Source organism: Saimiri boliviensis, chromosome 3 (genome assembly GCF_048565385.1).
Source record: "Saimiri boliviensis isolate mSaiBol1 chromosome 3, mSaiBol1.pri, whole genome shotgun sequence".
NCBI lineage: Eukaryota > Metazoa > Chordata > Mammalia > Primates > Cebidae > Saimiri > Saimiri boliviensis.
The window spans coordinates 160,619,453-160,885,027 of record NC_133451.1 but is presented as its reverse complement, the minus strand read 5'-3'; the positions used below and the strand labels follow the sequence as shown (position 1 = coordinate 160,885,027).

The 265,575-nt window shown below is 36.7% G+C and overlaps 3 protein-coding genes and 1 pseudogene across 6 annotated transcripts; all 4 read left to right on the top strand.

The window, feature by feature from the left end:
* Positions 1-22,334: 22,334 nt before the first annotated feature.
* On the top strand, positions 22,335-117,673 carry INTU (inturned planar cell polarity protein). 4 transcript variants are annotated; one of them, XM_074396928.1, is made up of 16 exons: positions 22,335-22,478; positions 47,530-48,065; positions 54,277-54,362; positions 63,784-63,987; positions 70,412-70,530; positions 76,429-76,518; positions 80,577-80,654; positions 83,814-84,003; positions 98,885-98,938; positions 103,038-103,100; positions 104,437-104,658; positions 105,335-105,817; positions 107,744-107,841; positions 111,791-111,980; positions 114,803-114,960; positions 117,015-117,673. In XM_074396928.1, the coding sequence occupies exons 1-16, from the start codon at positions 22,390-22,392 to the stop codon at positions 117,124-117,126; spliced, it is 2,772 nt and encodes a 923-aa protein (XP_074253029.1). In that variant the 5' UTR covers positions 22,335-22,389; the 3' UTR covers positions 117,127-117,673. The 4 variants fall into 4 exon arrangements, with proteins under 4 accessions (XP_074253029.1, XP_074253027.1, XP_003927768.1 ...); XM_074396926.1 differs by lacking the exon at positions 22,335-22,478 and adding an exon at positions 36,582-36,848 and having other exon boundaries at positions 70,415-70,530; XM_003927719.4 differs by lacking the exon at positions 22,335-22,478 and adding an exon at positions 36,583-36,848.
* A 13,649-nt stretch (positions 117,674-131,322) lies between these two features.
* On the top strand, positions 131,323-174,859 carry SLC25A31 (solute carrier family 25 member 31). The gene is made up of 6 exons (XM_003927718.3): positions 131,323-131,712; positions 146,598-146,725; positions 165,535-165,652; positions 168,374-168,528; positions 170,049-170,174; positions 173,961-174,859. The coding sequence occupies exons 1-6, from the start codon at positions 131,481-131,483 to the stop codon at positions 174,150-174,152; spliced, it is 951 nt and encodes a 316-aa protein (XP_003927767.1). The 5' UTR covers positions 131,323-131,480; the 3' UTR covers positions 174,153-174,859.
* An 8,506-nt stretch (positions 174,860-183,365) lies between these two features.
* On the top strand, positions 183,366-238,548 carry HSPA4L (heat shock protein family A (Hsp70) member 4 like). Its single transcript, XM_003927717.4, has 19 exons — positions 183,366-183,472; positions 192,519-192,576; positions 194,218-194,358; positions 198,115-198,237; positions 200,712-200,811; positions 201,660-201,793; positions 203,528-203,772; positions 203,917-203,993; positions 204,896-205,047; positions 206,190-206,296; positions 208,501-208,634; positions 211,925-212,124; positions 218,017-218,115; positions 220,093-220,230; positions 222,492-222,617; positions 223,205-223,312; positions 226,352-226,471; positions 229,585-229,746; positions 231,509-238,548. The coding sequence occupies exons 1-19, from the start codon at positions 183,366-183,368 to the stop codon at positions 231,698-231,700; spliced, it is 2,523 nt and encodes an 840-aa protein (XP_003927766.1). The 3' UTR covers positions 231,701-238,548.
* Positions 208,641-211,918, top strand: LOC141584073 (SOSS complex subunit C pseudogene; annotated as a pseudogene).
* Positions 238,549-265,575: the final 27,027 nt, after the last annotated feature.

Below are 265,575 nucleotides of genomic sequence, written 5' to 3'. Positions count from 1 at the left end.
TGATTAAACTACTTCATAATAACAGTGTTACACTTATCACAGTTAAATGGTTGCATAAAGCATGAAGAACAAAATTAAGTGGTATAATTATTTTGTATGTTAACTACAAATGAATAATTTATGGACAATATTTTATCATGTAAGAACATTATCAGCTATAGTTTTGAAACAATTTGTGGAGATGTTACATCATTAATTTACTTTCATAAAACCTATAAAAGAACACAATAAAAATATTAAAACAAAAATATCATTCATTGTTCAGGTTTGCAGATAAAGATGTTTTCTTTCATGCTGCGCTTTAATTGACAGGTGCTCTAAAAATGTGTTTCCTCCGCTATGGCCTCAAAAATTGAAGAGAGAGAATTTCTCTGTCTCTCCAGATCTTCCATGCAGTTCAAACTTATATATTTTTGTTTCCATTTTTAATCTACCAAAAGGTAGTTAAGTTATAACCTTTGTCTTTATTAGTAAATAATCCATATATTTTATATGAAAGAAGTAAAGCAAAATAAGGCCTATTTTAAAATGTATTTGTTTATTTAAATAGTTGTTTAGAAAATTTTTCCTTAAATATCTTTATGTGTACTATAAATTTCAAAATTCCTATAAAAGATCAGAATACCTACTTACATTTTTAGCAGATAATTTTATTAGAAATACAATTAAACTATGATTATATAACCTTAAAAATGCAATGTGCTTTAGTCTACTGAGTGTTCTCAAGTGGGTTATTTCATTTAAACCTTATGACCACGTGAATGAGTCAGAGAATTGTAGCCCCATCTTACAGATAAGAAAAGGGAAGCTTAAAGAAGGTAAGTAGCTTACCCAAGGTAAGTGAAGCCAAGACTCAAATAGACATTCTACCTCCCAGGCTATGGTTTCTTTCCACTCTCTAATACCACAAAGTAATGCGAAGTTTTATTTTCCTAGAGTTGCATTACCTCTTAATGTAAATATCAGTGAGATGGAAGCAAACCAAGCACATGGCATGACACGAGACCCCTGGGTAGTTTCCAGAAATCATAAGTTACTGTTGCTCAGTGCCTTTCTACCAGGAATTGAACTGTCTTTCACTTCACATAGTTGATTATTCTCTAGGATACTCCAATAGTGTAAATCCCATTTCAATGAGAACCAACAAATCCGAATATGCATTTGCATCATCACCAGCACTTAATATTAAGATATAACACTAAACATGATTTGTTGTGTGGGTAAAAGGTGACATTAAAGTCTGTCCCTTCATCGGTTAAAAAAAAATATATGAAGGATTTTTTTTTTTTTTTAATGTAGAGTTTCACATTTGCTGCCCAGGCTGGAGTGCAATGGCGAGATCTAGGCTCACCACAACCTCCGCCTCCTGGGTTCAAGCAATTCCCCTGCCTCAGCCTCCGAAGTAGCTGGGATTATAAGCATGTACTACCACATCTGGCTAATTTTGTATTTTTAGTAGAGAAGGTTTCTCCATGTTGGTCATGCTGATCTTGAACTCCTGATCTCAGGTGATCTACCCTCCTCAGCCTCCCAAAGTGCTGGGATTATAGGCGTGAGAAGGCATTTTTCTAGAAGAGTTGTTGGATTTGCATAGATTTATCATCACTCTTATCCAAAAGCCCTTGTGACTGGTGCAAACAATAGCATGCTGGATAAATTACATAACTAAGTATATTATTTTAATATACCTTTGTCAACTCTATCAGTTAAAAATTGGGGGCTTTTGACCCTATCGTTAACATTTTTATTACAAAAATTTATTTATATTTATTAATCCTGTCTGTGTTTCTCTGAGATTCTAGAGAATCAAAGGATCACAGAGTACCTTTATCCTTATATGGTATATAGTTATATCATATAAATAGTATAATTATTTTGAATTTTAACTATTTAACAGCCTTTGAGATCTTGTAGTTAAAATACAAAATAATTATGCCATTTAATTTCATTCTTCATTCTTTGATGCCATGAAGCATCAAAGTGTCAAGTGATTCCACAGGACACATGAACTTTTCCACACCATGAACTAATTAGTAAAGCTATAAGAGACCCAAATATGCGTTTAAGATGTCGAAATCTAATTTAATGCCTAAGAACCAAATCGTAGATCACCTGGATATTAGACAATAAGGGTAATGTTTCCACTTTCTCATTTTTCATAAAACTTCCAGAAGGGAAATTGTGTTAGCCCAGAACCTCAGAGAAACAGACACAAAGACAGGATTAAATATGCCAGGATTTTAATAGTGGGAAATGCCTGTGTAAAAAGAAATAAAGAAGGAGCTAGGAAAGGCTAGGAGAGCTGTCGGACTGCATCCAAGTTTGACTACAGGAGAAGGAGAGAACGTTGAATGGAAGCATCCTACACTGCTGTGAAGTCTAAGGATTGCTTGTCAAAGCTTCGGGGAAGTCCTCCAGCCTAAGCCGGTGGACAAAGGAGCCCCACCTGTCTTCTAGGACTAAGACTGCCTTGGTATCTGCACAGCACTCAGTCCGTTGGCAAGAGCAATGAATGGGAGGTGTGGCTGACTTCAAAGCGCAGCAGCTGGGTACTCAGGCTGTGAGGTGCATTTTCATGGCTGCCAAAGATAGTATGAAGGAAAGGTGCATGAGAGAAGGTTCTCTAAAACCTTTTAAAATGTTAAAGGAAAGGACTGTTTTTATCAGACATACATTAACTATTTCATAAAAGAACTAAGTCCGTGTAATTTTAGAACAATATAATAGCATTACTATAAATAGAAAACTGAGAAAAGCATTTTGAATTACAATTTTTAGAAAATGTGAATCATCAGATCATTTTTAAAAGTCTATAGTTTCATTCAACACCAGGTGGAGCCCTTTTACTTTTTAAAACTAAAAGAGAAACTCTTAATTTAATATAGGCTTAGGCTGATTAGTTCATAACTCTTAAGGCACCATTTTAAATCATTTTAGGACTTTTGCATCATATTTATCAACATTGTAAATCTGCGTCTTTTTCCAAATACCACTGACTGGCTGAAACTGCAATGTTAATATAAAGCCACCAATTCTAAAAGGTATTGTTAAATATCTGAAATAAAGTCGTTAACAACATTGTTTTAAACATCTGTATACTTTTAAAGGAAAGAGTTAAAGAGTAATTTAAATTTTATATTCAATCCTTAAGCAAATCGAACTACTTAAAAATACTCTTCCAAATCTCCAATTTGCTACATCATCATTCTTTTTATCCAAAATACCTTCTCTATAGAAAATGCATTGCTTTAAAACAGATTTCAGTTTGCGAGCAATGGATTTCTGAAAATAGATATATTAAAACATCAAAAAAGTTTTAAAAAACAGATTTCAGGTTATAAAGTATGATATTTTAAATATCTGTCCTGTGCCAATCTGAAAGTATAGGATAAAATTAACGATATTTATAAAGTAGACATGCCTTTGCCAAGTAAATTGTAAGAGCAAGGTGGCATTATTTATTTTGTGACTAGGCTTCAGAAGTCTTTCGTTCTCATTGCAGGGAAATAGAAACAGATAAAAATAAATACATTTTTGTAATAAAAATGTGAATAAGGTTAAAAGCCCCCAATTTTTAACTGATAGAGTTGACAAAATATATTAAAAGTATATATTTAATGGTCTAGTTCATATACATTTTTATTTATTCATCCATTCAAAAAATACAGAGATCTTGCTAAATGCTGAAGAGACAGGAATACACAAGACAGTCATAGTACCTGGCCTTGAAAGTTCAGAAGGCATTCAATGAAGTAAGCATTATAATAAAGGCTACCGTAATGAAGGAAATACACAGTACTCCGGAAGCACCCAGCAAGGGAACCTAAGACCTAACCTAATCTGGGAGACAGGGAAGACCTTCCAAAGAATTGAAATTTAAGCTGAGATTCCTCAGTAGTAGAGAATATGGCAAAGAACTAAAAACAGGGTTGGGTTTTTATGTTGGTTTTATTTTTTTGACATATAGTAATTTTACATAGTTACAGGGTACAACACGATACTTAAGAGACATGTATATACTGTGTAATGATCAAATCAGAATAAAAGGTGAGGTGTTTAATGTGAGGAAACAGATTTTAAGAGGCCTTTGGGTAAGATAAAGTAGGTCAAATTCTGGAAGGTAAAAAGCATTTCAGCATAGCTAAAACGCAGGGCTCTAGAGAAAATGTGAAAATAAAAGACCTGGAGAGATTTGTAAGAACCAGAGGGTTGAGGATCTTTCAACCGAATTAGGACATTTGGATTTTATCCAAAAATAATAGAAAGCATAAGTCAAGGTTCTGAGTTAAAATATGAAAGGATGTAATAACGAGCCTTAGAAGTGTTCAGTGTCTATAAGAGCAGTATGTTTGATGAATCATCAGTACCTCTACCAAAGTAAACTACTTACTCAGACATGATCGTTTTAGCTTTTCTTATCCATTAGAATAATAGCACTGAAGTACAAGCTCAGTTCATATAATGAACGTTGATTTTTCTTAAAAAGTTATACTACCTTTTAGATTATCTGGGATTTTTTTCTTATTATAATTACTTTTTCAGAAAAAAAACATGCTGAGTAGATTTACAATAAAAAGTGATATTTCAATATTACAGTTTTAGAAAAGAACAGTCACCATTTTACTCAATACATTTCTAATCAGAAAATTTCAAAATGGAGCAAATTTGAATTGAGTTCCATGTTTGGATGGTCCAAAAATGTTTTTCTCTGTGAACCTATGCCAACAGATCTGTGCTGTGCAGTTCATGCCACACATTAGCTATTTCCGTGTGGTTCAAAGCACTGTAAATGTCTACCCTGTATTTTACTTTGAAGGTGGTCTTAACTATTATAAACTTAATTTTTAAGTGTAATTTGAGTGCAAATAATTGTGATCTCCCTAAAGTCAAAAAAATTTGATGAAGATCATGTAGAAAAAGCATGCACCTTTCAAACAATGACTCCCCACATCCTCCTTTGCCACCCACTATCAAGCTATTTCTTCCTCCTTTGGAGAATATAATAAATCTTCACCATGTTACATTTTCATATGACCTGTTTATTTACTTTCAAGTTGTTTTTATTATTTATATTTATATTATTCAAATGATTTTTTTCTATCTGTGAAAAGTGTTTTTTTATCTTGGGTTGAGATGACATACACTGTAATTTTCCTGTTAAGTCTCACAGAAAAAAATTTAAATTTATGCCATAATTTTAAGATAAATTATTTAAGGATGTTTCTTTATCTCTCTCTTTTTTAACTATCTGTTCCTGTCTTTTCCTTTTTCTACTGGGGTTTTAGTCTCTTTTCACTCCTTAATTTTTTTAACTAAAAAAAAAAAAAGCATTGTTTAGCTATAATTTACATACAATAAGTGGCACACATTTAAAATATTCAACTTGATGAGCTTTGACATATGCACAGTATAACCATCATACCTGTTCCACCCCACATGAAAAGATGCACAATTTCACCTAAAATTAGAAATGCCAATACTAACACAATTTTTCACCTTTCAGATAGGCAAAAATTCAGGAGCTTTTCCATACACACCATTAATGAGAAAGAACAGGACACTCTCAAACTTTTTACGTAGCACTACAAAATGAGGTAATTTATTAGGAGGATATTGGCAAATTGCATGTGCATTTATTCTTTGTTCCAGCATTTTTACTTCTAGGAATTTACCCTGAAGATATACCTCCCCCAAATTAAAAGGTTATTGAATATGGCATTACTGGTCATAGTAAAATATTAGGAATGATCAAAATGGCCGAGCATAGGAACCTGGTTGAATAAACAAGATGGAGTATTGTGCAGCTCTGAAAGTGAATTTTAATAAAAACAAATGAACCACACTATATATCAAATTGGTAACATGATCAGAAAAAAAAGAGAATTAAGGTATCTTCGTAGTACAGTAATGTGACTGCATCTTTGGTGTGATTCTGCAACTGGGTTTTTCCTTGGGTGCTGGTGAGGCACAGCTCCCTCGAGAGAATGCTGTGGGTTCTTGGCCTCCAACCTCTTAAAGAATAACCGTGGTGGCTCACGCCTGTAATCTAAGCACTTTGGAGGCCAAGACAGGTGGATCACCTGGGGTCAGGGGTTCAAGACCAGCTTGACCAACATGGTGAAACCACGTCTTTAAAAAAAAAAAAAAAAGAATAAGTGATGGGACCACTGCAGGTGCACCTTATGCTCGTAAAAGTAAATATGGGACCCAAGAAGTGTTGCAAAAGGTGATTTTTTTTTTTTTTTTAGGTAGAGAAAAGAGAAGAAAAGAAGAAGAGAAAGACTTCCATGAAGAGTGTGGAAGGGGATTCCAGAGGGGAAAGGGAGATGCCACTATACATGGAAATCCACTGTTGGTGAAGGAGCAGGGGAATTTATCCTGGGAGAAATTCCCATCTTCCCAAGTTCCTCTGGCCAATGAAAGGAGTTCCTTTAAACTTCCCCTGGGGTGATTGACTCTTAGTTTCTTCCCGTGCCCACAAAATTCAAACATAAACCCTTAACTCTCCCGGATGGAGAGAGATGGGAGGGGAACATGGATCTGGGAAGTTCTTGCCCTTAAAACTATGTCCCCTCCTGGACCCAGAAAGAGAACACATTCCCTCGATATACTGTAAGTACAAAAAAACTGCCAACAACTACTGAACTTATAATGACTGGCATAATAATTATAACCCTAGTTTATATGAAATGCAGGAAAGAACAAATGTGTGAATATACTGATATTCTCAGAACGGAGGTTCTCCCTGTTGGAGAAGAGAGATATAAATATGGATTAAAGGAAGGAGAGGAAGAACTTGATGGCATTGTTTTGAAACAGGAGTTGTTAGTATCAACTCGTGATTTTTAAAAAATATATTTCTTAGTTTTCTCCATTGAAAAGGCACGGAAACAATGACACATGAGAATCAGTAAACACACCTATTCCCCAGTGTCAAGAACTGTGCAAAGTCTGAGATTTTATCCTACTTGAAACCTGACAAGCTAGCCTGCCACAGTTTCAAAAATGCTGGCAGAAGCCTGGCGCGGTGGCTCAAGCCTGTAATCCCAGCACTTTGGGAGGCCGAGGTGGGTGGATCACGAGGTCAAGAGATCGAGACCATCCTGGTCAACATGGTGAAACCCCGTCTCTACTAAAAATACAAAAAATTAGCTGGGCATGGTGGCGCGTGCCTGTAATCCCAGCTACTCAGGAGGCTGAGGCAGGAGAATTGCCTGAACCCAGGAGGCGGAGGTTGCGGTGAGCCGAGATCGTGCCATTGCACTCCAGCCTGGGTAACAAGAGCGAAACTCCGTCTCAAAAAATAAATAAATAAAATAAAAAATAAAAAATAAATAAATGCTGGCAGAACACAAGAAACTCCTGGGTCAGCAACAAAGGTCTTTATTATTCATGGAAATAGAGTTGCCAGAGTATCAGCATTTGCTCCTGTTCCCCAACCTCATTTCCCACAGGACAGCATGGAAAGGACCAGGTGACGTCTGCACACACAATAGGTTCTGTTATAGGAAAGAAGCCCTGAACTTAGCCGAATCTTGTAGAATGGGAAGACTGTCTGACATTTGCCCCAAAGAGAGAAATTATCTTCATTACGCTGGACAGTAAATAAACCTGGCCTTTAATCTGAAGAAAGACATTATCTCTATCTTCCAAGGCTGTTCACTTCACAAACATCGTGGAAAAAGGAGTCCAGAACAACGAGCTGGGACGCCCTCCCTTTTAAGATAGACAGAAATGTGAGAGACCTGCGAAGAATCCTCTCTCTCCCAGCACCCAGATCTTGGTGTCTAAATACTACTCCTTACTTTTAAATGAACACATAAATAACTTTTAATGAATTTATTTGATAAATAGTTGACTATAAATTTGGGATAGGGAAAGTTCAAGGTGAGTTTGAAATATTGTATTGCGTTGGAAAACAAAAATATCCTGAAAAATTGATGGAAATGTTCAAAGCAATATTGGAGTCAGAACAATTTAAGCACCAAAAAGAATAACTATGGAATGGATTTTAACACATTAAATAGAAAAAGAATCCACGAGGCAATAGTTATCCTTTATAAAGGTAGAGAGAGCTCATCCTTAGAAGAATGCCAGCTAATAATATAAAAGCAATGAGAGAATAGGAAAATAGGTATGAATCTTCCTTGGACACCAAAACTCCTGGTTAAAAAGTTATTGAGGAATACAGACTCAAAACATCACTCCAAAGTTTGTTTTTTTTTGTTTTTTGTTGTTGTTGTTGTTGTTACAAATGGAAAAAGTTACTATTACAGTGGAGAAATCTAGCAATGCCACCTTAACCAAGGGATTAAACTTATCATTACCAATGATGAGGCAAGTTGACATTATATGCAACCTGAAGGAATGCACTGAAAGCAATATCACCTATGTAATATTCATATTAAAAAATGTTTAACCTGAAACAGTCATGAGGAAACTATAAGATAAATCCAAATTGTGGGCCAAGCATGGTGGCTCACTCCTGTAATCCCAGTACTGTGGAAAGCAAGATAGATCCCTTGAGCCCAGAAGTACAAGGCCAGCCTGGGCAACATGACGAAACCCCATCTCTAATAAAAAATGCAAAATAAATTAGCTGGGTGTGGCGGCACATGTCCGTAGTCCCAGCTACTGGAGACACTGAGGAGAGAGAATTGCTTCAGCCTGGGGGGCAATGGTTATAGCATTCCAAACTGGGTGACAGAAACCCTGTATTTTTTTTAAAAAATCCAAATTTTGGACTATTCTACAAAACAACTGGCCTAGACTTTTTATAGATGTCAATACCAAGACCAGAAATAAAAAAAGAACTGGTGGTATGTTTAAGATGAAATATTAAAGAGACATGACAACTAAATGCACAAATAATTATTGATTGGCTTCTAGTTTTTTTTTAATGACCAAAATATTAGTGAAAAATTTGGAATTCGAAAATGTAGACCATTTATTAGATAACACTAATGTGTCCATAATATTATGATAATAATATTGTAGGTTATATATCAGAACATCCTTCTTCTTTGAAAACAGATGCTAAAGTATTAGGAATAAAACAATGTGATCTCTGTAACATATTTTCAAATAATTTGGAAAAATGGAGAGAATGAATTTTAAAAATGCTCATTGATGAATTCTAGGTGAAGGGCACATCAAAGGTTCATTTCACCTTCTCTGCAGGTTTGCAATTTTTCAAAATAAAAAAGTTGAGTAAAAGTTAATAAATCACATTCCCTGGTCATCTTTTCAACCTGTATTATTGATCACTTGCAAGCATTCTGCCCCACCATTTTTAGGATCATTTAAATTACCTCTTTGGAAACATTTGCCTATTTTCTTATTTCTATTATGGAGTATATTAAAACTGTCCATGGAATTCTGCTATCAGAGCACATGACTTTGACCTAGGGTAGATAATAGCCTTTATTTTGAGTCAACATTTTGTTTAAAATCTTGATTCCTAGGCCGTCCACATTGAGATTATACCTTAACTAATTTTTAGGTCCTTCACCTGGTCCATAACTGATAACACATAGATAAATCTAAATTAGATTTATCTATTAATTTTTCATGTATTTTCAATTACTGGAATTAATATGCCTTTTTGTCTATTCATGTAGTTACCAGTTTATTCCATAGTCATTAGACTTCCCAAAAAAGCTTAGCAACAAGCAGTATCTTCAAGTATGCCCCTGCCTATTCCTGCTTTCCAGTATTTATAAGTCATTAAACCCATCCAGTTCTACGTTTCCTTTTGGAGACCTCTATTGATCACAATTCTATTTCCGGAGACTTTTTGTTTATGTCTCCAGGACTTTTTACACCTTTTAAATTGTCTATCCCCCTCATCTTTTCCCATTGTAACACTGATGGGAAATTTAGTGACAGGCTTTTTGAATAATAAAATAAATTATTTCCACTGTTTCTGTGCATCCTTTTTCATATATGTCCCCAAAATTAATATATGAACCAGATGTGATAACCTTGAATAAACTATGCTGTCTTTCCCTCGCAGAAGGCATTGCTTAAAGTTACCAAATTCCCTTTAGTCCATTAAAGGTCAGAACACTGATTTTTGTGTGTGTGCAGCCACTGCCTTTTTTCCTTTTAGGTTTCCTCTCATTTTCTTTATTCTCAGTTATGTGAACACATCATCCTTATTTTTACAACTTCACTGTATCATTAATTACATTTGGATCAGGACAGAATAAAAGATACTTAACAAAGGCACTGCATCTTGGTAGCATTTCACTGTCTATTCCTACCTCCTACACAGGTTCTTACACATTCTTATGCTTACCTTTTCATCTGTGTGATGCCATTAAAAGGAGAATAAAGGGTGATACCATGCATTAGGAGACAGCATGACTATTAGCAGCTCAAAAAAACTGCACAGCACCCAATAGCATGTTCAAAACACACTCCTGTACTCAAAGACTGAGTTGTATCTTTCAAATGAAGATGTCAGAGGTTTCGCCATTGGTGCTTATATGCCACTTAATGAATCCCTAGATCCTGAAGACGGAGGTATATGCCAGGCCCCAGAAAGAATAGAGCAGAGAAAGAGCTCTTTACACCTATTTTGTTCTAAGGGTTTGCACGCAGAAAGAATTTGGATCCAAGAAAATAAAACTTTTTTTTTTTTAGGTGAAGTCTTATCCTGCTGCCCAGACCGGAGTGCAATGGCATGATCTCTGCTCACTGCAACCTCCACCTTCCAGGTTCAAGCAATTCTCCTGCTTCAATCTCCCAAATAGCTGGGATTACAGGTGTACACCACCTTGCCTGGCTAATTTTCGTATTTTTAGTAGAGACTGGGTTTCACCATGTTGGCCAGGCTGATCTCACTACTGACCTCAAGTGGTCTTCTGCCTTGGCCTCCCAAAGTGCTGGGATTACAGGCATGAGCCACTGCGCCTGGCCCCAAGCAAATAAAACTTTATCTAACTATCTACCTATCATCCTATTTATCTACCATTCCATACACAAATTATTAAATGTTTATGATGAAAACACCTTAATATTCATTAAGGGGTCCAGGAAATGGCAAGAGTGTATGTAGCAACTGGATATTAGATGCTCCTGCTATGTTCCAGAGAGATAGCAGTGGGACAGCCTAAGACAGGGCAGAGCTTGGTACATCAGAGCCGAAAGCTAACTCCTAGGAAAGTGGCCAGGATTCCTACCTGAGGGATGCTGAAAATCTAACAAGATGCCTCGTCTGGTTAGGAAGATAGAACAAGAACCAAGTGATACAGGGCACTAAATGCATTTTTAATGGATGATGCAGTGATTTGCATTTGATAATACTCATTATATATTTGCTAAATAAATAATATGCATGAGGAAAAGTCAGAAATGCTAAATTGTTATAACCCTGCCATTATACCACTCAATGTCTGGAAGGATATACATGTATAGAGCATTACCAGGAAGAACAGTCATACCAGAATCCTATCATGAGCACAGAGTTCAGCAGGTAAAAAACATTTGTTTCCTGTCTACATTACATAGGCTGGTGTGTACCCAGAAGCTCTCTCTTCCTTATTCCTTCTCAGCCACCACCTCACCTCCCACTCATTCCTGCCTCCCCCTGCCAGGTGACCCACCGTTCTGGCATTTTTGTAGGTCAGGTCTTTTGAGGTGTACTTTTTGTTCCATATTCCAATGCAATGGTGAATTCTCAAATTCTTTAGAAAGGTGAACCTAACTAAAAAACGAAACTCTTTTTAGATAATTGAAAATAGCTCGAACCCCTCCTAAAAGCTAAAAGACCCCTCCTAAATAATGATATGTAAATAAAAATAGAGAAGCCTGCTCTGCCAATTACAAAAACTGAAGAAAGTTAGTCTTTCTAGATAAAGTAGTAATGACTAGATTAAGATAGTTCTATAATTTTACAAATCTAGACATTCTATGTGCAAAGCAGGTTCGCCGTGCACTAGTTATTACTTCAGCCCACTGCCTCTTGGGCCACATTTGCACTACTTGTGGGAGTCCAGTGAGACAGAACACTCACACACGTTGAGAAGTTACAGGCAGGCTGAGTGCCATGGATCGTGCCTATAATCCCAGCACTTTGTAAGGCCAAGGTGGGTGGATGACCTGAGGTCGGGAGTTTGAGACCAGCCTGGTCAACATGGTGAAACCCCCATCTTTACTAAAAATACAAAATTTAGCCAGGTATGGTAATGCACACCTGGAATCCCAACTATTCAGAAGGCTTAGGCAGGAGAATCTCTTGAACCTGAGAGGCGGAGGTTGCAGTGAGACGAGATCGTGCCATTGCACTCCAGCATGGATGACAGAGTGAGACTCTATTAAAAAAAAAAAAAAAGTTACATGAAGCTGATTTATTACTCATAGATAGTCAGCAAAGGACAACAAAACCTCAGGATTCATGATCAGCCAGTCCCCCAAGACTCAAGAAATCTACCCAAAGCTGATAGAGTCTCATCTCTGTGTGCCCCACTTAAAATGCAGCTGAAGGACCCCATGATGCAGCCCACTCTGAATTTTATACCCTGGCAGCTACAGGATGCACTGAGCTAAAGTGTTGGAGAGTGTTCTGTTTCTAGGGATGCCTGAGCTGTTGTGGCCAATTCTTCTTTATCTCAGGCTGCTGCATTCCCAGCAGTCTACAGTTATTCTTGAGAACTATCATGTGAGAAAGGAGGGAGAAGTGGGCCAGTCCAAGGCCACCTGGAGAACTTTCCTGACCATATGTCCTGTCCTGAGGGTAGAAGAACACAGTTAAGTCCAGTGTGTCAAGGGTAGTCAAGTATTAATACTCCATTCCATACTTTGACCCATGCTATATCTTCTCTCTAGGGCAGAGAGAACATAAATAGTCACTACATTAAAGCTGCCAGGGTGCAGAAGTGTTGGAATGGACACCTGTAGCCACCAGAAGTGCCAGAGAATAAAAAGAGCTTTAGAAATTCTCTAAGGACTCACACTCCACTTCATTTTTCTGTTCAACACTAGATTCCACTAGTGCAATATCCTTGCCAGGGGTCCCGCAACCTCTACTGATGAACCCCTTTAGTGACATAGAGCCCCATCACACTGGTGCATCTTCTTTTATATGGTTTTAGATGCTGTCTCTGCCCCTCTCATTCCCACCTTTAGGAGGCAAGCATTCATCCTTCCACCCAGCTGGGAATGATGGTAGCTGTGATTCTCAACTGAGTGCCTCACCACTAACTTCCTTCAGCTGAAGATAATCACCTTGCCCAAGGTTATGCCTCTTTTCTAGTTTAAATGATAGGTTAAGAGGATACAAGGACCTGTCCCTCTTTCTTCCACTCAGAACAACTCTGCAGGACCATCCCATCTGAAGTCCATGGGATCAGATGAGGTCTTTGTTGAGACGACATTATGATTCAACTGTTCCCTCTGCCCAGTCCTTCCTTCACTCCCCCACAGTTATTGATCCTAAGTTTATTGTGATCAATAAACTTCCCAACAAACTTTCTATATGGAAATCCCTATCTCAGAGTCAGCTTCTTAAAAAAACCCAACTTGCAGTATATATTAAGTATAAATCTGTCTTCATATGAAGTCTACTCATCTTAATTCTAACTTCAGGATATATACTGAATAAGACCCTCTTCCACATGGTGGCCTTTAAAATGTTTGAAGACAATTATTAGATAGGTGACTTCTGATGAGAGTGCCAACCTTTAGAGTTTGGGAGAAGAGGAACCAGAAAATGTATAAGAACTGTAGTCAGAAAAATGTGGTGCCTTGGAAACTATGTCTGCATCAGAGCTGCCAAGCACTGGTAGAGATGATTTCCACCCACAGGGCCTACTGGGTGGAATTGCTCTTAGGCCATTTGCCATCGCCATTCCCAAAAACACCCTATATCCGTTTTCCATTGCTACATTTTAAAAATTGCCACAAACTTGGCAGTCTTAAACACACTCATTTATTAGCTCACTGTCTTGTAGGCCAGAAGTCCAGGCAAGCTGGTTCTCTGTTTATGGTTTTACATGGCAAAACCAAAGATTCAGCAGGACTAACTTCTTATCTGAAAGGTCTGTGGAAAAAATCTTCTTCCAAGCTTATCCAAGTTGTTGGCAGAATTTAGTTCCTTGTGATTGTAGGATTGAGGTACCCTTGCCAGCAGTCAGCCAGTGGCCACTCTCGAGTGCTTCTAGAGGCTGCCCCTCCATCTCCAAATCAGCAATGCTCCATAGAGTTCTTCTCAAGAGCATCTCTCTAATTTTCTCTTTGCCATTACCTGGAGAAAGTTCTCTGCTTTTTGGGGCTCATGCAATTAGATCTTTCTCACCCAGATAATCGCCCTATCTTAACCTCAACTGTGCCATATAATATCCGATCATTACAAGATTGATACTTCAGCACATTCTCAGGTTCTGAGGATTAGGATAGAATGTCCTTTGGGACCATTTTAGAAAACCTGCTGACCAGTGCCCTGACCATGCCAGACAAGCTTTTTACATTTATTACCCTGGTCAGCCCTGTCTTCCTCTCACCACATCAGTACGATCTTTGCCGCCCTCTTTTCAAACCTCCATCCCCTACCTGCCCTCTCATATTTAGCAGATGATCCTGCTTCCCATTTCACAAACCCAAAAATAGAATCCAGCTGTCTTAGTTTCCTAGGGTTGCCATATCAAATTAATACAAACTGGGTGGCACAAAATGACAGAAATGTATCTTTTCACAGTTCTGGAGGCTAGAAGCCCTAAATCAAGGTGATGAAAGGGTCATGCTCTCTAGGAAGGTTCTTGGGAACCATGTGTTGCATGCCTGCTCCTACCCTCTGGTGCTGCCAACAATCATTGGGATTCCTTGGCTTATAGATGCATCACTCCAGGGTCTGCCACTGCTGTCTTATGGCACTGTCTCTCTGTGCCTTCCCATTGACGTCCCTTTGTGTGTGTATGTCTCTCTTCTCCTCTCTCATAAGGACACATGTTATATTGGATTAGGATGTTGGGTACCAGTCCCAACCCTGTTTGTGGGTGCCCCAAGCCTTGGCGGTGATGAGAGATTGAGAAAGTAAATAAACTCACAGAAATAGAATTTCACAACATGGGTCCAGGGGACCAATGCAAAGTGCGAGGACCGCATTGGCCCCGAGTTCTTGTTTCCACAGATTTTTATTAGGTGCACACATTTGCTAACTGAGGGGTAGAAAGCAGTGGGGTTATCAGGGGAGGCCTTGAAACTGTTGTGGGGCAAGACAGCCAGGGGGAGAAGCATGCATCATTAGAATATAATGAAACAGGTGGTTCTTCTAAGAGAAGCTAATCTAGTACACCAGGTTTTACCACTGATCACTATCCATATACAGCTGCACCAGAACACAGAGGTTAGGGCGCCACCAGGTCTGACCTTGAACAATGTATCAAGGGGCTTTTATCTCCTGAGCACTGTGGACATAGGGCAAACAAGATTACTCCATATTCTGAGAATACAGGCAGAGCAGGAGGTGTTCCACTATCTCCACCTGCAAGGCCTTACTGCCTTGCCAGCTCCCATCTGCAAAGACCCTCCCAGATCTTGTGAGCAGAGATCACCGACCTTTCCCGGGTGCTTATACAAGCCATCTTTACGAGACCCCTATGCAGACCCCATGTTGGAAAGGAGTTCGTGAGACCAAGGCAGTATTTTCCTGCCTTTCAACCACACCGCAGATGTGCCACGGTTACTGGGCCACTCTCAGACAGTCTAACTTTAGGCCTCCAATTACCGCTTTTACTTGTGCTTTTACAAGCTACAAGCTGTTCTCTTTTCTGCTGTGCTTTTCATTCACTATTGTTTATTTCAGGGTATAAACTTCAGTGTACCACGAACTCTATAAGCTAATAAGCAAATCAAACTTATATTTGTTTAATCACTAATAGTAAAGACAGCATTTGTCTGCACCTGGTCATCTGGGCCCACATTAGGACCCACCCTAATTCAGTGTGACTTCATCTTAACTTGGTTACATCTGCAAAGATACTCCTTCCAAATACAGTCACATCCAGGTACCAAGGGTTAGGATTGCCACATATATTTTGAGGGGACATGAACCAACCCATAATGCCACCTGACTGGAAGACCCCATTTTCTACCATTTAACTCAGAAACCTTCACAACTGCCCTGTTAGTTGTCCACAGGATACCAAAGAGCAGCATCCTCTCTTCTCTGTAAGACAACTCCTCATTTTTCTTTCTTTCATGTTCAGCCTCTTCCCTTCTGTTAATTAATAGGTTATCCTCACAGTCATTTTAACCTTATTCAAGCCTCTGACATTATAATAAGGGAAGGGAGGGAGGGATAGAAGAAAGAAGGAAGAAATCTGCCTTAACACCACATGAACCCAGAACTAATTTTCTTCTGATGCAAACTTTGCAAAAGAGCTATTTCTGCTCTTTGCCTGCGCTCCACCCCTCCAACTCACTCTCCCAACTATCTCAGTAGAACTCCCCACCACCACTACTCCATACAGTCAGCACTCAACAATGACCTTCTTGTGCCTAAATTCAAAGGACATATTTCAGGCCTCATCATCCTTGACGTTCTAGCAGAAACATTAGGTTCCCTTTGCTTCCGTGATTTCAATCCTTTCTTTCTTTGGCCACTTCTCTGTGTCCTTTCCAGGCATATATTCTTCTATCCTGCCATTAAATATTGCTGTCCTTCGAGACTCACTCCATTCATAAAGGCAACAACAAAAACAACTAAGACTCATTCTTGGCTATCTATTCTTCATAGAGCAAACCAGGGTGAATTTTACAAAATATCTCATCATGTCATCACGTCAATCCCCTACTTAAAACTTTCTAGTGACTATTTTATTGCACTGAAGATAAAGGCCATAATCTTTAAGGTGGTATATATAATCTGGCCCCTACTTGCCACATGTATACCTAGAGATAGAAGTTGGAAGAAGAGAAAGAATTTTTAAAGATGTACCAGGAATTTCTATTATTGAAAAGTCAAAAAATAAATAAATAAATAAATAAAGCATGTGGTGAAAAGGGAATGCTTTTACACTATTGTTGAAAATGTATGTGAGTACAATCTCTGTGGAAAACAGTATGGAAATTTCTCATAGAACTGAAAATAGAATTACAATTCAGCAATTCCACCTGTAGGTATCTATTCAAAGAAAAGAAGTCATTATATCAAAAAGATACTTGCATTCAAATGTTTATCACAGCCCTGTTTGCAATAGCAAAGTCATGGAATCAACCTAAGTGTTAATCAATAGATGATTAAATAAAGAAACTGTGGTATATATACGCCATGGAATACTATGCAGCCATAAAAAATGAAATCGTGTATTTTGCAACAATATGGATACAGCTGAAGGCTGTTATCCTAAGTGAAGTAACTCAGAAACAGAAAATCAAATACCACAACTTCTCACTTATAAGTGAGAGCTAAACAGTGGGTTCTGTATTAGTCCATTCTCACTCTGCTGTAAAGACATACCTGAGACTGGGTAACTTATAAAGAAAAGAAGTTTAATCACTTCACAGTTCTGCAAGCTGTACAGCCTTCTTCTGAAGAAAAGGCCTCAGGAAACTTACAATCATGATGGAGGGCAAAGGGGAAGCAGGCAAGGTCTTCACATGGCTGGCAGGAGAGACAGAGAGTGAAGGGGTAAGTGCTACACAAGTTCAAACAACCAGATGTCATGAGAACTCGCCATCATGAGAACAGCAAAGGGGAAATCCAACCTCATTATGCAATCACCTCCCACCAGGTCCCTCCCCCAACATTGGGAATTACAATTCAACATGAGATTTGGGTGGGGACACAGAGCCAAACCATATCAGGTATACATGGACATTGACAGGGAGTAGTAGACACCAGGTACTCCAAAGCAGGAAGTATGGGAGAATGGAGAGGATCGAAAAATTACCTGTTGGGTACAATGTTCACTATTCGGGTGATGGGTACATTAAAAGCCTAGACTTCACCACTGCGCATTATATCCATGTAACAAAACTGCACACATACCCCTTGAATGTCTAAAAAAGAAAAAGAAAAGAGATGCCAAGAATTCTTAGACAATTATACTGCATGAGGTTTTTTTCCTAACCACCTTTCAAGAGGTAATGCTCTAGTATTTCCAAGAGGGTGATGTACCACAGAAGAAAGTAAAATTAGGAGATTTATGAGAGACTGGTAGGTTTGATGGATCCTAATCCACTCCTTTAGCCACAATGTGTTTGTTACATCTGGTGCACAGAAGACAGAAATGTATATGGTACTTGAGTAGTGTACGATGGTAGTCACTTTAACACTGTTGCTAATATTGCAATTCAATAATTTGCCTGCATCTTTTTCACTTGAATGGCTGCTAAACCTGTTTGCTTTCCTTTCCTGATCTATTATATTTTAAAAATGTGTGCAATAATACATACACATACTTTTTCTATTTTGAATTAGGGTTTCCAGACTCCAGAAATTTTGTAAGAGCCAATACATTTCCAATTTTTCATCCACTGCAATTTTAGCAAGCATACCTTCCCTATTTGCATTAATGTCGTTGATTAAATTAAATAGAACTAGGTTAAGTATAGAAACCTCTAGCAAGCCAGTGAAAATAGCTCTCTCAAACTTCAGGTCAATATTGAATTGACGCAGGATATTTCCTTCAGAAGCAAACATGATCCGGGATCCAGCCACTCAATATATATGAATGCTTGAGGTCAAATGATGTATTATCTAATAGATTCTAAAGCTTCTTGACTTATTTGACCTCAAAAAGATTTAGAATCTAATAGAGGTGACCAGTTAATACATGATGCATTAAAAAATAGTACCAATATTCTATGAGCCTAGAACGAGGGTGGTTTTTTTCTTTTTTAAAAAAAGTATTTATTTCTCGAAGCCAAAAGTCTAAAAATCATTATGGAAACCATTATTGATAAAGATCAGAAAGGATAAGGACACCTAAAATTACTGAAAATGTATGGCTCTGTCCTGATTTCTCTGGTAGCTGTCAATTTTCATTTAAAAATCTCTACTGTGAAATGCAGAAAATTATGGCAATAATAATAATGGAGTGTGCTTCTCCTAGTCCAAGGTGAGACCTCCGGTTGTGCACCAAGATATCATTTTCTCCTAACTTTGGGACTTTGCAGTACAATGATCCCATTTTTCTATTGCATCATCAACCTCTCCCTCTGTCCTGGGTGATCATCTCAAAATACACGTTGCAAATATTTTCTCTTCTTTTCCTTATCAGTTGCTATAAGGAACTTATAATTGAAACAATCCAATTAATATAGAAACACAGGCCAGGCACAGTGGCTTATGCCTGTAATTCCAGCCCTTTGAGAGACCGAAACAGGTGGATCACCTGAGGTCTGAAGTTCAAGACAAGGCTGGTCAACATGATGAAACTCCGTCTCTATTAAAAACACAAAAATAAGCCGGGTGTGGTGGTAGGCGCTTGTAGTCCCAGCTACTCAAGAGGCTGAGGCAGGAGAATTGCTTGAACCCAGGAGGCGAAGGTTGCAGTGAGCTGAGATTGCACCACTGCACTCCAGCCTGGGCAACAAGAGCAAAACTCCATCTCAAAAAAAAAAAAAAAAAAAAAAAATATATATATATATATATATATATATATATATATATATAAAACACACACACATATACAAACATTAAAACATGGCCAGAGTCTTTAAGTGGTAAAAGTTTCCATGTGAAATGAGTTATTCTAACTGTTATGAGGTATAAGTTGTCATTCTCTAGAACAAATTTAAACATATAGAATATTTTGTTGCCAACAAGTAGCTATGGATAAATCCTACTTTAAGAAAACATACGTGAATGAAGACTTATTTTGAACATGTAATTGAATAGTGATTTATAACATCATAAACTTTTAACACAAAACATTTTTAATATTTACTACTGACTTCTTTTTCAACTTTTATTTTACATTCGGAGGGTATATGTGCAGGTTTGTTAGCTGGGTGTATTAGGTGATGCTGAGGGTTGGGATATGAATGATCCCACCACCCAGGTACTCAGCACAGTATCCAACAGTTTTTCAACCCTTGCTCCCTGCCTCCTTTGCCCCTCTAATAGTCCCCAATGTCTATTGCTGCCATCTTTCTGTCCATGAGTACAGCATTTTAGCTCCAACTTGTAAGTGAGAACATGGACTTTTCACAAAATCTAAAGTCAAAAGAAAAAGTTACCTAGTAATTTCAAACAAAAGATAAATTATTATAGTAAAAAAAAAAGAAGCACTTATCTGATTTACAAAATAACTATTCTCTATATAAAATATTTATAATGGTCCTTTTTTAAAATGTAGGCTACTTTTGTACCCTTAAATGATCAAATATTTTGCAAAACCACTTACATATATCTGAGAATGGCAATCTGAAATAGATAATAATTAGAAATATTTACCCACAAATTCAGTTGCACCAACTAGTCTTCAAATCCATCCGGTTTTTGTTTTTGTTTTTAGAGAGGGCATCTTCCTATGTTGCCTAGGGTGACTTTGAATTTCTGGGCTCAAGGTATCCTCCCACTTCAGCCTCCCAAGTTGGTACTATAAATCATTCTTTTACACATTTACATTTGAATACATTTCTATTATAAAAATAACATATTTTCATTGTAAAAAAAAAGTAACATGGAAAAGTACAAGAAAAAAATAAAATCATTCATAATTTTACTTACAGATATAATCATTTTAAGATTAAGTGCATATCCTTCCAATTTCCCAATTTTTACATAGCAACACAAAACTGAATATACACTTTTATCTCCTGAATATTTACTAAAGTTTAAATCATAAATATTTTCTTATGCCATTAAGCACTGTATTTAAACTTCCTTTTAATAAACATATGTTAGATAATTGTATGAATGAACTTTAACCTATGTAGCTAGTTACTCTAATTTTGGACATATATACCTTTCTTCTTCTTCTTCTTTTTTTTTTTTTTTTTGCTATAATAATGTACTGCAATGAACATCATGACCCTCATTTTTTATCATTTTCTTGAGATTAATTTTTGAATCAAAAGATATTAACATTTTCAGATTCTTGATGCAGTAGACTCAAAAACACATAGACCAGGGGTAAGGCACCTTATTGAAAACAGAGGAATTAAGTAAAGGTCAATATGCTAAGAGATGGCCTCCATCATTCACCGTCTTAACCCACTTGGAAGCCAGGAAGACATTCCTGATTGGAGAAATGGACTCAAGAGAAAAGATCTGCAGATAATGACATTTAGAGGTCCTACAGTGAGTGGCCAAGTCCCGGCTAACTACCCTAAAGTTTAAAATTAATCTATTACCATTTGTCATTTGTAATCTATAACCTATGGGAGCTCACATTTTAAGCCACTACGCTCCAGTTTCTCTGTTTATTCTCCTTTAGTGGTTCCCCTTATCATTCTGGCCAGTTCTGAGTTGAGAACAGTCTAGAGTGAGAAGTCACACATGCATCATTTTTCCTACGATGCGAAAAGCACAGGCCACAGAACAGTCCACTGAAATATTTAATTCCCTAGAGTAGAGACTGTCTCCTGGGGCCAAGGATATTTTAAAGCAAATAAATCTCCTACCTCCCGCCCCCGCGAAGAGAATAGAATCACAGTAGACAAGTCAGAATCCACCTTTTATTCATTCTTGTAGCTCCAAGGACTAGAACTCAGCCTGGCACATAGCAGGTGATAATACACGTTTGGATGGGTGAATTAATGTATATGCCTTCTTTAGGCTGAATTCAACTTCCCATTAAGCACAGAGAACTAACTTGCCTCTGTTCCCCACTCATTTTCGTGTCTTCCACAGAGCAGCCAAAGCCTCAGAGACCCTTGAGAGTTTCCTCCACTCCTCCCAGGTTTGTGGCCTTGGAAGCTGCAGGTGGTGGCCTCCTTCACTGGGGGCGGCGCCTGGACGCCGGTGTCCCTGGCCGAGGCGGCCTCGCTGTCCTGGAAGGGAGGGTGAAGAGCTGCATCCCGCACTAGGCGGCGAAAGAGCGCAGCGCCTGGCGACCGGGTCCCGAGGTGCTCGACGGCTCGCCCCCAGCGCCGGAGACCGGCTGTGTGGTTGGGCCAGTGGAAGAGACCAGGGAAACCCAGACGTGGAAGAGGGGACAGCCTGGACTTCGCGACCCCTGGCAGGGTGGCGGCCCACTGAGCGCCCACCTGTCCCGGACCCCCACAGCGAGGAGTGGCCGCTCCGCCCGCCGGTGCGCGGGGCTCCGAGACCCGCTGGGGAGCACGCGGGCGAAGGAGGGGCCGCCGTAGCGGACACCGCCGCCTTCACCCATCGGCTTCCGCGCGTCGGAGCCTGGCAGCTCCAGGTTCCCCGCGGCGCCGGGGCTGAGACCCGGGTGACCTGACGTCCGCCCCGGCAGCGAGTCACCAGTGGGCATGTTTCAGGTGGGCAGGTCCAGCATCCCCAAACCTGCCCCCCGCAGCCTGGAGGACCTGGACTCCGTGCAGCGCGTGCTGTTACACAGGTCAGTGCAGGGCCCCGGGGCGCGGGGCAAGACCGCCCTCCTGTCCCGGGGATGACGGCCGGGGAGGGGCGGCTTTTCTTTCTGGGGTCTTTCGGGAAGCATCCGATTTGGGATTCTCCTTAGTGCGGCACCGGCCGCGGAGAGCCGTTGGGACTTGCTCCCCACCCTTTCCAGAATCGGGTGCCAGTGATCCACCGGGTCCCGCCGCCGAGAGTGGTCCCGCGCGGTCCGGGTCACCCATCTCCTCCGCAAAGCGCTACCTTATGAACAAGAGAAAGAAACATAAAGCGAAGCTGTCCCTTAAACACCTCCTGGCCTCCTCCAGGAAGCTGAGAGTTTTGTTTAAACTTTAGTTGTGACTGGAATTGAAAAGAGCTGCTTTTTTAACAGATCTAATTCTACCCCACCCCCTCCCACACACGCGCGCGCATGCGCTCGCGCCCACACACCACCAACTACACAAAAGAAATTTAAGAGTTTCTCTAGGAAGAATGAGAACCCCAACTTTCCGTAAGCTGCCTGTGCATTAATTTTAACTACTGATACTTTGGTCCAACCTTATCCTTTATGCAAAATAGACTAACAAATATTAAATCCCATGGTTGTAGTGATGGGTTTATAGAAGAGAAAAAAATAGTCCACTTGAAGAGCAAATTGTCTTTCAATTTTAAGAAAGGATGGATGAAATGCCAGGCAGTTAATGCTGCTTTAGCTCAAGGAAGGCCTGGCCTTCACAAGACGCTGTAGGAGAAAAAAAAACTCTTTTAGAAATATAGCTAAAGTATCTCTTGAATACATTTGTGGCGAGAAAGATGAAGTGGCGCTTAGTAAGTATCTGTCAGGGGGAGGTTTATGTGAGCCCTCTCATCTGTAAACGTTTCAAGTGACCCTTTTAAGTCTTTGTACAAAACCATATGAGCTGTAGAAATCCTGTTTTATTGGAAGTGTGAGTAAAAAAAGAAAGACTAGGCAAGGGAGAAACCGGGTGTCTGCAATTTCAGAGCTGTCTTCTGAAACCTGCAATTTTCTGCAGTTGGTTTTCTCCAACCCCCAAAGAGCCCCTGCCATATAAAATACAAATATTATTAAATGAGAGGTGAAAAGGGTATTCTGCTAAATTCCCAAAGACAATTCCGTCTGCATTTGATAAAATTACAGTCCAGGAATAAATCCCAAGAAGCATTAACTAAAAACTCATTCACAGCATGACTTTGGTAAAACCGGGAGGGGTGCTAATTTTAAAAGCTTAAGACCTTGCTGCAACAGAATTTCTTCATATTTCTCATGTTTCAAATGGCAAGTGCCAAAAAATTTCAAACTGACGAACGCTTTAGGGTTTCAGATCCAAAGCACAAACCTATCCGAATGAACCAGGCAAACGAGTATGTCTAAGCTATAGTCATCAAGACTGAGATAATTATTTCGGAAGTAGTGGAATATTTCTAGAATAAATCTACTCAGTATTAGAATGAAAAGCTACTTTATCTGAATTACAAATAACTGCTCCCATATGCCAAAGGAACCAATGGAATCTGGAACTATAAATGTGTTTGTCAGTATCATGGCTAACTGCTTTCTTTTCAACATTAAACAAAAATCTTTTTGCTACTACAATGCATTACTCTTATTAGTGGTTATTTATTATTTAATGTTTTCAAACACACATTTAAAAAGCTTAGACATCTGAGAGGTTTCTCTTTCATTTAATGAAGGTGTATTTCACCCAAGCTCACATCTAATCAAGTATCTTTTGCTTGTATATATACAGATTTGTTTACACATAATGTTATAGAAATTAGGGAGATTTGATAACCCTTAAATCATACTTGTACTTATCATAGTTCTCATGAACTCTATCAATGTTTGGCCTATTTAAAAAATATTACTGTTACAAAATTTTTATGTTTTTCCTTTAAAACATCCATTGTAAATCATCCACAAAATTTTGGCAATTGCATTAAAAAGACTAGTAGCCATGGGCCATAGAAAATTCATAGACAAGATAAAATAGCAGACGATTCTATTTTATTTTAACATATTACTTTAAAGGGTAAGTTTTCTGAGTGTGTACTTGTATGTTTTCCATCGGTTTTTAAAATGTGAAGCATTAAATTGCTGTGCTTTTGAAAAAGATACTTCAGCCAAACCAAAACTGAAGCAAAGCTGCAAACTTTTCTCTGCATGAGGTGCTAACTTCAAAATGTCAATACTAAAATAACAATAGCTCAGCAAAATACATTTAGCTATTCTGGTTTTTGAAAAAAGTTACACATAGGTTGTCTGAGTCAAGGAAAAGCATCAGTATTGCATTTCTCAGTTACTTTTGCTGAAGTAAGTTATTTTTGTGTCATCTTGATTATAAGAAATAACCAAACCATCATATTAACACTCAGTATTTTGCAAATTTTTTTTGCAAACATATGCACAAGCCTATTGCAAATTAATCATTTCCTTGGAGTCCTATTTCTTCTGTTGCAAAGTAGTTGTGTGACTTGGCAAGACTTTTAACTTATTTGTATTTTTCCCTGTTCTTTCTGTAATATAAAGGAATAATACCCACCTGATAAGGTGTTGCTGTGAATTTCTGATGATGTGGAAGTGCTCTATAAAACTAAAGTTCTGTCAAGTATAAGGGATTATGTTAACAACAGTTCTATTTAAAAAAAAAAAAAAAAAAACTATAACAAAACACAAAAGGATAGCTATTCCTAAAGGTTCTGAGAAGATTCAGCCAAGTGACTTTGCCCAAGGCCCAACAGCTAATGAATGGTGCTGGTCCAGGCTAGAGTGCTGGTTTTTTGGCACCTAAGCCAGTGGAGAGAGTGAACTAGAGGTGAGTCTCAAAATTTTTGATGACCCAAATTTGATACTCTTGCCAAAGGTGAAAATATGCATATTTAAAATACTGCAACTATCAACAATTCTCATGGGGTATACCCAATTAAGTAATATTTCTGTTAATAAAAGAGTATGTAATATATTTTTAAGATCCGAAAATAAAAATTACAATGAATAATTATAAAACCAAAAGTTTTTGAAAATATATAGTACACGCTGCTCTATTTCTTAAGGTCTAAGGCATTAGATTTCAAGGGTTATCTCATTTGATTTTCAGCAACCCTATATAGTAGGCAGAGATTATTATTGTTGCCTTCAGATGAGAAACTTTGTCTACTTTCACTTGGTTATTGGTGCCAAATTCAGGATGAGAGCTTGGATCCCGTGACTGGAGAATGCATGGCACTTACAGATTATCCAGTATTTTTAGAGTCAAGGGCAAATTATTGTAGGATTCAACAGTGCTGTTAATTTTTTTTTAGGTGCTACTTAGGGTATTTGGCACTCACTTATAAACTGTGGTTTTTTGGTAATTCTCATGTCTGCCTTTTGTTTTCTACTTTCCTCTTCATCAGCAGATTGTCAGCCATCAACAATTTCCAGGGTTGTTGTATTCCTGTTTTAACGGGGCCTTCTTTCCTTCTGATTGGCAGCTATTGATCTATAGTGGTAAAACAGTTTGCCAAATTTGTTATAATTTGTAAATGAAGATATAAAATGGAAATAAATAGGAGTAAATGAATTGGGTTTTGGTCTTGAGCTTTGGGCCATCTATTTCGGTTTTGCTTGTGCTTCTGGATTCTCATCTGTACTCCATTACTATTCGAATGTGGAATATATGATCTGATTGCAGGTAAGTTCCATGCATTTTAACAAGTAATTCAACTTTTATAGAAGATAATGAGAATTTTAAGCCATAATGCAATTCTGTACATTTAGGACTGCTGAAATGTTATTTTGATATATTTTAACTCTATCTGAAATTTGAAATCTTCTGCATAATAAAGTCTCAGTTTCTAAAATGCTATTTTGTTGGTCTATCAAGTTATTTATTCATATTTTAAAAATAATTGTGGTTGTCATTATTACAACATAGTCCATAAAGTATTATCATTTCTGTGTCCACAATTAAGGCAATATTAATGAGTTTATAACAAAACTCTTACATAATTTTTACCTCGTAGTTTAAATTTTTTTAATGAATATGACCTCATGTGGCCCTATTTTCATTTACTTCTCATTGCTAGCCTTCTATTACTACTAGAGAAAGAGTTCCTGAACCTGCTAATGATACTAAATATTTAATTGTGTCCTTATCTGGTGTATTTTATGTCGGAATTGTATTGCTTGCCTAATCAAGATGGTAATCTATGGAAGTAAGAATGTTATGTCTCATATGCATTATATTAAATCTATTTGGGCTTCAAAAGATGGCTGGTCATTTTGTAGTGGAAAAGAGAAAATAAAAATATCCCCCAGTCTAAATCTTTTAAGTCTTCTTACAGTTGCTAATTAGGAAAGAGAATATTCATATAAAGACCCTGAAAATGGCATCCTCTTCCTTTCCTTTCTTCATCCTTTCCAATATATCTAAGCTTATTAAATATTAGTGAGGTGAGTAGAAATATGATACGTAAATTTAGAAATAGGACTAATTGATACTACAACGTGAAAATTATAATAAGGATAAAAATGATTGCTATAATTTCTTCCTTGATGAAAGATCAAGCAAGGTGGTGAATTTTGTTGTTGCTCAGTTTAATCCATTAAACTAACACATGGAAGTAAATTAGCCAAGGACGTTGACGTAACTCATGACATAGCAAAGTTCCTAGAAGATACATTTTCATTTGGCATTTTTTGCTTCACTTCGATCTTGTGACAGATGAAAGACTGAAGAGAAAAAGAAAAAGATCCAGTCAGGTTCTCCAGGAGATTGTCATTGGTGGCAATGATAGATGTATTCCTATATAATTTAGGTATAAGACGGACTGTTATTAGTTTTAACAGAATTTTACGGCATAGATTATGAGGAAAGAGTAGAAAAAGGAATTCTTACTGAGGTAGGAGATGTGCCCGGGAAGGTTTTTGGGAAAAGGTGCTATTTGAATTGGATCTTGAAGAAAGATGTAGTATTTCAGCAAATGAATTTTCGAAAAGTATCATTCCACAATAAGAGAACTGTGTGAGTAAATAAGATAAAATAGCTGCTTTGTCGACGCTTTGTGTGCTTGGCATTTTGCATGCATTAACTCATTAGATTCCAAACAGTCCTATGAAGTACCATTATCTGAAATTACAGATAAGGAAAGTGAAGCTTGTAGAGGTCATTTGCTCAAGGTTATTTGAATGATGGATTCTGGAGCAGGGAGAGAGGTCTGTCTGCCAGGCTCAAATTCAGGGGGTGGAAGTGAGTTCCTGCCTATTCAGAGAATGACCAGTGGGTCTGTATGCATAAAGCACAGAACTGAGGGAAAGTCTAGGGCAGTTTCCCAAGTTTGCTGAATCACTGGGGGCACTAATTTAAAAGAGAGATTTCCAGGCTCCTCCCCTGGAGATTCTGATCCTATTGATGTAGACCAGGGCCTCAAAATCTCTATAACAAGCTCCAGTTGATTCTTTTGAATAGGCAAGTTGATCAGCTTGATTAACTTAAGATGTAACATGGAATAAAGCATTTAATTCTGAATTGGTGTTCAGTTGTTTGTAGAATTGGAGAAAAAAATTGAAAAGAAGCTACATAGGTTGGACTTTATTCAAGGAGATGTTATGCAAGGTTTATGAGGCAGGGTATGAAATTATTAGATGCTTACCAAAAAATGGAGGAAAAATTTGTAGAAAGAAAATGTGGTATTTTGCTAAAATTTGTAAATGTCCTTTATTTATTTATTTTATTTTTCACTTCCAATAAGTTGCTTTTAAAATAAGGAAAGATTAGCTTATTAAAGAGCTACCTAAAGCACTTTTTATTTTGGAATAGAATCTTAAATCATTTCTAATGTTTAAGATTGTGGTGAAAGTAAGCATGTATATTTTACCATGAAATTTAAAGTAATGATTCTAGTGACTCCAGCTTTTTAAAATAATACAGTTTCTCTGATTTTAAGTTAATACATTTTTCATTGGATCTTAATGCTAGTCGAAATATTTGCTTCCCTTCCTTCCTGTCTCCACTTTCTTCAAACTTCTGACCCCATTACTTCCTCCATCACTTTCAGCTGGCAAGATTGCAGCCTACTTACCAGACAATAAACACTATCACATGGAGACTGCCTCAGCTTCCTGCCTGAAACTGGCAAGTCACCATCCATATCAGCACCCTTCTTTGGCTCTTTTCCCTTAAGTTTTAGAGAAGAGGTGTCCAGGGAGGTCATATCCCTCCATCGGTGCCTTGGATGCTGTCTCCTCCTACTACCTCAAGGACCCCCTGTTACCAGAAAGGGGTTCCAATCCAGACGCCGAGAGAGAGTTATTGCCCCAAATTCTTTCTTACCCAAGAAAGAATTTGGGGCAAGTTCATAGAGTAAATTGAATGCAAGTTTATTAAGAAAGTAAAGTGAAAAAAGGGACTACTTCATAGGCAGAGCGGAAGCATGGGCTGCTTGATTGAGTATACTTATAGTTATTTCTTGATCAAGGGGTGAATTATCCTTGAGAAAGGGGTGGGCAATACCCAGAACTGAGGGTTCTTCCCTTTTTTAGAATATATAGGGTAACTTTCTCACATTGCCATGGCATTTGTAAACTGTCATGATGCTAATGGGAGTGTCTTTTAGCAACTAATGCTCATTATCCTCACTGTTCCCTATATGCTAATTATAATGACCAGAGGTCACTTTCACAGCCATCTTAGTTTTGGTAAGTTTTGGCCAACTTCTTTACTGCAGCCTGTTTTATCAGTAAGGTCTTTGTGACCTGTATCTTGTGCCAACCTCCTGTCTCATCCTGTGGCTAAGAATGCCTAACCTTCTGGGTATGCAGCCCAGTAGGTCTCAGGCTTATTTTACCCAGCCCCTATTCAAGATGGAGTTGCTCTGGTTCAAATGCCTCTAACACTCCTTTTACCCCTTTATGAACTCCTCTCCTGTTCTTCAACTTTGGTAACATATAGACCTCTTTTAAGGAAAAAAACTCTTGTGGATTTCCAGGGATGCCTTAAATTGTTTAATTATAATTTTTAAAAAAATGAGGTATAAAGTGTGTTTTATAGCTCCTGTATAAGATGAAAACAATTTTATGAATTAATACAAATAAATTACAACATTCAATAGCTGTTATAACACTATAAAAAGCACATTTAGAAATAATGCAACTAAAACCATAAAACCTAGGAAATTCAAATATACATAGTTTAATGTGACAACTACAACTAAACTTCAGCTTAAAAGCATAAGCTGCAAACTGCAGCTTGTCTGGCTGTGAAGGAGGTAAAATATACTCTCCTGGCATATTGACCATTTAGGTTGAATATACTTAAAAAACAGCAAGTGCCTTTGTGCTGTTTCTTAAAAGCAGCAGATGAAGCTCCCATGTGAAAGACACCTTCCCTATATTAGAAAAATGTAACATTCTTATTCTCAAGGGCATGAAGTGAAACCAAGAGAATTCTGTACAGACCTTGTTAAAATAACTTATCTTTTAAACTTCCCAATTCGGTTTAGTTACTTTGTCACAACTAACTATTCTTTGTCCAATCAAGTATATAAGTTAACTGACTTGAACTACTTCTTTGGGTCGTCACTTCTTTATAAGGGCTCCCCTGCCATGTAAAACTTGGATTCTAGAGCAGAGAGAGAGGCGTGCCTGCCAGGCTCAAATTCTCGAGGTGGGAGGGGGTTCCGGCCTATTCAGGAAATGGCCAGTGGGCCTGTATGCATGAATAACAGAACTCAGGGAAAATTTAGGGCAGTTTTTCAACTTTGCTGAATCACTGGGGGCACTTGTTTAAAATAGAGATTTCCAGGCCCCTCCCCTGGAGATTCTGATCCTGTTGATGTGGAGCAGGGCCTCAAAATCTGTTTAACAAGTTCCAGTTGCTTTTCTGTTGTTAATCTATTTTAGTAAGTTTAATTCTCAGGCCCAGCTGGGACCCTAAGAAGATGGAGGTAGAGTTTTTCTGTCCCTGCAACAGCTACAATCCAGATTCCTTTGAGTTCTCCAGACACCACTACTGGCCATGTGATGACTCATCTCCCAGTACTCTTTCTCTGTTGGAACCATGCCATAATAACAACATAAATTAATAATTTTTCTAAGAAATTTTTTATGGGACTGCATATACCACTTTGTTTTTTTCTGGGTAGTCCATTAGAATCTTGTATTTATTGTAATACTTATTACTATAATTACCCATTAGAGAATACCCAGCACCCACCTGTTGAGATCATAAAATAACGCTATATCCTTTTTTTACATGCTGCAACATGAACATTTTCCCCATGCTTTACTCTTTGAACACATTCTAGTTAAAATCATAATATTAATCACATTTTATATATATTTAACTTTTCCATTATTCAACATTTTAAGATTTTTTTCAGCTTTTCATGTTTACGAATTTTATAAATTTCCATCCTTTATTTTCTCAGGGTAGATCTCTAATAGTTGAATTACTGGGTTCTAAGGGAGGAAATTTCATGTAATGATTATTGATTTAGGTTCATTACTTGGTTGGCCTTTTGACTGCTAGCCATGTAATGATTAGAGATGCCTAACTTCCCCAAAGCTCAGTTTCCATATATTAATATAGAGAAAATATTTACTTTATAGTATGTGAATGCTCAGCATTGTATATGAATAAAGTACGTAAGCAGAGCGAAGGCTGACTCTCAATCAATGATATTATTTTTGTACTTAAAAAATACTTGATGAATAAAACAAGAAGGCAATATTAGAGAAAAAAAGAGTGAAAAGAAATGAACAAAGCCTCGAAGAAATGTGGGATTATGTGAAAAGACCTAATCTACGTTTGGTTCATGTACCTGAATGTGATGGGGAAAATGAAACCCAGTTAGAAAACACTCTTCAGGATATTATCCAGGAGAACATATCCAATCTAGCAAGTCAGGCCAACATTCAAATCCAGGAAATACAGAGACCACCACAAAGATATTCCTCAAGAAGAGCAACCCAAAGGCACATAATTGTCAGATTCACCAGGGTTGAACTGAAGGAAAAATGAAAAGGGCAGCCAGAGAGAAAGGCCGAGTTATCCACAAAGGGAAGCCATCAGACTCACAGCAGAAAACTTTGGCAGAAACTCTATAAGCTAGAAGAGACTAGGGGCCAATATTCAATCAACATCCTTAAAGAAAAGAACTTTCAACCCAGAATTTCATATCCAGCCAAACTAAGCTTCATAAGTAAAGGATAAATAAAATCCTTTATGGACAAGCAGTTGCTGAGAGATTTCGTCACCACCAGACCTGTCTTACAAGGGCTCCTGAAGAAAGTGCTAAACATGGAAAGGAACAACAAGTACCAGCCACTGCAATAACATACCAAATGGTAAAGACCATCGACACAATGAAGAAACTGCAACTAACAGGCAAAACAACCAGCTAGTATCAAAAAGGCAGGATCAGATTCACACATAACAATATTAACCTTAAATGTATATGGGCTAAATGCCCCAATAAAAAGACATAGACTGGCAAGTTTGTTAAAGAGTCGAGACCCATCGGTGTGCTGTATTCAGAAAACCCATCTCACATGCAAAGACACATATAGACTCAAAATACAGGAATGAAGGAAGATTTACCAAGCAAATGGTGAGCAAAAAAAAAGCAAGGGATGCAATCCTAGTCTCTAATAAAACAGACTTTAAACCAACAAAGATCAAAAGAGACAAAGAAGGGAATTACATAATGGTAAAGGGATCAATGCAACAAGCAGAGCTAACTATTCTAAATATATATGCACCTAATACAGCAGCACCCATATACATAAAGCAAGTTCTTAATGACCTATAAAGAGACTTAGACTCCCACACATAATAATGGGAGACTTTAATACTCCACTTTCAATATTAGACAGATCAATGAGACAGACAATTAACAAAGATATACAAGACTTGAACTCAAATCTGGACCAAACGGACCTAATAGACATCTACAGAACTCTCCACTCCAAATCCACAGAATATACATTCTTCTCAGCACCACATCACACTTACTCTAAAATTGATCACATAATTGTAAGTAAATCACTCCTCAGCAAACGCAAAAGAATGGAAATCATAACAACCAGTCTCTCAGACCACCGTGCAATCAAATAAGAACTCAGGATTAAGAAACTCTCCCAAAACCACACAACTACATGGAAACCAAACAACCTGTTCCTGAATGACTACTGGATAAATGATAAAATGAAGGCAGAAATAAAGATGTTCTTAGAAACCAATGAGAACGAAGACGTAGTGTACCAGAATCTCTGGAACACATTTAAAGCAGTGTCTAGAGGGAAATATTTAACACTAAATGCCCACATGAGAAGCGAGGAAAGATCTAAAATTGACACTCTATCATCACAATTAAAAGAACTAAAGGAGCAAGATGAAACAAACTCAAAAGCTACCAGAAGACAAGAAATAAATAAGATTAGAGCAAAACTGAAGGAGATAAAGACACACTAAAACCTTCAAAAAATCAATGATTCAGTAGCTGGTTTTTTGAAAAGGTCAACAAAACAGATAGACTAATAAAAAAGAAAAGAGAGAAGAATCAAACAGATGCAATGAAAAATGACAAAGGGGATATAACTACTGATTCCACAGAAATACAAACTATTGTCAGAGATTACTACAAACACCTCTATGCACATAAACCAATAAATCTACAAGAAACTGATAAATTCCTGGACACTTACATCCTCCCAAGACTAAACCAGGAAGAAGTTGAATCCCTGATTAGAGAATAACAAGGTCTGAAGTTGAGGGAGCAATTAATAGCTTATCAACCAAAAAAAGACAAGGACCAGATTGGTTTATAGCTGAATTCTACCAGAGGTACAAAGAGGAGCTGGTACCATTCCTTCTGAAACTATTCCAAGCAATAGTAAAAGAGGGTATCCTTCCTAACTCACGGTAGGAAACCAGTATCATCCTGATACCAAAATCTGGAAGAGACGCAACTAAAAAGAATATTTCAGGCCAATATCCATGATGAACATTGATGCAAAAATCTTCAATACAATACTGGCAAACTAAATCCAACAGCACATCAGAAAGCTTATCCAACACAATCAAGTCAGCTTCATCCCAGGGATGCAAGGCTGGTTCAACATACACAAATCTATAAATGTAATCCATCACATAAACTGAACCAAAGTCAAAAGCCACATGGTTATCTCAATTGATGCAGAAAAGGCCTTCAACAAAATTCAACAGCCCTTTATGCTAAAAATTCTCAAGAAACTAGGTACTGATGGAACGTATCTCAAAATAATAAAAGCTATTTATGACAAACCCACATCCAATATCATATTGAATGACAAAAACCGGAAGCATTCTCTTTGAAAACTGGCACCAGACAAGGGTGCCCTCTCTCACCACTCCTATTCAACATCGTATTGAAAGTTCTGGCCAGAGCAATCAGGCAAGAAAAAGAAATAAAGGGTATTCAATTACGAAGAGAGGAAGTCAAATTGTCTCTATTTGCAGATGACATGATTGTATATTTAGAAGACCCCATTGTCTCAGCCCAAAATCTCCTTAAGATGATAAGTAACTTCAGCAAAGTCTCAGCATACAAAATCAATGTGCAAAAATCACAAGCATTTCTATAAACCAATAACAGACAGAGAGCCAAATTATGAGCGAACTGCCATTCACAATTGCTACAAAGAGAATAAAATACCTAGGAATACAACTAACAAGGGATGTGAAGAACCTCTTCAGGAAGAACCACAGACCACTGCTCAAGGAAATAAGAGAGGACACAAACAGATGGAAAAACATTCCATGCTCATGGTTAGGAAGAATCAATATTGCAAAAATGGCCATACTGCCCAAAGTAATTTATAGATTCAATGCTATTTCCATCAAACTACCATTGACCTTCTTCACAGAACTGGAAAAAACCACCTCAAACTTCATATGGAACCAAAAAAGAGCCCGCATAGCCAAGACAATCCTAAGCAAAAGGAACAAAGCTAGAGGCATCACGCTACCTGACTTCAAACTATACCACAAGGCTACAGTAATCAAAACAGCATGGTACTGGTACCAAAACAGAGATATAGACCAATGGAACAGAACAAAGGCCTCAGAAGTAATGCCACACACCTACAATCATCTGATCTTTGACAAACCTGACAAAAACAAGCAATGGAGAAAGGATTCCCTGTTTAATAAATGGTGTTGGGAAAACTGGCTAGCCATGTGCAGAAAGCTGAATCTGGACCCCTTCCTTACACCTTATACAAAAATTAAACTCCAGATGGATTCAAGATTTAAACATGAGGCCTAACACCATAAAACCCCTAGAAGAAAACCTAGGCAATACCATTCAGGATGTAGGCAAGGCAAGGACTTCATGACTAAAACACCAAAAGCAATGGCAACAAAAGCCAAAATAGACAAATGGAATCTAATTAAACTTAAGAGCTTCTGCACAGCAAAAGAAACAATCATTAGAGTGAACTGGCAACCAAAAGAATGGGAAAAAGTTTTTACAATCTACCTATCTGACAAAGTGTTAATATCCAGAATCTACAAAGAACTTAAACAAATTTATAGGAACAAAACAAACAACACCATCAAAAAGTGGACAAAGGATATGAACAGACACTTCTCAAAATAAGACATACATGAATGAAGCCAACAAACATATGAAAAAATGCTTATCATCAGTGGTCATTAGAGAAATGTAAATCAAAACCACATTGAGATACGATCTCACACCAGTTAGAATGGTGATTATTTGAAAATCTGGAGACAACAGATGCTAGAGAGGATGTGGAGAAATAGGAATGCTTTTATACTGTTGGTGGGAGTGTAAATTAGGCAACCATTGTGGATGACAGTGTGATGATTCCTCAAGGATCCAGAAATAGAAATACCATTTGATCCAGCAATCCCATAACTGGGTATATACCAAAGGATTATAAATTGATCTGTTATAAAGACACATGCACATGTATGTTCATTGTGGCACTGTTTACAATAGCAAAGACTTGAAACCAACCCAAATGCCCATCAATGATAGACCAGAGAAAGAAAATGTGGCACATATTAAAAAAAAAACCATGGAATACTATGCAGCCCTAAAAAAGGATGAGTTCATGTCCTTTGCAGGGACATGGATGAAGCTAGAAACCATCATTCTCCACAAGCTAACACAAGAACAGAAAAACAAACACTGCATGTTCTCACTCATAAGTGGATGTTGAACAGTGAGAACACATGGACACAGGGAGGGGAACATCACACACTGGGGCCTGTTGGGGTGTGGGGGGCTACAGGAGGGATAGCAGGGTGTGGTGGGGTTGGGGAAGTATAACATTAGGAGAAATACCTAATGTTGGAGATAGGGGGATGGATGTAGCAAACCACCATGACATGTGTATACCTATGTAACAATCCTGCACTATCTGCACATGTACCCCAGAATTTAAAGTATAACTTAAAAAAATACTTGATGTAGGTATTAATAAATGACAGGTAGATTTTACCAGTTTACCCTTCCAACTTTAGTAATGAGAACACAATTAGATTATAAAATTTTGAGTTAGAAAATTAACATGAAATTGATTTCACAGTATTGCCGCTCATTTGTGACACTCTACAATACACACTTGGGAAAACTGTGAAAATTTGCAATTGGGAAACAATATAAAACCAATATGAAAATCAAAGAAACAATGGAGCGAATTTACATTAACACCTAGATGGCATTGCTTAAAAGCCTTTATTACTTGCATGGATGAGGCCCTAAGGAAAGGTTAAAATGCGGTTTCCTTCACCTGGAAGGAAATCCAGGCTGACCAACAGCTGTTAGGCATTAGAAACACAGAACAAAGAGCAAACGGAATCCAGCCCTGGAAGAAAAAGGGGAAAACCCAGGGGATCTCCGCCTGTTTTAACAAGTTATGCTGCTCCAAGGAAGAGCATTCTGGGGAGCATAAGCGGTGAAGTTTTAGCTCTTCCTTTTCTTCGTAATGAGACGCCCTCCTCGAATTTTCAGCTCACCGGCTGCTTTCAATCCCCCTTGTTTTGCCTGGGAAGCTTCTTCATCTCCTTGGCAACCCGAGCTACCACCAATAGCAGCTAAGAGTTGGTGGTCACGTGGCCTCTGTCCCTTTCCCAGGCAGAGGCAACATGGCGGTTTCAGCAAGCTGCAGCTGCGAGATTTGAATTATTCTACTCGTAGCGGTTGAATCCCTGAGGATGGCCGCTGTGGCTTCGTGCGATTCGCCTCGGAGCCCAGACGAGTTCCCTGGAAACCCCTCTTCACAAGAAGAAGATGAGGGCTGTGATTCTGAAGATCGGGTCAGCGACTCGGGTTCATATTCCTCAGCGAGTAGCGATGATGAGTAAGGTTCTCAAAGAGGGACAATTAAGTCCATCCCTTCGATCCAGAGAATATACACGTGGTCTGGGGAAACTGCAAGGATTTTGGCGTGGTTGGAATCGAGTGACTGAGGTTCTATAATAAGTGAGATTTAATTGCACCACGTTCCGTTGTATGGTGGTGTAAGGAGAAATGAGGATGCCAGTCTTTGCTACTATAGGTTTTTTAAAAATGATTCTTAGATGAGGAGAATCTCCTCTTTCTGGTCTTGGGGTCTGTCTAGGCCATAGGAGGATGTATCTGTAACAGGGTTCAAAAACTCTGTTCCGATTGCAGTGTCATCTTGCTCCTTTGGTGTGATCTTTGTGACTTAATCTCATTAGTATTTGAAGTGGAGAGACACCCCACTTTATAAAACAACTGTTTTATAAGGCAGTTGTTTACGCAGATTTTTTTCTGTTATGGAAACGAATAGCTATATAACAGAAAGAATGCCCACCCATAGTCTCACCATCAAGGACAACCTCTCAGCACTTCTGGATATTTCTGCTATATTTTCCTATGCATTTCCATGGTTTTCTTGTTTTCCATTTTACGTTATAATTTAATTTTTAAAAATACTGATACCTAAAGGTTTTCACCTTTTTTATTACTAATGCCATGAAGAGGTTATTTTGATTCCCAGTACTCAGTGCTACATCATTTTTAAGAAAATCTATCGCTTACTACTATGGATTAAGAATTAGAAAAGTCAATTAGCAGTAGTAGCTTGAAGTGAGTGACTAATGGTGAAAAGGTTTTGATGCCAAAATGTCAACTAACCCAGTAATGGACAACCATATCTGGGCAGTTTTAGGATGACATTTTATGTGTATTTAGGAACAACAGTTAACAAATAATTTATGTGTGTGTAGAAGTAACAGTTATTTGGCAATTGTTTTTACCTACCAGTATATTAAAGATTTTTATTATTGTCTTTAAAAGTATGGTGGAGAAACCTCCTTAATATATTCTTGAAGACTTCAAACAAATTTTAAAATATCATAGTTTTTTTGTAATCTATGGGCATTTAAAAAATAATTTTAAAATTCATGGTTATTACACAACACTGCTGGAAAGAAATAGGAATTACAAAGAACCTTATTTGGCCTTGGTATGTGAAACCATAGGCAGTTGAAACCATAGACATAGACACTGTACACTGTCTATGGTTTCACATACTGAGGCCAAATAAGAGTAAAACTTTAATCAAGTTTTACTCTTGGCTTCTCCAATTTTAGAGTCACATACTTTTAGCCCAGAGGGAATCTGTAATTCCTATGTGGTTGCACAGCTGAGTATTGTCAGTGTGAGAATTCAAGATGCCTGATATTTAATGGGCCACCATGACTCTGATGGGATTAAAATAGTGATCTTTGTTTCCTAGGAAATGACCAATCTGAAGATCTTGTGATAGGAAAACTTGTCACTTCAAAGTATTTCGTTATTCAAAATATATGTATATATGTGTTATATTTTAGCTTTTAAAAAAATATCATTAAGCTTTTCATGTTACTACTAATCAGGCCAAATACTCTAGTGTGTTTATCCTTTTCATAATAAAAATGTAGCAAATTCCTATCATAAGGTGTTTTGCTGGTCTGTATTTCAAGTCCTACCAAGTTTCAGATTTTAAGTCTGTCAGTTCTTGATTTGTAGAACATAAGGATTAATTTGCTGACCTTATGAGAAAGGCTTATGTTCTGTTCTTCCCTTATGGTGTTAGATGTTTAGTTTTCTAAGCTACAGTCATCATTAAAAGAAGTAGCCTTCCCAACTTGTACAGAACCGCTCTTTAATCAAAGGCACAGGAATGCCAATCTTAGTCTTTCTCATCAAAGTAATGACATGAATTTCCTATTGTATTTCATGGACTACATGAAGCTTATTAAGGAGGTTGTACTACATATTGATTCACATAAAATATCCTAAATTTTCAAGGTTTTAGTTAGTTATCTGCATGAGTATTTTGGGAATATACTGTTTCATACATGCTTTATACCTGAGCTGCATGTGATTGTCAATATGGAATTTAAAAGTTTATCATCTGTGAGATGAAATTACATTATGGTAAATTCTGGTAGAGTTCTTGTAATAGGTTTGTTTTAGGTTTGTTAAAGAATAAGAGGTTATATTGCTGCAGTATGTCTTAAGTTGGCACATGGGTATGTCCCCTGGGAGACCTCAGAGATAATATTGGTGGGTTGGTTGGGTTGAGGGAGTCATTAGCACATTTTAGTATTAAGATAATGGAAATCATACATTCACATGCAGCAATGCCAAGTTACTAGGTAACATGCCTAGTTCATGTTACCCAGAAGTTGTCAATTTTATGACTTGGATTTTTCATTTTTCAAAGTGAATTTTTTGTTGTTGTTATGTCAATTTAAAAACTGGCTGATAGAGAGAAACAGGAATACTGTAATTTTAAATGACATAAATTAGCTGTTACAAGCAAGGAAATCTCTACCTAAAACACGAGGATTGGCTGGAAAAGAAGGGAGATATTTCCTTTAAATTTTTTTCTGGGACTTTAAAAATAGCTTCATTGGAGGATAGTTAATATACAAAAAAACTGCACATATTTTAAGTGTACAATTTTATGTTTTGACATGTACACATCTGTCAAGTTAATGAACTTAAGCCATTTCGCCTGAGTCTCTCCATGTGCCTGCTGAAGTCCATTTATGCCTCTTTTGATAGCCATTTATCTGCTTTTCATTACTCTGCAGCAGTTTGTAGTTTCTAAAGTTTCATAAAGTTGGAACTGTACGTATGAATGTTCTTTGCCTTCTTTTACTCAGCATAATTACTTTGAGATTCATCCATGTTATTGCCCCCATTAATAGTTCATCTCTCAGCCACCTATGGTGGCTCACACCTGTAATCCTACCATTTTGGGAGGCCAAAACAGGAGCATTCTTGATACCAGGAGTCAGAGACCAGCCTCAGCAACATAGTGAAACCCCATCTCTAAAATAAACGATTAAAAAATTAAACAGGTGTGATGGTATATGTCTGCTGTAATCTTGCAATTTGGGAGGCTGAGGTGGGAGGATCACTTAAGCTCAGGAGTTCAAGGTTACAGTGAGCTGTGACATCATTGCACCCCATCCTGGGTAACAGAGCAAAACCCTGTCTGAAGGAAAAAAAAAAGTCCTTTTTTTTTTGGGTACAGCAAACCCCTATCACCATTGTAGACTAAAGACCTATGCTGAGCTGGGCTCACACCTGTAATACCAGCATTTTGGGAGGCTGAGGCGAGTGGATCACCAGAGGTCAGGAGTTCAAGACCAGCCAGACCAACAGGGTGAAACCCCATCTCTGCTAAAAATACAAAAAAAATAGTCAGGCATGGTGGTATATGTCTATAATCCCATCTACTTGGGAGGCTGAGGCAGAAGAATCACTTGAACCCAGGAGACGAAGGTTGCAGTAAGCTGAAATCACTACGCTGCACTGCAATGTAGTGATAAAGTGAGACACTGTCTCAAAAAAAAAAAAAAAAAAGGGGAAAGGAAAGGGGAAAAACCTATTATGTACAGTAAAGCTCTAACATAAAATGTTTTGCTGCTTTATAATTTTTGTTTTGCCAAAGTTACATCATATCTCCAACTCGATGTGTAGAAATGCCCAAATTTCTCTCTTTAATTTTTAATATGAGAACATGCTACTTGTGAAGAATCAAACCATTTCATTTAAACTCATGATGCCATACTATTAGCATCCAATTTAGGATAATATTTCCTACTTTTTCTTCTGCTGAAACCTTATTCCTTTTTACTTATACTATAGATTAAAAAGACACCAGGTATATAACTAGGTTTATGATGAAAAACGTTAATTCCCTGCTGTCATCTCTACTTCCAGCTCAGTGTCTGAAGAGAATTCATTGTCTCCCATTTCTCCTCTAAAGCTGCCCATCTCATTTACTGACATCACTGTCTCCTTACTCTTGTCTCCAGATCTGATGTCTCCAGACTATTGACTTCCTTCACTGGTTTTTTTCCGTTCTCCCTCCTCACAGGCACTGCCTTACTTAAAAGGCTTGCCTCTTGCCTCTCGCCTGTTTCCCATGCCAGTGGAGTTGCCTCCTAACTAATCTGCATGCCTCTGATTTCTCCTGTTTCTGGTCTTTCTTCCATACCGTTGCCGGTTTGCTTTCTAAAACACAGTTCTAAATCATTTTTCTACTCTACTCAAAAGTTTGGTGGCCTTCCAAATAAATTCTAGATTCCTTAGGGTGATTTTTAAAACTCTTTTAGAATTGTCCCAAGTCTTTCCTATCTCATTTTTATTGATCTCCCAGTTCATTATTGAAAATGATTCTCCACTCATTCTCAAACTGACCATGTGCTTTCCTACCTGCACCTTTATGTACTTTGTTCTCTGTTTGAAATACCCTTTCTTCCTGTCTCTACTTGTCAAAATCATTAAAGGTCCCACTTAAGTGCTACCTTTTCCTAGTATCTTTTCTGATACCTCTTAGACTCTTTCTCCATCCTGTACTCTCCTGCAGCAGTCTTTTTATTCCTGAGTGTTGGCACTTGGATTTCAGTCGTTTGATTAGCTCTCTGTCCCACTTGACATCTTTAAAAGTACAGTAAGGTCCTAACACAAAATGGTTTATTGGTGTATGATTTTTGTTCTGCCAGGGTTAGATTGTATCACTAACTTAGTGATGCATGGGAATGACCCATTTCGCTGAGGGGGCTGGTGGTAGGAAATGTGACCTGGGGAATGAGGTCACTATTAGATATATTACCTGAAGTGAATGAAGAGTTACGCATTTATTGACTGATCCCTTTGCCTTCTCTGACGTGCTTAACAGTTATTCTAATGTTGACTGGCCAGAGGAGCTTCAGCCCATCTGAGACTCCCTACCCCTAAGCTGTTATATCATCCAGGATATATTTTAATGATTGCAATTCATGGTGTTCCTTTAGAAAATGATCAGAAGACCATCAAGAGTACAAATGAGATATCATTGGTAGACCGAACACAAAAAAGAAAACATAGAGAAGCATGGGCAGGCCAGTGCTTACTGAACAAGTGCTGGATAGAATCCGTATTAATTTGTCATGGTGTTTTTTTATTGTGTGTGGTTTTTCTCTGTTCCTAGAATTGTCCTTTTTTACCTATTAGCACCACAAAACTATATGTGTTACCTACCACTTTGGTAAAGTGCATTGTGCTTTGCCCACTAAGATAAAAAGAAAAAAGTATAATGTAACAGATTTGGAATAGTAACAAATGTCTATTTTCCTTAAATAAAAAATGTGCCAGTAGGACATTTTTTATAGCTCTTTTCTTGTGGTAGTTAAGGAAATTGCTATACTATTGCAAATGATGAAAAATGCTGGCATTAATGCAAATAAAGACCTGAGACATTCATATAACTATTAGAGGGTATTAAAAGATTTAGTGGTGACCTAGATATTCTTGAATACATCAGGAATGAGAAAATTGTTAGCATTATCTGAAGTTCATTTTCTTTAATATATTTATGTTGCAGCTTATGTAAGTGAACTTGCTCATTTGCAAATTAACAAGTCTTTTTTTGGGAAGAAGGGCTGTACTCATGTTTACCACGTCATTTAGGCCCTAGAACACCAATTAAAGTGCCCTAGAACATTGCAGGCAGGCTATAAACGTATGGTTATTCTGCCTAAAGCAAAGCAGAATAAACAAAACAAGACTCATTGAAAGAAAAGTTAAAAACATTTACCCAATGAGAATTCTGCAGCTTTTACCATAGGGTCTTAGAAAATGTTGAAGAAGGATTTATTTATATTAGTGCTGAAATATGACCCATGTGTTACAAAGATCTGAATTAAAACTGATTTAATTCCTTTCATTAATTGTTTTTTTATTTTTGAGTAAGTTTAGATTTACACAAGAGTTCCAAAGATAGTTCAAGCTTCCCATAAATCCTTCACTCAGTTTCCCCTGAAGTTAACATCTTACACAACTATTATACATTTGTTGAAACTAAGACATGTACATCGGTCATTTCTATTAACTCCAAACTTTATTTGGCTTTCACCACTCTTCTGTTAATGTTCTTTTTATATTCCAGGATTCAATTCAGAATATTATATTGTGTGCTTAGTCTCCTCTGGTCTGTAACAATTTCTTAGTCCTTTCCTGTTCTTCATAACCTTGTTCACTTGGTTATGTAAGGTGGTGTCTTCTAGGTCTCTTCCCCGGAAAGTTACTTTCTTTCCCTTTCCATACTTTGTTCTCTGGAAGAATATAGTCACTAAGTGTATACTCAAGGGGAGGAGGGATTAAATTTTATCTCCTGGAGTGGGAATTATCTATATGTATTAATTTCTTTAATTTGGTGAAGTTGTAATGAAAGGTTAGGTTTTTATGTTGTTATTTTTGTTATTGTTGTTATTGTGGTTAATACATCCCCTTTCTTCTAGTAGGACTAGAAGAACTAGTTTGGGACAATTGTTAGAATTCTATTAAAATTTCTTAATATAGTAATCATTTATCCTCTTTTTAAAAAAATGACATAATAATTGTACATATTTATGGGGTACAATGTGATGTTTCCATACATGTATGTATACATTGCGTAGTGATTAAATCAGGACATTTGACATATTTATCACCTCATACGTTTATCATTTCTTTGTGATGAGAACATTCAAACATCCTCTGTTCTAGTAATTTTGAAATACACACTGTAATATTGTTAACTATAGTTTCCCTACTGTACAATAGAACACCAGAACTTATTTCTCCTATCTAACTGTAATTTTGTACCCATTGACCAATCTCTTGATGCTTATCTACCTAGGAACTTATTCTCTGGAGTAGCAATAAAGAAACTTCCAGGAATATTGAACTGTAGGGTCCTTAAAAGCAGTGCCTAGCTTGGCTTCTTGTGTCACTAGCACCTAGCCTAAAACCTGGCAAACTGAGATCATTAGAGACATCTTCATTTAATGCCAGAAACACATTCATTTAATACAGAAACACAAGAGTTATCTCTAGTAAAGGCAAGAGGAAGGGAAGTGACATTTATTTGAAACTTAACTATGTTGTCAGGAACAACATTATTATATTTTCTATTGACAACAGTCCTGTGAGGTAACTATAATCTGTTTTCAACAAGAGGAAAACTAAAACAATTGATCATTCTTAGGAAAGTTAAAATCGTAATAGAACAAAATTTGAACTCAGCTCTTCATAATTTTTCAGTTCATTTGCTTTTCAGTATAAGTTGCCCTTCTGTGTGGGGTCTCAATGTACATTTCCCTGTCTCTACCTCTTTATCTTCCTTTTAGTTTCTTCCTCTTTTTTAAAACTGTCTTTCTTAAAATGCTGTCTTTTTACATTAAAATTACCTTATATTACATTTTTACATTTAAAATACATTAAAATGATATCTTTTAATTGATGTATTTTTTAAAAATCTAGACATTAAGAGAATAGATCCCACATATTGCTAGTGATTATATGAATTAGTATACTTTTTTTGGGTAAAGACCTGTATTTACACACGTGTATATGGATGGTTCCTATAACTTTGTGGTGGAAAAACAAGAACTGAACACAAAGCTTATCAGTAGGTGGATGACCAAATGTCCTACATCCTTGATATGGAAATCACACAGCCACTGGTGATTTCTAAGCTGTATTGCTAAGGGAGAAATTATAAAGTTAAGTATATACCTTTATATAGGTGCATATGTAATAATTCCATTTTTTCAAAACAGTGACAGAATAACCCTATATATGTTTTTATATGATTATGAAAGCATAGATTTTTAACAGTGTTTATGTGAGAGAGATAGTAAGAGAAAATGACTTGTATTAAGATTGTGTTCCAAGGCCGAGCGCGGTGGCTCAAGCCTGTAATCCCAGCACTTTGGGAGGCCGAGGCGGGTGGATCACGAGGTCGAGAGATCGAGACCATCCTGGTCAACATGGTGAAACCCCGTCTCTACTAAAAATACAAAAAATTAGCTGGGCATGGTAACACGTGCCTGTAATCCCAGCTACAAAGGAGGCTGAGGCAGGAGAATTGCCTGAACCCAGGAGGCGGAGGTTGCGGTGAGCCGAGATCGCGCCATTGCACTCCAGCCTGGGTAACAAGAGCGAAATTCCGTCTCAAAAAAAAAAAAAAGATTGGGTTCTCATTTATTACAGTGAGTCTGCACATGCACAAAAGGACGCGTGAAAGTACAGTCCCCAAATCTACAATATTAATCCCTCACTCTCATCTCCTCACCTAATCAGTCTCAAAGTTCTGGTGATTTTCAAGAGTTTCTCAAATGTTTTTTCTACTTCCCGTCTATTCTACTATTGCTTTATTTGTCATTTTTGCCTCAACTACTGAAACAGCCCCCTAACTAGTCATCCTCCCTTGAGTCTGGTCCACCTCAAATCCACCAACCATTTGCTTGCCAAAGTAGGCCTATCCAGGGATATTTAACATATAAACTCTCTACTTAAAACTCTTTGTTGATGCCTTCCTACCTGAACTACAAAAGCAAAACCTGTTAGGGTGATCTGAAAAGCCTGACAAAACTAGGCTTCACCTCTTCTGTCATTCCCCACCTTTCACATTTGCTCTGGCAACTGCAGATGGCCAGTAGTTCTCCATGTAGGCTGTAGGGACTACCCTCAGATCTCTGCTTATGCTGTTACTCCTGTTTAAAATCCTCTTCACAGCTTTCCTTTCAGCTCCCCGTCTCTTTTCCTCCTGATTTATCCTTTAAAACTGATTTCTGGGGTCTCCCTGATCTCCTCTCAACCTCTAGCTAGGCTAAGCTGGGTGACTCTCTTGTATGCCTCTATCTTATACTTACCCTGTGTATTGTCACGAATTATTTCTCGCTTTCTCTTTGCTAAGCAAGGGCAGGAACTGACGTTCTCATCATTATAATTCTGCTAACTACTACAGTTCCTGGTGCTGTTCAGTTGCTCCACAATTGAATGCCAAGATGCTATCCCCCTTGGCCCCCACCTCCATGGATCTTTGAATCATAACCAAAAGTGGTTTCACATTCAAATTTTAGGGATTGAAATGAATCATCTTCATATTTAGCAAGTGGAAAAAAATATTCTTTTTACATGTCTCTAATATAAATAACTTACCAGATTAAAAGGGTGAGATAATAAGGCTGATACACTTTAATCATTGTTTAAATTGATAGATATATTAAATTGATATATATTTTGGTAAGAAATTAATGTGCAATCATGGTATTTATACTCTAGCAATTAAAACTAAAGTAGCTTTGTAATCTAGATGATTGTGGTGGGGATACAGTTATGTACAATTCTCAAGAGTAGAACTGCAGAGTTATTTAAATATTGATTTTGTGGGTACAGATAGGTATAGTTGAAATAAGCAATATTTGGTTAATAATCTGTATAATAAGTAATGCTTAGTGCCTATGATGATACCGTATACTGGGAGCCAACAAGTCCCAAAGAAATGTTAGTTTTGATATTTTGAGCTTGTTAGGCCTTTTAAAAAATGATTCATATATAGTTGAAAATTCTGTATTAATGACCAGCCACAGACCAGGGCAGTAGTTAGTTTGAGTTGAGTAATAGAATAGTATATTCTGGGGGATAATTTTCAAAGTATTTTGAAAGAAACATTTAACTTTTAAGTTAAAAGAACTGGAGTTGCTAATAAACAGTGCAGAAAATAGAAATGTCTTCTGATTTAATGATTACAACACAAATTAGACTCTTTCAGGCCAGGATATTACAGCTCATGTTTCTGGAAAGACTCTCTCCATGTTCATTTTTCTACTATGAGTAGTTTCACTTTAAAGAATAACAGTTTAAAAGGTAAACTGTTCATAATATTGAACAGGGTAGAGTTTAGATTTGTTACCATGAGTATTTTTGCTTCTTAATGCTATTTCAACCATTTTAAAAGCAGTAATTTTTGTTTTTCTCCGGCAGCATACTTCCCAGTCAAAAATATTTTTTATAATTACATGATGAATTATATGATATATGCTTTGGATTTCTTACTATAATTTTTCATAAAAAGGAGTTTTATGGAAATTATAGACTGTAAAGTGATCATTACTATATTAGCTGTGATTATAAACTGTTTTCAGGACAGATTTTAGTTCATGGTGAAGTGAATGTTTCTTTTTGAAAACTTATATAAGTCTGTTAAAGCTGGTAGGCTTTAGCTTTCATTTTAACCTGACAGCCATCCTAAATAATTTGTATGCAAATAATGTATTTTCATGTACAGTATCCAATTGGCATGCTTCTGTGGGTATAATTGCATAATCACCTGCTAATGCAAATTATCACTCAGTGAAATTGTTTAAAGTAAGCAATAACCACACAGTGATTGAATTAATTTTTTTCGACTCACAGATTCTCTAAGGAGACCATCTCTTTTTTCATTGGTTTTCCTTTCTATTGCTATGCCTTTTTTATTCCTTCTCCTCCAAGTCTCATTCTTCAAAGCTCTACAGAAAAAGCCTCCTATAGGAAATATTGTTGAGGCTCACAATAAATTAGAAATAGTAAGGATAATTTGAAATAATAAAGAAGTTTCACCCTTTCCCATCCCTGTTACCCAGCCCCTACCCTCACCCCCATGCCAGGATAACATACCTATTTTTTTTATATTGGGCTGCTATTATCTTTTCCTTTTTTCGTAGTGATCTTGAGCCTGAATGGCTGGACAGTGTGCAGAAGAATGGAGAGCTGTTTTATTTGGAACTGAGTGAGGATGAAGAAGAAAGCCTCCTTCCTGAGACACCAACTGTGAACCATGTCAGGTTCAGTGAAAATGAGATTGTCATTGAAGATGATTACAAAGAAAGAAAAAAGTATGAACCCAAACTCAAGCAGTTTACCAAAATTTTAAGAAGAAAAAAACTTTTACCCAAGCGCTGCAAGAAAAAAAATAGCAACGATAATGGGCCCGTATCCATTCTAAAGCATCAGTCCAATCAGAAGACAGGAGTCATTGTCCAACAGCAGTACAAAGATGTGAATGTTTATGTAAACCCCAAAAAGCTAACTGTCTTCAAAGCCAAAGAACAGCTCAAGCTTCTAGAAGTGCTGGTTGGAATTATTCATCAGACCAAGTGGAGCTGGAGAAGAACTGGAAAGCAGGGTGATGGAGAGAGGCTTGTGGTCCATGGCCTGCTGCCAGGGGGATCTGCTATGAAGAGTGGTCAGGTACTCATTGGTAAGTGTTGCTGGTACACGTTCATCGTTGTTTACAGAGATACATGATTAATGATGACACCTTGCAGGAAATGTGACAAAAACTATTATATACAGTCTCCGCAGATTAAGAACTGATTAATGACATTTGGTTCAATAATGAAACGGTTATGAATGGTGCACTAGAAGGCACAGTATTCTTAAGATAGCCAGTTCAGTGTGTTGAATACGTGTGTGCCTTTTTCAGGCCAATTGCTTACCTAATTTTCAAGTTTTGAATTATGTAATTTTATTTCATCTTGGTTATATTTGCTGACAAGAAAAAAATAGTAGATTGTAGAGTGATAATTTAGGTTTGAATGGCTATATCCAGTAACAGGATACAAAAATATATAATTTATGAATAAAAATACTTTTAAATTGTATGTTTGCACTTGAGTACAGTAAGTTCTTGGAGTGGTTTTCAGCTGTTTCATTTGGCATGTTTAGCAACAGTGGTGTTATACACAAATTTCCTTTTAAGGGCATGTGTCATAAAATAGTCCGCCAATTTTCAAGAAAAATAAATCCACAAGTTATCCTGAATATATATTAAGATGAGTGTTTTGTGTTGCTGATTAATTTTAAGCTGTTAGATACAATGTTTAAGTAGCAGTCTTACTACTTAAAGATAAATGAGTCAAATGTGAGGATATATTATTACTAAAATTTAAAAGTAATAACAGTTCTAAAAGCTGACAGTCTTTTAAGTTTACTTAGCATAAGAGATTTAGATGAAGAACATTTACAGATACATTTACAGATATTCCCAGCTTTAAATTTGACTTTCATTAGTTTGTTCACTGATTTGACAGTTTGTTTTTTTAGCATCTGCTAAGTGCCAGGAATACAAAGATTACTTTACTGATCCAATTATTTCTTGAAAGGAGCTATGTTTTAGTGAAAGAGATGGGTTACGAATAGGCAGGCAGTTTCTCACTGTGTGATAAGTGCCATCATAGGGGTTTATAAGGAGGGTCATATGGAATCTTTTAGGAAGAGCATCTGTGGCAAAGTACGTGTTCCAGAATGGTTTCAACAGGATCTGCATATGTTCTTAAAATGTAGTGTTAATACTCCTCCCATGGAGAGTTGTACTCTGTGTCATTGAATCTGGGTGGGCCAGTGACTACAGCTTAATGGGTGCCACGTGACTCAAGAGGTTGGATCATACAACGTGATGTAGCTTCTGCCTCGTTATTTTGGGGATGCTTGCTCTTGGAACCCAGTCAACATTGTGTGAAGAAGCCAGGACACCAGTGATCCAATTGATAGCCCCAGCTGAAGCCCTCGCCACTAGATGTAAGTGAGAAGCCTTCAGGATGACTCCAGCCCCAACCACCATCTGGCTGTAACTGCATGAGGAACCTCAAGTGAGAACCAAGGCTGACCCCAGTTAACCCCAGAACCAGGGGAGATAATGAATGATTGTTGTTTTAAGCCTCAAAATTGTTTGTATAGGCCTGGCATAGTGGTGTACACTTATAATCCTAGCACTTTAGGAGGCCGAGGTAGGCAGAGCACTGGAGGCCAGGAGTTTGAGACCAGCCTGGCCAACATGGTGAGACCCGGTGTCTACTAAAAATACAAAAATTAGCTGGACCTGGTGGTGCATCCCAGCTACTTGGGAGGCTGAGACACAAGAATCACTTGAACCTGGGAGGCAGAGGTTGCAATGAGCCAAGATTGCACCACTGCACTCCAGCCGGGGGGACATAATGAGACCCTGTCAAAAAAAAAAAAAAGATTGTTTGGTTGACTTGTTTTGCAGCAGTAGGTAATTGGAACAGGGGCTAATACATACTTACATTCCCTTGGGTCTTCAACTTTCCTTCTAGTGAAATGATAGGATTGAACTAAATATCTCTAAGGTTTGTTCTTTTAGTTCTATAAAAGGATCCAGAATTCATTTAACATGCTCCCCTTTCAGTGGTATTTCCTGTAAGTTGGTAGTTAGATCTTGAGGCCTCTTCAAGCATATTTTATAGGTGGTCTGTGTACTTCCATCAGGAGCAACATATTATCTGTTGTATTTCTTTTTGTGATAGTAACAGCTATTGATAACCATTGCTTAGACCCATCAGTTTATTAAGGGACTGCAAAATGGTGATACTCCAATTCTGTCAGTCTTTTTTGATGCTTCAGTTAGACTATTTTCATAAAAAGAAGCTCCCCCTCACCTCTGTTTGGTAACCTTGACACATGGTTCAGACAGGAAAGGCAGGATAAATATCTGATTTTTCCTCATTTAACAGTTTTCACAAAAAAATGAGTTGATATCATTATTCAAGGACTTCTGGAATGGTAGATTGGGAAGAACCTTAATTCTCTCTAGTTTAGTGCCCGCATGCTATAGATGAGGGATTGAGATTGAAATTCAAAAAAATCATAACAAAATTTATTGTTAGTAAATGCATTGGCAGAAAACATCGAGTTTTGAATGCAAAATGGGAATATAGTAACTTTGTCAAGTAATATAGTAACTATATAGAAATATAGTAACTTTGTCAAAAACCAGATTTCCTTTCCCTGAAGTCAAATTTGGCTTAATTTAAAGGATCAATTTAAATTCACAGTCTGATTTCATTCTCCTGTCCCATACATGTTTCCCATTTCTTCTGTCCATAAATCCCTGCCTCTAACAAACAAGGCTGGTTTATTTTTTTCCTAACTGACCTCCAGATGCACCTTGTATGTCCATCTTTGTTGTTTAGCATTCACAATTCCTTTTCTGGTGCATCACAAATATTTCTTTATATTATTAAGCTAGTGCATTCATCTTCTATTGCTGCTGGGACAGATTACCACAAACTTAGTGATTTTTAAAAAAATACAAATTTATCATCTTACAATAATAATGTAAGCCAGAAGTCTAAAGTAGTTCTTCTTTATGAAAAATCAAGGTGTCCACAAGACTACCTCCTTTGGGAGGCTCCAGGGAAGAATCACATGATTCTTTGGCTTGTGGTCCTGTCCTCCACCATCAAAGCCAGCAGCGTAGCATCTTCCAGTCTCTCTTACGCTGATCCTGACACTTCTGCCTTCCTCTTATAAAGACCTTTATTATAACCTCAGGACCGCTCAGATAATCCAGGATAATCTTCCAGTCTTTTAGGTTAATTACCCCTGCAAAGTCCTTTTTGCTGTGTAAGGTAGCATATTCACAGATTTCAGGAATTGATACATAGATATCTTAGGAGGGCAATTACCACAGTTGGGGGTTTTTTTGGTAAAACATGAGTTTTTTTTTTCTTTTTGCAACAGTAACAGTATATGTTAATTGTAGGCAATTTAGAAAATATAATTAAGCAAAAAAAAAATGCATATACCCAAAGACAACATTTTGATATATATCCTTCCTTTTTCCTACTTTGTGTACGATAATTTTGTTTCGAAAATAATTTCTTAAGTCGTATGTTCATTTTATATATAGTATAAACACAGCAGTAAACCAACTTTTGCATATATATTTTCGTAGCCCTTGGTGCCTTATGTAGTAGCCCTTTAGTACACATATGTTGTTTGATATTAAGTATATACTGAGAAATTGATGGTTTTTCTCACATAATTTACTTCACTTTGAAGAACTGTGATAAACTGATCTCTTTTTAAAAATATTTTATTTGTTTCTTAAATATATCTCTTAATAAAAATTTTATTTCTACCCATCAATAATTCCCAGGCCATCTCTTATTCAACAATGCAAACCAATCATATAGTTCATTTCCTTTCAGCCTTTGAAACGGTACAGAGCATATTAGTGACTTATTGAGAAAGACCTTTCCTGACGCGTAGGATGTCCACTGCAAAGGTGTGATGTCCAGGAAGCCGGCCATCTCTGAGTCACTTCAGAGAAGTGCTCAGAAACACTAGCGGAAAACAAATGTCTGGGAGAATGAGAAGTGTATACAAATACAGCTTTTATAGAACGGGAACATTTATCTACTAAACATTTTAAAATATTAGATATGCAACCCTTGATTTTAAAATTTATTTTTATATATTTTTGTGATGAGACATCTCCCCTTTTTAGAGGTTTGTTAGGTTTGTTAGACTTAATACTTTTAGATGATACTCCCTATAACACTCAACTACAGAAATGTATTCGTTAGGATTTGGAGAAAAAAGTCATTTGGGACATCATCCAATGGAGTTTTAGTTTAAAGTAACAAATTTACAATGATCTTACTATTTCTGTGCCCTGAGAATAAACTATAGACAATAGAACTAATCACTCGGCTAGTCCAAAAGTGGCTTTATTTTACGTTGACACAGCTATACAGTGTTCATCATTCCTTTATTTTTTTAAAAATCACTACAGCTCTAAGTAATTTGTTATAGTACTCTTGTTTAATCTCTTATATAGGAGAAATTAAACAGGCATATCATTGTGGGTTTTTTTATTTTCCCGTGTAGACTTGAAGTTGAAAGTTTTAGTCTGCAAGTTCTTACTTTTAGGGAAAGTTTACCCAAAGTGCTGTAATAGTTAGCCATCATAGTGACTTGGTGCCTGTGCTTGCAAAACTCTCATCTGAGTTTTATCTCTTGAGCATCTAAACCTAGTTCAGGCATTCACAGATGGCCTGAGAAACTACTGCTCACTCTGCACGTAATCCCTTTCCCATATAATAGAGTATCCAGGAGAGGAAGGAAAAATGGAGGAATGGCAGTACCTAAAGTGTCAACCTTTTCATCTGTTTGCCAACCCTAAAGATGGCCAAGCGATGCCTAATAATGGGATGCCTTAAAGGAAAAAACTCTGAACTTAGGGAACACCAATCTTTTATAAAGAAAAGTTACTAATAAAAAGATACTAAGCACAGCATTGACCTTATTATACCATTCAATGAACAAGCTTGACCTTCACTCAGGATGGAAACACTGTCTGTGCTGTCCAAGGCTGTTCATTATACGAACATCTTTGAAAACAGTCTAGAACGAAGTCTTTCAGTGCCTCAGCTTATAAGATGTACAGAAACATGAGACTCATGAAGAATTGTCTACCAACATGATTCTATATATACAGGTTGAGTACTTCTTATTCAAAATACTTGGGACGAGAAGTGTTTCAGATTTGTTTGTTTGTTTGTTTGTTTTTTTAATATTGCATTCTACATACCTCTTGAACATCTCAAATCTGACAATCCCAAATCCGAAATGCTTCAATGAGCATTTCATTACCTTTGAGGGTCAGGTTGGTGCTCAAAAAGTTTTGGATTTTGGAGCATTTTGGATTTTGCATTTTTGGATTTGGGATGCTCAACCTGTATGTATGTTTATTATCCATCTTCCACAAAGAATATTAAGCTCCCCAAGGGTAGAGATTTTGTCTTTGTTTAATTCTTTGTCTCTAGTGCTTAGAACAGTGCCTGGTACACAGTAAGTGCTCAGTAAATGTTTGTTAAATGAATGGATGAATATGAATTATTTCATCAATTGCCTAATAACATATTTAGAAATGATGAGAAAAATAACTTTGGTATGTCTATATTTCTATTACTATAGCTCACTGGTATTTTTATAGTATCTTTAATTATGTTCTGAAAGTAAATTTCCATTTTAACACTGATCTTTATTTTATTATCAGATTTGGCAAACATAACACATTTTTTTAAGTGCATGAAGAGGAGATTTTTACCAAACATGCAGTGTATTTTGATATGGTTGGGGCCTTTGAAGCAAAGAACTGTGTGTAGACATAGAGCAGTAACAGAAGTGAATACCATAGCATATTAAGTTATGGTGTGCCACATGGATTTAATTTGAATTTCAGCTGGTTTTTGTTTTGTTTTGTTTTGTTTTTTGTTTTGTATTGTTTACTGTGGGTCTAAGTGGTTAGATTCAATTTTGTCAAGTACAGTATTTGGTTCATGCTACAAATTTTCCTTTTGTCCTTTGGGTTTACATAATTCTCCCAATTGTATCAAGAATGAAAATATTAATCTTTTAAAATATTCATAAGTTGTATTTAGTTATGGTGCAATGTTGGGCAGTATTCTAGATTAAGAAGAGTAAAGTTAGATTAGCCCTGCCACCACTGAGCTGTATAAACTTGGACAAGTTACTGCTTGTCTGTACCATATTTCTCATTATACTTTGAGGAGGTCAGAGTAGCTCTTTAATGTTCCAATTCTAGACCTCTATGGTTTTTGGATATTCATAGAACTATCTTTTTATTGTTATTCTGGATTCAGGTGATGTTCTTGTTGCTGTGAATGATGTTGATGTTACTTCTGAAAACATAGAAAGAGTTCTGTCTTGCATTCCTGGACCTATGCAGGTATGAACATTCTTTTTCTATATTTTACAATGTTACATAAAATTAATACATCCTGTACTATTTTCTTTTTTAAGCTACTGAAAAGTGTCATGTATAATGGATGAGTTACATTGATACTTGGCTAATTAAGAAAATTTAGCTCTTGCTAATATTATTAGCTTTTGGAAATTATTCTAAACAGACAGAAAAATATCTACAAATAAAACTTACCCTACATAAAGCAGTAACAGTAGTGAAGCAGCCACAGTAATGAAAACATATATAATTACAAACTTGCCATTATAACTACCATATATGCTTGTGACAATCTAGTTCCTAGAAGAGTCATTTTAAATAGTCATGGAGTTTTCTGTTCTCTGACTTATTAGGATCACTATTGCTACAAAGCTTTTTTTTTTCCAATGAGATTTTGTTTTAAAAACTATGTAAGTTTCTTGATATTTTTTAATTTAATTAAGCTTTTCTCCTGGACTTTTGTTTGGCTACTTAATGAATTGTTTTTCAATCCTTTTATATAAAAATAAATTTATTTCATAAAAAGCCATTTTGATACCTGAACACTGACACTGTGTATCATAGGTGACATTTTTCAGTTATTAGGTATATTTTGCAAATGCTGTACGTTTTTCTTATGAATCCTCTGTTCCAGATAGCATCAGGAATTAGCGTTCTCTTTTTGGGAGGATAGGGAAGATGATATGCTTTATATGAGTTAGAGCAGGGTTCCCCAGACCCTGGGCCATGGACTGGTAGTGGTTTGTGGCCTGTTAGGAACGGGGCTCCACAGCAGGAGGTGAGCAGTGGGCAACACGCAAAGCTTCATCTGTATTTACAGCCGCACCCCATTGTTCACATTAGTGTCTGAGCTCCACTTCCTGTCAGATCAGCGGTGGCATTAGATTCTCCTAAAACCATGAACCCTGTTGTGACCTTTGCATGCAAAGAAGGGATCTAAGTCGCATGCTCCTTATGAGAATCTAATGCCGGATGATTTGTCACTGTCTCCCATCACCTCCAGATGGGACCATCTAGTTACAGGAAAACAAACTCAGGCTTCCCACTGATTCTACCTTACAGTGAGTTGTATAATTATTTCATTATATAATACAATGTATTATAATAATAATAATAGAACCAAAGTGCACAATAAATGTAGTATGCTTGAATCATCCCAAAACCATCCCCCACATCCTGGTCTGTGGAAAATTGTCTTGCATGAAAACAGGCCCTGGTGCCAAAAAGGTTGGACCCTGTTGGGTTAGAGGACCCATCAGGCAGTGAGAGGATGAAGTCGTTTTTGGATTGGTCAGAATCCCTGATAAATCAGAATCTTAGCTGCATCTGATTTGAGATTCTGAAATAATAAGGCACATGATGAAATTCCTCATTTTCTAGGAAGCAAGATTTCCCTAATGCCCATTTCTTTCTTTTAAACATACTTTGTATGCATGTGTATGTGTGCACATGTAGGCATGCCCACGTGTGCACACGCACACACACATACGCAGATACTTTGTAAATTTAGCTGTCCTTGGAAATGTAAAATGAAAGCGCTGGGGTAACTGTGGCACCTGAGACCAGCAATGCCTAGAAATGGATAGCGAGGTGGAGATGGAGATAGGGTGGTGTTTGAAACAGTAAAAATCAGGTGGACATCAGCCAGCCATGGTGCTGTAGGTTGTGCTGTTACCCAGTTTAGTCACTAGATGTGGGGAGATCCAATGGAGGGTACTGGGGTACTTCACGGTGCTCAGAAAGCAGCTACTTATCGATCAGTAGTGAAGAATTGCAGTATTTCAACGAGTCAGCTTCCTCCAAGTCGAGTGGCTATGTATGACCCCAAAGTGAAGGATCCCCTTTTCTTGCCTATGTTGGTTGCAGGTGTGCTTCCAGTATTGCCAGAGTTCAGTCGTGTCTATTCTGTCATCAAAAAAAAATGAAAAGATATGTGTACAGTGGAATCACATTCTACTTACTTAGCTTTAATTAGCTTTTGCAAATTCAGCTGTGCATGCTTAGCAGAAGAAAAAAGAGGGGAAAGAAATGAGGATTTAAATATTTTAGACCAGTTCCGTCCCCAATTAACCTATCCTTGTTAAACACACCAGAGGAGTCAGGTACTGCTGCTTGCCCAGTTTGCCTGTACGCCATGAGCATCTTGCTGCATTAAGTACAGTTCTGAATTTAAAGATATATTTTTTAATACAGTGTGGCTCTTAAGTTCCAGTTCTTACTTCTGGTGCCTGAAGAAATAGTTTGTCTTGAAGGTGGAAAAACCTGACTATGTGAATTAGATTTATCATACCAAGAAACTATGTGGTACTTCAACACAGCAATGTCTTCCTAATGTAATTTCAGGGATTTTGACTATCTATAACTTTAGAATGTAATCCCTTTATAAATGTATACTATTAAAATCTTTGTGTTATTGTAGAAACATAGGCATAACTCTTTTTGTTATCACAAAAGAAAATACTTGTGGCCGGGCGCGGCGGCTCAAGCCTGTAATCCCAGCACTTTGGGAGGCCGAGGCGGGTGGATCACGAGGTCGAGAGATCGAGACCATCCTGGTCAACATGGTGAAACCCCGTCTCTACCAAAAATACAAAAAAAATTAGCTGGGCATGGTGGCGCGTGCCTGTAATCCCAGCTACTCAGGAGGCTGAGGCAGGAGAATTGCCTGAACCCAGGAGGCGGAGGTTGTGGTGAGCCGAGATCGCGCCATTGCACTCCAGCCTGGGTAACAAGAGCGAAACTCCGTCTCAAAAAAAAAAGAAAAAAAGAAAAAAAAAAAAAAAGAAAATACTTGTTCATTGTGGAAATTTTGAAAAATAGGCCAGGCATGGTAGCTCACCTCTGTAACCCTAGTATTTAGGAAGGCCAAGGCAGGAGGATTGCTTCAGCCCAGGAGGTCGAGTCTGCCATGAGTCACGATTGCCACTGCACTCCAGCATGGGTGACAGACTGAGACTCTGTCTCTTAAAAAGAATACAAAGAAATTTTGGAAAAGAGAAAAAAGTAAGGGACAAAATCTCTTAGCCTTTCATACCTGAAGAGCCTATTAACATTTTTGCATATATCATTCATTCTTACTCCGTCCCCTCTCCGCTTCACCCCCATCCCTAGTATAAGTATAAACATGCATGCATTTGTTTGTTTGTTTGTTTTACTAGCAGAATTGGTATTATAGCTATGATTTTCTCAAAAGTAAGAACTGCATTTAAGGCAATATATTTTGAATAACTGTATAAAAGACAGTTAAAATTCCTTTAACTAGAAACCATGTTTAATTAGTAAACTACATTTTTCTTACTTTGTTCATGTTGAAAGGGGGTATAAACTATAAGCTTTTCACTCCCAGCCATTTCCCTGAGGCTGTGTGCACTAGGAGTTCAGGGAGGCAGGAATAGAACTGGGAGGAGAACGCTAGTGCTACGTGTAGCAGACAATCTGTCAGGTGCTTTGCTTCTGTTGTTCCTTTAAGAATTTCATCTATTCCTCGTAACAACCTGTAAGATTCCAATAATTAGTACTATTTTATACATGAAGGAAAAGAATCTAAGAGAGGTTTAATGATTTGCCCAGTGTTACAGAACTAATTACTCAAGGAACTAGAACCCGTATTGACTCCAGAGCATGATCTTTGCATTTCACACACAGGTTTGTGGAGCTTGGTGTCTGCATCCCTTTGTTCTTGCTGGGCCAGAGCTAATGAGATGGGTCTGTCCCAGAAAAAGTTGTTTGACCTGGTTTATATCTGCGGCATTTGAAACAATTATTCAAGCAATTAGAGAAGAAAGCTGATCTGTAGAGAATGCCGTAGGAGACTTTCACATTTAAATTTGGAACTATCTAACAGTAACATTTTAAACATATACTCAGACTATAAAAGGGATCTGAAAGCCTCTTGTCATCCAATAGAACATGGCCTAGGACATAGTGTAATGTGGCAGAAAAGTTACTGAGGAGAAGGAGGTCAGATCTCCATTTTAAACCTCACTCTGAGCAAGTTTCCAAATTCTTCTGGGTTTGCTTCCTCGTCCATAATCAGAAGGGATTTGAGAGGGTAATTGCTGAACCCAATTTCAACTTTACAATTCTGTGTTTGCTTTTTAAGCCATTTCTGTAATAAATACATTCAGGATACCACAATGAAATCTAGAGGTTAAGCCTTTATACAAATGAAGTACAAAAAGCCAAATCATTCCTTTTCAAGCCAAGTTTTAACATTTTCTAAAACAGGTGTCTTAAATTCATCAAAAATGTTAATATAATGAATGACAAAAAAGGGCTGGAGAACTGTTTTAGACTAAGCTAGACCAAATGACATACAACTAAATGCAGTGAATAATCCTTGATTGATGCTGGATTGCAGTGGGAAATATCTGTATTAGGACAACTGGGGAAATCTGGACTTGGACTGTATTAGACAAGAGTATTATATTTGATGTTAAAATTCCTAAGTGTGGCAATTACGTGTTTTATGTAAGGCAGCAGTCCCCAACCTTTTTGGCACCAGAAACCAGTTTCATGGAAGTTTTTCCCTAGACCACGAGTGCAGATGGTTTCAGGATGATTCAAGCATAGTACATTTATTGTGTGCTTTATTTCTATTATTATGAAATCATTGTATAACTCACTGTAATATAGAATCAGTGGGAGCCCTGAGCTTGTTTTCCTGCAACTAGATGGTCTCATCTGAGGGTGACAGGAGACAGTGCCAGATTATCATGCATTAGATTGTCATAAGGATTATACAACCTAGATCCACCTGCGTGCACAGTTCACAATAGGTTTTGTGCTCCTGGGAGAATCTAATGGCACCACTGATCCGACCAGAGGTAGAGCTCAGGCGGTAATGTGAGTGATGGGGAGTGGCTGTAAATATGGTTGAAGCTTCGCTCACTGGCCACTCCCCTCCTGCTATGCCACCTGGTTCCTAATGGTTCCCATACCTGCCTGTGACCTAGGGATTGGGGTCCCCTGGTGTAAGATGATGCCCTTGTCCTTAGGAAATACATTCTGAAGTAGTTAGGGATGAAGTAGTAAAATATCCGTAAGTAGTTTTCAAACGGTTCAGCCAAAAAACTTAAAAAATTCATATAGAGGAGGAAGGACTATGGAAGGAAAGGAAAAGAAGACCAGAGAGAAGAGACAAAATGAAGCAAATGTGACAAAATGTTAATAGTGCCATTAGGTGTGGGATTATGGGCAATCATTGTACTCTTTCTTACAACTTTTCTGTAGGCTTAAAATTTCCAAAACAAAATGTGGAAATACCCATGTAATTGCTGACTTTTGCGACCTGATCTGTTGCTACAGCTACAGCCCTGTGCTCTCATTTATTCAACAGGTGCACATCATCATGCATGTAGTACATTATCCCCTCCCCTGGCTTTATCTGGGAGCTTGGATCCAAATTTTGCAGATAACCAAGACTGATTTCATTTAGCACTGGGCCATAGCTGGCTTTCCTAGAACTTTGGAAGAACCTAACTCCTTTTCTAGGAGAACAGCCTGAAGATTAGTAGTCTTGGACTCCTCTCTCAGGTAGTTGTTAGGCCTAAAGGAGGGGACAAAGTCTTCCTAAAGGAGATGATTCTTGAGTGGAATGTTTTAACTTTTATTATTTCCTTGTTACACAAAAATAATACATATATTGTAGAAAAATTAGAAAACAAACTAGTAAAATTTTAAAAATATTTGTAAATCTCTATTCTCAGAACCCAGAAGTAAGCAATGTATATCAACATTTTAAAGTGGAGGACTTATATGACCAGATTTCCGTTTTAGGACTATATGACTCTGGAGACATATGCAAGATTGGAGGTCAGGAAACAAGGTGGCTGGGTTTGCAGTAGTTCAGAAGAGAGGTGATAAAGGCCAGAGCAAAGGTGTTCGACAGGGATGGAGGAGGAAGAGATTAGATTAAGATACAGAGGAAGGAGGGGGCCGGGCAGGGAGGCTCACACCTGTAATCCCAGCACTTTGGGAGGCTGAGGCGGGTGGATCACAAGGTCAGGAGTTCAAGACCAGCCTGGCCAAGATGGTGAAATCCCGTCTGTACCAAAAATACAAAAATTAGCTGGGCATGGTGGTGGGCGCCTGTAATTCCCAGCTACTCGGGAAGCTGAGGCAGAGAATCGCTTAAACCCAGGAAGTGGAGGTTGCAGTGAGCTGAGATCGCACCACGGCACTCCAGCTTAGGAGACAGAGTGAGACTCCGTCTCAGAAAAAAAAGGATATAGAGGAAGGAAAGAGAACAGTACTTTTTACAGGAAAGAGACAGAATTCCAAGAAGCCTTCCAAGTTTTGTCTTGGGTCACTCAGTGAGGTGATCCAAGAGGAGAAGAGGAGAGAGGAGAGAGAATCTGCTAAGCGAGTCAGACTCGATTCCCTCAGAAGTTTGACCAAGGAGCATTGAAAGCATCTGCCAGCTGTTAGCCAACGGGGAAAGGATGAGACTTGCAGAGAGCAGTGTAAATCATGGGAGAGACAGTGCAGACTGAGGCAGAGGTGAGAGACTCAGCAGCTTCTGGAGCGGCTTCAGACTCTGACAGCCTCTCCAGGTCCCATCTGTGAAGAGAATGGTAGCTAAAGGGGAGTCAGAGGATTTCTTTGTTTGGTAGATGACTTCTTTGTTTGGAAGAGATGCTGCTTTTTAAATAGGATGAGCCAAAGACTGAAGTAGAAAGAAAAGACAAAGTGGCAAGACTTTGGAAGTGACGAGTCATAGAGAGCATGGCCTTGGGTCTAAGGAAAGGCTGGGCAAACTGCACAAAGAAGAGGGACACAGGACATGAAGGATTCTGAACCTTGTCCCAGGTTAAAGTCTGACCGAGTAATAAGAGAAAACCCTTCATACAAAGCTTCATATAAACTAACTGACGTTAGGTATCATTTAATAGAAGTTTTTCCCTATAAAACACGTAATATCCCTAATATTTATGTATATCAACCCATTTTTAAAAATAGCACTTAACTCTTAATTTGGTTATCTGTCTCACCCTTTACCATTTTATCAAGGCAACCAGATTTCCTTACATTTATAGCTACTTGACAGGTCAGCTTTTAAAAACGTCTTTTTAAAATAGAATTTTCTTTGTATTATGTAGCCAACTTTACTTAAATCAGAGGAATGGTGGCTGAAATAGTTCCTTAAAGAATTTTAATGGATGGTTCTGTGGTGTGTGTTTTTGTTTGAGTTTTTGTCGTGGTGAGACAAAAAGGTCCTTGCACCACAGAAAAGAAACGACGTTTGCCAAGCATAACATTAGTTTTCAAGTATGTTGTTTTTCACCAAGCATAGCAAACCAATCTTAAATTTTAGGTTGTTGCTGCTTCCTAAAGTAAAATAAGTGAATTTTAAAGTCTATTTTTAGTAGACTTAAAAATTTCTCTTTTTTATTTTTGGTAGGTTGCACCCTATCTTTTGACCTTTCCACCTATAAGAATCTCAGCTTGGAAAAATGCCTTCCCTGTTCTGAGATGCATTTCTTTTTTTTGAGGAACCATCTTCTTGTCACCACTGCTTATAGGTAACTCTCATAGACACCCAGCTTCATCTCTGTGACACCTGCTTCCCTAGGATGTGACTCATCTCATGCTCCCTCTGATCTGATTTCTCCCCTTTCATACCGCTCACACATCTCCACTCAGAGTTCTTCCTAAAGTCCAATGCCAGGGGACAATCTTCAGAGCTCCCATCTGTCTATTACAAAGTCTGTACCCAGGAATTCCCCAAGGAGTTCTCTCATTTCCAGGGCACACCACCAAAGGCTCCCATATATTTTCTTTTGGATACTCCTAAATCCTCATTCTTAGATAAAGGAATTTGGGGTAGATACCCAGTAGTGGGATTGCTATATCTAGTAATAGATCTGCTTTTAGATCTTTTAAAAGTCTTCATACTGTTTTCCATAGAGGTGGTACTAATTTACATTTCCACCAGCAGAGCATAAGAATTCCTTTCACCATGTCTGCTCCATCTATTTTTTTTTGACATTTTAATAATATCCATTATGGCTGAGGTAAGGTGGTACCTCATTTTGTTTTAACTTGCATTTTCCTGATGATTAGTCATGTTGAGCATTTTTTTTCGTATTTCATTTGCATATCTTCTTTTGAGAAATGTCTATTCAAGTCATTTGCCCACTTTTTAGTGGGATTACTTTTTTCTTGCTGATTTGTTTGAGTTCTTTATACATTCTGAATATTAGTTTTTTGTCAGATGCATAGCTTGCAACTATTTTCTCCCATTCTGTAGGTTGTTTACTCTGTTGATTATTTCTTTTTGCTCTGCAGAAGCTTTTTTAGTTTAATTGGGTCCCATTTATTTATTTTCATTTTTGTTGCATTTTGCTTTCAGAGTCTTAGTCATAAATTCTTTGCCTAGGCCAGTGTCCAAAGAGTAGATTTTCTTTTAGAATTGTTATGGTTTCAGGTCTTATATTTAAGTCTTTAATCCATCTTAAGTTAATTTTGTGTACAGTGAGAAATAAGAGTTTCATTCTTCTATGTGTGGCTCTCCAATTTTGGTGCTTCTTTGAAATGAACAAGTTATCTTTGACCAACTGGCATCCAGACAAGTATTTCCTTTTTCAAGGATAGGTAATTTTAATATTTCATCCCTAAGTACTTGGGCATGTATCTCCTAAAGATAAGGGCATCTTCTTACACCAGGGGTCCCCAACCCCAGGCCACAGACCAGTACCAGAACCATTAGGTAATTGAGAAGTAGAGGCTACCTTTCCGTACCTGTGGAAAATGGCCACATTCTGGACTCTTACCAATCTTGACATCAGGCCATGAAATTAAAACTGTCTTGATAAAATTGATAGATAATCTTCTTAGAGCCATGTTGGTCTAAGATCCAGCATGTTGACAGTGTTTACTCTCCTTGGCCTTTGTTTAAAGAACGAGAAAGAGTGCCTGAGATAAGGATATTTGAAATACCATCTTATTTGGAAAGATAGTTAACTTGGTTGTGTGAAGTCACTCTTAATGCTGAATCTCTTCCATCTTCCCAGATGACCCGGCGCTGTCAGCATTCATATTGTGGTGTTATTCTTTTTGCACTATCAGATAATACTAATTTCTGGTTTTTGATGGCCTTTCTTATTTTTATAGTCAATAATTCAAACTGCAGTGATTATTTTTAATTAAATAAATTTTTATACAGAACATTTTACATTCCTATTCAATAAATATTTGTGGTAATATATATCAGACATTCTGTGAGGAGCTGGAGATACAAATATAAATAGAATACACAGCACCTGACATCAGGAGCCCTCACTCTAGGATGCTTTATACAAACTGTACATACCTGGGTGTATGTGCACACATAGATCCTTCTTTGTGAAAACTGCAGCTGATTTTCCCTTGCTGAAAAATCAACACATTGTTTTAATTTTTAAAGGTAAAACTGACATTTGAAAATGCATATGCTGTGAAAAAAGAGACATCCCAACCAAGACAGAAAAAGACACAGTCGAACACAAGTGATTTAGTCAAGCTTCTCTGGGGAGAAGAGGTTGACGGTATCCAGCAGAGTAGCCTAAACACTCCTCATATCATTATGTATCTCACACTACAGCTCGACTCAGAAACCTCCAAGGAAGAGGTGAGTGTCCTCAAAAGTGCAAAGGAAAAAGTAAGGACCTTTTATCGTATTCCCAGTGAATGGTGAGTATATTTGATTTAAGGAAAAACAAAAAAGAATTAACCGTTGTACTTTAAAATTGTATACTAATACTCTGTTACAGATATGAATATTTCATACTTCACATGTTTTTAAAATGAAAAATTATTCAGTTATTTCAGTAGAAAAAATAAGAGGAAGGTATTGTTGCAATATCTTTTAACTTAGAAGCTAAGTTCTCTGTAGCTTTTTTTATATGCTTTATTGAAGTATTGTACATAATAAAATTAAACAATTTTAAGTGTACAATTTGATGAGTGTTGACAAATATATTACAAACCAGTATCACAATCATGATATGGGACATTTTTATCACCTCAAAAAATTTCCTCTGTGCCCTGTTGCAGAGGAAACTTCTACATGGACGAGGCAATTTCAGTGTCTTACAGCAGCCAAACCATGACGTGGAGAATGAGGTGGGAGACAGGATATCATTATGAGCGTGCCTCATAAAGCAGCACACATTTTCACATTTCCACATAAGTTGTTTTGCACCAAGTCTTGCTTCAGTCAGATGAGATGAGATATGATTTCTTAGAGATGTAAAAATAAAAATCAATCCTCTCCTGCTATTAATAGCTTTTAATGCAGGAAGATGTAGCATTAACTTTCTTACATAGGTTGTAGTTTTTGTGTTTTACATATTTTTTATTCACTTTTGAATGTTTATTGAACAACTACTTTTTGTCTAGCATAGTATCAGATATTCGTTATTTTTATTTGTGGGTAAAGGAAATAATTCTAGTGAAGACAAGTAAAATGTTTAAGTTCACATGGCTAGTAACTGACAGAATTTCTATTTAAGCTGAAATGTTTTGCTTTCCAAATTCTGTGCCCTTTCTTTCAACATCAATGTTTTGAGGCTGTTAATTGTTTTGTTCGGTTTTATCTTTTATTAATTTCTTGTCTGCTTTTCCTATTCATAATTAAGAAAAACATAATATCACCCCCTCTGATGAGGATTTGTCCATTTTTCCCTCCCTTTCTAAATATTTTTGCTTTATCTATTTTGAAACAATTAATATTTAGAATTATTAAATCATCCCAGAGAACTGAACTTTTTGACGTCATGATATGATCCTCTCTACCCTAGTTTGTTTCTGTCTTAAAGTCCTTTTTTAACATTATCATAGAGCTTTATTTTATAAGTATTTGAATTTTTTTCTTTCTTTTCTCAGTTCATGAATTTATGTATTTGACATGTCTTTTACACACAGCTTATTTCCAATCTGTCAATCTCTCTCTTCTAACAGACAAACTCAGTAAGTCCATTTATAGAGATTACTGATATATTTGAATTTATTTCTGCTATCTTCTTTAAAAATTTCTATTGCAACTGCTTTTTCTGTGATATTTCCTTACCTATTTTTGGTTGCTTGTATCATTATTCTTGCTATATGCTCTTTCTATTTTTAAAATGATTACACTTAAAATTTTATCATGATATTTGTCCTTATAGATTCTAAACACTATTTTAACCTCTTTTCAAATAATTCAAAATGCTTAATATACCTTAGCTTCAGTTACCCTTCTCTTTACTTACGTGCTATTGTTATCAGTATCTCTTTTCTCCATCATTCACAGTTATACTACTACTACTAATTATTATTATTACGTTTTATACACCACAAAATTTATAAATTAGGGCTGGGAACAGTGGCTCACGCCTGTAATCTCAGCACTTTGGGAGGCTGAGGCGGGCAGATCAAAAGGTCAGGAGATCAAGACCAGACCATCCTTGCCAACATGGTGAAACCCCGTCTCTACTAAAAATACAAAAATTAGCTGGGTGTGGTGGTGCACACCTATAGTCCCAGCTACTTGGGAGGCTGAGGCAGAAGAATCGCTTGAACCTGGGAGGTAGAGGTTGCAGTGAGCCAAGATTGGGCCACCATACTCCAGCCTGGCAACAGAGCAAGACTCTGTCTCAAAAAAAAAATTATAAATTAAGTATATTTTATACCATATATAAATTATATATTATAAAATGTATAGGCCGGGCGCGGTGGCTCAAGCCTGTAATCCCAGCACTTTGGGAGGCCGAGGCGGGTGGATCATGAGGTCGAGAGATCGAGACCAACCTGGTCAACATGGTGAAACCCCGTCTCTACTAAAAATACAAAAAATTAGCTGGGCATGGTGGTGCGTGCCTATAATCCCAGCTACTCAGGAGGCTGAGGCAGGAGAATTGCCTGAACCCAGGAGGCAGAGGTTGCGGTGAGCCGAGATCGCGCCATTGCACTCCAGCCTGGGTAACAAGAGCGAAACTCCGTCTCAAAAAAAAAAAAAAAAAAAAAAAAAAAAATGTATAAATATAACATATATTACATATATTTATATTTGTTTTTTTATAAATATATATTTCATACAGCTATACCTAGATTAAATTTATAATTATGCCTCATATTTTCTTTATACATCATTCTTTATTACATCTGAAACTGTCCTTATTGGATCATTATTTTCTTCTTAACACATGTATTTTAAACATTTCTTTAGTGAAAGTGTGATCAGTTCTTTTGTTGTTATTTATCTAATGATGTTTTCTTTTACTTCTTCTTGAAAGGTAGCTTAATAATTCTAGATTGTATTAACTTGGGTAGGCTAATTGCTATAACAAACAACCCTAATATCTCAGTGGCTTCACATGATGAAAGTTTAGTTCTCATTTCATTTAAACATTCCTGGTCTTATGGCTCAGTGACTCCAGTGATTCTTCTAATGTTCTTATTATTCCGAAGGACGTGGGAGTCCTCTGTTAGATCTTTTGCATCTAACTGGCCAATGAGAGAAGAGAGAAGGCAGGCAGTATCACATGGGACATTTTGGAGACCTGACTTGAAAGAAGTAACATCATTTTTGCCCATGTTCCATTGGGTAGGATTAGTTACATGGTCTAGCCATATGCAGGGAAGTGAGAAATGTAGCCTTCCTGTGTGGCCAGGAAGAAGATCAAGTGGATACATGGGATTGCTTGTGCCACCTATGTAAATAGTTATTTTCTCTAATCTATTTGAACATGGTATCTCTTTGCTTTTGACCTCCATTATTGCTGTTAAGAAGTCTGCTGTCAGTCCTTTGTAAGGAATATGCCTTTTATTGTGTTGGTTCAGCTTTTTGCTTCTTCTATGCCCAAACTGTTGTTTAATCTATCCGTTGTGTCTTCTATTTAAACAATTATATATTTATTTTCAGAAGTTTCTGAAAAGTATTTGATCAACATTTCAAATCTGCCATGATATTCCTGGTGGTCTCTTGTTGCTTGCTCATCTTTGTGATTCTATACTTTGAGCATTTCTTACATAGCTTCTCTCTGTTCTATATCTGCCCATGCTACTGGCTCTAGTCCTGAGAGGATTCTTACTTGTAATGGCTTGCCTTCTTATGTCCTTGGGGTTCTCTGACTAAACTTATTGCTTGATTTTATCTTTGGGAGTTCTGTGGTTCTAATGAGGGGGTGCTCTCCTGCAGAGATAATTTTTTTCTTACAATTTTGCCACTGACCTATGCTATTTCAGCCTTAATTGAGGGTGTGGGCTTAACACAGTGGTTCTAGGCTCAGCTCACCTCCCTTGTTCCTAGCCCAGTACTCAGTGTCCCGACGGACAGCCCTGCTTCTGTCCTTCTGCCCACCACTCAACTCCCAGCAGAGGCCCTAACTTGCTGTGCAGTAATGGAGGCAGTTGGAAGGTTGTCCTTGGAAACCTCTCTGCTTCTTGCATGTCAGCAATTTGACAAGTATGTTCCGGCCATAGACCTAGTTTTACAGCACAAGGGTCTCTCAGAGGATCTAGTCAAACATAATGCTTTGAACAGAAGTGAGACTTAAAAGGTTTTTAACTAATCGGTAGCTCTTTCTTTCTGAAATCCTTCCAGTCTGTATTCTCAATGTTAAAGCTATTTTATCTAAAAAGACGCATTTCCTTGTGTTGCTTCATGTATCAGAATTCCGTGAATAATCACAATGGCAAAGAAGGAATTTAATTAAACACATTTTTGTTATTTTCTTGGTTCTGAAAAATACATACAAACCTAGAGTTAATAATTCTAATTTTTGGTGTGTAGTACTGCTCCTTTATATTTTTAAAACAAATGAAATACATAAGCATTTGTTAGATAAAACATACAACAAATTTCTGAATGATAACATTCTGAATCTTTCTAAGACATTTTGGAGTAGAATACTGCTAAGACCTTTTGTTGTCCTGGCCTTTCTTTCCATGGGAAAGTAGACGTTTCTCAAAAAAAACTGGTTTCTGTCTGTTGCCAGCCCCGTATCAACATTGTAATTAAGAAAGCTTTTTCTTCTTCTGGAACAGAGTGGAAGCTGCTGCCAATGCATGCTACTAAGAGCTCAAAAATACAGTTAATTAAAATTGGTTAGGAACCATAGAGCTTGCCAGGAGGTCTCTAATAGTAAGGTTTTAATGACTGGAAGAGAGACCTTCTCAAATGACCTCTTTTAACTCGTATGGCTTACTTTATAATAAAATGTCATAAGGTCATTTTGTTTTCTGTGAGTTACATATTTAATAAAAGCTTATCTTCTTCAGGTTACAAGATTTGGAATTGTAAAGACCATAAGCTTGGAAATTTCAAGAAACTAGTCAAAGAGTATATGGGTTTTTGTTTGTTTGTTTGTTTTTTTAATGTAGTGTCTGGTAGTTTGGCTAAATACAATAAAAGTGTTCATTGGCCAAGATTTAAATCTATGAAGTAGACATAACAGAAGATCTTAACAGAAATTTGACTTAATTTCTAGATATAAAATAATGTTTTGTAACTGTTTTTACACTAGAATTATTGCAATAAAATTTTAGTTGTTAGGCAGAGTATGGCCAGCATATTCTATAGCAACTTGCATATATTACATGTGCTTACTAAGTATAAAAAGCAGATGTGTCCAATTTATTTATATTTGTCATAATGTAAAAGTTGGCAAGACATGAAGACCATATCATGTAATTATTTATTATATATCGAGACCACAGAAAGATATATAATACTCTTTAGAGAGATGGAGAACCAGAGAAAAGATGATACTATTTAAGAAGTTTGGGTTTTCAACCAAACGTCACATATTCTCACTCATAAGTGGGTGTTGAACAATAAGAACACATGGACACAGGGAAGGGAACATCACACACTGGAGTCTGTTGTCGGGTGGGAGGCTAGGGGAGTGATAGCAGGAGGGTGGGGAGGTTGGTGAGGGATACCATTAGGAGAAATACCTAATGTAGGTGAAGGGGGGATGGAGGCAGCAAACCACCATGGCGTGTGTATAGCTATGTAACAATCCTGCGAGATCTGCACGTGTACCCCAGAACTTAAAGTATAATTAAAAACAAGAAGAAGTTTGGGTTTTCAATAATGGCAATGTTAATAATTATGGATACAGTCATTAAACAGGGCAACTGGAAGCCACTCTGAATTCTTCATGGTTTCTATCTTGACATTTTCGTTTTGCCTTGTGAGAGAAATAAATGTTGCTTTAAGTAACAACAGAAAGTGAGGTACAGAATGGTGCATCTCTTTATATGAAAGTATTAGAACAATGCACATAATGATTTTGAAATTTGTCATTTTATTTTGTAAAAACTGTGTTTCCTGGGACACGCTTTTCTTGAAAATAGAAAAAATATAAGGCATTTGTGAATTATCTTGTACATCTAGCATTTTCCATGATTTAAAATAAAATGTGCTCTTTTAAAGTTTGAATTCAGATTCATTTGGGGTATGCACAGTGTTTCAAATTTGATAGATACAATTTTATATTATTGTGACACTTTTTTCTTTTTATCTATATTATAATTTAGTTCTGTATTCTCACTTTGTAAATTTAATTACTATCTTGCCTTGGATTTAATTATTTCACCAAAAATGTTTATTACTGTCTTTTAAAAAATAGCGTAAAAGTAATTAAATTTAAAGACTCCTAATAGTTACTTGCGGTACCTGTGTAGCTATGTAACCACAGAAGACGAGAATAGCTGTATAGTATTAACAAAATATAATAAAATATTAGTATATAAATTATCATTAAAGAGATTGAAGTTTAAAACAGTGTTTGAAATGAATTGTAATTTAATCAGTATCCTACTTAGTATCTTATTTGTTATTGTGACGAATTTTGGCAGTCTATAACTTATTTTCCAGTGTAGTATTTTAAATTCTGGTTAATGTGTTAAAATCACAAGCATATTTCTCCCCTTGTGTTTGACTAAAATTCCCACTGAAGATAAAAGGATTCATTTTTTGTTCTTTTCTAATACAAAGTTTGAACTTTCCTTGACAAAAAAAAATGGTTGAAAAATTGGGTGTTTTGATCATTTGTTTTATTTAACAGCAGGAAATTCTTTATCATTATCCAATGTCTGAAGCATCTCAGAAACTTAAAAGTGTAAGAGGGATTTTTCTCACACTCTGTGACATGCTGGAAAACGTAACTGGGACACAAGTTACTAGGTAATAATTTTTATTTAGCTTTAATTCTGTTTCCTCCAAGTTCTTTAATTTCACCCTGACAAATAAAGTGCTAAAATAAATATCTGTTATACAAATATACTTGTATCTATAATGTATGTATATACACGTATATATCTATACGTTGTAGATACTAGATCTGCAGAAAGTCTGTGGATTTCTACTTCATCTGAGTTATTTCTACCAGTTATCTATTTGAAGTGTAGATTCTCAACACAACTGTAATCTGGGTGTTTTGGCACATTTTAAATAACACTTGGGACTATATTTATTATTTCTTCATGAAGGTATATTTTTTAAGCATGGCATTATTATGAGTCTCAGCTTTTTCATGTCTGTATCTGATTGTTAACTTGCTAGGCAACACCTTTGTGGCAAGCAGAATTGGCACGAATGACCGAACAACCAGAATTGGTAATATAGTTAGGACATATTCTGTTCTTATAACAATGATAGAAAAATACAGAATATTCTTTAAGAGGGCTATTCAGAATCTGTGAATTTTCCTGCCCTTCCACCCTTCAAAATTTCCCATGTCTGTTATTCCACACTCTACATCCATGTGTGCACATTATTTAACTCTCATTTATCCTTTAATCCAACTTGAATTAGGTTAAAGGCTTAAAAGTAGGACTTGACACTATAAAAATGCTAGAGGAAAACCTAGGAAAAAAACTTCTGGACATTGGCCTAGGCAATAACTCATGACTAAGACCTCAAAAGCAAACACAGCGAAACCAAAATTGGGCAGATAGGACAGATGCATTTGTCATCCGTGTAGTTATTCAGTGATGGGTGAACAAAATTGATGTCAAATAATTTTATATTTAGAACTCATAATATAGGCAGTTATAGAGTCAAATACCCATTCCATTGATTTATTAAGCCCTGACATTGAAATGCCATAGTTAATTTATGGGAGGAAGAGGCTCAAAGCTTTTAGTTTAGTTTAGTTTTGTTTTGTTTTTTCATATAATAAATCTAAGAATTATAAAGAATTTTTTCCTTAATAGTTCAGCAATTTTAGACCTTACAAAGAAATTTTATCTCCAATTTCAGCAGTCTCCACAATATTGAGAAAATATCAAGTTGGATTTTCTAGGCTTTAACTTTTTCCCCCCCATATTCAGGTAGAAATGACCTTTTTATGATTTTAAAATAGGTAGAATCTGCAAAATAATAGAATTTTCTTTTTTAACTAAGTAAAAGTCATGTTTAACTCTGTGACTTTAATATAGTGTATTTACAAAATGTTCGTTTATTTTCAATACAGTGGTACCAGAGGCTCCATTTAGTTTATAAATTTGGGTTGATAAAAGCTTATTACAGGTCTCTTTTTATTTTTTAAGCATCTTTATTGAGATATAGTACATAAGTGATACAATTCACCCATTTGAAGTGTATGTGTAATCCTAAAATTGGTATGGAACCAAAAAAGAGCCCGAATAGTCGAAGCAATCCTCAGCAAAAGGAACAAAGTTTGGCCAGGCGTGGCAAACCCCTAAGGGTTCCTGATCATATCACCTGGCTTCAAATTTTACTACAAGGCTATAGTAACCAAAACAGCATGGTGCTGGCATAAAAGCAGACACATAGGCCAATGGAACAGAATAGGGAACACAGAAATAAAGCTGCATGCCTACAGCCAATTGATCTTTGATAAAGTTGACAAAAATATACACTGGGGAAAGCACACCCTGTTCAATAAATGGTGCTGGGAAAATTGGATAGCCATATGCAAAAGAATGAAACTGAACGCAGCTCTCTCACCATATACAAAAATGAACTCAAGTTAGCTTAAAGACTTAAGTATAAGGCCTGACACCATAAAAATGCTAGAAGAAAACATAGGAAAAACTCTTCTGGACATTGATTTAGGCAACTAATTCATGAGTAACACCTCAAAAGCAAATGCAACAAAACAAAACAAAAATAGATAAATAGGACTTAATTAAACTGAAAAGTGTCTACACAGCAAAAGAAAGAGTCCGGGGTCAGCCGGGCACGGTGGCTCAAGCCTGTAATCCCAGCACTTTGGGAGGCTGAGGCGGGTGGATCACGAGGTTGAGAGATCGAGACCATCCTGGTCAACATGGTGAAACCCCGTCTCTACTAAAAAAAAATACAAAAAAATCAGCTGGGCATGGTGGCACGTGCCTGTAATCCCAGCTACTCAGGAGGCTGAGGCAGGAGAATTGCCTGAACCCAGGAGGCGGAGGTTGCGGTGAGCCGAGATCGCGCCATTGCACTCCAGTCTGGGTAACAAGAGCGAAACTCCGTCTCACAAAAAAAAAAAAAAAAGAAAGAGTCCGGAGTCAATAGATAGCCTGCAAAATGAGAGAAAATATTTGCAAACTACACATCCGGCAAGTCACTAGTATCCAGAATCTATAAGGAACTCAAACAACTCAATAAGAAAACACTATATAACCCATTAAAAAATGGGTAAAGGACACGAACAGCCATTTTTCAAAGAAGACATACAAATGGATAACGTACATATGAAAAAATGCTCAACATCACTAATCGTCAGAGAAATGCAAATTAAAACCACAGTGAGATAACATCTTACACCAGTCAGAATGGCTGATATTAAAAGGTCAAAAAATAACAGATGTTGGTGATGATGCAGAGAAAAGAGAATGCTTAATACAGTGCTGGTGGAGTTGTAAATGAATACAACCTCTCCAGAAAACAGTATGGAGATTTCTCAAAAAACTGAAAATAGAACTACAGTTTGATCCAGTAATCCCATGACTGGGTATAAACCCAAAGGAAAAGAAATTATTATATCAAAAAGATATCTGCACTCTTATATTTATGAGTACTATTCACAATAACAAAGCTAATGGAATCAACCTAAGCATCTATCAACAGATGAATGGATAAAGAAAATGTGGTTTATGTATATACATGGATGGAATAGAAAAGAACAAATAAATAAATTGAATAAATTAAATAAATAAATGGAATAAATAACAAAGAATAAACTATGTCATTTGCAGCAACATGGATAGAACTGGAGGCCATTATATTAAGTGAAACAACTCAAACAAAGTCAAATATTACATATTCTCACTTATAAATGGGAGCTAAATAATGTAAACACATGGACGTAGAAAGTAAAATAACAGACTTTGGAGATTTTGAAGGACAAGAGGGGAGTCAGAAATGAGAAACTACTTAATAGATACAATGTACACTCCTCAGGGGAAGGTTACACTAAAAGCCCAGACTTCACCACTATGCAATATCTATGTATCAAAACTGCACTTGAACGCTTTAAATATATACAAATAATAAATGTAAAAGTATACAAGTAAATGGTTTTTGGTGTATTCACAGATATGCGCAATCCTCATGAAAGTCCATTTTAAGGCATTTTTCTCACCTTGAAGAAATCCTATACCCTTTAGCTCAACCAACCCAACCCCTGGGCAACTGCTAATTTACTTTCCATTCCTATAGATTTCCCTGTTCTGGACATTACATTTGAATGGAATGATAAAACGTGTGACTATTTGTGACTGGCTTCTTTTATTTAGCATGATGTTTTCATGATGCATTCCTCTTTTTCAGTCCTATTAGAAAATTTAAGTTTCTCTGTGTGGGCTTGCTTTTTTTTTTTTTCTTGCCTTTATTTTTTCTACTGTAAAGAATAGGTGTTATTTTACCTAATATTTAATTTTGTTATTAACTATGAGAGAGGAGTTAAATGTGGAAAGCAGTAAATACAGTTAGAAAAACTTTTTTGAGAAGATGGTGAATCTGAAAATTATTATTTTAGGGGTTCCCTAGCAATATGTGTATCTTTTGTTGCATACATACTTTTTTTTTTTTTTTTTTTTGAGACAGAGTCTTGCTCTGTCGCCCAAGCTAAAGTGCAGTGGCGTGATCCTGGCTCACTGCAGCTTCTGCCTCCCAGGTTCAAGCAATTCTCCTGCCTCAGCCTCCCAAGTAGCTGGGCACTACAGATGCACACTGCCACGCCCACCTAATTTTTGTATTTTTAGTAGAGATGGGGCTTCACCATGTTGGCCAGGATAGTCTTTATCTCCTGACCTCGTGATCCGCCCACCACGGAGGTTTCACCATGTTGGCCAGGATGGTCTTGATCTCCTGACCTCATGATCTGCTCACCTCAGCCTCCCAAAGTGCTGGGATTACAGGCATGAGCCACTGCACCTGGCCAACACTTTTTAAACTGTAGTAATATTAGTATACTGTAAGAGTCTAATATTTGTCTAAAAGTATAGGCATTTTTAAAATGTGTTAAGACAAAAGTAAGGTTCTGTGTGGAAAAAATTCATTTAATAATTTGTATTTAAAATTCCACACACTTATGCTCTCTATATTATCATAGTTCATTATTGTATCTCTTTTTGGAACATACTAACATAGTACCATGAAGTAAACTGAACATATGTAAAATGTACAATTTGATCAGTTTTCACATAGGTGTGTACCCTGAAATTATCAACACAATGAATATATTCATCACCTCCAAAAGTTTCCTTGAGAACACAGTTAAATCTGACTTATATTTTGGCTATTTTTTTATATATTTGTGTCCCATATTGATTGTTATCTCAGCCAGGACCATGTCTTCCTTTAGCAAACTTCATAAATAGGCAGTCATAAAACATTTGTTAAATTAACCAACTGAAATGAAGTTTTCTTTCTTTTTTTTTATTTTTTATTTTTTTATTTTCAAGATGGAGTTTTGCTCTTGTTGCCCAGGCTGGAGTTGCTCGACTCACCACTACCTCCACCTCCTGGGTTCAAGCAATTGTCCTATCTCAGCCTCCTGAGTAGCTGGGATTACAGGCATCCACCACCACGCCCGGCTAATTTTGTATTTTTCACTAGGTGGCCAGGCTCGTCTCGAACTTCTGATCTCAGGTGATCCGCCCACCTCGGCCTCCCAAAGTGTTAGGATTACGGGTGTGAGCCACGACGCCCAGCCCTTTCTTTTTCTTTCTTCTTTTCTTTTCTTTTCTTTCTTTCTTTTTTTTTTTTTTTTTTTTTTTGTGAGACAGAGCCTTACTTTGTCACCCTCGCTGGAGTGCAGTGGTACAATCATGACTCACTTCAGCATTGACCTCCCAGCCACACCCAGCCAACTCTTTTTTTTTTGGAGAGATAGGGTCTCACTCTCTTCCCCAGGCTGGTCTCAAACTCCTGGGCTCAAGTAATCTTCCTACCTTAGCCTCCCTTAAGTGCTGAGATTATAGGTGTGATCCTGCACCCAGCTTTGAAGCTTTCTTTTGGAAAATTAAAATTATATTTAGTCACTTAATGTTAGCAAGAGAATCTTAACTTTTTGGTTTTTTTTCTATAATTGGTCTACTTTTGTTTGGCCTAGAGTTTTCTTTTTCTTTTTTTGAGACAGAGCCTTACTATGTCGCTTAGGCTGGAGTGCAGTAGCATAATCTCAGATCACTGCAACCTCTGCCTCCCCAGTTCAAGGAGTTCTTGTGCCTCAGCCTCCCAAGTAGCCAAGATCACAGGCATGCACTACCACACCAGGCTCTCTTTTATATTTTTTAGCAGAGACAGAGTTTTGCCATGTTGGCCAGGCTGGTCCTGAACTCCTGACCTCAAGCAGTCCACCTGCCTTGGTCTCCCAAAGTTCTGAGATCATAGGTGTAAGCCACCACACCCAGGCTGGCCTAGAGTTTTCTGTTTTGATTTTTCTTAATATGCTGAAGTATATTTTTATTATCATATAATTCCTTGTCTTTTCTGTGTGACAGGTATATGAAAAGAAATCTACTTGTTAAGTATGCAGTTCTTAAATCATACCATATGCAGTTTTTTATGAATATAATTTTATGACATTTAAAGATATTCTAACCTTATTTTGAATTTGTTTCTTAGTTCATCCCTCCTTTTAAATGGAAAACAAATTCACGTGGCTTATTGGAAAGAATCTGACAAGTTGTTGCTAATTGGCCTGCCTGCTGAAGAGTAAGTTGAGATTTTTGCTTACCTTAAAATCATTTCAAAATAATGTTAACTTTTGTTTTGTCAAAATTAGACATTTTTGTCAAAAGAGAAGCTCCTTGAACTGTTTTACAGTTTGAAGGTCTATTGCACTAGTAAAATAGTCAGCTGTGTTCATTTGGTATGAATAATGCTGAAAGGTGCCATGAAGCCTCAGTTGGGCCAGTTAGTAAGGGTGGGGGCTGTCAATACACCTGCCTCTTTTGTTGTCAGCAGAGAGGTAGCTGAGAGATGAACTCTTCCTCTGCTTAAATTTCTGACAATACTGTGATTTGGATTTTGCATATTTACAGTTTTTTACTGTTGGAAGTTTTGGAGAATTAAGGGTCAGCGGAAGGGTATTTTGCCCTGATGTTGAGCATCTTTGAAAAGCGACTTCTCTAATAGTACATCTTACATTATCATGGTCTCCCTCTTAACTTTTTTGTGAGTATTTTGAAGTGTACCTTATTTTCATAGTTGGAGGTAAAAGCAGGATTGGCATTTATAATAAACTCACCTTGTGCTCCAGGGACTGCATTAGATACCTTAAATTCATTAAACTCATTTAATCTTCAAAATCACTTCCAAATGTACATAGTGATTACTGGCTCCATTTTAGAGATGAGGAAAGTGAAATCAAAAGAGGGTTCAGTAACTTCCCGAAGTTCACATAATCAGCGAGAGGCAGGATCGGAAATTGATTGAGAGTCTGTGAATTCTTTCTACAACATCGATTCCCTAATATCTCAGGACATTGAAAACCAAGGGAGAAATAAACTACAAGTATGGAGAATGGCCTCAGGGAGATGGGCTTAACTACTATTATAATAGTGTTATGTTCCTGTTCAATGATTTTTAGAACTTGTAATTTAGACTTTTGCCTACTTTAAAAGATATGCGGGTAACTTTTATTAAATAATTAAACATACTTTAGTTTTCCCCTTTTATCTGTAGAATCATAGCATATGGTCTACAAAATAGGAATCAAATATCAAAATAAATACTATAGTATGTGACTGATACAACTTCAGAGAATACCAGTTGAAATAAATTTTCTCGGTGTTGCTTCAAGCTTCCCAAGAAAGAAAAAGATGTACCAGAAAAATGCATTATCTAGCCAATCAGAGCATGAATATGACTTTTTTTTATTACTAATGATTTTGTTAACTGGATTTCTTTTTTTTTTTTTTTTTTTTTTTTTTTTTTTTTTTGTAGGAAAAAATGGTTTTGTACATGGGATGAAACAATATAAATTCAAAACTGGATTTCTTTTATTACACCGCAGTGTATTCATTTTTTATTGATGTGTAACATCGTTCCCAAAAACATGGGGGTAATTTAAACTTAAATAGTAAACATTTCTTAACACAGAGGTGTTTTGGTAGTTTGGGAATGCAGGAGCAACTTAGCAGGTCTTTCTGCCTCAGGGTCTTTCTTGGGGTTACAGTCCAGTGTTGGCCAGGGATAGACTTATCTGAAGGCTTTAACTGGAGCTGGAGAATCTGCCTCCAAGATGGCTTACACACCTGGTCATGGTCAGGAGGCCTAGTTTCCTGCCACATGGAGCTCTCCATGTAGCTGCTTGGGTATCCTCGTAAAATGTCAGCTGGCTTCCTCCAAAGTGGTAAGCCAAAAGACAGAAAAAGGGGGATGCTAGAAGACCTTTTATGGCTTAGCCTTAGAAGTGATACACTGTCATTTCCACAATATTTGTGATTTCCACCATTCTGTTTGTTAGAATGGAGTTACTAAGCCAGCCCACACTCACGGAGAAAGGAATTAAACTTCACTTCTTGAGGGGAAGAGTATCAAAGAATTTGTGGACATGTTTTACTATTACAAACAGGAACGCCAAAGATGGCTACAGAGAAAAATATCAAAATCATTATGTTTTTAAGGTAACTTTAATTTGGACAGAAAGAGATACAATGTATCATAAATACGGGGTTGAAATCTATTAACATGGGGGGATAATGGCACTGTGGCATATATTAGATGAGGGCACTCTTTAACCAGCCACACAACAGAAAAATGTGTGCTTTTCTGTCTAAAGTAGGATAATGAACTCTGCTCAGAGACTGTACTGTGGGTTTGGATTATGAGAAACAAAGGAGTTGTTTAGAAAGTGTGGGTTTGTAGCTGGGCAGTGGCTCACACCTGTAATCCTAGCACTTTGGGAGGCCAAGGCTGATGGATTGCTTTGAGCTCAGGAGTTCAAGACCAGCCTGGGTAACAGGGTAAAACCCCATCTCTACAGAAAATACCAAAATTAGCCAGGCATGGTGGCATGTGCCTATAGTCGCAGCTACTTGGGAGGCTGAGGTGGAAGGATTGCTTAAACCTGGGAGGCAGAGATTGCAGTGAGCTGTGATGGTGCCACTGTACTCCAGCCTGGGTGACAGAGCAAGACAATGTCTCAAAAAAAAAAAAAAAAAGAAAGAAAGAAAAGAAAAGAAAGAAAGTAATTACGGATTTACAAGAATTGGAGAACATCCAGAATAAGATGATTTAGGATGTGTATGTCTTAAAGACTTTTGTAGCAGCCCAAAAGGCAAAAGAGAAGAAAATACAGTGGTAAGATAAAGGTAGCATAGGCACTTAGAGAGAGGAAAGGCAGACCTGGCTAAGGAACTGAGCAACGGCTGTTCAACCACAGTCTGATGACACCAGCTGAATCAGCTAGGCAGAGACAGTTTCCAGGTGAGGTTATATCCTGAAGCCAGCAAAGGACTGTCACTGCTGAGCTCTGGATCAAGGTTGTGCCACGTAAGGGATGCTCTAAACAATTTCTCAATCTTTATTAATCAGGATAGAGGAAGGGAGGCCATCTTCCCTAAATATTTATGTCATTCCCATCCTAAATAACTCGGCTTGATAAGTTAGAATTAATTTGACGATCCTCTTTATTCTCTTTCCTGAGCTTCCTGTGAAAAGTAAGCTTGAGCCATCTCTTCATCCTTCTCTTGATGTTCACACCAACCCACTGTTCCAGATTATTCTCCTTCTTCCATCTCATTTCACATAACTATAAATGATAGGTAGTATTGTTATCATTTATTCAAACTTGGAAATCGAGTATTTTGAGATCATACACAAGTAGCTCCTCAGTGTCAACTTACGTGTCTTCATATCACCAACATTTTGCATGTGCTTTGTAATCGAACTGAGCCCTGGGATTTTTCTCCTTGTCCATCTCAGTGTGTTTCCCTCCTCACCTCTATGCCTTTTATAAGCAAGGTGAAAAAAATGCTGTCCCACAGAATTCAGGGTGGGGCACACGATCGCGGGACATGTGTTTTCAGATGGGACGATCACACACCCATGATGGCTGCAGTGAATAGCAGAAACCTAACCAGAAGGACGGTGTAGGATAGTGAGAGAATAACTCTGGGTCTAAGAAGCTGAGTGCTTGCTAGCAGGCTCACTCCCTTTACCCCTGCACAAATTATGTAGCTTCTTGGGCTTTCATTTACTCATTCATATAATCGGAATAAGACCTACCTTATAGAATTCTTATAAGGCTTCAGTGAGAAAATATAAGTTCATTTCTTTATTTCCTTTCTTCTACTTTCTTAAACCCTTTCTCCATTTCATTTAGGAGTGTGTTTTTGTTACAGGAGTTGGAAGCCCAGTTGATATGTGGATAATACTAAAAAGTGTCCAGAATATAGCATTTCTTTTTATGGGCTCAGGTCATGTAAACTAGTTTATTTGCAGTAATTTCATTTAATCCTTAGAATCAATCTGAGAAGGGCTTAGTGATTATTGGCCTCATTTTACAGATAAACAAACTGAACTTTAGATAGAGTTACATGATTTTCAAATAAATGTTATAAAGTCCCTGTTAGATTCATGCGGGAATGAAACTAGAATAAAGTGAGCAATGGTTGTTGAAAGCGACCATTTTATATATCTTTATTCAGGGTTGACACATAAACTTTTCACATTCCATATGTGTAAAATTCAAAGATGTTCTGCTTCTTTTAGATAAATATAATTTGATTATGCTGTAAATTAATACATATAATTTTGCTTTTTAGAGTTCCTCTTCCTCGGCTAAGGAGCATGATAGAAAATGTAGCCCAAACCTTAAAATTTATGTATGGTTCTTTAGATAGGTAAGTACTTCTTCAAACTGAATCTCAAGTTTTAATTATGTGATTCCAAGTCGCCTTTCGCATTTAACACCATTTCTTGCTTGACAGGTTAATTGATTGTCTCCTCTTCCTCCTCTTCTTCCCTCCTCTTCCTCCTTCCTTCTCCTCTTCCTTTTTTCTATTTCCTTACTCCTTCTCTTCCTTCTTTTTCTCCTTCCTCTTCTTATTTTCTCATCTTTTATTACTGGCTTTTATGTTACAACAGTAGGTAGTTTTTCATGTGGTTCATTTCCTTCTTTGTCTTTTTTGGTCTCATATATTACTTTAGTGAAATTTCTTAGGGCATTAGGGACATAACCGCAACTGTGTTCTGATTTGAAATATTTCTGTAGGGGCAAATGTAAAAGTATCTCTTCATAACAGATTCCGAAAAGGGAAAGACTTAAACGACATTTTTGTGTTTTTCTTTGCTTATAAGATGATCAAATTCACTATCCTGAAATAGGATGCTTCTTTCTCAAAAAAAAAAAATTTCAGTAAAAAATGTATGCACCATAAAAAAAGGCAATACGGTAGAGATGGTATTGATTGGTTTTGTTTGTGTCCTTCCGTATATTTTCTATACAATAAAAAATGTACATACTCCTTTTTTAACATGAGTATACTTCTCGTATATTTTTCTGCTTCTTGCTTTTTTAACCTTCACGACCAGAAGACAGAAATTTGAGGTAACATTTAACATTTAACATTTAACAAAATTAGGTGTAAGCAATCGATTTTTCTCTTAGTGACTCCTGTTCTTGTATTTCTGATGGCTGAAATGTTATCTTTGTATTTAAAGCCTTACAAGTATATCAGTACAAAAATCCAAAAACAGTTTGTACATTTCTCCAAACCATAGTGATATCAGCTCTCGGTTTCTCTCTAGTGGATCTTTGTTATCATTGTTCTCAAAGCATCATGAAGGAATTTTCTGTTATTGTGTCATCTGGGAAAATTATCTAGTTCGCAGTGTTTTCTAGAGGAATCTCTGAGGAGGCACATCCCTGTCAAACCTGATTACTTACCAACATTTCCAGATGAGTGAGTTACAAAGAGCTGGGCATCCATACATAGTGCTTTTACCTTTTACTAATAAGGAAATTTTTAAACACTGAAGACTAAGAATGCGGTTATGAACTGCCTCCTTAAGTTTACTTGAGAGAAGCAAACTTTGCCATATTTTGCCCTAATTGAAGCTTTCTATTTTCATAAAACCAGAGATTATCAAAGATTAAATTTTTGCAATGAGTTTCATACATGAAAAGAGTCCATTGGCGTTCTACAAATTCCATTAGAGTAGACTGGGGACAGAGGGACTTAATTTCTCTTTCATCTTGAAATTTATCTTCCATTGATTGTGGAAGTATCTTTTTGATGACAGCAAATTTAACTCTTTTCTACTTGTTCAAGTGAGAATTTAAAGAGCAAACTACAATAATAAATATGAAGTTCTGCTGAGTTCTTAAAGTCAAGAAGCAATGTGAATCCAGGACGTTCTTAATAGACATTTTGTGATAATTTTTATAACAACTTTTTTTCTGATTATGAAAAATATTAAGGGTCCATTGTGAAAAATTACAAAAAGGCCAAAAAGTATAGAAACTTAATTTTTTTTTTAAAGTTGTGAACTGGTTAGTTCTCTATGAGCCACGAAAACTGACTATATACTAACAGTGTCATGTTGTGACCAAATTAAAGCTATAAAATTTTCTTCCCCATTCCCAGCGAATTCATCAAGTCCTGATCAGTCTGTCTTCAAAACCTCCAATCCGCCCGTTTGTCTTTATGTTTACTATTGCCCTGTCCAGCTACCGCATCTCTCACACACTATGGTAGCCTCTTAACTTGTCTGCTTCCCTTCATTCTTGCCACTTGAACTCATTTTCATATAGCAGTTAGAGTGATCTCTCTGTGGTATTATCTGGCTCCTACCTACCCTTCTGACCTCAGATTTCAAACCACACATGCTGCTATGGACTGTATTGCAAACACCCTGCCAAAGCTTTTCCCCACCCCAGGTCTTTTTTACTTTTTCTTTTTGCTAGATTTCCTGACATTGGAATATCAGCTTAAATGCCCTTTCTCAGAGACTCTTCTCCAACCATTCAATCTAAAATAGCCAACCTGTCATACCACCCATTCACATTGCCCTATTTTCCTGCATAGTCCTTTATATGAATCCATGTTTTTTACTGTTTGTTCATTTGTTGTCTTTCTCCATTGGAACATAAGCTCCACAGGAGCTCATTGTCTTTTGTCTTGATAGTTTTACTGCTATACCTCAGCAATGCAAATGGTGCCTAGATTGTAGCAGTCACTCAAATATTTGTTGGATGAATCAGCAAATATTATTTTGATATGCTGATAGCATATGCACCTGCTATTTTGTCATTCAGTGGGCTGTTCCAATAAATGGTTGCAGTGAATGCTGTGTTACTTTTATATGGCTAAAAGCAAGCATTTCTTTTTTTTTCTCTCATTTTGTTTTTTGAGTTCTTTAATGTTATACCTTCAGTAGTAAAGGCAGGAGGAAATAACTTATGCTTATTATGTACTTACTGTGTACCAGTAAATAATAAGCATAATAAGAATTTATGCTTATTATGTTCTAGGCATTCTGCATGTGAGTTAGATTGTATTAACCCTAGTTTCACAGAGTTGGAAACCAAAGTTAGAGGTTAGGTGATTTGCCTGGGATAGCTACCTAGAAAGAGCTGTGATAAGCCAGATCTGTTCTATTACAAAGTTCAAAATCTCTTTATCATTCCACGTTGCCTGAAAGATATTGGGAAATATAAATGGTTGAGAGATAGTCAGAGGTAAAAACAGCCTACATTTTTTTTAAAAAGGGCACCTCAGCCCTTACTGTTGGAGATATGTCACTTGTGTTAGTCCTGTGGTTCTTCCATAGAGCACTACTCAGTACATTTGAGAGTAGGTTTTAGGGTAAAAAATATGGACAGGGTGAATTTCTTTACACACTCCATCAGTAACATTCTAGCAGTGATTCTATTAAGTGAGGAGAGGAGTGAGGAAGATAGCCTATGTAGTTGGGAAAGATCTGGTCCCCTTAGGAGCACAGAAAAAATGACCACCATTTCCATATGTTGTTCTAACTTACAGCTCTTATGTCTCCAGTGCCTTTTGCCAGGTTGAGAATGTTCCTCGTTTGGATCATTTTTTTAACTTGTTCTTTCAAAGAGCACTTCAGCCTGCAAAACTGCATTCCAGCACCAGTCCCAGTGCTCAGCAGTACGATGCTTCCAGCGCAGTACTTTTAGATAACCTCCCTGGAGTCCGGTGGCTCACACTTCCGCTGGAAATCAAGGTAATCTTAGGTATTATAAAGAAGAACCAGAACCAGGTGCCTTATTATAATCTTTTCTCTTCTCTTTTTTTCTTAGAGTTTTTGTTATTTGGGAATTATGGTTAAAAATTAAACAGGCAATTGGTTGACAAAATAGGAGGTCCAGTGCAATAAACCTAGAAAGAGAAATTATTCTTTATAAATAGAAATTAGCTTTTCCTCTTTAAATTTAAGCTTTGTGCAAGCTGGGAATACCTTTCAGAAATCGTAATTAAATGGTGTGCCTTACTTTGGAATTTTGTGACTTTGGTTTTATAATGTCAGGTATCAAGTTAGAATTATGTTTCTGTAAAAAAAAAAATTGATGACATATTGACTAACAATATTCTCTGTTAAAATACAGAGTTCACTAGTCTACCAAAATCTTTTTTTTTTTTTTTTTACCATGAACATATGTGATTACCTTTTGGCTTGTCCCATAGATAGCATACCAACAGTAAGACTGCATGACGGTTAAGTATTATCAATATGATTTTAGTCATATATGTATACCTAGAATAACTTCATTAATGAATGATTGACAAGATTATTTCAGACATTTTCATCAATGTAGATAACCATATAATCTATTCGGTTACAGCGTTTGTATTAGCATAAAATGAGGCACTATGCCGTAGCCACTTCTCTGCCCATGAAGGAACCTAGGCTATGTTACAGTAGAAACCTAATTCAAGTTTCTTATCTTCATTAGATTCTACAATGTATGATCAAATAAATGCCTTTTTGATAGTTTAATAATTATTTAAATTGATGTATCAGTCACTTTGCTCAGTTTCCTTATCTGTAAAATGGAGGAAATAATAGTACCTACTTCATAGAAGAGTTGTGAGTTATTACACATGAAGTACTTAGAACTGTGCCTGGCACATTGTAGTTGTAGTTATGGGAGCATTATTATACAATTGCTATTTGAAAAGAGATGAGGTTAGAGCATGTTCAAAGGATGCTTGGCCTGCTGGTATTTTTATTTTGTCCTTAGCTCTATCAACTGCCTGGTGATGTATCTTTTGATAGGTCAGGACAATAATTACCTTTTCTTTCTTTTCTTTCTTTTTTTTTTTTTTTTTTTTAGACAGGGTCTTGCTGTGTCACCTCAGCTGGAGTGAGAGTGCAGTGGCGTGATCATAGCTCACTGCAGCCTCCACATCCCAGGCCCAGGGGATCCTCCCACCTCAGCCTCTTGAGTAGCTGGGACTACACATGCTCACCACCACACCTGGCTAATTTTTGTATTTATAGTAGAGACAAGGTTTCTCCATGTTGTCCAGGCTGGTCTTGAACTCCTGAGCTCAAGCAGTCTGTCCGCCTCAGTCTCCTAGAGTGCTGGGATTGCAGGCATGAGCCATGCTACCTGGCCTACCATTTTCTTAAATTGTATAAAAAATAAAAAGTATGAGATATACAATTCTACCTCACTAATGTTTTCATAAGAATGTATGGGCATTGGCTGGGCATGGTGGCTCATGCCTGTAATTCTTGTGCTTTGGGAGGCTGAGGTGGGAGGATCACTAGAGGCCAAGAGTTCAAGACCAACCTGGATAACATAGGGAGACCCTGTGTCCACAAAAGTTTTAAACGTTAGCAGAGCATGGTGGCATGTGCCTATAGTTCCAGCTACTCAAGAGGCTGAGGTGGGAGGATTACTTGAGCCCAGAAGTTGGGCTCCCCACTCAATCACAGTGGTAGTTAGCTATGGTTGCACCACTGTACTACAGCAGGGCAACAGAGTGAGACCCTGTCTTAGGAAAGGAAAGGAAAAAGAAGAGGGAAAAGGAAAAAGGGATGGTAAAAGGAAAAAAGAAAGGAAAGGAAAAGGTAAAGGAGAAAGAAAGGGGAAAGGAAGGGGAAGGGGAAGGAAAGGATGTGAGTGTTTAATATAGGGAGAAACATAGAAAGTAACTAGATAAATTGACTTTTAAAAGAGAAACACCCTGGTTCTAAAGACTGTCTCATGTCCATTCTGGGGTCTTTTTTCCTCAGACAGTCACAGAGCCCATGTCCACGTCATGAGTCAGAAGTACTATCTCATGAGGCTTGCCATTCTGCCTGGCCATTACCCAGGTTATTGCCCCTCTGTCAGAATGTCTTCATTAAAGAAACCTCTTCCCTCAAAATATACAGTCCCTTCTTTCTGTGGTAGTAGAGGTAACTTACTGTTTTAGGGGCATTATGTTTAGAATTTGGATACATTAAGACTAAATATTATCTTTCCTCAAAGAAGTTTAAGATGTTTAAAAATATAGCCTATTTTGGGCTTACAAATTCCGTGTGAAGGCCACCTCTTATACTGATTTCTTTTTCATTGAGATTTTTGTTAATTTAGCATATATTTCATTAAAAGATTTATATGCTTTTCTTTATTTCACCCAAAAAGAATATCAAAGTAAGAAATCACTGTGAAAATTCTGGTATATATTTTTTAATTCATTGCCTTAAATCATAGCTGTTGCTTATCTTATCCGTGCTTTGGTTGCTTTTATCCTTATTACACTGCTGTGTGGAGATCAGTGTTCATTGTGCTGGTTGCTCAGGTTTTTGCTGTGCTTTCCAGAATCTAGAAAACCCTCTAGATGTTCACAGTCAGGTTGAGCAGGTGAAATTAACACACAGGAAACACTAAGGATCTGGCTTAGATGTTTTCTACATTCTGTAGTCTGGTTAGGAGACTAAGAACAATACTTTTGGGAAGAGAGAGATTCCTTCTGCTAAAATAGTCTAAAAGTCTATTTGATTAATATAAAATTTGAATAACAGTAACATTTGAAATTTTTTTTTCAAAAAAAAATGTTTTTTTAATGCAGTTTTAGGTTCACAGTAAAATTGAAAGAAAGATACAGATTTCCCACATACCCCTCCTCATGTACATCACACATACATAACCTCTCTATTACCAACATTCTCCACCACAGGGGTACAGTTGTTAGAATTGATGAACCTACATTGACACATCATAATAACCCAAAGTCCATCATTTAAATTAGGGTACATTCTTGGTGGTGCACATTCTATGGATTTAGACAGACTGAATGACATGGATTCATCCTTTTAGTATCATACAGAGTAGTTTTACTGCCCCAGAAATCCTCTGTGTTCTGCGTATCCCTCTCTTTCATCCCTCCGTTTCCATTAACCCCTGGAAACAGTTGATCTTTTCAGTGTCTCCATCATTTTATATTTTCCAAAATGTTATGTAGTTGTAATCATATAGTAAATAGCTTTTCCAGATAGACTTTTTTCACTTAGTAATATACATTCCTCTTTGTCTTTTTACAGCTTGATAGCTCATTTCTTTTTAATATTGAATATTTCATTGCTCAGATGTACTGCAGTTTATCCATTCACTGGAAATCTTGGTTGTTCCCAAGTTTTGGCAATTAATTGTTCGTCAAATAGCAAGCGAATGTTTGGTGTTGTAAGAAACTGCCAAACTGTCTTCCAAAGTGGCTGTATTTTGTATTCCCATCGGCAATGAATGAGAGTTTCTGTTGTTTCATATCCTTATCAGTACTTAGTTTTGTCAGTATTTTGGATTTTGGTCATTCTACTGTGTCTAGTGCTGTCTCATTGTTATTTTAGTTTGCATTTCCCTGATGATCATATGATGTGGAACATCTCATATGCTTATTTGCCATCTGAATATCTTCTTTAATGGAGTGTCTGTTAAGGCCTTTGGCCCATTTTTTTTTTATAATTCAATAGGTTTTTAGGGAACAGGTGGTGTTTGGTTACATGAGTAAGTCCTTTAGTGGTGATTTCTGAGATTTTGGTCCACCAGCCACCCAAGGAGTGTACACTGTGCCCCGTGTATAATCTTTTATCTCTCACCACCCGCCACTATTTCCCCCAAGTTTCCAAACTCCAATGTATCATCTTATGCCTTTGCATCCTCAGAGCTTAGCTCCCACATATGAGTGAGAACATATGATGTTTGGTTTTCCATTCCTGAGTTACTTCACTTAGAAGAATAGTTTCCAGTTCCATCCAGATGACTGCAAATGCCTTTATTTTGTTCCTTTTTATGGTTGAGTGGTATTCTGTGGTATATATATACACCACATTTTCTTTATCCATTTGTTGATTAATGGGCATTTGGTTCTATATTTTTGCATGTGAATTGTGCTGCTATAAATATGTCTGTGCAAGTATCTTATTCGTATAATGACTTCTTTTCCTCTGGATAGATACTAGTAATGGGATTGGTGGATCAAACAGTACATCTACTTTTAGTTAAGGAATCTCCACAATGTTTTCTATAGTGGTTGTACTAGTTTACATTCCCACCAACAATGTAAAAGTGTTCCCTTTTTTGCCACATCCACGCCAACATCTGTTATTTTTTATTTTTTTTTATTAGGGCCATTGTTGCAGGAGTGAGGTATCGCATTGTGGTTTTGATTTGCATTTCTCTGATAATTAGTGATGTTGATCGTTTTTCCATGTGCTGTTTAGCCATTTGTATATTTTCTTTTGAGAATTATCTAGTCATGTCCTTAGCCCACTTTTCGATGGGACTGTTTGTTTTTTTCTTGCTGATTTGTGTTCCTTGTAGATTTTGGATATTAGTCCTCGGTCAGATGTACAGATTGTGAAGATTTTCTCCCACTCTGTGGGGTGTCTTTTAATGTTGCTGATTACTTATTTTGCTATGCAGAAGCTTTTTAGTTTAATTAAATCCCATCTGTTTTTCTTTGTTTTTGTTATATTTGCTTTTGAGTTCTTGGTCATGAAGTCTTTGCCTAAGCCAGTGTCTAAAAGGGTTTTTCCAGTGTTATCTTCTAGAATCTTTATGCTTCAGGTCTTAGATTTAAGTCTTTGATCCATCTTGAGCTGATTTCTGTATAAGGTTGAGAGGTCAGGATACAGTTTCATTCTTCTGCATGTTACTTTCCAACCACTCCAGCACCATTTGTTGAATAGGATGTCCTTTCCCATTTTATATTTTTGTTTGTTTTGTCAAAGATCAGTTGGCTCTAAGTATTTGGCTGTATTTCTAGGTTTTCTCTTCTGTTACATTGTTCTATGCACCTAATTTTTTTACCAGTACTATGCTGTTTTTGGTGACTGTGGCCTTACGTTATAGTTTGAAGTTGGGTAATGTGATGCTTCCAGATTTATTCTTTTTGCTTAATCATGCTTTGGCGATGTGGGCACTATTTTGGTTCTAAATATGAATTTTAGGATTGGTTTTCTAGTTACGTGAGAATGATGGTGGTATTTTGATGGAAATTGCACTGAATTTGTAGATTGCTTTGGCAGTATAGTCATTTTCACAATATTCATTCTACCCTTCCGTGGGCATGGGATGTGCTTCCATTTGTTTGTGTCATCTGTGATTTCTTTCATCAGTGTTTTGTAGTTTTCTTTGTAGAGGTCTTTCACTTCCTTGGTTCAGTATATTCCTAAGTATTTTTCTGCAGCTATTGTGAAAGGGGTTGAGTTCTGATTTGACTCTCAGCTTGGTCACTGTTGGTGTATAGCAGACCTACTGATTTGTGTATATTAATTTCGTATCCTGAAACTTTGCTGAATTAATTTACCTGTTCTAGGAGCTTTTTGGGTGAATCTTTAAGGTTTTCTAGGTATACAATCATGTCATCAGCAAACAGTGACAGTTTGACCTCTTCTTTACTGATTTAGATGTCCTTTATTTTTTTCTCTTGCCTGATTTCTCTGGATAGGACTTTGAGTACTATGTTGAATAGAAGTGGTGAAAGTGGGCATCCTTGTCTTGTTCCAGTTCTCAGGGGGAATGCTTTCAACTTTTCCCTATTCAGTATAATGGTGGCTGTGAGTTTGTCATAGATAGCTTTTATAACCTTAAGGTATGTCTCTTGTATGCCGATTTTGCTGAGGATTTTTATCATAAAGGGATGCTGGATTTTGTCAAATGCTTTTTTTGCATCTGTTGAGATGACCATATGATTTTTGTTTTAAATTCTGTTTATGTGGTATATTACATTTATTGACTTACGTATGTTCAAACCATCCCTGTATTCCTGATATAAAACCCACTTAATTATGGTGGCTTATCTTTTTGATATGCTATTGGATTTGGTTTACTAGTATTTTGTTGAGGATTTTTGCACCTATGTTCATCGAGGGTATCAGTCCGTAGTTTTCTTTTTTGTTATATCCTTCCCTGGTTTTGGTATTAAGGTGATACTGGCTTCATTCAACGGTTTAGGGAGGACACCTCTTTCTCTATCATTCAGAATAGTGTCAATAGGATTGGTACCAATTCTTTTTCGAAGATCTGATAGAATTTATCTGTGAGTCTGTCTGGTTCTGGACTTTTTTTGTTGGCAGTTTTTCCATTACCATTTCAATCTCACTGCTTGTTATTGGTCTGTTCAGAGATTCTGTTATCTTCCTGGTTTAATATAGGATGGTTGTATACTTCCAGGAATTTATCCATCTATTCTAGGTTTTCTAGTTTATGCACATAAAGGTGTTCATAGTAGCTTTCAGTTATCTTTTGTGTTTCTGTGGTATCAGTTTTAATACTTCCCATTTCATTTCTAATTGAACTTGTTTGGATCTTCTCTCTTTTCTTGGTTAATCTTTCTAATGGTATATCAATTTTATTTGTCTTTTCAAAGAACCAGCTTTTTCTTACATTTGTCTTTTGTATTTTTTGTTGTTTTTGTTGTTTCAATTTCATTTAGTTCTTCTCTGATCTTGATTATTTCTTTTCTTCTGCTGGGTTGGGGTTTGGTTTGTTCTTGTTTCTCTGGCTCCTTGAAGTGTGATCTTAGAATGTCTATCTCTGCCCTTTCAGACTTTCTGACATAGGCCTTTAATGCTATGAACTTTCCTTTTAGCACCACCTTTGCTGTATCCGAGGTTTTGATAGATCATGTCACAATTATTGTTCAGTTCAAAGAATGTTTCCATTTCCATCTTGACTTCATTGTTCACATTCAGGAGAGGCTATTTAATTTCCATGTATTTGGATGGTTTTGAGGATTCCTTTTGGAGATAATTTCCAATTTCATTCTACTGTAGTCTGAAAGAATACTTGCTATGATTTCAGTTTTCTTAAATTTGTTGAGGCTTGTTTTGTGCCCTATCATATGGTCTCTCTTGGAGAATGTTCCATGTGTTGATGAATAGAATGTGTATTCCGTAGTTGTTGGGTAGAATGTTCTGTAAATATCTGTTAAGTCCATTTGTTCATGGGTATAGTTTAACTCCATTGTTTCTTTGTTGACTTTCTGTCTTGATGAACTGTCTAGTCCTGTCAGTGGAGTATTAAGGTCCCCCACTACTTTTGTGTTGCCGTCTATTTCATTTCTTAGGACTAGTAGTAATTGTTGTATAAATCTGGGAACTCCAGTGTTAGGTGCATATATATTTAGAATTGTAATATTTTCATGTTGGATTAGTCCTTTTATCATTATATAATATCCCTCTTTGTCTTTTTTTTAACCGCTGTTGCTTTAAAGTTTGTCTGATGTAAGAATAGCTACTCCTGCTCACTTTTGGTGTCCATTTGCATGGCATATTTTTTTCCACCCCTTTACCTTACTTTTATGTGAAACCTTACGTGTTAGGTGAGTCTCCTGAAGATAGTAGAAACTTGGTTGGTGAATTCTTAGCCATTCTGCCATTCTGTATCTTTTAATAAAGTGGAGTACTTAGGCCATGTACATTCAATGTTAATATTGAGATGTGAGGTACTGTTCTATTCACGTGCTATCTGTTCCCTGAATGGCCTTCATTTTTAAAATTTTATTATTGTTATATAGGTCCTGTGAGATTTATGCTTTAAGGAGATTCTCTTTTGGTGTACTTTGAGGATTTGTTTCAACATTTAGAGCTCCTTTTAGCAATTCTTGTAGTGTTGGCTTGGTAGTGGTGAATTCTCTCAGCATTTGTTTGTCTGGAAAAAACTCTTTCCTTCATTTACGAAGCTTAGTTTCACTGGATACAAAATTATTTGCTGATAATTGCTTTGTTTAAAGAGGCTAAAAATAGGACCCCAATCCCTTCTAGCTTGTTGGGTTAATATGATAGGTTTTCCTTTACAGATTACCTGATGCTTTTGTCTTGCAGCTTTTAAGATTCTTTCCTTTGTCTTGACTTTAGATAACTTAATCACTGTGTGCCTAGGTGATGATCTTTTTGTGATGAATTTCCCAGGTGGTCTTTGAGCTTCTTGTGTTTGGATGTTTAGATCTCTAAGAAGGCTGGGGAAATTTTCCTGAACTATTCCCTCAAATATGTTTCCTAAACTTTTAGATTTCTCTTCCTCAGGAACACCCATTATTCTAAGGTTTGGACATTTAACATAGTACCAGATTTCTTGGAGACTTTGTTCAGTTTTTTAAAATTCTTTTTTCTTTGTCTTTGATGGATTGGGTTAATTGAAAAACCTTGTCTTTGAGCTCTGAAGTTCTTTCTTCTGCTTGTTTGATTCTGTTGTTGAGAGTTTCCAGTGCATTTTGTATTTCTGTGTGTCCTTGATTTCCAAAAATTGTGACTCTTTTTTATTTATGCTATCTATTTCACTGAAGAATTTTCCTTTCATAATCCATATCATGGTTTTCATTTCTTTAAGTTGAACTTCATGTTTCTCTGGTGCCTCCTTGATTAGCTTATTAATTGGCCTACTGAATTCTTTTTTTTGGCAATTCAGAGATTTCAACTTGGTTTAGATCCATGGCTGGTGAGCTGGTATGATCTTCTGAAGGTGTTTAAAAAACTTGTTTTCTCATATTACCGGAATTGTTTTTCTGGTCCCTTCTCATTTGGGTAGACTATGTCAGAGGGAAGATCTGGGATTCAAGGGCTGCTGTTCAGATTCTTTTGTCCCATGGGATGCTCCCTTGATGTGGTGCTCTCCCCTTTTCCCTAAGATGGAGCTTCCTTAGAGCTGAACTATAGTGATTATTTTTGCTCTTCTGGGTCTAGCCACCCAGAAGAGCTACCGGGCTCCAGGCTGGTACCGGGAATTGTCTGCAAAGAGTCCTGTGATGTGATCCATCTCAGGCCATGGATACTAGCACCTGCTCCAATGGAAGTAACAGGGGAGTGAAGTGGACTCTGTGAGGTGTCCCTGGTTGTGTTTTTGTTTTGTGTTGTTTGGCCTCCATTCAGGAGGTGGCACTTTCAAGAGAGCATCAGCTTCAGTCCTTTAGGGAGGACATAAACTTGCCCTAGGGACACCTGGTTAAGTATTCAGGTTTCTCAGACAGTAGTCAGGGCCACAGAGCTCCCAAGAGATTATGACCTTTGTCCTTGGCTACCAGGATGGGTAGAAAAATACTACTAGGTAGGGGCACGGATAGGCAGGTCTGAGCTCCAGCTCTTCTTGGACAGGGCTTGCTGTGGCTTCTATGGGGGATGGGGGTGCTGTTCTAAGGCCAGTGGAGTTATATTCCTAGGGGGATTATGGCTGCCTCTGTTGAGTCACACAGGTCACCAGGGAAGTAAGGGAAAACCGGCAGTCACAGGCATCACTCCTCTCCCACATAGCCCACCATCCTAAAGGCCAGTCTCACTCCCACCATGCCCCCACAACAGGGCTGAGTCTATTTCTAGATAGCTGGTGACCATGGCTTAGAACTTGCCCCAGACCAGGAGCCTCCCCATTGAGAAAGCAAGCAGACTCGCAGTTTTTCAACATCTCAGGGAGCCTGCAGCAGTGATCCAGTTCCTTCAAAGGGTCTGTGGATTCTCTCAGCTTTCCTGGTATGTTTCTGCTGTAGTTCTTGAAGCAAAAGTTCATGATGTAAGTGTCCACATGCTGTTCTGTTGATTCAAACAAGAGCTGCAAGTTAGCCTTGACTCCTATCTGCCATCTTAATCCTATTCTGGACCATTAAAAAAATTTTTGTGCGTGTTTTTACTGTGGAGTTTTAAGAAGTCTTTGTATATTTTAGATAACGTTTCTTTATCAGATGTGACTTTTTCAAATATTTTCCCCCAGTCTCTGGTTCATCTTATTCTATTGACATTGTATGTTGGAGAGCAGTAGTTTTTAATTGATGAAGTCTAGCTTATCAGCTTCATGGATTGTAGTTTCGGTGTTATATCTAAAAAATTATTGTCATACCCAAGGTCATCTAAATTTTCTCCCATGTTATCTCTAGGACTTTTATAGTTTTGTGTTTTACATTTAGGCATATGGTCCACTTAGAGTTAATTTTTGTGAAGGGTGTAAGGTCTGTGTCTAGATTCATATTTTTCATATGGGTGTTCAGTTATTCTAGCACCATTTGTTGAAAACACCATCTTTGCTTCTTCACATTGTATTGGCTCCTTTGTCAAAGATCAGTTGACAGTACTTATGTGGGTATATTTGTGGACTCTTTGTTCCATTGACCTATTTGTCTGTTCTTTGACCAATAACACAATGTCTTGATTACTCTAGATTTATATTAAGTCTTAAAGTAGGATAGTATCAGTCCTCAGATTTTGTTGTTCTCATTCAATATTGTACTGGCTATTCTGAGTCTTTTGCCTCTCCATATAAACTTTAGAATACCTTGTTGGAATTTTGATTGGGATTGCATTTAATATATAGATCAAGTTGTGAAGAACCGACATCTTGACAATATTGAGTCTTCCTATCTGTAAAACATGGAATATCTCTCCATTTGTTTAATTCTCCTTTGATTTCATTTATCGGAGTATGGTAGTATGCCTCATACAGATATTGTGTATATTTTGTTAAATTTATAACTAAGAATATTTTATTTTTGGGATTGCTAAGGTACATGGTATTCTGTTTTTAATTTCAAATTCCACTTATTCATTGCTGATATATAGGAAAGCAATTGAATTATAGGCTGGGTGCAGTGGCTAATGCCTATAAGCCCAGCACTTTAGGAGGCCAAGATAAGTGGATCACTTGAGGTCAGGAGTTCATGACCAGCCTGGCCAACATGGTAAAACCCCTTCTCTACCAAAAAAAAATAAAATACAAAACTAAGCAGGGTATGGTGGCACATACCTGTAGTCCCAGCTACTCAGGAGGCTGAGGTGGGAGAATCACTTGAACCCAGGAGGCAGAGGCTGCAGTGAGCTGAGATCATGTCACTGCACTACAGCCTGGATGACAGAGTGAGACCTTTATATATTTATAGAATATAATAAAGAGTTAGACTTTTTAAAATATATGAAATTTTAATAAATGAGATTTTGTCAATTCTTTCAGATTTCCTATGTAAACAATAATGTCAACTAGGAACAAAGACAGTTTTATTTCTTCCTTCCCAATCATGTATTTCATGTTCTTGCTTTATTGCATTAACTGGGCCTCCCACTATGATGTGGAAAAGGAGTGGTGGTAGGGGACATCCTTGCCATTTTCTCATCTTAGGAAGTACCTCATGTATTACCATTAAGTGTGAAGTTAGTCATAAGTTTTTTGTAGATATTATTTATCAAGGTGAAGAAGTTTCCCTCTATTCCTAGTATACTAAGAGTTTTTATTAAGAAAGAGTATCAGATTTTATCAAATGCTTTTTCTGCATATAGAAATCGTGGTTTTTTTTAAGCCTATTGATCTGATGGATTACATTAATTGGGTTTTGAATGTCAAACCTGCTTTACATACCTGCGATAAATCCCCTTTTGCTGTGGTGTATATTTCTTTTTAGACATTGTTGGGTTCTCTCTGCTAATATTTTATTGGAGGTTTTTGCATCTGTTCATAAAAGATATTGGTCTGTCATTTTTTGTTTGTTTGTTTTTCCCTAGTAATGTCTTTGTCTGGTTTTAGTAAGTAGGGTAATGCTGACCTCATAAAATGAATTAGGAAGTATTCCCCCTGCTTCTGTCTTCTGAAAGAAATTATAGAGAATTGGTATAATTTCTTACTTAAATGTTTGGTAGAATTCACCTGTCTACCCATCTGGGCCTGGTGCAAGTTGATTAATGATTGATTCAACTTCTTTAATAAGTGTAAGCCAATTTATAGTATCTTTTTCTTCTTGTATCTTTCAAGAAATTTGCACGTTCCATCTAGGTTATCAAGTTTGTGAGCATAAGAGTTGTTTACAGTATTCTTTTTCTGTCCTTTTAATATCCATGGACTCTGCACTAATGCCCCCACTTTCATTTCTGATATTAGTAATTTGTGTCCTCTCTCTTTTTATCTTAGTTCGGCTAGAGACTTATCAATTTTATTATGTGTTTTTTTTTTTTTTTTTTTTTTCAAAGAACCAACTTTCGGTTGCACTGATTTTTCTCTGTGGCTTTCCTGTTTTCAGTGTCATTGATTTCTCCTCTAATTTTTATTGTTTCTTTTTTTCTGCTTATTTTAGATTTAATTTGATTTTTGTTCTAGTTTCCTAAAATAGAAACTTAGATTATTGGTTTCAGATCTTTCTTCTTTTCTAACATATGCATTTAATGCTATAAACTTCCCCCAAGCACCACTTTTGCTGCACTACATAAATTTTGATAAGATGTGATTTCATTTTTTTTTTATTTAAAGATACTTTTAAGACCTTAATTTTATACTGAAATGTTCTGCGACATGATGGTAAATTATTGAACCTCACTGTTTTAGACCAATAGAGCCCAATACGTTTCAAATACCAATCACTTCATTTAAGGCAGTATAGCACAGCAGTTTAATAATCAAGACTTTCTCTTGACTATTTTAAAAAATTTCAGCTTGAACAATAGTTATGTGAACTTAATCAAGTTCTTTTTTCTTAATGGCTTCATTGAGATATTTTACATGTCATAGAATTTTCCCATTTAAAATGTACAATTAAATGTTTCTTAGTCTGTTCACAGAGCTGCCTAACCATCACCACAATCAATTTTAGAACATTACATCATGCATTAAAGAAGTTCCATGACCATTAGTAGTTATTCTTTACTTCTCTCTTTCCCCTCTCAATTTCTTCTCCCCACTCTGCCAGCCCCAGGCAATGACTTGCCTAGTTTTCATTTCTGTAAGCTTAACTTTTCTAATTTTTTAAAAAATTTTACCCAAGTCTGTGATTGTATAGCCTTTAACCAACATTTCCTCATTCGCCCTCTCCCCTAACTGCCCAAGCCTTTGGTAACCACCATTTTACTCTCTCCTTCTGTGATATCAGCTTTTTTAGTTTCCACATATGAATGAGATCATGTGGTGTTTGTCTTTCTGTGCCTGGCTTATTTCACTTAACATAATGCCCTCTAGGTTCATATGTGTTGTCATAAATGACAGGATTTTGTTCTTTTTTTGTGGCTAAATATTCCATTGTGTATATTTAGCACATTTTCTTTATTCATCTGTTGATGGATACTTAGGTTGATTCCATTTCTTTTGGTATTTCTCATTATTAAAAATTGTAGGATTTATTGACTATGTATCTTCTAGTGGAAAATGTTAAGGAATTGAATGCCTTAAGAAATCTAGTTAAAAACATGTCTATAAGGTAACTTATACCTGCCAATTTTAGGTGGAAATAGTGATTTTTGTTTGTGTATTTTTAAAAACAAAATAAATCATTATTTTTAACTTGGAAAAAATGTATTTGTTCCAGTTTTAGTATATAATAAAGTCTTACTCCAGTTTTCCTTCCCAGGTATTTGAGAAGTTTTTTATTTTGATGTGTTTTTTTTTTCAATCATATTTTCCTAGGGTACAGTGAAATAATTAAAAGATATTTTATGTTTTCATTTAAGGAATATAAACAAACATATATATTACAGTAATCTTGTACATTAATTGCCTATAGAGTTTAGTAGCAGGAATAGCAACTCGTTGAACAGTTTTTGAGATCAAAAATCACAAATCGGTAAATTTGTCCTACAGTTTTTCACAAGACAGACTAATAGCCACCAAAAAGGGAAACTAAAGTATTTGCAAGATGAAGAAAAATGTAGGTCACAAATGAGTAATAAGTCATACTGTGTAAAAAGCACTGAAAGGCATGACTAATATTTCAAAAGCTTTTGTCTTCTCAGTAAGACATAATTTGTGTGTGAAACAGTCCTGCAGAGAGTACTTTGGCATTTAAAGAAAAAAAAGAATTCTCTGGGAGGCAGAGGTCGCAGTGAGCCGAGATCGCGCCGCTGCACTCCAACCTAGGTGACAGAGTGAGACTCAGTCTCAAAAAAAAAAGGATTCTTATTCACAAATAGCATGTATGCCACAAAAATCAATTGCCAGCAGTTTTGATTTATATATATATTTGTATTATAGATTAAACTTCAGATTAAATTTATTCTATTTTTAAATTTGGGATGCTTCAAAGAAGAACAAAGGTGATGCATAAAAGAGTTAAGGCAATTTCCATAGAAACAATCCAAATCCTAAATAAGCTATTTTTTTTCCAATAACTCTGTGGGGGAGTTGAACTATGCCAGATTCCAGAGGGTGTTTTAATCTAGGAATAAAGATTAACAACACTTGAATGCGAAACATTGTGTCCAAGAGAAAGACAGGGAAGAATGTTGGTGTTTTTCAAGAATCTAACTATTGAGTAATATACATGAAATGGAGAAATAAGAACAACTCAAAATAAGTTAGCTGCTTTAAGACTGATTTTCATTTTCTTCTATGAAATCAAATGGGTTAATTTCTAACTTAAAACTAGAAAGCAACTTTTGAACCTCATAAATTTACTATGCATTGAATATATGGTAAGGACCATTTTGTAGTTACTGAGATTTAGTTGAAATATGCTATGTTAAGTGAGTAAGCTGTTTTATATTTGCAAAGCTTAAAAACAATATGTTCCATTTTGAGACATTTCGTAAGTAACACAAAAGAGAAAGATACTCAATTTTTCAAGTAGTAATTTAACCACTTTTTATATGGCCATCACTGAAAAAGTAACTCAATGTAAGTCAAATGTTTATGTTACTTTTTTTTTTTTTTTTAACATAGATGGAATTAGACATGGCATTAAGCGACTTGGAGGCTGCAGATTTTGCAGAACTGGTAAGAGAAGGAGTGGGTTTTATTAAAGGCTCAATGTTGAATTTTTATTTTGTATACCAGTCGTTATTCTAACTATTTACCAAGTTGATATATAATAGTCTTGAAATACACATTGGGCCTCTGTTTTGACACTGACAAAATCTATTTTGCTTACCTTAAGATTTTCTACTCAGTTGAAATATTTGTTACACAATATATATTATGGGATTAAAAATGATTCATTACATTTGATATTCATACATTACATGTCACTAAGAACTAAGCTTTTGAGGAAAATGAATATGAGTATAATACTGATTAAGTTAAATAAGAATCCTCTAGAGCTGTACTTAAATTGGAAGTATCAATATGGGTTTTAATCTTTTAATTATTGTATTTCCTAGCTATGTCCAATGAAAAGGTCTAGCAATAGTGACCATCGCAGTATACCCAGGACATGGTGTGTAAATAACATTTCTCACCAAAAGGAACCAGGACTCCTCAAGAATTGCTCATCCAAAATTGGGGCTGAAAATGTACAAGATAAGCTTAAGAACATCTTGTCATATCAGAAATCCAGAAAGCCTTCCAAAAATTGATAGAGTTATAGTAGAACTCAAATTGTCATGAGACAACTTGAAGAGGCTCCCTCTTTAACATCTATAAGGAAATACCTACAAAAGATTGAAACACATCAGATATGTAAAAGTCCATGAGTGCATAATGATACTTTTAAAAAAAAGGATTCTTATTAGTCAACTTTGCAGAATATGAGGGCACCAACTTGTTTTTGTGAAAACTGTTAAATGAAGAAAAATCAGACATTTATCCAGCCTTTCCTGTCTGAACCATATATCAATGTTACCGAACAGAGGTAACCCTGAAATATCAAGAAAGACTGACAGAATTGGAATATAACCATTTTGCAGTCCCTCAATGAATTAATGGATCTAGGCAATGGTCATCAATAGCTGCTACTATCACAAAAAGAAAAACGGCAGATAATATGTTGTTCCTGATGGAAGCACACAGATGACCTATAAAATATGCTTGATGAGGCCTCAGATGTAACTACCAACCTACAGGAAATACCACTGGAAGGGAACATGTTAAAAGACCCCATTTGGAGAAGAAGAGTTGCAGTCAGCAAAATCCAGAGTGGCAAATACTGCAGGACACTTTCTTCTCCAAATAAATTAGAAAAAGGTGGTGTGAGGGTGAGGAGAAGGGAGAGAAATCGAGAGAGGACTCAGATACAAGAGACTTAATATTATCAACCAAGTATATGTATGTCCTTTCTTAGATCCTCATTCGAACAAACTTTTAAAAACATCTATGAGTCAAGGAATCTCATAAATGAGACAGAATCTATTCTTGGGTATCATACATTCAAGGAAATGTAAACACTAATGACTGGGTATTAGATGAAAACAATTCTTTAGATTGTGATAATGGTATTATGATTATATACATTTTGAGATTCCTTTGGTTTTATGCATACATTCTGAAGTGTTTACAGATGAAATGATTTAATATCTGGAATTGGTTTGGAAATAATTCAGCATAAGGAGGGGAATATGATGATACAGATGAAACAAGATGAGCCAAGGACTGGTCACAGTTAAACCTGGGTGACAATAGCTATGCAAGAACTAATTGTACAATTACCTTTTTGTATATGCCAAAATTCTCAGTAATAAAAGTTATTTTACGAAGTAATGGGAAGTAAAGAAGTAGAAGCCATGAAGTGTAGATTATCCTCAAGAAGACTGCAGGTGAAAGTGGAAGGAGAAAGTTAGCTTGAAGGGGTAACTGAGTCTTAGCAAAGACCCTAAACAAATGGAGGGGTGTTTTGTCTGTACAAATAACAGAAATTTACGCATGGTAAACTCTTCATCGTAAGCTTTTCGTGGCTCATAATTTTTTTTTTTTACTAATGGAAAGTGTTTAGATGGCTGTTAACCATTAGGAGCAGTTCAGATCTAAAGTATTAAAATATCCAGTGTTTGGAACTTACATTCAATACGTTTAATTTAAAAATCTAATTCATGCCTTTATGAAACATTATTTTAATGAGCAGTGGAGTTAACAATATTTTCTATGGTTAAAAAATGATCTGTTGGGATTCCTTGGATACAGAAAAATAACACAATTCATAAAAGAAAAAAATGGTAAATTGAGAATGTAAAATGGTACAGTTACTTTGGAAGACAGTTTGGCAGTTTCTTAGTAACCTAAACGTATACCTACCATATAATTCAACCAGTCTGTTCCAATCTTTTTAAACCAAGAGAACTGAAAGCATATGTAATACAAAGACCCGTATACAAAGCAACTTTATTTGTAATAGCCAAAATGTGGAAACAACTCAAATAACTTAGCTGTCCATTAGCAGGGGTGAATACCAGAACAAATTTTGATACATTCAGGAATGGTCTACTACTCAGAAAAAAAGTTGGTGTAGGGAGGTGTCGAGGGAACTGTTCTACGTTTCAATTTTGGTAGCACTTACATAACTGTATGCATTTGTCAAAACTCACAGAGCACAAATTTTGCCTTAATTTTAAAAAATATGAAAATAAGGATCTCTTCTAAATGTTTTGGTGAAATTAAATTTAAGATTTAATCTTATATCCTGATTCTGTGTTTTCCTTAGTTTTTAAAAATTATTATTAAGGTATAATTTATTTTCAGTAAATTTTTCTGTGCCCCTTTACAGTAAACCACTCTCCATACCCCCAACCTCTGGCAATCACTGATTTGTGTTCTGTCCCCATGATGTTGCCTTTTCCAGGATGTCATATAAGTTAATCATCCTGCTCAGCCTGGCTTTAATGCTGGTCTGGCGACTCAGCTGACCTCCTTTTACCTTCTGATAACTGAACATCCCTGCCCTGTTCAGCTCCACAGTTCCCAACTCTTTGGTTCCTGGTTCATGACTGGGCCTCTGACAGCCACTTAGAATAAAGCAGACACTCCACATGTGTATTGAGAATTTAAATAAACAATCATATAGTAGTTAATTTATTGTGTCTGGCTTTAACTTAGCATAATGGATTTAAGATTCTTTCATGCTATTGTACAGGCAGTTCAGTCCTTAATATTGCTGAATAGTAGTATTCCATCATATAGATGTGTCACAATTTGTTTGTCCATTCCCCAGTTGAGGAATGGTTAGTTTATTTCCAGTTTTTAGTTTTCTTTTGGTTTCATTGGGTTTAAAAAAAAAACTTATAAAAGTAATAGCTGTATACTGGGTAAAGATCCAAGCATGGTTACTAAAAGCAAATATCTTCGCTTATCCCTTTCTATCACTTCCATCCTCAGGTGTAACTGCTCTTATGGTTTGGAACATATCCTTCCAGACCTTTTTCCATATACATACATTCCCACACACAAACAAACACACATGTATATAGTTGGTGGGGGTGCTATTTTTAACAAAAATCAGATGATTATATTTTGTTCTGCAGCTTGCATGATTTGCTGAGCAATATATCCTAAAAACTTTTATGCCTGCTCCAATAGGAGCAGTCTTATTTTTTTAACATATATGTGATATTCTGTAGTATATCTAGTTTTGCTGGCCATTCCTCCATTGTTGATTTTCATGTTATCTCTAATTTTTCTATATTACAAATAATCCAACTGATTCCACTGCTTAAGTATTCCTGTAGATTTCTATAAGTAGAATTACTCAAAGGGCATGTATATTTAATTTTTTTTTACATACCACTCAGTTGCTTGCAAATAGGTTGCACCAATTTGTGCTTTCAAAAATAGCATATGGTAATATTGGATATTGTAGATTATATAGAGTAAAAGTTTTTTGTCCTAAAAAGATTTGTTGTAAGAAATCCCTCATAGAGTAACAGATTTTATGTTCTTAATGTCTCTAATCAAGAGTCTTAAAAGAATAAAAAATAAGGTTGTTCTCAATGAAATAAATATATACATATTATATTTTATTCAAATACTCTGGTATACTAGTTTCTAAAGATGACGCTATGAAAAGTTTAGTTACTAAAGCATATAATTTTCATTTTAACTATTATAGCTTAATTGAAATTTTTATCACAAAAAATTAAAATATAAAATCCACTATGAATTTTTCCCCCAGTCTGAGGATTACTATGACATGAGGCGGCTGTATACAATTTTGGGTTCTTCTCTATTTTACAAGGTAAGTTAAAGCTTGAAGTCGAAATGTCCAACTGCTGTATAAACAGACCTAAATTTTCAATACTTTTACAAACATGAAAAATACATTTATCTCTTTTCTTCTGAATATAGGTACCATAAATTAAGATCTTTCTTATTTTAGAGACAGGGTCTTGCCCTGCCACCCAGGCTGGAGTGCAGGGTACAATCATAGCTCACTGCAGCCTCCAATTCTCAGCTCAAACAATTCCCAGGCTCAAGCAATCCTTCTGCCTTGGCCTCCCAAAGTGCTGGGATTATAGGCGTCAGCTACCATGCCTGATCAGATTAAGACCTTAAAACAAGATGTGCATCTACATATTTGTAAATATGGTATTTATGATTTCATTGCAGTCTAAAGCATTTATAAAGTATTTGCAAATGTGCACAGGAGAAACAGTACTCAAAGAATCAAGTATGTAAGAGAGAAGAACAATACTTTCCTTACTTTCCTTTTCAAAGAGTGTTTTTTATCCTCTGTTGAAAAGTTGGCCGGGCGTGGTAGCTCACGCCTGTAATCCCACCACTTTGGGAGGCTGAGGTGGGCACATCACCAGAGGTCAGGAGTTTGAGACCAGCTTGTCCAACATGGTTAAACCCCGTCTCTACTAAAAATACAAAAAAAAAAAAAAAAAAATTACCTGGGCATGGTGGTGCATGCCTATAATCCGGCTACCTGGGAGGCTGGGGCACAAGAATTGCTTTAACCCAGGAAGCAGAAGCTGCAGTGAGCCAAGATCACATCACTGCACTCCAGCCTAGGGTGACAGAGTGAGACTCAGCTCAATTAAAAAGAAAAAGGAAAAAAGAAAAGTAAGCTACATCTTTTAAATAAATCTTATATATAAAACATTTAGTTGATGTCCATGTAAAGTAAATTAGGCATCAAATGAATTTAAGTATTTTTATTTTTAAAAAAGGATTTTTAAACACAATATAAAACACATCTAACAAAGAATCAAGCAATAGCGAAGGGTGCACAGTGAAAAGTGAGTCTCTGTCATGACCCCTGCTTCTTGTCTTTCCGTTCTCAGAATTCAGTTCTTTTTTAATTTTGCTAAATACTGAAGCTGTACTACACAGAAGTGATTTTGATCTTGCTTTGTGCTTAAGTCTACCTGTTGGTAGACCTTAAGTTATCATTTGATCTCTATTTTGACCTCAAGAAAAAAGCATTTGCCTTTACTGTATTTATCCCATTTGAAACTAGAATATTCTAAACCAACTGAAGAATAGTTTATAAAACTCTTAGAAATATATTATAGCATTAATTGCTTTATAACACTGGTAGACTTTTGCTCTTTGTGGTTAAATTCAAGGGTTATTTGATATGCAATCATTTGCCCAAGGATGATCTTATTGATATTGCTGCATACTGTCGCCACTATTGTCTGCTGCCATTAGCAGCAAAACAAAGAATTGGTCAGTTGATAATATGGAGAGAAGTGTTTCCTCAGCATCACCTCCAACCTTTGGCAGACTCAAACACTGAAGTCTTTCCAGAACCTGAAGGAAGATATTTTTTGCTAATTGTTGGCTTGGTAAGTTTACCTCAGCTTCTTTCTTGAGATTTTTCGTCTTTTTTTTTTTTTTCTTTTTCTTTTTTTTGGCTGGGGATGAGGGATGTGGAGCTGGGTAGGTATCTATTGACTGTCTAAACAAATACACAAACATCCTCATTTTAAATTAGTATGTCTAATACTAGTATTCGAGGAAATATTACATACCCCTTATTCCTTTTCTTTTGCATCCATTTAATACCAATGGACAAATAATAAAATCTAAGAAAGGATTTTAGCAGGTTTTTAAAGTCTTTTGTTCCCCTTTCTCTAGTGGTTTTATCCATTGGCTTGTTTTGGAAGATAGAGGGAGACATGAAAAGAATATAGAATCAGAAACAGAATAAATATGTAATTGTAGATGAAAGGACTTCCAATAACTGAGGCTCTTTGACAGCTATCCTAGGGAATTCTGTGTCTCAAAAGAAGTGGTTTGATATTATATCAAAATAAGGCAATGTAAGATTGTTTTCAACTGAGATCAGGAAGCATTGATAATAACCAAAAAGGAAAGATGAGGGAAGAAATTTGTATAATCATCATATGGTTATGCCATATGCCTCTATGTCTTCAGTATTTATAAATTTGTACATGTACATTTTATGTAAACATTTTCATGGTAACTAAACCTACATTTGTAATTTTTTTTTCCCTTTAGAAACATTATATGCTATGTGTACTATTAGAAGCTGGAGGCTGTGCATCCAAAGCTATTGGGAATCCTGGACCAGACTGTATATATGTGGATCAGGTCAAAACAACTCTTCAGCAGCTGGAGGGAGTAGATTCTCGCATAGATGAGCGGCTAGCATCTTCTCCAACCCCCTGTTTGTCTTGTGCTGACTGGTTCCTTACTGGATCACGTGAAAAAACAGATAGCTTGACCACTTCACCTATTCTCAGTAGGCTACAAGGTACTTCCAAAGTAGCAACTTCTCCAACATGTAGAAGAACACTTTTTGGTGACTATTCCTTAAAGACACGTAAGCCCAGTCCTTCGCGAAGCAGTGGAGGATCTGACAATGGTTGTGAAGGTGGAGAAGATGATGGCGTTAGCCCCCATACTACATCAGATGCAGTACGGAAGGAAAGAGAATCTCAGGGCTCTGATGGTTTAGAAGAAAGTGGAACCTTGCTTAAGGTGTGTGCTCATTCAAGTATGTACATTATGGGAGTTAAGCTGTCTCTCCAGTCCTTATTTTATAATTGCAAGACAGTCTTTTTTAGTGGCATACCATTCTGCATTTGACATGGTGGATGTTTCAGTCACTGCTGGCAAACCAGTGATTTTGAACCAAAAAGAAAAGAAATATGAGGCCAGGCATGGCATATTGTTTGAGGCTGGGAGTTGGAGACCAGCCTGGCCAACGTGTTGAAACCTAGTCTCTACTAAAATTACAAAAATTAGTCAGGTATGGTGGTGCACACCTGTAATCCCAGATACATCTGGAGGCTGAGGCACAAGAATTGCTTAAACCCAGGAGGCAGAGGTTGCAAATGAGCCAGGATTGTGCCGCTGCACAATCTGTCACTCCAGCTTGGGTGACAGAGTGAGACTCTATCTCAAAAAAAAAAAGAAAGAAAGAAAGAAAGAAAAAGAAAAATATCAAGTAATAAGACAAGAGCCCCTTGACCTCGTTTTCTGTTTAGCAGTACTTAGAAATAGGGAAACTAATCTTAATTTCCATGTTCATCTCTTTCTTCCCTATTTGCAGTGATAACAGAGAGCATCCAAGCTGTGGGGCCTGTTGTGGGGTGATCTGACTAAATAGCCAATGAAATGTTCAGCAAAGAGAATCAGAACCCTAAATGTGTGTATGTGTGTGTGTCTGTATATGTCTCTCTGTGTGCGTATTATCCTATATATATAGATTTTAAAATCTGAACCTGTATAATACTCAAAGATTTAAAAATTGACTGTAAAGAGGATGTTCGTTTTTCAGACTATCATTTTTCCTGATTTTTTCCCCATGAAAATACCATAAAATATCCAAATGATTATCAAAACAGTCACCCTGGGAGGCTTTGTACTTATTCTAGTGATGCTGCCATCTTTCAAAACATTTTTGAAACTTGTCATGTGGGTGGATGGAAGTGATACCAGATGAGAAGTCTGAGAAGGAGCACAAATAAAATATGAGATGCTAGTAGCATGGCATAAATAACCAGATGCAATCTCCTCATTCCAAACAACAGAATACTTTTGGAGCCCTAAGAGGGGTATATTTGGAAATGCTAACATCAGTACCGTACCTATTATCCCAGTCGATGAAATTGGTAGAAATAGTCTAAAAGGATTTGGACAGATTAAAGAATTACCAAGCCCGGAACAGCTCCTAAGAGAAACTGAGTTCACCTTTAAGATTCAGCCATTCAGCTGGATGAGGTGGCTCACACCTGTAAATCCCAGCACTTTGGGAGGTCGAGGTGGGCAGACCATTTGAGGTCAGGAGTTTGAGACCAGACTGACTAACATGGCAAAACCCTGTCTCTGCTAAAATACAAAAATTAGTCCAGCATGGTGGCAGGTGCCTGTAATCCCAGCTACTCAGGAGGCTGAGGAAGGAGAATCACTTGAACCCAAGAGGTGGAGGTTGCAATGAGCGGAGATTGTGCCACTGCACTCCAGCCTGGGTGACAGAGTGAGACTCCTTATCTCAAAAAAAAAAAAAAAAAATTCAGCCATTCAACAAATGTTGATTAAATACCTACTAAGTGCCAAAGGCCATACTACACAAAGGAGATACAGAAATGAGTAAGACACAGCCCCTGACTTTGAGGAGTGCAGAGTCTAGGGAGGGAGACAAGTATGCATACATACAAACTTGGTAATGGGGCTCTAGTAGGAGGTTTTCAGGGAATACCATCATGCCATCCCGGAACATGACCCTGGGATCCCTGACAGCCAAGTATAAGTGAAGAGGTACAAGTTAGCATGAAAAATATTTAAAGGAAGCATTGCAAAATGGTAAGTAGTTCTCTTAGAAGGATGTTTAATTTTTAAATTATTTCTGCTATATTATTCCATTCTTAGATATAAACCAATCTACTTAACTATATTTTTCAGGTCACTAAAAAGAAGTCTACTCTTCCAAATCCATTTCATTTGGGAAACTTGAAAAAGGACCTTCCAGAAAAAGAATTAGAAATATATAACACAACGAAGTAAGAAACTTCCTTATTCTTGCTCACGTAAACTCTTTCAGGAAGTTTTACAGTGATAAAGTACAATTCTATAATATATATTTTACTCAACAAATGTAATTCTGATATATCTTACATATTAAAGATAATATCTGTGGTATTTCTTTAATATTTCATTATACATTTAGGAAAATGACCATGTACTGTAAGAGAGAAAAACACACAAAGTAATATTTCAAAATGTGAAAGTCCCCCTTTATTTTTCTTCCACAGGTAACCTCCCTTTTGTATATTTAATATAATTTTTAAATTAGAGTTTACTATTTTTAGAGTGTTTGGTGGATACAGTGGTATGCCGTCCAGTTACACCATAGCTCAGGGTATTCCTTCCCAACACGTGAGAGTGGTGGCTGCTAATGCCTCACAGCTCCCCTAGGCATGTCACTCCCCTAGCCTTGTCCTACATGGAATCTTGTTGACTCAGCTAAGGTTACACTCCTTCCTGGGAGGAGCCCACTTCCAATGACTAATAAATAAGTTAGTACAAAGGCTTGGCCCCTTGCGTAAATTGAAGACAATTCTGAAAGGCCAACCAAGCTTCATAGTACCCAGTGGTATCCACTGAGGCTTGTTGCTGCCACAGCACATTGCACCTTCTCCCTCCGCTCAGTCCTGCTCAGTCATTCCACCCCTACAGCTGTTTTTCCCAAGAGTACTTCCTAATGTTTCCTTCCGGCACAGCTCACTCTCAGAGTTTGGTTCCCAGGGAACTGAACCCATTACATTGTCTTTAGAAAATAGGTAAAACTTCGAACTTGTATTGAGTAGGGAGTTCTGATGTACAAGAAACTGAGTGAGGAGATAATGCTTAGCAAGTTAAACTGTCTCATTGTTATAATATGAAATGTTACACATTCACTTCTTATGCAGTTATCATGTGGTGATACAGATCTGCCTGGGTCTTGGCAGACATTTAATTATGTGTGGGATGTCATGTGTGGGATCAACTGGTGTAATAAACTCAATTGCATACTTTTATTTGAATGACTAGACATGTACAAATAGAGTTCACACACATACAGTACAGAGCTACCACATTCTTAATCATTGAAACACTTTACAGTAAGTTCAAATATATGTGTTACAAGGTTCTTAGGAAATTCTTTTTTTCTGAAGTCAAGACAAAAAGTAACTTGTCTGCATAAAATATGTTAGAAATCTGAAGTGTTAAAATTTGGTATTTAGTGCCTCTGAATATGAATGTTTAATTTTTTGATAATTAAACATGATTTTAAGACCAATACATTGGAACCAAACCCTTTATGGAACCCAAAAGTACCTTCACAAAACTCTAGTTTTCCATTTAACAAAAACTATTGCTCTGAAATTTTATTACCTCCATATCAGAATTTTTAAAATGTGTTGTGTTATGTTGGCATTGTCTCTAGTAAAAGGAAACTCTTTTTTCAAGTTCAATGGTTTAAACATAAATTCACATGTGGTGTAAATCACAGGCTCTCCTATTTTAAAAGATGCCAAAGATGGGTGTGTATTCTCGTTATTGACATGGAAAGGTGTTTTTATACTATGCAGTTCATTTTCAAAGCATAATGTAAAATAGGATGTAATATACTATCCTAAACCTATCTTTGTAAAATAAAATATGTATAATATATTGAAAATAACATACATAAAACATCTCATTCAGTAACTAAGTCCTACCCATTCTTCTCGTAGTTCTTGAATCCATTCACCCCTCTATTGACACTACCCTAGTTTAGGCTTCCATTTTCTTTCACCTGGTTTTCTTGCAGCAATGTCTCAACTCCTAGCCTACCCTAAACCCATTCTCAACTGTAGGAGTAACCTTTCTGAAGACTAAATCTGACTTTATCTGCTCTCTTATACAAATTTTTTGTCTTCCTACTGGGTAATTGCTTATTTGGTGATTTTTAAAACTTTAGTTAATTTAGACTAAGTGGGCCAGGTGCAGTGGCTCACGCCTGTAATCCCAGCACTTTGGGAGGCTGAGGCAGGCAGATCACCTGAGGTCAGGAGTTTGAGACCAGCCTTACCAACATAGAGAAACTCCGTCTCTACTAAAAATACAAAATTATCCAGCCATGGTGGCACATGCCTGTAATCCCAGCTACTCAGAAGGCTGAGGCAAGAGAATCACTTGAACCCGGGAGGCAGAGGTTGCAGTAAGCTAAGATTATGCCTTTGCGCTCTAGCCTGGGTAACAAGAGCAAAACACAGTTAAAAAATATATATATATATATATATATATGTGTGTGTGTGTGTGTGTGTGTGTGTGTACATACACACACACACACACACACACACAGACTGAATGAGTTTATGGTTTTTTAAGAGCTAAACCGTATTGTATTGTGGCTTATTTTTTAGAGAAAATTTGAAAGATAACAAAAATGTTAATTCTAACCCCCCCAAAAGAAATGTATTAATAATTCTTTTGTAAAGAATAATTTTCATTCTATACTTTTTAAATCTGAAGATCTCCAGATTAAAATGTATATTTTAAATTATTTTCCTTTTAAAATAACCATAATTTCTTTCATCTTATTTAATTTATTATTTCTGGAAAGGTTGTCAGCCACCAGTTGTTAATGAGCCAGTTGTCCTATGGAAAAGTGAGAAAAGAATTTGTAAATAATTTCATTCTCTCCCTATCCCTGGTCTCAAAAAGAGTACCAAGGCCATAAATCAGTGATAAGAAGTTTATTTGGATCATGCTGCCTAATTAACTGTTTAACAAGAATTTATCTGCATAGATGATCTAGGCAGTATCTAGGCTAAGAGCTAAAATATGCCTTTTTCTTGCCTCTATGCTTATGGCTGGAAAAAAATCAACTGAAGATATTTTTTAGTATAGACAGCCTTTTATCATAGAAGGGTTAAAATGGGGCAGTTTGAGTATTTGAGATGCATGTGAGGAATTGCTGCAATCAGAAGTCAGCCCTGGAGAGGAAAAAGCAAGGTATTAAAGAACAAGCTTCAGAGTCAGCTAAAATCTGCCATTTGGCTATGCGACCTCTCAAGCAAGTTAATCCAGGTCCTCTGAACGTTGATTTTCTCATGGTTAAAATGAGGATGGTAGTGGATATTATCTTGCAATATCATTATAAAAATTAAAACTAAGGTATTTTAAAACACCTACCCTGGTATATAGAGGGCATTCACTATATGTTAATTATTATTATTATTTCATTGTTGCTATTATTATTGTTCTTTTGCTTATCTTACTGCTGATAGAAATTAACAGTATTTATAGGTCCTGCTGGCCTGTCTGAGATTAAACCAGGAGGAAAGATGGGGAAGAAAGAAAAAATGAGTAAGAGAACATAGGAAAGAAAGAAGATGGTAATAATGAGAAGTGGTAGAATACTACCAGGAATTGTCATGGTAATATATAGAATATTAATCCAACTTTGAGGTCATAATAAGAATAATTTTATTTTTCTTCAGGAACATCAGTTTGACTATCATGAGAAAAGACTTTAATGCTACTGACTTAAATGTATTTAGTTTGTTGGAAGGCATTTTTATATGTGCTCGACCCTAGACTGATAGCTTGTTTATGGCTTTTAGCTATCTGGACCAGACATGAGCTGAGTCATTTAATACCAACCACGGAAAAAGAGGCAGTTAGCCAATTTGGATTGTTTAGCAAAGGAATGATTAAGTTACTTGCAAATGAATTGATGTTTATTTATCCTTGCATAACATGTAGTATTTGTCTCCATTAAGGGAATTAATAACCCTAGCTTGTATTTCAGTTAAGGATGAAGAGGGAATTAAATGTTTAGCCCAGTCTCCCATCCCTAATTATACTACTAATACTATATTGTAGATAAAAGCTTGTAAGAAGTGTACTAAATTCAAAATGAACCAATATTTTTAAATTTACTAAAATTTCTTTTTTCTTCTCTTTTTTTTTCTTTTTAAGACTGACATCTGGTCCTGAGAACACACTTTTCCACTATGTTGCCTTAGAAACAGTGCAAGGAATCTTTATTACTCCTACCCTTGAAGAGGTGACACAGCTAAGTGGCTCTATCCACCCTCAGCTAATAAAGAATTTCCATCAGTGTTGTCTTTCCATTCGTGCAATTTTCCAACGGACATTGGTGGAAGAGGTAAGGCACTGCTCTAAATATAGTTTTCTGCCAGTTTAATTTCCAGATCTCTAAGCATTCTGTTCTCTAATCAATATATCCAGCATTGTTTTCATTTAATTAAGCTTTTAAAAAATATTCACCCAATCTAACTTGGGTGCCAAAACAGTTATACTCACAGTACTTCAAGGTTTTATTTCATACTGAATTTGATGTCTTGGGTTATGATTTCAGGAAATGGTAGACCTGTGTTTTCTACAGCAAAATAGAAAACAGTTCTTAAATATAAATTAACCTTCCACATTTGATATCTGTGACTCAACCATTACTTGGGTAATAATATCTACCAATTGGTTCCTAAAATAGCTCTGATAATTCTTTAAATATTTAGCCAACAGTATAAGGCATTTTGGAATATAAAGGATTAGGGCAGGGGTCCCCAACCCCCCTGGACCCCATACCAGTAGCTCTCTGTGGCCTGCTAGAAACTAGGCTGCACAGCAGGAGGTAATTGGTGGGCCAGGGTGCCTACCGCCTGAGCTCTGCCTCTTGTCAGATCAGCAGCGTACGGGAGTGCAAACCCTGTTGTAAACTGTGCATGTGAGGGATCTAGGCTGCGAACTTCTTATGAGAATCTAATGCCTGATGATCTGAGGTGGAACAGTTTCATCTCAAAACCATCCCTCCCCCAGAAATTGGTCTCCATTTCAAAAAGGTTGGGGACCACTGGGTTAAGATACAGCTATATACACAAGACTAATGCAGATGTTTTGGCATTTGGTTGGTTGCTTGCTTGCTTTTCTATCCAGGATGAAGTTTCATTGAATGTTGTTATCTGTTGAATAAATAATAATGCTGTATACAGTTACAGTATCAGATTGTTTTAATGGCAGGAAAAGATAGGTGTTGATTTCTTCAAAAGGATCAAACGTACAGAGGTTTACTTGTGACATTATACAGCCAAAAAACCTCTCTGAAAATGGTTGTAACGTATATAGCAATACATGTGTTAAGGATGCCAAATTTGTGAAGAACTTGGGTTTAAAAGTGGAATAACATTGGACAAAGAATAAAGAATCCTGTACTGAGGCTCAGCTCCTCCTATTTCCTCAGCTATGAAGCAAGTGGGCTGAATTACATCATCTCTCTGGGCTCATTCAGCAGTAAAATTCTATGTCTTATAGGATTTTTCTTTGAGTCGTCAGAAATTGTTAATCTGTAAAACTACTGTGTTTGGCCATATATTCCTATATGCTTTGGGTTCTTATGCTCCTATTTCCCTATTTAACGTAACTGATAAATTTTATAAAGGAATATTTCATTTACTTATTTGATAATATTTAGTAATATAAACTTGTTTTGCTTATCTTATTTAAACACTAAAGTACCTACTCTGCACCAGACACTATTCTAGGAGCTTGGGATAAAACAGTGGACAAAACAAAGTCTCTTCCTTCATGAAGCCTATTTTCTAATGGGGGAGAGAAAATAATTAGAAAATAACATGCTGAGAAGAATCGGTGTCACACAAAATAATAAAATATGGTAAGGATGAGAGTTAGGAGTGACTGTTTTAAAAGATCCCTCTGATCATGTCAAGTGATACTTGAACAGAGACCTGAATGAACTGAGGGAGCAAGCCATGTGGCTCTCTAGAGGCAGAGCTTCCAGAAAGAGGAACAGCAAATGCGAAACTGCAGAGCATTACTGCCTGAGCTCTGCCTCCTGTCAGATCAGCTCAGCATTAGATTCCCATAGGAGTACAAACTCTACTGTAAACTGTTCATGCAAGGGCTCCTCACTTCTTCTGAGACTCTAATGCGTGATGATCCTTGATATTCAGACCAGGAACACTTTCATCCTGAAACCATCCTCTAGGGGCTGGGAGAGTGTTGACGCAGACTGAGTGAGAAGAGAGTGGAAGAAGAGATCACAGAGTTAGCAGGGCCAGCCTGTGCATGGCCGAATGGACTATGATAAGGACTTTGGGCTTTTTTTCTGAAAGAGATGATACATTCTTGAACAGTTCTGCCCAAAGAAGGGACATGACTGTAATTTTTTTTAAAGGATCACTCAGGCTACTGTGGGTAGAACAGGAAACAGAGTAGCAAGGGTGGAGGCAGGGACCAGTTAGGAACCTTTTGAAATTCTCAAAGCAAGAAGTGATTATGGATTCTGGAATCTGGATATATTTTGGAGGGTGAACCAAAAAGATATGTTGATTAATTAGATAAAAGTTATAAGGGAAAGAAGAGAATCAAGGATCACTCCACTGTTTTGGCCTGAACCTTATAAGAAGTCTTTTAGTCCAAATGAGTCATTATTTTGCTAAAGCTTTAATCAGTATGAAAACTAGAGACTATGTGTCAAAGAAAGAGAAAATTATGCTTTAAATATATATGTTTTTTCAATTATTTACAGAATTATCTGTTCATTTAGAACACATTTATTAAGCACCTACTGTGTACCAGGCACTGCTGATTTTAAAACACAAAAGAAGATTGTATATTGTCTCTACCCTAGGGAAAAAAGCCTATAATTTTCTATCTTCCACTGCAGAAGACAGATCTATAAACTGCTAATATAATATAATGTACATACTACTAATAAGGGCTGTGAACAAACTGTTCCCTAGAAAAGTCAAGGTACACTTTATCCATGAAGTCTCCTTTAGGATATGTTATTTAAGTATTGAGGAAGAATAGAACATTTCCTGCAGATAAGAAGAATGTCATTGCAGGCACTTAAGTATTCAGATCAGCCAATTCAAATTAACCTGTGAAAACCTTTGAAAGTAACAGCAGTAATACCAATTAATACTAACAATACCTATTAATTTACAGAAAAAGAAAGGACTAAATAGTAGAGACCGTTCAGATTCTGCGAAGTCCGTGTCTTCTCTTAACCCTGTTAAAGAACATGGTGTATTGTTTGAATGTTCACCTGAAAACTGGACTGATCAGAAAAAAGCACCACCAGTTATGGCCTACTGGGTAGTAGGGTAAGTGGGGAAAAAAAGTATTTGAAACTGAAGTGTTAGAAAAGTGAAAGAAAAGTGGTAAAGGAGCTATAATATTTTAATGTATTTTATTTTATCTGCTAAGTGTCTCCTTTAAATCCCTCCCAAGTATTTTTCTATTAAAAATGATCTCACAAAATTGTATTAGTAATACACTGAAAGAATAATTTCACAATTTTTCTCCTCTTCGTTTTTTCTCTAGTTCCTTCATTTCTTCCCCCTCTCTTCCTTTCCCTCTTTCCATCCTCTCTTCTTTCTTCTCTTCTCCTGTCTCTGCCCCATGTTGCATCCCTTGACCTTTGCACTTCTGGATCCTTGATATTCAGACCAGTGCTAACAGGTCATCTTGTCAGAGAAGATCCATAATCTGTTTCCCTCATCAAAGTGGCCACTCAGTTATTCTCTATATCACTCTTCTATTGTTTATTTTCTTGTCCTTTTCTACCCCCACCTGCATTAGCGTGTCAGTTTCTTGAGGTCAGAAATTGTATCTGTCTTGTCCATCACTGGCACCTGCAACAGTTCCTGGCACATAATATAGTCACTTGATAAATATGTGATGGCTGAGTAGGTGAGACTGTGGCTGGCAAACACTAAAACACAGTCATGGCCTCTAAGGGCCTTACATCTAGCAGAAGAAATATGAAATATGATTGAATATATATTTATATATTTATATCATAGATATATAGATATATAAATTTTATATATCTATATAATATAGATATATAAAAATCTATATTATATAGATATGTAATTTACAAAAATAAAGCTACCATGAATTAGATAATACAACCAATGCCATAGGAATTCTGAGGAGGGGGCAAAATCTAATGAGCAAAGACCCAAACAATGGAAATTATACAGCACAGCAGTGAGCAGACTGGTTTGCCAGGATGGTACAGGAATGACATATACAAAGATTAAGTGAAAGATCAAGTCGGGAACCGAAGTTAGGACTACTGCAGAGAGCCTTCATTGAAGGTTCTTTGAGTTGGAGTAAAAGTTGGTGGAGGAAAGAAAAGGTACAGAATTAGTTGGAAGTAAGGACAGTGGACACCTATCATAGTATTAAGCTGTGTGACAGACATGTTACAGACATTACCCAAAGCAGAAATTGCCATATGCTGGTCTATGGGATTTAGAATCACCTGAGTCACTTGTTAAAATCAGAGATGCCTGGGCCCCAGACCTACTAAATCAAAATCTATGGGAGTGAGAAGCTATATTTTTAGGAAGTTCCCTTGTGATTATCATGTGAACCAGGCTTGGAAACATCAGTGTAAGCTGAATTCCAAATAGTGTGATCAGAGTTGTGCTACTGGAATATTAAACTGGGAGCAGCCAGTGGAATGATGTGCACATGAGAGAGACTAGAAATGAGAAGACTAGTTAGGCACACATGCAGGTGTTCAATGGAGTTTTAACTACATTCATGACAATTGGAATAGAAAGAATCAAAAGGTGTTGAATTATGATAATGCAGATTTATGCAGAAGAGAAATTTCAGAAAGTCAGGCAGAAGTATCTCCAATTTAAATAGATCAATTTATATAAATTTGTATTGATTAAATAAATTAAAATTTTAACTCTTTAAGAAAACCAAATAAAATTTCAGTGTTAATTCCAATTCAGTTCTATTTACAAAAATAAAGCTACCATGTATTTAATGTTTTAATAAAAATTAAACATTAGAAAGTAAATAGCAATAAAATATTTAGTAACTATTGTACCTATGATGCTAGTGCTATTGGCTTTATTGTAATAACTGGATTTACTATTTAAAAACTGAGTGGTACCATAATACATATTGATAAAATAGGATTATTATAGTGTGGAACAATAAAAAATAATTGACCTAAGGCATATATTCTTTATTTAGAAATAAATCTAGCTGCTTTCTCCCTTCTGCAGATTTAGATTCATGGATTTTTAATTTACTACTGATGCTTTCAGAAACAAAAATTAAATTAATTGGAGGGTTAGAGTTGTTGTTGTTTTAATTTCTGAAATGAGTGTGTTCTTTTCTTCTGCAGGAGACTTTTTCTTCATCCAAAACCTCAAGAACTTTATGTCTGTTTTCATGACTCAGTCACAGAAATTGCCATTGAAATAGCTTTTAAATTGTTCTTTGGATTAATCTTGTAGCCATACTTTCTCGTTGTGTAGAACGTGCATAGAGGATTAAACACTGTCAAAATTGCTGAAATCAAAACACAAAGAGATAAAGTTTAGCTTCTTTTTGCTTTTAATTATCAAACATAATAATATTGTTAAATATTGAAATGAAATGCTGTTGTATTTGGTACATTAAATCTTAATGTAATATTTCTTTTAGAATATACTTGATCAAAATATGAAAGAAGGGATTGTTAACTTGTTGCTACTTTGGTATATAATGTTAATTTATTGACTGGTTTGAAATCATGTGAAGTGTTTTATATAAGATTAATATAGGAAATGTTTATTTTGGAAGAATCCCCATTTTGTTGTTTATTTTTCTCAAAATTCATATTGATATCTGGTGAAACAATCATGAAATCGGGAGGAGGTGACCAGGTGCTGTAACTAAGTAGTGCTATGACTATGAGCAAGTTCTTGTACCTCTCCAAGCTCAGAGTTATCATGTAAAATGAGATGATTGTATTGAGGTTTCAAAAGTCCCTCTTAAGTAAAACGTACTACTTTTATTGTATTTATCTTATTTTATTTTTAGTTCTAGGGTACATGTGCGGGATATCAGGTTTGTTATATAGGTAAATGTGTGCCATGGCAGTTTGCTGCACCTATCAACCCATCACCTAGGTATAAAGCCTAGCATGCATTAACTATTTTTCTGAATACTCTCTCTCCCCCAACCCCCACCCCCAACAGGTCCCAGTGTGTGTTGTTCCCCTCCCCATGTCCATGTGTTCTCATGGTTCAGCTCCCACTTATAAGCAAGAACATATAGTGTTTGGTTTTCTGTTCCTGTGTTAGTTTGCTAAGGATAATGGCTTCCAGCTTCATCCATGTCCCAGCAAAGGACATGATCTCATTCTTTTTGTAGCTGCATAGTATTCCATGGTGTATGTGTACCACATTTTCTTTATCCAGTCTATTATTGATGGGCATTTGGGTTGATTCCATGTCTCTGCTATTGTAAATAGTGCTGCAATCCATATATGTGTGCATGTATATTTGTAATCAAATGATTTATATTCCTTTGGGTAATGGGATTGCGGAGTCAGATGGTATTGCTGGTTCTAGAGCTTTGAGGAATCCCCACACTGTCTTCCGCAATGGTTGAACTAATTTACATTCCCACAAACAGTGTAAAAGTGTTCCTATTTTTCCACAGCCTCACCAGCATCTGTTATTTCTTGATTTTTTAATAATGGCCATTCTACCTGGTGTGAGATGTTATCTTATTGTGGTTTTGATTTGAATTTCTCTAACCATCAGTGATATTCAGCTTTTTTTCATATATTTGTTGGCAGCATGAATGTCTTCTTTTGAGAGGTGTCTGTTCATCTACTTTGCCCAGTTTTTAATGGGGCTGTTTGTTTTTATCTTGTAAATTTGTTTGAGTTCTTGTAGATTCTGGATATCAGATCATTGTCAGATAGAGAGAGTGTAAAAATTTTCTCCCACTCTGTAGGTTGGTTGCCTGTTCACACTGATGATAGTTTATTTTGCTGTGTAGAAGCTATTTAGTTTAATTTGATCCCATTTGTCAAGTTTTGCTTTTGTTGCAATTGCTTTTGGTGATTTCATCATGAAATTTGCCTGTACCTATGTGTTGAATGGTATTGCCTAGATTTTCTTCTGGGATTTTTGTAGTTTTGGCCTTTACACTTAAGCTTTTATTCCAAGTTAATTTTCGTATGTGAGGAAGGGATCAAGTTTCTATTTTCTGCATATGGATAGTCAGTTCTCTTGCACCATTTATTAAATAAGGAATCCTTTCCCCATTGCTTGTTTTTGTCAGGTTTGTTGAAGATCAGATGGCTGTAAATGTGTGATCTTATTTCTGAGTTCTCTGTTCTGTTCCATTGGTCTATGTGTCTTTTTTTGTACCAGTACCATGCTGTTTTGGTTATTGTAGCCTTACAGTATAGTTTCAAGTCTGACAATGTGATGCCTCCAGCTTTGGTCTTTTCGCTTAGGATTGCCTTGGCTATACAGGCTCTTTTTTAGTTCCTTACAAATTTTAAAATAATTTTTTCTAATTCTATGAAGAATATCGATGGTAGTTTAATGGGAATAACATTGACTCTATAAATCACTCTGGGCAGTATGGCCATTTTCATGATATTGATTCTTCCTTTCCATGAGCATGGAATATGTTTCCATTTGTTTGTGTCCTCTCTAGTTTCCTTGAGCAGTGAATTTTATGATGAAATCACCAAAAGCAATTGCAGCCTTTCCTTGAAGAGGTCCTTCACTTCTCTTGTTAGCTGTATTTCTAGGTATTCTCTTTGAAGCAGTTGTGAGTAGGAATTCATTCATGATTTGGATCTCTGCTTGCCTGTTGTTGGTGTATAGGAATACTTGTGACTTCTGCACATTTTGTATCTTGAGACTTTGCCAAAGTTGCTTATCAGCTTAAGAAGCTTTTGGGCTGAGACAATGGGGTTTTCTAGATATAAGTTAATGTCATCTGCAAACAAAGACATTTTTATTTCCTCCCTTCCTGTTTGAATACCCTTTTTTTCTTTCTCTTGCCTGATTGCCCTGGCCAGAACTTCCAATACTATGTTGAATGGGAGTGGTGAGAGAGAGCATCCTTGTCTTGTGCCAGTTTTCAGTGGGAATGCTTCCAGCTTTTGCCATTCAGTATGATGTTGGCTGTGGGTTTGTCATAAATGTCTCTCATTATTTTGAGGTATGTTCCTTTAATACGTAGTTTATTGAGAGTTTTTAACTGAAGGGATGTTGAATTTTATTGCAGGCCTTTTCTGTATCTATTGAAATAATCATGTGGTTTTCATCTTTAGTTCTGTTTACGTGATGAATTATATGTATTGATTTGTGTATGTTGAACCAGCCTCACATCCCAGGAATAAAGCCAACTTGGTCATGATAGATAAGCTTTTTGATGTGCTGCTGGATTCAGTTTGCCAGTATTTTATTGAGAATTTTCGCATCAATGTTCATCAGGGATATTGGCCTCAAGTTTTCTTTTTTTGTTGTATCTCTGCCAGGTTTTTGTATCAGGATGATGCTGGCCTTATAGAATGAGTTATGGAGGAGTCCCTGCTTTTCTGTTGTTTGGAATAGTTTCAGAAGAAATGGTATCATCTTCTCTTTGTATTTCTGGTATAATTAAGCTGTAAATTCATCTGGTCCTGGGCTTTTTTTGGTTGGTAGCCTATTTATTACTGCTTCAATTTTCAGAACTTGTTACTGGTTTATTGAACAATTCAACTTCTTCCTGGTTCAGTCTTGGGAGGGTGTATGTATCCAGGAATGTATCCATTTCTTCTAGATTTTCTAGTTTATTTGCATAGAGCTGTTATCCTATTCTCTGATGGTTGTTTATATTTCTGTAAGGTCAGTGGTAATATCCGCTTTGTCATTTTTTATTGAGTCTAGTTTATTTGCATAGAGGTGTTATCGTATTCTCTGATTGTTGCTTATATTTCTGTAAGGTCAGTTATATCCACTTTATCATTTTTTATTGAGTCTTTTTGATTCTTTTCTCTTTTCTTCTTTATTAATCTGGCTAGCAGTCTCTCCATTTTGTTAATCTTTTCCAAAAAAAAAAAAAAAAAAAAAAAACAGCTCCTGGATTCACTGATTTTTTTGAAAGGTTTTTCATGTATCTGTCTCCTTCATTTCCACTCTGATCTTGGTTATTTCTTGTCTTCTGCTAGCTTTGGGGTTTGTTTACTCTTGGTTCTCTAGTTCTTTTAGTTGTGATACTAGGGTGTCAATTTGATATCTTTCTAGTTTTTTGATGTGGGCATTTAGTGCTCTAAACTTCCCTCTTACATTGCTTTAGCTGAATCCCGGGGATTCTGGTACAATGTCTCTTTGTTTTCACTGGTTTCAAAGAACTTCTTGATTTCTCCCTTTATTCCATCATTTACCCCAGAGTCATTGAGGAGCAGGTTGTTCAATTTCCATGTAGTCATGTAGTTTTGAGTGAGTTTCTTACTCTTGAGTACCAGTTTGATTGACTGTGATCTGAGAGACTGTTACGAGATTTCAGTTCTTTTGCATTTGCTGAGGAGTGATTTACTTCCAATTATGTAATCAATTATAGAGTAAGTGCCATGCAGCACTGAGAAGAATGTATATTCTGTTGTTTGGGGCTGGAAAGGTCTGTAAATATCTATCAGGTCCACTTGATCCAGAGCTGAGATCAAGTGCTAAATATCTTTGTTAATTTTCTGTCGCAATAATCTAATGTTGACAGTGGGATGTTAAAGTCTCCCACTCTTATTGTGTGGTAGTCTAAGTCTCACTGTGGGTCTCTAAGAACTTGTTTTGTGAATTTGGGTGCTCCTGTATTAGGTGCATATATATTTAGGACAATTAGCTCTTGTTGAATTGACCCCTTTGCTAATATGTAATGCCCTTCGTTTTCTTTCTTGATTTAAAGTCTCTGTGAGAAACCTTTTTTGTTTTCCTTTTCTTGGTAGATTTTCCTCCGTCCTTTTATTTTGAGTCTATATGTATCCTTGCATGTGAGATGGGTCTCTTGAATACAGCACACCAATGGATTTTAACTCTTTATCCAGCTTGCCATCTGGGGCATGTAGTGTGCTTATATTTTTGAAGTTAATATTGTTATGTGTGAATATTATCCTGACATCGTGATGCTAGTTGGTTGTTTTGCAGACTTGTTTATGTATTTGCTTCCTAGTGTCACTGATCTGCATATTTCAGTGGTTTTTGTAGTGGCTGGTAACGGTTTTTCCTTTCCATATTTAGTACTTCCTTCAGGAGCACTTGTAAGGCAGGCCTAGTAGTGATGAATTCCCTCAGCATTTGCTTGTCTGAAAAAGATTTTATTTCTCCTTCACTTATGAAGCTTAGTTCAGCCAGATATGAAATTCTAAGTTGGACATTCTTTTCTTTAAGAATGTTGAAAATTGGCTCCCAGTCTCTTCCAGCTTATAAGGTTTCTTCTGAGAGGTCTGCTGCTAGTCTGATGGGCTTCCCTTTATAGGTGACCTGGCCCTTCGCTCTGACTGCCCTTAACATTTTTCCCTTCATTTCAGCCTTGGAAAATCTGATCATTTTGTGTCTTAGGGTTGATCTCATGGAGTATTTTATTGGGGTTCTCTGGATTTCCTGAATTTTAATGTTGGCCTGGCTTGCTAGTTTGGGGAGGTTTTCCTGGATGATATCCTGAAGTGTGTTTTCCAACTTGGTTCTGTTCTTCCTGTCTCTTTCAGGTATACCTATCAGTCATAGGTTTGGTCTTCTAACATAATCCCATAGTTCTCTGAGGTTTTGTTTGTTCCTTTTCATTCTTTTTTCTCTAATCTTGTCTGCTTGCCCTATTTCAGCAAAATAGTCTCCAAGCTCTGATATCCTTTCTTCCACTTAGTCTATTCGGCTGTTGATACTTGTGTTTGCATTATAAAGTTCTCCTGTTTTTCAGCTCCATCATCAGATCATTTATGTTCCTCTGTAAACTGGGTATTTGGTTAACAGCTCCTATAAGGTTTTATCATGGTTCTTAGCTTTTTTTGCAGTGAGTTAGAACATAATCCCTTAGCTTGACAAAGTTTATTTCCCATCTTGGATGGGCGATTGACATTCATCCATCTCAGCCTCAGCCCAGTTCTATGCCCTGCTGGAGACGTGCTGCAATCTTTTGGAGAAGAAGAGGCACTCTGGTTTTCTGAGTTTTCAGTATCTTTGCATTCTTTTTTTTCTTCGTGGGTTAATCTACCTTTGATCTTTGAAGCTGCTGACTTTTGGATGGGGTTTTTGTGATGTCTTTTTTGTTGATGATGTTGTGTTCTGTTTTTCTTCTAGCAGTCAGGCCCCTCTTCTGTAGAACTGCTGCAGTTTGCCTAGGGTCCACTGCAGCCCCTGTTCACTTGGGTCTCTCCTGTCCCTGGAGATATCACCAGTGGAGGCTATAGACCAGCAAAGATGGCAGCCTGTCCTTCCTCTGGGAGCTCTGTCCCAGAGGGGCACTGGCCTGATGCCAGCTGGCACACTCTTGTATGAAGTGTCTGTAGACTACTGTTGGGAAGTCTCAGTCAGGAGGAGTGGGATCAGAGACCCACTTAAATAAGCAGCCTGTCTGTCCCTTGACAGGGTGGGTGTGCTCCACTGGGGGAAATCCCCCTCATCTGGGCTGCCCTGATTCTCCAGAGCCAGCAGGCAGAAAAGACTAAGATCATTAATCCAGGCACTACAGCCATCCCTCCTCTTAGGGGCTCTTATCAGGGTTATCAGTGTTCTGTCCATAAACCCCTGGCTGGTGATGCTGAGATTCCCACAGGGAGGCCCTGTCCAGTGGGGAGGAGTGGATCCTGGTCTGGCCCCATCTCTCTGGTGCCAGCAACAAGGGAAAGTGGCCAATCAGAGCCACAGTGATGGCAGCCTTCCCTCCCCACTCTCCCACTTCCAGAACTCAGTATTCTTAGGCAGTTTCTAGCTGGCTGGGGGCTGGGGAAGGGGCTGATTCCAGGCCAGTGGGTTTTAGCTTGTGAGTTCTGCGAGAGCAAGGCTGCTTGACTCCCTGGCTTCAGCCTCCTCCCCATGAGAGTGGACAAGATCTTCTGCCTCACCAGAGTTCCCAGAGCGGAGTATGCAAATACTCCTGCATCTCAGTGCCTGCTGGAAGTGGCTGTGAACCTGAGTAGCCGCTGTGATTCTCCACAGCTTTGTGCTTGGGACCCAAAGCTCTGGTAGCATGGTCTCAGGAGGGGACCTCCTGATCTACAGGTTGCAATGATCTATGGGAAAAGCCTGGTTTTCAGGGAGGGGAAGCAAAATCCTTCACTGTCTCCCTTGGCTGAGGGAGGGAGTTCCCTTTGCCGTGTGCAGCTCCCAGGTTGGGTCTTCCTCCACCCTGTTTTTCCTCACTCTCCGTGGGTCATGCCAGCCACCTAATCAGTCCCAATATGAGAATTTTGGTACCTCAATTGAAGAAGCAAAGTTCACTCGCAGTTTTCATCCTTTTCAGTGGGAGCTGCAGAGTGGAGCTGCCTCTATTTGACCATCTTGGCTCCCTCTTACTTTTTGTGAGTTTTTTTTGTTTGTTTGTTTGTTTTGCCTCTTGCATATTGGTCACTACCTAAATTAGTAATGTCCAAGTACTGATTCCTTATCAAATACATTTCATTAGTTTAACTATCTTAGTACCTGCCTCACTGTGGGGAAAGATGAAAATTATTTTTTATTTATTTGATTCTCTTTAAGTTTCAGGTAAGCTCAGTTTTGACTAGGATATATATATATGTGTGTGTGTGTGTGTGTGTGTGTGTGTGTATAAGTATTTTTTAACTATTTGGCAACTTTCATTGTTTTTCTTAAAATACATTCAGAAGCTGGGCTTGGTTGCTCATGCCTAATCTCAACACTTTGGAAGGCTGAGGCAGGTGGATCGCTTGAGCCCAGGAGTTTGAGACCAGCCTGAGCAATATAAAACTCCGTCTCTACAAAAAATTAACCAGATGTGGTAGCACTCTCTTGTAACAGTCCCAGCTACTTGGGAGGCTGAGGTGGGAGGACCACCTGAGCCCAGTAGGTTGAGGCTACAGTGAGCTATGATCATGCCACTGTACTCCAGCCTAGGCAACAGAGTGAGACCCTCTCTCAGAAAAATAAAATACAAACAAACAAACAAAAACCACATTCAAATATATTACACATGCATTTTATATACTTCATGAATTTCAGGAAAGCTTCATGTAAATCTTTTTTTTAAAGCTAAATCAAGTTAAAGACACTGAAAAAGTTAACTAAAATTCTATGGTGACTTCTTGTATAAAGTACTAATTTTTATCTTAGAACTATAGATCATTATGCATTGGGTTTTCTCAAAGGGGGAACACTTTAATAAGCAGTAGTTTACTTGACCTTTAGTAGGGAAAAAAAAACTAATGGTGGAGATTTTTCTTTGGCTGTGAGAATTTGTTAGATTGAAAGAAAGGAAGAACATAAATACTACATTTTTACTTGACATTTACCCTGTAGATCATCCTAGAGGTTCGATGCCCCAAGACACTACAACACTGAGCTGTTTCTTCTTCAGGTCTTAAGCTCTGAAGACAAGCTATACCAGCACATCTAAAATTGGTCCCTCCATTTTTCTACCTTAAATGTGGGCTGTCCAGCTTAGTGAAAACTAACTGCAAAACAGTGGGTACCATTTGAGTCATTTGGTCTTAAAAGAAACACTGTTATCACTCTGTCATAGTTTCAGAGATTTTCACCTAAGCATTTAAGATGCAAACCACTGCAATTTGTCCCATTAATGACTAGTGGGCCTTAATTCTGGCATTCAAATTAGGGTAAAAAACCTTGGTTCTTGAAATGCTATAGAAAGTAGCTTGAGGCCAGGCACAGTGGCTCACACCTGTAATCCCAGCACTTTGGGAGTCTGAAGCAGGTGGATCGCTTGAGGTCAGGAGTTTGAGACAGGCCTGGTCAACACGGTAAAATCCCATCTCTACTAAAAATACAACAACAACAAAAAAAAATCAGCTGGACCTGGTGGCGGGCGCCTAAAGTCCCCATTACCTGGGAGTCTGAGGCGGGAGAATCACTTGAACCTGGGAGGCAGAAGTTGCAGTGAGCTGAGCTTGTGCCACTGCCACTCCAGCCTGGGCAACAGAGTGAGGCTCTGTCTCAAAAAAAAAGAGGTGTCTTTTGAATGTCTCTCTCTCCCCTTTCTTCTATTTAAAAAAAATAGTCTGAAATATCCTCCCCTTAAGGTCACAATATTGTCATATGCTATCATTTGACTCTCAACTGCTCTCTTAGGACTGCTTTTACACACACACACACACACACACACACACACACACACAAACACACACAGACACATATGTATGTATTATATATGTAATAAGGCACATTAGCTAAAACAATTTATTAAATGTCTTCAATTTCTGAATATATCCCTGAAAATACCATGAGCTATTTCTAATACTGACAGTTATTAATAAATGTAGCTATTGATCACCTCAGGTTTTTATACAGACTAAACTAAGATAGCACTTTATCATAGGGGACTTTTTTATTTCATTTAATTAAATTTTGATGTGTTGAACTGCTTTCCCAGTGTCAGAGAAACATGAGAACATTGCTCAAGAATGGAAATAAAAAGGCAGAGCAGACTCCTGATCTCAATAAAAGGAAAATTATTTGCTATATCATAGATGTGCACTGTAATTTCCGTGTTAAAGAGGCACTGCATTTTTAAGAAATAAAATCATACATTATTTTTTCATCTCTAAATGGATACAGAAGTACTGTAAGTAAACTTAGCTGCCGATTTTTCCAAATATGTTCAGATTCACATCTGAAAGATCAATCTGAATAAGAGATAATAAAGTGCCTATTACTTTATTAAATAAAGGGGGAGAAGATGAGAATGCAGATATCCCAGAATTATGCTTTATAAGACATAGAAACATTGTTAAGTTGGATTTTATTAGTATCATGCAAATGTTCCCTTCCACCAATTACTGTTAATGTGAAAAACTATGTATAACTAGCATTTTAAAAAATATCAAATACTGTCTCATTATCATATGTTTTAGCCCCCCAAAATTACATTTTAGACTCTCTTACTTTCTCTTCCTCTTCCCTTTCTTTAGCTCTTGTTTGTTTTTGTCTTGCCAGAGAAGTGTACCTAGTAAGGGAATGTTTCTTATTTGTGCCAAGGGACTATTGATGATGCTGTATAATAGCAAGATAGTATTTTGTAATGCCTGCTTTTTTATATTTCTAATACAAATGGGCAAAGCTGTGAAACCAATTCACTAGGTTTATCTGCTTCGAACATTATTGTACGTGTCAAATTCCCTCTAAACGGTGTCTGGCACATAATACATGCTATAAAAGTGTAGGCTACAGCCGGGTGCAGTGGCTCACGCCTATAATCCCAGCACTTTGGGAGGCCAAGGCGGGTGGATCACGAGGTCAAGAGATCGAGACCATCCTGGTCAACACGGTGAAACCCTGTCTCTACTAAAAATACAAAAAAATTAGCTGGGCATGGTGGCGCACACCTGTAGTACCAGCTACGCTGGAGGCTGAGGCAGGAGAATTGCTTGAACCCAGGAGGCAGTGGTTGCGGTGAGCTGGGATCATGCCATAGCACTCCAGCCTGGGTAACAAGAGCGAAACTCCGTCTCAAAAAAAAAAAAAAAGTGTAGGCTACTACTGCTACCATTTATTATTATCATTATTAAATATCCATTGGTTGAAAATCAAGGAGTTAGCTAAATCATACCTGCTATTGTACGAAATGTTGGGGAAAAGCTGAGAAAAATCATTAAGTAAATAGTTTTGAGAATAAGAATTTATTCCTTGGATATTTTTAAACTATTAAATGTTATTGAAGCTATGCACCAAAACTGTATGAAATAACTTAATTTTGCAGAGTTCTATGTCTATATTCTATGTAATTAAAGCTATTTTTATATTATTTTGATAGTTTTAAATAAAAAGGTTTGGAGGTTTGTTTGCGGTCATATTGCCTTTCCATGTATTCATCCAACATGCATTTATTGCGTTTCTACCGTGTGCCAAACACTGATGGGGATTCGGAGGCTACAGCAATGAATAAAACAACTAAAAATTCCTGCCCTCGTGGAGTTTATGTTCCATTGGGAGAGGTATACCTCAGACAAGATAAATAAGTAAAATATATAAATGCTGACAGAAAAAATCATGAAGCAAGAGAAAGGGATATAAGATACAGCAGACAGGGTGATGAAGGAAAGGGTTGCTGAGGTGACTGCAGACCTGAAGTGAGGAAACTAATGCTGATTTCTCCGAAGAGCAGGATGAACAGAACAAAGGTCCAGAGACTCTACAATTTTAATATTAACATAAATTACTCGAACTTTTTTCCTTTCCTAATTAGTAAGTAAAATCAATGCAGCAAATTACTCATTTTCAGCTCCAACCTATTGAAGAGTTGATTTAGTCCTCTTAATAAGATTAAAAAGTTATTGGATGTGGTGGCTCACTACTGTAATACCAGCATTTTGAAAGGCCAAGGTGGGAGAACTGCTTGAGTCCATGAGTTCAAGACAAGCCTGGGTTTGTCTTGCTAGGGAGACCCCCATCTCCACAAAAAAAAAAAAAAAGAAGAAAGAAAAGAAAAATTAGCTGGGCATAGTGGTCTTTGCCTGGAGCCCTAGCTACTTGGGAGGCTGAGGTGGAAGAATCACATGAACCCAGGAGTTCAAGGCTGGAATGTGCCATGATCTTGCCATTGCACTCCAGTCTGGGTGCAGAGTGAGACCATGTCTCAACAAAAAGTTTTTCAAAAGTTTACAAAGCTACATTTTTAAGTTGATGCTTTCACTTTTGTCTGTCTACTATCAATGAATACATGTCAGAAATAAGCTTGATATCATAAAGGAATATATATAAACATTGTCAACTATCAAATCAAATGTTAGAGAAGGGTAGAAAGAGAAAATTGCCCTGGGGAGCAGAACACTTCCTTTCTGTCCTCAGAAATGCTTACGTTCTCGTTGACCAGAGATGGGTTCTTTAACCTTTCTTGGCACCTTAAAAAGACACTTTTACCTGTAGTGTGATTCAAGTAATTTCCCCCTTAAATTTATCCCTGTGGGTCTGCTAATGCTTCAAATTCCCTTGAAGGAGAATGAAACCTTTCATTTTTCAGATGTTTGCTAATAAAGCCAATTATTTATTGAATTTACAATGAATTTCACAAAGGATTTTGAAGTCAATGCAATGGAAAGACTATCAATTTTGTTTAAGCCTAGGAATTAATTAATTAATGCTTTAGACACATTAATCCGGCTGCTGCATGTGAAAGAGAAACAGAGATTCAAGTTGGAAAACCCAGCTAAGAGTTGACTAAGCTGGCCAGGCACGGTGGCTCATGCCTGTAATCCCAGCACTTTGGGAGGCTGAGGCGGGCGGATCACTTGAGGTCAGGAGTTCAAGACCAGCTTGGCCAAGATGGTGAAACTCTGTCTCCACCAAAAATACAAAAATTATCTGGTTGTTGTGATGGGCACCTGTAATCCCAGCTACTTGGGAGGCTGAAGCTGGAGAATTGCTTGAAACCCAGGTTTCAGTGAGCTAATATTGTGCCACTGCATTCCAGCCTGGGCAACAGAATGAGACTCCATCTCAAAAAAAAAAAAAAAAAGAAAAAAAGAAAGTTGAATACGCCATCATAGAAAGGAAGTACCACCAAACATAAGACATCAGTAGGACTTGCCAACTAATTTTATGTGAGATAATCAAAATACTGACAACATTTTTGGTCTGGAATCCTTACGGCCTAATTGGTTTTTTACTAGTGACAAGTAATAGTAGAAGGGTTACAACACACTTGAAGACAAAGGAAAAATTAGAACCTAACATTCAAAAAAAGCTAAAAACTCATCTCACATTTTATAGATGTGTTGGAAGAATCTGCAGGTCCTACAGAGTAAGAGTTGAGAAGATGGGATCTCCATTTATTTAAAACCACCAAACAAGCTGTAAAAAGGGATATATAAAATGCTGCTGTGGAAGGATCTCCATGATATATTAAGTGAAAAAAGTGAGATGGAAGAAAATAAAGACAAACATGTACAGCCTAGATGTAACTCTACTGAGTGTTTCTGCCAAAAGAAGTCAAACCTGAATCTGCCAACCTCCTCTAAATGAGTTCTCGAAGTGTAATTTGGAAGACCCCTCTGTGTCATGGAGGCAGGAACATCACGAGGTCAAAAGTATTTTCTTAATGATACTATTATTTGCCTTTTTCACTTTCATTCTGTCCTGAATAAACAGTGGGGTTTTCCAGTGGCTACATCTGTGATTTCACAGCAGACTAGAATGCAAAAGCAATAATGTGAATCTGGTTGTTTTTTATTCAGCCAGACATTAGAGATTTGACAATAAAAAACAATACCATTTTTCTACTACATTTTTTTATTTAAAAGTGTTACTTCTGCTATCCCATAATGGATTATTTTTATTTTAAATGAATTGTTCTTAAATTGTATTTTAATTTCTGAGTACATAACAAAAACAGAAGCTTCACTGTATCGTCAATAATTTTTTTTAAGAGACAGGCTCTGTTACCCAGGTGGGAGTGCAGTGGTGAGATCATAGCTCACTGCAGCCTTCAACTCCTGGGCTCAAGAAATCCTCCTGTCTCAGCCTCCTGAGTAGCTATACTCAGGACTGTAGGTTCGTGCAACCATGCTCAGCTATCTTTCTTTTTCTTTCTTTCTTTCTCTTCCTCTCTTTCTTTCTTTTCATTTTTTTTTTTTTTTTTTTGTAAAGAAGGGGCCTCGTTATGTTGCCCAGGCCGAACTTGGCCCAAAGTGATGGGATTACAGGCATGAGCCATTGGTACCTGGCCTTCAACAATTTTTCAAAGTGAAAAAAAGGGGTCCTGCAATCAAAAAGTTTGTGGACTACTCTTCTAGATAGGTCATTGGCCCTCAACCCTAGAATTAGAATTACTTCAAACATTAGAATCACCTGGAGAATTTAAATACTGATGCCAGGCGTCACTTCCAGAGGTTCTGATTTAATAGGGCCTAATGTCGAGCATCAATTTTAAAAACAAAACAAAACACCACCATCCCTTTGAATGTGCAGTCTGGATTGAGAACCACTGCTCTGGCTATTATCAATTTAAATACAAGATGAAAAAGGAACATGTTGTATTATGCTATGGGGGCACAATCAGCAAAACGACACAGAAAGTGACTAGACAAAGGATCCCTGCTTAAGGAACGGATTAAAGCAATTCCCAAGGGAATCTGAAGCATTAACAGGCGTATAGGGAGAAATATAAGGGGAACATCACTTGAATCACACTACAGGTAAGACTATCTTTTAAGATGCCAAGAAAGGTCAAAGGAACCATCTCTGGTCAGAGAACATAACGAATTAAAGTGATTAAGAAAGTGAAAGGGGTAACACTGGGAACTAAAATTACAGTCTGTTAATCTCACACTGCTGGTTTACTGCTCTGGCCTAGTCTCAGCCGCTGAATTTCTTCATCCAGAACTGGCTCTCCCGGGTCCCTCCCCTCGTCTGTCCTGCTCAGTGCTCGCCGCCTCCGGAACCCTCCCTCATCAGAAAGCTGACGTGCGCAGGCGCACCGCGCGTCCGGGAGCCACGTGTCAGGCGCCAGGTGGCAGAAGGCCGTTGGAGCGCCTGCGCAGCTTTTCTCCGCCCCGCACGCCGGCGCGCCGCTCTTCCAGCGTCCCCAGAGCCGCTTTCCCGCCAGGACGACGCTTCAGAGGTTTTCAGCTTCCCTTCCTCGTCGCTCCCGCACTCGATTTTAGCCACTGCTGTCGGCTTTTATATCCTTCTCCACCATGCCGCGTGAGCCTGCGAAGAGGAAGGCAGAAAAGCAGCTGTTCGATGCCTCGTCCTTCGGGAAGGACCTTCTGGCCGGCGGAGTCGCGGCAGCTGTGTCCAAGACAGCAGTGGCGCCCATCGAGCGGGTGAAGCTGCTGCTGCAGGTGCAGGCCTCGTCGAAGCAGATCAGCCCGGAGGCGCGGTACAAAGGCATGGTGGACTGCCTGGTGCGGATTCCTCGCGAGCAGGGTGAGCAAAGGCAGGCCACCACGCCTGCCTCTCCCGACGCCGCCATCAGCTTCCCAGAGAAAAGGGGTGGCTGGGAGGGGGGTGATCGTGGGTGCCACAACCACAGCGACGGCCGTCGGTAATGAGTTCGCTTTTCATGCTTCCAGAATTTAGTTTCTGAACCTACCTAACAGGCTCTACTTTCCCAGGGCCTTCTTAGTCCTGACCAAGGCCTGGTACAGAGGAGACCACCGCCTTCTCTTTCTCTAAATCTGCTGCAGCGCGATTTACACCTTGCTGCACCTGTGCCAGATGCAGAAGGAAAGTGGTTGACCTCCCAGGATTGAGGGAGATGGCCATTAAGCACTCTGCTGTAACTAGTGCTGTAAGTTACTTAAATATTTGTTGGTATAATCACGCCACTATGCTCCAGCATGGGCGACAGAGCAAGACCTTGCTTCAAAAAATATATGTATATTTGTTGAAATACTACGTCTAAGAGAAGTACAAATATGGGACCACTGGGGCTTCCAGTACTCTGAAACCTATTAGTGAAAAGAGGTTCTGCTTATTCTTGAGGAACTACTGAAGACCAAGGAGGCACTTAGCTCTGCCCAAAATCAAGGGAGCAGGGGAAAAGAAAAGAAAAGAAAAAAACCCTAAGTCATCATGATAAAAAGTATTTTAAGGCCAGGCGCAGTGGCACACGCCTGTAATCCCAGCATTTTGGGAGGACGAGGCAGGCAGAACACTTGAGCTCAGGAGTTCCAGACCAGCCTGGGTAGCATGGTGAAACCCTGTCTCTACTAAATATACAAGAATTAGAGGGGCATGGTGGCCCATGCCTGTAGCACCAGCTACTTGGGGGACTCTGATGTGAGGGTTCAGGGAGCCCAGATTGTGCCACCACACTCCAGCCTGGGTGAAGGAGTGGGACTCCCGTCTCAAAAAAAAAAAAAAAATGACTTTAGGGTCTTTCCCCTTCCGAAGCCCCTCTCTTTCACTAGAGAACTGTTCTCGTTTCTCTTTGCCTATTAAACCTCCACTCCTAAAAACAAAAACAAAAATCTTTAAACTATTTTAATGTAACCTTTTAAAAGATCAAGTCATGCAAAAAATTCGTAACGAACACAATATATACAAGTTTAAAGATGGAATCAGTATTACCAGTTTTTCTTTTTGCATCAAGTGCTGTCCTTATTTAAAATTTTGTTTTTGTTCATTATGGATTTTTTTGTTAATATTGGCATGATTTAAAGGTATAAATAACCAAAGTGCTTTGTGAACCATTGCTGCAAAATGGCTCCCAAGTTAGCTAAAGGAATAAGTTAATCAAATATTTTATATAATCCACCCATATAGTTGGAGTCAATAGAAAAATCCGTATGATCTTTAAAAAAAGAAATATGCCTGTTTATTGTGTATTCTCAACAAGAAATGAAGTGCAGACCTTTCTTTTAATCCTATTCTAGGGCCAGATACTATCTCATTTAAAAACTACTGTACCTTATCCCTAGGAATGCTAGGAATGTGGTTACAACTCTTTCAGACCTATGGTGTGGAGTATATGGGGTCAGGGGTGGAAACTTAATGCATCATATAAACTGTGTTTAGAATACCCGTCTGGGAGCTAAGCTCAGATATTTCATAGTTCGCCTCTCTCCTCATTCATTTAATCAAAAGAAGCTTCTCATTTTTCCCAAGAATTTTTTTTAGGAAAAGTAAGGAACCGGTCTCTTCTTTGCTTATATTCTAAGACTTCTGAAGAGAAGTAGGAGCCTCTCTATTATTAGCTTTTTGCTTTAAATATTTTGTCAGGTGAAATGAAGTAGTATGGTCAGATTGGGCTGACTAGTGCTGATTTATTTTATATTTTAAATTTTTTCACAATATTTAAACCTAAACATTTAATATGGCTCTTGTAAGTTTACGACATTCTCAAATGTATCCTGGTCCCTTCTTTCTTTACCTTGTAAGATGAGAGGATCATAAGTAGAACTTTAAGATACACTGTATTACATCTAAAGCTTTATGAAGGTACCATGGTGTATCCTATGCTGAGATCAGTAATTCACAACAAGGATACTATTGCCATCTAGAGGCAATTTTGGAAACTTGTGGGGCAATTTTTTTATTCAGCACAAAGATAGAGGGGTGTAAACCTATATTACAATGAAATGAAAGGCAAGGGCCAGGGATGTTAAATGTCCTGCTGCTATACCCAGGCCAGTCATACACAATGAAGAGTTACCCTGCAACCTAAATGACTTTTAGATTTCCGCTTGGACATTTGTGTAGCAGTAAAACCTGTTTATGATTCTCTAAGCCTAGAAAGAACTTAACTCTGATTTACTTGTAAACACACACTGTCTGGGGCATGATTTTAGTTTACAGTGATTACAGTAACGCAGCTACCATATAAGGAAGTAGAGGAAAGAGTGTACTTTCTTCTGTTCGGAAGTTTGCTAAAAGTTGTTCCTCATTGCAAAAACTTACATCAGCAACTCTGCTTATAGTATTTGGTCATCATTTATACAGGTTGAGTATCCAAAAAGCTTGGGACCAAAATTTAGATTTTTTAATTTTTTCAGATTTTAGAATATTTGCATTATGTTTACCAGATGAGCATCCCTAATCTAAAATCCAAAATGTTCTAATGAGCGTTTCCTGTGCCCATCATGTCAGTGCTCAAAAAGTTTCAGATTTTGGAGCATTTTGGATTTTTGAATTAGGGATACTCAACCTGTATCATCTGTATTTGTAGCTATTGAATCTATGATGATTGTATATATACTTGTACTCATGTTTTTATTTGACATATTTCAAAATGTCAATATGTAATTACAACTGATTAATTATAAATAGAGGCAAGCTTGATTATTATATTATGGTAGGGTCATGACCTACCAACTTATTTTAAAACATAAATTTCTCTTTTTATATAGTAATAAGGGCATTATATTGATTTTTAAGGTAGGAAAGGAGGTCATTGTCTTTGAATTTTATTTCTGAATAGTAAAGGGAATATTGTAAAATATTTACTATATATAGAAGACTTGAGCCTGGTAGGGTTGAGAATCGCCATGCTAGATAGCCTTCTTGAATTTTACTGGACAATGAAACTCGGAGAATGTATTTTCTGGAATTTGCCTTCTCTCTCTTTTTTGAAAATCAAGACACATGCTCATCTCATGTGTCCTGAAGATTGTTTTTTATGTTTTCTCTAGTTTATTCACAACTTTTCCTTTCTTTAGGCAATGTGAAATGAGCTGGAGAAAGAGACATGAACTCAGAATGCACAACTAGATGCTCTCTAGTTTCTTACCTTATCTCTGCTTCTTTCCATTGCAAGGATAGATCTCAGCATTCTTTGAATATAGCTTTGAACATCACTTTGAGTGTTTTTGACACTTTTTATAAGCTTTTCTTGGCTTACAAAAACTTCTGGATTTATCCTGTTATTCTTAAAGATTTATTCTATTCTTTAGTTTTATCACCTTCCAACTTTGTATGTGTACTTCGTTTAACACTGTTTAAACCTTCATTAAGCAAATAATGCATAATTATTATAGAAAATTAGAAAACATAAAGAAGCAAAAAGGAACATCACTGCTAAAATCACCATAGTTAACGTTTTGGTGTCTCTCTTATGCTTTTTCACTGAGCAAAATATGCAGATGTAAATGTATGTTTAATCAAAGGAACTGTCCTATTAGTATATTGTAAATGTAACCTTTTAAAGAACTGATCTCCTGGGTGTGGTGGCTCATGCTTGTAATCCCAGCACTTTGGGAGGCAGAGGTGGGTGAATCACTTGAGTCCAGTTCAAGACCAGCCAGGCCAATGTGGTGAAACCCCATCTCTACTAAAAATACAAAAATTAGCTGGGCATGGTGGCATATGCCTGTAGTCCCAGCTACCTGGGAATCTGAGGCACAAGAATCACTTAAACCTGGGAGGCGCAGGATTCAGTGAGCCAAGATCATGCCATGGCACTACAACCTGGGTGAGAGAGCAAGACTTATCAGAACTCTTCTCTTTTAGGAGTTCCATGTCATGAGTTTATCAGCTTTTATCTAAGCTTTTCCCAAACTCTTTTTTCTAAAGATTAGAACAGTGAGGTTTTAAAAAATATCCTAGGGTCCATCTTGAAGATGCTATTTTGGGGTATGGGAAGAAAATATTAGATATTTATATGTACTTTAAGTAAAATAGAAAAATAAATTTTACTGATATTTAATATATGAATTGGCATTGTCACCTATGCTTGGGTCAAATGTCAGTTACATATCATAAGACATTAAGGAATACTGAAAAAGTAGGAATTACACAGGGTAGAGGAAATGACAAACATCCTTCCTCAATAATATGTTATTGTTTATGTTTGTCCAATTCAGTAGATTTATAGATTCCATTATCAGGTTTCAACTAAATCCTCAAAACATGGACAAAACTTTGAAAAAGATTCTCCCATAAAAACCAAATCAAGGATAATACCAATATCAAATGAACCACAAGAAAAAGACATAATTGATGCCATTTACTCCAAGAAATGCCATGTTATTTCATCACTCACATTACCTTCAATGTAGAAGCAATGACAGTCTAATCAGACCTGAGACAAGAATACTATTTGAAATATAGATTCCTATATACTGCTCTTAAAAATGAACCTCACCCTAACAGTGCCTTGAGAAAATAGCAAATGATGGTGTGCAAACATCATAATTAGCAAGATATTTTTAAATATCACTTTTCATCTGTTTATATGTTTAATTTTTCTCTAATATCATCTAACATTCAAGTTTCCCTAACAACATTATCTAAATAGCCTTTTGTTAGTCCCAATCTTCATATTTTTTTTTCTTTACAGTTCTTTATTGCCACCAGACATAATTATTTGCTACCTATCTCCGTGGTCCCTCTCTTAAGATGTAAGCTCCAAAAGCTCAGAAACAATATATAAACATTCCATTTTCTCTGGGCCTCACTAACATCTGTTGTGTTTTGACTTTTTTAAGAGAGTCTCATTCTGTTATTCAGGCTGGAGTGCAGTGACATGATCTTGGCTCACTGCAACCTCCACCTCCTGGGTTCAAGCAATTCTCCTGCCTCAGCCTCCCGAGTAGCTGAGATTACAGGTGCATGTCACCACACCTGGCTAATTTTGTCTTTTTGGTAGAGACAGGGTTTTACCATGTTGGCCAGGCTGGTCTCGAACTTCTGACCTCAGGTGATCTGCTTACCTCAGCCTCCCAAAGTGCTGGGATTACAGGTGTGAGCCACCACACCCAGCCTTAACTTTTTAATAATAGCTATTTTGACTGGCGTGAGATGATATTTTATTGTGGTTTTAATTTGCCTTTCTCTGATTAAGTGATAGCATTTTTTCATATGTTTGTTGGCTACTGGTTATGTCTTCTTTCCAGAGGTGTCTTTTCATGTTCATTACACACTTTTTTCCCCTCATTGGTTTAAGTTTCTTATAGATACTGGATATTAGACCTTTGTCATATGCATAGTTTGTACATATTTTCTCCCATTTTGTAGGTTGCCCGTTAACTTTATTCATAGTTTTTTGTTGTTTTTTTTATTTTTTTTTTTGTTGTTGTTGTTTGCTCTGCAGAAGCTCTTTAGTTTGATTAAGGCCAACTTGACGATTTTTGTTTTTGTTGCTGTTGCTTTTGAGGACTAAGTCATAAATTATTTCCCATGGCTGATGTTCAGAAAGTTTCCTATACATTTTTTCTAGGATTCTTGTAGTTTAAGGTATTACATTTCAATCTTTAAAACATGTTGAGTTAATTTTTACATATGGTGAAAGGTAGGGTCCAGTTTCGTTCTTCTGCTTATGGCTAGCCAGTTATCCCAGCACCATTTATTGAATAGGGGGCCCTTTCCTCATTGTTTATTTTTATTGACTATTGAAGATCAGACAGCTGTAGATGTATGGTTTTATTTCTGAGATCTGTATTCTGTTCTATTGGTCTGTGACTGTTTTTCTACGAGTACTATACTGTTTTGGTTACTGTAGCCTTATAGTATAGTTTGAAGTTAGGTAATGTGATACCTCTGGATTTCTTTTTGCTTAGGATTGCTTTGGCATTTCAGGTTCTTTTTTGGTTCCATATGAAGTTTAGAATAGTATTTTCTAGTTCTGTGAAAAATTATATTGGTCATTTGATAGCAATTGCATTGAATTGGTAGATTGTTTTGGGCAGTATGGTCATTTTAACGATATTGATTCTTTCAGTCCATTAGCATGGAATGTTTTTCCATTTGTTTTTGTCATATATGATTTCTTTCATCAATGTTTTGCAGTTCTCCTTGTAGAGATCTTACACCTCTTTGGTTAGAAATATTCTTAGGGGCCAGGCACAGTGGATCACACCTGTAATCCCAACACTTTGGGAGGCCAGGGTGGATGGATAACCTGAGGTCAGGAGTTTGAGACCAGCCTGGCTAACATGATAAAACCCGTCTCTACTAAAAATATAGAAATTAGCCAGGTGTGGTGGCATATCCCTATAGTCGCAGCTACTCGAAAGGCTGAGGCAGGAGAATTGCTTGAACCCAGGAGGTGGAGGTTGTAGTGAGCCAAGATCATGTCACTGCACTCCAGCCTGAGCAGCGGAATGAGACTCTGTCTCAAAAAAAAAAAAATTCTTCAGTATTTTATATGAGTGTGTAGCTGTTATAAATAGGGCCAAATTCTTGATTTGACACTCAGGTTAAAGGTTATTGGTAGGTAGAAATGCTACTGAATTTTGTAGATTAATTTTGTATCCTGAAACTTTACTGATGTCATTTAGCAGTTCCAGGAGCCTTTTGACAGTCTTTAGGCATTTATAGGTATAGAATCATTTCATCAGCAAAGAGAGATAGTTTAACTTTTTCTTTTCCCATTTGGATGCCTTTTATTTCTTTCTCTTGCCTAATTCCTGTGGCTAGGACTTTGAGAACTGTGTTGAATGGGAGTGGTGAGAGAGGGCATCCATGTCTTTTTCCAGTTCTCAAGAGGAATGGTTTCAACTTTTGCCCATTCAGTATGGTGTTGGCTGTGGATTTGTCACAGATGGCTTATTTTGAGGTATGTTCCTTCAATGTTTAGTTTGTTGAGGGTTTTCATCATGAAGTGTTGTTGGATTTTATCAAAAGCTTTTTTCATGTCTATTGAGATGATAATATGGTCTTTGTATTTCATTCTGTTTGTATGATAAATGACATGTATTGATTTGCATCCTATCCTACTTGATTGTGGTGAATTAACTTTTTGATGTGCTGCTGGATTTGGTTTGCTATTATTATGTTAGGGATTTTTGCATCTATGTTCATCAGGGATATTGGACTATGGTTTTCTTTTTCATTGTGTTGTTGCCAGGTTTTGATATCAGAGTGGTGCTGGCTTTGTGAATGTGTTAGGAAGAGTTCCTCCTCTCATTTTTTTGGAATTGTTTCAGTAGAATTGGTACCAGCTCTTAATTGTACATCTGGTAGAATTTGGCTGTGAATTCATCTGGTCCAGAGCCTTTTTTGGTTGGTGGTTTTTTTAATCACTGATTCAGTTTTGGAACTTGATATTGTATGTTCAGGTTTCAGCATCTTCCTAATTTAATCTTTGAAGGTTTTGTGTTTCCAGGAATTTATCTATTTCCTCTAGATTTTCTAGTTTGTGTGCATAGATGTGTTATAATAGTCTCTGAGACTTTTTTGTTTTTCTGTGGGGTTGGTTGTTGTATCATCACCTTTGTCATTTCTGATTGTGCTCATTTGAATTTTTTGTCTTTATTTTCTTTGTCATCTAGCTAGCTAGATGACAAAGAAAATATTTATTTATTTTATTCTTCCTAAGGATCAACTTTTGGTTTTGTTGATTCTTTGCATTAAGTTTTAAGTCTTAATTCCACTCATATCTTCTCTGATTTTAGTTATTTTCTTCTCCTAGCTTTGGCATTAGTTCTTATTTTCCCATTTCCTCTAAGTATTATGTTAGAGCATTAATTTGAGATCTCTCTAACTTTTTGAGAGAGATTTTTTAGTGCAATAAACTTGTCTCTTAACATTGCTTTTGCTACATTCTAAAGATTTTGGTACATTGTGTTTCTTTTTTCATTTATTTCAGGGAATTTTTTGATTTCTGCCTTAATTTCATTGTTTACCCAAAAGTCATTTAGGAGCAAATTATTTGTTTTTGTTTGTTTTTTAGGAAACAGTCTCACTGTATCCCAAGCTGGAGTACAGTGACACAATCTTGGCTCACTGCAACTTCTGTCTCCCAGGTTCAAGCAATTCTCATGCCTCAGCCTCCTGAGTAGCTGAGACAACAGACATGTGCCACTACACTCAGCTAATATTTTGTATTTTAGTAGAGATGGGGTTTCACCATGTTGCCCAGTCTGGTCTCAAATTAAGCTCAGGCAGTCTACTCGCCTTAGCCTTCCAAAGTGCTAGGATTATAGATGTGAGCCACCATGACTGGCCCGAATTGTTTAATTTTCATATAATTTGTGGTTTTGAGAGATCTTCTTGATATCGACTTCTCCTTTTATTCTGTTGTGGTCTGAGAGTATGGTTGACATAATTTCAATTTTTTTATATTTATGGAGACTTGCTTTATGGCTTAGCATGTGGTCAATCTTGGAGTATGTTCCATGTGTAGAAGAGAATAATGCAATTCTCTAATTGGTGGATGGAGTAGTCTATAGATGTCTATTAGGTCCAGTTGGTTAAGTGTGGAATCTAAGTTCAGAATTTCTTTGTTCATTTTCTGCCTTGATGGTCTAATGCTCTTGGTGGGGTATTGAAGTCCCCCACTCTTATTAGGTGACCGGCTAAGTCTTTTTGTAGGTGTAAAAGTACTCGTTTTATAAATCTGAGTGGTCCAAATGTTGGATGTTATATACTTAAGATAGTTAGATGTTGTTGAACTATGTATCTTCTTTTTAATTATGTAATGCCTATCTTTGTCCTTTTTTATTTTCGCTGGTTTAAACTTTGTTATATCTCATATAAGAATAATGACCCCTATTCTTTTTTGTTTTTTATTTACACAATCCTTTTCCAACCCTTTACTTTGAGCATGTGGGTGTCATTACTTTTGAGATTGGTCTCTTGAAGATAGCAGACAAATGCACCTTGTTTTTTTATTCAACTTGGTTAGATGTTTACATTCAAGGTTAACATTGATATGTGAGGTTTTGATCATATTGTGAATTTGTTAGCTGGTTTCTTTGTAGTTTATATTGTGTGGTTGCTTTATAGGGACTGCTGGTTATGTTCTTAATAGTGTTTTTGTGGTAGCAGGTATTCTTCTTTCATTTCCATGTGTAGAGCCCCCTTAAGGATCTCTTGTCATCTGGTTTGGTGGTAACCAAATTCCTTTAGCATTTGCCTGTTGGAAAAGATTTTATATCTCCATGTATAAAGTTTAGTTTGGTGTGATAAGAAATTCTTCGTTTGAATTTTTCTTTAAGAATGCTGAAAATAGGTCCCCAATTTCTTCTGGCTTGTAATATTTCTGCTGAGAAGGCTACTGTTAGCTTGATGGGTTTCTCTTTGTACATGATCTGACCTTTTCCTCTAGCTCTCTTTAAGATTTTTTCTCTAGTGTTGACCTTGGACATTCTGATGACTGTATGCCTTGGTTATGTTCATTTTGTGCAGTATCTCACAGGTGTTCTCTGGATTTATTGTATCTGGACAAAGGTTAGGGAAATTTTTTTGAATTATTTCCTCAAATATATTTTTTGGGTTGCTTACTTTTTCTCTCTCAGGAATGCCAGTAACTTGTAGGTTTGGCTATTTTACATAATCTTCAATTTCTCAAATACTTTGTTCATTTATGAAAATCATTTTCTCTGTATATCTAACTGGATTAGTTTAAAAGATTATTTTTCAAGCTGTGCAATTCTTTCTTCTGCTTGGTTCAGTCAACTGATAATTTGTTAAATTGTATTTTGAAATTTCTTAAGTGAGCCTTTCAATTCTTTAAGGTCTCATCGATTTCTTTTGGAGGTGTTTATCTCTTCTTTCATTTCCCCGATTGCTTTAGAAGTTTATGTCTATTTTCAACCTTCTTTTGAATCTTGTTGAGCTTCCTTGCAATTCATACTTTGAACTCTTTATTAGTCATTTCTGAGTTTCCATTTTGGCTAGGAACCATTGCTTGACAGCTAATATGATCCTTTGGTGGTGTTATTACATTCGCATTTTTTGTGGTGCCTGAGTTCTTGCCCTGTTTCTTCTCATCTGGGACATTAGTGCTTCCAATTTTTGTAGTCATTTTAATGTGGATAGGACTTTTTCCTTTTTATTTCTTTTTATGTAACATTGGAGTTTTCTCCTTTCTCTTTCCCCCTCCTCCCTTGGGAGTATAACTGTAGACAATGTTGGGTAGGGGCCTTTAACTTTGCTTCTGAGGCCTATGCACATATATCAGCAGGTTTTATATTGGGCTATGGGGCCTAACCTATAGGCCAATAGATGGCACATACAGCTAAGTCAGCTGAGGCAAACACAGCTAAGATAGATACCTGACCTTTATTTACTGGGAGAAAGGATGGGCCAGGCTGATGATCCAGGTGAGCAGATGGTCTGAATACCTGGAAATCTGCCTGGGTGTAGAGCAGAGACAGCCCCACTTCACCACAATGTCTGTGCAGGAAGAATGGGGCAGCTCAGGCTGCTGATCATGGCAAGTAGGTGCTCTGCCTGCCTGAATGTGAAGCTGAGAGGGTGCCCACCACATAGATCTCTGCAAAGAAAGAGTGGGGTGACTCAGGCTGCCAATGCTGGTGAATAGGTTCTTTGAATGCCTGGAGATCTACCTATGTGTGGAGCAGAGAGGGTCCCACTGCACCACAATCTCTGCACAGAAAGGGTAGGGTGGCTCAGGCTGCTCATCTAGGTAAGTGGGTGCTCCAAATGCCTGGAGATCTCTTCAGTTTCTTTCATCAGGTTTTTAAACTTTTTGTCATACAGATCTTTCACCTCTTTGGTTAATTTTATTCCTAATGTTTTGTTTTGTTTATGATTGATGTTATTCTTTATTACTTTTTCAGGTAGTTCATTGTTAGCATACAGAAATGTGATTGATTTTTCTGTGTTGATTCTATATCCTGAAACCTTACTGAATTATTAGTCTAATAGTTTGTTGTGGCATATTTAGTATTTTCTGTATGTAAGATCGTGTCATCTGCAAACAGAGACAGTTTAACGTTTCCTTTTTAATTTGGATATTTTTCTTTTTCTTGCCTAATCACTCTGGCTAGAACTTAAAGTACTATATTGAATACAAGTGCAAGAGTGAATATCTTTGTCTTATTCCTGATCTCAGAGGAAAGCTTTCAACTTTTCTCCACTAAGTATGATGTTATCTGTGAGCTTGTCACATGTGGCCTTTATTATGTTATAGTACATTGCTTCTTTACCTAATTTGTTGAGAGTTTTTATTATGTAAAGATAAATCCATCAAATGCTTTTTCAGCATTGAGATGCTCATATGGTTTTGTCCTTCACTCTGTTAATGTGGTATATCATATTTACCAATTTGTGTATGGTTAGCCATCCTTGCATCCCAGACCATCTGCTCACCTGGATCATCAGCCTGGCCCATCCTTTCTCCCAGTAAATAAGGGTCAGATGTATATATCTAGCTGTGTTTGCCTCCGTTGACTTAGCTCTATGTGCCAACTGTTGGCTTGTAGGTTAGGCCCCATAGCCCAATATAAAACCTGTAAATGTGCATAGGGCTATAGAAGCAAAGTCAGAAGCCCTTATTCAACATTGTCTATAGTTACATTCCCATGGGCTAAAAAATCAAAGTCAAAAGCCCCTACCCATCGCCACTTGATTGTGGTGAATGATCCTTTTATTGTGATGTTGAAATCAATTTGGTAGTATTTTATTGAGGATTTCTGCATATTTTTTCATTGGGATATTGGCCTGTAATTTTCTTTTCTTGTAGTATTTTGGCTTTGGTACCAGCCTAATATTGGCCTTGTAAAATGAATTTAGTTGAATTTAGCTGTGAAATCATCAGATACTGGGCTTTTCTTTATTGGAAAGTTTCTGATTACTGATTCAATCTCCTTACTCATTGTTGGTCTGTTCAGATATTTATTCATGATTCAGACTTGGTAGATTATATCTTCCTAGAAATTTATCAGTTTCATCTATGTTTCTCAATTTGTTGGTATATAATTGTTCATAATAATCCTCTATGACCTTTTGTATTACTGTAGTATTAGTGGTAATGTCACTTATAATTTTACTTATATGAGTCTCCTTTCTTTTTTCTTAGTATAGCTAGAGGTTTATCAGTTTTATCTTCTTCTAATAAAATACCAACCAGCACTGGATCTGAAATAAACTCTTAGTTTTATTGATATTTTTCTATTATTTTTATAGTCTCTATTTCATTTATTTCTGCCATTGAAACCAGCTCAATTGACCCATAGTACTGATGTTTATTGTTTCTCATGAATAAACCAAGAAATTGACCTTCTCAGTATTAAAACTTGAGAAACTTATATTTGTCATATCTGAGTTCCTGTCTCAGGAAACCAGTCCTTGGGCCTCCCAGATAGTATCAAGGAACTGAAACTTACCAGATCACTACATCTGGACATTGAGACACTGACCCCTCACCTGTCACCTGTTGACCAAGTCCTTCTCATTTTTTCCTTATTCTTGCTTTCCACACATAGTTACATTTCTTTTCTGCTATATAAACTCCTAATTTTAGTGTGTGAAAAATATTAAAGTTGAGACTGATCTGTTCTCCTCGACACAGCACCCAAAAAAGCCTTCTTCTCTGGCAATACTCATTGTCTTTGTGATTGGCTTTCTCTGCAATGAGCAGCAGGACCTAGACTAAACCCTTGGCATTTTGGTAACACTAATTTTTATTATTTCCCTCCTTCTCCTAACTTTGGACTTAGTTTGTTCTTTTTCTAGTTCCTTGTGATATAAAATTAGGTTATTTGAGATCATTCATATATATATATATATATATATATATATATATATATATGTGCATGTATTGCCATAAACTCTCTTAAATGCTTTTGCTGCATGTATCAGTTTTGGTATGTTGTGTTTCCATTTTTATTCCAAGATTTCAATTTTCCTCTTCATTTCTTCTTTGACCTATTGGTTGTTAGGAGCATGTTGTTTAATTTCCACATATTTGTGAACTTTTTAATTATTTTTCTGTTCAAATTTTTTATAACAATTTCTTTTTTAATAAAGCTTCATCTACTCTTAATAATTTTAGAACTTTTCTGTGATGTGTTGCTCCAGAAATTGAAGCCTAGAGTAGAGCTTTGGAGTCAGACAGAAAGCCCAATTTTAAGTCTTGGTTGGCTAATAATCCTCAGACAGTTTTTCTTTAAGATAAGTTCTCATTCTGTCATCTATGCTGTAATAGGATTGTGTGATCGTGGCTCACTGCAGCCTCTACCTCTTTGGTTCAAGGAACCCTGCTTCAGCCTCCTGAGTAGCTAGAACTACAAGCACATGCCACTGTGCACAGCTAATTTATTTTTTTAATTTTTTGTAGAGATGCGCTCTCACAATGTTGCCCAGGCTTGGTCTTGAATTCCTGAGCTCAAACAATCCTCCCATTTTGGCTTCCCAAAGTGTTGGAATTACAAGCACAAGCCACGGCACCTAGCCTAGTTTTTAAACTTTTTAAAGTTTCACTTTGTACGTACTTAAAAAGGGTACTACTTGAGAACCTACATAATAAGCATAATTGATTTAATGACATACATATAAATTATTTGCCAGTGACTGGTTCATATAGTGAATGCTCAGTAAGTAGTAGTTGTTACCATCCCATGTTGAATACCCTAATAAAAATGAGAAGATTATTTCTTTGCCATTAAATATGCTTTGTAATTATCTTTGTGCAGCCACTTTATATTCAGCCTTGGGTTCACCAAGATTCTTTATTTTTTTTCCCACAGGGTTAATGTTACTTATTTACACATAAGTATATTTCCTTCTATGTACCTATCTAATCTAACTTTATTTTTATTGACTTTTGAGCCCTAGCCCAATTAACTGAGATTATTTTCTTTTGAATCTTTGTTTTTAAAAGACTGATTCTGGTTATTCTCCAAACTGGCACTAGAGGTATCCTGTTCAGAACAGCAAGGCCAAAGCATTTGACAATTTGTAATCTAGTGAAAACAAGGCTATTGAAAAGCTAGCCTACCATGCTCTAGAGAAGCTCTATAGGATAATTCTGAATCTTAGGGGTACACAATTATATGAGTTGGTCAATCCCTGGAGAATTCAGGCAGGGAGATTACTGGCCTCAAATATTTCTTCCAATCTCTCCATCAGTTCTCTAGAAACTGCCTGGAATTGAAATGGATCCCTTTTCTAGTTAAATTTTACACCCATTCAAAATGGTTCCAGACCATAAAGATAAGGGCACTTTAGATTCTTTTATCCTGTTCTCATTCTCATAAGTATGTCTACAAATCAGTAAGTTGACATATTTGTTGTTCTGTCATACTTATTTGTAACAGCCTTAGCACCATAGGTGTTGTACATCAGGATTTGGGAATGAGCCTAAGGGTTACTAGCCCCTGACAAATACTACTGAGCTCTGTTATTCTACTAGTGAAGAGCCCTATATTCAATTGATAACACTTTCCTTAGTTTTTATGTGTTCAAAGCTCTTTATTTGAAGTTTTTTTAAAAAATGGAATGGGGTACAATAGAGTTAACACTGTCTTTATTTTTCAATGGAGACAAACATTTTAGAAAACTATTTTTTCTCACAAGAAAGGATATGTTTTAGATAGTTCATATAACTAAATTTGTTAAAACTATGGCAGTTGTTTAATAATAATACAATATAGGTTTATGTATTTATATGTCTCTTTCTATAGGTTTCTTCAGTTTTTGGCGTGGCAATTTGGCAAATGTTATTCGGTATTTTCCAACACAAGCTCTAAACTTTGCTTTTAAGGACAAATACAAGCAGCTATTCATGTCTGGAGTTAATAAAGAAAAACAGGTAATTATATATATTTTTTTACTTTTTCCTTCCAATATAGAAATTTTCTGTCCATTGTAAACTTTCTGTCCAATGTAAATATATTTCAGTATCTCTAAAATTTTCTTTAAAATGGTTAGATTGTCTTAACTGCGATGTTTTATTTGGGGAGGAGGTGCTCAAGTGGTGAGAAAAAAAATAAATATGTATTGTTACAAAAGTCATAAAGGATCTTTTGTCTCAAGGCAATATTTCTTTGAATAAATATTATACCTAATGTAATTTCATCTTGTCATTGTTCTGCACTGAGAAAACACAGCATTTTGTCTGCTTATTTTAAACACAGAAAGAAAGCAACAAGTACATTGTACCTACTACTGAGGTAATTTATATAAAGAAGTAAATTATTTCTTTTTTGATAATAATGATTTATTTAGCTGAGATTAAAGTGTATAGGAAGTCAAAATTGAGTGAAACTGGAAAATGATAAATTTAACCCAGAGAATTCTTTTTATTGCAAAGATACTGTTTGGTTATTCAAGTAATTACTCCCTTGGTTACAAAATCTCAGTTTCAAAATTTCTAACTCATATAAACTCCCTGTCATTTATTCTGATTTGTATTTGTTTTTTAGTATCCAATACACTATACTACCTACATTATTCCCAAGATCTTCCCTTCACTCTTACAAAATCTCTCTTAACCCTCATCTTCTCTTTTTCTCCCTGTCTCTCCTCATCTCCCACTCCTGCCCCAGCCAACCAAGCTGTCTTAGGAGGTTTTTAAAAGCAAATGTTTGTGGAACATTTCTTTGTTGCTGCCTCCATAAATTTCCTTTAATACTCTGTATTCCTTTTCTTCATTATTTTATTTATTTTTTTAAATTATTATACTTTAAGTTCTGGGGTTCATGTGCAGAACGTGCAGGTTTGTTACGTAGGTATACACGTGCCATGGTGGTTTGCTGCATCCTTCACCCTCTCACATCAGGTATTTCTCCTAATGCTATCCTTCCCCTATCTCCCCACCCCCTGCTATCCCTCCCTTAGCCTCCCATCCCCCAACAGGCCCCAGAGTATGATGTTCCCCTCCCTGTGTCCATATGTTCTCATTGTTCAACACCCACTTATGAATGAGAACATATGTTGTTTGGTTTTCTGTTCTTGTGTCAGTTTGCTGAGAATGATGGTTTCGAGCTTCATCCATGTCCCTACAAAGGACATGAACTCATCCTTTTTATGGCTGCATAGTATTCCATGGTGTATATGTGCCACATTTTCTTTATCCAGTCTATCACTGATGGACACTTGGGTTGGTTCCGAGTCTTTGTTATTGTGAACGTTGTTGCAATAAATATACGTGTGCATGTGTCTTTATAATAGAATGATTTATCATTTTCTTAACAGTTGCTTACTGAATACTTTGCTTTGTCTTTTGGCCAGTGTGGAGGGGTGGGGTAAGGGGGTACAGGTAGAAAGGTAACCAGGAAAATTCCCTAGACTTAGAATTGGAAGGTTTAGATTTGGATCTTGGTTCTCTGTTTATTTAGCTACATGAGATTTTCTTTTATTTTTATTTTAGATCTGAGGGTACATGTGAAGGTTTGCAGTATAGGTAAACTCATGTTACAGGGTTTTCTTGTACAGATTATTTCATCACTCAAGTATTAAACTAGTACCCAATAGTTATTTTTCCTGCATCTCCCTCCTCCAATCCTCCACCCTCAAGTAGACCTGTGTATTTTTATTATTTGTGTTCATAAGTTCTCATCATTTAGCTCCCATTTTTAAGTGAGAACATGCAGTATTTGGTTTTCTGTTTCTATGTTAGTTTGCTAAGAGTAATATCCTCCAGCTCTGTTCATATTTCCACAAAAGACATTATTTCATTCCTTTTGATGGCTGTATATTATTACATGTTGTATATGTACCACATTTTCTTCATCCAATCTGCCATTGATGGGCACATAGGTTGATTCCATGTCTTTGCTATTGTGAATAATACTACAGTGATCACTTCCATGCATGTGTCTTTATAATAGAATGATTTATGTTACTCTGGGTATATATCCAGTAATTATACTTCTGTTTTTAGCTCTTTGAGGAATTGCTATACTGCTTTCCACAATGGTCCAACTAATTTACACTCCCAAGCACAGTGTATAAATGTTCACTTTTCTCCACAACCTCACCAGCATCTGTTATTTTTTGACTTTTTAATAGTAACCATCCTGACCATGAGATGGTATCATATTGTGGTTTTGATTTGCATTTTTCTAATGATCAGTAATATTGAGCTCTTTTCATTTGGTTGTTGGCTACATGTATGTCTTTTTTTGAAAAGTATCTGTTCATATCCTTTCCATTTTTTAATGGGGTTGTTTTTCTGTTGTAAATTTGTTTAAGTTCCTTATAGATGCTAGATATTAGACATTTGTCAGTTTGCAAGTATTTTCTCCCATTCTGTAGGCTGTCTGTTTACTTGTTACTGTTTACTGTCAGTCTGTAAACTGTTGACAGACTAACAGTAAACTGTTGACAGTTTTTTTTGCTGTGCAGAAGAAGTTCTTAAGTTTAACTAGATCCTATTTGTCAATTTTGGCTTTTGTTGCAATTGCTTTTGGTTATCTTTTTCATGAAATCTTTCTTCGTTCCTATGTCAAGGATGATATTGCCTGGGTTGTCTTCCAGGATTTTTATAGTTTTAGGTTTTACATTTAAGTCCTTAATCCATCTTGAGTTGATTTTTATATGTGGTGTAAGGAAGAGGCACAGCTTTAATCTTCTGTATATGGTTAACCAGTTGTCCCAGCACCATTTATTGAATAAGGAGTCCTTTTCTCATTGCTTGTTTTTGTAAGCTTTGTCAAAGATTAGATGACTGTAGGTGTGCAGTTTTATTTCTGGGCTCTCTATTCTGTGGCTTTGGCCTATGTGCGCATTTTTGTCTTAGTACCATACTGTTTTGGTTACTTTAGTCCCATACTATAGTTTGAAGTTAGGTAACATCAGATGCCTCCAGCTTTGTTCTTTTTGCTTAGGATTGCCTTGGCTATTCAGGTTCTTTTTTGGTTCCATATGAATTTTTAAACAGTTTTTTCTAGTTCTGTGAAGAATGTCATTGGTAGCTTGATAGGAATAGCACTGAACCTATAAATTGCTTTAGGAAATATGGCCTTTTTTTTTTTGAGACAGAGTCTCACTCTGTCATCCAGGCTGGAGTGCAGTGGCATTACCTTGGCTTACTGCAACCTCTGCCTCCTGGGTTCAAGCAATTCTCCTGCCTCAGCCTTCCAAGTAGCTGGGACTACAGGTGCATGCCACCACCATACCCAGCTAATTTTTTTGTATTTTAGTACAGATAGGGTTTTAGGTTTTACCATGTTGTCCAGGCTGGTCTCGAACTCCTGACCTCGCAATCCACCTGCCTCTACCTCCCAAAGTGCTAGGATTATAGGTGTGAGACATGGTGTCTGGCCTAATGTGGCCACTTTAATGATATTGATTCTTCCTATCTATGAGCATGGGATATTTTTCCATTTGTTTGTGTCGTCTCTGATTTCTTTGGGCAGTGTGTTGTAATTCTCATTATAGAGATCTTTCACCTCCCTAATTAGCTGTATTCCTAGGTATTTCATTCTTTTTGTGACTGTATGAGATTTTAAAAGTTGGTTTACTTCTCTGATCCCTAGTTTCCTCATCTAAAAATTGGGCATAATAATACCTTTCTCATAGTTTAATTGTGAGGTTTAGATGAGATTACATGTGAAGTGTGTAGCATAGTGCCTTGCTTTATGACAGGCATTCAGTAAAATGTTTCTGCTTCTTAAACTGACAGCTGTAATAATTGGAATTTCCCTTGACTCAGATTATTTGTTCCACAGTGTGGGGTTCTCTCCAAAACTATTGTCAGGTTCATTGATTCACTAGAAGGATGTATAAAATTTAGAAAATCAGTTATACTGTGGTTTATTAAAGCAAAGGTATTCAAATTAAAATCAAAGGGAAAAGGCATACAAGGAAGAGACCAAGAGAAACCAGGTGCAAGTTTATAATTGTCCTGTTCTAGTGAATCACATGGACAAAATACTAACTTCCCAAGATCCAAAGTAAGTTTACTCAATCCTTGGTGTCCAGGGTTTTTCTTTGGGATCACTATCATAGACATGGAATGTGACTGACCTTAGCTACACAGTTTCTGGTCCCCTTCCAGAAAACAAACTCATGCAGCTTAGTACAAAACCCCAGGCTTAAACAAACAAGTGTTTACCATAAATCACAATGTTAGCACAAACTCTCCCAACTGAATCACTCACCTTAGTCCCTTATAGGTCTTAAAACAGTCCTATAAATTGGCTCCTGTCCTTTTCATTTGCAGTCAGAGAGCATACCTGCTCATCCAGCAACCCACCAGGAGGCTCATCTGTCTGTGACCCCAGAGACAAGCCTAAAGAGCTTGATCTCAAGAGACCTAAAACAACCCTGTGATTTGGTTCCAGCCCCTGTCAGCCATGGACCAAGTCATTATTGCCTTCCCAGGACCCACCCAGTCATCTAATGGAAGTGGTTCCAGAGATGGGAGGAAACCACATCCATCAGTATATCTAATGAAACATGATGCAGACCCTCATCCTAGCAGCAACTCACAGACCATGGTTATTGAGACAGTCCAATTCAGCCAGGATCTAGATAGGATATGTGCTTACTACAGTTTTTAGTAAGAGGCCCACCAATTGCATTCTTCACTGTGGACTCAGCAGCAGCCACATGACTTAGATCCAACACCATTTAACTGCCATCTTAACAGCAGTCTGATCAATCCAAAGACCTAAAAGGAGAGGATTTTAACTTGCTGAAACCAGTTTTCTAAGACTGCAAGAAAAGTTTGGTCTTTCAGATATGCAGACACCAACACAAGACTACATGGATAACAAGGACTCAAGGCAACCAGGACACCACCAGAAGAAACTAATAATGCTCCAATAACAGACCCCAAACAAATGGATATATACATATCACCTGTGAAATAATTCAAAATAATTACCTTGAAGAGTCTCAGTAAGGTGCAAGATAGACAACTGAATTAAAGTAGGAAAACAAAACCATATGTGAACAAAATGAGAACTTTACTAAAGAGATTGAAACCATTTTTTTAAAAATCCTGGCACTGAAGAATATAATGATAGAATTGAAAAAGCTCAATAGAGAGCTTTAACAGCAGACGCAACCATGCAGAAGAAAGAATCAGCAAATTCAAAGATAGGTCATTTTAAATTAACTAATTAGAGAAAAATATATAAAGACTGAAGAAAGCATAAGGAACTTACGAGACACTGTCAGTTGTACAAATATGTGAATTATGGCAGTACAAGATGAAGAAGAAAAAGGGTAAGAAAGCTTATTTTTTAAAATATTGTCTGAAAATTTCCCAAACCTTTGTAAATGTATGGACATCCAGATTGAAGAAGCTCAGAGGACTCCAAGCAAGATCAATTTTGAAAAGAGCCAGACACAGTGGCTCATTCCGGTTATCCCAGATAGTGAGGAGGCTGGGATAACTTCTCTTATCCCAGATACTTGACATGGGATGATCACTTGAAGCCAGGAGTTTGAGATAAGCCTGGACAATATAGCAAGATCCCATGTCTAAAAATAAAGAATATGATGAGATACATTTTAATCAACTTGCCAAAGGTCAAAAAACAAAGAATTTTAAAAGTAGCAGAAAGAATTCATCACATAAGGTTATAAGTAGACTTCTCAAAGGAAACATTGCAAGCCACAAGTATTGGCATGACATTTTCAGAGTGCTAAAAGAAAAAAAAAATGTCAGCCAAGAATATTAAACCTGACTAAATTGTCTGTCAGAAATGAAATAGAGATAAAAACACATTTCAAGGCAAAAGCTAAAGTTCATCACCACCAGACTGACTGTAAGAAATGGTACTGGGAGTTCTTAAAGTTGAAAGGACAATAAGTAACAACATGAAAACATATGAAAGTATAAACCTCAGTGGTAAAGGTAACTATACAGGTGCTCCTAAGGTAAATATACAGGTACTCCCAACTTAAACTGGGGTTACATCATGATAAACTCATCATAAGTGGAAAATATTCTAAGTCAAAAATGCATTTGATACCATAATAAACTGATTATATAGTCAAAAATTGTAAGTCGAACCATTAGAAGTCCAAATACTCCTTGAGTCATAATGGGATTATTTCCTTACAAATTCATGGTAAAGTTGAAAAATTGTAATTTAAACCAGTTGTATTGTCAAACGTGAAATAGCCTAATATTGTAAAGGTGATGTGTTAATCACTTTTAATTCTTAAAGTTGAAAGACAGATTATTAAAAACAACTATAGCTATAATATTTAACAGATATGCAGTATACATGGAAGTAAAATGTGACATCAGTAGCATAAAATAGAGGGAGAAGTAAAAATAAAGAGTATTTTTTGTATGCAGTTGAACTTAAGTTGATATCAGCTTAAATTATAATCTATAATTATAAGGTATTTTATGTGAGCCTCATGATAACCATAAATTTAAAAACCTCTAGTAAATACAAAAAAGAAAAAAAAGAGAAAGGAACTGAAGCCTACCTTTTCAGAACTAGAACAAATTATGAAGAAAGACACCAAGATCGGAGGAAAAGAAGAAATGAACTACAAAACAGTAAATGTAACAGTAAATGGTTAACAAAATGGCAATAATACATCCTTATTTATCAGTAATTTAAATTGTAAGTGAATGATGTTTAATTAAAAGCACACTGGTAAAAGGATTTAAAAGACTCAACAGTTTGCTACCTATAAGAGGCTTACTTTAGCCTTAAGTATACACATATACTGAGAGTGAAGAGATTAAAAAAGATATTGTAGGCAAATGGAAATTTGAAAAGAGCAGAGGTAGCTATACTTACATAATACAAAATAGACTTTAAGTCAAAAACTGTGAAAACAAGGAATGTCATTACATAATCATAAAGGGGTCAATTCATCAAGAGGATATAACAAATGTAAATATACATGCACTGTACATTGGAGCACCTAAATCTATAAAACAAATATGAATAGATCTGAAGGCAGAGACAGACTGCAATGCAAATAGTAGGGGACTTCAGTACTGTGCTTTCAACAATGGGCAGATCATCCAGACAGAAAATAAGAAAACGTTGAGCTTGAACTACACTTTAGATCAAATAGATCTAACACGTACATTTACAACATTCTATCCAAAACACGCAGAACACACATTTTCACAAGCATATTCAAGTCTTAACAAATTGAAAAAGGTTGAAATCATGTCAGGTTCTTTCTTGACCATACTGTAGTGAAACTGGAAATCAAGAACAAGAGAAATTTAGGGAAAAGCACAAATATGTGGAAATTAAACAACTTGCTTCTGAACAGCCAGTGGATCAAAGAAGAAACCAAAAGGAAAAATTTTAAATATCTTGAGAGAAATTTAAATGGAAGCACAACATAGCAAAACTTATAGGGTATAGCAAAAGCAGTTCTAAGAGGAAGTTTATGGCAACAGAAAAGAGACCTCAAATAACCTAATGTTAAACCTTGTTGCAAAACTAGAAAAAGAAGAATAAACTAAGCCCACAATCAGTTGAAGGAAGAAAAAAAATAAACAACACAACAGAAATAAAGGAAATAGAGACTAGAGATAAAGGATTTTTAAAAAACTAAGAGTGGGTTCTTTGAACCAATACATAAAATAGAAAACCCTTGGCCAGGAGTAAAATTAAAGAAGACTCATAAATCAGAAGTGAAAGAGGAGACATTACAGCTGAAACCCAAAAATGCAAAGGATATTGAAAGATTGTTGTACCGCATAAATTATGAAAGTGGATATGCCAAGTAATTATATGACCTTGAAGAAATGGATAAATTCATAGAAACATACAACTTACCAAGACTGAATCATGAAGAACTAGAAAATCTGAACAGACCAATAATGAGTACAGAGATTAAATCCATAATCAAAAACTTCCAAACAAGGAAAAACCCAGGATCAGATGGCTTTATGGCAAATATTTAAGAACTAGTACCAGTCCTCCTCAGAGTCTTCCAAAAAATTAAAGAGAAGGCAACACCTTCAAACTTACTTTATGAGGTCAACCTTACTCTGATACCAAAGCCAGAGAAGGACACTAGAAAAAATGAAAATTACAGGTCAGCATCCCTAATGAACAAACATGGAGAAATCCTCAAGAAAATACTAGCAAACTTAATTCACCTGTACATTAAAGGGATTATTCATCATGATCAAGATGTGTAGAGCCTCTTTCAGAAGCTCTTCTAAAACAGACCTGGTGGTGATGAAATCTCTGAGTACTTGCTTTTCCACAAAGGATTTTACTTTTCCTTCACTTATGAAGCTTAGTTTGGCTGGATATGAAATTCTGGGTTGAAAGTTCTTTTCTTTAAGGATGTTGAATATTGGCCCCCACTCTCTTCTGGCTTGTAGGACTTCTGCTGAGAGATCTGCTGTGACTCTGATGGGCTTCCCTTTGTGAGTAAACTGACCTTTCTCTCTGGCTGCCCTTAGCATTTTCTCCTTCATTTCAACCCTGGTGAATCTGACGATTATGTGCCTTGGGGTTACTCTTCTTAAGGAGTATCTTTGTGGTGTTCTCTGTATTTCCTGGAGTTGAGTATTGGCCTGCACTGCTAGGTTGGGGACGTTTTCCTGGATAATATCCTGAAGAATATTTTCCAGCTTGGATTCATTCTCTTCGTCACATTCAGGTATACCTATCAAACGTAGATTAGGTCTTTTCACATAGTCCCATACTTCTTGGAGAGTTTGTTGATTCCTTTTTAGCCTTTTTTCTCTACTCTTGCCTTCTCATTTTATTTCATTGAGTTGCTCTTTGACCTCTGATATCCTTTCTTCTGCTTGGTCAATTCGACTGTTAAAACTTGTGCATACTTCATGAAGTTCTCATATTGTGTTTTTCAGCTCCATCAATTCATTGATATTCCTAAGTTGTCTATTCTCATTAGCATTTTGTCAAATCTTTTTTCAAGGTTCTTAGTTTCTTTGCATTGGGTTAGAACATGTTCTTTTAGCTCACAGAAGTTTCTTATTACCCACATTCTGAAGCCTGATTCTGTCAATTCATCACACTCATTCTCTACCAGGCCTTGTTCCCTTGCTGATGAGGAGTTGTGATCCCTTGTAGGAGGAGAGGCATTCTGGTTTCAGGTGTTTTCATCCTTTTTGCACTGGTTTCTTCCCATCTTTATGGATTTATCCACCTGTCATCTTTGTAGTTGCTGACTTTCAGATTGGCTCTCTGAGTGGATGTCCAGTTTGTTGATAATGAAGTTATTTCTGTTTCTTAGTTTTCCTTCTAACAGTCTGGCCCCTCTGCTGTAGGACTGCTGAGGTCCACTCCAGGCCCTGCTTGCCTGGGGATCACCTGCAGTGGCTGCAGAACAGTAAGGGTTGCTACCAGTTTCTTCTGCTATCTTTGTCCCAGAAGGATATCTGCCAAATGTCAGTCTGAGCTCTCCTTTATGAGGTGACTCTTTGGTGTACGTGGGTCAGGGAACTGCTTGAGGAGACAGTCTGTCCTTTATAGGAGCTCAAGTGCTGAGCTGTGGGCTTCATTGTTCATTCAGAGCTGCTGTGTGATTTCCTGTGCGGCAACCCACTGTGCCGACTCAAACAGTGGCGCTGAGATTCGTAGTGCTTTCCTGCCCAGAAATCTCCTGGCCTGGCTCACTGTCTCAGTCTCCTTTTTAATCAGCTGAATGGGCAACTCTGCCTTCCTGGAGCTCCATTTGCCAGCTAAAAGGGCACCCAGTTCCATGTATTTTGCATTGAGAACTGCCACGCTGGGACGTGGGCAAAACAGCTGCGCCAGCCAAAAGAGTTGCACTGGCAACCTGTGGGGCTCCTCCGCCTGGGAATCTCCTGGTCTGTGGGCAATAAAAATCCATCTGGAAATGCAGCATCTACTCACTCTCTGCACTTTCACTGGGAGCTGCAATCCTGAGCTGCTCCTATTTGGCCATCTTGGATCTCTCTCCCTCTTACCCCATTTTTAAAAAAATAAAATAAAACATATTAAAGATTTAAATCTAAGACCTGAAACTGCAACACTAGTAGAATAAAACATTGGGGGAAAGCTCCATGACATTGGTCTGAGCAATGATTTTTTGGATATGACCCTAAAAGCACAAGTAACAAAAGCAAAAATTATAGACAGATGAGATTGTATTTAAACTAAAATGCTTCTGAACAGCAAAGGAAATAACAGAGTGATGAGACAACCATGACTTGGGAGAATACGTTTGCAAACAAAATATTTGCCCACCCCCCAAAAAAATAAATATGACAAAGGGGCTAATAAACAAGCTGTATACATAATTCAAAAACTTTAATAGCATGAAAACAAATGACCGGATTAGAAAATGGGCTAAAAACCTAAGGAGACATTTCTCAAAAGAAGACATACAGATGGACAACAGGTATATGAAAAAATGCTGAACCTTACTAATCAGGGAAATGCTAATTAAAACCACTTTGAATTATCACCTCACACCTGTTAGAATGACCATTATCAAAAAGATGAAAGATATGCAAAAGACCATAGAGAAAAGAGAACCCTTGTATACTGTTGGTGGTAATGCAAGTTACTATAGACATTTTAGAAAATAATGTAAAGCTAACCTAAAAAAGACAAAATCAGGGCCAGGTGCAGTGGCTCATGCCTGTAATCCTAGTGCTTTGGGAGGCTGAGGGGACAGATCATGAGGTCAGGAGTTTGAGACCAGCCTGGCCAATGTGGTGAAACCCTATCTCGACTAAAAATAACAAAAATTAGCCAGGCATGGTGGCGCATGCCTGTAATCCCAGTTACTAGAGAGACTGAGGCAGGAAATTGTTTGAACCCAGGAGGCAGAGGTTGCAGTGAGCCGAGATTGCACCACTGCACTCCAGCCTAGACGACAGAGCAAGACTCCATCTCAAAAAAAAAAAAAAAAAAAATAGAACTTCCACAGTATTCAGCAATATAACCCACTACTGGGTTACATATCCAAAGGAATTGAAATCAGCATGATGAAGAGATGTTTGCACTGTCTTGTTTATTGCAGTATTATTCACAATAGCTAAGATATATGGAAGCAACCTAAGTGTCCATCAGAAGATGAATGGATAAAGAAAATGTATATATTCAGTGGAATATTATTCAGCCTTATAAAAGACAGAAATTCTGTCATTTGTGACACAGAATAACCAGCTAAGTGAAGTAAGCCAGGTGCAGAAAGACAAATACTGCTACTGACTTTTGCACATCCCACTTATATATGGAATTTTAAAATGTTGATATTATAGTAACAGAGTAGACTGATGGTTTCTAGGGTTGGTGGAGGGTGGGAGAATAAGGAATGGGGAGATGTTGCTCAAGGGTACAAAGTTTCATTTAGACAGGAGGAATAAGTTTTAGAGCTCTGTTGTAGACTATGGGACTGTAGCTAATGTAATGTACATTTAAAAATTGCTAAAAGAGTATGTTTTAAATGTTCTCACCTGAAAAATTTAAGTATGTGATATATATGTTAATTAGCTTGGCCATTCAACAATATAAATATATATCAAAATATCACATTGTACCCCATAAATATGTACAATTATTTGTCAATTTAAAAAATTTTTAAGTCATTGATATTTTTAGCCATTGTACCTAAAAAATTGTTTAGGTCATTGGTAAAACGCAATGAGGTACCACTAAACACCTACAATAATGACAACACCAAATTGGTCACAGTGCAGACAAACCAAATCACTCTTATGTTGCTGGTAGAATGTGAAATGACACTGCCACTCTGGAAAAAAGTATGGCAGTCTCTTACAAACTAATATGCACTTACCATATAACCCATGTTTACACTTCTGTGTGGACATTTATCCTGGAGAAATGAAAATTTATGTTCATACAAAAACTAATGTACACAATGTTCAATAGCAGCTTTTCTCACAATAGTCAAACTCTGGAAACAACTCAGATGTCCTTCAGTAGGCAAATGGTTAAACTATGGTAAATTACATCATGGGATATTACTCAGCAATAGAAAGTAAGAAAATTTTAAAGTGATAGATTCAGGGATACATGCACGTTTGTTACATGAGTATATTGTGTAATGCTGGGGTCTGCGCTTCTGTTTAACCCATCACCCAAACAGTCCACGTAGTTCCCAACAGGTAGCTTTTTAACCCTTCTTTCCTCTCTCCTCCCCGCTTTTAGAGTTGCCAGTGTCTATTGTTTCCATCTTTACGTCCACGTGTACCCTTTGTTTAGCTCCCACTTAAAGTGACAACATGCAGTATCTGATTTTCTGTTTCTGCATTAATTCACTTAGGATAATGGCCTCCAGCTGCATCCGTGTTGCTACAAAGGACAGTATTTCATTTCATTCTTATTTAAAGCTACATAGTATTCCATGGTGTATATGTAGCAAATTTTCTTTATCCATTCATCCATTGATGAACACTTAGTTTGATTCTATGACTTTGTTACTGTGATTCATGCTAAGATAAACATACAGTTCAGAATTTGATATAACAGTTTCTTTTTCTTTGGAAAGATAACCATTGGTAGGATTGCTGGACTGCATGATAGTTCTATTTCACTCCATACTGTTTTCCATAAGGGTTGAACTAACTTACATTCCCACCAACACTGTGTAAGGATTCCCTTTTTTGCACATCATCACCAACATCTATTATTTTATGACTTTTTAATAATAGCCATCCTGACTAGTGTGAGATGGTATCCCATTGTGATTTTAATATGCAATTTCTCTGATGATTAGTGTATTAGTCCTTTTCCACACTGTTGATAAAGACGTACCCAAGACTGTGAAGAAAAAGAGATTTAATTGGACTTATAGTTCCACATGGCTGGGGAGGCCTCAGAATCATAGCAGGAGGCAAAAGGTACTTCTTACCTGGTGGTAGCAAGAGAAAAATGAGGATGAAGCACAAGTGGGAACCCCTGATAAATCCGTTGGATCTCATGAGACTTACTGTCATGAGAATAGCATGGAAAGACTGACCCCCATGATTCAATTACCTCCCCCTGGGTCCCTCCCACAACATGTGGGAATTCTGGGAGATACAATTCAAATTGAGACTTCAGTGGGGACACAGCCATACCATATCGGTTAGTGATGTTGAGCATTTATTCATGTTTGTTGGCCAATTGTATGTCATCTTTTGAGAAATGTCTATTCATGTCCTTTGCCCACCTTTTTTTTTTTTATTTTTTTGAGATGGCATCTTGCTCTCTTGCCCAGGCTGGAGTGCAGTGGTACAGTCTTGGCTTACTGCAACCTCTGCCTTACAGGCTCAAGCCATTCCCCTGGCTCAGCCTCCCAAGTAGCTCGGATTACAGGTGCCCGCCACTACCCCCAGCTAATTTTTGTATTTTTAGTAGAGACAGCGTTTTACCATGTTGGCCAGGCTGGTCTTGAGCTCCTGACTTCGTGATCTGCCCACATCAGCCTCCCAAAGCACTGGGATTATAGGCGTGGGCCACCGCGCTTGGCCTGCCCATTTTTTAATGGGGTTATTTGGTCTTTTTCTTGTCGATTTATTTAAGTTCCTTATGGATTCTGGATATTAGTCCCTTGTCAGATGCATAGTTTGCACATATTTTCTCCCATTTTGTATAATGTCTGTTTTCTCCATTGAATGTTACGCAGAAGCTCTTTAGTTTAATTCCCATTTGTTGATTTTTGTTTCTGTTGCATTTACTTTTGAGGAAGTCATCAATTCTTTGCCAAGGCCAATGTTTAAAATTTTTTTTACGTTTTTGTCTAGGATTTTTTAGTTTGAGGTCTTATATTTACTTTTAGTCTTTAATCCATCTTGCATTAATGTTTGTATATGGTGAAGGATAGGGACCCAGTTTCATTCTTCTGCATATGGTAGCTATTTTTCCCCAGCACCATTTGTTAAATAGAGTGTGCTTTTCTCATTGTTTATTATTGTCAGCTTTGTCAAAGATCAGTTGATTGTAGATGTGTGGCCTTATTTCTGGGTTCTTTATTCTGTTCCCTTGGTCTATGTATCTGTTTTTGTACCAGCACCGTGCTGTTTTGGGTACTATAGCCTTGTAATATAGTTTGAAGTCAGGTAATGTGATGCCTATGGATTTTTTCTTTTGCTTGGGTTTCCTTTGGCAATTCAGTTTATGTTTTTTGGTTCCATATGAATTTTAAAATACTTTTTTCTAATTCTTTGAAAACTGTTGTTGGTAATTTGAGCATGGAATATTTCTCCATTAGTTTGTATCATGTATGACTTTTTCTGTCAATGTTTTGTAGATCCTTGTATGGATCTTTCGCCTCTTTGATGAAATATACTCCTATGTATTTGTGTATGTGTGTGTGTGTCTACTATAAATGGAATTGAGTTCTTGATTTGAATCTCAACTTGAATGTAATTGGTCTGTAGAAATGCTACTGACTTTTGTACATTGATTTTTGTATCTGGAAACTTTACTGAAGTCATTCATCAGGTCTAGAGGTATATTCAGGGTTTTGGAGGCATATTTAGGGTTTTCTAGCTATATGCTCATGTAAGTTGATTTCCTCTTTTCCTATTTGGATGCATTTTATTTCTTTCTCTTGCCTGATTGCTCTGGCTATGACTTCCACTACTATGTTGAATAGAAGTGGTGAGAGTAGACATTCTTGTCTAGAAACAAAGTTTTGATAGGGCAAATATTGTATGATTCTACCTAAGTACTTAGTATAGACAAATTCATAGCGACACAAGGTAGATTGTAGATTAACAGGTGGTTAACCTCTGTTAAACTATTGAAAGGGGAGATGGGGAGATGGGAAGGAGTTATTCTTTAATGAGTTATAGAGTTCTGTTTAGGATGATGAAAACGTTCTGGAAATAGATAGTGGTGAAGTTTACACAACATTGCAAACATACTTAATGCCATTGAATTGTACACTTAAAATAGTTAAAATGGTAAATCTTATGTATATTTTATCAGTATACAAAAAAGGAACAAACTTTTGATATGTGCACCAACTTTGCATTTTTAAGGTAGAAAAAGCCAGTCTCAAAGGTTATATGCTTTCTGATTGCTTTTATATAACAGTCTTGAAATGATGAAATTATAGTGATGGAAAAAAGAATACTGTTTGCCAGGAGGGAAAGAAGTGGCTGTGATTATAAGAGTGACATGAGGGATCTTCTCATGGAACTGTTGACCATGATGGCCATAAGAATTTGAACACGTGACAAAACTGCGTTTAACTGAATAAACGCACAAATGAGTACATGTTAAACTGACAAAATCTGAATAGGGTAGGCCTTATCATGTCCATTTCTTGTACTACAGATTTGCTAGTACACTGGGGAAATTCATTGAAGGGTTTATAGTCTCTCTCTATATTCCTCTTACAATACATGTGAATCCAAAATTATCTCAAAACAAAAAGTTTTTTTTAAATGGTAAGGGAAGCATGCGCCTACTATATATTGTTTCACTGACTTTTCACTTCACTCTTTGAGGTAGTTATCTTTACCCAAAAGGTATGAATAAGGAAAGTGGGACTTAGCTTAAAGCATTGGCTCTACTAGTTTGTTCCAGTCTAACTCCCAAACTCACCTGAGGTGACTAGACTGGATGAGCCTCAGCTGGGTCTGGGCATAAACTGCTCCTCAGCCACCCCTTAGCAGCTTTCAGCACAACCCTCAATGGAGAAAAGTAAAGCTGCTCCCAACTCTCTTCCCTGTCCAGAGAAGTTGTTATAAACAACTTTGGTCTCAGGGCATTTGTTATTTGATGCATCATTGAGTCTTTTCATACAGTATCTGTTTGTCAACAATTAAAAATAAACATAATTATTTTTCCTCAGAAATCTTACTCTTTCATCTTCTCCCCTTCCTGATTCTTCTCTGTTCCTCTCTTTTAACAATATAGTAGTACTTTAAGTTACTAACTTACACCAACCAAAACTCATTTATACTTATATACATACTACCTCTTCTGGGTCTTTTTTATTTTCAAGTTTAATTGTGGAAGGACAGGTTTTGTTACACAAATGCAGGATCGTCACTCAACGTAGGCAGATTCTTACTGCTTTTCTCCATTTCCATCCTTCCTACCTCACTACATAGATTGGCCATACTGTTTATACATGTTGTGTCTGCCCCTGTTGTTTTTTCATAGCTCCAATTTTCTCTATCAGAAGTGTCTTGTTTTGAATGATAAATCACATGATTATCCACTCAAAAAGCATTGATCTGACTTCTTTCACATCAAGAAATAAAAAAGATTAAATAGAACTTAAAATCTACTTTATAAATCTTTATGCCACATATCTTGTTTGGTTGACTTACTTGGTTTTCAGAAGCAGAGATTGAGTCAGATTACCTCAGGAAAAAAGAGAATTTATTTTAATGATACAGTGGCACTTGAATTTCAGCCAAAGGCAGCTCTAGGGACAAGCTATACTCTTCATCTTTCTCTCCCAAGTCACCTGATCTTTCTCTCTAATTACCTGCTTTTAGTGTGTGTGCTTGCTATGTTTTCTCATTATTGCCTACCTTTTTTTACCTATTGATATTTTCTTATTCTAAATTCAATATTTATATCATAGTGATCCTTTTTGGCCTTTCTAAAGGTCAGAGGTTCTTAACTTGGGATCCACGAATGCTTCTAAAATACTCCCACGCTAAAAAATATGTTTATATATGTGTAATTTTTCCTAGGAGAGGGTCTATAGTGTTGAGCAATCTCCAAAAAGTCTAAGACATTAATAACTTTTCCTTTTCTGTCCTTATCGATAACTACCATTGAATCTTTAAAGTTCAGTTCCTAAGAAAGAGGCTCTGGCACAGCTCATCTTTTTCTACCAGGTTACCAATCATCTACTACAGTATGGATTAACTACCCTTATGTCAGATGTAATCTCCTGATCTAATTATTTCTGTATGATTAGACATGCTGCTTATACAGTAAAACTTATGAATGTTATTTAAAAAGATTCATGTGAGTCTGGGAACAGTAAGTGGCATTACCAGCATACTTTATTAAATTAGTATTTATTTAATACATATCTCTGGGTAGGACATCATGACTTGCTCTGTGAAATAAACAAAGGAATTAAGAATCTTGGCTTCAAACAAATGGAAACAATCCAAATGTTCAGCAGCTGATGAATAGATAATGTTCATAAAATTGAATATTTTTGGCAATAAAAAGGAATGAAGTATTAATACATACTTCAACATGGATGACCCTTGAAAACGTTATGCGAAATGAAGGAAACCAGTCACAAAAGAGTGTGTCTTGTATGATTTCATTTATATGAAATGTCCAGGATAAGCAAATATATAGAGACAGAAAGTAGTTTAGTAGTCGCCTATGACTTAAGGAGGTGTAGGGAGCAAGTGGACTGACTTATAACAGGCATAGGGTTTCTTTTTGATATGATGGAAATATTCTAAACTGTGGTGATGGTTGCACAACTCTGTGACTATAGTAATGATTGAATTGTATGCTTTACATAGATGAATTTTATGATGCGTGAATTATGCTTAGTAAAGCTGTTAAGGAAAAATAATGCCGGCCTCAAGAAATTTATAGTCTGTAGGAGTAGTAATATACACAAATAATTATAAATTGAAAGTAGAAAGTGGTTGTAAGAGCTATTTAAAAAATAAGTCTATAACATGTTAATACATTTTACATATTGGTCATGTGATTCAACTTTAATTTCTGACACAGATGAAGTATTTATGGGAAGAGGGTATGAATAGATGGGTTAGAGATTAGATATTTCATGAGAGAAGCAGAACTTGAATTAGAGCATGAAGCAATAACTATTTTTTTGTTTAAAAAAGGAAGGGCATTCCAGGGCAAGAGAACATTGAGAGTTCCAAAGCTGTCTGACACTTTATTGTTACAAATATGAGCCAGAAAATGAAGCAAGAAATTGACCTTGACTAGAATATTATTCACTTTAATGTATTTAATGCTTGAATGACCTTGTACCCTGGATTTTCCATAACAGCTCCAATTCAAATACTCCTTTCTTCTCCCATAAGCACTAGATGTTGAAAAGCATCTTGCTGAACCTGGAGAGGGCACATTTTAAATGTTTATCAAAAAATTACCCTTCTTCAATAGTTCATGTAAACCAGTAGGCCAGTGAGGCCTAACTTCAATGCCATACAACTACGTTAGAATTGATGTCTGCCAATTTTCATGTTGACATTGGAATACAATTAAATATATATTTTTGAGCTATTCAAATTTAATTATATTTAAATTACAAAGTGAAGCTGGGGCATTATGAAGTATTTTAGGTTGGTGCAAAAAGTAATTACAGTTTTTTGCCATAATACTACTTACTGCATCCTTCCCAGAAAAAGGGCACAACTAAAGCCTCTATATGTGCCTGACATTGTAATCATAGCAAGCACTATTAAGAACGTATGTAGCTATTAATTTTTTTAAAGTATGCAATGTAAAGAGATGATTATGCAACCTCTTTTGCTAATTTGGGCTGCTTTGCTGGAGATTATTAAAATATCCTGGAATTTCAGTATGTCGGCATCTAAACTGTATCTTGCAGATTGCAAGAAACAAAGGATACATGGCTATGAAGAGAAAATATTTTGGATAACATGGTATGCATTATTATAGATGTTTACTTTATAAAAGCAGTTTATAAATCTGGTGTTTTAACATTTATAAAAATAAGAATTTACCAGGTATTTTAAACAGATTCTGTAGTTTAATAACCACTTTAATTAATATGTTTCAGTTCTGGAGGTGGTTTTTGGCAAACCTGGCTTCTGGTGGAGCTGCTGGGGCAACATCTTTATGTGTGGTATATCCTCTAGATTTTGCCCGAACCAGATTAGGTGTCGATATTGGAAAAGGTATGAGATTTTTAGAAACACCAACTTTTCCTTTTTTGTATTTTGAACCATGTGTTATTTATTGTCATTAATTGTGCTGTAATCGTGTTACCAGATAAAGTCTACAAACTTTATTCTTAACCAAATGGTAGAATCATAGGGCCTAAAGTGTATTACTTGCTTCTTTTCCCTAAAAAAAAAAAAGGAGGGAAAACCTGTTGTAACAAAAAAGAGAACATAAAAACTGCTTATAACTTAGTCTCATTTTTTTTCCCCTAGAAAGCCCTTCCCTGATTTTCCCATGCATTTACTCCTGTCTCAGCTGTGACTCCTTTCTAGGTTAGATGCACAAATCTCATCCTCGGGATTTCCTTTGCCTCTATCCTTACTTAAATGTCACATCTTCCCTTTTTTGTTATTACACGCCCCCCTCCCTTTTTTTTTTTTTTTTTTTTTTTTTTCTTTTCTTTTGGTAGAGTATGTTCTTTGGTAACTTTCTGAGAAAGAGTGAAAAAAAAATAAATTGAGCTCTTACAAATCTAAAAAAAAAAGTATTTGTCTTATTCTCTCAAAAAGGGTAAGACATATATAAAATCTGAGTTTAAAATTATTTTCCTTCACAATTATGAAAATATTACCCTGATGTCTGGTTTCTAATGTTGCTCTTAAGATACCAATTCTCTTACTCTGGATCCTTTAGTATATGTTTTTTCTTTTTAGTTAGTACTATCCCTGATGATCTTATATTTCACAGTAATAGACCTTTATGTGAGTCTTTTTTCAGTGTTAGTCACTCAACTGGCCCAGTAAAATCTGGAGCCTTGTATTCAGTTCTGTGGGTGGCAACACAATAAGTCATTTGGCTGCTCAGGGTGAGATTGTAGATATTGAGCATATACTTGCTCCTTTCCTTTCTTCCTGGAAATAGTAGTTAGTTCCTCTAATTTCTAAGTCTTTCTGAGGTTATTGTAGTCAAATGGCTTGCTTCCCAACAGTATCTTCCTCTGTAAGAAAATAGGTTCAGTTTTTCCTGCCCTATTTGGTGAGTTACCATTCTTCCCTATTCTCTCCATCTGGCTAAATTTTGTGGATTTCTTTTTGTCAGGTACTCTTCTTGGCCTTTCTGGCTTTAAACCTGTTTTATTTCATTCTTACTGTAATTGAGTTTCTTCAGGGAACAGAGATTCATTCACCAAATATTGAGTGCCTTCTGGAATATAGGGTGCCTGCAGATACAGGGTGTGTGTGAGTGTGTAAACTTGTATATATATATGCACACAGATATTCACATTCCACCCCCCCCATATAAGACATAGTGCTCATGCCTCATGTACTTTTACTCTAGTGGAGGACACAAGTAATAATAAATGAATAAATAACTAAAATATATTGTCACTTAATAATAAATGCTAGGGAAATGAAAAGAGAGTGATGTGAATTTTAAATAAATGATCAGAAAATGTCTTGGAAGGGGTAGCAAAGAAGAAAATGTGAGTTTCATCTATTATATTTAACTGGAAGTTGAAATTTATTTTTATTGATAAGAGGGTGAAAATAATATTACCTTGTTGTAAGTTTTATAGTTTTGTTTTCTATTTCAAATCAGGAGGATTTAGTTTATTCTTGAAAGATTACATTGTACATATATAATAATTTTAAAACATTGTCAAAGAATTCTTGGTCAAGGGAAAAGAAAAATAAAACCAGAAAATACTAGAAAAATATGATCCCATCATCTGAAATATTAACTATCCTAAACTTAACTAGATTTTAGCTTTATCTTTTTGTTTTACAACAGTCCTAGAGTTTTTCATTTCTTTTCTTTCTTTCTGTCTGTCTTTTTTTTTTTTTTTTTTTTTTTGAGACAGACTCTCACTCTGTCACCCAGGCTGGAGTGCAGTGGCGTGATCTCAGCTCACTACACCCTCTGTCTCCCAAGTTCAAGCAATTATCCTGCCTCAGCTTCCCGAGTAGCTGGGATTACAGGCGCCCACCACCATGCCTGGCTAATTTTGTATTTTTAGTTGAGATAGTTAGTGTTTCACCATCTTGGCCAAGCTGGTCTTGAATTCCTAATCTTGTGATCTACCCACCTTGGCCTCCCAAAGTGCTGGGATTACAGGCATGAGTCATCACGCCTGGCTGAGTTTTTCATTTCTAAGTGTTTTTTGTTTGTTTGTTTGTTTTTGTTTTTAATAGAGACAGGGTCTTACTCTGTTGTCCAGACTGGAGTACAGTGGCATAATCATAGCTCAATGAAACCTCCAACTCCTAGTCTCAAGTGATCCTCCTGTCTCAGCCTCCTGGCTAATTTTTTTTTTTTTTTGTAGTGGCAGGGTCTCACTATGTTGCACAAGCTGGTCTGGAACTCCTGGCCTCAAGCAGTCCTTCTGCCTTGGCTTCACAAAGAGCTGGAATTATAGGCATGAACCATCTCACCTGGCCCATTTCAAAGTATTTTCTTAACCTCAATTAGTAACTTCTGGTAACTTTAGTAAAATATTTTAAGGCAGGTTGTTTGAAATAAATTGTTTTCATAAGAGATTAATGTTTTCCATTAATTTCTTTTGGGATATTACTTGAAATCTTGGTTATCCATAAAATAATGGAAGAATTTTGATTTTTGCCTTCTTTGTTAGATTCGTAAGTGGAAATTTCAGATTATTTAAATCTGTAAATATTGATTAAAGTGTCTATTGGATATATAATGTTGCTAATAGATTTTATATGGCTTTATTTTAGGTCCTGAAGAGCGACAATTCAAGGGTTTAGGTGACTGTATTATGAAAATAGCAAAATCAGATGGAATTCCTGGTTTATACCGAGGGTTTGGTGTTTCAGTACAGGGCATCATTGTGTACCGAGCCTCTTATTTTGGAGCTTATGACACAGTTAAGGTAATCTGGGGGATTAACTTGGACATATTTCATAAATTTTAAATTAATAATATTTTAAGCAAATGTTACTTTTAATTACAAAAATAAAAATCAGTGATGAAATAAGAGAGACATGAAATTCCCTTAATCATGATTTTGCCATAACCTAATTAAATTATAACTATAGTATGGATCTGACTTTAGTTATAAAGCATGTATCTAAGCTTTTGAGGTGTTTTCACTATGTATCACGTTGCAAATGAAAAACATGCTAATTAAGCTTACATCATAATCAAATTGTTGGTATATGGAAAGGCATCTTCTAACAGTTTTTCTCATTTTATGTTAACCCTATTACCACTTTTTTGTATGCAAATAATTAAATACTGTCATTTTGGGAAGTAGGCAAAGCATAATTAATTAAATGCTACTATAGCTTAGTTATCTGCTGGATACCGTTCCATTCTGTGTTGTATTCTCCAGGTTGTTCTGCAATTTACCTTTTAATTTCAGACTTTAAGAACACTTCCATGTGGTAGGAAAAAGAAAAATTGTAATAATGGCTACCAATTTTTAGCTATTACTTAGTTCTAGAAATCTTTAAGTACTTTACATCTTATATCTCAGAAATCACCAGTTAAGAACTTACCCATGTAACCAAAACACCGCCTTCCCCAAAAACCTATTGAAATAAAAAATAGTAATAAAAGAAAATAAAGATACTTCTAATTGTTTAAAATAAACAAGTAATAATAAAATCCCCCTGCTTTGTTTAAAGATAAATAGCTAGGAATAGTTAAGTGACTGACTTGTTAAAGGCAAGCCAAAAAATCCTTGTTCTTAATAACTACATTATAATGCTTCCCAAAAGAAGCAAAGAAATTAACATCAGTATTATTTATTAAGCAAGATTAATACTTGGGAGACATTTTATAATTGATTTATATATTATCTCTGGCCTCCCTCGTTAGTATATACGTAGTTGAATATCATTTTTATTGCGGTCTGGACAGATCAGTTTTTCGTGTATTTTTTAGACTGCTATGTTAGTGGAAATTACAGGATCTCATTTATTTAATCACAGAAAAGTTATGTGTGTTCTGCCTTTGTTTTTCTTTGTAATCGCCTGCAGGAGTTGCAAAATTTAGAAACATTTTTCCATAGCTTAAAGTTTTAAAGCTGCTCATCACATATGTGTTGATGATAAAAGCATTTTTTCACTTTTTTTCAACCCCACAAGGAAGAGCCATGTAAGAACTTCTTTTTGTCGATGAATGCTATTTTCCCTAGTTTTATGTGCCATTAATAACGAATTCCTATAATGGAAAATATGCTTTATGTTTTTCAAATATACCTTTGAAATATAGTCATGTGTGGCATTCTACTTTTTATTGAGCTGCTACTATTAAATCCCACTATCTTATTGCATTTTAAGTCTAATTGGGTCCTCTTTCATTTATTTATAAAAATTATCCTTTAACTTAAGAATTTAGGATATTTTAGAAATTTGGATAGTTACTCGACGCATTTTTCCTTTCTAGGGTTTATTACCAAAGCCAAAGAAAACTCCATTTCTTGTCTCCTTTTTCATTGCTCAAGTTGTGACTACATGCTCTGGAATACTTTCTTATCCCTTTGACACAGTTAGAAGACGTATGATGATGCAGGTATTTTATGTTACCATTTCTAAGCTCAGTTGAGTCTTTAATATCTCTGATATTTAGGTATAATCAAATTTAGGAGAAATTTTGGCTGAAAGGCATAGGTCATTTGTTTTACTTAGCTAAAATAAATACATGATGTATTTTGTCTTATATTCTTTCCTATCCTAAAATAACTATCAGCCAGAAAAGCTGCTTCCTCACCTGCCATCAAAACAGAAATGCCTGCTATTCCTGTAGCATATATGGCTTGGAAGGTAGAGGGTTATGGCAAAAATTGGATGAGTATGTCTATCCTAACTGAAATGTTAGATTAAATAGAATAAGCCCAGTCACAGGCCATTGAAATATTTCATTATTTACTGTAGTATATTTTTATGAAAGTAAATAATTTTGAACTCCAAGGACAAAAACTTGTTTGTAATGATTTATGTTCTAAATAGAAGTCCCTAAACCAAATTTTTGATACATTTGATCTCTATTGTTATTACCAGTTGACCATCCTAAATATGAAAATCCTAAATCCAGAACACCCCAAAATTCAAAATGTTTTGAGTACCAACATGATGCTCAAGGAAAATGCCCATTGGAGCTTTTTGGATTTCAGATGCTCAGCTTGTTAAGTATATAAAGCAGATATTTCAAAATCTGAAAAAATTCGAAACACTTCTAGTTCCAAACATTTCAGATAAGGGATACCACCTGTACTTATTACATTCATTCATTTAGCAAATATTTGCCTACTTAATCTATGCTAAGCTCCAGTGACAGAAAAACACAAAATCTGCACCCAAATTCATAGTCTAATACTGAAGACAACAGCTAATGGTTTAAATAGAAATATGTGTAGGTTCCAGCAATACATAAGGAGGGTTGCCCTAATGCTTAAAATGGCAGATGTGGCCTCTTAGAGAGCTAAATCTCAGTGAGTAGGCTTACTTCAGTCAGTGAGAGAACATTCTAAGCACAGGGGGAAAATTGTACGCAGAGATATGGCTACAGAAGTAGTTCTGTATAGCCAAGTCATAAGTTTTATGAGGGCAGGTGACTTTTTCATTAAATTCTCAAAACAATAAGGTGCAGTTACTATCATGATCCTCATTTTTATTGACTACAGAATGGTCCTGGAAGGACCAGTAGGCAATCTGGCAGGATAAAACTAACCTGTTACTTCACTTAGGGATAATACTTAGAATTATTCCATTTATGTCTTTGTTTCTTCTCTTGTGTTTTATGTCTTTGTTTCTTCTCTTGTGTTTTAGCACATTGAGAAACTTTTTTAAATGGAAAATTTGCATATAGACTATAGATTGGGTCAATGGTATTAAATTTCCTGAATTTGATATTTGATACTTGCACTTTGGATATGTAAGAAAATATCCTAATATTTAGAAAATACACACTGATGTGTTTTAGGATAAAGAGCATGATGTCTGCATCCTAATCTCACAATATTACAGGGAAAAAAAAAATGTGGGAATGTGGGTCGTGTGTGTGTGTGTGTATTAGTTTGCTAGGGTTGCTATAACTCACAAAAGTGGTTGGCTTAAACAAATTTATTTTATTATAATTCTGAAGGCTATAAGTTTGAGATCAAGATGTCAGCAGACTTGGTTTCCTCTGAAGACTTCTCTCCCTGTCTTGTAAATGGCTATCTTCTCCCTGTGTTTACACAGAGTTCTTTCTCTGTTCCTCTTTTTATAAGGACAGTCACATTGGCTTAGGGTTCACTCTTGTGATCTCATTTAATCCTAATTACCTTTAAAGCCCTTATCTCCAAATACATTCTGAGGTACTGGGGGTTAGGACTTGCAACATATGATTTTCACAATTCAAGCCCATAAAGTACTACTTAATGTTTGTATTTTTATTTTATATCCCACAACTTTGTTAGCCCTATTACAAACACGAATGTGCATGTACATATCTTCCAGGTTTTTATTTATACAAACAGGCATATCATCTGCAACTAATATCAGGATTTTTTTCCTTCCTTATCAGTTACACCTTTTATTTCTCTTTCTTGCCTTTTTGTACTCACTGAGACCCCTAATTCAGTGTTATATTTACAAAGTAGTAACTGGCAACCTTGTCTTATTCCTAATCGTACAGAAAATGCCTTCAATGTTATATAATTTAATGTTAACTGTGGGGTTGTTTTGTTGTTATCCTTTATCATGTAATGACAGTTCCTTTCTGTTCCTGGATTTTAACAATTTTTAATTATGAATGGTGGTCATGTTCTTTCTATATCTGCTGAGATGATTACATCTTTTTTTCTTTTAATATGTTTACATATTGTGTTAAATTAATCTATTTTCTAGAGCTAAACCTTGTATGCCTGGGATAAACCCAGTTTCTAAGTATCGTATTCTGTAGCCCTTGCTAGATTTGCTTTCAGGGTTTTGTTCAGGATTTTTGTATCCATGTTTCAAAGACATTGGTTTGTATTTTTCCTTCTCCTATGGCTCTAGTATCACTTCAGTAGCAAGGCTGTGCGAGCCTCATAAAATATGTTGAGGAGTCGTCCCACTTTTTCTCTTCTCTAGAAAAATTTCCGTAAGATTGGAATTAAATGTTCATTAAATGTTTTAAACTCACATTTTAAGCCATTTGGACATGTGGTTTTCTTTATGAGAAGATTTTCAACAACTGATTGAATTTTTAACTGTAGTACTATTCCAGTTCTTTTCTACTCCGTTGGTAAATTATGCTTTTCTAGGAATTTATCTATTTCTTATGACTTTTAAAAATACTTGTAATGAAGTTTTTGTAATATCATCTTGCTTTTAAATTTCTGGATCATCTGCATTTTTTGTTACCTTTGCCATTTCTGATAATCTTAGGGCTTTTTCTCTTTTTTTCCTCAAATAATATTTCCAAACTTTGTCAGCCAAGTATTTCAAAGACCTCACTTTGGACTCGTTTTGTGCCGTTGTTGTGCTGTGTGTGTTTTCTAGTTCCTTTATTTCTGCCAGTTATTTTCTTGTTTTTACTTTCTTTAGGTTTATATTTTGTCTAAAAATATTTAGGTTGCTCATTAGTTTTTAGCCTTTTCTAATATTTCAAGGTCATTAATTTATTTATAAATTACCACTCAAGCTGCATCTTACAAATTTAACTTAGGAGTTTTGTAGTTACCATTTGGTTTTCAATATTTTCTAAGAAGAAGTGTTTTTTTTTTAACATCCAAACATACGATTTTTTTGTTCTGTTTTTTTGAGACAGAGTCTTACTCTGTTGCACAGGCTGGGGCACAAAGATCATGGCTCTCTGCAACCTTGACCTCCCAGGCTCAGGTGATCCTCCCACCTCAGCCTCCGAGGTAGCTGGGACCACAGGCATGTGCCAGCACTCCCAACTAATTTTTTGTTTTTGTAGAGATGGCATTTTGCCATGTTGCCCAGGTTGGTCTCAAACTCTTGGGCTCAAGTGATCTTCCCGCCTCGGCCTCCCAAAGTGCTGAGACTACAGGCGTGAGCCACTGTGCCCAGCCCATATGATATTTGTGTATTTTGCCATTGGTTTCTCAGTTAATTGCAGTGCGGTGAGAGAATAAATCATGGTCTACATGATGACATCCTTTGACATTTGTTACGCCTAATGTATGGTCAGTTTTCAAGTGCGCCTGAAAAGTATGAATGGTCTCTAACCACCAGGGACAATAGTCATATATGCCTCTTAACAATGCTACTCAACACAGTGTTTATCTTATCTATCCTTAGTGCTAATAGAAGAATATCTTAAGATACAAGATACTAATATAATGAAGAACCCTTTATCTTTATACAGAGTGGTGAGGCTGAACGGCAATATAAAGGAACCTTAGACTGCTTTGTGAAGATATACCAACATGAGGGTATCAATTCCTTTTTTCGTGGTGCCTTCTCCAATATCCTTCGTGGTACAGGGGGTGCTTTGGTGTTGGTATTATATGATAAAATTAAGGAATTCTTTAATATTGATATTGGTGGTAGTTCATAGGGAGAGTAAATTAAGAAATACATGGATTTAACTTAAACATACAAATTACATAGCTGCCATTTGCATACCTTCTGATAGTGTGTTATTGTCTCTATTTTGTTAAAGTGCTAGTTCTGCAATAAAGCATATATTTTTTTCAAGGATTTAAATGCTAAATATCAGATTTTTCTTCCCATTTAGACTCAAACACATTTTAATGTGATATTTCATTTATTATAGGTAGTGTATTTTAATGTGTTAGTTTAAAATTCTTTTAGGATTAAAAATTAAAATGTATAATGCTGAAATCTAAGAAATGAAAGTATCTTCTTTTAAATTGCTATTCATTAAATATACCTGTTTTCCCATCTTTTAAAATCATATGGCATGACAAATATTTCTTAAAAGCTTATCAAGAGATGTCATCATAACTGTAGGCACAAATAAGCTTTGTTCTGTATCTCTTCTAAGACAGCACAGCTATTACTGTGTACCGTATTTACAGTATCAGTTAGCTTTTGATCATAGATGTGATCATTTAAAGATTTGATAATGATTTCAGTGACATTATAAAACTGAAACTGGAAAATAAAAATGGCTTATCTGTTGATGTTTGTCTTTGAAATAAATAAATATCTTGCTAGTGTGAATATATCTTAGAACAAAAAATACCCCTTGAAAATTAGTTTGTATATTTTATTGACAATAAAGGAAGTTTAAAACTGTTATAAAGGAGTCTTTTTTTCCCTGACTCTAACTGTATTAGTAAGCAGAGTATAGCAAAAAATTTTTTCAGGACTGGCTTAACAACAAAGAACAAAAGATATTTATCAATGGACAGATATAAACAGCTTTCCAAGGTTTTGTATAGGAGTTTGTCTTGTTTTTTAAAGCTGTTGTAGAATACAGTATATTTGAAATATATTTGAAATCCCCAAGGTTTTAATGTTTTAGTAAGTAAAGGGATGTTAAGCTAGTGGGGATAAAATACAGACAGATTTTATGAGGCTGTGAATGGGCAAAATGAGGTAGGTGAACTTCCTTATGCACAGGGACAAAGCATATTTCAAGGACAATAATACAGACTATACTTTTAAATATATTGGTGTTATCACTCGAGGATAAAAAAAGTCAAACTCTAAACATCATTTCTTGTAGTGGTCAACATAACACAGGAGTTATAGGAACAAAATAGAAAATATTTTCCTTTCCTTCTACACTATCAAATGTGGTTAAAATAACCAAATATGAGTAGTAGTTTTCCATATAAACAGCAACATAATATAAAAGTTTTCAATTTATACAGAGACATGCATAGAGGAAAAAAGTCTAAATTCTAAATGGCATGGATAGAGGGCAAACAGGAATTTAATCTTTAAATTGCTAGACAAAAATTCTATTCTTTGAAGCCTAAAAGATGTATAGTTGGAGAAAAAGAAAATAAAAATGTTACTTAGTATCCTGGACAAAGTTAAAACTACATTAAACTGTTATTAGTGAGAGACAATTTATAGTGAGCAAAATCAACACAATTATATAAGGAAACGATTATTTTTAATCTTAACATTGGAAAATGAATAGTTAAAATATATTTAAAATGTGTACAACTTTTATCTTAAATGACTAGTGCTGCATCTTTTGTTCTGTAAAAGAGAGCTGGAATACTGCATTTTAAAAAGTGTCATATTAGATAGGATTTCTAATTTCCTACCCTAAAACTATCTCCTCAAGTAATACCTAAAATTCCATTCTCCAAGTTTCATTCTCTTAATTCATCTTTTTTAATTCATTGAAATACATCCTCCATAAAACAAGATGACCTTTTAAGTTGGTAGTCATTTTTCTGAAACTACATTTATTTTGGTGAATTTTACATTGTTTTCTCACAGCAGGTTATGCTAGAGAAAGTGGAACGGGGAATGAAAATAACAGACATTCTCTGGATAGTAAGAGGCTAAAAGTCCCTGAAAAAATGTTTGCTATTTTATATTCCTACTCTAGATTGATGCTTTCTAGTAAAAATTAGAACTTTGGTACCCTCATATTAAATTTTCTGAAATAGCTCCTTTGTTCATCTATAAACATATTACACAAGTAAGCAATTGATACCTTCATTCTTCATTAACTAATAAACCTAAATGTAGATTCAGAAGGGCTGCTTTTCTTCCACCACCTCTTAAATGTTAATATTCTCCAGGGGCCAGTCCTTTGCTCTTTTCTCACTTTATAAATGGTAGATTATGCGACACATGCCCCTCCCTCACAAGAACATGCTGGATAAGATATATCCAAAAAGAATTGGTTTGGATTTGTATTGTTTTAAATAGGAAACTAGCATATCAAGAGATGTCAAAATAAGATACTCAAGGCCAGGAGAAATTGGGAGTTAACCTTGTAGCAGTCCACAGATTTCAGAAACAAATAGACATTAAAGGTGAATTTGACACCCACATATGTAGATGGGAGTTAAGGAATTTGGACCCTGGTAGAGTAGGCAGCTGAAACTGAAATATACCATGCCCACCAACCACACAAACTGTCCAATAAAGCTACAAATGTGGGTCCAGATGCGAAGCAGGCATCTGGTTTGAGGCCAGGAGTTCAAGACCAGCCTGGGCAACATACTGAGACCCCTGTGTCTATAAAAAAAAAAATTATTCAGGTATGGTGCCATATGCCTGTAGTCCCAGCTACTCAGGAGACTGAAGTGGGTGACTCACTTGAGCCCAGGAGGCTGATGCTGCAGTGAGCCAAGATCATGCCACTGACCTACAGCTTTACAGTCTTGAAAGAAGTGTTTAAGAAGAGATGCTAGAAAAATAGGCAACAAATCACAGTGGAAAAGAAGTGCCACCTACCCCATCAGTGAATAGGGAAAGAAAAAGCTACCTGTGATGTCTTGTCTCTAGTTTGAGGGTTAACAATTTTAAAAATTAAGCCATCTGTGAAAAATCAAAACTCCAAAATCTTTTGTCACAACAAAGTATAGAACGTGTGTGTGTGTGTGTGTGTGCATATACATAAACTATAACACAAGAACTCCAAGCTAAACCATTAAAACTGTTCTAGGACCAGTGAAGCCCTCAGGTAATTGGCAAAAACCAATACAGAACCTCTCTGAAATACTTCTACAACCTAGGCCACAAAAAATTCCACAGAAAAGATAGCCTTCGCCGGGCACGGTGGCTCAAGCCTGTAATCCCAGCACTTTGGGAGGCCGAGGCGAGTGGATCACAAGGTCAAGAGATCGAGACCATCCTGGTCAACATGGTGAAACCCCGTCTCTACTAAAAATACAAAAAATTAGCTGGGCATGGTGGCGTGTGCCTGTAATCCCAGCTACTCAGGAGGCTGAGGCAGGAGAATTGCCTGAATCCAGGAGGCGGAGGTTGCGGTGAGCCGAGATCAAGCCATTGCACTCCAGCCTGGGTAACAAGAGCGAAACTCCATCTCAAAAAAAAAAAAAAAGAAAGAAAAGAAAAGATAGCCTTCAAAGAAGATGAATTAATGAGTCATCTGAGAAAACAAAGCACTGTGTGGTAAAGGTGGTAGATAATGACAAACAGCACCCCATCATAAAAATGTGATAAAAAACTCTAAAAGAAACTATAAAATTAGAATGTTTAAAACGATTAATAGATTTTTTAATAATTATTTTTTAATAAAAATAGTACAGCATGAAAGGACAGGCAAGTTTGAAAAAATCTAGAAATTGTTAAGTACAGTGTTTGAAATTAAAAACACAACAAAAGAGGGGCTAAAGGTCACAGTGGTTTGAATAAATTTTACATATTCTAATAGATCCAGAAGAAACTGAAAAAGGGTGTGAGAAAAAAACAAAAGAATTTCTGATGCTTTTCCAGAATCTCAAGAATCCATTTGTCTTCAGGTTAACAAAAAAACTCTGAGTGAATAAATAAAAGCAAATCTACAATTAAAGACATCATAATAAAATTGCAAAATGTCAAAGAAAAGACAAACTCATGACTTAGAAAGGAACATTATACTCAATAATGGATGATAAAAGATAGGAGAAAATACTGTCAAAATTTCTACACGAAGCTATTAAACAGTTCCATGACAGTAATATTTTCAAACAAAACAAAAATAATTCACCCTTCAGAGATCTTTGCTTAGCAGTCCCCAAACTTTTCAGTATGAAGGACCAGTTTCACAGAAGAGAGTTTTCCCATAAATGGGGAAGGGTATTCGTTATGAATCTGATCCACCTCAGATCATCAGACATTAGATTCTCATAAGGAGCGTGAAACGTAGATCCCTTGCATGTGCAGTTCACAACAGGGTTCACATTCCTATGAGAATCTAATGCCACCTGACAGGAGGTGGAGCTCAGGTGGTAATACTTGACTGCCCTCCGCTCAACTGCTGTGTCCCCAGTTCATAATAGGCCACTGACCAGTTGGCCACTTGGGACTGGGGACACCTGCCTTTGCTGAAAGGAAACTGAACTCAGGAGGAAGTCCAGATGAATGCAAGCAGCAAAAAAATAAATTGGTAAACATGTTAGTAGACCTAAATAAACACTGCCTGTAAAAGGAAAAATACATACTTTTTGGTGCAAGGAGTGACTTACCTTTCACCAAATTTAGAAGAATGAATTTCAGAATAATTTAGCCTTTCTCACTTTTCTTGGGAACCTACACACATTCTTCTCTCTTGCTTCTTGATATGAATTTATGAAAGAAGACCCCAATGTGACATTAGTATCTATTACTGTAACTAGATAGATAAGTCTACTAAATTCTGGGGTGCAATAATTAACAAGCCCATAGGCACCTAAGACATTTCTCTAATGTTAGTGTTAATGTTAGGTACACAGCTAAGGCTAGTTCTCGGAGAAGCAGGCTTCCCACAAAAATCACACCTATAGGTAAAAATAAGAGCAGCCTGGAAAACTCGGGCTGCACCTGCACAGACAGGCAGGGTCCAGCACAGAAGCCTTTTGTTCTTTGTGTGATTGGCAGGCTCCCAGGAAAAAGTGTCCTCCCTTTTCATACATGTACACAGTGGACTCCATGGGAACTTGTGCCGGGAGAAGCAAGGCTTACCTAAATTAAGCACAGAGATATACAAACAAGAGTAGTGGCACTTTGTGCTTGCCTAGAGACGTACCCACAACTACATAAGATAAATGGACTTGCACAGACAGTTTTACTGATAAGATAAATTACTCAAACAGCTACAGAGATGAGAGGAGTTTCTTATAAAAGCTTTTTAATTCAACTGCAAAAACAGCAACCCACTAGGGCTCCCCTCTCCACTGTGGAGAGCTTTCTTCTTTCACTTACTAAACTTTCATTCTAACCTCACCCTTTACAGCCATGCTTCTTAATTCTCTTGGTCATGAGACAACGAACTTGGATAACACCTTAGACAACTAGACCAGTGACCACTGACTTTCATTTTTATCCCTGTTGTCTACTCCTCAACTTTAATTTTTTGAAAATTCTGGTAGGAATGTAGCTAAAATGGTATATAGAAGGAAACTTATGGCTTCAAGTGTATGTATTACAAAACAAGAAACTGAAAATGAACTAGAAAAAGAAGAAACAAAAATATAGAGTGAAACAAAGAGCAGATCAAACAGAAAACAATAAGGCGAGCAAGAAAAACAAAAGCTGAATCTTTTAACAAACCATACTGACAGGAACTAAGAAAAGGAAGAGATAAAAATAAACAATATTAAGAATGAAAAAGATGTACATATAATTAATGAAGAGATTTTAAGTGAAAAATTTGTGCCAACAAACTTGAAAACCTAGATGAAATGGTAAATTTTCAATAAAAATATAAATAACCAATGATTCAAGAATAGAAAATATAGACCATAACCACTAAAGAAATTTAATCATTCATCATAAACCTCATAAACTTTAGGCTAAGATGGTTTACAGGCTTTCTTTTCTTTGAGAAGGAGTTTTGCTCTTGTTGCCCAGGCTGAAGTACAGTGGTGCAGTCTTGGCTCACCACAATCTCCTGGGTTCAAGTGATTCTCCTGCCTCAGCCTCCCGAGTAGCTAGGATTACAGGCACATGCCACCACACCCGGCTAATTTTGTATTTTAAGTAGAGATGAGGTCTCTCCATGTTGGTCAGGCTGGTCTCAAACTCCAGACCTCAGGTGATCTGTTGTCTTCGCCCTCCCAAACTGCCGGGATTACAGGCTTGAGCCATCGCCCCTTGGCCCATTTACAGATTTTTCTTACCAAAACTATTAGAAAGGAACAAAAAAGAGGCAACCCCTTTGGCTTCTTCTATAAGGCTATAATCTTGATGCCAATAAAAACAGTAAGGAAAGAAAAATTAAAGGCCAGTTTCATTTATGAATATAGATGTAAATATCCTACGTAAAATACTCAAGCCAAAACAATCAGAACCATCATGGCCTTTCTGGTTTATCCCAGGGATACGAGGATGTTAGAAAACTCTAGTAACATTATTCATTGCATTAACAAATTAAAGAGCAACAAAAAGGTCATTAGATGATGGTTAACATTTAAGTTTCAGTATCCACTTATGAGAAAATCTCTTAGCAAGTAGGAATAGAAGATAATTTTGTTAACTTTCTCACATCATAAATACAAAGGGATTTAATGTTAGGGACAAGACAAGGATGCTTACCATCACTTTATTTTCAGAATTTTACTAGAGCCCTTAAGCAACAACATCCAGACAAAACCATAGGAAATAAAAATGAAGAAATTCATTATTTCCCAGGTCATATGGTTCTATACACAGAAAATCCAAGACACTGCAAATACTAGAATTTATAAGAGAATTCAGCAAGGTTGCTGGATACATGACCAATGTACATAAATCGGTATCATTTTTATATTGTAACAACAGCTAAGCATAGCTAGCATTTATTGATCATTTGATGTTATGCTTACATTATTTAATCATAAAAACAGCCCAGGAGGCATATTTGTCCTCATTTTAACAGACTGAATCTGCGGATTGAAGAGTTAAGTAACTTGTCAAAGGTTCTCACAGATGGCAAAGTAGGCAAGCCTGGTACTACAACCCAAATCTATGTGACCCCCAAAGCCAGTCATGGTTTTAATCTCTAGGTACTCTCTCGTCCTCCCAGTAATTGTAAGGAAGGTGATGATAACACCACTTTGCTCCTGGCCTCAACCTTCTTTTGACTTCGATATTTTAAGTGATATTTTTAATAGAAAAAAATTCTTACACCCTCAAGTTATATGGACACCATGAATAAACTAATGGAATTAGATAAATTCATTGTACTAGGAGCATTTCAGGATATTCTGGAATAAATCTAGACAGCTGTGGCCCCGAAATGGCGACGTCAGAAGAGGCGTCTGAGGCAAACTGGTGGAAGCCACAGGCGCCCAGCAGGCCTGGGGCGCAGGGTTCAGTCGGTGGGTGGGTGGGGAGGCGGCAGCGCCCAATCACTGTTCTGCTCACGCGCTGCGGTGTCTCAGAGGGCGGCTTCCCCCAGGTGGTCAACGTCTCCTGAGTGCGCAGGAAGGGAAGAGAGGCCTGATGGATTTTTCAATGTAGAGACCAGAACGCAAGCAATACTGGACAATCCAGTTGCCTCAGTATTGCCTTTGAAAATGGATTTCACGTTTATCCTAACAGCAGCAGGAGCTATAGCCACCCTTGCTGCTGCTGCTGCTGCTGCTGTAGCAGCATTATTAATACTAAAAAATCTAAGTTCTTTAAAGAAGTGGATAACTAGGGATAATCAGAATGCTAAAGCATCTGGTAAAAACAAAACAAAACGTAACAAAAAACCCACGTCGATTTTCAAGATGGAACAGGAAACACACAAAGAATTGGATGAGAAGGAACAGAGACCAGAGGAAGAGGACGAGGAGGACCAGGGAACAGAGCAAGGACTGGGAGAGAAGGAACAGGGTACACACATAAAAGTGCACGAAAAGGAACAGGGCGGCCAAACTTCGTAAGTGTCTCATAAAACTTGGTTAATTACAGACAACAGATGTCGATCAAACGAAGAGGGAGGGCACCGGACCACACTGGGCTTTTTGAGGACCACAGGCCAGCGGCTGAAGGCTGGAGCACAGACTGGGCTGGTGTGAGTGGCACAGACTTAATGCAGGTCACTTTCCTGTAAAACTGGTTTCCAGAGGCAAGGGTCAGTAGCAGGGCCAGCATCTTTCAGAATGGCGTGAGGAAAGGTGCATGCAAGGAAAGTTGTCAGTGTGAGCTCTTTTTTTGGCTTAAACAACAGAAATTTATTGCCTCACAGTTCTGGAGGCCGGGTGATCTTGTTTCTTGACATACGTTTGACTTTTGGTATTTCAAAACCTCATAAGAAAAAAAGAAAAAAGCCTAGAATGTGCTCATTCGCACCAGAGGCTGGCCCGGGCTCGGCTGCGCCCCCGGGGCGGGGCGGGGCGCGGCGGGCGCCGCACAATGGGCGCCACCTCACAGAGCCGGGCGCGGCGGGCCCCGAGCCGCAGGGCGGAGCGCGCCGGGCCGCACACGGGCCTCTCGGGGCGGCGAGGCCTGCGGGTGGGTGCCGGGCTGCGGGCGAGCCCTTCTGAGGGCAGGGGGTGAGCGAGCGGCGTCCGCCAGCCTGGGCGGCATCCCGCCGCCGTGACAAGCACGCCTCCGGTTGCCAAAACAACCCAAAAGGGTGCCTCAAAACACATTTGCAAAGCGCCGGGCCGGCCGACAGCCTGCCTCTCACCTAGCACAACCGCCCGACATCCCGATGCCACGCGAGGGCACGCGAACCCACGCTGCCTCCCCTCCTCCTTTCCCGGATCCTCCCCGCCCCGCCTTCCCCCTTCTCCCGCCCCGAGGTGGCTCAGCAGCCTCCATTTTCCAGATCTTTCTCGAACCCGTAGCTACTCGGGCAGCCGTTGCCCGAGTGCTGACGGAAGCGGCCGAAGTCCGGGCCGCGAGCGGGCTCGGACGCGGAGCGGAGGCTCGCGCGCCTCCCCGGCGGCCGAGCGCGCAGGCGCGGGTCCCAGTAACTGCCGGTCGGAGGCGGCCGAACCGCAGTAGGGAGAGACCCGGGCGGCGGGACGCTGCGCGGCTGCCTCTGCTCCTTCCGCGCGTTCCCGACTCCCTGCCCTACATTTTCCGCTTCGCGACTTGGGGTCTCCTCTGGTTTGCTTCTCGTAGGAGTCGCAATCCCAGCAGCAGTAGCTCAGAGGACGCGGTTCCCGTACGGAAGGGTTCGGCACCAGCAGCCCGACCATCACGCGGCGGGATGTCTGTGGTTGGCATTGACCTCGGCTTTCTCAACTGCTACATCGCTGTCGCGAGGAGTGGCGGCATCGAGACCATCGCCAATGAGTACAGTGACAGGTGTACCCCGTAAGTGCCTCTGCTGAGCGTCACGTCAACCCTAAGAAACGGTTTTCCATCCCGCCCTTAGGTTTGTTCTGTCTGCTGGCTCCCTCGAATTTTCCCCGCGTGTGCCCCGAACCCCGAGATGACAGGTGCAGCCAGCCGAGCGCGGTTCCTAGAGACGCCGGGTGGCGGTGGGACTTCCTCGCCCCGCAAAGCTGCTTTTCCTTCAAGGGCGAGGGACAGCATTAGTTTGCGCAGCTTTCTTTTCTGTACCCACACACGCCCCCTGCCGCCTCGCGCCGCTGACCCCCGACGCCCCTTTTGCTTGCGAGAGAGGGGTTGCTATGGGACAGCCCGGGCGTCCTGGACGTCGAGAAAGATCTGCGGTTGCCTCTAATGAGGTTTGCGTGGGATTATCGGCCGCGGGCAAGCAGCGCCCCGAGAGTTCTTCATCCTGCCCTCCCACCTTTCCCCGTCCGTCTGGTGACAGACAGCTGTCTCTCAGAAAAGTCAAAAGCCAGCTTAGGCTGCACACGTCAGAGATGAATTGCAGGTTCATCTGGCCCGGAAAGCCTTTTTGTTTTTCTTTCCGAAGGGTGCTCAGTGAGGCATGTTGGGGTTTTACAAAACCTAGTGCCCTTGAGAACTGGAGGTAGTGGAGCTGGTTTCCAGGGCCAGTTCAATGGTGCATTGGTAGGGAGAGCCTCGGGTGGAAGTCATTGGCCTGTGCATTGCTAACTACGTCAGTTGCTGGAATGCGGCGGGGCTGGGTCGGACCAAACGGGTGTTTCTGCAGAGTGAATTGTTGGAGTTGGGGGCAGCTGTCCCGTATAAACATGATTGTGGAGTGATTCTATTATGAACACTTGATGAAAGGCTTAGGCGGAGCGGCGTTATTCATGGAAACATGTTTCCACCTGTTCCGTTGTTTCTCTGGTCTGGGAAGTTTGTTGCAAAGAATATAATTAAGTAATTCTGAAATATGAAAAACTAGCTGCTGCTTATAGGCTGCTGTTACTGGTAATTTTATGAGGAAACCAACTGTATAAAAGCTATATTACTTTTTACAGGAAGGTAATTAGGCATATTAATAATGGCTGTTCTGAATGGTCCAAAATATAATACCTCAACTATACTAAAACAAGATCAGTGTCCAGTGGTCTTTAAATAAATGCCTCATTTACTCTTCTATGGACAGCTTTAAAATACAGCAAAGATGTTGAATAGTAGCTGTCTTGAAGCAGTCTATGCTTTGATTTCTTACAAAGAAAATTCTTGGTTTAATACCATTTTTTTCTAGGTATGCAAATTTCTTGTATTGAAATTTTAAACGTTTTGGACGTTTATATTTTCAGTATATGGGCATAGGTAAGGTAATACTCAATACTGTTTAAACTCTTCCACTTTTACAACTGTTTCTGGTTTTTATGCACAGTGAGAGGCCGAAACAGTAACTGAAGTCGATGAATTCGTCTCAACAAGGTTTTGTATTAAGCCACAAGAAATACTGGCTTTTGTCAGAAAAGGAACAGAAATTCCACTCTCCATCTAAAGCAGAGTAGGGGTTAATGATGGGAGCAATCTTTGGCTTCAGTGACTCAACCTGTAGAGAAAAAACTGAGAGGTAGGGTGGCCATTCTTTTAGTCCTTAAAGCCATATCCTAAAAGATCAGAAACCAGAACAGTAAACAGCTACATTTTCAGGCTGAGAAATCTCTATAGTAGTGAGTGAGCCTGTGACTCTTTAAAGAGCCTGGCTGGCCAGTCTTACAGAGTTCTTTAAAAAGTGGGCTTCTAGAATCTTCTAGAAGTCTCTTTGTTAATGTACTTAGGCATATTGGCTGATTCTGTGTGGCTGAGACGTAATGTGATATTTCTGATTTGTGTGCTACAAAGCCAATAGTAGTATCTAGATTTAATGAGCCTAATCTAAACTAGAAAGTTCTTAAAGTGAAAGGATATTCTCACTTAGCTTGCATCAGCAACTCTCCTCTACATGGCTGGGCACTGTTATTTACTTCAGAAGTGTATCTTTTGTTGTTTCTCAACAAAAGTACTTCATGGTAGTCTGGTGCTCTTACACTGTGTATTACTTTTTGGGTCCAACTGAAGAAAAACATAGCCTTTCCAGGCCTCAGAATCCTGAGGCCTGGAAAGGCTATGTTGAATACCTATCATTATTAGACAACCTTTAACTTTTCTAATACACCACAGTATTTGATAACACACATAAACTAGCCTTGCAAATAAAATGTTTTTCATATTACAATTGCTTACATCAAGGTAGTATGACATATTTCTAAGATGTGAATACATTATAAAAGGATCCTGTGAAAAGGAAAGAAATGTTTGATTTAGTTGGTTTCAGCATCCATACATTTTTACGTTTGTTTCATTAACATTTGATTACTTATGGGTAGGAGGATCCCATAAAAACCTAGGAGGACAGTTTAATGAAAAAGAACCAAGTTTTGGCCTACAATTAAGGGGACGAAAGGCAAGTAATTTAACCTATTCATTCAAATTCATCTTCTGTAAAGTTGTAATCTTTGTACTAGCCCCTCATCTCCTGCATAAGTTGAAAAGGGAGAGAGAGATTAACATACATAAATTGAAGAGACAAAATAATTTTTCTGAACATTTTCTTATTTAAAAATTATTGCCGGGCGCGGTGGCTCAAGCCTGTAATCCCAGCACTTTGGGAGGCCGAGGCAGGTGGATCACAAGGCCAAGAGATCGAGACCATCCTGGTCAACATGGTGAAACCCCGTCTCTACTAAAAATACAAAAAATTAGCTGGGCATGGTGGCGCGTGCCTGCAATCCCAGCTACTCAGGAGGCTGAGGCAGGAGAATTGCCTGAACCCAGGAGGCGGAGGTTGTGGTGAGCCGAGATTGCGCCATTGCACTCCAGCCTGGGTAACAAGAGTAAAACTCCATCTCAAAAAAAAAAAAAAAAAAAAAAAATTAAAAAACAACATTGATAACAATAGCAGAATGTACAAAATTTGCAAATTGCTTTCTTTTCACCTTGAAATATTGTGGACATCTCAAACTATGGTTCTAATTTACCTCATTCTTTTTGCTAGCTGTATAGTATCCCATTGATTGATTGATTGTCAGGTGATTTATATTAGTTCAGAATGTTTACCATTGAACTGACTGACTTAAGCACTGAAAAAAAAGGTTTAACATACCACTGATAGTCTTTTAAATATGTGGTCATTACAAATTAGTGAGTATAGTTGTGTTCTGATAAAACGTTACTTACAAAAATAGGTTGCAGGTGGTGGTGGTTTGCAAACTTCTAAGCAATTATAATCAAAAGAATTTTAACATTGTTACGCATTGATGTTTGTGTTTGAACCAAGTGAATTGTAGGTAATGAGTTTTTCAAGTAATGTAGCTAATAAATTTAATAGATATATCAAATTTAATGTAGTTAGTATACCTAATCAGCTTTTAAAATATTGTGTGTGGTTTCTACTAATGGCTTCAAGCTAATTTACTTACGAATTACATTTACTAAGCATTTGAAAACTCTAAAATTATTACTGTTTATATGTTGTTAATTGTTTAATTCTTTGTCCATAATGAAAAGTTTGAAAGCTTTGTTATTGCTAAATCATATGTGCCTGGAAGTCTTACATTGTTAAGTAGCAAGCTAGAAACAAAATTGCAACAGTGAGTTTTTTTGAGAACATTCTTCCCCCTTCCCTCTTCCCCTTCTAGGACAGCACTTTTTCCAAATAATTTGAAAAACAATATCCAGATGTTTTCTTAACTACAGAACTTTTTAGATCCCTTAATTTCTTCATAAGCATTGAAATTCTCCAAGAAAGGGATGCTTTTCCCAAGCTTATTTGAACATCTGAGGAATTATATTTCATAGAACACTATTTGGGAAATGATGGTCTAGGGGAGAGGTTCTCAACTAGAGGTGATTTTGCCTCTGAATGGATAACTGACAGAATCTGAGATATTTGGGGGTATGTCACAACTAAGGTTGAAAGAGAGGGTTGGAGGCTAGGAATACTCCTAATATCATATAGTGCACGCAGTACAGCCCCAGTGTCCCAAAGAAGAATTATCTGAGCCAAGATGTCAGTATTGCCAAGGGTGAGAAATCCTGCTCTGTAGACATTTTGGCAAGGATAGTTGAAACTAGTTGCTCAGCCCTTGGTCTAAACCTATGGATTACACTGATATCAGAGGCTAAAGATAGTAACTGTGATTTTATGGAACTAGCAAGGGGAAGAAGGGGGCCGTTTTTAAAGCTTAAAGAGTGAGGATTAAATCCTTAATGGAGATTGATAAGGAGCAAACAAATACAGAGAGTGCTGAGCTCTTAGGCAACAAATCTCTTCTGGTGGTGTGTGTTTTCTCCAACATAATTATTCTTGGCCTTATAAAAACAAGCTTTATGAGAGAGGAAGAAAATTCTAAATTCTAAGGGGAAAATACAAATACAGCCTTCTTAAAGTAACATCTTGTCATCAATTTTTATTCCCCTCTCCTACTAAAAGGAATATAGCATATTAGAAATCTTTTTTGTTTAGAATATTGTGGTATTTTCTGATAATGTGAGATTACCACACAATAGAAAGAGCAGGTGAGTATTAGAGATTTAAGCTGCTTTGAAAACCCTCCTTTTTTTAGCCATAAAATGACATTTCTAAATATAGTAGTTGAAATAATACAAACTATAATATAGATTATTCTGTATACCCTTGGATAAACTATCTTTTTCTGTGAAAACTCTTGCATCAGCCTAAGCTGTATTATAATGTGTCTAGTTCCCTTGTTGTAACTAATGTAAAAGTATTGAGAACAAATAGGTGTTTTATTTATTTGGATTTTTCTGAAAACACTTGGCAGGTATTTTTTTATTTAATGGTTGTAACATCCTGGAATCCTTTTGAAAGAAAATCGAAGGAGTTTGAAGAAGTGCCTTTTTGAAGTGGGATTTCTATGTATTTGAAACTGGGTGTTTCCAAACCTGGTTAAATGACAGATTTTTTAACTTTACAAGTTGTCTTCTTTTAACTTCAGAGAATGTTTGATAATGGTAACTGTTTAGCCTTTGTGAAGTGATACATGTATGAAACATATTTCAAGGAACCTAGCGCTTAGTGATAGTTGAATCTGAATCTTATTTGGCTCTACTATTCCAACAAGTTAAACTTTTGAGAATCAACCTATGAATAAGATCTTCAGGGTAGTCAAAATGATGATAGCCTGCTATTGAAAAATTAGAAGTATTTGGAAGTGTGTCCAAATAATGGAGTTGGGAGCAAGATGGGACATAAGGTAGGCTGAGAAATGGCAAACCTGTGATTTCTCTAATATATGAGTTTTAGGATGGAATGCCAACCATCCACACATTACCATATTGGATATGTAAATTTTTACTCTGGCAGAGAATATGTTGAATCAGGGAGTTATTTGTAAGAGTTGTGAAGATGTCATTTAAGCCACACGATTCCTGCGATACCCTTATTTTCCTGCGATACCCTTAGTTTCCTGTTTTTCACCAAATCACAACTAAAGAACAGTAACTTCCATTTTCTCTTTAATCTGACCATCACTTTTAACATTTCAGTTCTAAATATGTATTTGCTTGGACACCTCAAAGATACCTCAAACTAACATGTTCAGAATAATTGTTTGTGACTGTCCTATCCTCAAACCTATCTTAGAACATTTTCTGTCTTATTGAGTGCCATCATCATTGACCCTCTTATGCAAACTAGAAACCTAGAGATTATTCTTGTCACTTGCCTCTTCCTACTGTCTACTTCAACATTGTCCAACAAAAGCATGTGAGCTACATAGGTAATTTTAAATGCCTTAATAGAGCCGGGTACAGTGGCTCACACCTGTAATCCGAGTACTTTGGGAGGCCAACCAGGGCAGGTGGATCACTTGAGCCTAGGAGTTTGAGACTAGCCTGGGCAACATGGTGAAACTCCATCTCTACAAAAAAATTTTAAAGATTAGCCAATAGTCCCAGCTGCTCAGGAGGCTAAGATAGGAGGATCGCTTGAGTCCTGCGGGTCAAGGCTGCAGTGAGCCAAGATCTGGCCACTGCGCTCCAGTATGGGTGACAAAGCAAGACCCTGTCTTAAAAAAAAAAAAAAAAAAAAAATCTAATATTAAAAAGGCAAAATGAAGCAAGTGAGACTGATTTTACTGTTTTATTTAATTCAGTATATCCAAAATTTTATCTCAATGTATATAATCAGTATTTTTAAATTGAAGCATTTCACTTTTTTGGTATTAAATTTTCAGAATCTAGAGCACAGCCTGAGCCCCATAGAAAGAATTGTCTTGGGCCACACATAAAATACACAACACTAAAGATAACTGATATGCTGGAGAAAAGGTTTATGCATAATTTTCGTGATATCTGCCATCACAGACAAGCAAAAACATCCTTGCATTCAGAGTGTTGGAAACCCATGATCTAGAGTTAATTGTATACTTTATATAAGCACATCTTAATTCAGACTAGCCACATTTGATGTGCACAATAACCACATATGGCTGGTGACTAGCGGCTACTATATGGGATAGTAAAGATCTAGTGTGTCACTCAGTCCTTTGAGTTTCCTCCTAAATAACTGTTTTCTTCTTGTCTTATCTGTCACCATCCTAATATAAATTACTGGTAACTGTTTGCTCTCCTCTCATCAGTTAACACTGTAGTCAATATGAACTCCAACAAACTCTTTACCACTTCTATGCTGTCATCATTTATTCTTCCTTAAAATCTTATTTCCTCGGGTAAGCCTTTCCTGATGCTCTTCCTCTAGGTTAATTCCTGCTGTTACAAATTTTTATAGCACCATGGTCACCGGCTGTTGTATGTTATAGCACATAGTTTACTTACTTTTGTATGAGTCTGTAGCGTTGTGAGATTCAGGAGAGCCAAAACCGTATCTTTTTTCTTTATTATATTCCTAGCACCTAACAGTGTGCCAGGCATATAGTAATTATTAACAAATATCTATTAAATTGACTAAATGAACTTTTTAACTGTTTGCTTTCCCTGAAAATCCAGTAGTCCCCAACAGAGTGTTTTGTTCAGCCTTTGTGGAAGGCACTGCTCTGGAATATTGCCTCTCCAGTTTGTATTAGATATTAGTATGCAGCATCCTCTCCACCATTCAGAAACCTTTAATGAATCCTCATTGCCTACTGAATAAATTTTAAGATTCAAATCTGGCACCTGAGACCCTATATAATCTGGCCTTGATACTGTCTTATCAAATTATCCTATGAAACTAGTCAAGTTGTATTCTTTTTGTTTCCACCCTGGCTGAGTCCAAATTATATTCTTCTAGTCCTCAAATAAGCATTACCCTTAGGAACCATCATTCCACTCATTAAGTACCTTTTTTATGTCCTAGAAAAAGATCTAGGCTAGAATATCTAGGCTAGTGCTATCCAGTAGAACTTTCTCTTGTATATTTGTTCTGTGTATATTCAGTTGTTTGTATATCTGCTAGCTACATGTGGCTATTAAGCACCTTAAATGTGACTAGTCCTGAGAAACTGAATATTCTAGTTAATTTAAATTGTACTAGCCTCACGTGGCTAGTGGCTGCCATCCTAGATACTGCAGATCAAGGAAGTGTTACCTTCCTCTCATGGAATTCACATTCTGGCTTCTGGTTTGGAAATACAGTCACTAAATGAATTGTATCAGATGATGATACATACTGTGGAGAAAAATAAAATCGAGTAAATAGTATGAGGTGTGTGTTGGGGAGGAGCAGGAATGTTGTTTTTATAGGATGGTGAGGATAGATATTTCCAATAAACTGACATTTGAGCAGAGAACTGAAAGAATTGAGAGCACCAGCCATACGGATGTATTTTCTGAACACTTCAGAAAGAAAGAACAGCATTTACAAAGGCCTTGAAGCAAAAGGGTGCTTGACATATTCTAGAAATAGCAAGGAGAACAGTGTGCCTAGATTGAATTTGCAGGGTACAACAGCCAAGGACCGGACCGTGAAGGGCTTTATTGGCTGTTACGGGATGCAAGCTTTTACTTTGTTAGATAGGGCACCAGCGGAGGATAGTTTCATGATCTTAGTTTTTAAGTGGATTACTTTGACTACTATATGGAGAACAGACTTACATACCTATATATCAGGAATGTCTTTTTTCGTAAGACAAATACATATTAAATGTTTTCTCTCCTTTCAAGTCTTAATTCAAGAAGTTGCCTCTGTTATCTAGAAATGATTATTCTCTTATTTCCCACTATTATAATACTATATATTCTATTTTTTTTTCAATTGACTATACATTCTCCAAGGACAGGTATCGTGGCTTGTATACACGGAGTGCCGATAAAATATTTGTTGACTGAATGTAGTTTTCTGTCTTTATAACTGAAATCACAGAAACATTTTCTTGAACCATAACATGAAATGATATTTTGATGAAGATGTTATTCTGTGCTTGCTCTATATTATTATTCTATTACATTTTAATGTGGTAGTTAAAATGCAACAATTTACATAATGTTTACTGTATGCCAATTATTGTTCAAAGCATTTACCTCTATCCATTCTCTTAATTCTCACATAACTGTATGAGCAGATACTATCACTGTCTTCCAGACAAGAAGCCAAAGCACACAATGGTTATGTAATTTCCAGAAAATTAAGTGGCAAATCCAGGATTTGAATTTAAGCAGGCTGTTAATTGACTAAGTGATCTTTTTTAACTGTTTAACTTCCCTGAAATTCCATTGGTCGACACAGTTGGGTTTACTTTTAATGGGTCATAGATCAGTATAATTTAAAAATCAATTTTGGAGATTAATATTGTATTGCCAGCTATTAGGACATTTGTTTAAAGTGTAACATTTATTTTGACCACCATTTTATTATATAGAGAAGCTTTAAAATAAATTTTTTATTTCCATAGCCTATTTTAAAAGAATATATGGTTATATTACTCCCTTTAAATTCATTTTTGTATAAGGAGAAGAAAAATAATAGCACAATAATATAAAAGCATCATGGAACAAACTTTTTATTTTTCTGGTTTAGGGCCTGTATATCATTGGGATCAAGAACCCGAGCCATTGGAAATGCAGCAAAGAGCCAGGTAAATTGTTAATTTGTACGTTTTGACTTACGGAAAGAATTAACTGAATATTCATAACTAAGTTCCATTGTCACGTTGGTAAGAGTGAATAAGAGAGTGAGGAAAATGGGAAAGGTCCTAACATCTTTATTTATTTATTTTTTTTAAGATATAATTTGCTTTGGGTAGTAAAATATTTCTTGAATTTTGTTTTATTTTTTAATATTTTTTTTCGCTGTGAAGTTAGGGTGTGCTACCATGTGACATCAGTTTTTCCCTGAATGGTCCCTCAAGTGACCATCTAGGGAATAATGAGGGACAGTCTATCTAGAACATATATTTCAATGACAGGTAAGTAACATCTTTGTAAAATAGGGTGAGAAAAAAAATGAAAGAACTAATTTCCAGAGTACTTCAACATGGCTACAACTAATTTACATAGAATTTGTTGAAGTATTTGTATTTTTAGGCTTTTGAAATGCATATGATTAGAACATTTACTTTTAACATTTCATGTTATAGATTCATTTTCTTTGGACTTTGATTACTTCTATGAACCAAAAACCCTTAACAATCACTCACTGCATTTTATATGTATCTGGGTCTGATATCTCATATGCTGGCTGACCTTCTAAGTGTATCATAGATAATCAGAGTCTCTAAAAGCAACCTATAAAGTTATTTCTCCTAAGGAGCTAAAGAGAACAACATAGTAATTTAGCATCCCTATAGTTTTCATCTCATAATTGAAGATTAAGGTCTATTTTGCTTTAAAGATCACTAGGAATTCAGCAACTGGATCTCAGTAATATCCTGTAATTTGAGTCACATATCCTAGTTAAAGAAAAAATTGTTTTGCAAAAATGTAAGCCATTTACAAATTAAGACACTTTCACTTAGCACTATGCTACATGGTAGGCATTTTAATTTACTAGCCTAGGAGTGATTCTCAGCAGTGGAAGCAAAGTACTAACTAGTACATGAAGATTTTCACAAAGAATTAGATATGGATAGGAAAAGAAAAACTAGACAATAAAAAACCAGTTTAAGTTAAAACACAGAAATGCAAGTGGAAATAAAGAAGCAATCAAAGACACGGGTTGCATATCCCTTGTAAAAAGTGCTTGGGACAGAAGTATTCAGATTTCATATTTTTTCAAATTTTGGAATATTTGTGTGATGCAGGTTTACCATCCCAAATCCTGAAATCCAGAATGCTTCAAAATCTGAACCTTTTTAAGTGCCAACATGATACACAAAGGAAATCCTCACTGAAGTTTTTAGATTTCAGATTTTTGGATTTGGAATGCTCAACCTGTACTAATTCACTAGAGCAAAAGCACTGAGAAAACCAAAAGATGAGTTGTAGCTATTTATTATTTAAAACATTTTAAAAGTTTGTTCTTTCTCTTTTGAAGACATTAATTTTGAATCTGACATTCCCAGAATAGGTGGAGAATTTGGTAGGCAAGTGTTAAGATGTTGTACATTCACATTGTATGACTTTACCATCAGTTGGAAACCAGAAAAAATGAATGATTATGTGTAATCCTAAACTTGGATATGTAGGATAAAGGAAGCTGATGGTTGTCAAGTATCGGGATAGTATTTTATTTTGCATTTAGTAGGTAACTGATAAATACAAATGTTTACTGCCAACAGATAGTCACAAATGTAAGAAATACAATTCATGGCTTCAAAAAGCTTCATGGGCGGTCATTTGATGATCCCATTGTACAAACTGAAAGGATCAGGCTTCCCTATGAACTGCAGAAGATGCCTAATGGAAGTACAGGAGTTAAGGTAAGCTTTATATTCCCAGGATAACAAACCTATCTTCAAATAAGGGAAATCCAATATGATAATATTGCTATTTGTAGTTTGACCTTTTTCCTCTAGATACACTACCTACACACTCATGAGATAGTCATTTTTGTTATAATTTTAGTGAATGCCAGGAAATCTAATTTACATAATTTTTAAATTGAATTCATACTTTTACTGTCAAGGAAAAAGTTATTATTTGGAGACTCAAGAGAATAGTTTTTAGGGGATAAAGATGAAAGTATATAGGATTCAGAAGAGTGGATCAAAAAAAGTATGTTAATTGCTGTAATGAGTTTAATGAGTTCTAATTTAGAAGAATCTTATAACATAAATACTAAAGCATACATTTCTTCCAAGTAAGAAATGGATTCTGGATTTTTAATTTTACATTCTGACATAGTTATAGATTAGTTAACCAAAACATGTTTGTGTTTATTTTTTTTCTTTTTTTTATTTTATTTTATTGCATTTTAGGTTTGGGGGTACATGTGAAGAACATGTAAAATTGTTGCATAGGTACACACGTGGCAGTGTGATTTGCTGCCTTCCTCCCCATCACCTATATCTGGCATTTCTCCCCATGCTGTTTCTCCCCAACTCCCCACCCCCTGCTGTCCCTCCCCTATTTCCCCCCAACAGACCCCAGTGTGTAGCGCTCCCCTCCCTGTGTCCATGTGTCCTCATTGCTCAACACCCGCCTATGAGTGAGAACATGCAGTGTTTGATTTTCTGCTCTTGTGTCAGTTTGCTGAGAATGATGGTTTCCAGGTTCATCCATGTCCCTACAAAGGACCCAAACTCATCGTTTTTGATGGCTGCATAATATTCCATGGTGTATATGTGCCACATTTTCCCTGTCCAGTCTATCATCGATGGGCATTTGGGTTGGTTCCGGGTCTTTGCTATTGTAAACAGTGCTGCAATGAACATTCGTGTGCATGTGTCCTTGTAGTAGAACGATTTATAATCCTTTGGATATATATCCAGTAATGGGATTGCTGGGTCAAATGGAATTTCTATTTCTAGGTCCTTGAGGAATCGCCACACTGTCTTCCACAATGGTGGAACTAATTTACACTCCCACCAACAGTGTAAAAGTGTTCCTATTTCTCCACATCCTCTCTAGCATCTGTTGTCTCCAGATTTCTTAATGATCGCCATTCGAACTGGTGTGAGATGGTATCTCAATGTAGTTTTGATTTGCATTTCTCTGATGACCAGTGATGATGAGCATTTTTTCATATGTTTGTTGGCCTCATGTATGTCTTCTTTTGTAAAGTATCTGTTCATATCCTTTGCCCACTTTTGAATGGGTTTGTTTGTTTTTTTCTTGTAAATCTGTTTCAGTTCTTTGTAAATTCTGGATGTCAGCCCTTTGGATGGGTAGATTGCAAAAATTTTTTCCCATTCTGTTGGTTGCCGATTCACTCTGATGACTGTTTTTTTTTTTTTTGCCATGCAGAAGCTGTGGAGTTTGGTTAGGTCCCATCTGTGTATTTTGGCTTTTGTTGCCAATGCTTTTGGTGTTTTGGTCATGAAGTTTTTGCCTACACCTATGTCCTGAATGGTTTTGCCTAGATTTTCTTCTAGGGTTTTTATGGTGTTAGGTCTTATGTTTAAGTCTTTAATCCATCTGGAGTTAATTTTAGTGTAAGGTGTCAGGAAGGGGTCCAGTTTCTGCTTTCTGCACATGGCTAGCCGGTTTTCCCAACACCATTTTTTAAACTGGGAATCCTTTCCTCATTGCTTGTTTTTGTCAGGTTTGTCAAAGATCAGATGTTTGTAGATATGTTGTGTTGCCTCCAAGGCCTCTGTTCTGTTCCATTGGTCTATATCTCTCAGAACACATGGAGCTACTGTATGGCCTAGAAATTCCACTCCTGGACTTATAGCCAAGAGAATTAAAACATATGTACACACAAAACCTTATACATGAATGTTGATGAAAGCATTATTCATAATAGCCAAAAAGTGGAAACCATGCAAGTGTCTATCAGCTGATGAGTAGGTATACAAAATGTGGTGTATCTTACCACATAGAATATTATTTGCCCATAAAAAGGAATGAAGTACTGATTACGTGCTACAACATATATGAACCTTGAAAACATGCCAGGTGAAAGAAGCCAGATACAAAAGATCACATACTGTATGATTCCTTTTATATAGAATGTCCAGAGTAGGACAAATTCATAGAAACAAAGTCAGATTAGTGGTTGCTAAGGGTTAAGGGAAGGAAAAATAGAGAATGATTACTAATGGGTAAAGGATTTCTTATTGGGTGATGATGACCAGTGCACAGCTTTGTGAATATACTGAACTGTACACTTCAGAAGGACAAACTTAATGCTGTGCAAATTATCTTAAGCTGTTTTAGTAACTAATTTTAGACTGATATATGTGTTACGGATGTGTACACAGTTTCGTTTTTAGAAGAGGGTTCTGAATAAAAGGTGGATGATTAATTGTAGTAAGGAGACAGAAAGCTGTTAAAATAGTTGAGGAAGACATCATGAGAAGTTAAAGACCAGGAACGAATTATGAAGTCATATTTTAGGTGAAATTTTCAGGTTACTAAAGTGAGAACCTGGATGCATTATGATAGTGACAACTGAGATAGAAAATAATACTCAGGTATCTTTTAGATATGATAAGCTCTGGTTAATAGTTACCTAGAGCAGTTTATTGTACTCCAGTTTAAGATTTGAACTACTTTGTAAGTAGTTTAACTTCTTAAAGTGAAAATTAATAGATCAGGCTTTGGGAATAGGCTGAGAAAAATAGAATAACGTTTTTAAGAAAGGCAGAACCAAAGTTTTGAGTAATAGAATTTTTATACATTCATAGTAAGTGCCTGTAAGCTAGTAGAAAGGGCTTTGAAACATCAGTCGATCCTGTGTTGAACTGTGTCGTCTTTTGAAGACTTAAGAAAATCAATATTTAACTCCTCAAGCATGTTATCCATTTATTTTTGATACATTTATTTAAATATATTTTATTTCATTAAACTTCTAGAATGTTCTTATACGAAAGAATACTGCGTGATCATGCCTCCGATAGTCAGAATAAGACTGATTCGTTTTCCCTTATTTCTGTGTGCTTGATTTCTCTCTGCTCCCCTGGTTTAAAGGCAGTAATTTGGCATAATACTTGTTTTTTATCTTTCTTGTAAATAGGTTTGGAAACAAATGCTTATCAATTTTAGGTCTGATTCAAAGTAAATCTTAAGTCATTAGATGCACACATTTAACATACTCATATACATAAACACATTGTGCTGCTCGAAAGAGTGATGTTCTCGTTTCCTTTTCCCAAAACTGTATGACTGAAGCTTTCATTTTAAACCCAGGGAGAGTTCTGACTTTGAAAAGAAAGATTATTTGATATTTTCCTTTTCATTGTTTGCTGTGTCACACTTGGAAAATGAATGTTAAAAATTGTTTTTGTGGGAAGTGGGGATCTGAGAGGGTAGAGACTACATTTTTGAAAATACTTTGCTTGGTTATAATACGGCGTGTAAGGTACTGCAACCTCAGAAATGACAGGGTCACTGTTTTTAATGAGATCATGATTCTAAAATGATAGTCTTTCTGGGATAAAACTTCCTTGAGCAAGGGTGAGGAAGTGTGTCTTTTTCATACTGTATATCTATCGCATATAGAGTAGATGCTTACTCAATATTTGTTGGATAAACAAATGACTCTTAATAAATATCCCAACTTTTGGTGTTAGGTGCGGTACTTAGAAGAAGAGAGACCTTTTGCAATCGAGCAAGTTACTGGAATGCTGTTAGCCAAACTTAAAGAGACTTCAGAAAATGCTTTGAAGAAACCAGTGGCTGACTGTGTCATTTCAGTGAGTTTTACTTCAGTAATGAATACCTTTGAATTACATTTTTCAGTGTATTGATGTAATTTTCTTCTCTTATACATTTTGCTCTTACCCAGTAAATAACTAAATCCATTTTACTCTCTTTAAAAAAAAAAAAAAATGCCTTATTTGCTAAAGGTTAGGATTGAATTTACAATAAAATCAATTACGATGATCAGTAACTCTTGAAAAATTGTTATGTAACTAGTGACTAATGCCATCTGTTATTTATCCCTAAGTATGTTCTCAGCAATTCTTACCTGTGAGGACCTTAATATTTTATAGCAAAGGTTGAAAATTTCTAGTTGGGATTTTGAGGTTGCATATCAGGGGAAAAAAGATTAAGGATTCTTAACAAAACATTTAAATTATTTGCCCTGTCTTATCTCTTGAAGTCCCATTAAACATAATTAACTGGTTCTAACCTACATGTTAACTAAGTTGATGTATTCTTACTATTAAGCCTGACCACAAAAGTTCAAACATCTCATGTCATTAGAAAAACAGAATCAGATTATGAACTTTTCAGTGAGTTTAATAATCAATTTTTTTCATAGGCATTTGGAATTTTTTAAATGAGAGAAAAATATTAAAGCTTAATATTTTATTTTCTAGCCATTTAATAATAGTGAATAATAGAGTTTACCATTGACCAGGCACTATTTATAGGCATTTTAATCCGTTTAATCTCAGAAGCAACCTATGAGGTAGGGATATTATTAACCCTAGTTTTACAGATTTAAAAAGTAAGACACTGAGATGTCAGATAACTTGCCGAATATCAACACAGGTAATATAGTGATAGAGCCAGATAGTTAATTCCCAAGCCCATACTCATAATTTTTATGTTGCCACTTGAAAAGGATATGTTAGAATCATACAAATTTTAGAGATTCATCTTAAATTCAAATCCATTTCTATTTAATTGTACTTGCTTTTACTTTTGTGTCAGAAATTCATGTCAGAACAGAGTAATACAAACTTTTGACCATTATTAACTTTGTGGTTAGCACAGGAGATCCATTGTGAGCTCCACAGGGGCAAATATTTTTTCTGTTTTGTGCTGTTTTCCTGGTAGTTAGAAAAGTACCTGGCTTGTAAGTGCTCAGTGAATATTAAATAAACCATGCATTATCACTTAAGAGTTTTGTCAGGAGGATAATACCAAATCAGATCAAGAAGTTTACCAAGCAAAATTTAAATTATTTTCCTATTGCCAATCTGTTCAATGAAATCTCTAAATTCGTAAAACAATAAAATTAAAGGAAACTACTTATTGAAACTTAAACTTGGAAGAGCCCCAAGCTATTTTTATGTGAATAGAGTTAGTAATTTGCTTTTTAGAAATTGTTCTATATGCCAAATTAAAGTACTTCTTAGTTTGATAAAACTAGGATACACACACACACACACACACACACATATACATCTTTATATGTTTTAAGACTGAGTTTAATTTTTAAATAGAGATGTATTTAATGGGCTGGGCATGGTGGCTTATGTCTTTAACCCCAGTAATTTGGGAAACCAAAGGAGGAGGGTTGCTTGAAACCAGGTGTTAGAAACCAGCCTGAGCAACCATAGTGAGACCCAGACTCTACAACTTTTTTTTTTTTAATTTAGCCAGGCATGGTGGCACACACCTGTAGTCCCAGCTACTCAGGAGGCTGAAGCGAGAGAATTTTTTGAGACCAGGAGTTTAAAGCTGCACTGAGCTATGATCACACCAGTACACTTCAGCCTGTGAGGCAGAGCTAGACACAGTCTCTTTAAAAATATGTGTGTGTGTGTGTGTGTGTGTGTATGTGTGTGTGTGTGTGTACTTTTTTTTCAATGTTGTTTGGTGATTTTTAAAGGAAATTCATATTTATCACAAGTTCCCTGCAATGTATTTCCCCTCCTTTGAAATATAATCATTTCAAACAGTTAGGACTATGTTCTTCTGGTTGGGTGTATATACACACAATAATGAAGTAATGTTATACGTGCCCCCTTTTTTTTTATTTTTTTTAACATAATTAAGATAGTGTTCCATGACAATTCATATCTACCTGATTCTTTGTAACAGCTACATAGGATTCAATTATATGGACATACCATAATATATTTCTCTAATCTCATTTTCAGACTCTTGAGTTCTTAGGTTTTTATTATGAAAGATGAGAAAATATATTTTTAATAGATCAGACTAACACAGGAAGTATTTAGATTAACAAAACTTAGGCAACCCTGCCGTATAACCTTACTTTAAATTAGTTAATCATACTTTAGGTCAGATCTTTATGGTATAAATATTGTCAAATTTAAAAAATAAAAAAGTCGTATTTTTCTTCAGTTATTTACTTAGAACATTCTTTGACTTAAACTGTATATAAGTTTTAGGATAATTATTTTATATTTTTCAGTTGATGAAATGTTTAAGTAAAACACTATGCTTAACTATTATTTTTAAATACTAGATTCCTAGCTTTTTCACTGATGCCGAGAGAAGATCTGTGATGGCTGCTGCCCAGGTTGCAGGCTTAAATTGTTTAAGGCTGATGAATGAAACTACTGCAGGTAAGCACTTTGCAATTTGAAAATCAGTATAAGCAAAATACTGTTACAGTTTTTTTCTGACTAATAACAAAGCATTTTTTTTTAAAACTCTGAGGCAAGAGGATTGCTTGAGCCCAGGATTTGAAAGCAGCAGTGAGCTGTGATCACACCACTGCACTTCAGCCTGTGAGGCAGAGCTAGAGACAGTCTCATTAAAAAAATTTATATATATATATATATATATATATACACACACACACACACACACGTACACACACGACGTACGTGTGTGCATCGTGTATGTGTGTATATGTGTGTACTGATTCTTCTAAGCTTGTGCCTTTGTAGTAGAACTTTTTGGAAGAGGTTAAATATGTCTTAATGGCTTTACAAATCATGACTATTATAGATATTATAGAGTTAATAATTGAGTAGGGAAAAAAATAAAAATAACATTATTGGCTGGACACAGTGGCTCACGCCTCTAATCCCAGCATTTGGGAGACTGAGGCAGGCAGATCATGAGGTCAAGAGTTCCAGACCAGCCTGGCCAACATGATGAAACTCCATCCCTACCAAAAATATAAAAAATTAGCCGGGTGTGACACACACCTGTACGGCTGAGGCAAGAGAATTGCTTGAACTCAGGAGGCAGAGGTTGCAGTGAGCTGAGATCATGCCACTGCACTCCAGCCTAGGCAACAGAGCAAGACTCTGTCTCAAATAATTATTAACCAAATTATGAAAAGTTAATTTAATTTGAAGATAATATGTATTACTGTACTGCATATTGCAGTGTCAAAGTGACATTTTTTGTTGTCCAAGTAATTGCTGTGCTAGAATTAACGTAATTCTTTGTTCTTACACAGTTGCATTGGCATATGGAATTTATAAACAGGATCTTCCCCCATTAGATGAGAAACCAAGAAATGTAGTATTTATTGATATGGGACATTCTGCCTATCAGGTCTCGGTTTGTGCTTTTAACAAAGGAAAACTTAAAGTAAGTAAATAGTTTGCTATGTTTACATATATTAAGAGCACAGACTAAAGGACCATAATAGCTGGGTTTGAATCCTGACTCCTGCCCCTTAAACTATGACCTCAAACAAGTTATTTAATTTCTCTAAATCTTAAGTTTGTTTATCTGAGCACAACAGTAACTACCTGGTAGCATTTTACAGGACAAAATGAGTTAATGTATATAAATTTCTTGGAATGCCTGGCATAGAGTAGCTGCTGTAATATGTATTAGTTATTTTTATTGTTGTTTCTATTTTTAGGTTGTTAATGAAGTCATCTATCAGGGAGCATAAACTGTTTACCTGTAACTATACTTAAGGGAAGCATTTTCCAAAATGATTCCCGTTGATTTTAGAAACCTTTTTATCCAGGTGTCCTAATGATAATTTTACTTCTATGTGCTTCTTACAAATTAGGATTTGTAATCACTTTTACATTGATCTTTGTCCAAACTTACGATCTCTCTCCAGTATGCACAGAGTAGAGTTTACTTAGGAGATAAACTGCAACACTGTAAGAGCATTCTATTTCAATTTATTTTACTATAATAACTTCTTTGTAATCAGAAAATTAACGGGAAATGACTCAGACTGAATGTAGGGTAATTTTCAGTATAAATTGACTTAATCCTTGGCGTTTAGCTTTACACCCCTTAACTTATTTTTAAAGAACTTTTTTCTTTCCTAGATAACTTTGTAGTGAAATGTAACTTTTAGATCACAGACCCGTTTGAAAATCCGATCAAGGCTATAGCCCTTCTTCCCAGAATACGCATTTGCACTGCTTGTATACCAAGATAATTTTGCATTTATTTTGGGTAATTACTGGACTTCATGAGAAGTGTATACATGGTTTCTCCATACTAGTCTGTGGGGCGACACCCCACACAGATTGCACTCATATCCTCCTGTGATATTTACCACCATACTACCACCCCATCACCCACCTTGTAAAGAAAGAGCTGCAAAACCACATCAACAGCAGGATTCTTTATTAGTGACTATTGTAAGTAGTCATTTTACCCAAGGGAGGGAGCCTAGATGTCTGGTCCTATGCTTTCAAGAACTATAGTGTTGAATTTCTGTGACTTGCTGGGAAACCTGTTGCTCAAGCAGCTTGCAATTGTTACCTCTTTTCACTTGTTTTATTTACACTCTCTATCCTTTTGTTTCTTGTATATTTCTGTAAAAATCATCTGAGTTGTGGTTTTTTTGTTGGTTGGTTTTTGTTTTTATTTGGTTTTGGTTTTGTAATAGTCAAAAGGCCTAATTTCTGACCTGTAGATTGACCAATTATGGCATTTTATATTTAATCTCTGAATCTGCTTTTCTTGTTTTGTTCTCGTTTATATGCTTAGGACTGTTTCTTTGCTTTCTAAACCTTATTTTGGTCTATCTGTTCAGTGCTCTTGTAGAACCAAATGAGTAAGATAATGAGGCTGTAGTTATAATTCAGTTATTTCTGAATTAGAATTATTATTTTAATTATGATATATGGATCTGTAACTATAAAGCAGAAAATTAAGAATAAGGAAATATGTTGGCTAAATGTAAGCGATAATTTAACTCTGATTCCAAATTCAGCACCCCTGTGATTGGATAAGTTTTTTAGCATCATTTTTATTTTTATTTTAGAGGTTTTTCTTTTTCTTTTTTTCTTTTTTTGGAAGAATCTATATTCCTGAAAATTTAGTTCTGCTTTTTCAATTAAACAGGTCTTGGCTACTACCTTTGATCCATATTTGGGTGGCAGGAACTTTGATGAGGCTTTAGTAGACTACTTCTGTGATGAGTTCAAGACCAAATATAAGATAAAAGTGAAGGAAAACTCTCGGGCCTTGTTGCGTTTATATCAGGAATGTGAAAAACTAAAGAAGCTAATGAGTGCAAATGCATCAGATCTTCCATTGAACATTGAGTGTTTCATGAATGACCTTGATGTTTCTAGTAAAATGAACAGGTACCACGTATGTTTTTAGTTTGAAAAGTGTTTACTTATTTTATAATGTTTATTTAGTTTATGTCTGATTTCTTTGTTGTTGTTTTAGAAGATATGTTCAACTTTTTATCCCAGAATAATGAATTTTATCTTATTTTCTCACAGGGCTCAATTTGAACAACTGTGTGCTTCCCTTTTAGCCAGGGTTGAGCCACCTTTAAAAGCGGTAATGGAACAAGCTAGTAAGTGGAAATTACTGGACTATTAAAACTGTACCATAATGTTGCCTACTTAGCAGGGGTAAATAATGATAAAAGAAATTAATTAAACTTTGTTTTTAAAAAAGATTTGTATTTTTCCTTTAAGGGGAGATTATCACATTATTCATAAGAGTAAGGCACCGTAAATCTGGGTTTTTGAGAATTCTTCCTGGCTCTTTTTATTGTTTACATCATAAAACTCATGCTAGTTCTGGCCAGGCATGGTGGCTGACGCCTGTAATCCCAGCACTTGGGGAGGCCAAGGTAGGTGGATCACCTGAGATCAGGAGTTCAAGACCAGCCTGGCCAGCATGGTGAAACCACGTCTCTGCTAAAAATACAAAAATTAGCCAGGCATGGTGGTAACCCCATGGTAGCTCCTGTAACCCCAGCTACGCGGGAGGTGAGGCAGGAGAACCACTTGAACTTAGGAGGCAGAGGCTGCAGAGAGCTGAGACTGTGCCACTGCACTCCAGCCTAGGCAACAGAGTGAGACTCTGTCTTAAAAAACAAAACAAAACAAAAAAAATGTAGAAATGGGGACATGATTGCTTTTTCATAAGGATTTTGGTAATCAATTAAAAATGTCATCTATAGGAATTTGGGAGGTGAAAATAAAATTGAAGGACTCTGAAGAGGTCCTTTAAAACCCATGAAGCGCTTTTCTCTTCCTGTTGCCTGCCACTTCATCATCTGGACCAAGTGCATTGCCTGTCACATGAACAATTAATATTTATTAAATTCTACCTTTTTCTAAAAATTATATTTTTCTTTCCATTTTATTTTTTGACAAGAAGTTCCACTTTTTTTAAAAGTACTTGACAAAGCCTTCTGTTCAGACTTTTAAAGACTTATCATTTTTCTCGATTAAAAAAATTTTCCAGACTTACAGCGTGAAGATATTAGTAGTATAGAAATTGTAGGAGGAGCAACACGAATTCCTGCAGTGAAAGAACAAATCACCAAATTCTTTCTTAAAGACATAAGTACCACATTAAATGCTGATGAAGCTGTTGCAAGAGGATGTGCATTACAGGTATAATTGTTATTTTATTTTTCAGAATACATATTTTGCCAGAAATGAGTGATAGCTCTAAAGGGATCTTTTTTGTTTTTAATTGTACATTAAGTTCTGGGGTACATTCACAGATCTTGCAGGATTGTTGCATAGGTACCCACATGCCATGGTGGTTTGTTGTGTCCTCCCACCGTCATCTACATTAGGCATTTCTCCCAGTGTTATTCCTCCTCAACCTCCCCGCTCCCCATTGTCCCTCCCCAGCCCCCCACTCCCCAACATACCCCAGTATATGATGTTCCCCTCTCTGTGCCTATGTGTTCTCATTGTTCAACACCCGCCTATGAGTGAGAACATGTGGTGTTTGGTTTTCTGTTCTTGTGTCAGTTGGCTGAGAATGATGGTTTTGAGCTTTATCCATGTCCCTACAAAGGACTCATCCTTTTTATGGCTGCATAGTATTCCATAGAACATGTGGTGTTTGGTTGTCTGTGGTTTTTGGGTTTTTTTGGTTCTGTGTTTTTTTTTTGGTTCTGTGTCAGTTTACTGAGAATGATGGTTTCGAGCTTTATCCATGCCCCTACAAAGAACTCATCCTTTTTAATGGCTGCATAGTATTCCATGGTGTATATGTGCCACATTTTCTTTGTCCAGTCTATCACTGATGGGCATTGGTTGGTTCCAGGTTTTGCTATTGTAAACAGTGCTGCAATGAACATATGTGTGCATGTGTCTTTATAATAACATGATTATAATCCCAAAGGGGTCTTTTAATGTTACTTGTTTCATCCACTTGTCAATAAGCTAAAGTAAATTGAAGTTATTTCTGATAAATAAGTTTTGTATCTTTCCCATTTATATTTTTAAGCTATAATAGGACAGTGTGTCTGTAATGACACTGAAAGAATATTTATTTTACAAATTCTCACAGTCTGCTGGAATTTAAAATTCCTTTTGGAGATGTAAAAATATTCTGTTAATTTTTGTAAGGTCACATAAAGTGTACTCTGGGCCTTTTAAATTTTCAATCCTCATTGCCAAAAACCAGTAACTTTTAAAATGTAACAATTGTAATAGGAGGGCTTCATTAAGCAGTTCAGAGTAACCTAGGGTATGATTTATATTTGTTGATTTAAATATGGTATACATCTTATTTTCAGTGTGCGATTCTCTCACCAGCATTTAAAGTGCGTGAATTTTCCATAACAGACCTTGTTCCTTACTCAATCACATTAAAGTGGAAGACCTCTTTTGAAGACGGAACTGGGTAAGTTATTTTTAAAACCTTGATTAGAGCTTGTTGTAAATTTTTAACCAATTAAATCTACTTTTCTAAATTAGAGAAATTTACACGTCTTAAAATTCTGCCAAATACGTTGAGATAAAGTATTTAAAAAAGAAAATATAAAAATGATACATCACCTATAAATCATAATTAGGCATATTTTTTGTGATTTTTATAAAAGTAAAACATGGCTCATTTCAAATAAATAACAGTATGAAGTACTAAAAAAAGACCTGTGTTTGTCATACTCTCTCTTTGCCTGTATTGCAGACATAAATATTTTTAACAGCTAGTTTATCTGTCCAGTCATTTTATTTGACTATCCATAAATAAATAAAAGCATATACTTTTTAAAGTACATATAGGATTATCTGTAAATCTCTAATGCAACTTGGCTTTTTCAATTATATTGTATTTTGTTTTCCCATATCAATAGACAGTAACTGTTTTTTCAGCAGTTGTATGTGCCATAATAAATTTAACTAATACGGTATTAGGTCATACTTCTGCTATTTTAAACAGTGCTAGTAGGAACATGCTTGTGCGTGTTCAGTTGTGTTTGATATGTCTGTAAGATAATAGTGTAGGAATGGAATTGTTGCATCAAAGAATATGCACATTATTTGAGTAATATTGGCAGATTATTCACTAAAAAGATACTGGTTTACGTTCCTGTTAACTTTCATGAGATTGCCTGTTTTTGCTCATTTTCTCCTATACTTTTAAATTTAACATGCCTATAGTTTAAAAAAAAGAGTACTTTGTTATTAAATTTATCTTTGTCTGTATAAGCTATAATATTTTTATGCTTTCATTAACATTTACATTTTTTTCCATAAACTGTCCAGGATTTAAGTAGCTTACTTCCTTACCAGAATCAAAATTTATATTTCATATATTTTACTTGCCTGCTTTTCAGAAGTATAGCTTGTACAATGAATAACGGTGTGTACATTTTGAAGTTATTTTTAAATTTTTGTTCTGTGTTCTATACATAAGTATCCCCAAGAAAATATGGTTGTATAAATTTCAAAAATACAGATTATCAGCTTTACCTGAAGTCTTGCAAAGCATTTGAATGGCATGTGTTAACATCAGTATTTTTCTTTATAATTTTTTTAAAGATAATTCCAATTTTGAGGCAAGATATATTATTCTATAAAATTTAATTTTGGTTTCAAGGTATAAGTGATTCAGAAAAAAAAATTGTAAGAAAATTTATGGGGAGGTAAATTGAAAAGTAAATATAGCCTAATGACTGCAATAAGAAAGTAGAAGGTATCGGTACATTCTTGAAAACTGGGATAGAGTAAGAGGTTTATGGATTCAAGGTTTTATCTTTTTTTTTTTTTTTTTTTTTTTTTTTTTTAGATTCAAGATTTTAAAACCTTGGATACTTATAGTAATAGGATGATAACATAGTATTAAAGCGTGGTTTCTGGGCCACCATAAAAAATAGTCATAAACTGTTTCTGTTAAACAATTTAAGGAATAGGAATTGCTATGTAGGTTTAAAAAACTCCCTGTATTGGAAGGGTAAAATACTGCAAAGGACATTGTTATATCAACTGAAAAAAAAATGGAAATATGAATAGTAAAGCATCAGAGAATATCCCTATTAGGATGCACACTGACATTTTTAGGTGTAAAGGACCTTAATATATATCACCCTCAGTTGGTGCAGGAAGAATATACACAGAGTGTGTGCGCACTCAGATAGTAAAACAAATGGAGGAAAGTAGCAAATCCATGTAAAAGATACGTAAGTGTTCCTTGTCCTGTTTTTAATTTTGCTCCTTTCTGTAGGTTTAAAATTATTTGCAAACAAAAGTTTTTATTAAACGTAGCCAGAGTTAAAAGAGTAATATGTGGCAAGTATTTTGGAAGTTAATAAGTAGGACTTGGCCCGCAAATCTGGGGAACCCTACTCATTGGCTTTAAAATACACATGGTTTCAGGTAATTTTTCTGTTTTTAGTAGTATACAGTTGTCTGTTGTGATAGACATCATGAAAACTTTGAGCCATAAATCTTCACAAGGCATGTTTAGAGCAAAATCAATAATTTGTTTTATTTGTGCAGAGATTTTTGCAATCACTGCTAATGAATTAAGAATGAAATGGATTCAGTAAACAGGTTCATAAGCAACTTTGTTTCTAAGTGAGTGTCTTTCCCACTCCATTTTAGGGAATGTGAAGTTTTCTGTAAGAACCATCCTGCCCCATTCTCAAAAGTCATTACTTTCCACAAGAAGGAACCATTTGAACTAGAAGCATTTTATACTAATTTACATGAAGTGCCTTATCCCGATGCAAGAATTGGTAAGAGAAAAAAAAAAGAAAAAGTTTTCCAGAACATTTTGGTTCTTTATAAATAATGTGTTATGTCAGAATCAAGGAAACAGACGTTTCAGCTAAGCCAGTACTGGATTTTAAAAGAAAGATATTTATGCTCTTTTTAAATGTACACTTGTAGTGCTCAGTTTATGACTATAATGGCAGCAGAGTTTACTACAGTCAGCCCTCAGTGGGGTTCAGCATCTGTAGATTCAGCCAATTTGGGTAAAAAGAAATTTCTGTACTAAACACATGTAGACATTTTTTTTTGTCATTATTCACCTACTACATATTATAACTACCGACATACTGTTTATTTTGTATTAGATATCATAATCTAGAGATGATATAGACTTAGAGAATTTGGAAGGATGTATGTAGGTTATAAAAAAAATACTATGCCATTTTTTTTAAATAAGGGACTTGACTACCAGGGGATTGCTTAAGCCCAGGAGTTGAAGACTAGCCTGAGCAGTATAGTGAGACCTCGTCTCACTCACATGCAAAATGATGTATACAAGGTTCTTGCATCCTGAGGGAAACCTGAGACCAATCCTCAATGGATACTGAGGGGACAGCTATATTTCTAATTCATTTTTACTTCTGTATTTAAAATTAATGCTGCAAAAATTAGCCAGGTATGGTGGTGCACGTCTGCAATATCAACTACTCAGGAGGCTGAGGCAGGAGAATCATTCGAACCCAGGAAGCAGAGGCTGCAGTAAGCTAAGATTGTTCTACTGCACTCCCAGCCTGGGCAACAGAGTGAGATAAAGTAAAGTAAATTAAAATAAAATACAAATGGAAATAAAATACTCTGTAACTGGCCTGAAAGGTTTGTGTGAGAATTATTTTTTATTGAAAAACTTAATCAGTAGATTGAAATTGTGGTGCCAGACTGACTATATATTCTAATTTTAAACTTAATGTTCACTGGCATCAACTAGAATAACTATTATTGGATTAATATGATAGTGATGGTGATTGGAAGGCAAGGTGGTCCCACTGTTCTCGCATCCCAGGTGATTGGTGAGATGCTGACCAATTGCAACTGGACATAATCGAAACAAAGGAAAATGGCAGCAAACTCTTCCCAACAGGGTTTTCAAAGCAAAAATAGAGTTGCAGTCTTGGTAGAACTAGACAAAAAGAAAGCTACTTACATAGAATCAGTCTGCAACAAATCATCCTGGAGCTAGCATTGTACTCTCAAGACCCTCTCTTAATAAGGACTTCTGGGATCACGCTGAGCAACAGCATATTGCAGCCCAACAGAAGGCAGCTTAGTAGCATGCTCATGCACATTCATCTGGATACTTCGTAACTCAAGACTCTGCATTTGGGGACGTTATTCTTACTGTTTTACCTTGCCTTGACCCAGAATGAAGAAAATATTTGTGATGGAAAAGTGATTTTGTAATGTCAAATGCCAAAGCTACTATCATTGAGTGCTAGGTGAACTATGACTTTCTGAATTTTGGTGAACTTTGATATTTTTTGTTTGTTTAAAAGAAAGGAATGTATAAGTGAAAGCAGAAAGAAGGGTAACCAGGATGATGAGAGCTGTGGACACCGTGTCATCCAAGGAATTGATAATGTACCAAGACTGTAACTTTTTTGTAATACTGTTGAACTCTTCAGTCAGACTCCAAATGGGATGGTCACAAAATCATTTCCCAACCCCTAGCAGATTTGACTGAATGTATCACGTCCACAGTAGATTTTCAAGAATAATTTAGACTACCTAACTTTAAAGAAATAAGGATGCTTTTAAAAAATGGACCAATAGGCTTAAATCATTTGCATCCGTATTTGCTGTTTATGGGATTGATGTCAGTGTACCTTTTCAGTTTATAGTCAAAATGTGTCATCCTGAAATGTTCTTTATGAGCTCACAATTACTTCCCCCTTTCTCACTTTAAAACAAACCCCAAGAACAAATTACTAACCAGTCTTAACCATCTTTTATAAACATGTGCCCTTATAAATGATATGACTAAATAAAATAACAGGAAAAGAAAGAATAGGAGATTGTAATATCCATTTTAACTGAGTGATCTTTTCAGAAGATATAAAACAAGATTATTTTATAACATTTAAAAGAATTTTGAAGTTTTTAATTTTTGGCTATGTATTGATTTATAGACTAAGGGGATTATTATATAAAACAGTACAATTACTAACATTAGTTTGCTATGGCTGCTATAACAGTACCACAAGCTAAGTGGCTTAAACAGTATAAATTTATTGTCGCAGTTATGGAGGTTAGAAGTCCAAAGTCAAGGTATCTCCAAATACAGTCACAGGCTAAGCATAGTGGCTTAAGCCTGTAATCGTAGCACTTTGAGGCAGGAGGATTGCTTGAGCCCAAGAGTTCAAGACCAGCGTAGGCAACATAGCGAGACCTAATCTGTACTAAAAATCAGAAAAATTAACTAGACATGGTAGCGTGCACCTGTAGTCCCAGCTACTTGAAGGCTGAGATGAGAGGACTGCTTGACCCTGGGAGGTTGAGGCTGCAGTGACCTATGATCATGCCACTGCACTACAGCCTGGATGACAAAGTGAAACCATGTCTCAAAACAACACACACATAGTCACATTCTGAGATACTAAGCACAGTGGGGGGTAAAATTTAACCCATAAAAAAGTCATTCAAGTTTTTTACTACCTGATTTTTCTGCCTAGTATTTGCTCTTCTACTATAAATATTATATATATTAGATTTCTTTAAAGAAATAAAACATTAATAGATTTCTTAAAGCATTGATAATCTTTGCAGGTATTAGTGACTGTAAACTTTGCATGCAGTTTTACTATTGGAAAAATCAAAAATTTGGAATTGCTTTATGAATTACCAAGGTGATTATGATTTATAAAGCTTATATCAAAAAAGGTAGTATCTGGTTTTCAAACTCAGAAACAATTTTGTTATTTTGGTTTTCAAATACCAGCATTATAAGATAACTTAATGCCTTTGAATCAAATTGTCCATGGTTAAATTCCCAATGCTTTTTTTTTTTTTTTCCCTAGCATTGATGATTTTGGGCAGGTTACTTAAGCTTCCTGAGACTTAATAAAAGGTTTGTTATGGTTTGTAAAAGATAATCTAGGGGAAGTACCTGCCCCATAGTGATCAATTAGGATATGATCATAATTATTGCCAGCATGATTATTTGCCAACGTCTTAAAGATGATAGCCAAATTATTCAATAAATGAATTGAATAAGTTAACCTGAAGCTCACATACTGATCAGAGTTCTTTTTTCCTTAAGGGAGCTTCACTATTCAGAATGTTTTTCCACAGTCTGATGGTGATAGTTCCAAAGTGAAGGTTAAAGTTCGTGTTAACATCCATGGAATCTTCAGTGTGGCTAGTGCATCAGTAATTGAGAAGCAGAATTTGGAAGGCGATCACAGTGATGCTCCAATGGAGACAGAAACTTCATTTAAAAATGAAAACAAAGATAATGTGGTATGTCAAAATCCATTCTCAATGTTCTTGTAATAGATAGTGTATACAGTATATTTTAATCATAAGTGGGGCTTTAATGGTTGAATACATTACTCTCTTCAGTTTTGGCTTTGAATTTCTGCTGTGGGAATCAATGTAAAGTCTTTAGATAAAAGATTAAAGAATAATACTATTTCCAATGCTTTACATATTTCACATCTTAATATACTTTTTAAGAGTTTGGTACATCTTTCATAGCATTATATGGAGCATGTTAACCTGGAGTTATTTTCTAAGTTCTTAACTTCCATTAAAACATGTATTTTATTATGGCTAGATTTTTAGCTTACAGATAAAACCAATTCAGAATGATAAATTTTGAACCATACATTTTTTAGATTGAAAATACATGCTTAATAAAGAATTTTTCTGGGTTTATTTGGGAGACATCTGAGACAGGGAGAGGAATGTGCTGTACATTCAGTAATATTAAAGTACAGATTTTTAAACTTTTTATTAAAGAGTTCTGTGGCACTGAATTTACTTTGGAGATACTATAGATGAAATCTTAGGAGAACTGTATTGTTGTTATTTCATTATACAACATTTTCATCTTTTTATGTGCACTCCTTGTGAATTATTTTTGTGCATTATTTTTAATGGCATTTATTAGTTTTTTGTTTTTCTAATTACAATTGGAAATCTGCCCTAGATTTTCTTTTCTATTTCAAGATGGTTTCTCCCTTTTCTGAAGATTGCTTTTTGTTTTTATTAATAATTACCATGCATCTTTCTTCCAAATTGATCAGAATTCAACCACTAACCTTTAAACTACTTCATTTAGAACTATGGCTTTTTTTTCCTTTTCCTTTTTTTTTTTTTTTTGAGACAGAGTCTCACTTTGTCACCAGGCTGCAGTGCATGATCTTAGCTCACTCCAACCTCTGCCTCCCAGGTTTGAGCGATTCTTTTGCCTTAGCCTCCCAAGTAGCTAGGACTACAGTCATGTGCCACCACACCCAGATAATTTTTGTATTTTTAGTAGAGATGGGGTTTCACCATGTTGGCCAGGATGGTCTCAGTCTCTTGACCTCATGATCTGCTTGCCTTGGCCTCACAAGATGCTAGGATTACAGGTGTGAGCCACTGTACCCGGCCATTTTTCTTTCAGTCTTTTATAATTTTGTAATCACTTTCTTATTTGAATTGAGGAAGAGGAAATGTCTTTATCTGTTAGTGAAGATACGGTTTTTCATAAATTAACATAAGAATGATTGGTGAAAAGTTAATATTTCAAATTACAATCCACAGTAACTTAGATAAATAAATTTAATTCATTAAGATTTATTTTTACTAAAATTGAAAGTGCTTTCTTTGTATGCCATCCAAGACCAGGTGTTTATATATAATCATTTACTCTTTTTTAAGTATTTCTTCTGAGGCCTTTAATTTTCTTTATATAATATTAGTGAATCCTAGGAACTGAAAATACAACAAGAATAATATGGCACTGATGTTGTACTTCCCTTGGCATTTCTTATTTTCTGCTTTTGTTTGTGAGCTGGAAATTCAATTAACCAAACTTTAAAGGATGATTTCTGTATGTGAACTTAGTGGGTTCACCTGTGAATAAAGTGCACAGATTTATGACATCTGCTTTGGTTTAGAGACTTAGCTGCTTGTGATAGTTTTTGGCTTGCTCTAGAACATTTGCAGGCAGTTCAAGTTCCCATATAAGGAATTTCTAGATAGGTGATATGTTCCTTAATATGTCTTTTACAATGTATGTAATCAAAAGAAAAAGGTAGCTAACATCCTAACATTATGGATCATATACTTGGCATTGTTGGTGAGCACATTCATGTATATATTATCTTTTAAATCCCTATCACAGCTATATAATAAGTATTGAAAAATGGTAGTTTATTTCCTTTTCCTTGCTAACAAAAGTGATGATGCTGAATACCTTGTGTTGAAAATATTCTGTTCACTTATTTTTTTTGAGATGGAGTGTTGCCCAGGCTGGAGTGCAGTGGCGCAATCTCAGCTCACTGCAATATCCGCCTGCCAGGTTCAAGAGATTCTCCTACCTCAGCCTCCTGAGTAGCTGGGATTATAGGCACACATCACCACACCCGCCTAATTTTTGTATTTTTAGTAGAGATGGGGTTTCACCATCTTGGTCAGGCTGGTCTCAAACTCCTGACCTTGTGATCCTGCCTGCCTCAGCCTCCCAAAGTGCTGGGATTACAGGCGTGAACCACAGTTCCTGGCCTATGCACTTTCTTAATTGTTCTCTCTAGGATTTTTCTCTTTAGTTCTGTATTTGGAAGTTTAAAGACTTAAATACCGTTATAAAGTAGTCTCCTCTTCCCCTCAAAAAAGTGAACTAATTCAAAGACTCTGGAAGCTAATTGTTTAAATTTCAAGGAGTGGGGAATAATGCGATAAAAAGTTCTTATTTTTACTCTATTCTAGCTGATGGTGTTGCTGATTCCGAGGTAGGTAAAGGGGCTCAGACATAAACCAGTGAACAAACGCAGAAGCCTTTTTTTTTTTCCTATAAGGGTCAATTTATATGTGTTATTTTCTAATTGAAAATTTAAAAAGCATTGATTTTCCAGAAAAATCACAATAGCATTTGCTGACGTCAATATAATGATGTGTGAGAAAATTGACACCTCTCTTGTAGGTATAATTTAATACAGAGGCATATTAAGGAATTACTACATCACGCCCCAGGTACTTTGGTTTATGTCTGTAGTTTCAGCTACTCAGGACGCTGAGGCCAGAGTTTGAGTCCAGCCTGGACAGCATATCTGCCAAAAAAAAAAAAGAAAAATTATCACGTCTTAAACTATATCCACAAAACCGGGATCAAAGAAACTATATGCTATTCATCTTACTAATGTACCACAGTTTATTTCCCAGTTGTTGACCATTTGGGTTCTTTATCCTTTTTTCTACCTCTGTTTATTTTTTAATTCAAAATATTTGATTGCTTATGTATAGCCAGGACTCTTGTATGTACTAGGGATACAGTGATAAACAAGACTGAAAAGGTTGCCATCCATCTGTAACTTACAGTCTAGTGGGAAGGGACAGGCAAGAAGCAAAAAGATAGCATATACATTTAAAGTAAATTCATGGGGATGCATAGTAGAAACCATGTGATAGTGGTGAGGAAACCACTTAGAAAGGAACAGGTAAGCTAGTCTGAAAGACGCAAAAGGCAGTTTGAGTGTAAGGAGTAGATAGGTAGTTGTCCAGGCAGAGTGAATAACAAATACAAAGGCACTGAGACAGGAAGACTCCTGTGTGTGTGCTACAAATGGAAGGGTGGTTTGTGTATAGGATATAGGTGTGGAGAATGGGAGAATAGAGGAAAAAAATGAAATCGAGAGGATGAATCAAGATACAAATTGGATAAAACCTTACAGTTCATAATAATATCTGTATTTGTTTAAGTGGTTTATGTTTATTTAACAAATAACTATGAGTACCTAAAATGTGTGCTGGCCATAGCAGCAAACAGAAGGATGGTTTCAACTCTCATGGAGTTTAAAATGCATCAGGAAAGCCGGAATCTAGAGGCACTTCCATTAATTATCCTACTATTGATAATAATTCTGTAAATGTTTTAAAATCATTTTAAAGTATTAACAGATTATTACCATTTTATATCTATTTTAAGATGTATAATTTTCCACTTTTAAATATATTTTAATGAGGTGAGTCTTGATAAAATATTTGCTGTTGGCCATGGCAATAGTCATGAGATACTTCTCATTACCTGTGTATCTGTGAACTCAGTTATTCCTAGTGGCTTGACTATATAGTTGGCAACCTCTTGACATTTTAGTGAACAAACTTTTTAAGGAAGGAATGTGAGTCCTGGTTGTTTGAAAACAAGTTGTAATTAAGATACAGTCATGGCCGGGCGTGGTGGCTCAAGCCTGTAATCCCAGCACTTTGGGAGGCCGAGGCGGGTGGATCACGAGGTCGAGAGATCGAGACCAACCTGGTCAACATGGTGAAACCCCGTCTCTACTAAAAATACAAAAAATTAGCTGGGCATGGTGGTGCATGCCTATAATCCCAGCTACTCAGGAGGCTGAGGCAGGAGAATTGCCTGAACCCAGGAGGCGGAGGTTGCGGTGAGCCGAGATCGCGCCATTGCACTCCAGCCTGGGTAACAAGAGCAAGACTCCGTCTCAAAAAAAAAAAAAAAATACAGTCATAATCTTGTAGAATAGGTATTAATGGCTTATAAGAAACACTAGAGACCAAATTAGAGCAATTTTTAAACAAATGCTGTCATTTGCACTCGTGATGACACATAGAATGATATTGTGTAGAAAATACATTAACAACTGGATTAAGTGATTCATTAGAGTTAGATTCTGAATGTGATGAAGAAATTTTAGAAATATCTACTTCATTTTTCTTTTCTAAGAGATAAAATTATATAAATGGAAGAGCTCTTTCAATAAATGTAAAAATTCTAAGTGATAAGGCATTTCAGCCATTTAACAGCATTTTTTTCAGAGTAATACAAAAATTAGTTAATAACTCAACATTGTATCACTTTTTTCACCTCTTATCTTTCAACAGGGTTGGGGAGGTTGTAAGGTGGGGAAGAGAGTTGGAAAGAGGGGAGTTGAAATATCAGAAATGATTAACTTTTTTTTGTTCATTTGTTTGAAACAGAGTCTCGCTGTGTTGCCCAGGCTGGAGTGCAGTGGAACGGTTTCACCTCACTGCAACCTCCATCTCCTGGGGTCAAGCAATTCTCTTGCCTCAGCCTCATGAGTAGCTGGGATTACAGGTGCACACCACCACACCTGGCTCATTTTTGTGTTTTTAGTAGAGATTGGGTTTCACCATGTTGGTCAAGGTGGTCTCGAACTCTTGACCTCATGATCCACCCACCTCGTGCTCTCAAAGAAAATTGGCCTTTTATCTAAAAAAAAAAATTCTCTCCTCTTTGGCAGAAATAAGCTTTTAATCAAAATAGCTCTCTGGTTATTACAGATTTGCTTAGTTCTAAATGTAGTCGGAGACCTAAATTATGCTGATTCCTACATTTCAAGCTTTCTTCAGGAGGACGGTGACAGATAGGATTAAGAAGGTGACCTTTTCTATTATACACTTGGGATTATTTGCCAAATGGAGAGTTCATTTTCGAGATTTTATTGGTAGAAAGTTTGGGTTTTAGACATAAAGAGAAAAACTTAAAATATGCCTTTTAATAATTTAGAAAACACCCACTTTGAGTTTTGATGAATTTATAGCAAAACTCAAAGTGGGTGTTTCTAATTATTTTACATTTTACAATTAAAGATACAGTATTGTATTTGTGTAATTCATAGATTTTTATGTCTTTTTCATTTTCTCATGTTATTTATAAACATTTTTTATGTCAGGTTGAATGTTCTTTATGTTTTTGTTTAAGTTCTCAGATACATGTGCACAATGTGTAGGTTTGTTACATAGGTATACACGTGCCATGGTGGTTTGCTACACCCATCAACCCATCATCTAAATTAGGTATTTCTCCTAATGCTGTCCCTCCCTTAGCCCCCAACCCTTGAATGTTCTTTTTTTTTTTTTTTTTTTTTTTGTAATCTTTTTTTGGAAATCTTGATTTATAAATTTGACTTGAGAACAATTTTCCATGTATTTTGCAATTATTTAGTCATAAATTAAACAAGATTTATCCCATAGCATCAAATAGATCTTTTTACTTAAATTGTTAATCTGTTTATTTGTAGCAATTCTCGTTTGAAAAATGAGCTGCTGCTTAACTGTTTCTACATGTTACATTTCAAAACAGGCTTGAACTCTAAGATGTAGTTTACATTTTTAAAACAAAAGACACTGCATATATTATCAATTATGTATTCTTTCTAGGATAAAATGCAGGTTGACCAAGAAGAAGGAGGGCATCAAAAATGTCATGCTGAACACACCCCAGAAGAGGAAATCGATCATACAGGAGCCAAAACAAAGGTTTGGTTTACTTTTGCTGTAGTTTTGTCTTTTTGAAATTTATATTTTGGATTACCATATTTTATAATGCTTTCTTTTAATGCACTTGATAGTTTTGATCTCAGAATTGTAAAAAATAAGTATAGAAAGCTGATAGCTAGAATAAATGTACTTTAATGATTTGTTAAGAGTTGTGCTTTTTAAAAATAAACTCTAATAACATAAGCAAAATTACCTTTTTTAGTAGAAAAAAAATATATTTTTCATTAACAGTTTTTCTCAACTCATGAGAGCACATGGACACAAAACAGTGAGGCCTGCTGGAGAGTGGAGGGTGGAAGGGAGAGAAAGGATCCTTCCCCTTAATGGGTACTAGGCTTAATAACTGGGTGATGAAATAATCTGGACAACAAACTCCTGTGACATGCAGTTTACCTATGTAATCTGCACATAGGCCCTTGAACTTAAAAAAATTTGATCAAAGAACCCAACAGTAAAATGGCCTAAATTCTTTACCTTAATTCATTATATTTCATGTTTCACCAATAACTGCATTGTATTTCTGAAGTATGAATATGGAAGTCAAAATTTTAATTTTAAGTGAAAACTTTTCAGAAAAATATGAGATGGAACAAGCTATATGAAGAAAACTTATATTAGCTGTACTTTGTATTTCAGAATTAACCACTTAATTCTGTATCTCAGAAATAACCATTTAATTAACCAATTATTTTATTGCATATCGTAAAATATTTTTCTATGTATAAAAATGGATACTTTCAAAATTAAAATGTTAAAGGGTAAATGCTTTATTGAGAGTAATTATTTTTCTAAGACAGTGATTGTCAGTAGGACAGAAGGGGAGAGACCCTGTCCCAGTCACTGAGATGAATGTGGTCATAACTCTAAGCCATCATCCTCAACAGATTTTTCCAACCTGCACAGAATTTAATCTATGCAGGTTAGCGGAATAGATTTATTTCTCAGAGATTATTTAGTTTTGAATCTTAGATTCCAAAGTAATTTAAAAGCTGGAAACTTTTTTCCCAGAATTTTGATTGCTGAACAGCTTTATTGAGATAGTTTACTGATTACTCAATTCATCCCGTTAGGTTTACAGTTTTTAGTATATTCAGTTGTGCAACCATTATCACAATTTTAGAACATTTTCATCATCTCAAATAGAAGCCTTGTGTCTACTAGCAGTGACTTCCCATCTCCCTTCAACCCTCTCCCTGCCAACCACTGGGATTAGGCAATAGATTTGCCTTTTCTGAACATTTTATATAAGTAGAGTTATACAGTATGTGGTTATTTGTGACTGGCTTCTTTCACTAAGCATAATGTTTTCAAGGTTCATCCAGATTGTAGGATATATCAGTATTCTTTTTTATGACCAAATAATACTTCATTGTATAAATACATACCACATTTTATTTATCCATCTATCAGATGATAGACATTTGGGTTATTTTCACTTTTTCACTGTTATGAAAAATGCTGTTATGAACAGTCAAGTTTTTGTGGGAATGTGTATTTTCATTTTTCTTGGGCATATACCTAGGAATGAAATTGCTGGGTCATAATGTTGAGCATTTTTATTAACATTGGTTGTTAACATTGTCATCTTTGTTTAACATTTTGAGAAACTTCGTAACTGTTTTCCACCATAACATTTTACAATCCTGCAAGCAATGTATGAGGGGTTGCAGTTTTCCCACATCTTCACCGACATTTATTATTTTCTATATTTTTTGTTATCCACCATAGTGGGTGAGAAGAAACTACTCATTTTAGTTTTGCTTTGCATTTCCAACATGAGATTTTTAATCTAGAAACTAGGATTTAACGTACAGACTACAAAATTCCCATCAGTCTTGGGTAGTACTTTAAAATAAATACAACGGATTGTAATAGTTTTGATTTTACTTTGTTTTACCTCTTAAATCTGTTTTTAAGCTAATTCTAGAAATTTTTACTTCTCTTTCGGATTTGCAGTCAGCAATCTCAGACAAACAAGACCGATTAAATCAGACACTTAAAAAAGGAAAGGTCAAGAGTATTGATCTACCGATCCAGAGTAGCCTATGTAGACAACTGGGCCAAGATCTTCTCAACAGCTACATTGAAAATGAGGTATGTAAATCCAAGTTCATGTTGGTATAGGTGGTAGTTTATTCTTAAATTTTGTAGAAGTCAATGATTATCTCTAAAATTTAGGGCACTAGTTTATAACTCCTAAGGAATTATATTAAGTAGATTACCGAACTACCTTATTTCTTACAAAATACTGAGCTGCTTTTATTTTTTACAAAATACTGAGCTGTATTAATACCATATGTACTATGCAGCTTTCATCTTAGTTGTATGAAAAATATGTATTGCCTCCCCTAGGAAAAGACTTTGCTGAAACTGAGTCTTCCTTTTATTCTGTCTTTAACAGTAACATCCAGCAGACAACATACGGGGAAATACTAGCTCTTCCCCTCTTCTCCTGTGTTGTCCTTAAAGATTATATCTCTATTCAAAATGTTTTCTCACATCCATTAAATATTTTTTTTTTAAAAAATCTGGGTCATTCTTGACATTTTCTTACATGTTCTTTTCTGTTTACATGTTTTAAGTTACAGTATCTGGATGAAACAAGTTTGGTTTTTTTTTGTTGTTGTTGTTGTTTTTACCAGTAGCTGCATAAGAAGTAATTTATATTTTTTTAAGTTTACATTTAAGTGGTAGTTCCTAATTTTTACAAATTTGGCTGGCATTTAAAGGTCAGTCTTCTTTGAAGTGTCTCATACATATAAACATACAATTTGCTGTGTGTTTATTGTATCAAGAGATTTTGGCTTTACAATGGTTGCTTTTGTAGTACCTATCTATATCATCTATAAAGGCTGCATTTTATGTGAAGCAGGCATTCCTGGAGATTCTGAATAACTCAGAATTTGTATGTCTTGAGAAAAACTTTAGCAAAGGAATGAATTGTAGGGAAGCACAGTTATGGCAAATTTTGTATATAAAATGAGACTTTGTCTTAACTTTTGAATGTCTCATTTATTTTCAATTCACAAATGTGAATGCATTGTAGTTTATAAAGGGATTCTTAAGTTTACATGTGTTTTTATTAAAGTGAAAATTTTGCTAAAGTATTAGAATCTTTAGGTTATTTCTTTGCTTTTGATCATCATAAACTAACATCTATAAATACTCTTATATCATATTTTTACCCTCAAACCTATGAAGTGTAGGTTCTGTTAGAGAACTACATTTTACAGGTGAGGAAACTGAGACATAAGTAGACTAAATCACCAAGGATCAGAGAATACCCCCTCCAAGGCTTCTATTCAGTACTGGTTATGTGTCAAGCATAGAACTAAATATTTTATATGAATTCTCTCAACCTTATTAGCAGCCCTATGAGTTAGATGGAATTATGCTGTCTGTTTTAGGATAAGAAAACTTATGTTTAGATTATTTTCCTGCTATCTCAAGCTAGTAAATAGGGAACTTAGGATTCTAAGCCGAGTATGTAAAATGACAGTAGGCTATGTTTTGTTTTGTTTTTTAACAGCTTTATTGAGATACATTTACATATCATAATTAACCCATTTAAAGTATACAATTCAATGCTTTTCAGTATACTACATTAATTTTTTTATATGAAATTTGCTATTGTAACTATTTTTAAGTGTTTAATTCAGTAGCTTTAATTACATTCACAGTATTGTGCCTCTATCACCACTATCTTTATTTTCAAAACAATTCCATCATCCCAAACATAAACTCTATAACTTACCTTCCTCCCTTCTTCCAGTCTCCTAGTTTGTCTTTATGAATTGCCTGTTTATCAGTAGATTAGAATCATGTTAAGTGGGATTATACAATGATTGTCCTTTTGTATCTGGTTTATTTTACTTGGCATAGCGACTTCAATGTTCACCCTTGTTTCAGCACATACCATTACTTCATTTCTTCTTATAACTAAATAAAATACTACATTGTGTTTATCTATTTTTTTATTCATCTATTAGTGCAGACTTAGGTTGTTTTAACTTTTTGGCTATTGTAAGTAATGCTGCAGTGAACGTTGACATACAAATATCTGTTCAAGTCCCTGCTTTCAGTTTCTTTGTGTTTATATCTAGGAGTAAAATTGAAATTCTGTGTTTAGCACTTTGAGGGACAGCCAAAAGGTTTTCCATAGTTGCTGCAGCATTTTACATGCCTACCAGCAGTGTACGAGGGTTTTGTACGAGGGTTTCACTTTCTCAACATCCTCATGAATACTTTATTATAATCATCCTAGTGAGTGTTGAAATAGTATCTTACTGTGGTTTTGATTTGTTATTTCCCTAATTCATGTTCTTATGGCAACTAATCTGAGGCTTTTTGAATAGGGGAAGATGATTATGCAAGATAAGTTAGAGAAAGAAAGAAATGATGCTAAGAATGCTGTTGAAGAATATGTGTATGATTTGAGAGACAGGCTGGGCACTGTCTATGAAAAATTCATCACTCCAGAAGTAAGTCTGAATTCTGTAATTTTTTGTGAGAACTGTTTACATGTTTACTTGAGAATGCTAGTACAAATTATGTAAATAAATATACTATATTTTGTTATTGTTGCCAATCTTGGGGCCCACATGGGGAAGGCTCTTAGTTACTTTACAAGTTGCAGAAGTATAGTGAAAAACACATTTTTTAATAAGTTAGAAAATTTTGAAATTTGATGTTTTATGCTTGAAAAACATCCCATCCTTCCTGATTTTTAATTACTGTTATTTATTTGAGACAGCGTCTGGCTATGTCGCCCCAAGCTGGAGTGCAGTGGCTCGATTTCAGCTCACTGCAACCTCTACTTCCCGGGCTCAAGCAATCCTGTCTCACCTTACTCTCACAAGTAGATGGGAATATAGGCATGTGCCGTCATGCCTGACTAATTTTTTAATTTGATATAGAAATGTGATTTTGCCACGTTGCCCAGGCTGGTTTCTAAAATTCCCGGCTGAACTATTGGGATTACAGACATTAGGCACTGCACTGGGCCCAATGATGACTTCTATTTCTAAGGAAAGCATTTTTAATTAGTGTCTTTCAAATATATTACTAGGACTTGAATAAACTGTCTACAATGTTGGAAGACACAGAAAATTGGCTTTATGAAGAAGGAGAGGACCAACCTAAACAAGTTTATGTGGATAAGCTTCAAGAACTAAAGGTACATTTTTTTAAGTCCATGTTAGTATAAAACACTATTTTTTTCTAAAAAGTAAGGTGTAAGAGTACTGTGTATGTTCTATTAATTTTTTAATTGCAGGGAAAATTGTATATATTTATGGTGTATGACATCATGTTTTGATTATGCACACATTGTGGAATGGCTGAGTCAAGCTATTTAACAAATGCATTACCTCATATACTTTTCTTGCTTTGGGAGGGAGAACACGTAAAATCTACTCTCTCAAGCAGTTTTCAGATATACAGCATACTGTTACGTATATATGGTAACTCTGGTTACCATGATGTACAATAGATCTCTTGGACATTTTCCACTTGTCTAACGGAAATTTTGTGTCCTTTGACCAGTAGCTCTCCATCATACCATCCCCTGGTAACCACCAATTCTACTATCTGCTTCTATGAGTTTACCTTTTATAGATTCGATCTTTGAGATCATGCAGTATTTGTCTTTCTGTGCCTGGCATATGTCAGTTAGCATAATGACTTGTCAGATTCATCTAAGTTGTCTCAAATGACAGGATTTACTTCTTTTTAAGGCTGAATAGTATTCATTCCATTGTATATGCATACTACATTTTCATTATCCATCATTTCATTGATGGACACTTAAATTGATTCTGTATTTTTATTGATTCTGCATTTTGGCTATTGTGAATAATGCTGCAGTGAACATGGAGTGCAGATATCTTTTTGGCATACTGATTTTATTTTCTTTGGATATACACCCAGTAGTGAGATTACTGGATCTGTATGTTTTTAGTGAGTATGTGAAAAATTTCTAAATCAGAAATGTATAAGAGGAAATGTTCTAATTTTAAAAGCATTTTGAGAGGTGAGCAGTGCTACATAATTGAAATCAGATAATGTGTAGTCATTTAGTCTATCATGATACTCAAATATTAATGTTGATCGGATGATCAGTGTTACATTTACACAAGCTGTGTATTACTGGCATGTCTTTAAGAAGTGATAAGTATATCATCTTGACCCTTAAATTAAAGGAGTCACCCTCTTTCCCTGTTCCTCTCACTCTTAACTGTCTCATGTGGGGAAGTAATAAATACCACACTGCCCAATTGTATTTTCATAGTGTAACTCATGGGGACACCTGACCAGCCAAGAACTTAAAAAATAATGCCACTGCTCTTGAATTTGAATGTCCTTTCACAAATAAGGAAATTTAGCCACAAAATCTTATTTAGGTCAGGGGTGTTATTTTAGGGAAAGACCACTATTGACTCCTTTCTCCATACTTGCTACCAAATCTGGAAAAAATAACTTAAAGATTAAGTTTATATGGGAAGGATGAAGGAAATTTACAGTCATTCCTTAGTATAGATCATAGCAGTTCTTTAATGTGCATATGAATTACCTGGGTGCTTATTGAAATGCAATAGATACAAGGTGGGCCCACTTTTAACGAGCTTCCAAGTGATGCTGATGCTGCTGGTCCCTGAACCATTCTTTGAGTAGCAAGGGATTACACAGATGCTAAATGATGACATTAACAAGGATTTTTAGAATATGAGAAAAGATGGCCCTTTACAACTTGGGACAGGCATGAGGGTGGGGGAAAGTATGCAAAAGAAGTTACTCAACTTAAAAGAAGTTAGTATTGTGCAAAAAATTACCTTCATCCTAACAAATTACTTCCAAAGAAAATAATTAGAAAACAACTAGAAAACCTAAGTTTATGATGGCAAAAGTAGGCTTTACCATATCTTCTTGGTGGTTTTTAATCCCTATCTCCCTAAAAGAAACACAAGCCAAGCAGCTGAGGCCAGTAGAAATAACTGAAAATCCCAGCAGTTCCTATCATGGATTCTTCTGCTTCAATTATATAAGTAGCCATAGAAATAAATGTTACAGAAGTTTTCACAAGTTTTAATTTTTCTATTTTTAAGATGGCATTTAAAAATTTAAAATGGTGGCTGGGAGCAGTGAATCACACCTGTAATGTCAGCACTTTGAGAGGCCGAGGCAGGAGAATCACTTGAAGCCAGGAGTTCAAGACCAGCCTGAGCAACAAAACAAGACCCTATCTCTAAAAAAAAATAAATTAGCCATGCACACTGGTATGGTCTTATAGTTCCAGATAGGGGGCTGAGGCAGGAGCATCACTTGAGCCCAGGAGTTTGAGGCTGCAGTAAGCTATGGTCACGCCACTGCACTTCAGCTTGGGTGACAGAGTAGGACCCTGTCTTGATATAAAAAGAAAATTCAGTGCTTGCTTCCCTTTCAAAAAGATTTAATCTATAAAAAGTATGATAGTTTTGACAAATGTACCCTAAGATGCTAACATTAGAGGAAAGCAAAGCATGGAGAAGTATCTGGTGCTTGCTATCTGTATAATTTCCTTTTAACTCTTCTGTAAATCTGAAATTTTTCTAAAATAAGCTGATTTTTGTTTAAGTATATAAAGAATTAAAAAGAAAATAGTTATTTTATCCTTCTAATATACTCCCCTTCCCAAAACTACAGAGTCTGTTTTAACATTTAGAAACTCCTTAATCCAAGACGGGGGAAAAGCTGAGTTTACTACAATACACATTTTACTGATTAAATATAAATAAAATTTAGTTGACAGTAATTATCAGTCCCAGTAATTATGTTGTACATAGAGGATTATATTATGATTTTGAGTATTTAAAACCAAGTTTCAAATCTACAAATTCTGCAAGCAGTATAGCTTTTAAAGTTTTCTTATTTTAATAGTTCTATAAAGTTTTAACAACAGGCTTCTAAGGAATTAAAGTTTTGATTGAGACTTTGTATTTGAGAAGCTAAGAAGTAATCTTAATGAGTGAGAAAAAGAGATAAGGTGTGAGGAGGGCATTCTTATATAGGATTGAGAAAGTAACTACTGGAACTCGCTTCCATATAGGAAAATAAGAGGGGATATATTTTATCTAGCCATCTTTTCTTCCTATTTATCATTCTATAAGGGCCCAATAAAAGTTTTCTGTTAAAACTCAAATAATAATTGTTCTTCTTTAAAAATTTCTTATGTTAACAGAAATATGGCCAGCCTATTCAAATGAAGTACATGGAGCATGAAGAGAGACCAAAAGCCTTAAATGACTTGGGAAAAAAGATTCAACTTGTCATGAAAGTGATAGAAGCTTATAGAAACAAGGTATTGAATTCATAAAACCGGTTGGTGATGATGGCATTTGGATGGTACATAGAACGGGGTAAATCTAAAAGTTCTCAGCTATAAAGCTAAGAATTTGATAGCAGTTGTAGCTATCAAATTCGAGAGACTTTGTGTACCAAATTTAAAGCTCATTTTTTTATTGAAGAATTTCACTTAAGGATTCTGATGCATTTGAAATACAGTGAAGGTATATAGCTTTCATCTTTTAGAATTTCCTGAAACTACATTATAAAATAATGCAGTGACCAGATCTATTGTGATCTTCATAGAGATTTCATTTTTATATTTTTCATCTAGTGAAAAAGAGGTCCTCTTTGACCTTTTTTTATTAAGCACCTCTTTGAGACCAGACTCTGGTAGCCTTTATTTTGTTTCTTGGCTTATTTTTCTTTTAGTTGCTTTTGTCTTCCAGTCCATTAGTCATCCATAATCTCCTTTACACTTTATTCTTTTATATAAATCTATATAACCTTAATCTTCCCACTGTCTTTAAGCCTCATATCTCCATTTAGATATAACAGTAAAATTTGAGAAAATGTTTACTGTTTTGTTTCCTCTAAATCAGGAGTTAGCAGACTTTTTAAGACAAACAATATTTTAGGCTTCAGCTATTCATATCTGCTGTTGTAGCACAGAAGTACCATAGACAATATGCAAACGAATGGGCATGGCTGTGTTCCCAAAAACTTTATGTAAAAAATCATAAGCAGTGGTCGAATTTGGCCGATGGGACAAGTTTTTTGATCCCTACTCTAAGCAGATATTCACTGTAATCCCCAGTTTTTGTCTATGATATTAAACATGCATTAGTAGGCAGGAGAGACCAGCACCAGAAATATTCAAGCATGTCAAAATAGCTTACATTTATCAAGCATGTCATGAATTTTAAGTACTTTATGTAGATTGTCTCACAAGGATATATCCTATACAAAGTTAATGCTATTATCTTTATTTTACATCTGAGAAAACTAAAATGCTTAACAGTTTATTGAAGTTTCCCCAAGTAGTTAATGACAATCAACATTCAAACCTAACCATCAATATACAAATTCTCAGCAACCACATTGCTTTTCACTACACATAATGGAAAAGGGTTACTTATTTTAGAAATAGATTTTTGAGTTTTGTGAAACAAAAACTGCAGTCCAGCAAACCTAAAGGAAAAATTCAGATATTGATTATAAATATATCTGCTAAAATCAGTGTTCAGATTGTTCTTATAGGCACAGATGGAATGTAAGGATAATGAAAAAGAAAGAAGGAAGAGTAGTCCAATGGAAACACCAAGAATATCTTAAATCTGGTATAATTACTAGTGGCACAGCATTCCCCAGTCTTTAGCTATCTTCTTCAGTATGCAGGTTTTATTCCACACAAGGCAAGACTTCACTTCTGCTCAAACATTTGAGTTTTTATTATATTCTAGGCTATTTTCTAGATGACTGAACTATAGTGTCAACTTGTTTTTAATATGCTTCAATAGTGAAAGGTGGACAATAAATTACTGTAAAGTATGTCAGATAGAAGCTGCAGAAAAAGTAAAGGACTGCCAGAGATGGAAGAGGTTTCTCAGAAGGGCATACTAATAAGGTGATAGAGATGTTAGGAGAGAAATGAAGAAGTGAAAACTCAAAGATGTGTGATAACTGGAAGGGAAATGCTCTAGACAAAGGGAATAGCAGTTGCAAAACACCAAGAGGAGGACATGTTAGAGGAACAGCAAGGTCAATGTGGTTGAAAACAAGGGGTAGCAGTTGCCAGATCATAAATGGGCCTAGTTGGCCCTTGTAAAAGTTTGGGTTTTACTCTGAGATGGAAAGTTGTTGGAGGTTTTTGAGCACAGGAGTAGTAACATTTGTTTTTTTTGTTGTTGTTGTTTTAAGGATCTGGAGGCAGAGATGGATTAAGACATTATTAGAATAATACAAGCAAGAAATGATGGAGGCTTGACCCCAGATGGTAGGGTTGGGAAGCCAAGAAGTAGTTAGATTTTTGCATTCATTTTGAAGGTAGAAGCTTTTAATATTTCCTGATAGATTTGATGTAAATATATCTGAAAAAAGTTGAAAATGCCTCCCAAGGATTTTGAGCTGGAAGAATGAAGTTTCCATTTGCTGAGATGAGGAAAACTGGGAAGAGCAGGTGGGGACATAATGAGGTGTTTGAAACATAAGCATTTCAAACTTTACAAATAGAAAAGTCAGAGTTGGATACAGAGCTGAGAGTTAAGGGAAGAGGTTCAGGCTAGAGATTTTTTTAAAGCATGTGGGTAGACACGAATGAGGATAAACTGGCAAAAGAATCTTAAGAAGTGATCTGTGACATAGGAAGAAATTCAAGAAAATGTGTCGGCCTAGAAACTGAGTCAGCTGATGGATGCATAATTTGTAATCATACAAGCAGAAAGAGGACTTGGGTATCTGAGGAAGCTTGATAGTTTTTTTGGTTTGGATTTTTTTTGTTGTTCATATATATATATATACACACACACATATGGTTTTAAAAAGGGCATCACCATCCTCCCACGTCTTTGACTTTGGAGTATTCTTAAATTCTCTCTCTTCTGTGTCTAATCTGTAATCCATCAGGAGATCTTCTTTCTCTGTTACATTGCCATTTCTTTCTGATTCTATCGCTACTAATCTAAATCACAGCTACTTAGTTGTATTACATGTGACAGCTGCAGTATCTCTTTTTCAGAAAGAATTTTGTCATTTTTCTAGTCAAGAATTTAGCATACTTTTCTGTTGTATATTCATAATTTTGTGTCTAGTTTGTTATATGCCTTGTTCACTTTATTTCTCCTTTATAAATTCTATCTCATTGCAACTTCTTTCTTGGCTAAGTGCTTTCTCTCCGAGTATTCTTTCCCAACCTGATTTCTTCAGTAGAGGCTTTTTTTTAAAACTCACACTGATTTTATCTTTTATCCCATTTTCTTCAGTTCTGTGTTATTTTTATGTGGTCTCTTCAGATGAGTACATTTGAGGTATACAGTCAATAAGAGTCTAAATTTTTTAAGTAAAAATTACTAATAAACTAGTGCTAGCTGAAAAATGATTACACTAAGTTAAGGCTTTTTTAAAAAATAGGATGAAAGATATGATCATTTGGATCCTGCTGAAATGGAAAAGGTTGAAAAATACATCAATGAGGCCATGAGTTGGCTGAACAGTAAGATGAATGCACAGAACAAACTAAGTCTCACTCAAGAGCCTGTGGTAAAAGTTTCAGAAATAGTTGCAAAGTCAAAGGTAAGAAGTTTACGAAATTGCCTAAAATTGGTTTCAAGGACTAAAAGTTTTTAATGAGAGCCATGCTTTGGAAAATAATCAACTTGCAGAAGAACTTGAACAGAAATTTTAAGCTAATTTTTCATTTTGTTTTAAAAAATTTAGGATATTAGGGATGAGGTATCATCTCTGTTTGTCATACAAGGCTGTTTTTTAAACTTTAAGAGTAATATAGAATGAAATAAAGCAATGTGACAACTTCTGATTGTTAAATATTTCAGACTTACAGGTTAGATGAGACCTCTCTTCATTACAAAATTTTTCAGTCTAAGTCTGTCTTTGACTTAATTTGAAATGTATAAACTTCCATGGTAAAATCTTATTCTGAGATAAAGTTTTCAATTTAAAAAACACTTGCTAATGAAAATGTTGGCCAGGCCTGTTGGCTTATGTCTGTAATCCCAGCTCTTTGTGGGGTCTGAGGCAGGTGGCTTGCTTGAACTCAGGAGTTTGAGCCTGAGCAACATGGCAAAACCCCGCCTCTACAAAAAGTACAAAAATTAGCTGGGCGTGGCAGCGCACATCTGTAGTCCTAGCTACTCAGGAAGCTGAGGCAGGAGAATCCCTTAAGCCCCGGAATTTGAGGCAGCAGTGAGCTGCAGTCGTGCCACTCCACTCCATCGACAAAGCAAGACCCTGTCTGTTTGCAGGGGGAAAAAAAAGCAATCTAATTACCTATCAATAGGAAACTAGATCAATAAATTGATGCATCATTACAACACTATGTAGCCATTAAATACAGCATTTTACATGTATCTGTTTAGGTGTACTCATAGATTTGTTTATATGTGTATGCCTGAACATACATCTAGAAAGATATCCACCAAAAGGTTAATACTGTTAATTTGTAGGAGATGGAATTTCAGGGAATTTTAAAAATATCATTGAGTATATTTTGGGGTATGTGATTTTTTTTTCTTTTTTTTAGTTAGTGCAAGTTATTTTTATAATGAAATAATAAAAATAATTGTTCTGAGAAAGTTTCAAAGAAGCTATAATATATATTTTACCCCAATGAGATGAGATGCAGAGTGTGACGAGCAATTTGCCACAAAAACATTCCCCCTAGGATGTTAATTCCTGTATTTCCATCCCTACCTCAATCTTTGTGACACTGATCCTCAAAGGTTTTTAAATTTGATTAGTGTTTGTATACTGTTCTTCTATTTGCATGTAAAAAGCAAGGAAATAGAGCATTGTTTCATTTAAGTTACTAAGTTGCAATTTATTTTCATGGCACTTTTTCCTTCAACAGAAGAGGCTACTCAGCTATTTACAAAAAAAATAAAGTTGCTTGTGTATGTATTTGTATGATTCCGTTTATTAGAATTGTTTTTATGTAAATGTTGAAAATTTTCAATTTATGAAATAGGTGTTATTTGATGTAATTCTCATAGCAAAGCTCTAGACATAATTTAAAATAAGAATTAAAAATTATTTCCACCAAAGTAAACTGTATTTAAATTGTAAAGAAACAAGTTTTAGATAGGTTAAGTACAAAAAATTGATTCAATAATTTTTGACTGCCACAGACATGTACTAACAGAGAAGGTAAATCTTTCATGAGGCATTTGAAGAAAACAGTTGACTATCTAGCTGAGCTAACACAAATTCAGAAATGTGGAAGTATGTGGAAATTTAGAAAGTTAATGTGGTGGTTAGAAAGTTAATGGTAACTTGTTCTGTAATCTTTTTAATATGATCAATTTCTTTATGTCTTTAGGAACTGGATAATTTCTGTAACCCCATCATTTACAAGCCCAAACCAAAAGTAGAAGTTCCTGAAAACAAAGCAAATGCTAATAGTGAACACAATGGCCCAATGGATGGACAGAGTGGAACTGAAACTAAGTCAGATTCAGCAAAAGACAGCTCACAGCATACCAAATCCTCTGGAGAGATGGAAGTGGACTAAGTCTTAATTTTACCTTCACATAATTCAAACAGTGCAAGTAACCACTGGATCCATCTTTTACATCTGGTACACACAACAGATGTTCAGTTGTTCTTAACTACTTTTTGTCATTTGTTTTTTTGGAGTAGTTTTGAAGTGTTTTACATTGAGTACACTTCTGTTCATTTCCATTGCTGCTTATATGAAGCTTTAGCCGAATTAGATTTATAAGACAATTTAAGCTTTCTGGATACATGTTACTTCAAACATGTAGGATTAATACATAGTTGGCAACAGTCTACCTTATTTAAAGCTTCTACTGGGATAAACCTCAATTCCTATATTCAGGAAAAGATACTTTATTGCACTATTGTTGCAGAAGCATAGATTTAATTGCATCTTTATTTTGAAAAACAAATGGAAATTAATGGGATTTAAAGCCCGGGAGGCACTGACCTTTTTCTAGTTATTGTATTGTTGCAATTTAAGTATTAAATAGGTTTCTCAACAAATTAGTCCATCTCATTGATGTACCACAGAACTCCAAAGCTTTGCTGTCATCACATAAATGAACTAAATCACATATTGAAAGGGAACACACCCAATTTTATGTTAAGGTGACACCAGCAGTTTTCTTCTTTTATTAGTAATATGGATTGATGTTTTCTCCGAGTAACTCATTGTCTTTTTCACTTGAAATTTTTGATCTTGTCCTGAAGACTAGCTGCTGCTAAAAACAATGCTAGCCTAAAGATATAGGAGTCTCTTTGACAAAATGACCTTCATGTTAAGGGGAAATGCTGTTTATCTACTCAGACATGCATCTATGATGTTCATAGTCTTGTTTCAGTTATAATAGTTGTCTTGTTTTTTTTCTTAATTTTGTTTATATATACCTTAACACAGGGTAAGGAGAAGTGGCACAGTGTATTGCATTATATACATTTATCATTGATTTACCTAATGTTACATTGTAGATAAACACTATTAAGTGGTAATACTTGAAAAGGAGCACTTATACAATAAGTCTTAAGAAATAATGTTTGTAATAAACTTAACTATGTTACATATCAACAGGCAAAAATATAGAATGTTACATAGTGTTATGTGATTAAATTATAGTTCTTGCTGTTACATTACCTTTTGAAACCTTGACTCCAGATTTGGTGCTTCTTAAACAAATTAAATGGGAAAAGGGATAGTAAACTTAAGGTGTATTTCAAGGACTTAATCTGTGCTTCATCACCAACTTGTCCACATTGTTAATTTCTGTCCAGAGACCTGAAACTATTTAAGTATGGGAACAGACTGAAACAGATATTTCAACCTACAAGAGAGGGAAGCATAGACAAGTATATGAGCCCTATGTCCTTAATGCCAATAAACTAGATTGACCTAGGTTAAAATTTCAATAGGCTCATTTTCTCCCAAAGCAAAACCTTTGTTAGAAACAATTGAGTTAAGATAGTATCTTTAGGGATAGTCATTTCTCACAACTAGTTCTCTAGGAGAGACTTTGTTTCTACAATGTAGCCTGCACTTAATGCCTGCACTTAATGGAGAGTACGGAGTAGTGCATTTTGCAGGGAGTTTTATTTAGTCTTTTGAAGAGAGGAACCTCTTTTTTGCATTAAAAAATCATATAAACAATATATTTTTAGACTCTTCTAATCTTTAAACTTTGTTAATTCTTTTAAAATGAAATCGTTATATCCAATAGTTGATGATATACAATTTTAAAAAACATAGATGCTTATTTTTATGTTGAATGTATAGATTCATTTCAGGGAAAGCATGAAGATAATGAAATCAAATATATAACAATACAAGTAGGGACTTTAGAGCATTTGAGTTAAAACATCCACTGCCTTGGTTAGGAACTATGCCTCAAACTTCCTGGGAATAAATATGGGAACAACTTTTCTGTTAATACATCTAAATGTTCTAGTATATCCTGACATTTTCCATTGTCACTTTCAGCTTTGTGTTTTAGTGAGATAGTACCACTAATTTTTGTAATTATATAACATTTCATTTAATAACTTAAATACATCCAAATATATATATACTTTTTCTACCCACTTATTCAACTTAAAAGATAATTTAAAAAGTGATTTAGCCTTATAATGTAGTTATTTACTGAATTCGTATGTTCTCTTTAATACAGATTTGGGTAGACAGACTCAGTCCAATTTTAATCTGCATTAAAATGCGCAATGCTAGACAAAGATTGTTTTCAAAATAAAAAGCTATGATTTCAGAAGTTATTTTAAAAGATGCATAGTAAAACTGTTTTCCTATGGTAAACAAGAATTAAGTTTGTAGGGAGTATTTGGCATGACTAATATAAATTAGTATACTTTGACTCTATGGAAGAGTATAAATTACTTGTGGTTTTAGAAATCAACTCTTGATAGCCAGTTATACTGTGATTTAAAAAACAATTGTTAAATAGTATAACAGAAGTTTGTGATGTTTTAATTAATTCCTTAGCAGTAATGTAAAATTAGGTTTTGGCCGGGTGCCATGGCTCATGCCTGTAATCCTAGCACTTTGGGAGGCCAAGGCAGGCAGATCACCTGAGGTCAGGAGTTTGAGACCAGTCTGGCCAACATGGTGAAACCCCATCTCTACTAAAAATACAAAACATAGCCAGGCATGGTGGCATGTGCCTATAATTTTAGCTACCCTGGAGGCTGAAGCAGGACAATTATTGAAACCTGGGAGGCAGGCTGCTGTTAAACAAGATTGCACCACTGCACTTCAGCTTGGGTGACAGAGCAAGACTCTGTCTAAAAAAAAAAAATTAAGTTTTACAGAAAACTAAAACACAGCAAAGAATTTGGCTATTGAAATAATTGATAAACCCTATTTTGAAAAAGATAACAAGGCTGGGCGCAGTGATTCACATCTGTAATCCTAGCACTTGGGAGGCTGAGGTGGGAGGATCAATTGAACCCAGGAGTTCAAGACCAGCCTGGGCGACATAGTGAGATACTGTCTCTACAAAGAAATCAATAATTAGCCAGGCATGGTGCTGCACACCTGTAGTCCCAGCTATTCAGGAGACTGAGGTGGGAGGATCAGCTAAGCCTGGGAGATCAAGGCTGCAAAGAGCCATGATCATACCACTGCACTCTAACCAGGGCAACAGAGTGAGGCCCTGTCTCAAATAAAAGGGTAACAAGACATTTACTAAAAGCTAAAGGAGAAAAAGATTTCTTAGACCTTTTTTAAGAAGGGGTATCAATTTTTAGTATATTTGTGATTAATTCTGTGACAGAGAAATCTTTAAAGAGAATTTTTAATGTCAGTGTGAAAGCACTTAATCCAAATTAGCCTGTTTTGAAAAATCCATGTTTATTAAAGGCAGTAGACATTTGAATACAATAATCAAATTAGCCGACTTCGGTTTAACCCTAAATACGTACAACCATTCATTCCTCCATTTTCATAAACTTGAAAAAAAATAAGCCTCTCCCATTAGGATTTTCTATTTTGTTGAAAATAGTTGGTATTTGGTAGTCCACAATAAAAGTCTTTGCATTAATTTTACAAATTTAGAAATGATTGTGACTGGTAAAATATAACTTTCTCAGTTTTTAGATGTATACCAAAAAAAAAATTTTTTTTTTTTTCTTATTTTGAGACAGAGTCTGGCTTTGTTGTCCAGGCTGGAATGCAGTGGTGTGATCTCAGCTCACTGCAACCTCCACCTCCTGAGTTCAAGAGATTTTCCTACCTCAGCCTCCTGAGTAGCTGGAACTACAGGTGCATGACACCATACCCGGCTAATTTTTGTATTTTTGGTAGAGACGGCATTTCGCTGTGTTAGCCAGGCTGGTCTTGAACTCCTGACCTCACATAATCCCACCTTAGCCTCCCAAAGTGCTAGGATTACAGGTGTGAGCCACTATACCCGACCAAAAATTACTGCTTTTAAAGTTAATCTTTGTGGTTAAACTTTTAAAGTACTGAATTATAAGCAGAATTTGGTTTTGTGATATATGATTGTATAAAGTGTTAATGAGAGGCATAGCTAATTGTACTGATACATCAATATACATTTAAAGTCTGGTGACACTGGTTAAATTGCCCTTGATGACTTCATGTAACATGGGAGGGATATGCTTATAAAGTTTAATTGTGGTATTACTCTCTTACTGCCTATAGTATGTTTCACAAAAATCAGTCCATTTAGCAAACTAATCTTTGTAAAGCAGTCAGTTTCAGAAGATACTTTTTAATCAAAGAAGTAGCAGGTTTAACATTACGGCTTTTGGCTTTTATCTAACATTTTATTTAAAGATTATAAAATAATTTTAGAAGCACATAATTTTTTTTGATAAAAAAGTAACAAAAATTTAATGCAGATGGAAGACTAAGGCTTTTAACCAAAACAAGCAAAAAGAAACTTAAGCTGTTTAACTATCACATCTCTAAAATGCATGAAAACAATAATGTTTTTTGTTTTGGGGTTTTTTGGTTTTTTTTAATTCAGAGTTTCTGTCACCCAGGCTGGAAGGTACAACCTCTGCTTACTGCAACCTCTGCCTCCTGAGCTCAAGCCTCAAGCTCCTGGCGCAGCCTCCCAAGTAGCTAGGATTACGGGTGCCCACCACCACACCCAGCTAATTTTTGTATTTTGGTAGGCAGGGTTTCACCATGTTGGCCAGGCTGGTTTTGAACTCCAGAACCCACCTCCACCTCCCAAAGTGCTGAGATAACAGGAATGAGCCACTGCACCTAGCCAATGTTCTTTTATATACTCATGTTTTCTAACAAAACAGCTTTGGGTTTATGATGCTGCCAGATGTCATTACAAAATTTTTTTTTCTAAATTCAAAGGTAATTAAACAATAAGAGGACACCTGGAATTTTCAGAACATTAAAAAGCAAACTATTTAGAAGAAAAGAAGAAAACTTAAATGTCTCTGGAAGTGATCAGTATAAGTGGGTAATGAGTCATATTTCTTATCCCTAAGGATACTACCAAAAGGAAAAGCAGGTTTGCTGTAAAACATTGCTAAATGAGCTCTCAAGTCAAAGAAACAAAGCTAATTGAAATAACATACATTTGCTTCACTCTCAGGCAAGTCAAAATCCACAACCGCAACAAAAAATTATTAGTATGCTCTTTGCTTTGGAATCTCTAATTTACTGTCATGCCCTAAGTCACAAGAAGATTATTAGGGAGATGTCACTGACACCTAAAAATTACCTAGCCTGTAAAGAGATTGGTGAAATTCATCATGTTTTAAATAGTTTAATTGCATTATACCATGTAAACTGTAAATGAAAATGATCTTAGTCTTCCTTTATCTCTTGTAGTTACCCACTTACCCATTTCTAGACTTTTAAATCACTATTTTTCTCAAGTATTTTTTATTTTGGATTATCCTTCAGGTATTTTTGTTCATGGCTTTTTAAAAACAGTTTCACTGACAGTCCCATCACTTGGATAATTTTATCACTTTTGTTTCCTTTTTAATACTTTTTCTGCCAGTTAAGGGTTTTTTGGCTTTAAATTTGTACTTGATAAGCCGTATTATTTGTGTAATTTAATAACATTCTGGAGTAGATTTTTTTGTATTCTGGCCTTGGAATACTTCTAATTCTGGACCAAAAGAGGTCAATTTTGTGAGTGTTGTCTATTAAGTCAATGACATCCCTCATTTTTAATCCAAATACCAATTTTTGACAGAATAACAAGGGTCAGAAATTCAAAATAGTTGTTAGACACCTTTGATTCTTTGCTACTCTCTGGTTATGTGCATGCGTTGTGCATTGTACATAACCTTCCTTTTTTAAGAGTTTGCTAAATTTTTCGCCTCTGGGGACTTATTTTTAAATGCTCATCTACCCAGAATGTAGATGTTAAAATGTAATTAGAGGCCTAGCACGGTGGCTTACGCCAGTATTCATAGCACTTTGGGAGGCCAAGGTGGGTGGATTGCCTGAGCTCAGGAGTCTGAGACCAGCCTGGGCAACATAGTGAAACCCCATCTCTACTAAAAATACAAATAATTAGCTGGGCATGGTGGTGCATGCCTGTAGTCCCAGCTACCCAGAAGGCTGAGGCAGGAGAATCGCTTGAACCCGGGAGGTGGAGGTTGCTGTAAACCAAAATCACCACACTACACTCCAACCTTGGGGGACAGAGTGAGACTGTCTCAAAAAAAAAAAATGTAATTAGAAATGGAAATTTAGGTAAATGAAGCTTTAAAGTGTTGTATTTTTTCCCTTAAAAAAACTTATGATTTAGTGTTTCGGAAAGAGACTCACATTAAAAGTGGTTTTTATATTTGGTGGGATGAAGCCATTGTTATTTCATACAACGCTACATACAAGCAGTTGTTTAATGAGGTTACTGATTGTTTAGTATTTGTAATATGGCGTCCAAATCATCTTTTAACCGTTATGAAAATAATTTGTATATGTAATGACTGACTCTAGTCATTATGAAAAATAACCTTTGGCAGTTTTTAGTTCCTACTTGTTAACAACTCCTCCTTTTTAAGAGGGGTGCTATATTTGATTTCTCAGTTTCCCACTCTTGTTTTCAATATACAGCAACCATTGCAATGCAGAAAATTGTAATCAAATGTGATGTTTCCATAAAAATAATTGAGATTCAAATGTAATAGACCCTTTAGTTTCAACGAGCAGACATGAGAATGGTTTATGATCCTAAGTTGGTAATATTCTAGGAATATATAATTGTCATACAGTTTTGGTTTATAAACATATTCATTAAAATGTTTACACATGGCATTATCAAAGCATATAAAATACTTTCTATGTATGTCATTTGCATCTTTATGCTAGTGAACAAAGTAGCAATAAATGCAGTTCATTTTTGGATGGCAGTACACATTGTTAACAATTGTGTAATTATGTCTACCTACTCACTGAACCATGAATTTTGCACACCTGAGGTTTTTCACCTGTTGAATTTTATTGATTTGATGATAGTCTGTGGACAAATCATCAAGTACATTTACAAAAATTTACTTTGCAATGAGGGTTTTTAAGTAAATTGGCAAATTTTTGAAACCTTCAGATACTATTGATTCTGAAAACTAAAATAGTACTTTATGTTGGAAATGTTTTTAGAGAAGAACTCAGGAATAAATGAATTTGAAGACTAGAAATTCTCCACAGGCAAAGGGAAGCTTCCTGTCCTAGTGATTATGATAATAGCTCCTCAGTTTGAGAATTGCTGTTACTGATTTAAAAAAAAAAAAAAAAAAGTATCAAATAGCTTAGCATGTTGGGATAAGAAGATGGTTGAGGTCCCCAGCATTTGATACTTAATTTTTTAGTTATTGGACAACTTGGGAAATTTGAAGGATTTGGATCCTCAATCCAGAAAGGTATTAAGCCTATGCACTTTAAACTTCCCAATGAAATGCAAATAAAGTCTAGAAGGATAATTAATCAGCAGTTCATTGCTATTTCACTAACTCCTGAGTTTGGGAGAATGAGAGAGGGTTTTGCTTTAAATCAAAACACTGTTTCTAGTGATTAATGAGGTAAGAGATGGTAACTATTTGTGTGTTAAGCAAAAATCAGGTTAAATATAGATATATAGGAAAGACGCAATGTGTATGTTAAAGGCAACAGGGAAGCAAGAAAAAAATCACAAAATAAGTAGGAACAAATACCACAAACTTGGCCAGTTTAGGGGAGGATTTAAGATGGCTGATTAGGAGCAGCTCAAGATTGCAGCTGTGAACAAAAGTGCAGAGTGGGAGTGGGTGCATTTACAGACGGGTTTTTACTGCCCATTGACCAGGAGATTCCCAGGCAGAGGAGCCCCACAGGTCACCAGCGCCACTGTTTTGGCCAGCACAGCAGGTCTCTAAACAAAATACATGGGTCTGGGCACCATTTTAGCTGGCAATGGGAGCTCTTAGGAGACAGAGTCATCCATTCAACTGATAAAAAGGGGACTGAAACGGAGCCAGGCCAGGAGATTCCTGGGCAAAATACCACGAATCTCCAGCGAGGCTGTTTCAGCTGGCGCAGTGGGTCGCCACATGAGAATCACACAGATCCCGGCACCTTTTCAACAGACAACTGGAACGCTTGGGAGACAGGGTTCTGCATTCAACTGATAAAAAGAGGACTGAAACGGGGCCAGGCCAGGAGAATCCCAGGCGAAAAAAGCGCCACGAATCTCTAGCTCAGCTGTTTCAGCCGGAACAAGGGTCACTGCTCGGGAAATCACACAGATCCGGGCACCTTTTCAACAGGCGACTGGAACGCCTGGGAGATAGAGTGGCTCGTTAAACTGAAAAAAGGGGGACTGAAACAGAGCCAGGCCAGGATATTCCCAGGCTAAAAAGCTCCACGAGTCTCCAGTGGCTGTTTCAGCCAGCCCAGCAGGTCTACACACAAGAAACACAAATCTGGGCACAGTTTCAACTGGTGACTGGGACGCCTGGGAGACAGAGTGGCCTGTTCAACTGAAATAAAAAGTGGGGTCTGAGGCACGGAGCCAGGTGATCAGGCTTAACTGGTCCCACCCCCACAAAAAGCAATCTGAAACACTCTGGATTGAGAGTTTCATAGCAAGCACAGCTGAACTCGGGACAGTCCAACTCTGGGAGACGGGGGAGCATCCGCCACTACTGAGGGATTCTGCCATTGCTGAGGCAGCCTGCCATTGCCAAGGCAGTCAGCCATTACAGAGAGATTCTGCCATTACAGAGATGGGCTGCTATGGCCAATGCAGTTCTAACTATACCCCTATAAACAAGACTGCAGGGAAGTTCATACAGCAGCTGGGTGGAGCCCACAGCAGCTCAGCAAAGCCTCTGCAGGCAGACTGTGACTAGGCTGCCTCCTTGCTGGGTAGGGCAGCCCTGAAAAATCACCTACAGCAGCACGGCAGAAACATAAACAAAGCCCTAACTCCCCTTGACAGAGGACGTGGGGAAAAAAAAGACACGAGTTCTGCTACAGCAGACTTTACTGTACCTGCCCAGCAGCTCTGAATGGAATGGAGCTCACAGCTCAGCCCTTGAGCTCCTATAAAGGAGAGACTGTCTCCTCAAGCAGCTCCCTGACCCCCATATATCCAAAGAGACACCTCATAAAGGACAGCTCAGACTGACTTCTGGCAGGTATCCTGGGAAAAAGCAAAAGAAACTGGCAGCAACCCTTACTGTTCTGCAGCTGCTCAGGGGATCCCCAGGCAAGCAGTGAACTCAACAACTACAAAGATGACAGGTAGATAAATCCACAAAGATGGGAAGAAACCAGTGCAAAAAGAATGAAAACACCCAAAACCAGAATGCCTCTTCTCCTCCAAGGGATCACAACTGCTTACCAGGAAGGGAACAAGGCTGGATGGAGAATGAGTCTGATGAATTGACAGAAACAGGCTTTAGAAGATGGGTAATAAGAAACTTCTCTGAGCTAAAAGGACATGTTCTAACGCAATGCAAAGAAACTAAGAACCTTGAAAACACGTTTGACGAAATGCTAACAAGAATAAACAAATTAGAGAGGAACATAAGTAAATTGATGGAACTGAAAAAAACAACACAAGAACTTCGTGAAGCATACACAAGTTTCAACACCTGAACTGACCAAGCAGAAGAAAAAATATCAGAGGTCAAAAATGAACTCAATGAAATAAAACGAGAAGGCAGGATTAGAGAAAAAATGTAAAAAGAAATGAACAAAGTCTCCAAGAAATATGGGATTATGTGAAAAGACCTAATCTGCGTTTAATAAGGGTACCTTAATGTGACAGAGAGAATGAATCCAAGCTGGAAAATACTATTCAGGATATTATCCAGGAAAACATCCCCAACCTAGCAAGGCAGGCCAATATTCAAGTCCAGAAAATACAGACAACACCACAAAGATATTCCTCAAGAATAGCAACCCCAAGGCACATAAATGCCAGGTTCACCAGGATTGAAATGAAGGAGAAAATGCTAAGGGCAGCCAGAGAGAAAGGTCAGGTTACCCACAAAGGGAAGCCCATCAGACTCACAAGGGATCATTCAGCAGAAACCCTACAAGCCAGAAGAGAGTGGGGGCGAATATTCAACATTCTTAAAGAAAAGAACTTTTAACACAGAATTTCATATCCAGCTAAACTAAGCTTCATAAGCAAAGGAGAAATAAAATCTATTGCGAACAAGCAATTATTCAGAGAAGTCACCACCACCAGGCCTGCTCCACAAGAGCTCCTGAAAGAGGCACTAAACGTATAAAGGAACAACCAGTACCAGCCACTCCAAAAACACACCAAATGGTAAAGAACATTGACACAACGAAGAAACTGCATCAACTAATGGGCAAAACAGCATCCAAATGGCAGGATCAAATTCACACATAACAATATTAATCCTAAATGTAAATGGGCTAAACACCCAAACGAAAAGACATAGACTGGCAAATTGGATAAAGAGTCAAGACCCATCAATGCACTGTATTCAGGAAACCCATCTCACATGCAAGGATACACAAAGGCTCAAAATAAAGGGATGGAGGAAGATTTGCCAAGCAAATAGAAAAAAAGAAAAAAAAAGCAAGAGTTGCAATTCTAGTCTCTGCTAAAATAGGCTTTAACAAAGATGAAGAGAGACAAAGAAGGACATTACATAATGGTAAAAGGATCAGTGCAATAAGAAGAGCTAACTATCCTAAATATACATGTACCCAATACAGGAGCACCCAGATACATAAAACAAGTTCTTAATGACTTACAAAGAGACTTAGACACCCACAAAATAATAGTGGGAGACTTTAACACCCCACTGTCAACATTAGACAGATCAATGAAACAGAAAATTAACAAGGATATCCAGGACTTGAAGTCAGATCTGGAAAAGGAAACCTAATAGACATTTAGAGTACTCTCCACCCCAAATCCCCAGAATACACATTCTTCTCAGCACCACATCATGCCTACTCTAAAATTGACCACGCAATTGAAAGCAAATCATGCCTCAACAAATGCAAAAGAACAGAAATCATAACAAACAGTCTCTCTGACCACAGTGCAATCAAGTTAGAACTCAGTATTCAGAAACTAACTCAGAACTGCACAGCTTCATGGAAACTGAACAACTGGCTCTTGAATGTTGACTGGATAAACAATGAAATGAAGGCAGAAATAGAGATCTTCTTTGAATCCAATGAGAATAAAGACACCACATACCAGAATCTCTGGGACACATTTAAAGCAGTGTCTAGAGGAAAATATATAGCAATAAACACCCACATGAGAAGCCAGGAAAGATCTAAAATTGACACCCTATCATCAAAATTGAAAGAGCTAAAGGAGCAAAATTAAAAAAAATCAAAATCTAGCAGAAGACAAGAAATAACTAACATCAGAGAGGAACTGAAGGAATAGAGACAAAAAAACACCCTTCAAAAAATCAATAAATCCAGGAGCTGATTTTTCAAAAAGATCAACAAAATAGACCACCGCCACATTAATAAAAAAATAAAAGAGAGAATAACCAAATAGATGCAACAAAAAACGATAAAGGGAATATCACCACAAATTCCACAGAAATTCAAACCATCATCAGATTATTACAAACAACTCTATGCACATAAACTAGTAAACATGGAAGAAATGAATTAATTCCTGGACACTTACCTCCTCACAAGCCTAAACCAGGAAGAAGTTGAAACACTGAATAGACCAATAACAAGGTCTGAAGTTGAGGGAGCAATTAAGAGCCTACCACCCAAAAAAAGCCCAGGTCCAGATGGGTTCACAGCCGAATTCTACCAGACATACAAAGAGGAGCTGGTACCATTCCTTCTGAAACTATTCCAAATAATCCAAAAAGAGGGAATCCTTCCCAAATCATTTTATGAGACCAACATCATCCTGATACCAAAACCCAGCAGAGACTCAAGAAGAAAAGAAAACTTCAAGCCAACATCCATGATGAATATAGATGCAAAAATCTGCAATAAAATACTGGCAAGCTGATTGCAACAGCACATCTAAAAGCTTATCCACCATGATCAATTAGACTTCATCCCAGGGATGCAAGGCTGGTTCAATAAACGCAAGTCTATAGACATAATTCACCATATAAACAGAACCAAAGACAAAAACCACATGATTATCTCAATTGATGCAGATAAGACCTTTGACAAATTTCAACAGCCCTTTATGCTAAAAACCCTCAATAAACTAAATATTGAAGGAACGTATCTCAAAATAATAAAAGCTATCTATGACAAACCAACAGCCCATATCATACTGAATGGGCAAAAACTGGAAGCATTCCCTTTGAAATCTGGCACTAGACAAGGATACCCTCTCTCAACACTCCTATTCAATATAGTACTGGAAGTTCTAACCAGAGCAATCAGGCAAGAAAAAGAAGTAAAGGGTATTCAAATAGGAAAGGAGGATGTCAAATTGTTTCTATTTGCAGATGACATGATTGTATATCTAGAAGGCCCCATTGTCTCAGCTCAAAATCTCCTGAAACTGATAAGCAACTTCAGCAAAGTCTCAGGTTACAAAATCAATGTGCAAAAATCATAAGCATTCCTATATACCAATAAAAGACTCAATGAGAGCCAAATCAAGAATGAACGGCCATTCACAATTGCTACAAAGACAAGAAAATACCTAAGAATACAACTAACAAGGAATGTAAAGGACCTCTTCAAGGAGAATGACAAACCTCACCTCAATGAAATAAAGGAGGACACAAACAGATGGAGAAACATTCCATGTTCATGGTTAGGAAGAATCAATATCGGAAAAATGGTCATACTGCCCAAAGTAACTTACAGATTCAACGCTATTTCCATCAAGCTACCAATGACCTTTGTCACAGAACTGGAAAAAAAAACACCTTAAACGTCATATGCAATCAAAAGAGAGCCCGCATAGCCAAGTCAATTCTAAGCAACAACAACAAAGCTGGAGGCATCACACTACCTGACTTCAAACTATACTACAAGGCCACAGTAATCAAAACCACATGGCACTGGTACCAAAACAGATACATAGACCAATGGAACAGAACAGAGGCCTTGGAGGTAACACAACATGATCTGACAAAAACAAGCAATGGGGAAAGGATTCCCTCTTTAATAAATGGTGTTGGGGAAACTGGCTAGCCATGTGCAGAAAGCAGAAACTGGATTCCTTCCTGACATCTTACACTATAAATTAAAGACTTAAACATAAGACCTAACACCATAAAAACCCTAGAAGAAAATCTAGGCAAAATGATTCAGGACATAGGCGTAGGCAAGGATTTCATGACTGAAACACCAAAAGCATTGGCAGCAAAAGCCAAAATAGACAAATGGGACCTAATCAAACTCCACAGCTTCTGCATGGTAAAAGAAACAGTCATTAGAGTTAACTGGCAATCAACAGAATGAGAAAAAAAATTTTTTGCAGTCTACCCATCTGACAAAGGGCTGATATCCAGAATTTACAAGGAACTAAAACAGATTTACAAGAAAAAAACAAACAAGCCCATTCAAAAGTGGGCAAAGGATATGAACAGACACTTTACAAAAGAAGACATACATGAGGCCAACAAACATATGAAAAAGTGTTCATCATCACTGGTCATTAGAGAAATGCAAATCAAAACTACATTAACATATCATCTCACACCAGTTAGAATGGTGATCATTAAAAAATCTAGAGACAACAGATGCTGGAGAGGATGTGGAGAAATATGAACACTTTTACACTGTTGGTGGGAGTGTAAATTAGTTCAATCATTGTGGAAGACAGTGTGGCAATTCCTCAAGGACCTAGAAATAAAAGTTCCACTTCACCCAGCAATCCCATTACTGGGTATATATCCAAAGGATTATAAATCGTTCTGCTATAAGGACATATGCACACGAATGTTCATTGTGGCACTTTTTAAAATAGCAAAGACCTGGAACCAACCCAAATGTCCGTTGATGATAGACTGGATAGGGAAAATGTGGCACATATACACCATGGAATATTATGCAGCCATCAAAAACAATGAGTTCATGTCCTTTGTAGGGACATGAATGAATCTGGAAACCATCATTCTCTGCTAATTGACACAAGAACAGAAAATCAAACACTGCATGTTCTCACTCACAGGTGGGTGTTGAACAAAGAGAACACATGGGCACAGGGAGGGGAGCATCACATACTGGGATCTGTGGGGGAGAAATAGGGGAGCGACGGGGGGTGGTGAGTTGGGGAGAGAGAGCATGGGGAGAAATGCCTGATATAGGTGAAGGGGAGGAAGGCAACACATCACCCTGCCATGTGTGTACCTATGCCACAATCTTGCATGTTCTTCACATGTACCCCAAAACCTAAAATGCAATAAATAAAAGAATTTTTAAAAACTAGTCCTTCAAGAAATATGAAATTATGTCAGGGTCAAAACTTGAATTATAGATATTCCAGAAAAAAAGGAAAGAAAGAAAAAGTAAAATTTATGAAAAATCTATTTGAGAAAATAATTCAGAAAAACTTTTCTGGCCTTGGGAAACATTTAGACATCCAGACACAAGACACTCAGAGAACTCCTGGAGGATACATTGCAAGAACTTCACCAAGGCATATAGTCATCAGACTATCCAAAGTTGACAAGAAGGAAAAAATTCTAAGACTGACAAGAGAGGAAAGTCTAATCACCTATAAAGAAAATTCCATCATACTGACAGCAGATCTCTCAGCAGAAACCCTACAAGCCAGAAGAGATTGGGGGGCCTATTTTTAGCCTCCTTCAAGAAAAAAGTGTTAGGTAAGTATTTTATATCCAACCAAACCAAGTTTTATAAGTTAAGGAGAAATAAACTCTTTCCCAGACAAATGTAAAGGAAATTTGCCACCAGTAGACCACTTCTGCAAAAAAATGCTTAAAGAAATTCTAAACATGGAAACAAAAGGATGACATGCACCACAAAAAATACGTAGGTACCAAACTCACAGATCCTATAAAGCAGTTACACAATTGAAACTCCATGGTAACTAGCTAACAACACTGACTGGGAAAAAACCTCACATATGAATATTAACTTTGAATATAAATAGACTAAATATTCCACCAAAAAGATACAAAAGCAAGCAGAAATAGCCATTCTCATATTAGAAAATACAGGCGTTAATCCAACAAAAGAAAAAAAGATAAAGAAGGGCATTATATAATGCTAAAGTGTTCAAAACAAGAAGATTTAACTATCCTAATATATATACATTCATTACAGGAGCACCCAGACTCATCAGGCAAATATTGCTTGAACTAAGAAAACAAACTGATAGAAATACCGTAACAATGGGGGACTTCACCACAGTGACATCACTAGACAGATCATCAAGGCATGAAATCAGCAAAGAATCTCTGGACTTAAGCTGGACTGTAAACTTAATGGACCTAATAGACATTTACAGAATGTTCTATCCAACAACTACATAATATACATACTTACCTGCACATGGAACATTTTCCAAAACTGACCACATGCTTGGCCTTAAAGCAAGTCTAGAAAACAAAAACAAAACAGAGATTAAGTATCTTCTTGAACCACAGTGGAATAAAATAAAATTAGAAATCAATACCTGATCAGGTGCAGTGGCTCATGCCTGTAATCCCAGCACTTTGGGAGGTCATGGCAGGTGGATCACCTGAGGTCAGGAGTTCAAGACCAGCCTGGCTGACATGGTTAAACTCCATCTCTACTAAAAATACCAAAAAAAAAAAAAAAAAATTTTGTCCAGTGTGTTGGCAGGCGGCTGTACTCCCAGCTATGGGCAGAAAAACTACTTGAATGGGGAGATAAATGTTGTAGTGAACTCAGACAGTGCCATTGCACTCCAGCCTGGGTGACAAGAGTGAGGTTCCATTTAAAAGAGAGAGAGAGAGGGAGAGAGAGAGGAAGTGGGGAGAGAAAGAGAGGAGAGAGAAAGAGAGAGAGAGAGAAGGAAAGAAAAAGAGAGAGAGAGAAATACTGAAAGAAACTCTAAAAACCACACAAGTATATGGGATCCTAAAAACTTGCTCCTAATTTATCTTAGGACAAACAATGAAATTAAAACGAATTTTTTTAAATGTTCAATGAAAACGGAGACACAACATACCAACCCTCTGGAATACAGCAAAAGCAGTACTAAGACACAGTTTATAGTGTGAAATGCCTACATCAAAAAGATAGAAAGATCTGAAATAAAATTTAACATGGAACCTCAAGAAACTTGAAAAACAAGAAAAAAACAAACGCAAAGCTAGCAGATGAAATGACAAATATCCACAGAACTAAATGAGACTGAGACCAAAAAGATGATACAAAGGATCAACAAAAGTTTCTTTGAAAGGATGTGCAAAACTGCCAGATGGTTAGCTAGACTAAGAAGAAAAGAGAGAGGTTTCAAATTAGTATAGTCAGATGACAAAGGTGACATTACAACTGATACCATAGAAATACAAAAGATCATCAGAGGGCTGGGTGTGATGGTTCATGTCTGTAATACTAGCACTATGGAAGGCCAAGGCAGGTCGATTTCCTGAGGTCAGGAGTTTGAGATCAGCCTGGCTAACATGGTGAAACCCTGTCTCTAAACAAACAAACAAAAATTAGCCAGGCATGGTGGTGCATGCCTGCAGTCCCAGCTACTTGAGGGGCTAAGGCAGGAGAATTTTGTGAGCCTATGAGGCAGAGGTTGCAGTGAGCCAAGACTGCACCACTGCACTCTAGGCTGGGTGACAAAGTGAGACCCTGAAGAAAGAAAGAAAGAAAGAAAGAAAGAAATAAATATATATATATATATATATATATATATATATATATATATATATATATATTTGTTAAAAATCACAAGAGACTACTATGAACACCTCTATGCATACAAAGCATAAAATCTAGAGGAAATGAATAAATTCCTGGAAACATACAACCTCCCAAGATTGAAGCAGGAAGAAATAGACATCCTGAACCAGACCAGTAATAACTAATAAAATTGAATCAGTAATAACTAATCTTCCAACAATAACAACAACAAAATGCCCAGAACTAGACTAAATCACAGCCAAATTTTACCAACTGTTCAAAGAAGACCTGATATCAATCTTGCTGAAACTATTTTGAAAAATGAAGAAGGAAGAATTTCTCCCTAACTTGTTCTATGAAACCAGTATCACCCTGAGAGCAAAATCAGGCAAGGACACAACAATAAAGGAAACAATAGGCCAATAGCCCTGAAGAACATAGATGTGAAAATCTTCAACAAAGAGTAGCAAACAGAATCCAACTGCGTATCAAAAAGATAATTTGTCAGGATCAACTAGCCTTTATTCCAGGAATGCAAGGATGATTCAATTTTTGCAACTCAATAAATGAAATTTGCCACATAAACAGAACTAAAAACAAAAAACATATGATCATATCCATAGATACAGAAAAGGCATTCAGTAAAATCCAACAGCCCCTTATAATAAAAACCTTCAACACACTAAGCATCCGAGGAACACACCTCAAAATAGTAAGAGTCATGTATTACAAACCCAAAGCCAATATTATACTTACTGGGGAAAAGTTGCAAACATTCCCTTTAAGAACTAGAACCAGACAAGATGTCCACTATCACCACTGCTATTTAACATAGTACTGGAAATCCTGGCCAGAGCAATCAGGCAAGAGAAAGAAATAAAAGACATCAAAATAGGAAAAGAGTAAATCAAATTATATCTGTTCACTTATGCCATCATTACATACCTAGAAAACCCTAAACATTCCCCCAGAACTCTTAGACTTAATAATCAACTTCATACACCAACAGTCTTGAAGCTAAGTAGCAAATAAAGAATGAAAGCCCATTTACAATAGACACACACACACACACACACACACACGCACACACAAAACACCTCTGAGTACATCTAACCAAGGAGGTGAAAGATCTCTACAAGGAAACTATAAAACATTAATGAGTGAAATCATACATGGCACGAATGGAAAAACAACCCATGCTTATGAATTGGAAGAAGCAATATCATTAAAATGGCCATATTGTCCAAAGCAATCTGCAGATTTAATGCAATCTCTATCAAATTACCAACAGAATTGTTAAAAACAACAACAACAACAACAAAAAAAAAAAACCACTAAGTTCATATAGAACCAAAAAGAGAGCAAATAGCCAAACAAATCCTAAGCAAAAACAACAAAGCCAGGGGCATCATATTACAGGACTTCAAATTATACTATAAGGCTATAATAACTAAAGTAGCATGGTAGTGGTAGAAAATAGACACATAGTTCAATGGAACAGAATAGAGAACCCAAAAGTAAAGCTATATACCTATAACCAATTAGTCTTTGACATAGTCCACACGAATTAATGATGCAGAAAGGATACCCTAGTGAATAAATGGTGATGGGGAAAATGGCTTGCCATGTGCAGAAGAATGAAACTGGACCCCTATTTCTCACCATATATAAAAATTAAGATGGATTGAAGACTTAAATATAAGACTTGAAAAATCTTTTGTTTTGTTTTGAGACAGTTTTTGCTCTTGTTGCCCAAGCTGGAGTACAAGGGTCAATGTCGGCTCACTGCAAACTCTGCCTCCTGGGTTCAAGTCATTCTCTTGCTTCAGTCTCCAAGTAGCTGGGATTACAGGTGCACACCACCACACCAGCTAATTTTTTGTATTTTTAGTAGGAACAATGATTCTCCATGTTAGCCAGGGTGGTCTCAAGCTCCTGACCTCTGTTGACCTGCCCACCTTGGTCTCCCAAAGTGGTGAGATTACAGACGTGAGCCACCACACCCAACTAAAAAATCTTAGAAGAAACCCTAGAAGAAAAACATTGGCCTAAACATTCTGGACATTAACCTAAGCAAACAATTTATGATGAATACCCTGAAAGCAAATGCCATAAAAATTTTTAAAACAGACAAATGAGTTTTAATTAAACAAAAGAGCACAGGAAAAGAAATAATCAACAGAGTAGACAGACAACATACAAAATGAGAGAAAATATATGTAAACTATGCCTCCAGCAAAGGACTAATATTCAGAATGTGTAAGGAGCTTAAATCAACAAGAAAAGTTCCATTAAAAAGTGGGCAAAGAACATGAGCAGATACTTCTAAAAAAAGACATACAAGTAAGCAACAAACATGAAAAAATGATCAACATCACTAGTCAAAGAAATACAAATTAAAACCACAATGAGATACCATCTCAGAGTGGTATTATGAAATGCCAGTCAGAATGGCTATTATTAAAAAGTCAAAAAATAACAGATGTTGGGGAGGATGCAAAGAAAAGGGAATGCTTATACACTATTAATCGGCATAAAATAGTTTAACTTCTATGGAAAACAGCATGGAGATTTCTCAAAGAACTAAAAATAGGACTACCATTCAACCCAGCAATCCTTCTACTGAGTATCTACCAAAAGGAAAAGAAATCAAGTCCTTTGAAGCGACATGGATGAAGTTGGAAGCTATTATCTTAAGTGAACTAAGACAGAAACACAAAAATAACTCATGTTCTCATTTATAAGTGGGAGCTAAACAATGAATACATATGGACATAAGGACGTAAAAAATAGACACTGGGGACTCCAGAAGGAGAGAAGTTGGGAGATGGGGAAGATTGAAAAATAACCTATTGATATGGAACTTAAAAAGGAGTTATTTAGGCAGTTAGTAAGGGCAAAAGAGTTATTAGGCAGTTATTAAGGGCAAGAGAGGTCTCAGTGGAATTTTCTTTTAATAAAAAACTGGCCCCCAAATTATTTCTTTTTAACAAAAATCAGCCTGAAAAATCAAGCTGCAAGCTTAGATAAGCATAGGTGAATGCCTACAGCTATACCAATAGAAAAGGGATACCTGAAAGTCAGGTATGTTCAACATGGAGGGTTTCTCTTCCCTTTTCTTTGTCGCCACATGTGCAAATGTAGTGGTGCTGGCCAGGTAGAGACTAATCTACATAATAAAAAATTAGAATGGGATGGCCAGCCATCTCAGGCACTATATAATTGGCACACTTGGTCCAACTAATCCTCTGGACCCTATGTAAATCAAATACTGACTTCTCAAGCTCATCTATAAAATCAACCACATCTTGCCCCAAACCCAGAAAACCACATGGGCCCACTTCCTCTGCACAAGGAAGCTGTCTCTTCTTTCTTTCATGTATTAAACTTTCCACTCTTAAACCCACCTTGTGTCTGTGTCTTCAATTTCATTAGTGCAAAATAACAAACTTCAGGTATTTCCCCAGATAAATGATGCCACTTCATTATCTGATACAATTTCACTACTTGATTAATGGGTACAACTAGAAGCTCAATCCCCACCAGTAAGCAGTACACCCATGTAACAAACACCCCATCGTCTAAGCCCAAAATACCCTCTAAATCTAAAAGGAAAAAAAAAATTTTCAGACAGAGTTTAACTCCATTGCCCACACTGGGGTGCAGTGGTGTGATCTCAACTCACTGCAGCCTCAATCTCCTAAGCTCAGGTGATCCTCCCACCTTAGCCTCCCAGGTAGCTGAGACTACAGGCATGTGCTACAATACCTGGCTAATTTTTTTGTATTTTTAGTAAAGACAGGGTTTCACCATATTGCCCACACTGGTCTCAAGTACCTGGGCTAAAGCAATCTGCCTGTCTCAGCCTCCCAGAGTGCTGAGATTACAGATGTAAGCCACTGCATCTGGCCATAAAATAAAATTTAAAAAAAGAAAAAAAATTAATATATACATTTTGTAAAAAACAGACAACCTTCTACCAAATTTGATCAGGGTAAACATACATATAAGCATTTAAAAAAATGATTTTGAGTTTAAAATCTACCTATTAAAAATATATCATTCCCTAATAGTTTTACAAATAAATATTCTAGAAATAAATAGGTCCTTTTGAACTTAAATGCTATAGAAACTTGGAAAAGAATACTTCCCAACTCCTATAAAGCCAGTTTCATTGTGTACCCTTGATATCAAACCAGAAAAGTTTGGTATAAAGAACAAAAGTACTTTTCTAAACCTACTAATGAACATAGACACAATAAATTATAAATTTTCTAAATTCTAGCAAACCAAATTCATAAATATATGAAAAGTATACTATCAAATTGGTGATGTCCCAAGAATGATAGAGTGGTTTAATGTTAGAAAATCTACATCGTGGATCTCGGAAAGATGGCCAACTAGAAACAGCTCAGGATTGCAGCTCCCAGTGAAAGTGCAGAGGGTGAGTAGACACCGCATTTGCAAACAGATTTTTATTGCCCACAGACCAGGAGATTCCCAGGCAGAGGAGCCCCACAGGTTGCCAGCACAGCTGTTTTGACCAGCGCAGCTGTTTTGGCCCACGTGGCTGTTTTGGCCTGCATGGCTGCTTTGCCAGAGCCCTGGCACAGCGGTTCACCGTACAAAATACATTGGTCCGGGTGCCCTCTTAGCTGGCGATTGGAGCCCCGGGAAGGCAGATCACCCATTCAGCTGATTTAAAGGGGGACTGAAATAGGGAGCCAGACCAGGAGATTCTTGGGCAAGAAAATGACCAGGAATCTCAGCGCTGCTGTTTCAGCCAGGGCAGTGAGTCACCTCATGGGAAATCACATAGATCCCAGCACCTTTTCAACAGGTGACTGAAACACCTGGGAGAGAGTCAAATATTCAACTTAAAAAAAAAAAAAGATACTGAGTCAGGGAGCAAGGTGATCGGGCTCAGCTGATCCCACCCCCACCACACACACACACACAAAAAAAACAGTAACTGAAAATGCTCTGGGATGAGAGTTTCACAGCAAGCACAGCTGAACCAGGATGGCCCAGCTCTGTGGTGGAGGGGCGTCTGCCATTACTGAGACACTCCAACACTATGGAGGCAGTCCAACATTACTGAGGCAACCTGTGACTACAGAGAGAGTCCACCATTACAGAGGTGGGCCACTATTGCCAAGGCAGATATAACTACACCCATATGAACAGGACTTCAGGGAAGATCACATGGCAGCTGGGCGGACCCCACAGCAGCTCAGCAAAGCCTCTGCAGGCAGACAGTGACTAGGCTGCCTCCTCGCTGAGCAGGGCAGCCCTGAAAGGGGAAAAAAAAGGCAGTGGCACACCAGAAACTCATAAATAAAGCCCTAACTTCCTGGGACAGAGCACCTAGGGGAAAAAACAAAAGGAAGTTTATGAGTTCTGCTGCAGTAGACCTAAACGTACCTGCCCAGCAACTCTGAATGAACAATGAAGCTCACAGCTCAGCACTTGAGCTCCAGTAAAGGACAGACTGTCACCTAAAGCAGCTCCCTGACCCCTGTATATCCAAAGAGTCACCTCATAGAGGAGAGAACAAACTGACATTTGGTGGGTATCCTTCTGGAACAAAGATAGCAGAAGAAGAAACTGGTAGCAACCCTTACTGTTCTGCAGCTGCTGCAGGTGATCCACAGGCAAGCAGGGCCTGGAGTGGACCTCAGCATTCCTAAAGCAGAGGGGCCAGACTGTTAGAAGGAAGACTAAGAAACAGAAATAACTTAATCATCCACAAACTGGAAGTTCACTCAGAGACCCAATCTGAAAGTCGACAACTACAAAGACAACAGGTGGATAAACCCACAAAAATGGGAAGAAACCAGCGCAAAAAGGATGAAAACACCAAAACCAGAACACCTCTCCTCCTACAAGGAATCACAACTCCTCACCAGCAAGGGAACAAGGCTGGATGGAGAATGAGTCTGATGAAATGACAGAATCAGACTTCAAAAGGTGGGTAGTAAGAAACTACAGTGAGCTAAAAGAACATGTTCTAACCCGATGCAAAGAAACTAAGACCTTGGAAAAAAGATTTGACGAAATGCTAACAAGAATGGACAACACAGAGAGGAATATAAGTGAATTGATGGAGCTGAAAAACACAACACGAGAACTTCGTGAAGCATGCACAAGCTTCAACAGCCGAATTGACCAATCAGAAGAAAGGATATCACAGGTCGAAGATCAACTCAATGAAATAAAATGAGAAGGCAAGAATAGAGAAAAAAGGCCAAAAAAGAATGAAGAACGTCTCCAAGAAATGTGGGACTATGTGAAAAGACCTACTCTACATTTGATAGGTGTACCTGAATGCGACGAAGAGAATGATTCCAAGCTGGAAAATACTATTCTGGATATTATCCAGGAAAACTTCCCCAACCTAGCAAGATAGGCCAATATTCAAGTCCAGGAAATACAGAGACCACCACAAAGATATTCCTCAAGAAGAGCAACCCCAAGGCACATAATCGTCAGATTCACCAGGGCTGAAAGAAAGGAGAAAATGCTAAGGGCAGCTAGAGAGAAAGGTCGGGTTACCAACAAAGGGAAGCCCATCAGATTCACAGCAGTTCTCTCAGCAGAAACCCTGCAAACCAGAAGAGAGTGGGGACCAATATTCAACATCCTTAAAGAAAAGACCTTTCAACCCAGAATCTCATACCCACCCAAACTAAGATTTATAAGTGAAGGAAAAATAAAATCATTTGTGAACAAACAAGTACTCAGAGATTTTAACAACACCAGGCCTGCTTTACAAGAGCTTCTGAAAGAGGCTCTACACATACAAAGGAACAACCAGTACCAGTCACTCAAAAAACATACCAAATGGTAAACAGCATCAACACAATCAAGAATCTGCATAAACTAATGGGCAAAACAGCCAGCTAGCATCAAAATGGGAGTATGAAATTCACACATAACAATATTAACCCTAAATGTAAATAGACTAAATGCCCCAATAAAAAGACACAGACTGGCAAATTGGATAAAAAGCAAAAACCCATTACTGTGCTGTATCCAGGAAACTCATCTCACATGCAAGGATACACAAAGGCTCAAAATAAAGGGATGGAGGAAGACTTGCCAAACAAATGGAGAGCGAAAAAAAGCAGGAGTTGCAATTCTCGTCTCTCATAAAATAGATTTTAAAGCAACAAAGATCAAAAGAGACAAAGAAGGACATTACATAATGGTAAAAAAATCAATGCAACAAGAAGAGCTAACGATTCCAAATATATACGCACCCAATAAAGGAGCACCCAGATACATAAGGCAAAGTTCTTAATGACTTACAAAGAGACTTAGACTCCCACACAATAATAGTGGGAGACTTTAATACCCTATTGTCAATATTAGGCAGATCAACCGAACAGAAAATTAACAAGGATATCCAGGACTTGAACTCAGACCTGGGCAAGCAAAACTAATAGACATTTACAGAACTCTCCACACCAAATCCACAGAATATACTTTCTTCTCAACACCATATCACATCCACTCTGAAATTGACTGCATAATTGGAAGCAAATCACTCCTTAGCAAATGCAAAAGAATGGAAATCATAACAGTCTCTCAGACCACAGTGAAATCGAGTTAGAACTCAGAATGCAGAAACTAACTCAAAACCGCACAGCATCATGGAAATTGAACAACTGGCTCTTGAATGTTGACTGGATAAACAATGAAATGAAGGCAGAAATAAAGATGTTCCTTGAAACCAACGAGAATGAAGACATAACATACCAGAATCTCTGGGACACATTTAAAGCAGTGTCTAGAAGAAAACACATTGCAATAAATACCCACAGGAGAAGCCAGGAAAGATCTAAAATCGACACCCTATCCTCAAAATTGAAAGAGCTAGAGGAGCAAGATCAAAAAAACTCAAAACCTAGCAGAAGACAAATAACTAAGATCAGAGAAGAACTGAAGGAGATACAGACACAAAAAAAACTTCAAAAAATCAGTAAATCCAGGAACTGGTTTTTCAAAAAGATCAACAAAATAGACAGACCACTAGCCAGATAAATAAACAAGAAAAGACAGAATAACGAAATAGATGCAACAAAGAACGATAAAGGGTATATCACCATGGATTCCACAGAAATTCAAACCATCATCAGAGATTATTACAAACAACTCTATGCACATAAACTAGTAAACCTGGAAGAAATGAATGAATTTCTGGACACTTGCCTCCTCCCAAGCCCAAACCAGGAAGAAGTCAAAACTCTGAACAGACCAATAACAAGGTCTGAAGTGGAGGCAGCAATTAAAATCCTACCACCCAAAAAAAAGCCCAGGTCCAGATGGGTTCACAGCCAAATTCCATACCAGGCATACTAAAAGGAGCTGGAACTATTTCTTCTGAAACTATTCCAAATAATCCAAAAAGAGGGAATCCTTCCCAAATCATTTTATGAGACCAACATCATCCTGATACCAAAACCCGGCAGAGACTCAAGAAGAAAAGAAAACTTCAGGCCAATATTCATGATGAACATAGGTGCAAAAATCTTCAATAAAAATACTAGCAAGCTGATTGCAACAGCACATCAAAAAGCTTATCCACCATGATCAAGTAGGCTTCATCCCAGGAATGCAAGGCTGGTTCAACATACACAAGTCTATAAACATAATTCACCACATAAACAGAACCAAAGACAAAAACCACATGTTTATCTCAATTGATGCAGAGGCCTTTGATGAAATTCAACAGCACTTTATGCTAAAAACCCTCAATAAACTAGGTATTGAAGGAACGTATCTCAAAATAATAAAAGCTATCTACGACAAACCAACAGCCCATATCATACTGAATGGGCAAAAACTGGAAGCATCCCCTTTGAAATCTGGCACTAGACAAGGATGCCCTTTCTCACCACTCTTATTCAATATAGTATTGGAAGTTCTAGCCAGAACAATCAGGCAAGAAAAAGAAATAAAGAGTATTCAAATAGAAAAGGAGGAAGTCAAATTGTCTCTATTTGCGGATGACATCACTGTATATCTAGAAGACCCATTGTCTCAACCCAAAATCTTCTGGAACTGATAAGCAACTTCAGCAAAGACTCAGGATACAAAATCAATGTGCAAAAAAGACAAGCATTCCTATACATCAATAAAAGACTTAAAGAGACCCAAATTAAAAACAAACTGCCGGAATGCTGGGAAGATGGCCGCCTAAGAACAGCTCAGGACTTCAGCTCCCAGTGAAAGTGCAGAGGGTAAGTGGATGCCGCGTTTCCAGATGAATTTTTATTGCCCACAGACCAGGAGATACCCAGGCAGAGGGGTCGCCAGTACCGCAGTCCCAGCCAGTGTGGCTGTTTTGGACCCCGCGGGGCTGATTTGGCCCGATTTGGCCCACGCGGCTGCTTTGACGATGCCCTGTGGCGGCGGTTCGTACAAAAGCCACTGGTCTGGGAGCCCTCTTAGCTGGCGATCAGAGCCCTGAGACGGCAGAGTTGCCCATTCATCTGAAATAGCGAGCCAGGCCAGGAGATTCCTAGGCAAAAAATCCGCCAGGAGCCGGCACCGCTGTTTGAGCTGACTCAGTGAGTCACAGCACAGGAGATCCTGGCACATTTTCAACAAGCGACTGGAACGCAGGGTTGTTCAACTTAAAAAATAAAAGACTCTGAGTTAGGGAGCCAGGTGAGCAGGCTCGGTTGGTCCCACCCCCCGCCCCCAACAACAATGAAAACAAAAACAGTAATTGAAAACCCTCTGGGTTGAGCCCTTCACACCAAGCACAGCTGAACCCGGGATGGTCCGGCTCGGTGGGGGAGGGGTGTCTGCCATTACTGACACTCTCCACCACTATGGAGGTGGCCACCATCGCCGAGGCAACACGCCATTGCCGAGGCAACCTGCCACAACAGAGAGAGTCTGCCATAACAGAGGTGGGGCCACCGTTGCCCAGACAGTTCTAACTATGCCCATACAAACAGGAATGCAGGGAACAGCACAGGGCAGCTAGGTGGAGCCCACAGCACCTCAGCAAAGCCTCTGTGGGCAGACAGTGGCTAGGTGTGCTGCTAGCTGGGTGGGGCAGACCTGAAAGAAAAAGCAAAAAAGGCAGTAGCACAACGGAAACTCATAAAGCCCCAATTCCCCAGGACAGAGCACCTGGGAACAAAAAGTGCTTTATGAGTTCAGCTGCAGCAGACCTAAATGTACCTGCCCAGCAGCTCTGAACAAACAACGGAGCTCACAGCTCAGGACTTAAGCCCCAATAAAAGATAGACTGTCTCCTCAAGTAGCTCCCTGACCTCCATAGGTCCAAAGACTCACCTCATAAAGGAGAGAACGGACTGACAGTTGGTGAGCATCCTTCTGGGACAAAGATAGCAGAAGAGGAAACTGGTAGCAACCCTTACTGTTCTGCATCTGCTGCAGGTAATCCCCAGGCAAGCAGGGCCCAGAGAGGAGCTCAGCAGTCCTACAGCAGAGGGGCCAGACTGTTAGAAGGAAAGCTTAAAAAAAAAAAAAAAGTAACTTCAGCATCCACGAACTAGAAGCTCACTCAGAGACCCAATCTGAAAGACAGTAACTACAAAGACAACAGGTGGATAAACCCACAAAAATGGGAAGAAACCAGCACAAAAAGGATGAAAACACCAAAACCAGAACACCTCTCCTCCTAAAAGGGATCACAACTCCTAACCAGCAAGGGAACCAGACTGGATGGAGAAGGAGTGTGATGAAATGACAGAATCAGACTTCAGAAGGTGGGTAGTAAGAAACTACGGTGAGCTAAAAGAACATGTTCTAACCCAACGCAAAGAAATTAGGAACTTTGAAAAAAGATTGGACGAAATGCTAATGAGAATGGACAGCATAGAGAGGACTATAAGTGAAATGATGGAGTTGAAAAACACAACACGAGAACTTCTTGAAGCATGCACAAGCTTCAACAGCCAAATTGACCAAGCAAAAGAAAGGATATCAGAGGTCGAAGATCAACTCAATGAAATAAAAAGAGAAGGCAAGAACAGAGAAAAAAGCGCAAAAATGAACAAAATCTTCAAGAAATGTGGGACTATGTGAAAAGACCTAATTTACGTTTGGTAGGTGTACCTGAATGTGATGAAGAGAATGAATCCAAGCTGGAAAATACTATTCAGGATATTAAACAGGAAAATTTCCCCAACCTAGCAAGGCAGGCCAATATTCAAATCCAGGAAATACAGAGAACACCGTAAAGATATTCCTCAAGAAGAGGAACCCCAAGGCACATAATCGTTAGATTCACCAGGGTTGAAATGAAAGAGAAAATGCTAAGGGCAGCCAGAGAGACAGGTCGGGTTACCCACAAAGGGAAGCCCATTAGACTCACAACAGATCTCTCAGCAGAAACCCTATAAGCCAGAAGAGAGTGGGGGCCAATATTCAACATCCTTAAAGAAAAGAACTTTCAACCCAGAATCTCCTATCCAGCCAAGCTAAGCTTCGTAAGTGAAAAAAAAATAAAATCCTTTGCGAACAAGCAAGTACTCAGAGATCTCATCACCACCAAACCTGCTCTACAAGAATTCCTGAAAGAGGCTCTACACATATAAAGGAACAACCAGTACCAGCCACTCCATAAACACACCAAATGATAAAAGAGCATCAACACAATCAAGAATCTGCATCAACTAACCAACAAAACAGCCAGGTAGCATCAAAATGACATTACAAAATACACACATAACAATACTATCCCTAAATGTAAATGGGCTAAATGCCCCAATCAAAAGACACAGACTGGCAGATTGGATAAAAAGCCAAAACCCATCAGTGTGCTGTATCCAGGAAACCCATCTTACATGCAAGGATACACAAAGGCTCAAAATAAAGGGATGGAGGAAGATCTACCAAGCAAATGGAGAGCAAAAAAAATGCAGGAGTTGCAATTCTCATCTCTGATAAAATAGACTTTAAAGCAACAAAGATCAAAAGAGACAAAGAAGGACATTACATAATGGTAAAAGGATCACTGCAACAAGAAGAGCTAACGATCCTAAATATATACACACCCAATACAGGAGGACCCAGATACATAAGGCAAGTTCTTAATGAGTACAAAGAGACTTAGATTCCCACACAATAATAGTGGGAGACTTTAACACCCCATTGTCAATATTAGACAGATCAACAAGACGGAAAATCAACAAGGATATCCAGGACCTGAACTCAAACCTGGAACAAGCAAACCTAATAGACATTTACAGAACTCTCCACACCAAATCCACAGAATATACTTTCTTCTCAGCACCACATCACACCTACTCTAAAATTGACCACATAATTGGCAATAAATCACTCCTCAGCAAATGTAAAAGAACGGAAATCATAACGAACAGTCTCTCAGACCACAGTGCAATCAAGTTAGAACTCAGAATGCAGAAACTAACTCAGAACCGCACAGCTTCATGGAAACTGAACAACTTGCTCTTGAATGTTGACTGGATAAACAATGAAATGAAGGCAGAAATAAAGATGTTCTTCGAAACGAATGAGAACGAAGACACAACATACCAGAATCTCAGAAAAACATTTAAAGCAGTCTCTAGAGGAAAATATATAGCAATGAGTGCCCACATGAGAAGAAAGGAGAGATCTAAAATTGACACCCTATCATCAAAATTGAAAGAGCTAGAGGAGCAAGATCAAAAAAACTCAAAACCTAGCAGAAGACAGGAAATAACTAAGATCAGAGCAGAACTGAAGGAAATAGAGACACAAAAAGCTCTTCAAAAAATCAATAATCCAGGAGCTGGTTTTTCGAAAAGATCAACAAAATAGACAGACCACTAGACAGATTAATAGAAAAGAGAGAATAACCAAATTGATGCAATAAAAAACGATAAAGAGGATATCACCACAGATTCCACAGAAATCAAAACCATCATCAGAGATTATTACAAACAACTCTATGCCCATAAACTAGTAAACCTGGAAGAAATGGATAAATTCCTGGACACTTGCATCCTCCCAAGTCTAAACTCGGAAGAAGCCAAAACCCTGAATAGACCAATAACAAGGTCTGAAGTCGAGGCAGCAATAAAGAGCCTACCACCCAAAAAATGCCCAGGTCCAGATGGGTTCACAGCCGAATTCAACCAGACATACAAAGAGGAGCTGATACCATTCCTTCTGAAACTATTCCAAACGATCCAAAAAGAGGGAATCCTTCCCAAATCATTTTATGAGACAAACATCATCCTGATACCAAAACCCAGCAGAGACTCAACAAGAAACGAAAATTTCAGGCCAATATCCATGATGAACATAGATGCAAAAATTGTCAATAAAATAGTGGCAAACCAATTGCAACAGCATATCAAATAGCTCATCCACCATGATCAAGTAGGATTCATCCCGGGGATGCAAGTCTGGTTCAACATACGCAAGTCCATAAACGTAATTAAGCACATAAACAGAACTAAAGACAAAAACCACATGATTATCTCAATTGATGCAGAGAAGGCCTTTGACGAAATTCAACAGCCCTCTTTGCTAAAAACCCTCAATAAACTAGGTATTGACGGAACGTATCTCAAAACAATAAAAGGTATTTACGACAAACCAACAGCCCATATCATACTGAATGGGCAAAAACTGGAAGCATTCCCTTTGAAATCTGGCACTAGACAAGGATGCCCTCTCTCAACACTCCTATTCAATATAGTACTGGAAGTTCTAGCCAGAGCAATCAGGCAAGAAAAAGAAATAAAGGGTATTCAAATTGGAAAGGAGGAAATCAAATTGTCTCTATTTGCAGATGACATGATTGTATATCTAGAAGACCCCATCGTCTCAGCCCAAAATCTCCTGAAACTGATAAACAACTTCAGCAAAGTCTCAGGATACAAAATCAACGTGCGAAAATCACAAGCATTCCTATACACCAGTAACAGACTTCAAGAGAGCCAAATCAAGAATGAACTGCCATTCACAATTGCTACAAAGAGAATAAAATAACTAGGAATACAACTAACAAGGAACATAAAGGACCTCTTCAAGGAGAACTATAAGCCACTGCTCAACAAAATAAGAGAGGACACAAACAGATGGAGAAACATTCCATGTTCATGGTTAGGAAGAATCAACATCATGAAAATGGCCATACTGCCCAAAGTAATTTACAAATTCAATGCTATTCCCATCAAGCTACCAATGACCTTCTTCACAGAACTGGAAAAAAACCACCTTAAACTTCATATGGAACCAAAAGAGAGCCCGCATAGCCAAGTCAATTCTAAGCAAAAAGAACAAAGTGGGAGGCATCACACTACCAGACTTCAAACTATACTGCAAGGCTACAGTAATCAAAACAGCATGGTACTGGTACCAAAACAGAGATATAGACCAATGGAATAGAACAGAGGCCTCAGAAGAAATACAACATACCCACAACCATCTGATCTTCGACAAACCTGACAAAAACAAGCAATGGGGAAAGGATGCCCTGTTTCATAAATGGTGTTGGGAAAACTGGCTAGCCATGTGCAGAAAGCAGAAACAGGACCCTTTCCTGACACCTTACACCAAAATTAACTCCAGATGGATTAAAGACTTAAACATCAGACCTAACACCATAAAAACCATAGAAGAAAATCTAGGCAAAACCATTCAGGACATAGGCGTAGGCAAGGACTTCATGATCAAAATGCCAAAAGCAATGGCAACAAAAGCCAAAATAGACAAATGGGACCTAATCAAACTCCACAGCTTCTGCACGGCAAAAGAAACAGTCAGTAGAGTGAATCGGCAACCAACAGAATGGGAAAAAATTTATGCAGTCTACCCATCTGACAAGGGGCTGATATTCAGAATTTACAAAGAACTAAAACAGATCTACAAGAAAAAAACAAACAAGCCCATTCAAAAATGGGCAAAAGATATGAACAGATACTTTACAAAAGGAGACATACAGGAGGCCAACAAACATATGAAAAAATGCTCATCATCATTGGTCATTACAGAAATGCAAATCAAAACCACACTGAGATACCATCTCACACCAGTTAGAATGGCTATCATTAAAAAATCTGGAAACAACAGATGCTGGAGAGGATGTGGAGAAATAGGAACACTTTTCAACTGTTAGTGGGAATGTAAATTAATTCAACCATTGTGGAAGACAGTGTGGGGATTCCTCAATGACCTAAAAATAGAAATCCCATTTGACCCAGCAATCCCATTACTGGGTATATATCCAAAGGATTATAAATCGTTCTACTATAAGGACACATGCACACGAATGTTCATTGAGGCACTGTTTACAATAACAAAGTCCTGGAACCAACCCAAATGCCCATCGATGATAGACTGGACAGGGAAAATGTGGCACATATACACCATGGAATATTACGCAGCCATCAAAAACGATGAGTTCACGTCCTTTGTAGGGACATGGATGAACCTGGAAACCATCATTCTCAGCAAACTGACACAGGAGCGGAAAATCAGACACTGCATGTTCTCACTCACAGGCATGTGTTGAGCAATGAGAACACATGGACACAGGGAAGGAAGCACTACACACTGGGGTCAGTTGGGGGGAAATGGCAGAGGGAGAGTGGGGTGCGGGGAGTTGGGGAGACATAGCACGGGGAGAAACGCTGGATATAGGTGAAGGGGAGGAAGGCAGCAAATCACACTGCCATGTGTGTACCTATGCAACAATCTTGCATGTTCTTCACATGTACCCCAAAACCTAACATGCAATAAAAAAATTTTTTTAACAACAAAAGAATAAAAGAAAATCTACGGCCAGGCGCGGTGGCTCAAGCCTGTAATCCCAGCACTTTGGGAGGCCGAGCAGGGTGGATCACGAGGTCGAGAGATCGAGACCATCCTGGTCAACATGGTCAAACCCCGTCTCTACTAAAAATGCAAAAAATTAGCTAGGCATGGTGGCACGTGCCTGTAATCCCAGCTACTCAGGAGGCTGAGGCAAGAGAATTGCCTGAACCCAGGAGGCGGAGGTTGCAGTGAGCCGAGATCGTGCCATTGCACTCCAGCCTGGGTAACAAGAGCGAAACTCCGTCTCAAAAAAAAAAAAAAAAAAAAAATCTACATCGTTCCCTATATTAACAAACTAAGGAAGGAAAACATATATCATTCTGATAACAAATACTGAAAAACTATTTGATTACTCTTTCATTTTTTTAAAAATAGTTTTATACCACTCCTTAGTCCAAGTCACCACCATCTCTCACCTATATGATTATTACAATGTACAAACTGGCCTTCCTAACATCTATTAACAAAATGTAATTCGAATTTGATCCTTTCAAAACTTGCTTCAGATATATGTTGGTCTTCTGGTTAGAACATTTCATTGCTTTCCATAGCACTCAAAATAAAAACCCAAGTCTTTACCATGACCTGTAAGGTCCTACATGATTTGTATCATTAACTCTTCAACTTGACCTTTTACTTCTTTCCTCCTTGATCACAAAGCCCCAATAAAATGGCCATCTTTTAAGAGACTTGTAAAATTGTTGAAAAGAAGAAAAAGACCATTTCTCCTCTTCAGAGCACTAAGACTAGTTAACGGCTAACTTTTCAACATAAATGATGGAATCCAAGAGACAAACAAATGAAAATGAAAAGCCCACTACTTCAAGTAGTGAAGAAAAAGGGAAAATATCTATTAACCTAGAATTCTATATCCAGTGAAAATACCCTTCAAAAATGAAGACAAAATACTCTCTAATATAAAAACAGTTTGGTTCTTACCAAACAGGCACCAAAAAATAATACTAATAGGGATTTTTTTTTTTTTATAGAGATGGAGTTTCGCCATGTTGGCCAGGCTGGTTTCGAACTCTTGACCTCAAGTGATCCACCCTCCTTTACCTCCCAAAGTGCTGAGATTACAGGCTTGAGACATCATGCCCAGCTAGGGAATTCTTTGGATGGAAAGAAAATACAAGAAAAAAACTACACCAGAAAATACAAATATGAGAGTAAATCTAAATGAATATTAAATATATTAGTTATTGATCACAATACAAGAACTATAATTCCTCATAACAAATCATGTTTTAAAAAGCACATAACCAAAACCAGGACCTCAGTTGTTAAAAACCAAA

Coding starts and splice junctions, on each gene's coding strand:
- INTU (XM_003927719.4), top strand. CDS start 36,703: ATGGCCGCTGTGGCTTCGTGCGATTCGCCTCGGAGCCCAGACGAGTTC. Junction 54,363..63,783: donor GCATTCCTGGACCTATGCAG/GTATGAACATTC, acceptor TAATTTTTAAAG/GTAAAACTGACATTTGAAAA. Junction 105,818..107,743: donor AAAGTGGAACCTTGCTTAAG/GTGTGTGCTCAT, acceptor TATATTTTTCAG/GTCACTAAAAAGAAGTCTAC.
- SLC25A31 (XM_003927718.3), top strand. CDS start 131,481: ATGCCGCGTGAGCCTGCGAAGAGGAAGGCAGAAAAGCAGCTGTTCGAT. Junction 165,653..168,373: donor AGGTGTCGATATTGGAAAAG/GTATGAGATTTT, acceptor GCTTTATTTTAG/GTCCTGAAGAGCGACAATTC. Junction 168,529..170,048: donor GAGCTTATGACACAGTTAAG/GTAATCTGGGGG, acceptor TTTCCTTTCTAG/GGTTTATTACCAAAGCCAAA.
- HSPA4L (XM_003927717.4), top strand. CDS start 183,366: ATGTCTGTGGTTGGCATTGACCTCGGCTTTCTCAACTGCTACATCGCT. Junction 212,125..218,016: donor ATGAAAACAAAGATAATGTG/GTATGTCAAAAT, acceptor TATTCTTTCTAG/GATAAAATGCAGGTTGACCA. Junction 223,313..226,351: donor ATAAGCTTCAAGAACTAAAG/GTACATTTTTTT, acceptor TTATGTTAACAG/AAATATGGCCAGCCTATTCA.